The 240,670-nt window shown below is 55.9% G+C and overlaps 17 protein-coding genes across 29 annotated transcripts; 10 read left to right on the top strand and 7 right to left on the bottom strand.

Moving 5' to 3' along the window:
* Positions 1 to 2,345: 2,345 nt before the first annotated feature.
* On the top strand, positions 2,346 to 3,466 carry TM2D2 (TM2 domain containing 2). The gene is made up of 4 exons (XM_080634455.1): positions 2,346 to 2,545; positions 2,635 to 2,722; positions 2,800 to 2,915; positions 3,038 to 3,466. The coding sequence occupies exons 1-4, from the start codon at positions 2,352 to 2,354 to the stop codon at positions 3,249 to 3,251; spliced, it is 612 nt and encodes a 203-aa protein (XP_080490581.1). The 5' UTR covers positions 2,346 to 2,351; the 3' UTR covers positions 3,252 to 3,466.
* Positions 3,467 to 6,956: 3,490 nt separating this feature from the next.
* Positions 6,957 to 14,322, bottom strand: PLEKHA2 (pleckstrin homology domain containing A2; the record flags this gene model as incomplete). The annotated part of the gene is made up of 11 exons (XM_080634425.1): positions 6,957 to 7,482; positions 7,839 to 7,916; positions 8,528 to 8,591; positions 8,804 to 8,874; positions 8,952 to 9,020; positions 9,205 to 9,351; positions 11,038 to 11,184; positions 12,487 to 12,584; positions 13,145 to 13,193; positions 13,811 to 13,867; positions 14,182 to 14,322. The coding sequence occupies 11 exons, from the start codon at positions 14,320 to 14,322 to the stop codon at positions 7,165 to 7,167; spliced, it is 1,239 nt and encodes a 412-aa protein (XP_080490551.1). The 3' UTR covers positions 6,957 to 7,164.
* An 11,238-nt stretch (positions 14,323 to 25,560) lies between these two features.
* Positions 25,561 to 40,909, bottom strand: TACC1 (transforming acidic coiled-coil containing protein 1; the record flags this gene model as incomplete). The annotated part of the gene is made up of 14 exons (XM_080634502.1): positions 25,561 to 25,824; positions 26,279 to 26,399; positions 26,835 to 26,941; positions 27,037 to 27,197; positions 27,287 to 27,330; positions 27,573 to 27,649; positions 27,760 to 27,894; positions 29,563 to 29,609; positions 30,709 to 30,895; positions 31,320 to 31,380; positions 35,213 to 36,116; positions 40,070 to 40,204; positions 40,246 to 40,318; positions 40,589 to 40,909. 14 exons carry the CDS (start codon positions 40,907 to 40,909, stop codon positions 25,756 to 25,758), a joined length of 2,442 nt encoding a protein of 813 aa, XP_080490628.1. The 3' UTR covers positions 25,561 to 25,755.
* Positions 40,910 to 82,687: 41,778 nt separating this feature from the next.
* FGFR1 (fibroblast growth factor receptor 1) lies at positions 82,688 to 99,589 on the top strand (the record flags this gene model as incomplete). Of its 2 annotated transcripts, XM_080634384.1 has the most annotated exons (17): positions 82,688 to 82,778; positions 90,417 to 90,680; positions 91,187 to 91,270; positions 91,614 to 91,789; positions 92,608 to 92,731; positions 93,248 to 93,438; positions 95,102 to 95,246; positions 96,181 to 96,377; positions 97,138 to 97,283; positions 97,376 to 97,497; positions 97,597 to 97,707; positions 97,790 to 97,980; positions 98,071 to 98,193; positions 98,357 to 98,427; positions 98,576 to 98,713; positions 99,215 to 99,320; positions 99,413 to 99,589. In XM_080634384.1, 17 exons carry the CDS (start codon positions 82,688 to 82,690, stop codon positions 99,587 to 99,589), a joined length of 2,457 nt encoding a protein of 818 aa, XP_080490510.1. The 2 variants fall into 2 exon arrangements, with proteins under 2 accessions (XP_080490510.1, XP_080490511.1); XM_080634385.1 differs by lacking the exon at positions 90,417 to 90,680.
* Positions 99,590 to 106,401: 6,812 nt separating this feature from the next.
* LETM2 (leucine zipper and EF-hand containing transmembrane protein 2) lies at positions 106,402 to 112,369 on the bottom strand (the record flags this gene model as incomplete). The annotated part of the gene is made up of 10 exons (XM_080634501.1): positions 106,402 to 106,452; positions 106,989 to 107,063; positions 107,803 to 107,889; positions 108,033 to 108,143; positions 108,705 to 108,824; positions 109,773 to 109,976; positions 110,378 to 110,512; positions 110,831 to 110,974; positions 111,360 to 111,702; positions 112,323 to 112,369. The coding sequence occupies 10 exons, from the start codon at positions 112,367 to 112,369 to the stop codon at positions 106,402 to 106,404; spliced, it is 1,317 nt and encodes a 438-aa protein (XP_080490627.1).
* Positions 112,370 to 113,697: 1,328 nt separating this feature from the next.
* On the top strand, positions 113,698 to 153,660 carry NSD3 (nuclear receptor binding SET domain protein 3). Of its 6 annotated transcripts, none has more exons than XM_080634367.1 (24): positions 113,698 to 114,061; positions 121,086 to 121,822; positions 124,567 to 124,635; positions 125,042 to 125,201; positions 126,098 to 126,252; positions 126,688 to 127,191; positions 127,942 to 128,068; positions 130,531 to 130,631; positions 133,002 to 133,047; positions 133,551 to 133,681; positions 134,196 to 134,324; positions 134,918 to 135,044; positions 135,787 to 135,984; positions 136,512 to 136,682; positions 140,289 to 140,438; positions 142,849 to 143,005; positions 143,514 to 143,716; positions 144,179 to 144,291; positions 145,108 to 145,377; positions 145,877 to 145,993; positions 146,349 to 146,490; positions 146,976 to 147,082; positions 147,574 to 147,778; positions 148,769 to 153,660. In XM_080634367.1, exons 2-24 carry the CDS (start codon positions 121,130 to 121,132, stop codon positions 149,008 to 149,010), a joined length of 4,317 nt encoding a protein of 1,438 aa, XP_080490493.1. In that variant the 5' UTR covers positions 113,698 to 114,061; positions 121,086 to 121,129; the 3' UTR covers positions 149,011 to 153,660. The 6 variants fall into 6 exon arrangements, 4 of the variants coding, with proteins under 4 accessions (XP_080490493.1, XP_080490495.1, XP_080490496.1 ...); XM_080634368.1 differs by lacking the exon at positions 113,698 to 114,061 and adding an exon at positions 114,200 to 114,329; XM_080634369.1 differs by lacking the exon at positions 124,567 to 124,635.
* An 858-nt stretch (positions 153,661 to 154,518) lies between these two features.
* PLPP5 (phospholipid phosphatase 5) lies at positions 154,519 to 157,649 on the top strand (the record flags this gene model as incomplete). Its single annotated transcript, XM_080634424.1, has 7 exons — positions 154,519 to 154,592; positions 154,685 to 154,793; positions 155,285 to 155,375; positions 155,827 to 155,890; positions 156,260 to 156,384; positions 156,670 to 156,840; positions 157,495 to 157,649. The coding sequence occupies 7 exons, from the start codon at positions 154,519 to 154,521 to the stop codon at positions 157,647 to 157,649; spliced, it is 789 nt and encodes a 262-aa protein (XP_080490550.1).
* Positions 157,650 to 158,676: 1,027 nt separating this feature from the next.
* Positions 158,677 to 172,597, bottom strand: DDHD2 (DDHD domain containing 2). 3 transcript variants are annotated; one of them, XM_080634433.1, is made up of 17 exons: positions 172,462 to 172,597; positions 171,991 to 172,289; positions 167,977 to 168,167; positions 166,145 to 166,234; positions 165,717 to 165,837; positions 164,863 to 164,952; positions 163,911 to 164,046; positions 163,106 to 163,314; positions 162,948 to 163,015; positions 162,705 to 162,824; positions 162,458 to 162,553; positions 162,039 to 162,152; positions 161,609 to 161,936; positions 161,366 to 161,530; positions 160,311 to 160,473; positions 159,887 to 160,006; positions 158,677 to 159,756 (listed from the first exon to the last, which is right to left on the bottom strand). In XM_080634433.1, exons 2-16 carry the CDS (start codon positions 172,052 to 172,054, stop codon positions 159,916 to 159,918), a joined length of 2,046 nt encoding a protein of 681 aa, XP_080490559.1. In that variant the 5' UTR covers positions 172,055 to 172,289; positions 172,462 to 172,597; the 3' UTR covers positions 158,677 to 159,756; positions 159,887 to 159,915. The 3 variants fall into 3 exon arrangements, with proteins under 3 accessions (XP_080490559.1, XP_080490560.1, XP_080490558.1); XM_080634434.1 differs by lacking the exon at positions 172,462 to 172,597 and adding an exon at positions 169,233 to 169,308 and having other exon boundaries at positions 167,977 to 168,472; positions 171,991 to 172,023; XM_080634432.1 differs by lacking the exons at positions 171,991 to 172,289; positions 172,462 to 172,597 and adding an exon at positions 169,233 to 169,775.
* BAG4 (BAG cochaperone 4) lies at positions 172,348 to 176,612 on the bottom strand (the record flags this gene model as incomplete). Of its 4 annotated transcripts, XM_080634438.1 has the most annotated exons (5): positions 176,522 to 176,612; positions 174,938 to 175,186; positions 174,434 to 174,667; positions 173,447 to 173,642; positions 172,348 to 172,461 (listed from the first exon to the last, which is right to left on the bottom strand). In XM_080634438.1, the coding sequence occupies exons 1-5, from the start codon at positions 176,597 to 176,599 to the stop codon at positions 172,382 to 172,384; spliced, it is 837 nt and encodes a 278-aa protein (XP_080490564.1). In that variant the 5' UTR covers positions 176,600 to 176,612. The 4 variants fall into 4 exon arrangements, with proteins under 4 accessions (XP_080490564.1, XP_080490562.1, XP_080490563.1 ...); XM_080634436.1 differs by lacking the exon at positions 172,348 to 172,461 and having other exon boundaries at positions 173,166 to 173,642; XM_080634437.1 differs by lacking the exons at positions 172,348 to 172,461; positions 176,522 to 176,612 and adding an exon at positions 176,026 to 176,421 and having other exon boundaries at positions 173,166 to 173,642.
* A 103-nt stretch (positions 176,613 to 176,715) lies between these two features.
* Positions 176,716 to 178,643, top strand: LSM1 (LSM1 homolog, mRNA degradation associated). The gene is made up of 4 exons (XM_080634673.1): positions 176,716 to 176,847; positions 177,108 to 177,176; positions 177,836 to 177,951; positions 178,411 to 178,643. The coding sequence occupies exons 1-4, from the start codon at positions 176,802 to 176,804 to the stop codon at positions 178,579 to 178,581; spliced, it is 402 nt and encodes a 133-aa protein (XP_080490799.1). The 5' UTR covers positions 176,716 to 176,801; the 3' UTR covers positions 178,582 to 178,643.
* A 3,639-nt stretch (positions 178,644 to 182,282) lies between these two features.
* STAR (steroidogenic acute regulatory protein) lies at positions 182,283 to 185,842 on the top strand (the record flags this gene model as incomplete). Its single annotated transcript, XM_080634500.1, has 7 exons — positions 182,283 to 182,346; positions 182,708 to 182,821; positions 184,061 to 184,188; positions 184,270 to 184,428; positions 184,834 to 185,018; positions 185,560 to 185,653; positions 185,735 to 185,842. 7 exons carry the CDS (start codon positions 182,283 to 182,285, stop codon positions 185,840 to 185,842), a joined length of 852 nt encoding a protein of 283 aa, XP_080490626.1.
* Positions 185,843 to 186,449: 607 nt separating this feature from the next.
* On the bottom strand, positions 186,450 to 195,361 carry ASH2L (ASH2 like, histone lysine methyltransferase complex subunit). The gene is made up of 16 exons (XM_080634636.1): positions 195,221 to 195,361; positions 195,051 to 195,120; positions 193,894 to 194,039; positions 193,147 to 193,235; positions 192,892 to 192,986; positions 192,679 to 192,774; positions 192,395 to 192,490; positions 192,121 to 192,196; positions 190,141 to 190,234; positions 189,430 to 189,647; positions 189,078 to 189,245; positions 188,578 to 188,771; positions 188,218 to 188,310; positions 187,779 to 187,877; positions 187,449 to 187,508; positions 186,450 to 187,021 (listed from the first exon to the last, which is right to left on the bottom strand). Exons 1-16 carry the CDS (start codon positions 195,355 to 195,357, stop codon positions 186,914 to 186,916), a joined length of 1,839 nt encoding a protein of 612 aa, XP_080490762.1. The 5' UTR covers positions 195,358 to 195,361; the 3' UTR covers positions 186,450 to 186,913.
* An 809-nt stretch (positions 195,362 to 196,170) lies between these two features.
* On the top strand, positions 196,171 to 197,777 carry NODAL (nodal growth differentiation factor; the record flags this gene model as incomplete). Its single annotated transcript, XM_080634562.1, has 3 exons — positions 196,171 to 196,387; positions 196,774 to 197,531; positions 197,625 to 197,777. The coding sequence occupies 3 exons, from the start codon at positions 196,171 to 196,173 to the stop codon at positions 197,775 to 197,777; spliced, it is 1,128 nt and encodes a 375-aa protein (XP_080490688.1).
* Positions 197,778 to 203,605: 5,828 nt separating this feature from the next.
* EIF4EBP1 (eukaryotic translation initiation factor 4E binding protein 1) lies at positions 203,606 to 208,524 on the bottom strand. 2 transcript variants are annotated; one of them, XM_080634551.1, is made up of 3 exons: positions 208,333 to 208,524; positions 205,037 to 205,207; positions 203,606 to 203,979 (listed from the first exon to the last, which is right to left on the bottom strand). In XM_080634551.1, the coding sequence occupies exons 1-3, from the start codon at positions 208,478 to 208,480 to the stop codon at positions 203,945 to 203,947; spliced, it is 354 nt and encodes a 117-aa protein (XP_080490677.1). In that variant the 5' UTR covers positions 208,481 to 208,524; the 3' UTR covers positions 203,606 to 203,944. The 2 variants fall into 2 exon arrangements, with proteins under 2 accessions (XP_080490677.1, XP_080490678.1); XM_080634552.1 differs by having other exon boundaries at positions 203,606 to 203,976.
* Positions 208,525 to 218,533: 10,009 nt separating this feature from the next.
* ADRB3 (adrenoceptor beta 3) lies at positions 218,534 to 219,745 on the top strand (the record flags this gene model as incomplete). The annotated part of the gene is made up of 1 exon (XM_080634499.1): positions 218,534 to 219,745. The coding sequence occupies one exon, from the start codon at positions 218,534 to 218,536 to the stop codon at positions 219,743 to 219,745; it is 1,212 nt and encodes a 403-aa protein (XP_080490625.1).
* Positions 219,746 to 223,406: 3,661 nt separating this feature from the next.
* Positions 223,407 to 233,427, top strand: RAB11FIP1 (RAB11 family interacting protein 1; the record flags this gene model as incomplete). The annotated part of the gene is made up of 6 exons (XM_080634498.1): positions 223,407 to 223,744; positions 226,868 to 227,310; positions 227,640 to 228,453; positions 229,384 to 231,243; positions 232,001 to 232,106; positions 233,209 to 233,427. 6 exons carry the CDS (start codon positions 223,407 to 223,409, stop codon positions 233,425 to 233,427), a joined length of 3,780 nt encoding a protein of 1,259 aa, XP_080490624.1.
* Positions 233,428 to 236,826: 3,399 nt separating this feature from the next.
* BRF2 (BRF2 general transcription factor IIIB subunit) lies at positions 236,827 to 240,290 on the top strand (the record flags this gene model as incomplete). The annotated part of the gene is made up of 4 exons (XM_080634497.1): positions 236,827 to 236,980; positions 237,872 to 237,931; positions 238,593 to 238,914; positions 239,600 to 240,290. The coding sequence occupies 4 exons, from the start codon at positions 236,827 to 236,829 to the stop codon at positions 240,288 to 240,290; spliced, it is 1,227 nt and encodes a 408-aa protein (XP_080490623.1).
* Between the last annotated feature and the right edge of the window lie 380 nt (positions 240,291 to 240,670).

Genomic DNA, 240,670 nt, shown 5'->3' with positions numbered 1-240,670 from the left:
CTCACTGACACGGACATGGAAGGGTCCAGCTGGCACAGGGAGCACCGCAGCACCTCCAAAGCCTGGCAATGGCACTTCCCCAAACACATTCTTATCAAGTGACGTGCTTGGCTTCCAGCTGAATGCCACGTACCTGCCTCGAACCACGCTTGGCATTTCCAGTGTAGAGATCGCATGGCTCCGAGCGAGAGGGATTAAAGGAGGGAGGAGAAAATGAGGCAGAAGAAGACTGCTGGAAACAGGCAGCAGCTTGTCTGGATGTAGAGGGTCAAGGACAGGATCCCAGTTCTTAGATCCTGTATTGGATGTGGCTCCCAGGATCTACAGCTTGTCTGGATGTAGAGGGTCAAGGACAGGATCCCAGTTCTTAGATCCTGTATTGGATCTGGCTCCCAGGATCTACAGCTTGCCTGGATGTAGAGGGTCAAGGACAGGATCCCAGTTCTTAGATCCTGTATTGGATGTGGCTCCCAGGATCTACAGCTTGTCTGGATGTAGAGGGTCAAGGACAGGATCCCAGTTCTTAGATCCTGTATTGGATCTGGCTCCTAGGATCTACAGCTTGCCTGGATGTAGAGGGTCAAGGACAGGATCCCAGTTCTTAGATCCTGTATTGGATGTGGCTCCCAGGATCTACAGCTTGTCTGGATGTAGAGGGTCAAGGACAGGATCCCAGTTCTTAGATCCTGTATTGGATCTGGCTCCCAGGATCTACAGCTTGTCCGGATGTAGAGGGTCAAGGACAGGATCCCAGTTCTTAGATCCTGTATTGGATCTGGCTCCCAGGATCTACAGCTTGTCTGGATGTAGAGGGTCAAGGACAGGATCCCAGTTCTTAGATCCTGTATTGGATCTGGCTCCTAGGATCTACAGCTTGTCTGGATGTAGAGGGTCAAGGACAGGATCCCAGTTCTTAGATCCTGTATTGGATCTGGCTCCTAGGATCTACAGCTTGCCTGGATGTAGAGGGTCAAGGACAGGATCCCAGTTCTTAGATCCTGTATTGGATCTGGCTCCTAGGATCTACAGCTTGTCTGGATGTAGAGGGTCAAGGACAGGATCCCAGTTCTTAGATCCTGTATTGGATCTGGCTCCTAGGATCTACAGCTTGTCCGGATGTAGAGGGTCAAGGACAGGATCCCAGTTCTTAGATCCTGTATTGGATCTGGCTCCCAGGATCTACAGCTTGTCCGGATGTAGAGGGTCAAGAACAGATCTCAGCCTGCTTTTAAAGAGCAGAGTGTGTCCTTCTCTTCACTCACAGCTCTCCAGGCACAACAAACAGCCAACACAAGGGAGTCTCCCAATGCCAATGGATTTGTACAAGGAGAAAAGCAGCTGGGGTAACACCAAGCTGCTCCCTGACCATCCAAGCTGGTTTAGCTCCCTCTCTGGGCAGGGAAATGGTCTGGACAATCCTGGAAATCATTCCCTGTCTTCCCATCAACAGGAATTTTGCTCAAGGGAGTCCCATTTGTTTTCAAAGGAGCTCATGAGCTGTTTCCCCGCCCCTGGCTCGGATCCTCCTCCAGCCCATGCCCGGCCCCTGCCTTGGCTCGTATTTCGTTACCGCAGCCGTTAACCTCTTCCCAAAGCCTCTCGGACGCGCCTCAACCGCTAACGAAGGCGCTGCCCCGGGCATCAGCGCACAACCGGGCTCCAGCAGCTCCCCCACCCGGCGGCCTCGTTCACCGCAGCGAACGAGCCGAAGCCTCCAGCCCCGGGCACATGGCTGGGGGTGTTTGCATTAACACCGAGAAACAGCTCTCGGTATCCCCGGCGAGCGCTACCCGCTCGGATGAACACTGCCCGTAACAGGCACCACACGGGGAGCGCTGCGACGAGGCCTTCCCCGGTGCAGGAAGCGGCTCTCCCGGGGACGAGGAAGGAGGGCGCACACCGTGCACGCAGAGAACAGCGAGCACCGGCACTGGGCCGCTCCGACCCGCGCCCCGCACGGCTCCCACCGCGCCCCAGCAACTCACACGGAGCGGGACAGCGCGTCCGGAGCCCCGTCTGCGCCGGAGACCGAGGCCGAAGCCGGGACCGGAGCCGGAGCCCACTCCCGCCGCGGCGCGGCAATACAGACCCCGCCAGTCCCGAGGCCACGCCCCCGCCTTTGCTTATAGGCTGTCCGTCCCTCCCAAACAGCCAATCACCTCCCAGCTTAAATCGCACTTCCGCCTTCTCGCGCCGCAGACCCTCTCCAGCAGCTTCTTCCTCCTTCCTGCTGATTGGCTGCGAGCGCCTATTCCCCGCCCACTGTGCGAAACGGCGTGCTCCCATTGGCCATCGCGGCGGCGGCGCGGCGCGGCGCGCCGGGGCAGCGTTTCCTAGCAGCGGGCGCCGCCATGGCGCCGCGGCGCGGTGGGCCCGTGGGGTACGCGCTGCTGTGCGGGCAGGCCCTGCTGCTGCTCGGTAACCTCCTGCTGCTGCACGGCGCGTCCCGCGGGCTCCCGCACAACGGCACCGAGCCCGAGCCGCCCGCACCGCCTGCGTGGGCCTACACCGACCCGCAGGCGCCGCTGGTGCTCTGCACCTACCTGTGAGCACCGGGGTGGGATGGGGGGGGAGCGGCCGCTTCGCCCTTCTCCTCTTCCTCCTCCTCCTCCTCACCGGCCGCCTTCCCCGCAGCCCCGAGGAGTTCGTGGAGTGCGAGGAGCCGGTGGACCACGGCGGGAACGCGACGGCGCAGCAGGAGCTGGGCCACGGCTGCGTGAAGGTGAAGGGCGGCGGGAGGGAGGGAGGGAGGGAAGGAGGGGAGGAAGGCCCCGAGCTGAGCGCTCGTTGCTGCCGCAGTTCGGCGGGCAGGCCTACGGCGAGGTGGACCACACGCAGGTGCACTGCAGGGCGCTGGACGGCATCGAGTGCGCCGAGCCGCGGAGCTTCCTGCGGGGCAGCCGGCCCTGCGTCAAGTAGGATGCGGTCCCCCCCTCCCTCCATCATCTCCGGTTTCCCCTTGTTCCCCCTCCGGCTGCACCGCTCCCGGCCCCCCGCGGGAGGGAGCCCTGCGGTAAGAAACGGGCTCCCGTTGCAGGTACACTGGACACTACTTCATCACCACTCTGCTCTACTCCTTCTTCCTGGGGTGCTTCGGAGTGGATCGGTTCTGCCTCGGCCACACCGGGACCGCCGTGGGGAAGCTGCTGACCCTGGGCGGGCTGGGGATCTGGTGGTTCGTGGATCTGATCCTGCTCATCACCGGCGGGCTGATGCCCAGCGATGGCAGCAACTGGTGCACGGTGTATTGAGAGAGCTGTGCGGATCCCGGCGGCGGCTCTGAGGGGCTGGAGATGGACCCCACTGCATCGGGACAGACGGTGGCCTCGCACCGAAGCTGTAACGTGACGTGCAGAGCAATTACTCCTCTTGATGTACAAACCTTGGACACGGATTTGCTCAGGATCTTATTTTGCTTGTTTGAAGTAATCGGGATCTGAAGGTGGTCAAACAAATCCTTAATAAAACCTGGAAGGAGCGGAGTTCACGTCCCTTCGGTCTTGGCAGAGTCCATCCAGCCACCCAGAGACACAGCCACTGGTGTGTAGGTTTGTGGTACTGGGCTTTGCAAACCCTTCAACTTGAGTAACACGATGTTATAGAGGCTCTGCTGAAGGGATGTGTTCTACATTGTTGGTTTAAAACCATGTTTGCTGGGTTAGATTGAGCAGGAGAATCACTTTCTGCTCTCTTGCAGGCAGGCAAAGCCACGGTGCAGCCATCGCAGTCACTACCCAGGCTTCTCAAGAGCAGCACTTGTGTCTGTTGGTGTAACTCCATGCTCATACTACAGAAACATGAGCCACAGGGCACTGTGACCACTCCAGAGTGGTACAGGCCTTATTTAAATGACCTCCTCCTCCCCTGTCTCGTGTTCTTTAAATCCCATGACCCTGCAGTGGTGACCATTTGTGTTTCACAAACCTGTTAAATCCCAGCTTTGCCTCCTTAGGCAAAGGAGTGAGGGCTCATTTCCACCCAGAGCTGCAGGGAAAGGCTGGAGCTCCCATCCTTGTGCCCGTTCCAGCTCCAGCCCCCTGCACAGGGTGCTGGTACCAAAAGGAGCGGGAGCTTCAATTAGCCAAAAGAGGAAGCCCCACCAGATGCAGGCTGAAAGCTACTGAGCTGACTAAGAACAGGAAGAGGAAGCTGCAGTTAAGTCACAGCCAGAACCACACACAAAACCCGTACGTGCACAGATCCTGTCCCGTTTGATGTAAACCTCGGCAGATGCACACGTGCTGTTCTCTCATGGTTCTGCAAACTGAGCACCCTCCCATTGTCTCATTTCTGCCTCTGTTACTCCTGTTGCTGCCTCCAACGGAGCTGCAGCAGGGCTGGGAACTCTGCCCGTTCCAGTTTGGGTTTGTGCTTTATTGCAACAACGCCTCCTCTTTAGGGAATGGGGATTAGATCCCATTTAGGTCACGAGGAATCAGCATTTGGCAGGTTTCAATAGGTCTCAGGGCAGTGTGGGGTGGGGGGGGGAGGCTCCATTGGGAAGCTTCCACATTCCTCAGGCCACTGGAACAACAGTGCTGAAAAGCCCACGGTGGGGAAAGAATTCTCCAGCGCGCCAGGAAGAGAAATCCCAACAATCCCATGTGCAAAAGCCCATTGTTATGAGCATCCCCCACGTCCTCAGCCCAGCAGCTGCCAGCCACCAGCGGGACATCACGTTCCTCTCGTGCACGAGGCTGCTGTGGACCACACTGGGGAGCAAGGGATGGGATTAGTCTCTGTCCCCTCATTTTCTAGCAGTGAGAAACGAGATCAAAACCTCTTTAACAGCAGCAGCCGCGATGCCCCTTTGCCCTCCACTCGGTGCTTTCCCCACTGAAGCTGGTGCTCAGCCCCTCCTGGCAAACAGCACCCAACAGACACAATGCAAACAGCATGGAAAAGCAACCGGCATTTCCTTCTTTATTCAAAAACACAGGGGAAAAAAGGGGTGTTCCATCTCCTGCAGGAGTTACAGGTGAGGGATGGGAGGTGGGTACCGGCACCATGCAGCATCGCTCATGCGAGGCCCACGGCACTAAGAGCACTTGAATCCACAGCTGAAACCACGCTATGGGAACGCCAGCAAAGAGCAAACCCATCTTCACACCCCTCTTCCCACACCAGACACCTCAAACCTTGCACGCATCCCTAGGAAAGCAGGAAACCCACGGCACACACAGAGATGGGGACAGCAGTTTTGCTTCAGACATCACCACAAAGCTCCATCGAGGTCCGTCTGCACTTGCTTGGTCCCTTGGGATGGGAGAGAAATTCCTCCCTGTAACACCACCCATATTACGATGAGGCTGGAGCCTGGCTCGCCTTTGGACACGTTTGTCTCACATTCAGCCTTCACGTTGTCCTGGGGATGTGGGGAGGGTGGGAATGAGAAACAGGGATGTTGCAACAGCGCTGGAGCCGCTGGTAGTTTCTCCTCCTGGATAATTAACCCTAATTGTGCAACAAGCTCCTGCTTTCCCATCCCAGGCCCCGGGAACCCTTGCAATTATCAAGCAACACCAACGCTTGGTACTGCACGGGTTTGAAGCCTGGCACGAAGTAACCCCCATCCCTCTGCATTTGGTGCATCCAGAAACGGGGCCAGAGCACTAGCACCGAGTGCTGTGCCTGTGACCGGCCCAATCCCTAAACCATTCCTGAAACACCACGTCAGGAGCCAAAGGCAGCCTAAAACTCTCAAACGCTCGTGCAAATAAAGCCAAAAGAAGGAAGAGCATGATCTAGGGTTCTACAATTAAATAACAAACACTCACCCTGTCCCGTTTGCATTGATTCCTGCTTGGTTTCATAGTTTCAGTGTTCTCCAGCATCTCCACGCACCCCCTGAGTGCACCCCTGACCTCAGGGGGGTCCTGTCACTGCCTCCCCCTGGCTGCCTGGCTGGAGCAGCCCCCCTGATGCAGGCAGATGCAGTTTTAACCCTGCTAAGCTCAGTCAGGCGCATCAGAGCTCCATTGCTAAAGCTCTGCCCCATCCCAGGCTGAGCTGGAGCCCTGGGAAGGGCAGGGACACACCGGATCTGCGAGCTGAGAACATGTTGTGACAAGGAGAAAGAAAGGAAAACAAAAGAACAGAGGAAAGCTTTCCCAGCCTTACATGTGCTGCTTTCCACAGCGCAAGGACATGACCAAGATCATCAACCCAGCACTGCCAAGGCCACCACTAACCCATGGCACTGAGGGCCTCAGGTCACACCAACACAACCTGATGCTGACAGCAGGGATGGGGAGCTGCGTCCTCACTGGTACCCAAGGACTGCACACGCATTTCAGGATGAGGATAACAATCTTGCTGCCCAGGGAATACCTGAACCTACACGCTATTTATCACACCTGCTACAGGAGCTGTTTTGGGTATGGACACGACAAGTTCACATTGCCCTAAAGACTTCTCCTCGTTCTCACATCGAGGCAGCAGCAACGAGGCCTCCCGGTGCCATTAAACACTCCAGTTTCATCGCTGTTTGCTCAAAGCACATCACCCCCAGGCAGGGCTTCCCGGTGCCCAGAGCAAAACCAACCCCATCCCTGAGCATCCCCAGAGCCACCGCTGCTCCAGAGGTACCAAGAAGCCTTTTGGAGGAGCTAAGCCAGGGCTGGGGTTTGACAGTGGCCACAGGTATCAAAAGACATCATTAAAAGCCAACAGAGATGTTGATGCACCAGAGCACGCAGAGCTGCTCTCCTAGGGAAGCTGCAGTGTGTCCTTGCACAGGCAGCTCTGCCCAGCTGCCCGGGGAAGGACGAGCAGCACAAAAGGGGAGAAAACCGGGTTTTGTCCCAAACACAAGAAAGGCCACGCTCCCCTTCCCACCTCCGAGACCTCCTGATGCTCCCCTCCAGGCTTGGTTTTGGAGGGAGAATTACGAGGATGCAGAAGATGCCCCCTCTCATCCAGGCCATGCTGGGGACCAGCACGGAGGCAGCTTCTGAAACACGGAGGCACTGGGCGGGGAGCAGGCAGGACCCGGCTCCCCAGGGTGCTGGGATGCGGGTCCAGCCGGATCCTGCATCACAAGTGATGGAGGGACGGGGCCACCTCACCCCGCTGAGAGGATGGGAGTGAGCTCGGTCCTGAGTGCACACATGGAGCATCCTGGGCACGCTGCACACCCCGACCCACCCCAGCAGCCGGGGATGCTCACACGTCGGAGGTCCGGATGCTTTCGTCATCCAGGTCGAAGGCAAAGGGCTTCTCCTTGAGCTGCTGCGGCTCCGACTTGTGCCGCACGCGGGGGCCCGGCGCAGCTCCGGCATCGCGCTCCGTGAGGACCGGTGTGAAGAGCGAGTCCCGGAGCACCTCCGGCTGCTTCCCCGGCACCGGTGTCCAGGGCTGCCAGGAGGAGCTGGCAGGGGCCCGGCACAGCGCCCTCCGCTCCTCCGCCACCGGCCTCTGCTGGGATTGGGATGAGGAGCCCCCGGGTCTCCCCATGGATGTGGATCGCATGAAGGACATCTCCTGCAAGGACAGAGGTGGGTTTGTGCGTGCGGTGCCGGGAGCTGTTTGGGGACCAGCACCAGGCCCTTTACACACTGAAAGGGGATAACAGAGCCCTAAGCAAGCTGGAAGTCTGAATTAAACGGCTCTTTGCCATCAGTCAGGCTCTTGCTCGTGCCTCAGTGCAGAGCAGGGATCGTGCCAGTCCTGTTCAATGGGCGATTTTCACTTTTCCAAGGAAGTGAACACAGAGAGGGCAGGGATCTCCTCCTGGAAGCGGGTACCCGAGCACTAACACCATCCACTGAATAAGTGTCTCTCACATTGGCACAATCCTCATTTGGCACTAAACAGGAAGCAGAAGGGATGTGACCTACCCTGGGGCGGGTTTTCAGGGCCTGGACTGCCCCTGTGATGGCTCGGATCCAGCTGTGCATGTCCTCAGGGCTATCTGCCTGCAAAACACAGCAGCCCCAGTGAGGTTTTGTCTCCCTGCAAGCCCCCAGTGCCACCGGCCCCGATCCCCACCACACGGACCCGTAGATGAGCAGGCTGCACTAGGCTTGGCACTAATATCCCTGCTTAAACATCACTACCCCACCCCATCTTCCCCTGTAGAACACCTCCACATCGCAGCATTTTCACATCAGGAATAGATAAAGCAGTGAAGGGACAAGAATTGGGGTGTTACCAGTTGGGTCTGTGTCTGCCATGAGCACTGTGCACATAGGGACCTGCATCCGCAGCATCGCATATTGGCTGCTCTTTGGGTACCAAGCACGCAGCATCCCCAGCATGCTGCTGCCTCCAGCAGTGGAAGAGAGTGGGCAAAACATCCTCATTGCATCTCCCTGTGCTGGGCTCTGCTTTTCCTGCTCACACAAATCGCTGCTGGTATAAATAAGCCCAAGGGGAGAAGTGAAACCACGCAGCTCAGGGTGAAGATGCCACAGCCTCATCTGGTGTTTGGGGGTAAGAGGCTGCTGGGGAACAGCCCCTCTGCAGCAGCACAGGCTGGGGAGAGCAAAGCTTAATGCCCAGAGACACAACTGGCCCCGGTGCTCACCTGGATGTAGAAGGTCCTGGAGGTTGTGATGATTTCAAAGAGGTTGTCCCGCATCAGGAGGTCGCTAGGAACAGAAAGAGACACTCACTGTCCAGAAACCACTGTGGATGGAAAGTGATTGGGTTTATCCAAGGGGAAACCTTGGATCTCATCGGGGTTTTGAGAAGACTCCAGCTCCCCACAGACCTTCAGCTACACACACACTCCCAACTTCTGCTGTGTGCAGGTAACCCCCCCCTCCACACCCACAGCAGGGCAACACGGACAGAGCATTACCCAGACTTGACCAGGCACTCATGGGTCTTGCAAACATCCTTCAGGAGAATGGAACGCAAGGGCTCCTTGTCCTGCGGAGACAAGAGGAGATGCTGATGGGCTTGGCTGGCCTGGGACGTGCCCCTGGGGAGCATCCCGGGCTGCTCACCTGCTCACACTTGTAGTAACTGATGGAAAACTCATCCAGAACGAAGTAACGGCGCTTCCAGCTCTTCCTCTGGATAAAAGAGGAGGAAACCGCTCAGTGCTGGGCTCCACGCCGCCTGCTCCTGCATCCGGAGCATCCCCGCAGCATCCCCGCAGCATCCCCGCAGCATCCCCGCAGCATCCCCGCAGCATCCCCAGCCTAGAGGGGTGCAGGAAGCCCAGGCCCCCCCCTCGAGCTTCACCCCAGCACTCACCACGTTCCCCTGCTTCACACAGTAGCCACTCTTGAGCGGGGGGGGCCCGGCTGGTGCCTTGGTGGCCGAGGGGGGGACGTAGCTCTGCGAGCGCCGCAGCAGCGGGTGCGCAGCCACATCACCGCCGTCCCCTGCGTCCCCCCCGTTCTGGAACAGAGCACACGGTCAATGGGGACAGCAGGGATGGGGGGGTCCCTGCTAGGATGGAGGGAAGAGCAGCAGCAAGCGCCGAGCCATGGGCTGGGTGCGATGCCTGGGTGATGAGGCAGAGTGCGGAGCTGGTGTCGTCTCGCTGCGTGCAGGCTGCTGCCCGAAAGCTGCTCACCCTTTTGGTGCCCACGTGTTAAAAGCAACGTGAAGAAGTTGGGAAGGTGATAGAGAAGTGATTTGAGGGCTGGAGAAAAACCCTTGCAGCAGTGGGGTTAAAGGATATCTCCTCCCTGCCTGGCTTAGCCCACACTGAGAGGTCAAGCCACTGCAGCACAGACCTTCTGGGGGATCCAAGGCCCAAGGAGCTCCTTCATCCAGCAATGGGAGGCAGAGCAAAGGAAGCTGGAGCTGGGCAAATCCAGGTTAGAAAGCAGGGATGCTTTCCAACCAGCCGAAGGGATGTATCATGGGAATAAACTACTGAGGAATGCCACGAAGTCTCCACAATTCCACAGCCAAATCCTCCCAGAAGAGCCTGGGATGGCTGGAGTTCAGGCAGAAAACCCGACCTTCCTCTACCTGCAAGCTGTCTATGCAGAGGGACACATGGCCATATGCCCAGCGCCCATCCCCGGGCTCACCCCCAGCACATCCCAAGGGCCAGATCCTGCTCTCAGCATCACCCCTGGCTCCTCCATGCTGTCCCTGGTAGCACCCTCCCTTTCCCTTTGGCCGTGCAGAGGATGGTTGAGATGAAGCACGTGTCCAAAAGCAGATCTGGTGCAATAGGGATCGTTACACCCAGGATGGAGGGATGCTGCTGGTGATGACCCCGCTCTAAAACCCCTTGGGAAAGAGAGGAATTGTGTGAGGATGGAGCTGGTGCTGCTTGGGGGGGCAGAGTCAAGGCAGGAGGAAAGAGCAGCTTTAACCCACGGAGACAGAGGAAAAGTGCCAGAGCTGCTGCCAACCGCCTGCAGACAGCAGAAAACCACTGCCACCACCTCCTCCTCTGCTCTGTTTTTAGTGCTGATAAGAGCTGAAGCGAGACCCGGAGCCAGACGGGTGCCCAAAGGTGAGAGGCACCGACAGCCATGAAGGGAAGGGGATGGATCAGCCCCTTTGGCTTTGGGGTCCCTCTGCCCCAGGTGCCTCGCTGGGGGATGTGGATGGGTCAGGATAATTTGTAGCCTCCTCCTCCTCACCTCCTCAGCTTCAGAGCAGGACAAAGGGTGCTAAGTGCAGCTATTTATACAGCCCTGAACAGTGGGGAAGGGCTGGCAGGCACCAAGCTGGTTTCCAGACACGACCGTGCAAACCAAGAGCCCAAACCAGCATCACGGAATGGTTTGGGTTGGAAAGGACCTTGAGATCACCCAGTTCCAACCCCCTGCCATGGGCAGGGACACCTCCAGACCATGTCACCCCATCTGGCCTTGAACACCGTCAGGGATGGAGCATTCGCAGCTTCCCTGGGCACCCTGTGCCAGCGCCTAGAACAGGGAAGAGCTGATATCCTGATCTCCAACCTGAACTCCCCCTGTTTCAGTTCCCTCTCCAGCATCCTTTGATGCTCATTCCCATTCGGAGTGGGGCTTTTAAAGCACGGGGAACAGAGAGACCAAAGCAGGGCGCTGGCATCGCAGGGATTTCAGCCCTGGGATGGGGATCCCGGCTGCTCACCTGGTTGATGGAGATGGGTGTGTGGACCACCACCCCCCCGATGATCTCAGTTTTGTAGGCGACCTGCGGCTTCCTCTCCTGCGCCTGCGGCACCACGGGAAGCTTCGTGATCTCTGTGGCCGGTGGGATGCTACCACCCTTCGGCACCTATTGGAGAAGGCAAAGGGTGAAAGGCTCCGGTGTGACCATCACCTCCATCCTCCCCAGTGAAGCAATGTCCCTGTAAAAGCCACTCAATGAACAAGCCACCCCCATTAGGGCAGGTGTGGTTCGCAGGAGGCAAAGATGGGAGATGAGGTGTGGGAACCATGGAGCATCACCTCACATGAGCCTGCCAGCGCCTCTGCAGCTCAAGCCCTTTGTGGGACACTTGCTCCTTTAATTGCCCTGCTCTAATTACAGCCTGGCTTAATGACGAGCCCCCTGTGGCTGAGCTGCAGCGCCTGCAGGGGGTTCACACGCTGAATCCGGCGTGTCCTGAGCCCATGCACTCAGCTTGGTGCTGAGGTTGTGGCATTTCATGTATTTGTAGACCGAAGCAGCAAAGAGAAGCCACGTCTGCTCTTGCACATTGGTTTCCCCACAGCGACTGCACCGCAGTGATTTTAAGCCAAGAAATAAGTTATTTGATAGGGCCCGATCCTCAAGTGTTTGCCGTGATTTTTCCTTACAGTTTACAAGCCATGCTTCAGTGCATGGTCTCATAAACCCCTGCTAGCGTTAAGCATGGCAATACTGCTAACTGCAGTCACACAGATGCCTGCAGCAACCCCCCCATACCCCAGGTCCTGCTGAGGGGTGTCCCAGTGTCCACAGCCAAGCATTGCACTCGGATGGAGCTGCTCCCGCTGCATGGGAATGGGATCCCCATGGCCAGGAGCAGCGGGTGGCTGAGGAGCGCTGGTACCGGGTCAGTGACCATGAATTCATGGTTCTATGAACACAGTAAATGAGAGGAGATTGAGGACGAGCTCCTCTGGATGCAGGCACCGTGATGCCCGGCAGCGCAGGGCATTGGCTGCAGCTCATCACAAAGCCCCGTGACCCAGAAAGAGTGAAAACGGAGTAAATAAATGAGTGGAGCACAAGGAAGATGCCCTTGGAGTGGGTTACACACAATCCCTCCCCCAGGAGGGAAACGGCCCTGGAGCAGGCGGGATGGGGATGGCTCCAGCAGCACCTTCCCCATGGAACAAGCCACTGTCCCCCCCACCGCAGCAGCTGAGCAGGGAGGCTGAATGCAGGAGCAAGCAGCAGCAAAGTAAACCCCCACCAGGAGGATCCCTAGGGATGGTGGGGGGGAACATCCCACTTGAGAGGGGTCACAAGGAGGATCCCAGCACCTAAACCTGCCCTGTGCAGCTTGAGGCTGTTACCGCAGCAGGCTCTGAGCCAGAGGCCCATCAGGGCAGGAGCCAGCCGTGTCAGAGGGAGCAGAACCCAACGCACCGTGATCTTACTGGCCCTGTTCAGAGCCTCCACCCAGTCCTGCAGGTCCTGCTGGTCACTGGCTTGGAGGAAGTAGCGCTGGGATAAGGCGTTGATAACTACGGAGAGAGGAGCCAGGGAAGCCAGTGCTTTGCATCATTACATACAATGAACAGTGAATCAAAGAGCTCCATTCCCATTTGCAGGTATCGGCCCCAACCTCTCGCGTGGAACTCTTCATCTTGGGCTCTGTCCCTTGTGGGGAAGTGTTGCAAAGGCAACGCCGTTCCCTTGGGACAAGTATGTGCTTGCGCTGTCCTTGCTGGTGCTTTAAACCCAAGTTCACGGCTCATACCCGAAGCAGAGGGTTGGATGGGACACAACACCCCAATCCCATGCACCAACAAGAACAGGAGCTTAGGCAGGCATTAGAAAGGGCAAGAACCCTGGACTGCACATGGGACACATGGAAGGGCTTGGGAAGCACAGCAGAGGCAGGGAACCACAAAGGGGACCCCCAGGGTCCTGCCTCCCCCACTGAACAGGGGGGGTCACAGCAACAGGACCAAACGGGAGCATCCTCCTCCCTTCCTGACCACTGCTGGCAGGTCCCATGGGCATAGGGAGGGCTCTGGGGGGGCACCCATAACACAGCACCCACCGGGGTCCCCTCACTCACCAAAGCAGAACGGGGTTTTGGGCTTCTGTTTCGGGGTGGCGATGCTGACCTGCAGCAGAGCACAGGAAGGAAAACACTAAAGGTGATGGAACGTGACGGGAGAGCCGGATGCTTCCATCCACATCCCTGGGATGGAGGGGAAGCCGCTGCTCCCCGAGCTCCAAGCCAGGCCATGCTTCCCGTTCCCCCAGCAATGAGCAGGGAGCCAGGGGAAGGGCAATGAGGAGCTGGAGCAGCTAAAGCACAACCCAGCCCCGAGTTTGTGCCCAAAACCTTGTCCTGCAGCAACTTCCATTTAGCCCAAAACGCATGGAATTTGTGAGTGAAATGGGGAAGGTTCAGCTCTGGCATTGCTTCATCTGTGCTTAATTTATAAGTCATGATTCAGCAGGAGCAGGGAGATCTGCCTCATGCTCCATCCGGCTCCGGAGGGAGCTGAGCCCGCATCCATGCATCTCAGTCACCAATAGGTTCTCCTTCCCTATTGCACTTTACCCGCCTCCCCGTGGAAGCTGGATAATGCCATTAAGACACTCAAACAGCTTCCAAAAGGACTCATCCTTCAGGGTGCTGCCCTTTAGCACTCAGGCTCCCATCGCAGGAGCAGGACGAGCCACAGCCTCCCCTGGGAAAGCCGCACGGATACAGGGCCAACAGGGACATTACCTTGGAGATGTAGGTGAGCTGCAGGGACCCAACAGCTCCCGCGCCGATGGCCAGGTTCTGCAATGCAACAGGAGTTAAACGACAGGGAGAAGGCACAAGGGTCCGGGCTACCCATCAGCATCCCTGCAGGCATCTCCCCTTCCCTTTAGTGAGGAACCCACTGCGCGATGCTCCAGCAGTGCCCCAGCCCTGGCTCTTTTGAGCTCAGTTGCTGGGCACAACAAGCACTGACTCCATCGCCACCAAGCACCCAGCTCCTGGTCTGATGCCTGCAGCACGACACCGCTTCCAAGGCGACGAGGAAAAGCCCTTCTCTTTCTTGTTACCAGAGCATCCATGGATGCGGAGCTGGGAGCAGCACGGGTGCGTACCTGGGGGTTGTCCATGTACCACAGGAGGCAGTTGGCCTGGGTGTCCAGGATGAAATACCTGCGCAGGAACTTGCCACAGGTCTCATTTTCTTCTATGTCCAGGAAGCCGCAGATACGGTTCTGCCGGTCCAGGTACGGCATTCCGGGCTCCTTCTCACATCACCCTGCGGAGCAGGGACAGGGAGAGGTGGGTGCTCTGCTCCATAGGAAGCCATGCCATTGCATCAGTGCCAGTCAGGATAGAAGTGTGATGGATGCAGCCAAGCTAACAAGAGGCAGAAGGCAGGGATAACCTGCCAAGGGTTATCCTTACTTGCCTGCCCTTGCTAAAAACCAAGGCATCTCCATAACCATCCCTTCCCCATAGGAATGAGCATCAGTCCCCAGCCCCACTGCGACCACACGGTGCGAAAACCCACACGAGGCTCAAAGGAGGAGCTGGGGTTTCCCTCCTCTGCCTCACATCCCATTGCAGGTCCCACTTCCCAGCCTTGCCCAAACCTCCGGCTGCCTCTCCCCATCCGCCTGGATTAACACAGGGGAAGCAAAGCCAAACTGCTTCCGCTGCACGTTGCTCCATGGGGACGCTGCCAAGCACAAGCATCACCCAGTGTGACAAGGAGGGTGCAGCGTTCCAGCCCCAGGGCATGGAGCAGGACCAGAACAGCCCAGCCAGGAGCTCCAGGCCTTGGGAATACCGGGAGGTGCAGACGGACTCAATCACAGCACCACAGCCGCTGTGATGCGCGGGGGCAATGACAAGTTACAGCCCCATCGCAGCAACGTCCGCATCCCACCGAGCTGCCCTCTGATTGCTCAGCAGCGTGGGGCACCCCACAAAGCAGCCACAAAGGGTTTGCTGCGAGACACCAGGTCCCTGGGAACCGTAACGAAGAGGAATCCCAGAGTGGATGCGGTGCCAGAGAGAGCCCAGGAAATGGGGAACAATCTGCAGCTCCAAGCAGAAAATCCATGCAGCCGGGATGCTGAGTCAGCAGGAAAACCATGCCCCATCGCCACGGGGCTGTGCCACCGGCTCTGTGCACTAATGCTGCCCAGAGGTGCGCAGCCATGGGATGGGAGCCCCTGGGTACAGCATCCTGCCATAGGGCTGCCTAGGAACGGGGTCTCCGCACCATCACCATGGTGGGGATGGAGGCAGCGGTGACCAAAAGCAAGCCAACCCCAGTGCGGTGTCTCTGGTAGGACTCGTGCAGGTGCCCGAAGCAGAAGCTGCACAAATAGAAGATGTCATGCAGAAAAAGGAGGAAATAGTGTTTTTGAGCTGCAGTGGAGAGGGGCCCTGAGAGGCAAGCGTTGTGCAAGAGCTGCGGTGCAGCTGTAAGGTAGAGGTGGCAGCAAGCAAGCCAACCTGGTGGCAGGATCAGCGTTTATCACCAGCCTCGCAGAGATGGGTATCAGGGCTTTGCAAAGAGGGAAATGGTGCTGCTGCAGTGGAGGCTGCTCCGAAGCAACCCATTTGTCCCGATGGAAAGGGTTACGGGGGCACTTCCCATTTTACTGCTTTTTGGGGGGTTTATTTGGGGGTGGGAGTTCACAGAAGCAGATTCCCCAACGCCTTCAAGCAAACCTCCTGCTGCTAATAAGAATCCAGGGATTCCTGCTATTGAGAGGGGTAAGGAAGAGCGAGGAGCCCCCAGCCCCTTGGGGCAGCAGTGCTGGACCCATGGGACACCTCCGGAGTGTCCCAACCTTTCCCTCTCCTCTTTACTAACAGGGGTCAGCCCCCGAACCAGCTTCATCCCCTGTGAGACACGATGGACACTGCACCGGCAGCAGTGATTTATGGATGATGCCCATGCCTGATTCCATGGGATCTTCCAGGACTCGGAAGCAACTGACTTCCCAGCTTTATCCCACCAAAAAGGACAACCCTTTTCATGCTCTGTTAATGGAATGACAGGAGAAATAAGGCTACGGAAGGAGGTTTATGGCAGAAATACCCTCTCGCCTGCCTCCCGAGATACAGGGAAGGGCTTCCCAGCCGGCTCAAAGACCTCGTGTGCCACCACAGCCAGACTTTCCAGGAAGCTTCCCCCCACCATCTCGCCTGTTCCCGGCATTCCCAGCACAGCCATGGCAGCATGACCCAGGGACACCCTGCAGCAGCAATGGAACTGGAGACCTGACATTGAGAAGCCAGAGGCATCTCCTCAGCACCTCATCCACAGCACCTGCAAGCATCCTCCTCCTCCTCCTCCTCTCCCAGGCCGGTGCGAGCTGCCCCAGTGCGGGATGATGCCCCCGTTACATGGGGGCTCCCGGCTGCCCCCACACAGCTCCAAGCCCTGTAGGGCGATGCCTGCGAGCCGCAGCGGTTGCACCGCAACTTCCTTTTACCTGGTCTTGCAAAGAGCTCGCCCTGCCGACGTCTATCCGGGGCTGACACAGGCAGACGGTGCAGGCAGAGCCCAGCGACCAACTCCAGCCTCTGCCTTCATTAAGTAATGAACCTGTTGAAGCCAGGCTGCCGGCAGCCAGGCTGCGCTCCTTCCTCCCATCCCAGAGACACAGCCCGCGGAACACGCTCCCAGTACCTGCAGCTCCCGAACCCTCCCTGTGCTTGCTACCGACCCCGCAGACCCAAAGCGGGGATCAGCGGGGGCAGCACCCACAAGGACCCTGCTCCCAAACTCGCCACCTCCCGCTGTTGCCATCCCCAAGCCACCAAAGCGCCTCGGAGGCCAACCCCGACAACCGGGATGCGTCCAGCGCCGGGACGGGAGCTCCGCCCGCATCCCCGCACCCATGGACCAGCCCGGCGCGGGGCCGCATCCCCGCCCGCTCCCGCCGCCGTCGGGCACCGACCCTCCGGGACCCCCTTGTGGTGCGGTTGGGGCCGCACCGGGCCCCCGTCGATGGGGACGGGGGGAGCCCACACTCACCCCGCGGGTCCCTGCGCTGCGCACCCGCGGAGCGGGGCCGGCCGGCGGAGGGTGGCTCCCGGCGCCGCTTCTTTCCGGGTTAATTACGTCTGCCATGAGCAAACCCGGCCCCGGATGTGAGTGCGGGGCGCGGGGCGGCTCCGTGCCCGCGCCCCGTCCGGCCCTCACCGCACCTGCGGAGGCACCGCCTCACTCCGCGCCCCCCGGTACCCGCTGCGGAGCGGGGCTGGGGCCAGCGCGGCCGCGGGTTCGGGTCCGTGCCCCCCCCCCCCCCCCCCCATACAAATCCCCCCTCACCCGACCGAAAACCGTTCCGTAAATCAACGCTCTCCAAACGGCTCCTGCTCCGGACCGGGATGCGCCCGCGGCCGGGCCCTTGAGGGCAGGAGCCAGCCCAGCGAGCAGCACCGAGTGCATTCCCATGCGGGAGCAGCGCTGGGGTCCTGGCTAAGTCAGTCCTTACCGTGACACAGAGCCCCGGGGCTCCCAAAGCCTCTGGGGCACGGTTATGGGTTCGCAAACGCCATTATGTTACGGCACAGGACATCAAACAGCAGCGTGTGGGGTAATAGGGGCAGGGGAGCATGTGCCCAGCTCCTGCCCTGCGCTGGGGTTGATCACCACCAGTTCTCATAGAGTGGTTGGGGGTTGGAAGGGACCTTGAAACGCATCCAGTTCCATCACTGGTGGTCAATCATCTGATTCCATCACCCACACCCCAAAGGTCCCGATGGGGTGATGCAGTCAGAGCATTTGTGATGCCCCTTCAGGTACCAGCTCTGCAGAGTCTCCAGCTAGAGACTGTCACCAGCTTTGCTCCTCTCCATGCAATACGAATGACCCCAGCACCCGGCTCTGTGCCCCTCACTGCTGATACATCAGGGGGGGTCTCTCCTTTCTTCCATTTCCAGACCAGATTCCATGCATTTGAAGGCTGTTTTCTCCCCTGACCATTCAGCACTCACTGCACATCACCTTCTGTCAACGCGTTGCCTCAACCCCCAGCATTTCCTATGGCCTGGGTCATTTTTAGAGCTCCCCATGGCACACGAGATTGCCCAACCGCTGCTGCTGACACCATGGGTGCTCATGTCTGTGTGACTGCTCCTGGCCCGTGGCAATGAAACCACAGCAGAGCGCAGCCTCCTGCCCATCACAGACACGAGGGCTCTGCTGTGAAAGGCTCTCAGTGCGCGCTGCATGGGGATGAGCAGCTCGGTGTGGGGCCCTGCAGGAGCATCGCTTGCTGCTGGAGCTCAGGGGTGGATTTGGGGAGCAGGAACCCCCCCGTTACACTCATGGTAAGGCCCAGCTTTCTCTCTGGAGCATCTGGCCCCAAAGCACTTTCTCCCAGCATGGGTGAAACCAATCATGGTGCTGCAGAGAGCAAGCTGCTCTAGGGGAAGCTGTCCCTGCCCGTGGCAGGGGTTGGAGCAGGATGAGCTTTAAGGTCCCTTCCATTCTGTGGTTCTGATTGTTCACAAGGGGTTATTTTTCCCTAGGAATTCCCGGCGGGATGCTGGCAGAGCTGCATCCCTCCCCCAGCCCAGCCCCACACCCTCAGCCCAAACTGCATCATTTATCAATTACATCAGGAGGAAAACAGCCCTGAGCTCCCTCTGCATCTCCTCCTGCCAGCGCTCCCAAAGAGCCCCAACGGGACCACACATAACCCAAGCCGAGAGACCCGGGGGGGATGCTCCTTTGCTCTGTGTGATGGCAGGATTTGGCCTTGCCACTCGTGTACCTGCTAAGGGAAGGATCACCCCTCAGTGCAGCTGGGCACTGTTCCTTGCGCTCTCCATGCATACCCTAACCCAGCTGCGCACACTGGTGGGGCTGGAGTCTGAAAGCATCAAGAGCTCCTATAGAGCTTTTGAAGGTGCTATAAGGGAAGCAAAACCTGAAGCATGAAGAACCACCCGTCACGGAAGCACAGGCCACAGCACCGGGGTCATACTTAGAGCAGATAACATCATCCACCCCGAACGCATCCTCCTCTTCCCCTTCCCTCTGCTCCCGGCATTCCACACTGGAATGAGCTCCCCAGCCTTGCCCTGTCTCCCCCCTCCTCATCCCTGCCTGCTCTGCAAACACTAAACTGTTCCACAGGGTATTTTTATACCAGGGCATCTCTCGCAGCCCTTGTGACTGGCACCAGGGCTGAAGCAGCCCCGTGTCCTGCGCAGTCACACGGCAGCTAGTCACGCTGCTGCTCCTCCTTCATCCCAGGAGCCTTCCCATTCGCCTCCCACCTTTTCCAATGGGTTTTGCTGCTGTAGCCTGTAGAGGGGTGCAAGAACCCCCTTGAGCTCATGGGAACACCCCATTAGCACACATAGGGGATTCCTCTGCACCACAGCCTTCGGATCCCACCAGCATCCTTCTTGTTCCCAGGGGAAGAAGCAGGCACAGAGCAGCTTTGCCCTCCCCTCTTGTGTTATCCCGCCTGCTTGGGGTTAATAGGGGACCCCATAGCCGTGCTCCCCAGGGCTTCCCACCCCGCAGCACTCACCCAGGGCTCTGTCTCGGCAGCATCCCGCAGCAGGGAGCTCCGTGGCTGGAGCTGAGCGTGCCGGATTCCTGCTCCTCTGTTCAGACTTGCCCCTTCTCGGTTTCAGTACCTGTTCCCTTTTTGCTTGTCTTATGACTAAGGGAAACTCCCACAGGTTGGCTGCGCTTCCAGGCAGCGCTTTGCTGCTTGCAGTCAAATCCCTGCTCTCCTCTCCACGCTCCCAACCATCCTTCTCCTTCATCATCCCCCTTCCTTTCCTCCTTTCACCATTCTCCTTTACTCTCTGTGAGCCTTGGGAGCTTTGTTCTTACCCCAGTGGGCATCATCCTGCATCCTCCCCAGCACTTCATCTCCTCCGTACCCCAACCAGCACTGCTTCTCTGCTCCTTCAACTGCAAAACCTCCCATGCCAGACCCCTTTGCCTGCATTAGATCAGCCCTAGGAGGGCTCTGGGCTGCAGGAGGGCTTCTATATGAGATCACTTTAGGAGGCAGTGACAATGGGCAGCTGCGGAGCACTCCCAGGAGGGGTTTGGAGGCAAAGCCTGATGAAAAGAGAGAATGGGGATCTCCTGGGGGTGTCACTTTGATCCCTTTGTGGCCAGGTTGGATGGGGCTTGGAGCAACCTGGTCTGGTAGAAGGCATGGAACTGGATGAGCTTTAAGGTCCCTTCCAAGCCAACCCATTCCATGATCCCTGTGAAGGAGGAGCAGTGGCTGCAAACACGGTTTTCAACTGCAGCTTTTATTGGTGCAATGGTGGCTCAGCCTCTCCATCCTCCACACGCAGCAAACCCCGACCCGTGGCCCTAGGCTATGGCAACAAGCAGCTACCCCATTGCGGCCACTCAGACCCAGCTCAGCAGCAGCTTCCCAGCCAGCGCAGCCACCAGCAGCCCATGGGGGGGCTTGGGGGGGGTCCCGGCCCCGTTCTTGGAGCCCCGCTGCCCATTGCAGTCATCGGTGAAGCAGCAGCGCAGGGTGGCCCCGCTGGAGCCGCCACCACGAGCCTGGTCACAGAAGGATTTGTAGGAGCACGACTTGATGATGCTGTCTGCAAGGAGAGGAACACGGGACATGGGGTCAGGCACTGCCATGCATCCTCCCTGCTATGTGGTCTTAAGGCCCTTTCCAACCCTAACTGTTGTGCTGGGGCAGGGAAAGGGAGGAAGAGCTGCATCCCAGCACGTTGCGATAGTGATGTGGAATCAAAGCGCCCATAGCACTGCTGGGGGAGCCAAGGAGTGGTCCAGCGGCCAAGGGATGCCCCCGTGGTCACCTTGCTCATCGTCACGCAGCCCTGATGTGAAATAGGGACCTGATGAATGTGGGGATATGAATAGCCCAGGCTGTGGAATGAACCCAAGGAGGGAGGCTGGGTTTGGGAACAGTCCCTGTCTGTTCCTAACTGGAAAACAAACGGAATGCTGTTCTGAATGGGAGCAGCGTGCACAAAGAAGGACTTTCCTCACGCCAGCAAAGGGGCTGTGAGTCCCCTCGGACCAAAAGGATGCTCCTGAGGACTAAAAACTTGGGAAAACCAAATGGTTCATCCCTGCTTCACAGGGACAAGAGGAAACCAGCTCCCTCCTGTCCCCTGCTTCTCTTTGCCTTCTGGTCCTTCCCCAGCACACCCAGTCCCCCCAACCCAGGCACTTACTGGGCGCAGTGATTGTGGAGCAAGCATCAGCGTACTGGGGGCAGCTGTGGGAGCCCTGCTTGTTGCAGTCGTTCTCGTTGGATGCAATGCATCTGTGGCATCTCAGTGCTTGACCTGCGTGAAGATGGGGAGGAGGAAGAGGAGGATGAGGAGCGAGAGCAGCAGCAACATCCTGGAGCCCCATATCCGACCCATCTCCAGATGCTCCTCAAAGGAAGCCCCAGGCGTGTTAGACAATAGCCAGCCCCTGGTCTTGCAGTGCTGTGTGAGCCGGAGCTGATGACAGGGGTGAGAGCTCTTGGATCCTTTAGGAGAGGGAAGCACACAGCAAGAAGAGGTCCCTGCTCAGTTTAGGAACCAGCGGAGCAGACGTGAAAGTGATGGTATCATTTAATGGTATCATTTAATGGTATCATTTAACTCCTTTCAATAGCATAAGCGTTAAATTCCTGCAGGCAAAGCCCCCCCCCCCCCCCCCCCCCCCCCCCCCCAGATCTGAAGATCCTGCTCCTGCCTGAAACGAGGAATTCTTGGTTTTGATGGATATTCCCACTGATACTGGGAGTCAAATGTGGCCGCGCTTTGCTGGCTGAGCAGAGCCCTCTCGTGGCAAGGGGGGCTTGCGGGAGGCCAGAGCTCCCAGCTCCATCCCCTGGGAAAACCGATGGAAAACTGGGATTTCAGATGCCGTTAACCCACGTTAACCCTGGCTTCCCCAGCGGGATTGCTTTCAACCCAAAACACTGTCATGGTTCTTCTTTTCTTGTCCCAACCATCCTGACATTGCTCATGGCACTGCTCAAGCAGCATCACCGCTCTCCTGCCCTTTGAGATGCCTCTTTGTGATTCCACCTTCGAGGAGCCACATTTTGGTCCAGCAACACCAGAAGCTGCTGCTCCTTGGCTCAGGTACCTCCTTGCTCCACCAGAGACGGAGACCAGGAGCCTCCACAGCCCTGGCTGGCAATGTGGAAAGCAGGATGCTCTTTTGGGTACCAGCATCCCCCCGGAATGCCTGTTCCCTGCAAGGATGGGAGCAGCAGGGCAGGGATGGGGGCACCCAGCAAGCAGAAGAGCAGCGTTTCTACAGCGATTCCCCCCCACCCCCAGCACTGCCTTGGGATGCAGGACACTTACTGTATCCAGCCAAGGATGTGACGAGGGCCAGGACCAGGAGGATCTTCAGGGCGGACATCCCGGCTGTGCGCGGCACAGGGTGCACAGCGTCTGTTTTGTCTTAAGGTCTTAGGGCTAATCTGCTTGGGATATCGGATCACCAGGCTGGGGATAACGCACTTACTGCAGCCCCTGCCTAATGCCATCTTAGCTGGGCAGGACGGGACATGGATCCCAAGGGCATGGGCAGAGCATTGGAGGTGGTTGGATCTCCCCGCACTCGCCAGGCTGGGCTCTGCTTTGGGAACCGGCTCCATCCCCAGCACTGGTGCCTTTCATAGATCATGGCCGTTCAGAACAAGCCCTCTCCTGCCATTTGCAGCAGCCGAGCTGGGCACGAACCCTCCAAAGATAACAAAGAGAAGCGTTAGAGAACATCTGGAGATGCTCTGGGCACATCTGGAGAGCCCAGAGGAGCCGTCCCCGCTTCACAAGGCAGTCTCCATCCCAGCAGAGGATTTCGCCATGGCCATGAAGGTTATCAGGGGGAGCATGGGAGTTAAGCAGAGTCCCCCTGCCCAGCGTGTGGAACCCAAACCCAGCTTCTCCATCCTTACACACAGCAGGAGAGGTTTCAAGAGTGATAAACACGGCTTTTATTCAGGCAATGAAACATGGCAACAAAAATATATTAGTAATCGTTAGAATAATCTCGTTTGTGTGAGTAGAACTCTTACAAATATTTACCTGACATAGAAAAGGGAAATCATTGGACATATAAAACTGATGGCGATGGCGGTGGGAAGCGATTGGGGTCAGTGCAGGGAAGCGCCTGCCTTGGGGGAGCCGTCTAAAGTCAGGGCAGTTCCTCATTGGCACTCCGCTGGATACAGGGATTTCACCTCTACTGCAAGCAGATGATGACAAACACCACGATGCTGTGACCCCAAACACGGGTACCCACAGTGTTCCCTTAACCGGGACGTGTCCTGACTGGAATGTAGCATCCAAACGGGATGATAGCTCCAGGGCTAAGCCAGCCCCATCCGCAGCTCCACTGCTGGCTCCTGAGAGCAGCATCCGGGATGCAACCGTCCTGCCCGCTTGCAGCTACAAACACACGCCTCCTATTATATAGAACTATAACCATTATACATATACCTTTTTATATATATATATATGTAACTATAACCATATTATAGTTAATAAATCATTCCTTAGGAATCTTCTTTTGCCCAGACTGGAAGTGCATGCTGACAGGCGCAGGGATGCAGCAGCACTGGGGTGACAGAGGCAGTGCGTGGGACCGGGAGAGGCTGGGAAGCAGATGGGGAGGATGCTGCTGCAAACAGCAAAACCGGGCTCCCTAAGAAATTCCTGGTCTCAAGGGGGTCAATTCACCTGCAAAAAGACCCCCAGGAGGTCCAAAGGGTCACACATCCAGGCGGGAATGCTGTTCTGGAGCGGGACACGCGAGGAGAGCAGTGCTGTAGTCTGCATACCCCTAATGCTGATGGCACGGAGGGAAGGGGAGTGATGCTCCAGTGAGCTGAGGCTGGCACTTTGACTTCCCAAACAGGAATCATCTTTGCCCATCATTTGCCAGAGGCTTTCCTGCCAGCCCATGGATGTGTAGGGAGGACAAAGAGGGGGGAAAAGGGCAGAAAAAGGGGTTTTCCTTGCTGTGCAAAGGGGCAAATATTGAGCACAAAGCCATGGATGGTGTCAGCCATCAGCTTCCCCAGCCCGGTCACTGGGATAACTGGGAGCGCAGGGAGCAGGCCTGGACCCTGCGTGCTAGGGCAGGCTGCTGACATCTTCATCTGCTTAAGTGCGTGATAAACTCTCTTATACATCATATAGCTACTAAAATATAACCAAGTGTATGGCTCTGGGTTAAACACTGCATGCGCACCACGGGGGTTAGAAAATAGAAGGAAAACAGCTCAATTCTCTTACAAAAAGGTAGCAGCAAAAAGGTTTGTGAAAGTCTTCAATAGGCTGGGTAGGAAACAGTCCAAAGAGCAAATACCTCCCTTATGTGATGCTTTACGACTCCCTGCTCAAGAGTCTTCCCTTTACCACTGCAGCTATTGCCTGATCCCATCCATCCGCCTTCTGCAGGGATGCTTCTGCACTGACCCACAGCACCCCATGGAACCCCAGATCTTGAGGAGCCCCCCGCTTCCCAGCACATCCAAAGGCAACCTCAGCGGTTTGTATGTCCAAGGACATGGGCTCCGAGGCGGAGCGGGCACCCTGCCTGCATGGAAAAGCAGATCTTGGGCTGCCTCCATAGATTCCAAAGGGTACTTCCCTGCTGCCCGGATCTGCCTGTGCCTGTCAAGGCTGGCTTTTGTTTGGTTCCCCTCACATTCAGTGCTGCAAGGGCATTTCTGAGAGCAGCAAAGAGCCGGGCAGGGCTGCTCTGTTCTGCACTGATGGGGAAAGAGCCTTAAGCCAGCAGAATCATGAAGCAATTTCCTCCTGCAACACCCATCCTAGCGTGGCTGTGGCAGGGGGAGCCAGGGGCACGGGGCTTGGCTTTAGCACTGTGAAGGGCACTGATTGTGGGGCAGGCAAATGGGCAAGCCCCAGCTCTGCAGAGCCGGCATCTCCCCATATCTCAAGCACCTCCCGGTGCAGGAGCCTCCTGCCCTCCCCTTGGCAGGGCTCTCCTTCGAGAGGACTCAAGTTACTGCAGGTGAAGTGGCCGTATCCCTGCTCCCAAGGGAAGGAGATGTGTGACAGGACCGTGCCTGCCTGGAAGAAGCAAGCAGAGAGCCTCAGTGCTCATAAACGTTAATAAAGTGCACGAATGCGGAGACATTAGGTTCCATCGGCACAGCCAGGGATGAGGATGCTCTGTGCTGCCTGCCACCCATGGACCAGAGCCTGGGACCAGCCCCCTGAACCCCAACACCTCCCCCAAAACCAATCGACCTAATGGGAGGCTGCTTTGGCCAAAGGATCACGCTGGTGGCCACAAACCTAAAGGCTCCCCTTTGCAGCCTCTCCCCAGCCATGCACCCATGTGCACGGTCCCCTCCCTAGCGCCAGGACCAGCGGCTCCAACCTCGGCATCACCCACATCCCATGGCAGGACCTCATGGGGTCAACCTGGAGCAGGAGGGGACAGTAAGTGACAAGAGTGTGTAGGGGCACAACCAGACAAAGGGGGGGGGGGTCCCACCTCTCAGCAGAGAGGTGGAATCGGACGCAGCCTGACTGCAGGGATCCCGGTCCTGGAGCCCTGGGATGCAGGGAGCAGGCAGCAGGATGCTGTGCTCTGTGCCAGGGTCCTGGGGTAAGGCAAAGTGCTGCACGTTAGGAGGAAAGCGGCCAAGTGCAGAGTGCTGGGCGATGGGTGGTGGGACTCAGTCCGTCTTGCCCAGCTTCGCTATCAGCTCGTCGCAGATCTTGGTCAGCTCCTCAATCTCCTGGTTCTGGAAGGAAAACAGATGATGAAGAGCCCCCGCGGTGGCATGGATGGGAGATAACACCCATGTGGGTATAGCTGATGCTCCTGCCCAGCCTCCTCTGTGCAGCATCCAGGGGCTGTGCGGACTCCGAGCTCACCCATCCTCACCCCAAACACATCCCGGTGCTGCCCATGGGTGTGCTGCTGGCTCTAACAGCCAAACGGAAGCCAAACTGCACTGGCAACCCCAGCACTGCCCATAGGCGTGCTTACACCCATGCAGAGCTCAATGCCCTCCATGGCGAGGGTGCCGTTGTACATCTCAACAAGCAAACCCAATCCCAAGGCACGAACCAAGGAAGCCAATGAAGAAACCCCCCCAAAAACCAAACCCACAGAGCACTTTCTAAGCCCCAAACCCAAAGGATGCCTCGAGCACCAAGAGGATGCTCGGGGCAGCAAAGGGAACCCGGTGTTACCTTCTGCTGCAGGGCTCTCTCCAAGGACTCAACCTTCATCTGCTCCTTGCGCAGCCCCGCGTGCAGCGCTGTGCTCTCTGCCTTGGCCTTGGCACGCACTTGGGCGATCTCCTCGTTGGCTCTGTGATGGGTGCAGACACAAGGGGATGATGGTCACTGGGACAAAGTGTCACCGAGCCCGGCTCCTGCGTGCATCAGGGCTGCTTTTCCCATATGGAAAACCCGCATGGAACGGGGTCAATTCTGCTCCTCCAAGCTCCATGGCTTCACTCAGGGCTGCTGCGTGTTGAGCACAACACAGACATGAGCCCTCTTGGAGCACGGGAGCTGGTGAAGTGGCTGTAAAGGGACCATAAACCTCAGCGTCTCCATTAGGAAACCTAAGCAGAGATTGGAGGGATCCACTGAGGGATTCGTGCTGGCTTCACTCACAGCCATTTAAAGCCACTTGAGCCCGAGGTTGCAAAAGGCAGCTTTCCACACCAATAAGCTCCAGCCATGGAGACAGTGCCCTATGGGGTCTCTGAGCACCCATCAATCCCATGCATGCCCTTACTTGTCCAACTTCTCCTCTGCATGGACCTTCAGGGCCTGGTACCGCTGCTCCTCCTGCTTGACCCGGGTTAAATAATCTTGAGCACACTTCTTCAGAGCCTCTTCATTCTGGGAAGGGAAAAGTGCAGGGGACAAAGCAAGGGCAATGCTATGGGACCTCTGCATGCAGGGACCAGGGAGAAAGGGGGAACCGAGGTAAGGACCTTCTTGAAGCCTTCCAGGACGCCCTTCAGGTTCTCGTATCTCCTAAAGAGATCCGATAGGGACCTCTCCACCGAGTTCAGGTCTGCCAGCGCCTGCTCCTTCTCCATGGTGAGCTGCTGCAGGTTCTTCTGGGACGTCATGTTCGTCCTCTGCTCGTCCTCTGGGATGGAGAATAAGGGACACAGGGACTGAGTGGGGATGGCAGCGACCTCATTGCCCCATGCACCCAGCGGGGGGACGGCACCTTACCTATCATCTGGGCAATGGTCTTCTCATACTCAGCCACGATTTTGCTAGGAGGAAGGGAGAAAGAAAACCCAGGTAAGAGGCAGACGCACACCTACAGCCCTGCTGCCCCTTCCCCACACCACAAACACAGCCCAAGCAGGGCTGCAAGGCCCTGGTGATGCCCATGGCAGTGAATGGGATTTTGAGCCTGCGACTAAGAACCCGGCGGCTCAACGCAGCCCGAGCACATCTCCTAACCCATCCCGCCCCGAGGAATCCCATCACCTCCCAGTGGGAAGGGTCCTACCGCATCTCCAGCACTTCCTGGCGGCTCTCTTCATACTTCTTCTTCCACTCGCTTGCCTCGATCTCCTTGGTGATTATCTAGGTTGCGGCAGACACAGGAGCCTTGGGACGGGCTCTGGGTGGTTCCCCTGTGCTGAGATGCTCAAGGGGTGCACCCGGGCAGGATGCGGCCCCAGTCCCCACGTTACCTCCTCTCGGATGAGCGTGAGCACGGCCGTCTTCTCGCATTCACTGAGGCAGATGCTGTCCAAGGGACTCTCGCTCCTGCTCACGCTGGTGATGGCTGGGGGGGACTTGTCCATGGAGCACGGCCCGGGATTGCCCTGCGGGGAGCAGCCATTCGGGATGCTGCAGGGGTTTCACCTCCCATTTGGGATGCTGTCCCCATGCACCAGCCTCTGTGCAGGCACTGAACATCCTGCACACGCCAACAGCTCAGAGCCAGCACCAGGCAGGGCCCGTAGGGGGATTTATTGCACTTTATGCCCAGTCTCCTGCTGGGAGCTGGGGCTGCACCATAGGACACCCAGGGAAGGATCATCCCAAAGGAGAGACCTTGGAAGGGGCCATTTCAGAAGCAGAGCTGTGCTCACGTCTGACATCCCTTCACTTTCCCCACGGTTGGTTTAAATGGGAGCCACACACGAGGGACCAGGGCCCCCTTCTCCATCACCTCCATCAGGCAGAGACGTGGATGCAGCTGAAGCATCCAACTGCACACGGGGGGAACAGGCATCACCTCCCTGCACAGCACAGCTCCAGCTGAGCCAGCCCTTCCCAATGGACAGCCCCGCTCATCCCACCGTGCCCCAGCCCGGGAGATGCTCACACAGGGCTCCATCACCCTCCTGTTTCTGTTATAGGTGCTTTTACAAGCGCTGAGGTGGTTGTACCCCCATTTCTCACTGCTCCCCAAACCGCATCCCAGCTCCTCCGCACCCGAGGACCAAACTAGGGATGAGCTCAGCGCTGCGAGGCTGAATCCCGCCTGGATGCTGCCCCATCCCTTCCCTCGGGGGTGCTGCAGCCTCCAGAAGAGCATTCCTTCCGAGCAAGGGCTGACACCACCGCCTGTTCCTCCTTGTATCCATCTAAATGACAGCCCCGTGCAGGCATCTCCTTGGGAACCGGCTGCCAGGCCATAAATAGAGAAGAGCTTTGGAGGAGGCTCTGTGCCTCGGCTCTGTTTTGGAAACCAGAGCACTAAAGCACTTCCCTCCCTCCCCTCCTCCTTCACTGCAGCTCAGGCTCGAGCACGTTCGGGTCCAGGCAGCCCAGCACTGAGGACGTTCAGCCCTGGGTGGTGTTGGAAGCATCCCCCAAGAGCCCCAACCCATCCCATGGGAGCCCCACACAGCGGCTCTGGGATGCTGGCGGCTCAGAGCCTGCCCAGCCCCGAGCACCCCGTTCCCTTTGTCCTTGTGGGGCTTAACGTGGGTCAATCTGTCTCAGAGGAGCTCGTTTTGCTGATGTCGGTAATCTCATTGTCATCTGCTTGCACCCGAGCAGCTTTGCCCAGGGTTGGGTGAGCTGGCACAGGGTTCCCAGCAGCCGAGGGTCTTGGGGTCACCCAATGGCTCCTTGGGGTGCATTGGGGGTGCCCCTTACGATGCTCATGGACACCTCAAGGTGAGGCATAGGCCATGTCCTGCAGCTCATCCCTTCCCTGGGACCTCCTCTGCCCTCTCCCTGTCCTGCAGCCGCTCCACACACAGTGCTTGCTCTTGCTGAGCATCCATGGTGCAGCCCCGGCTCCTCACCATTCCCAGCAGTGCCCATCCGGAGGGAGCCATCCTATGCCGGGCTGTGGGACATCACCCCTGGCTTTACCAAGCCCCTGCGTGGGCTTTGCATGGGCTTTAGCTCCCAAAGAAACCCAGAACAGAGAGGTTTGGGTGGAGGTGCTGGGATGGGCAGCGACACAATGGGGTCACCCTCCCGCAGCCCCAAGCCTCCCCATAGGGAGCAAGGAGGAAGCAAGAGGCACTCACAGGGAAGATGTCCTTTTCCATCTGCTTGGAGATCTCCTTTTCAAAGCCTAAAGACAAGGAAACACAAGGTTTTAACCCCTTGTGCCCAAGACCCTGGTGCACATACGGATTTGCTGGGATGCAGCGGGGCATCGGCATCCTCCGAGCATCCCTTCCCAAAAGGCTTCTTTGCCCCATGCTCGTGCCCTTGCAGGCTGGATGCATCCCGCACCCCGCCAGCCTCAAACCCTGGAGTGGGAACCAACACTTCCCTCTGGTGGCAGCTCAGCCCTGTGGTGCCCAGAGCAGGATTGGAGCTGCACGGGAACGCTGCGGGATGTGAAGCCCAGCTGCTTAGGCCACTCCGCATAGCACAAGCCTCAGCCCACACCAGCTGGGCCCCAGGGAGCTGCCACATGGCCCCAGCTATTCTTAACAGCATCAGAGAGGAGATAAACCTCTCCTGTCTGCAACCTGCCCTGTGGCATAGCACAGGAGGTGATTTATGGACCTCAGCTGCAGCCAGCCCTGGCCATCCACTGTTAACCAGGCAGAGAGAAGCATGAAGGGAAGGAGGAAACAGTGTGGATTTCCTGCTCTTTCCCCCCATTCGGAGCCAAAGGACTGGTTTCCCCTCCCCAGAGCCTGCACAGCATCCAGGGGCAATGATGAATGGGCACAGGGCAGAGCTGCAGACCCCCCCTGCGGTGATTCCTCCTCTTGCACCTTTAGCTTTGCTATTGATTAAATGTCCTCTTCTAACGCCTGGCGTCTAATCCTGCTGTAATGGCTTGGGCAGCGAGGCTAATTCCATAGGAGACTGACGGCAAAGGACCAGCAGGAGCATCAGCAGAGATCTGCAGTGACACTGAGATCTCCATCAATCACTGCCCTGGTGCTGGAGTACTGAGTGCGGGGAGCTTAGCTTCGAGCAGGGCACCCTGCAACCACCACAGCACCATGGGGATGCTCTGTACTGACAGCATCCAAGTAAACACAGCCCTGTGCCATTGGTTTTCCACGATGGAAATCGTGCCGTAAGCAACGGAGGTTTCATTATAGGGCCTGTAGCCCTGGCAGTGTGAATAGAAGCTGCCTGAACAGCGCTAATTCATGGCCAGAGCTCCATGCACAGCACATCCCAGAGGCTCCAGGGATGCTCCTTACCTGGCTCCGTGCCGTGCTTCCCGGCCGGCACAGGGACATTGGAGCACTCGAAGTACTCCAGGTCATCTTCGGGCTCAGCCTTCTTCTCCAGCCCAGGTTTCTGGGTACAGGCCAGCTTCTCCTCATCAGTGGCTCGTCCATCCCGATTTGCAATGTCTGGGATGTCTGGGATCAGCGCTCCTCCCTCCTGCGGGATCAAGGCACGCGGTTCAGCAGGCCTGAGCTAATCCACGGCGATCAGGCAGCCGGGAAGCGCGGGAAGCTTGGCATCCACCACCAAGCTGCTCCCCAGCAGCTCCTCGGTGGGCTTTGGCAGAAGGAAACGCGTGGGGCTGGGGACAGAAGTGATTAACACACAAACCCCATTAACCCAACCGAGCGCTCCGCCGGGGACAGCGCTGAGACCGCACGCACACGGACCCGAACGAACCACAGAGACCTTTCCTGGCCAGGAAAGCCCCAGGGACAGGGCTGAGCACCAAGCATCGCGCTCCTCCCACCCTGCCCATGGGGAAGATGCTCTCCCCATGGCTGCTCTCAGGGACACCCCATCCTGACCCCCACCTCTCCCCATGCCCCCAGCCCAGCATCCCTGGGGGGATCCCCCCTACCTGAGTACCAGCATCCAGGACCAGGGGCTGTGTCTCGTATGGCTTCACCTTGCAGCCGCTCCTGCAGGGAGAGAAGCAGCAGCTCAGGCACAGGCAGGAGCCGCGAGTGGGAGCCGAGCAGGGGGAAGCAGCCCCAGCAGCAGCGTTTGCACCCAGCAGCACCCCACTCACCAGTGAAACACGGAGGCAGAGCAAGCTCTGGGGCGGACAGAGGAGCAAGTGAACAAAAGACAGGACTACAGAGCAACGGGGTTTGTCTCTGAGGAGTTTATTCCTGCCGAAGGGAAGGAGCGGAGATGCTGACAACGCAAGAGGCCATTGCCACCGAGATTCCCCTCGCTGCACCCTCGTCCGGCGGGATGCATCCCAAAGGGCGCATGGATCTCCTGCGGGATGGAAGCTTCTCCAGGCTGGCTCATGCCCGTTCCCTGGAGGTTTGCCTGGGATATCTCCATGGGCAAGTTAGACCCGCACGGCCGGACTGCTGGTTCGAGCTCTGCTTTGCTTGCAGGGCAACCGCTGCACCTCGGATGCTCCCTCCGTCAGATGCAAAGGGAGAAGAGCCTTGCAGGTAGAAGGTTGAGCTTAGGTTGATCTTGGGTGGCTGGATGCTCTCCAGTGAGGAAGCTCTCCCTGGCTCTTCATCCCATGTTCCTCAAGGCGTGCCATTGCAGGGCCCATCAGTGCAGGAGTGCAGCACAGCCACAACCGGGCATCAGCATCCTGAATCGGCTGGAGGCAGCACAGGGATGGTCCCAGCACGAGCAATCCTGCCTCTCACCGCCCTCTCGCTCCATATCCACCATCTCCCATATGCAACCCCTCCAGAAGCAGGTACCGGCCAAGCTGGATACAGCTCATGTGGCATCCCACTGCGGGTACCTGCGGAGGGATCTCTGCCACAGGGACACGGGCAGAGGCTCGAGCAGGACTGCATTGAGCCATTCCTTGCTATAAAGCATCTCTCCCACCCACTTCACTCCCCATCCCATCACACACGTGCGCCAAATGATCCCCCCCAGCACCAAGGTAACTGGAATTCAAGGGGACGGGGCAATGGGGAGCAGGCAGCTGAGGCTGATGCCCTGCAATGCCTGGGGCACAGGCAGCCCCATCGAGCTGCAGGGCCCGTGGTGACACAGACACCCACTGTTAGCCACTGGAAAGGCAGATTGGGTCTTGGCCAAGACACAGATGCCAGCGCTGGAGCCCGGCTCCAATGCTGGCCGTGCATATGGCAGCAGCACTGAGCACACAAGAAGGGCATTGGGATGATGACAGAAGATGGGAGCTGAGCCCAGCACTCTCCCTTGCACCACAGCAGAGCCCAGGCAGTCCGGGGGGGGGGACTGACAACGCTGAGCATCACCCATGGGGGTGAGGCAGGTCCCTGCTGTGTGCCATCCTATGGGATGGGAGCCGCAAGCCCTGTGGGCACAGCATGGGCACTGGGTATTTCACTGCTGTCCCACTGTGGCTGCCCATGCCAGGGGTACAGCAGAGCCACGCTGCGGCAGCACGGAATGCAGGGCAGTGATTGGAGCTGCTGTGCTCGAGCCGAGCTTTCCAACCCATGCAGGGCCCTGCAGCCCAGCTGCAGCCCAGCTTTGGACACAGCAGGGATGCTCTGAGGGAGAGCCGTGAGCAGATCGGCTCCGGCAGGCACCAAAGAGCTCAAGGGAGCCCTGTTTGGAGCTGGCTGCGAGGGCAAAGCTCCTTTGGGACCATCTCAATGTCCCAGAGCCAGAGGAGACAGGCACTGACTCCATCATCTCCCGCATGATGCTTCCCCTACCCCTCTATAGAGGTGGCTTTGGGAGGGGGTAGGAGATGCCCTCATCTTCTGGACTACCCATCCAGACTGCACAGAGAGCTGCTCCCCTCCGTTAGCCAATGCCCTGGGTTTGAGGGCTTGAACGCTATAAAGGCATTGCGGGCCGCATGCTGCGGGGGCAAGCACAGCACCCTCACCTCACCGGGCTGAGCCACCCCGAGAGCTGCAGGACATGGACCAGAGAGCGCAGAGCGTGAGACAAAGGGCACGAGGAGCCTGCATGCCGTGGAGATGTGTGGGGCCAGCACCCACCCAGAGAAAGAGGACAAAAACCAGGCAAGGAGAAGAGGGAAGCAATAGAGAAGAGAGTACTTACAACAGAAAACAGAGAAATTTCACTTGTTCAGTGGTCCTGATGCACCAAAGCATGGACAGGGAGAGAGACAGACAGATGGAGAGAAGAAGAGCGTGTGAAAAGACCTGGGTATTAACTCTCAGTGGGAGAAGCACAGCGCCTTAGCCCAGCTCTGCCTTTTGGGGAGGAACACACGGATAAAGGATGCTCCGGTTGGGCATCTCCTATTCACGGATGTGGGATTGATGGTGCCATTCTGCCACACATCCCACTGCCGGGGAGGTGAGTGCCTGGAGCAGCCCATGCTGCTCCCAGGAGAGGGATGCTGAGGACTTATAGGATTATGGAATGGTTTGGGTTGGAAAGGACCTGGAGATGAGCCAGTTCCGGCCCGCTGCCATGGACACCTCACACTAGACCATGTCACCCAACCTGGCCTTGAACACTGCCACGGATGGAGCGTTCACCACTGCTCTGGGCACCCAGTGCCAGCGCCTCAGCACCCTCACATAAAGAACTTCCTTATCTCCAACCTGAACTTCCCCTGTTTCAGTGTGAACCCATCACCCCTCGTCCTGTCGCTCCAGCCCCAAGCATCCTTGCAGCCCCCTTCAGACACTGGAAGCCCCGCACAGCTTCACTTCTCCAGGCTGAACAGCCCCAACTCAGTCACACATGGGAATGCCGGCTCCTAAAGAGCCCACGGCCCCTCCCTGCAAGGTGTTTCTAGGAGCAGAACACCCAACACACCCTTGCTTTTGCCTGCTGGGTGTTGTCTGTGCTCTCTGCATCACCCTGCTCCTGTTTTCCCATCAGCAGGGCAATGGCGTGCCTTGGTTTGGCTGCCAACGCCGTGCTCCCAAAATTCCCCCTTTTGAGCCCTTTTGCTTTCAACTGGTTCCAATCCCACAACCCCAAGTTATAGTGGAAGGCCCCAAAATTGCCTGGGCAGGTAGAGCCAAGCCTGGCTCAGCAGCTCCCATCCCCAGCATCAGGCACTGCCCAGACACGGCTTGGAGAACGTTTGTGGTGCCACAGGTGAAACAGCAAGGAAATAGGGAGGTTTGGCCATGAAACCTGCTCCAGAGGAGCATTCCCAGCAGGAACTGCCTGCGTTCCCAGGAGGCACCATGAAATGTCACCGTCTCCATGAGGGTTTTAAATAGCACGGTTCAGGAACTATAAAGGCACTGAAATAGCTCAGCAAGGCACAAGCAGCTCCCTCCTGCCTGTGCAGACGTGACGGAAGCAACAGATCTGCCTCTTCACCACTATCCCCTTCCCCTGCTTGGCAAAGAGCAACCCAGTGGCAGCTCGCACCGGGTCCCAGCAGGATCTGACCCATCAGACAGGCACCCACAAGCTTCAGCAGGCCCCCAAACCCTCGTCTGTGCTTGGCAAAGCCCCTGCTCTGCCCACACCAGCTCCACGAGCTGCAGCCCTGAGGGTTTTCCAAAGGGATGATCCCACAAAGCGGGTCCTCATCCAGCCCTCCCCATTCTGTGTGGGACCCCGGCACCACTCCAGGCCCCCTGTCCCTCTCCTCCCATCCGCTCCTGATGCTCCAGGATGCCAACAGGGATGCAGGAGCTGCCGCTCCGCTGGGACAAGGGGTGGATAAAAGCAGGGCAGCAGAACCCGAGGTGCACATCGGTGTTTCAGGCTCACTGAGAAGGCACGGGGGCATCCTCACCATCACCACCACCACCACTGCTCTGCCCGCAAGGGAGCGGAGGGGCCGCTGCTGCCCGCTCCATCACTCACGTTATCAGGCGGGACTTGGGCTTCTTGGGGGAGCCGCTGCCTCTGCCGGGATCATCCTGCACCTCCAGCGCCTGAGACTCCAGGATCTCATTGAGGCTGTTGTCAGCAGCAGGGCAGGAGTCGGTGGTGGAGCTGCCGAGGGTCTTGGTGGGCTTGAACGGATCCGTTGCCTCGAAGTGATTGGGGTCAAACTGATAGGACCCTTTGGGGAGAGCCGGCAAGTCCTGCAGCGCTGAGCTGCCACCCAAGGGGCCTATCCGAGGTGCAGGACCCAGGCGGGGGGAGCCGGGGGGAGGCAGATCCATGGGGCCCCTCTCTGCATCCTCAATTGGTTTCTTGGGGGGCTCTCGGTGCCTCTTCGGTGTCACTTTGCTGGCCGGGATCCTGCTGCCCCTCCTGGGCGCTGCTCTCCTGGTCTCCGGGCTCTCTCCTCCCTCCATCGAATCAACCTCAGGCTTTGGGAGCTGCTCTTTGTGCTCCGGGTCCCCCCCCTGCTCCCCAGCGCTGTGGCTGGGGTGGGGGGGGCAGTGTGGGGCTGATGCTGCAGCGGGGTTCACACTCCCATCGTACAGCTCCAAGGTCTCCGCTATGGATCCTTCTGTTATCCCTTTCCCATCCTGGACCACAGCATCCCCCTTCGGCTCCACCATCCCCATGCTGGCATCCACCGCATCCTCTCCTGACATGCCCCGTTCCTGGTCGGCCCCACTGCCCGGTGCTCCTTGGGGATGGATGTGAGCCTGCAGCTGCCTCAGGGATGCATCTTTGGGGTCATTTTCCCCTTTCGCATCCAAACTGGCTTTAGGGGCTGCGATCTCCGCTTGAGCCTCATCTTTGGGATGCTTCCCTGGCGAGCTGTCCCCTTGGGCTTCCCCTACCAGCAGGTCGCCATGGCCACTTGGCTCTGCAAAGAGAAAAGGGAGCAGTTAAACCCCTGCCTGCTGCGCACCCCACTTCAGAGGGGTTTTTCTCCCCTCCTTACATGCTCCAGGGTCATAGGTGGGGTGGATTCCTGACCTGTGCAACCCTGGCATCAAGCACTTGCAGTAGGATTAGAAGCCCTGGCGACTGTGGTGCAAACATAGCCTGTAAATGGGGGGGTCCCCTGTAAATGGGGGGGAGCTCAGACGCAGCACCCGCATGCAGTCGATGCTCTCACCCACAGCCTGTTGCTGCAGCGCATCAAGGCGAGGAGCCCGGCTCAGCACGGCTGTCAGAGTTCCTGGATCACAAATCCTGATCCATGACTTAATCACTGCTACTCCAATCCCTGCCCCTAAATCCTTTTACTGTTTAATCTGTCCTTTGCTGTCAAGGGATGGGGAAGCTCCTTATCCACGGAGGCATCCTGAAAGCTACACCCACAAAGCACCTAGAGCCAGGAGCTCAGCACCGCTGTCGCCTCCTCTCCCGCATCTCAACCTGGGATAAAGCAGGACGGGATGCTGGGGTGCTCAGCACCATCACGGACCCACAGCTCTCGCTGGGAACAGCAGCAGGGCTCGTGCTGGGGAAACCTGTCCCATTGCACTGCTGCAGCCCTACCCTGGCACACAGGGACAGCCATGGAGCGTGTCCATTCGCAGGAGGTTTGGATGGGGGATGCTCACAAGCTCCCCCAGCGCATCCCAGTACCTATGGTGGGGCATTCACACCCAGCTCGCGTTCACTGGTGATGGAGGCTGCCAGAAGAAGGAAAAGTGGATCAGGGCTAACCCAGGACACGGAGCCAACAACCCTGACTCAGCTGACGGCTTGCGGCTGGCATAGTTGGTCTGCAGGATGCTAAAAGCCATGCAAATGAATCATGAGGGGCTGTGTGACTGCAGAAAACCCTCCCTCTGCCTGCAAAAAGGCTCCCTCCAAGCAGACATCGCTTTGCTGCCCCAGGAAACGCATCAGTAAACACAACCCAATGGACGTGTACTGGGAGTGCAGCCAGGAGACAGTGCGAGGCAGCGCCTGCCAGGCCTTCCCATCGCTGGGAACCAGGAGAACCTCCTTAAACAGACCCCAACTTGGAGCTGGGATGGTTTGAACCTCGCTGAGGCGACGCTGAGCAGGGAGCAGACTTCAAAGGCAGGGCAAAAGGCACCTTTTAACTGCGTTTTCCATTCCCACCGGAAGGTTCTGCTGCTGCTGTTCTCACAGACGTGAGCCCCATGCCGGTTTCTAACCCGAGCAGTGAGTAATTGCTGCTGGAATAACAAGCAGCCGGCACGCAAACCACCTCTCCTCGCTGGGATGGCTGCAGGGCAGGGAGAGCAGGAGCGCTGCTGCGCTCAGAACCACCATTCCTTCACCAAAATGGGAACCACCACGTTTCCCCGTGGAGCAATCCAAGCATGTTCTGCACCCGGGCTAGCTCAGCTCATCCGCTCCTTCCCACCTGCATCCCAGAGCTGAGGGATGGGGATGTGCTGGGACGCAGAGGGTGTGGGTGAAGGAGAGGAGCATCCTGCTGCAGTAGCAGCGTCCCTCCTGCAAGCTCGGTGGGGTTTTCTCCCCTTTTCAGGAGAGGGCCTGGCCATGAAACCCATTTGAATCCCTTTGTGTGTTCTCTGAGGAGAGCAGGACAAACCCTCCTGTAAAGCAGCCCCAAAGGTGATGGGGCTTCCAGTGTCTGAAGGGGGCTATAGGGATGCTGGAGAGGGACCTTCATCAGGGACTGTAGCGATGGGACAAGGGGTGATGGGTTCAGACTGAAACAGAGGAGGCTCAGGTTGGAGATAAGAAAGATCAGCCCAGCAGCAAGGCTCAGTGCTGCATCCATCCCAAACACAGACCCAATGAAAGGCACCCTGGATCCCTTCAAACAGCACTTGTAGTGGCTGTGCATGGAGTACAAACAGGCTCCTGGTCCAGCCAGGGGATATCACACAGTGAAAACAGGGATTTATCCTCTCCAAGCACAAACGCACACGCAGGACAGGCTGGCACCGCTGTAATAGGCACTTTGGTGCTGTGCATTTTAATCCTTAGGCTCGTCCTCCTTAGGCTGCAATGAAACACAAGCATGGACCAACCCATCAGCTTGCCCTGCATGAATCAGAGCAACTTGGCGGCAGCACTGCCCTTTTCATCCCACATCCAGCACCCAAGCGAAGCAGCACCGCTCCCCGCGCTGCCCTCAATGCCAAAGGCAGCGAGAACAACCCCTCTGCTGTACAGAGCACAGGATATGCGGCCGGTGCTTTCAGCTGGGCTGACGTAGCCAACGGCTCCGTTCCCCTCTTGCCTTTCCGCTTTGTTTCGCGGCCGTTGGTCTATTTTTAAACCTATTCTGTTAGAATTAGCATCCTGGCAGAGCGATGCTGCCGCTAACGCGCCGGAAAGCACGTGCCCTGCGTCAGGGTAACAGCAGGAGCAGCCCATGAGCGCCAATGGTTCCATATTTGCTGCCTCTGCTTGAGTATTCCTTGCTCTGGGAGATGGCTGGAAAGGACCTCAGCAAGGATGGCACAGAATGGCTCCACCAACGGGTTCTGAAGGCGCACGAAGCCCAACCGGGGTGATGGGACAGGCTGTGGTGTTGTCCTTCAGAGCAGGGTTAATGCAGCCCTCAGCTGCGCACAGAGCATCCGTCCGCCGTGTCACAGCTCCTGTCTCACACATTTCCTATCCCTGCCTATCCCCAAGCAAGGCTGAGGCTGCAGCGCCTGCTCCCCAGCCTTGCTGAGCAAGGGGATGCTGCATCCACCCGTGTGCCTGCTGCTCCTCCTGCAGCGCTGGCAGCAGCGATTCCCCATCAGCTGGTGCGTTCCTCACATGCAGCCATTTCATGGGGTCCCCTCCCCATCGCCACCGCTCCTGATCTGCAGCCAGACGAAGGGCACACGCTGCTGCAGAGCAGCACTGCCAAGGTGAGGGCTGAGCCGATGGATTCCCCGCAGCTCAGCACCCCAGGGTGATCCCTTCCCTCCATTTCAGACACTGAGGAGACGCAGGGAAGGGATGGAGCTGGGTGCTGGGGCCCTGCTGTTTCCAACACCCTGCTCTCCATCAGCCACCCCAGATAAACAGCTTGTGTCAGAGATCATCCCTTAACACTGTGACCTTTGTGTGCTGGCTCCCTCGCTCTGTGCCGGGCTGGCATCAGCTCATCCCGGGATACAGGGACACGGCCACACACTGAGCAATGTGCTTCCCTAAGGCAGGAATGATCCTCAGACCTGCCAGGAAAGCCTTTACCTCCCTTCTCCTTCTCCCCAGGCGTTATCCCTCAAAGTAAAAATGCCTCGATCATCCCTTCTTACAAGGATGATTCCAAGAGCTGCGACTATGGGAAGCATGGACCCGGTGCTGCCTCTGCCAAGGAAAACAAACCTGTGTTTTCCACAGGCACTCAGGTCCATCCCAACAGCAGAACAGCACTGCAGGAGATGGCAGCCCACAGCACCCAGTTACTGCCAAGGCCACCCAGCACTTGAGCTCCTGCACGGGGAGGACCCTGGCTCCCATTTGAGCTCGCACAGACCCCGGCCACAATTCCCCCCGGACAGAAGATGTGATGGTGGGAGTGAGCTGCTCCTCAAGAGGCCAAGGATTAACAGGGAGCCGCAATGGTAGAAGACACAGGGACAAACCAGCAACAGCACCAAGGAACCCTGCGCCTCCAGCAGCAAAAATCACAGCTTCTCCACAAACAGGGCTTAGCAGCATCTTTAACAGCAGCAGAGGATGCTAACTGCAGGGGAATGAGAGCATAGCCCTTTGCCGAGTGGCATTTGAACCACGCAGGCCATTAACCACAAACAATGTGGCAGGCATTATTCAGAACAAGCCACTTCTCCTGCGTGCCCCCCCACCCGGCTCTATTCATCCGGAGCCCAAAAGCAGAAGGCGGTGGCTCCTTACCTCGGGTCCCAGCCTCGGGCTCCAGCGGCGGCTCCTTTAGCAGAGAGCTGGTCGGCGTTCCAGCTTCGGGGGTCCCAAAACTATCTTTGGAGTCCGAGCTGCCGAGGAGGGGGGGAAAAGAGGGAGGAATTACCGCTTGCAAGGCTTAGCTCCGCAATCCTCCTCGCTGCCCGCACCGCCGGGCGGGCCAGCTCCCGGCCGGCCGCGGGCATCCTGCGGCAGCCGCTCCGTCCTGTCCAGCGGCACACGCTGGCAAACGGAAAAGGGAGAGCAGGTGAAACGACATCGTGAGTGCCCCCCCCCCCTTCCGTGTCTGCCCCCAACCCTCCTCTCGGCAGAGCATCCACGGGTCCTTCCATCAGGCCTTCCCCTTGGGCATCCACCGCGGGCCACAAGGACACGGCTGCACACTCAGCATCTCCCCCGTGGAGGGGCGAGCCTCGGTGCTCACACCTTGTACCCCCCCCAGCATCAACCCGGGGCGGCAGCGACCGGTTCCGCTCCGGTGGCCCCCCCCACCCCAGTCCTCCCAGGCCCCCCCCAAGCGCGGTGCGGGCCGGACCCCCCCATCGGGCAGCGGAGCTGGTGCCAGGCAGCGAGCGGGCAGCGAGCAGGCAGGGAGCGGGCAGCGGAGGGGGGGAATGGATACGGGCGCGGCCGGACGCGGTCGCAGCCCCAGCACCACGCGTGGACGCGGGTCACTTGCCTGAAGCCGAGGGCCGGGTCCTCCTCCTCCTCCTCCTCTGCCTCCCCGTCGGGGCTGCCCCCGCCCCGCACCGCGGACCAGGTCCAGCGGGCCCACTGCACCGGCGAGAGGATCTGCCAGGCGCTGAACGCCATCGGCCCGCTCCGAGCCCCCGCTCCCAGCCCCGCTCCGCTCCCCGCCGGGCTCGCTGCGGCCGCGCCGCCCCCAGCGCCAAGGGCCTCCCCCGGGCTGCGCGGAGGGAGAAGGAGAGGCCGCCCCCCGGCACCGCCCGGCGGGAGGGACCGGACGGGGAGTCCCCCCCCCTCCACCTCCAGCACAAGCAGCGGCCGGCGCAGGGGATGCGGGGCGGGATGCGGGGGATGATGCGGGCACCCCGAGCCCCCACCCCGCGGGTGGGTGGTGAGGAGCTGCTGCCGCTCCTCCTCCCTTCCCTCCCCACGCAAACGCCCAAATTCACCTATTTCCGCCCCAAAATAAGGGCACTCCCTGCCCATCACAAGCCCCCCATAGCGGTGAAGGAACCCCCCCCACCAAGAGGGCAGGGGGCTGTGAAACCGGATCGGCCCCGATTTATCCCACGTTTATGAGGCTGCACCTGTGCTCTAGCACAGATTCCTTCCATTGGGGATGTGCCAGTGGCCCCCCGAGGGAGCAGAGCCGGGCGCAGCAGATCCTTCCCTAGGATTCAGTCACGGAGGGACAGGGAAACACCTGCCCCTTCCTTCCATTTTCCAAGGAAATGCCGGCCTCGGCAGCCCTGGCTGATGCCACATCCTGGCTGATGCAGGTTTCTTCATGTATTTCACTATTGGTGTTCCCTGCAGGAACAAACACCCCGAGGGCCTCCCACGGGAATCTTCCCCCTAAGGACGGCTCCCACATTCGTTATCTCCCACAGAGCGGAGCAGAACGTTCCCGATGCATCCAAAGGAATGCCCAGCGCTTTGGCAACGCAGCTGCCGCTCCCCGCAGCCCTCCCGCCTCATCCCACTCCCTGGGGCAGGTCCCGGGGGTGCTGTGCTGCCAAACCAGCCCGTCCCGTTGTGAAGAGCCGCTGCTGGCCCTCGGTAACCGCCCCACGTTCTCCCATGGCAGGCTCAGACCACTTCCTGGTGAATCATCCACCAGCTCCCAGCTCAGGAATGCATTCGCATGGGCAGAGAGGCCTGGGGGTCAGACCGGACCCGTCCAGCGGGTCCAGCCACCTCCAGCACCAGCCTCCAGCAGATGCTTCAAAGGGCTCATTCCTCATCTCAAATAACCTCCCTACAGGGAGCCTTTCCTGCGAGCTTCCATCTGTTGGTGTCCTTATTAAACACGTGCGTCATTGCTGCGCGCTCTCACTGCCCTTCTTCTGTCAAAGAAGAGCTCTTGTCCCCTTACACAACACTTGCAAAGGCACCACCACATCCCCAGTCACCCCTCGGCTGCAGCCCAGGAGCGCTGTGGACCTCCCTGCTGAGGATGCTGCACAAGAGGGGACAAAGTGAAGCCCCAGAGGCTGAGGCAAAAGCAGAACCTCCACATCCTGTCGCCTCCATCTGCTGCGAGCAGAAATGAGCAGCGGCTTCCTGCCATCTGCAGAGCTGCTTTCTGCAGATGAATTTTACATAAGGGCAGCTCTGCACACTGCAGCATCCGCTCCCGCTCCCCATTCCCACCAGGAACGGGAGCCCAAATCCCTCCTGACCATGGAAACTGACTGGAGCAACGGCTGATGCCTGCAGGAATAGGATTGAGCGGCGGCAGCAGGAATGGGATCAGCAGGATTGAACCACACAGCGGCAGCAGCAGAGCTCCTGCCCTGCAGGGCGCTGGGGTGGGAAGATACAGGAGGAATGCAAAGGCAGATCCTGCTTCCACTTGATGAGCAATTAAGGAAATGCCTCCAGTGCCATTTTCCAGCTTGGCACCAGCACCGGCTGCACATCTAACATCAGCAGACAACCTCACTGCATGGGTGGCACTGGCTGCCAAGTGCTGCTCAGCACAGTCAGCAGACACGGAGAGGACCCTGAGCTGCTCACAAGGAGACCTGCAGCGGTTCCCATGCGCAGGGTGAGCTGCAGCTTTGTGGTCACCTCCTGCCCCAGCCCGGGACTTCACTGTGCACAACAGTGGTGGCTCAGGGGTAGGCAGTGATGTACAGCCCGAGTTACCAATGTACAGCCTGAATATCAATGTACAGCCCAAGTTACCAGTGTACAGCCTGAGTTACCAATGTACAGCCCAAGTTACCAGTGTACAGCCTGAATTACCGATGTACAGCCTGAGTTACCAATGTACAGCCTGAATATCAATGTACAGCCCAAGTTACCAGTGTACAGCCCGAATTACCAATGTACAGCCTGAATATCAATGTACAGCCTGAGTTACCAGTGTACAGCCTGAATATCAATGTGCAGCCCAAGTTACCAGTGCACAGCCCGAATTACCAATGTACTGCCTAAATATCAATATACAGCCCAAGTTATCAATGTACAGCCTAAATATCAATGTACAGCCCAAGTTACCAATGTACAGGCCGAGTTACCAATGTACAGCCCAAGTTACCAATGTACAGCCTAAATATCAATGTACAGCCTGAATATCAATGTACAGCCCAAGTTACCAGTGTACAGCCTGAGTTACCAGTGTAAAGCCTGAGTTACCACTGTACAGCCCAAGTTACCACTGTACAGCCCGAATTACCACTGTACAGCCTGAATATCAACATACAGCCCAAGTTATCAATGTACAGCCCAAATTACCAATGTACAGCCTAATATCGATGTAAAGTCTAAGGTACCAGTGTACATCCTAAGTTACCAATGTACAGCCTAAATATTGATGTACAGCCCAAGTTACCAAAGTACATCCTAAATATCAATGTACAGCCTAAATATCGATGTACAGCCTAAATATGGATATACAGCCTAAGTATCAATGTACAGCCTCCCACCACCCTGCCCCAGCACCCATTCTCTCCCATTGGGATCCATGCAAAGGCCAATCCATGGATACAGGAGATGCTGCTGTGGCAGCACGGTGGCCCTCAGCCCTAGAAGGCTCTAACCATGGGCAAAGTCTTGCTTAGTCACTATTTGTCCTGGCTTTGGCTCTGTTTAAGCAAATACCATGGGTTACCTAAGTGACATCCTCCATCAGCCCTGCAAGCACAAGGGGAGATGCCCCAAGAAGGGATTGTTGGGGTTCTTGCAGCCCTTTCCCTGTGGATCACCGGCCTGGGTGATGGCCAAGGGCCACCCCATTGCTCTGGGAAGGAGAGCCAGGAGCAGGCAGTGCAGCATTGCTGGATGACAGTTTTCCAAGGAAGGGGAATGCAGCAGCGCTCTGCCTCCAGGCAAGCAAGTGGAGCCCCAAAGGAGCTGGAGCTGGAACAGCTCCTGACATCATGGAGACTGTGAAGGGATGCAGAATCCTCCTCACACTTCTTATGCTGATCCTTGCAGGAAGCCAGCTGCATTCGGGACAGGAGCTCTGCATCCAGGGGTAGCAGTTCTGTATGTGGGGATATCAGCCTTGCATCCAGGGATAATGGTTCTGTATCTAGGGATAGCAACTCTGTATCCAGGGATAATGGTTCGGTATCTAGGGATGATGGCTCTGTATCCAGGGATAGCAGCTCTGCATCCGTGCATCTGGGAGAGCATCCCAAAGCATCTTGTGGGCACGGCAGCATCCTAGAGCATCCCCCAGGGGCAGCAGCATCCCAGAGCATTCCCTGGGAACGCCAGGCCTGGGGCAACTCATTTGGGACTCTGGATTACTCAAGGACAATGGAGTTTAAGCACTGAAAGGAGGCGATTTGGCAGCTACCAGAACCAAAGCCAGACTTGAGCTCTTCTAGGAACGGCCGGATGGTGTCGCTTGTGGATCGTTAATTCCAGACTAAGCGCTATACCCCGGAATGAGGCGGGCGAAGGGAAGGAGGATTCATTGGAATGGCCTCTAGGACGTCGAAAGGCTCCTACGCAGTTACAACACGTTTTAATGCCAGCGCCAGCTTTGGGGCTTGCTAACTTGGATGAGCCTTTTGGACCTTTTGTGCATGAAAGGCAACAGGTTGTTTTAGGAGTTCTGGGATCTTGGAAGAGGCCTGGATCCCGTTAGAAAAGGATGGTCTGCTTGCTGTTCTCCTTATTCAGGGGGCCTGAAGACTGATCTGCGGACAGAAGATGGTAGCAAAGGTACCACACGCAGGACATCGGTGTCCCGCAGCAGGATGACGAAGCACCAAGTGGTGCTGCTAGAACAAGATGCTGTAGAATTAAACCTTACAAACACTTTCAATTCAGCTCATTACAGGGAAAACAGAACCTGAACCTGATCATTTTACAGCCTATTGAACAGGAAGAAGTGATTTGAAAGGGGTATGGGTCAAGAAGTTGTTAGTTGTAGTAGTTATCGTGTTTGTATCTGTGTGATTATTCAATGTTGGAACCGAACCATAGGTTATGAAAAGGTGAGGTTCATTATAATGGGTCTCAAAGGAGGAAATGATGTTGATTTGCAGCAGGAAGCTCAAAACCTAACCCAGAAGAAACGATGCAAATACCTGTCAGGGTTTAGAACCGTCTTGTTTTCAGGGACTGAACCAAGGCCAAAGTGTCCCAGAGGAGGAGGAGGAGGAAGAGAGCATCCTTAGACCAAGGATGTCAAGGGATTGGCAAGATAAAGCAGGACTGTCCTCAATGTCCTCCTCTGTTGGGGTATTCTCCCCCAGACAACCCTCCAAGACCCCGCACATATACACAAGACTTTGCTTGCTCAGCACATCCCGGCGCAGGCGCAGCGAACCTGGCTCCTTCCGCACAATGAATATGCATGAGGGAGGCGGGGTAATTGGATTCGTTAGGTGGAGCTTTGACGCACAAGTATGGGATGAAGGATCCTGGTAGGGGCGCTTGAGCTGTGGCAATGCCCCAGCCGAGCCCTGTGCATGGAATTAACGCCTCCTCCCTAAACAGGCTTGGAGCGTGCTTTGGGAGCTCTCTTTCCAACACAACACCTCCCGCCTGGCGCAGGCAAGCGCTCGCTCAGCATCCCAGCCCTCAGCTCCCTTCCCCTTCCTACCTTTGCCAACGCAGACTTGTCCCGGGCTCCGTCGATCTCCGCTACCTTTCCCGGTAGCTCCTTGGAAAGCCGCTTGCGCAACCGCCTGCAGAAGGAGCAGGGAGGAAGGAAGGGGATGGGCAGCGTGGGGAGGGCCGTGGCGGGTGTCCCGGAGCACGGAGGAGGGTTTGTGGTGTTTGGCAGCACTTCCATGGGCAGAAAGAGGAACCGATGGGGCTGAGGGACCGGGACGAGCATCTGTGTACCCGCGATGCCGGTACCGGAGCCGCAGGGGGGGGAGCGCCTGGATCCCGTCCTGCTGGGGCCCCACTGGTGTCATGCTGGAAAAATGTGCTCTTGGCTGGAATTTGGCAGCCTGGGCTCTGGAGGGGAGGGAAAGGGAAGCTCTGAGCTTACAGAGGGAGTGGGAGCTGCAGGGAGAGGAGATAGGGAGCCGGGAGCAACAGATGTGCCAGTGGGTTGGTGTCCGAGGAGGCTGCTTTCCCCCATGCAAGAAGTGAGGACAGGGATGGACGGAGGCACTGAGCTCCCCAGAGAATCAAAGAATGGTGTGGGTTGGAAAGGACCTTAAGATCATCCAGTTCTGCTCCTGCAGAGGGAGCACAAAGAGCGGGATGGAGCCCTGCGCCGCGGCCATTTCATCCTCGGAAAGCATCAGGCACAAGGGAGTTGCTTCCCAAAGGGAGGAGAAAAGTGCTCAGGCAGGGAACTTCCCCCCCCCCCCAAGTCCTGCTCCCGTAGCCATGGGCTGATCCCTGCCCTGGGACCTGCAGCAGCCGCACAGAGGGAATAAACCCAGCTCCTGCATCCGCACTGCTGCAAAAGCAGGAGGAGGGCAGTGATTGGGAAGGAGAAGGACACACGGGCAGGATGGGGGTGACAACCCGGGAGCCCCATCACTTCTCTGGGGTGCTCTTTGTCCAGGCACCCTTCTCGGTCACCCATCGCCAGGGCAAAGCGGGGATTCCTTGCCCGATGAGCACTGGATGGCCGGAGCATCCCATCGGTGCCGGACCCGCTCTGGGCTCGCTTCGGCAGAGGGCAGCAGCGCTCCCCGCTTGTCCCATCGCTGGCCCCCATCCAGCCCCACGCTCCCATCTCCTCACTTGCTCTTTCTTTGCAGACACTTCCTGTTGTTGCCATTCTGATCCTTCCCCTCGTCAGCAGAAAGCTGGCCCTTGATCTGCCCTGCGAGGTGGCAGCGGAACCGACCCTCGCTGCATCCCCTGCGCGCAGCGCAACCTTGTGCCATCGTCTCCCATCCGCTCCTTGTTTATCTGCCCTTCCCAAGGATGCTGCTTGTGTTCAGCTCCAAGAGGCCTGGAGCAGAACCCGCTGCCATGGGCAAGACTGGTCCGCGGTGCCCAGCACCACGCAGGGCTGCAGAGGACCCTGGGTTCCTGCTGCTCTCCATCCTCAGCTCTTCAGCAGGGTGCTCCAACCCCAGCGCATTTCAATGTCCCACCTTCAATTCCATGTGTTGCAACCCCAGGCATTGAAAACCAGTCAGAAACCTGAGCCCCCCAGTGCAGGCAGGACTTTGCCAGTTGTTTTCCAAGAGCTGGTCCCAAGCATCTGGCCTTGCATGGAGCTGGAAGGGTCATGGAGGTGTCAAAGCTGGAGCAGTGAGGAGTGAGTGGCACGCTGACCAGGGAGCTTATAATAAAACCAGATTTATAGCCATCACCCAAACGTAGCCTCGGCTTGGCTCCAATTCCCTCATTGCATCATTCGGGGCAGGGATTGCTGCACGAGTACCTGGATAATTGGTATTCAGAGCATAATAAAGCTCACAACGCAGGGCTGGGTGATGGCAGATCCCGAGCAGGGCAATCAGATTTTCCAGGAACTCTTGGTTTGGGATATTTGTGGACAGCACCGAAGGGAAGCGGCTGCTCCTTGTTGCTCAGCACCACTGAGAGCAGGAGATGCTGCCACCAAGGCTGTGCCCAGCTGCCGGCCCTGGCATGGAGCCGGGTGAGCACCAGGGGCTGCAGGATCCTCTGGGACATCAGGATCACACCGGTCCCAGGGGATATCCCTGGAGCACAGAGGGATGGGCTTGGATGCAGGTTCCCAGGGCAGGGTCAGAGGCAGCACCTTTAGTGCCGTGCATCCTGGATGCTCCTCCTTACAGGAGGGGTCTCTTCCTATTTAGTCCGTAAGCACTCAATTCACATTGGCCCATGGAGCCCTTCCAGCACTCGGAATACAATGAGTTAGTATCTGCTGCTCTGGAGTTTGTATCCAGGCTGGAAGCCCAGCCAGCTGGGAGCACGCTGGGTCCAGGCTCCAATACAAAGAACAATGGGAAGGCACGGAGAGGGGCGGGCGAGGGGCAGGCTCCTGCCCCTGGAGACAGAGCCGCATCTGGGGCTCCTCAAAGCTCTCTGGTTCTCCACCTAGAGAGGATCACAGCTTCCAGACCTTCCTTTTAACTCAGCGTCTTGCCCCTTTGCTCCCCTCCGGGGGTTCTGCGTGCCAAATGGGATGCTGGAGGAGGCGCTGCCTGGATGGGCTCCAGATGCAATGCAGCTAATCCATTTCTATAGCTGGGAGCAGGTGCCTTGTGCATCACAAGCAGCTCATTCCAAGACCATGCCTTCACAAGCACTGGAGAAGCCCAAAGGCAGAGGATAACCACCAGCTCCAGAAACACCCTTCGGATGCCCCATGGAACCGTGGTCCATGGCTTCATCGCGTGATGCTCACTACTCCAGCAGGAAGAGCTCCGGGTGCAGCCCCAGCATCATCCAGCACCCCCAGCAAGGGACACAGGGCCTGAGCTGTGACCTGCAGCCCTGCAGGGATGTGCAGCTCCCCGTAGGCTTCACATCCTCACCTGCATTGCATAAAATGAAGAATAGAGGCACCGGGCTGTGGAGAAACCCCATTTTTGCCTGTATTTCCCCCAGTTCCTGCTCCCAGGCACAAACAAGGACATGGACAAGCAGAGGGTGCCCACACATCCAGATCACAGCAAGCTGAGGGGAGGAAAAGGGAAACATCCGCTGCTGGAGCCGGGCATAGGAAAGGCCAAAGGGTTTGTTTTCCATCCCCAGAGCACAGCAATGCAGTGAGCAGAACCCGGGCAAGGAATCCCATCCAAACCCACAGCTCCCACCTCAAAAGGCTCCTCTGTCCTTGCCCATCCCATCTCCTGCGCATCCCCATAGAGCCTTGGCGGAGCGATGGGTACCACCGATGGGTACCACCATGTGCCATTGCCAGACCCATGGGTACCACCACTGGTGACAGCCGCATCCTCAAAGCATCCAGGAGCAACAGGCTCTGCAGAGGAGCTGCAGCCACAGTGCCCCATAGGCAGCAGGTCCTGGGGGATCGGGGGGAACCTTCCCCATAGGCAGCTCCCAACACGCTTGGATGCGATGGCCCCGCGGAGACAAAGAGGCATTGCTGGCTTCGGCTGCCCTGGGTGGATTTTTCCCCTCTCTTGGATGAATCACCTGCTAAAAATATTCCAAGTGAAGCCTTGGCCAGACCTTTCCCTGCTCTGGAAGCAAAAATATTTGTTTTACTCCGGCCATGCCTGGGTTTTAGCAGAACTTTATGACCCATTTCTGAGGAATGTGCCATGCTCCGCGTTCAAATTGCAGCTGCCTTTGGCTCCCCGTGTCCGTTTGAAACGGCTTGGTTAAGACGCAGTTGTTGAGCTGCCAGGAAACTGCAGTTTCAGCTGGGGTTTTCCCCCCCAGAGCACTGGTTGTGCCCAGTTGATGGTGGTTGTCACCGCAAATGGGTGCTTGCCCCATGGGTTACCACTTATCTGCAGGCTGGGCTTGCTTGGAATGGGAGCTTTCACATAGAACGGTTTGGGTTGGAAAGGACCTAAAGATCATCCAGTTCCAACCGCTTGCCATGGGTGTCTATGGGAAAAGCATCACTTAAGAGCATGGCCACAAAGGTGATTTATGGGGAGCCCCGGGGGCACCCGGCTTTGGGGACCACTGCTATGCCCATGGCACAGGGCTGTGCTTTTGGTGCATCGTAGACAGTGCAATGAGGTCCCTGAGCTGTCTGTGCAAGCAGGGTGCAATCACAGCAATACCTGGAGCCAAAGGAGCTTCATCCTGGTCCCACCTTCCTCCCAAGGAGCTGTATCAGTGCCAGGGGGCTGGAACCAGGGTGGGTGCCGCATCCCCATCACCAGCTCCTACTCCTGGCTCCGTGCTGGCTGCTTTGCCCTTGCTCCTGTGCCAGGCACACCTTCCCTATAAATCTCAGTCTGAGTTTCGGAAGGAAAGGAGAGGAATTGCTTTCTCTCGCCTCAGGGCAGAGGGGATAATGGGATCTTTATTCCCCGGTAATTACGTTGATTTTTGTGTGGGTTTCAGTTCGGCTCCCTTCCAGCCTTCCCTATGGAGCGACGCCTCTCGCAGGAACGCAGCCTTTGGGTGGGTGTCTGGATCCAAGCATGGACGGGCTTGCAGGGAGGACGCAGGGGCCTGGGCACCGCATGTCCCCCAAGGGCTATAGGAGGGCTCCAGCACACAGATCCCATCCAGCGCTGCAGGCGCACTGCAGCTGGAAGAGCAACGAGCAGGAGCTCACAGGAGCTGAGGCTTCAGCTCGTCCATGCCCAGAGCAGGGCTGGCATCTGCCCGGTGCGGAACGCGCTGCCTGGCCCCGCTCCATCCATCCCGAGCGGCGCCAGGGAGACAAACACGCTGCTGCCGTTGGACACGTTACTGGTGGTTTCTGCGGGGAGGCCAAATATGTCCCTAAAGCCGGTGTTCAGGAAGAGGCAAAGACATGGAGCAGCCGCCGGGCTGCAGCTGCCCGCAGCAGCGCTCCGCAGAGGGCTGGGGATGAAGCTGGGAGGTTGCTTTGGCTCGCAGCTCTCCTCTGCCCCAAGGAAAGGCTGCCAGGCTGCTTGGGAGGGCTCCAAAGAGCGGCCCAGTGAGGAAGGACCCCTGTTTCCCACCCCTTTTCCCTGTTTTCCAGGGCTTTGTCCCAATGACAGAGCCGGGCTTTTGTCTTCCCCATTGCAGCCAAACAGCTGGAGATGCTTCACCGGGGAGTGAACTATGGGGACCATGTGCCAGGGAAGAATTGCTGCCATGCTGGCCAGCAGCTGAGATCCTCTTCATCCCAGTATCCCAATACCACAGATGGGAGCAATCCCAACTGCTGCTCCGGGGTCTGCCAGCCCCCACCAGGCACTTGTCCAGTGCCGCTGCAATCTCAGCCCCGTCACTGAGGATGGGGAAGTGCATCCTGGCTCTTCCCCTGGCAGAAAGGCATTTTGATCCATGTAGACCCCAGCACAGGGAATGGGATTCAGCTCATCCCCTTGGCTGCCATGTGAAGAGCAGGCAGCAGCCCCAGGAATGCGATGGGAGATGAAGGAAAACCCCAGGAAGGGCATCTGGTCTCGTGGTGGTTTTCCCCATGCCGGATGTCACAGAGTGAATGCAGCACGTGTGGGACACACTGCAGCCTACCTGGCATATCCTCAGGGCATCAGCTGGGCTGACCCATCACACTGAAGCTCAAGGCATCGGCTGCTGATGCAGCGTGGCAGCTCCTACCTCCAAAGCGGGAAGAGGACCGGGATACAGGAGCATCCCGCAGCCGCGACACCAGGGCATCCGCGCTGTCTGCCTGCCTGCAAAAGCAAGCAGCACATAGATTTACACACCCACACAGCATTCCCAGCAAGCAGGGAAAGAGGGAAAACCGTGCTTTGGTGAGAGCTTTAACACCACCAATACACGCAGCCAAAAGCTGATGGAGAGGATGGACCTTAACCAGTGCTCCCCATCCCTTCCCTCGCTGCGGGGCAGACAGCAGAGGGAAACAATGCACCCCCAAAGAAGAAACTGCTGTGTTTGCACAGCGCTTGTGGGTCACAGAGGGGAATCCACACCCAAAAACACAGCCCTGTCATCAGGGCTGCAGCACCCCCCGAATGCCCCAATCCACGATGCACAAGTGTTCATCGGATGCGGCACGAAGAGCCCCATCCCTGCCAAACAGGCTCAGGAAGTTTCTGTCCTCGGCTGCAACCCCTTTGGTGTGGGAGAGCCTGGAACTCATTACAAATCGCTTAAGTAACTTTGGCTCGCTTGAGCTAATTAAATTGGTCCTCCCCGGCTCTCCTAGAGCCTTGAAAGCACCACTCGGCTCCCAGGCTCGCTGTGCGAAACTCATTACAGCAAAGGAGCGCTTGGCAAGGGCAGAAACAGAAAGGCTCTGTCGTAAGGAGCAAACCCAGCACGGGGGGTGCTGGCTGGAGCTCGTGTCTGTGGGTGCTCGGAGGCGTTCGGGACACCCTCGCATGGGGATGGGGCTGAGCTCACGCAGGACGCGGGGCTCGGGCTCCAATGCTTTGCCAGCTCTGGGCATAGAAATAAGCTTGGAAGTGCGGTGCAGGAGTCAAGGCTCTGGGTTTCCATAGGAAGCAGAGTTAATGGCTTGGCAGGAGGGGGGTGTTTCCATTCGTACACAAGAATTTCCTCCTCCTCCTCCTCCTCCAGGCTTGTAAGGAGGATAAAGTGGGGCAGTCCTGCAGAACCTGGCAGCAGGGCTTCCCATGAGGAAGAACTTCCCGGTTTCCAACAAAAACCAGTGGACCAGCACACCGTTCCTCGAAAGCGCTGCGGATGCTCGGGGCCTTCCTGCTCCATGGGCACAGCATCCTGGGTACCACCTTCCCCCCGGGACCAGGCTTTGCGGTGTCCCCGCATCCTCACCTTGAACTCGGTGTAAGGGGACAAGAGGGCTCAGCGTGTGCCTTGCATCAAGCTGCAAGGGGATGCCACCATAGGATGGAGGCTGCAATGAGCTTTTCCCCTCCATCCCCAGTGCTACCCGAAAGCAGACCCTTGACTGGCTGCAGTTTACATCCATCTGCAAAAGCACATTAAGGAGGGAGAGAAAGGCTGGCAGCTGACCACAAACCTACTCCCCGGAGAGGTCCTTACCTGACTCCAACCAGATGCTGTTTATCAACTAGAGCACATAGAACATGCCCGATGTGATGGAGACAGAAAAAACACAAGAAATGCTTGTTATGCTCAGGGCTTCGGGGGGGTTTCATCCTCAGGCCGGATATACAAGTTCCAGGAGAGGAATATGCATCCCTGGAGTCCCGGGCTGGATCTGGAATTCATATACTCTGTAAATGCACTCTATTTAATACAGGACTCAAGAAAGGGGTTGGAGTTATTGCACTGGAGAGCTTGATTGCGCAGTTACAGCTTGGAATTAGGGAACCACTGCAGGTCTGTAACACAACACGTCAGGAAAGGGCAGGACGCTGCATTCTGGCTGCAGTTGTGTCTCTGTTCTCCAACTGCTGCCCTAAAGCACGTTGAAGCCCAAGGCAAGGCTCCAGCAGAGCCTGGCCCAGCCCTGCCTGTATCCCAGTGGATCCAGATGCCCTTTTGGATTAAGCCGCTAACACCCCCAGGAAGCTGGAAAACCAGGAGCTGAGTTTGCACCCATCTGAAGATGAAGAAGAAGCTGCGCAGGCAGGGATGCGTTTCCATGTCCCTGGCACTGGGAGCCAGGTCCAAGCACTCCCAAAGCCAGAGGAAGCTGCACCGGAGCCAGGGCTGGGATGGGAGAGGACGTGCTGCTAACATCAGGGCAGGAGCAGTGTGGAACATGGTAGCGATCCAGCCCAAGCAGAGGCAGATGTCTTTGCTGGGAAAGCAATGATAGGGCTCTAACAGAGACACACACAGGCACATCTCTGTTTATAGACAGATACACAAAGGTTCATGTGCCTTTTATGTGTTCCCACTTGGGTTTTAAGGACCTATGCCACAGGCGGGCATCACAGGGCCCTTGGGCACAGCATGGAGCTCTGCTGCAGACAGCTTGGCCGCTTTGGAAAGCATCCCAGTTCCTCTGGCTGGAGATACTGAGGCACTGGAAAAAGTGATGTGCTCTGCACACATACGTGCCCCCAGCAGCATCCATCGCCGTGTCAGGGTGCCAACAGTGACACAGAGCCAAGGGAACACGGTGCTGCAGCGCCTGGATGTGCAGGGGAGCAGCAAACCAGCTCCCAAGGGGTTCCTGCCACCACGTACAGCACAAACGCGTCCAGTTCTGTTCACTGCCTGCTGGGAAACCACCTCAAAGGCTGCCCTTTGCTGGCACAAGGCACAAAGGAAGCCAAAAGCTGCTTCTGCCACCACCTTGGAGGATGCATGAGCCTTATAGAGGTGGTCGCCGCTAACGCAGCCCTTACAGCCATGCTTCAGAGCACCAGCAGCAATCACAGCCCCCCAGTTCCTCCATTCCCGCACAATCACATCCACCCTGCAGGAGATGCAGCTCCTCCTGCTCCCGAGCATCCCACATGAAAGGCTGAGCTGGGAGCAGGCCTTTTCCCCGGCAGCTACCGGAGCCATCACCGATCACTCCCATCCCTATGGCTCCTCCTGGGGCTGCTTCCTCCTAACTCCATGGCTGGGAGCTGGCTCTGCTCTCCAGGAAGCAATATCATGTCCTGCCTGCAGCCAGCATCCCTTAAATACACTATGGCAACATTCCTCCTTGCTACTCACTTGTCTTGTTGCAGCTGGGGCCACATTAAGTCCTTACAATCCCCCTTTGCCTTCCCGTTATCCCAAACAGGGCAAAGAGGAGCAGGAAAACAACCACACAAAACACCATTCCCAGCTGTGTAGAGTCACTGAGGGCTTTTATAGCCTGCAGGTACCTGATTGCCGATTAACTCAGAGCAATTAGCGCCATTGCAGAAGCTAATGTGGTCACTCTTTAAGCATGTGTTCCTACCTATGAGGTTGATTCAGCCCTGTGCTGAGGCCTGGAGGAGGACTGCTGATGCTGGTGCGCTGAGGCTGACACCTGGAGCATCTCTGGAGCATCCCAGCAGCATCCCAGCTCCTCGGCCCCTCTTGCCCTGCAAATCCTGGGTGTTAGACTTCCCTTGGGGAGGCATTGAGGGATGGAGGCACCTCTGCTCCCCGCTCCATCACTTCTCCCTGTACATGTAACACTACCCGTAATGGGTACATCACCTCAGCTTTGGGTCCTGCTGGCAGAAGGTGAAGTGCTCTCCACACTCCAGCCGCCACAAGGGTATTAATCAGGCGGAAAGGATAAAAACAACACCAAAACCACCATCTATGGGGGGCAGAGCATCGGCCGCTGGCGCTGGGAGCTGGGCCAAGTGCTCCTATCCTGACTCTCATAAATACACCAGCAGGAAAACGCATTATCTCTGCGGTGCTTTAGGACCATTCAGATTTCAGAGCACAACGGTCCAAGGCACCTGCTGCATCTTAATGGCTCTTCTGCATCACCTATAGGGAGGCTGAGATTTAAATAGCTGCCCTGCAGCTACCCTGACCTTCCCATCACAGCTCTGCGGACAGGAGGGCTTTTAACTGGGGACCATCATCACTGATGGGTTGTGCCGGGGGTGAAATCCTGCTCCCCAGGACCCTCTGCTCCATCCTGCCTGGAGGAGGCTGCGCATGAGGGCATTCCTTGGATCTGCCATAGAGGACAAGGGAGCAGGGGCTGACCCAGGGTGAACGGATGCTCCTTGGTACAGGTACAAAGACTTAGTCATGCTGGAGCCCGAAGAGCAGGCTTGATGAAGAAAACATGCCCTTTGCATTGCTGTTCGCTCCCCATAAAGCTATAAACTCCTTTCGAATGCTTCACCTCCCTTAACTTTTGGATGTCATTAAACTCTCTATTAATTTACTCCAAATGTCTCTGCTCATATTCCAACACAGCTAACCCCATCAAAAGGAGAAGGGCACAGTGCTTAGACAGCACTTCTTCTCTTCAAAGCCTGTCACTGAGATTAATCGCTTCTCTCAAGTCCTCTGTGAAGGAGGTACATGGGGTAATTGTTATTAGTGCTGGGTGTGAGGTAAGAAACAGGGTCCAAGGTAAAAGCAAGGACCTGGGCTGCTGCAGCACCGGTGGGAAAGGGCTGGATTGTGCAGGATACAGGTGCAGGAGGACAAGGAGGTGCAGGGGCCACGCTGGGCTCCCTCTCCAATGGGTATTCCACAGGGATAGGCAAAGCCTGGTGGGCAGCACAGTGCCCCTGGCATCCCTCACCTCCGAGCATCCTCCCTTGAATGAGCACTGAGCTCGTCCTGGTCTCCCCACTGCTCTTCCCTCATCACTGCTGCCTGCCAAGAGCCTCGTGTGCAGGCAGAGGTCCCTCCTCCTTCCCTATTTATCCCATGATGTCACCAATCCCGGTCCTTCCTGACATCACCCGTGACATCACGACTCCTTCCCTGCGTCCCCATTGGGGCTGGGCAGGGGAGGACACCGTGGGACACTGCTCTATCCCATTGCCCTCCATGGAGTTAAGGGGCGGGTGGCAAACACAGGGCACCAGTCCCCCAGAACCCTCCCAGCGCTCCCGCTGGTGCCCACGGGCTGTAGGATCCCATGGGAAGCACCACGAGCCCGGCTGGGATGCGCTGAGGGAATACCAGCCCTTAGCTGCGGCGGTGCCAAGCGCCTTGGGGCCAGATGTGCGCGCGGCTGAGGCTGACACGGCACATCTGGTGCGGGTTTTGGTTTCCATCGCCGAGCTCACCACATCCCCCCGGCCGGCTGGCGGGAGGAGGAGCACATCTGGAAGCAATCACAGCTGTCACGCTTCAAGGAGATACGGCACCGCCGAGAGGAGAACCCGAAACTCGCCCCGCAGCCTCCCCCAGCCCCAGCACACGGAGCACCAGCATCCCCCTGCCACCAGCTGCATCCGGATGGGTGCGCGGCCCATCCCGGGAAGGGCGTTGTGTGATGCTGGCTCCTCGTTGGGAAAAGGGATGGGGCTGAGCGCAGCGGTGGGGGTTTGGTTCAGCCTCTGACAACCACCAGCTCCACGCTGGGTAACCCCAGAGGGACACATAGAATCATGGAATGGTTTGGGTTGGAAAGGACCTTCAGATCATCCAGTTCCAATCCCATGGGCAGGGATGCCTTCCACTAGAGCAGGGTGCTGCAAGCCCCATGCAGCTTGGTCTTGAACACTGCCAGGGATGTGGCATTCACTTCTATGGGCATCCTGTGCCAGCACCTCAGCACCCTCACAGTAAAGAGCTTCTGCCTTATCTCCAACCTGAACCTACCCTGTTTCAGTTTGAACCCATCACCCCTCATCCTATCGCTCCAGTCCCTGATGAAGAGTCCCTCTGCAGCATCCCTATAGCCCCCTTCAGACACTGGAAGCTGCTCTGAGGTCCCCACACACCTTCTCTTCTCCAGCCCCAATGTTTTCACCCTGTCTCCACACGGGAGCTGTTCCAGCCCCTGAGCATCCTCGTGGGCTCCTCTGGCCTTGCTCCAGCAGCTCCATGTCCTTATGACGTTGAGGACACCGGCACTGCACACAGGGCTGCAAGCGGGGTCTTCTCCAAGACGTCTCCAGGAGCTGAACCCCAGCTGGGTTTTAAACACTCTCCCACCCCAAAGCCCCACAGCCCTCAGCACCTTTCCCACCAGGAATGGGATGCCTTTCCATTTAATTAACCATCCTGTGCTTCCTATAGCTCGCCAGGTCTCCGCGGAGCATTTCTGGCAGGGAAGGAACACTTGTTCCTTTATGCTATTGAATAGTTTCAGCGTTAGTTATTTCTCAATCACTGCTTTACGAGCAACCGGACCATTTGGCAAAGGCAGCAGGCCTGGGGCTCTACCAGGCAATAATAAACCTCGAGAAGAGCTGGAAACCCAGAGCTGGCAGCAGGATGCTGTGGGAAAGGGAGGTTACCAGTGGGCACCTCCATTCCTGCTGCCTCTGGAGCAGCAGAGTTGCATTGGGAAGCATCCCTGCAGAGGGACAAGCATCCCAGCCCAGCATCACCAAGTTCTATATCCTTGTCCCCTATCGCTTCAAAGCATCTCTGGGTACCACTCGAGGTCAGGCAGGGCCTTGCTCCTTACCGTGCAGGGAGATGGGAAGCAGCAGAGAAGGGGAGATAAATGGACACGGAGCCTGGAAATAACAAGTGCTTTGTGTGGAAGCCATGGAGAAATGATGGATTACAATAGAATATCTATTTCTGGAAGGCCTGGCACAGGGTCTGACCCCAAAAGGCACCTGAAAACCCAACCAGCTCTGCTCAGAGACATCCCAGCTCCACTGCAGGCAATGCACTTGGAGGGGCCAGGAATCTGCCCCGGATCCCGAGGGGCTCCCATGGGGAGCAAAGGCAGCTTGGGAAGGCTGGAGGGGTAGGAGGGCTGCAGGAACAGGCACGTTTCTGTTTGCTGGATCCAGTTACAGGCCAGGTCAATAAAAGAACTGATTTTAGACTTTTATGGCTGAAATAATTGCCCCTTGCATGCCAAGGGCTCCTTAGCAGGTGATGCTGGGGCCGGGGCTCCCATCGCTTCCTGCTGCTCCACTCCCGCCTGCATTCCCAGTGCCACGAAGGGAGTCAATGGCACAAGGGTGGGTGACCTGTGCAAGCCATGGCCACCGGTCCATGCGGCAGCCTTCCTCCTGCTTCTCCTCCCTGCTTTGCTCCCGAAATCCCACCTTTTCCATGGAGCTGGAAGGCTGGGGCCACGCGGGTCCCCTTGGCATGGACCCTCAGGGCTGAGCTTGGGTACCAGCGGCTCGGTGTGATGGGGAGCAGCGTGTGTCCTGCTCCTGCACGGCTGCCTGTGCCAGACCCATCAGCGTGAGCCTGTTCAGCCGCTCACATACGGAGCCGGTTATGTTTTTATAATCATCTTTATGCAAGCCTTGCCTTTCTCTCCCTGCTCACTCCCAATATTCCATGTAATTCCTCCCCTCTCCCCCGCAAAGGTCTACGGGAGCCTGAGCAAAACCTCTCCAACGCCATTCTTCCCTATAGGGGAGGCCAGTATCTGGCCCTTGCAAGGTCCCTCCCTTTTGCTGACTGCAGCAAATCGCTTCCACAAGGTCTATTTCCAGCAGGAAAGCAGGAGCCAGGAGCTGGAGCAGAGCCCGGAGCTCCATGGAGCGGGCAGGGCAAAGGCAGAGAGCGTGTTCGCGCTGTATATAAAATGAGCTGATTAATTAAAGTGGGAGTCCGCTGCCAAAAGGAGGAATGGGGCTCAGGTGGCTGATTAAACTGGCTGCAAATCCAGCCAGAGCCATTCTGCCTTATGGCCCTTCACACAGCATCTGCTCCATTAAGATTGCACGAGATAAAGGCAGGGAGAGGTGTAAGAATGTAGGAATTCCAGGAGAGCCCCCGCAGCTGCAGGGACCCATCAGCCAAGGGATGCACAAGGCACAGCTCTGTAGGGCATGGACATCCCTGGATGGGAACACAGTGATGCACCCCCATAACCTCACCCAGGTTAAAGGGGGGCTTTCTTCCCACCTTACATTGAGATCGCATTAAAACAACACCAGTGCTGAGCATCCCTTCCACGGATGCGATGGATAGGGATGGAGCGGCACCAGCAAGGATGCTTCAGGGCTGGATTCCCCCTTCTCCTTCCCAAAACATCTGTGCAGATGTTAACAGGCATGGCAAGGCTCGGCTTTCGACACGAAAGGCAAAGGGTTAGGGTTGAGCTCTTGGGTAAGCGACTCCAACAAAGGCAAAGTTTAATCGGCATTCCTGCCCGGATGAAAGCCCGGAGCTGGTGCAGGCTGAGCGGGGCCATTGGTCACGGGCCATAAAGGCCACGCACGGGAGGCACTGGGGCAGGTCTGGTGGGTGGCTTGGCTGCAGCGCTGCCTCTACGGCACCGGGAGCATCCCTGCATCCCTGCATCCCTGTATCCATCACCCCAGGGCCTTTCTAGTAGGGAAGATTGAGATGAGCTCTTAGGAGGGGGTTGGAGCTGGGTAAACGTTAAGGTCCTTTCCAATGCCCTCACAGACAGATGAGCTCAGGACCTGGCACCACTGCTATAACAGCACCAGCTCCCCAGCACCGAGCAGGAGGGCAGGACAGGGAGCCCACAGTGGGGCAAATCGATGCTGCCTCCATCCCCATCCTTACATCCTCTGTGGGGCTGGGTCCCTTTGCAAACTGAGCAGCCCATGCTGGACACCCTGAAGCCCCTTTCAGGGGCAATCCCAGTTTGCAAAGAGACCAGGGGGTTGAGGCATCACATCCGATACAGCCCTGGGCACCTGCCGTGTTGGATGGAGGAGGTGATGCACGCGAGTTACAATGAGGGGCAGTGGCCAGCCATCCCAAACTGCTTCCAAACAGTTACTACACGAAATGCGAGGCCTGGCAGATGCAAGTCAGCAGCTTCACTTCTGATGTGACTTGTTCACAGCGCCGATGTGGCGGGGAGGGAGCTCGCTTGATGGTTCCCATTAGCACGGGAGCCCCTCTCCTTGCTGTGAGCCTTTCCCACTTTAAACGCTCCATTGGGAGAATGGAGCCACCAGACCCAGCCACGGTCTCCATCCCTTTTAACTCCTGCCTTGTAGGGGAGCTGCAGGCCCCAGGGGAGCTGGTTTGGGCTCCTCAGGGAATTCCAAGCAAACAGAGAAGCATCTTTCCTATTAAATCAATAGAGATGCACGGGGGGAGAACCCAGATCAGATCCAGGGCACATTCCCCTTGCTTATCCCACTGATCCAAGGCTGATGCAGAGGATGGGACTCAAAGCCGAGCCAGGATGGGGCATCACAGGGTACAGGGATCATCCCACACCATTCCCATGGAAGCTCAGCCATCCTGCTGAGAGGCTGCATCAGCACCAGAATGAGGATGGGAACCTCAGTGGCACCCCATAGAACACGGTGATGAACGGGCTGCAAGCTCACCCCAGCTCTCCAGCTACAGGCATCAGCGCAGCTCTGGGTGCTGCTCCAGCCCAAACACCCCATAGCACATGGGCTTGCCAGAGATCCCTAGGGAATCTCAAGGGCTGGAGTCAATTGTGCTCAGATGGATGCTATTATCAGTAGTTTTCATCCTAATTCGGACCGGCTGCAGTGAAACGCAGCTGAGCTTTGCTTGTCCTAGAGCCATAGAATGGGTTGGGTTGGAAAGGACCTTAAGGTCATCCAGTTCCATCCCCCTGCCACAGGCAGGGACACCTCACACTAGAGCAGGTTGCTCCAAACCCCATCCAACCTGGCCTTGAACACTGCAAGGGATGGAGCATCCATCACTGTGCCAGCGCCTGAGCACCCTCACATTAAGAACTTCTTCCCTATCTCCAACCTGAACTTCCCCTGTTTCAGTCTGAAGCCGTCACCCCTTGTCCTATCGCTCCAGTCCCTGATGAGTCCCTCTCCAACATCATCATATCTGCCATAACAATTCACCCTGATCCCCGTTAGCCAGAGGCTGGAGTGCTCCGGGATGCTCCTCACTAATGAGTTTTCCACAGTTCCTTGGGAAGCCCCTTGAGAATCCCACTGGGAAGGGGATGATGGGTGATGGGGACCGGCCCTGCAAGGGGATGCTGTGGTCCCCACCGATGGATGAGTTACACAACATGGGGTTTACCTCTGACAGCAACATGCTGAAAATCAGGAAAACCTCCTATAAACCACAAGCTTTTTGTGCAGATACAGCAGGTACCCTTCTTCTCCCTCTTTCCCTCCTGCTCCATCCCATATATTCCCAAAGGATCACTCAGATCTCCACGGTGGATACAGCTCCATCGCCAGTCCTGCTGGGATGCAGGCCCCTGGCCGTGCTCCCTCTCCCTTCCTTCCCCTCTCCTTCCCTGCCTGGGACCATGGCAACGCCGTGACGTCTCCCACACCTCGACAGTGATTTGATTACGTGGGAGAACATTCCTGATGGAGCAGAAATGGATCTAATTATTGACGCTAATGGTGGCACAGGGTGGTGGTGCATGGGCAGGGCTGTGCTTGGTGATGTCCAACAGCTCTGCTCTGAGCACAAGGGCAAGGACAGAGCTGAGGCTGCTTGGCTTGAGCTCAGGAGAGGACCAGACACCAAATCTCTCCCTTTCCCACTCCCTGATGCTCTCCAGGAGGAGCCAGAGCCTTGTTCCAGTTGAGAAACGGGGATGCTGTGCCCATCCCATTGGGGTGCTGTGCCCATTCTGACAGGGATGCTGTGCCCATCCTGAGAGGGATGCTGTGCCCATCCCATTGGGATGCTGTGCCCATTCTGACAGGGATGCTGTATCTATCCCATTGGGGTGCTGTGCCCATTCTAACAGGGATGCTGTGCCCATCCCATTGGGATGCTGTGCCCATTCTGACAGGGATGCTGTATCTATCCCATTGGGGTGCTGTGCCCATTCTAACAGGGATGCTGTGCCCATCCCATTGGGATGCTGTGCCCATTCTGACAGGGATGCTGTCCCCATCCCATTGGGATGTTGTGCCCATTCTGACAGGGATGCTGTATCTATCCCATTGGGATGTTGTACCCATTCTGACAGGGATGCTGTATCTATCCCATTGGGGTGCTGTGCCCATTCTAACAGGGGTGCTGTGCCCATCCCATTGGGATGCTGTGCCCATTCTGACAGGGAGGCTGTCCCCATCCCATTGGGATGCTGTGCCCATTCTAGCAGGGATACTGTGCCCATCCCATTGGGATGCTGTACCCACACTGAGCACATCACTGCTCCCATTGCTGCAGGCTTGTGTGGGGGCCGGTCCTCTCAATCCGTGGCTCTTTCTTTTCCAGCCCAATATGAGCAATGAGCTCCCCCCCCAAATTTGCCCTGCTAATGGGATTCCAAGCCTGTGGCATGTTACCTGATAGAATTCCTATTAAAACAAGATTTCCTCCAGCTTATAATTGCATTATGCGAGGGATTTGTGTAGAACATCGACCACAGGTAATATATGACTGGGGAGCTAAATCAGGGAGCATGCACATCTTATAATGGAGGCTTGTAAGCAGACATGAAATAATCAAGGCTGGATCCAACCGCCATCATTTACTGGGGCCTGACGTGGTGCAATGCTTCAACGGGGGGTTATTGCCACTTAACACGTTTCACTTCTTCCATCTTCCCTGAATAAAGTGCCCATCCATCCCCTCCGTCTCCAGGCGGGATCTGTCAGCGCCGGGATGCTGATGTGCGCCGCAGTCCCCGTGCCTGCAGGGAGCTTATTTCTCCTGTATTTATCAGCACTCGAGGTGTTCCCTGTAAATCCAAAGGCAGGGTGAGGAGGAAACAGCCTTGTTCATCCCAGACCCTGCATCTCCTTGGGGCTGCGGGTGCCTGGTTGGGGGTAGAGGATGCTCAGCCCAGCGCTGCTATTAGCATTCCCTCCACGTCTGAGGAATAAGCACCCCTTTGTTTTAAGCCCTCTCATTGCACTGGCCAGAAGCACTCAGAGGCTTTCATAAGCTCATCTGCATGATAATGCTGGGGAATTCTTACCTTGAGTGATCAGTGTCAAAACCCACAACCCAGCATTAAATGATGGCGAGGAAGCGGTGCAATGGCGCTGCCGGGGTGAAGGGAGCGGGGCTGAATTGGGAGCTGCCCTCCTGGCACGGGGCTTTAAGTGAGTATCTTCACATTAATGAATGTTCTTTAATATTAACACCATCCGGGGGGAGCAAGGAGGATGCGTGCGGCTGCTGGAGCTGGACCAGGAGCATCATGGATCCCTCATGGGGAGCAGAGCTGGGATGGGGCCACGCTGCTGCCTATGCACCGACACTCACCACGGGACCACCATTGCGTGGCAATCAGGGCCACGAAGCAGATGGGTGATCACCAGGGAGATCCTGATTTATGAGCAGCAAAACCTGGGAATGCCGTCACCTTCCGGTGATGGAGACAAGTTTCCTCGGGCATTCCCTGCAGGAACAGGGGTGCTTTAAGCTGGAAGCCTTCCCGAGCTCCCAACCCGCTGGGTGTGAGAGCAGGGAGGTGATAACTTATGCAAGCACACACCATCCCGCTGCCAGCTGAGTGCAGCATGACCCAAGGCCTCTGGCTTTGCAAGAGAAACAACGGGGGTGAAATGAGGCCGGGCAAATGGAACAAAAGCCCTTTCCTATCTGAGATATTAACACAGACAGGGAGGCAGCAGCGTGACACAGGCACAAACACTGCTGGAGATGGGGCTGGCCACCCCATAGTCCATCCCATAGAGGATGCTCCATGAGCCTGGTGCAGGGGATTGATGCCCAGACACTGTAAGACCCTCTTCAGAGCTCACCCTTCCTGCAGTAACACCAGGGTGCCCTGTACCAAGCTTCTCATCTGGCCACGGATGCAGCCAGCATCAGCGATGCCAATGGTCCAAACCTCCCCCTTGGGGCTGGGATCATGGGAGCTGTGCTGTGTGCGTGGATGGGGCTGTCATGGTGCTGGGGGTGAGCTGGGACACAGCATGGTCTGAGATCACAGGCTGAGGAGCTGGGAGCTGAGCTGGGACATCGCTTATCCTGCAAGCTGTCCCAAAGGTCCTGCTGCAAGGGATGCTCCAGCCGGTACGATGGCACTGGGAAGTGCTTTGCTGCTCAGAGCTCCAAACAAAACCATGTGTATCCCACCCCCAGCTCCTGGAAACTTCCCAATCCTCCCCTAAAGCAAGGAAAACACGGATGGACATGAAAGGAAAAGGGATGCTGACACCAGCAGATCTGGGACTGCCGGCGTGAGCTGAGCAGAGAGGCTCTGGCTGCCCTAAATGGTCCTGTTCCTAGGAAGATGCTTGGTGTATAGCACGATAAAACATGATCCTTTTTCCTGCCAAGTTATGAGGCATTTCCAAGCTGGAAAAAAATAACCAGGAATTATTATGGATGTGCATTAATTTCAGCCCCATGCATGGTTGCTGGGGAGCAGGCTGGGGCCCTGCCTGGCTGTGCCACAGGGCAGGAGGATGCAATTCCTTGCAGGATTCAAGGCCAGGTTGGATGGGGCTTGGAGCAACCTGGTGCAGTGGAAGGTGTCCCTGTCCATGGCAGGGGTTGGAGCTGGATGAGCTTTAAGGTCCTTTCCAAGCCGAACCATTCCATGATTCAATGTGGCACTTGCAGCATCCCAGCAGAGGAACAGGCACCTTTTGTCGCCTTCCCACCCTCCTACATATTTATCAGGCTGATTTGCATGGCCCTTTGCATAAGCCGCTGGCCGGGTGCTGTGAAGTGTCTCTCTTGAAGCCGGTCTGAGGTTTCCATCTCCATCATTTTGGACTTCCCAGGACACCGCCTTTGTTTTATGCTATTGCCAGCGAATTCCTGGTGAGCCAGGCTCAGGTTTCCAGCGCCATCGCCACGCAGCCGTTCCCATTGGGAGCTCCGGAGAATTCCCCCCCCCTTCCCTTCCGACTCCAAACAGCAGCAGCCGGGATTGTGTTGGGAAACCTGCTCCTTATTTAGGTGTCCAAACCGAACTGAGATGAAAAGCTGGTTGGAAAACAAGGTTCCAAAGGCTCCGCAGCAGCATTCCTGCCCGCATTCCTCACCCAGGCAGTTTAACCGGGAAGCTCCTTCCCTGCTTCTTGCAGCTCCACTGAGCGAGAGGAAATGGGGTCGTTCTGCTTTTGATTTCAGACCCTAATTAGGCCTCAGGAAGGGAAATAGTGCTACTGAGGTAATGTGCTCCGCGCTCAGCAAAGGGTCTCAGCACCGCTCCGAGCAGCCCTGCATAGGGAACAGGGATGCAGGAAAGAACCACAGCAACGCAACCCGGGACATGGGTAGAATAGGCACCAGCTATTCTATCTTCTATCTTCTGTATTCTGTATTCTGTATTCTATCTTCTATCTTCTATCTTCTATCTTCTGTATTCTGTGTTCTATATTCTATCTTCTACCTTCTATATTCTATATTCTGTATTCTATCTTCTATGTTCTATCTTCTATATTCTATATTCTATCTTCTATATTCTATCTTCTATGTTCTATCTTCTATGTTCTATCTTCTATGTTCTATGTTCTATCTTCTATATTCTATATTCTGTATTCTATCTTCTATCTTCTATCTTTTTTATTCTGTATTCTATCTTCTATCTTCTATCTTCTGTATTCTGTATTCTCTATTCTCTATTCTATATATTATATACTATATACTATATTCTATATTCTGTCTTCAATCTTCTATATTCTATATTTGGTATTCTATGTTCTATATTCTCTTTTCCTGCAGCTTATTTAACATCCACATGAAGACTTGAGGGGTCAAACAAAAAGCGTGCTCAAAGATGCCCTCATTTAAATGTATATGAGAATGTGCCCATATAAATATGCATGGGGGTGATGGGGAGCATCTCTATGGGGTGATGAGGAGCATCTCTATGGGGGCTCTGGATCATCTCCATGGGGTGCAGCACGCAGCCTGATGAGCCGCAGCATCTCCGGTCCCCACCGACTTGCAGAGAGCAGCTAATCAAAAGGAGATGAAGCCGTGACTTGATTGCAGTGACTAAGTACCTCTGTGGGCAGAAAATGCCAAGTGCTGGAGAGCTCTTCAATCAAAGCAGGCAGGAGATGGCACAGTGAGAGGCAGCAGCAGCAGCCAGGAGCACTCAGGTTTGCCTGGGGACCAATGTGAGAGCGAGGACGATGAGGGGATGATGATGGGAAGCAGTCCCATGTCCATCCCTTGGCGCTGGGGTGCACAGGAGACCCATTAGCCAGGCTCAGGCACACCGAGCTCGTGCCTTCAGATCTGTGAATCCGTGCACTTTAAGTCATTCCAATGAATTTCCTGTATTTAAAGAGAGAGATGCTCTTAAGTGCTTCCCTGGATGAGGGCCAGAGCGCTGAGCGCCTGCAGGATGGGGACTGCACGGCCACACGCCTGCTCCTGGGACGGGAATATGCCCATGGATGCTCCTTTTCCCAAGGCCGAGTCCCCAGCTCCTGCCTGCAAAGCCCTCAGCACCGGTGTGTGTGATTCCTGATGCAGAGGAGAGCTTCCTGCATCTACTGCATCCTCTGGATGGTTTCCCAGAGCAAGGTGGCTCCCATTAGGGTGATGCTGGCTGCTTGGGATCGTTTTCCCACTTCCCTATGCTATTCCCTTTGGGCTCTTCCTGATCCCACAGCCTGAACCCCCCCAACACAGTAATGGGAAGGGAGCAGAGGTGAGAGCAACAGCTTCCCTTGTGTCTTGTAAATAACACATCACTTGGCTCAATGCATCCCATCCTATCGATGCTCCGCAGAGCTGCGGGGTCCCATGGGACTCCCTATGGAATGGGAGCTCTCTCGGATGCCCACAGGAGCAAGGAGCTGTGCAAAGCAAGGGAAATGCAGCATTTGGGTCGTGCTCGGGGAAAACAAGAGCGTTTTCAGCTCTCTGCTGACAAAGAGAGAAAGCAGAGAAGGGAAAACAGGTTCTGCTGCTGCAAACAGCACAGGGATCAGCACAGGGCAGCTCATCAGCACCCGTCTGACAGCCTCTGCCTGTACCGGAGCTGTCAGGGAGCAGAACTGCTTAATAATTCATCAGAAAAGGCCAAAACAAAGTAAAAGCAACCCAACAGAGTCAATGTGCAAAGCCCAGAGAGCCGGGCCTGCAGCAGGGCATCCATTGCTTGGGCAAAAGCTGCTTGGAAACCTCTGGTGGCTTCGCTTCCAGCACCGCGCCTGTTGGTTCCCCCCCCAGCAACTTTTGTGGCATCGTTTTCCCTTTTTATCCCGCTTTCATGGTCCTATTTTGGACCGGGATGAGGAAGGAGAGCAGCAGGACCTCCCCTTGGAGCATCCCAGGAGAGGCTGAGCCAGCCCTGCCTGCAGCCCCGCTGCCATGGGGCTCCTCCAGAGCCAGATGGGTTGTCCTCGGTACCCATTTGGTACCCATTTGGTACCGATTTGGTACCCTGGTACCCCATGCTCCTCTGATGCAGCCAAGTGAAGCCGTGTGCAGACATTGCTGGCAGGTTCCTGGCACCCATCCTGCAGGTTAAATCTGTCCCTAACCACAAATTAGATGTGTGTGAGTTGAGTTCATCTTAAATTACAGTGCAGAGCAGGGCTGGTAATGAGGAGCTTTGCCCTGAAAGCACATCCCTGCAATGGGCATCCTGTGCAGGCTTCATCCTTCAGTGCAAATCAAGGCAGAGGGGCCTCATCCTGGCCATGGAACCACATGGAGGAGGGCATCATCCTTGGGCACCTTGTGCTGGATTCCTGCCCAGTGCAGCCCCATTTCCAGCTCTAAAAGACTGGGACACAAGAGCTGCCAGGCTGGGATTTATATCCCAAGACCCTCAGCTCCTTGCTCCATGGCAGGATTCCCTGGTGGAGCTCTGGCAGGGATGCCCTTGCCATACAGCAAGGATATGGGTGCCAAGGATGGGTTTGCTGCTGGCTTCCCATTCCCAAAGCAGCCGGGATCCGGAGCCAAGCGGCTGCTTCCAGGCTTGTCACAAGCCAGAGGTGAACTTGTGCCATTGTCCCTTTGGGATATTTGTCACCTAAAAATGCCACCCGTGTTTTCCTGCACGCGGGTGTAATTGGTGCCTATAAATGCATATACACACACATCCACGGGAGCAGGGGGCTATTTAAAGCCAAGGGAAGGAGGAGGAGCCGGATTTTAGGAATGGGGCAGAGATGTCAGCTGAGGACATGGACCGGGGGCCAGGGCCCCATTGGCACAACCAGGAGCCTGCATCGGGCTTGGAAGAGCTTTAAACCAACGCTGGAGGTGGGATGAGGACAGAGCTGCCCCGGCTCCATCTCTGCTCCCCGCTGCATCCTTTGGGATGAGCAAACAGCAGCAGCCAAAGCCAAGAGCCCCTGTGGGAAGAGCCCGAGCACAAACCACCTCCTGCCAGCGCGGATGCCGTGGCTTTGGGGTTTCGGCTTCCTCCCATCGCTGCCTGAGTCAGCCCTTCCAGCAAAGCCTCCGCAAGCCACCGCGCTCCCCTTTGGTCCCATCCCAAGTGACCCTTGGCGCTGCTGGGCCTGCCCCAGGCACTCATGGAATCATGGAATCAGGTTGGGAAAGAGCTTTCAGCTCCAATGGCTACCCCAGCACTGCCGAGGCCACCCCTAACCCATGGCACTGAGGGTGTGTGCACCAGTGTGCACCGGTGGCTGCAGCCCTGCCCTGGGCACCCTTTGGGGCAGGAATTGTTCCTCAGCTCCATCTAACCCTGCCCTGGTGCAGCTTTGAGGCCGGTTCCTCTTGTCCCATCCCTTGGTCCTTGGGAGCAGAGCCCAGCCCCATCCTGCCTCCATCCTCCTGTCAGAGAGCGATCAGGTCCCCCCTGAGCCTTCTCTTCTCCAGAATAACCCCTCCATGTCCCTCAACCACCAGCAGGACCCATCCCAAACAGGTCCCCAAGGCAGCAACAGGGGGACAGGAACCCGCATCCCAAAGGAGGAGTGATGCTAACAAGTGCCACAGGCTGGCTCCTGTCTGTTGGGGCTGCAGGATGGGACCAGCGCTGCTTTCTGCCTGCTCTGAGCTTCACCACCTTAGGGAGCAGCCACCCGCATCCTGCAGCCAGGGCATTAAACTCATGGGATGCGGATGCAACAGGACCCCTGTCCCGTCGTGCTCACCGGTGTGGATGTATCTGTATGTATTTATATGCACCAATTCCACACTGCAACGCATAAACCCCAACCCAGTGCTCCCAGTGCCTGTGTGGATGTACCTGCCATGGGCTCAGCCCCTCTCCATCCCATCGGGGCCAGCTGGGAGGTGACGGCGCTGGGGCTTTGTCTCTGCCCTATGATGTTGGCTGTGATTTATAGGTCACTTTACAGCAGCTGTAAAGAGGCTGTAAATTATAGGAGGGGCATAAATTAGCCACGGACCCCTTTACTGGCCATAAAGATCTAAGGCCCACCACAGCTGCCTTCGGCGCTGGCACCCTGGGAGCATTCCCCAGGACACGCAGGGGTGTCTTCAGCCTCACATAAATGGGCCCTTTTATTCCAATGGGGCCAGCGGGTGACAGGTGGGGAGGGGACGGGGGGCTGAGGGCTCCCTGCGAGTCCAGACCCTTCCCTTTGGTGTATTAAGGGGGGACAGGGTGCTTGGTGCCCCCCAAGGCTCCCCCCGGTGCAGCCGCAGGAGGGGTTGGTGGTCCAGCCCAGCAGCATCACAGCATCACAGCCTGGTTTGGCTTGAAGGGAGCTTTAAGCTCACTCAGTCCCAATCTGTGCCAGCGCCTCAGCACCCTCACAGGGAAGAACTTCCTTATCTCCAACCTGAACTGCCCCTGTTTCAGTTTGAACCCATCGCCCCTTGGTCCTATCACACAGAGGGGCTCTATGGGGCAGCCCACATCCTCTCTTACTGTTCACGGGGTCAGCTTCCCATCTAGCTCCTGCTGCCGTGCCCATGTGCCCTCTACATAGAAGCTCCATGGGCACCGAATCCCCCAGATCCCTCTTGTTGGGGCTCCGATGTGACCCTGGAGCAGCTCCTCATGTCCCATTAACTACATTCTGTCTAATGAGAGGGATCAGGCGGAAGGGATTAAAGTTGGAATCCCTTCTGCAGTCCCGGGAGAGAAAAGCAGCTTTACCCGTTCAAACCTGGAGTCGTTTCTCACACCAGCTCCTATCCCAGCACTGCTCTCCTCCGTTTCCCCAGCCCGTCCTTACCCAGCTGTGTAGCTGATGGATGGTGATGGAGGGGATGGAGCTGTGAGGGGCCTTGGACAAGGGATGTAGGGACAATGGGAATGGCTTTAACCTGACAGAAGGGAGATGGAGATGAGCTCTCAGGCAGAAGCTCTTCCCTGTGAGGGTGCTGGGACACTGGGATGGGTTGAACGGAGAAGCTGCGGCTGCCCCATCCCTGGCAGTGTTCAAGGCCGGGTTGGACACAGGGGCTTGGAGCAGCCCTGCCCATGGCAGGGATTGGAACTGGATGAGCTTTAAGGTCCCTTTAATCCAAGCCATTGTGATTCTATGAAAGCTTGGACAGAGAAAGGCCCGGCTCTGTGCTGGGCTCTGCCCGGGGGGGAAGCAGGAGATGCTGCAGCCTCTCAGCATGCAAACACCCTCAGCACAGCAGCCTGAGTGATGTGAGGGGCAGCCCCGCTGCTGACCCGCTGTGGCCTTGTCTCCACAGCTCTGGGGCTCAGCAGAACCAGTGACCCCAGCTCTGTCCTGCTCCGTGACAAAGCAAATCCATGCACATCAGTCACCGGGAGCATGGAAGGATGCTATTCTCTTCTCTCTGGGCAACCTGTGCCGGTGCCAGCCTCACAGGGAAGAACTGGGCAGGTATTTCCCTGCACCACGACTGCTCCATCCTCACAGTGTGCAGGGGAATGAGTGCTTCAGGCTGGACAGAGCTGCAGTGCAGGGAGGGTTTGCTGGGGGGGTAAGGGATGCTCAGAAGCAGCATCTTGCAAATCTCAGTTTCGCTCTCGAGCTGAGCTTTCCCACCATGGAACCCTGCACTAATCCCTTGGTGAAGAAGGGAAAGCACATCCCGAGCTCTCCGTGCTGTTTGTGCTCTATCTGGGAGCAGACAGACACCCCCAGGCAAAGGGCCCCCCTCATCCAACCCCGCCACTGCCTGACCTTGGGGTCTCTAAGGAACAACAGGGAAAAACCTCTGCCCCCGGCACGGGGCTCGGCTCACACAGAGGCATCCTTGTGCTCCATGGACATGCCTGGACCCAGTGGCTGTTGTGGCTGGGAAGGGGACAGCCCTGGGGTCTACGGAGCAGCAGCACCGGGAGCCCTGGGCGCAGCCGCATGCAGCGAGGCAGCAGCAGTAAATCTGTGCTCGTTGCTGCAGCCCCCAAGGAGAGCATCTGCAGCTGGTTTCCAGCGTGAACTCCTGTAAAAAGGGCACCGTGCCTATAAATCCATCACGGGAAAGCTTCCTGGAAACCCGGTTCGGCTTCTGTTCCTCTAATTCCCCATGGACTGAGCCCCGGCCACTGCCAGCACAGAGGCAGAGCAGACCGAAGGGGATTTGCGCACCGCTTGCCTGCATCCCTTCCTCAGAGCTCAGTAGCAGTGATGGGAGCGACCACCCCTTGGGTACCAGCTCCCTGGGATGCAGCCAGGAGCATCGTCAGAGCCAGGCTGTGCTCCATGTCCTTTAGCACCACTTAACACAAGCTTTGAAGCCTTCTTGGAAATCACAGCAAGGTAAATGCTTTAAAGCCGAGTATTGCTGGGTGGCGTGCCAGAGGATGCCTCCTACTCCTGCAGGGTAAGGAAATAATCAATAAGAGTCTAATTTGAGATGCTTTTATCCACCTGTGCAGCTCCTGCTCTCTCTATATATAGCCCTCACCTCCCCCTGACTGTAAGGTGCTGGTTGGGGTGGGAAGAGCTGGTGTTACCTCCCCTCTGTTTGCAGGTACTGTGCTAAGTTGGTCCCTGCCTAAGGTGAGTCCCTTCCCTTGCCCACCCAGGCATGCTGCGGGCAAGGGCAGGGATGCAGGAGCTGTATCGCAGGGATGCAGGATTAGGTAGGGATGCAGGATTAGGTAGGGATGCAGGAGCTGTGTTGCAGGGATGCAGGAGCCAGAGGGTTCACCAACCCTGAGCTCTGAGTTTACATTCCTGCGTGATGGGAAACATGATCCAGCAGCCCTGGCCTTGCTGCTGCCGGCAGGAAACCAGCCAGGACAGGTCATGGATGGAGCAGTGGGGTCCACGGGCAGTCAGGGCTTATCCATCACTGGATAGGGGGTGCCAGGTCCCTGCTGCAGGAGTCTCCTTTTAGGGCTTCCTTCCCCTTGGCTGTGAGCAAGCCTTGGTCCATGGACATGCACTGCAGCTCTGCCCCATGCTCTGGGGCTGGCCAGGTCTCTGAGGACCTGCAGAAGGTGGTGATGAGGATGGAGATGCTCAGGGCAGGGTGAGGAAGGGTGTTGAAGGAAATCAGCTGGGAAAACATCAACATAATCACATGGGGCTTATTCAAGCATAAAGCTCATCCGTGAGCAGCAGCAGGGTGAAGACACCTTTGGGAACACTGGCTCTTCTTTGGGAGCGATGCTTCCCAAAGGGAAGGATGGAGCAACTTGGCTGTTTGCAGGAGCAGGCAAAGGGCAGGAGGAGCCATTTGCAATCTGGAGCGGGTTAAAGAGTTCAGGGTCTGCCTGTGGTTTGCTTTGCCTTCCTCCTCCTCCTGTTTCCAGCCTGTGGGAGGCATCTTCATCCGGCCTCAGCATCGGGCTCATGCGGGTTTGGCAGCGCAGGCGGGCACAGCTCTGCCCTGCTCTATAAATACAGCGGCTTCTCCAGCGCTGTCTAGACAGGAAACAGGCTGTGAACTGGGAGAAAACTCCCTGTTAAAGGGCACCAGCAGCTCTAGGGAGTGGATCCACTGGATCCATCACTCAATCAGACCCAACCGCTCGGGTCCATCCTTCCTCCCAGGCTCTGAACCGGGTAGAGTTGGCTTTGCAGGGGATAAGTCCTCACCTGGGTTGTTTTGTTCTGTGGCTTTTGCTCGCTATAAATACCCAGGTATTGCTTGAAAGAAGAAAACACCTCTAGGTAATGGGGGGGGGGGGGAAATCCTAGCCCGTGGGTAATGACACATAATTACAGCCTTTGTTCTGATGAAAGGAGCTGCCATTGGGCTCCTCTATTAGCAGCTTATCCAAGTGGCAGAACCTTTGCAGCATCAAGAAGCAAGATGCTCTGGGCCCTGGGTAGAGGGGAAGAGCGGCCAGCACCATCCTTGCCCTGGTCCATAGGGAGCTGCCCTGATCCCATCAGCTCCAGGGACCTATCCCTGTGTCCGCAGGTCCCAGCAAGGAGAGGGGCCCATGGGGTGCTGCTGCAGGGGGGTGATGAATGGACGTGTCCTCAAGGGCTGGGAGATGTGCCCAAGTGATCTGAGCTGTGTCACTATCAATGCTGTAAATTACAGGCAGTTGTTATCTGGAGCTTCCTCCTCCTCCTAAGGCAAGATAACAGCCAGAGGAGGATGCTGTTACTGCTCCGATGCCTTCAGCATCCTTATCTGCACGTGGGGATCTTTTTGGCCCTATACAAAGATAGGAGGAGATGTTCTCAGGGTGGAGAACCAACAGTGCCTTGTCCCTGCCCTGTTCTTGAGATAGCAGCAGCCAGCAGAACATCCTGATTACATGTCACCAGCCACGGCCCACTGGAGAGCCTTCTCCCGTCATAGGGAGTGAACGTGGGGATGGGTTCTGCTTCATCCCTGAGTGTGCAGGCATTTCGCTGGAGCTGGAGCAGCTTTGGGATGAGCAGAGCATCAGTGCGGCCCCTTGGGACAGCTTATTAAACATCCCAGCCCTGAGAGCCCCGGGGCAGTGTGACATTCATCCACCAGCTTCAGTGTGAGAGGGGGCAATGTCAAACAAACACCATCAATTTCCCTCTGCAAATCACTCGGGGGCAGAAGCCAGGATACAGGAGATAGACTGCAGTGAATGGTTTTCCCGGAGGATGGGTGATCCTGCTTTCGAGGGCAAATTAGAGAGCATCTCCTTGGGATGAAGGCTGCGGGTCCTCCGCCATGGGTTATATCTGCTGCAGCGAGTGATGGTGGGAACCAAACCCAGCAACAGATTTATCCCATGGATGGGTTGGTTCTGCTCTGGTGCTGGGTTCTCGCTGCCTGAGCTTGCCGGATACAGCTCCCGAATGGGTGCTCTGAGCACTTCCTTGGGGAAGTTGGTGCTTTGGGACCTTGCCCTGGAGATGGGCTCCACGTGGGAGCTGAGGGAGGCAAACAGCATCCATGCATCGCGCTGCTGGCCTTGGGACAGGGACCGAGCCGTGACTCAGATGTTCCAGCTGATGGGAAGCGCTTTGCCAAGGTCGGACAACGCACCTGGAAGTGTCTGCTGAGCGCTGAGCAAACCCAATGGGGAACGGTGCCGCAGGGATGGGCACGGGAACAGCCTCGGGGCTGGCTCCCAATAGGGATGGATGCTCCCATTCACTCGTGCGAGCCCGGTGCCACCGCACGCGTGTGCTCCCGCACGGGCTCCGAGCCGCAATCCCGGCAGCTGCCTGCAAGGAGCCTGCACCCTGATGGGCCCTTTCAGGGAGAGATGGAGCTGACCCAGGCTTTGTCAGTGGGATCTGTCAGGGAAAGCTCTTTGTTCTGCAGCATTTGCTCCTGCCTCCCCCTCTCCAAACCTCAACGCGATGCATCTGCTTTTGTTTTCTAAATGCAGAATTAAGGGGCTGAAAAGAGCCGCTTTGTAGTGGGGAGGAGGGGAGAGCTGCACATCTTGAACCGGGAAGGCAAGGTCAGGGGGGAGCCGCTCTATTGTGCTGGGACCCTCCTCCTCCAGCTCAGCCCTTTCTGTGCCCCCTCTTCACACTCTGGTTCCCACTAGAACCACTCTGGAGATGGGGGGGGGAAACCTGCCTGGCTGGGCTGTGCTGGTGCCGTCAGTGTCACCAACGCTGCTCCCATGCTGGACCATGGGGATGAGGCACATTGGCTCCGTGGTGGGTCTGGCTGGGAGCTGGTGGGCAGCCCAACAGTGCAAGCAAGCTATAGATGTGTGTGATATACATATACGTATATATACAATACATATATATATACATATGTATGTATGAGCCTGTGCATGGCTGCACATGGGATGGTGCATGTCCCTGCAGCATCCCTCCACCCTGCCCCATGCTCGGGACACAGATGGGAGAAGCTGCCCCAACCCTGCTGCCCATAGGGTTTGAGACAGGATTTGCTGCAGTTATCTTCACCCGGTTGTTGATTAACTGCAGTTCAACTGAAATGAGCCCAGGCTGATGTGAAATCAGCATCTCCATTGCCTCAAAACGGCCCAGGGGAAGGGCCGTAGCTGCTGCCTGTACGTCCCCCTCTGCCCATCCCTGCAGGTACAGGCAGGCAGCCCCAGCTCCATCCATGGCCCTGGGCAGTCCCCCAGCTGCTCTGGGGGAGCACTGGGCTCCTGTCCACCCTGGGGGACCTCCTCATGCTTCGCTTATGCCACCAGATGGTGGCAACTTGTGGTCACTCCTGCGCTGAGCCCAGATGCGATGCTGAGGGCAGGGATGCAGCCGAATCCTTGAACATCCCAGGTTGGTTTTCCCCATTTTCAGCCATTTGCTACCACCTTGAAGCCTCAGAACCTGCGTTCTGCTGATGCAGCCAAGCAGAAAGCCATCCCCAAGGAGCAGCAGTGGATCCCCTTCACATCACAAGGGGTTATGGTCAGTTTTGCTGTTATAGAAGCACTTCCATGGCTTGCTGGGAGAGCAGCATCCCAGCAGGTGCGTTACCTTCCCCCCTTCTCCCTATCCACACATCTGTCATCCAGGGGATAAAATGGGTCTTGGCACGGTGAGCTGGACCAGCAAGAGGCCGCTGCTGAAGATGGGTGCCCAGCATTTGGTTCAAATATAGCCCTGGTGATGGACAGGGCTAATTCAAGCTGTCCTCTCCCCTCTTATAACTTAATCACTTGCACATTGCCTCGCGCAGGTCTCTCGCTGCCAGCTGGAGATGTCTTCATCATGGGATGCTCTGACTTGGAGCCTGACTCCCGAGTGCTTGAGCTCCCGGCATGGAGGCTGAACCCCAGAGGTGACCCAGAGCCAGCCTGGCTTTGGGGGAGCTCTTAGGGGAGCGAATGGGCTGGAGCTCTGTGGGGTGGGCTCCTATCTCAGTGGGGCATTATCCCACCTTGCCCTCTGGCCCAGGGACCCAGCGGGGTCCTGGCTGAGCCTGAGGCTCATGTGCGTATAGGGAGCTTTTGGGGTGCTCTGTGTTAAAGCTGCTGTTTTCCTGCTCCAAGCCCCAGTGAATATTGCCTGATGCACACGGCTGGGAAGGGGCTGGTGATTCCCGGGTGGCTCCTGGGAAGGATTTGTCTCTGGCAACCCACAGAAAGTGGGTGCCCTGAGGCCTTGCATTGCAGAAGGGCCAGGCTGGGAGCTCAGGGCTGCTCACAGCTCTGTCCATCCCCGCTGCCCCTGCGCTGGGTACCGCTTGGGGGGCACAGTGAGGTGCAGGCGGTGCCTTCATCCCTGCGCCATCCCGAGACCAACAGGGCGGGAGGATGCAGGCGAGAGCCCGGGGGCTGCTTTCGGGGCCACAACGTCCGAAGGGGACCCCCGGAACCCCGTTACCGGGAGGCTCAGCCCCGAGGCTCGGCGGCGACTACAACCCCCATCAGGCCGCTGAGGAGGAGGAGAAGGAGGAGGAGGAGGAGGGTGCGAGGCAGCAGGGGAGGAGCCGGGGGCAGGCGGCGGGGCGGTGCGGGAGCGGCTCAGTGCGGCTGCGGCGGGCGCTCGGCGGGGACGCGGCGGCGCGGGCAGCGGCAGCGGGGGCTCGTCGGGGCGGCCGCGGCTCCGGGAGCGCCTCCGGCCGCCACCTCGGGGCTCGGCCCCCGTCATGGGGCGGCCGCTGTGAGCGCGGCGGCGGCGGCGGGGCTGAGCCGATCGCCCCGGACGGGGCTCCCCCTCCATTGTTCCCGGGAGCGGCGGGACCGCGCCGCCGCGGGGCTCCGGTGAGTACGGACAGAACGCTTCGGACGGGGCCGCTCGGCAGCGGGACCGGCGCCATAGGGCGGGCGGCGGGGACTGCTCCCGGATCTCCCCCCCTTTTGGCCCCCGGGTGCGCTCCTCGCCCGTGGCGGGGCGGCTCGACGGCGGGCGCGCTCCGAGGGGGTGGGCTCCGGTTCGCGGAGCCGCGGGCGGGCTCAGTGCGTGTGCGGGGCCCCGGTTGCAGCCTCGCCGCGGTCGGAGCCGCTCGGTGAGCGGCCGGTTTGAACGGAGCCGATCCGAGCCCGTCCCTCGTTCGAACCCCCCGAGCCCCGGCCCCCGAGCGGGCAGGGCCCCGAGAGCCCCCCGGGCCGCGGGGGAGCCCGGCCGGAGGCTGGGGTCTGCTCTGCGGTTGCTGCGTGGTCCCTTGTTCCCTAAAAGTTCCTGAGCGGGAAGCTCGCGGCTTCCAGAAAGAGATGGAAAAGGAGCAGGGTTTGGGTTTGCTCCAGATTTCGGATCCTGAGGCGTTCCGGTGGAGGAGCTCGGGATAACGCGGTCCTGGAGTTGGTGTTTCCCTTTGTGTTTGCAGGCTGCCTGCGGGAGGTGGGGGCTGCCAGAGCCGCCCTTATCCCGAATCCCTTCGTTGTTATCCCGACTCCGTGCGGGTCTTCGGGAACGGCTCTGAGTTGTGCCTGTGCAGCCGGGAATGCGTGTGCCATTCCCGGTCGTCGCTGGATCGGGGCGCAGGGCTTGCACCGGGATGGGCTCCGTGGGGTGTTTTGGGTTGCGGTGGGGTTTGGTTTTCCCGTGGGAGCCGTGAGCGTGGGGCGAGGCCGGAGCGGGGCAGTGTTTGGGGATACACCGGCAGCAGTGGGGTCACTGCCCCATGGCTCCGGTGTCACGGGTGGCTGCTGCAGCTTCCTCCCCATCAATGTTTAAACCTTAACGGCCCGTGGTCATAAAGGCGGGCTCGGCGGCTGCGGGGTCCCCGCAGGGCTTAGGGGGGGTCTGCGAGCAGGCAGAGGAGGTGGTGATGGGGTGATGGTGGTGTTGGGATGCTCGGGATGGGGGTCTCGGATACAGGAACCGAGCCGGGGGACGCTGCAGCCCCTGCTCTGGCCAGCAGCCATTTTCCCCACACAGGAGCACTTCCTCCCCTAATCCCGGCGGTGCCTGGCATGCACGGTTGCCTTTGCCTTGTGTTGCTCTGAAGGGATTAGGATAAATAGTCCCAGCCCTGGCGGGGTGACCCATGAGTGCATCCAGCAGCTCCGGGCGCAGGGAGCCGGCTTCATTCCCGCTGGGAAGGAGCTTGGGCTGTTTCGGGTGTGAACTGCAGCTCCCCATGGATTTATCCGCCTACAAACTCAACCAGGAGCTGTGTTGCCCCCAGTCCCAGCTGGTATCTGATGCTCTGGCCCCCAAGCCCTGGCTGCTGGAAGGGGCTGGTTCGCGGATGCTTGTCCCATCCCAGTGATCCAGCTTTGTCCCCTGTTTGGGACCTTCTGCTTGCTGACCCCTTTGGAGATGTGTTTGCTGGTTTGTCCTTCCCTGGAGGAGCTGAATGGGGTGAAACCCCCATCCAGTCCTTCCCAGGCTGGAAAACAGCCTCTGCACCTGTGTCCCAGTGGCTGCATCCCAGTATCCCTGTCCTCAACCAGTCCCTTCCCAGAGCACCACCCCAGTGGAGATGTTTGGGTACCGATGGATGCTCTAAGCCTGAAAACGAAGCCCTTGGGTAGGGATCCCTGAATTTGAGGATGCTTCTGGAAATGACCCGGTTTTCCTGGGATACAGGGAGAGGCTGGACCTTTCCCCATCCTTCCTGCCCTATGTGCCACCTGCCCACTGCAGTGAGCCGGGAAGGGTTAAGGCAGGAGGTATCCTGCACAGTTGGATATTTATTTTTCCAAGCCTGCGTCTGCTTTAAGCATTATGGTTTCTCCCTATAGTTCCATTTGCAGTTGTGTTTGCTTTCGAGTTCAGCAAATACTCGGTTCCTGACCCGAGCCCGTGGCCCGGGAGCAGCTTTTCTCCCTGTCACCGACCAGCTTTGCCTTTGGAATGCCCTCCTTCCCCAAGGAAGGGCGCCTGGAGGCTGCCGGTGTGGAGCCGCAGGGAGAACCTGAGTCTCCTTCTGTACTGGAGGGCATCAGGGCCAGGCAGGGCTGGACCATGGGCTCCTGCAGACCCAGGGCTCTTCTCCCTGTTGGATTTGGCCTTGCCCCGGTGTTTTCCTGCCTCCTGTGTCACTGGGGCCTCTGGGTTGCTAGCCCCATCCTGAGCCTGGGCTCTGATCCTGGGATGCCCCAACCAAGCTCCAGCAGCGGCTCTTGGCCCCGTGGATGCATTCCCAGGGATGAGCCATGCGATGGGAAGGGGCTTCCCCACTACACTCAGCGCAGAAACCTTTGGCACAAGCTGAGTGTGGAAGGTCCCAGAAAGGTCCCGTTTTGGGGCACATCCCTGGGACAGCTCAGCCCCATGACTCACAGCATGGGAGAGACCAAAGCGCAGCCTCGAGGTCCCCAGGGATGCAGGACACAGGCTGCATGGGACTGGTCCTCAACACACAGGAGAGCATCTTCCCCCCACAACCTCAGGGGTGCCCATCACCGCTCCGGAATGGCTCCGTGGGTGTAATTGCTGGCTGGGATGCAGGTCTCCAATGGGCACTTTTAGCTCCTGGCTCCTCTCTTGCTGCTTCCATTTTTAGTTGTTTGAATCCACCCCGGAGCAGTAAATTGCAGTGTGCTGGGGCCATGGGCAGCGGGGATGGAGCTGGAGATCCACCCTGAGCCAGCTGCCATCCATCCTCCCCAGGCCATGGTTTCCTGTTGGGGTCTATATAAAGGCTGTATGAGCCATGCTGTGGTTGGCACAGGTAGGAACGCTCTCTCGCTGCTTGCCATGGGAAAAGATGGCTCCGTTATCCCTCCGGAAAGAGGGAAAGGTCTGTGCTGCCCCTTCCCTCCAGCATCAGGGATATCGCTCTGAACATTGGGATGTCAAGGCCAGGTTGGGTGCCATGGTCTAGTGTGAGGCATCCCTGCCATGGCAGGGGTTGGAACTGGATGAGCTTAAGGTCCTTCCCAACCCAAACCATTCCATGTCCCAGGGTGCTTGGTGTGCAGGCTGCATCCCTGTCCGCCTGCCGGCAAAGCCGTAACCACCTCCTTCTGCCCTGGGAAGCTGAGCATCAGTCAAGCGGTGCCGCTGGGTCTTGGCTCGCATCCTTCCCTCCCTCCCAGTGACTCTCCCAGCCACGGGGCAGCTCCTTGCTGCCAGCGATCCATACGCCATGGAAATATCCTGCTGTCGAGCCCCTGAATCAGCTGGAAGGCGCCCGCTCCGAGGTGGATCTGGAGAAGGGCTTTGCTGTGCGCCGAGCCAGCACTGACTCATTGGTCAGGAACTGCTGCTTCTGGAGGCGCTGGGCTCCTTCCCTCCTTCCATCCCTGCATCCCTCCCCTCGGAGGCCCACGCAGGCGCTCCGCATTAGGGCATGTTCCGGGGGGCATGGGCTGTCGATGAGCGCAACCACGTAGAGACAGAACGTGATTGGCACAAATACCAAAGCTATTTCTTGTTATATCCCCCCCCCTTGAAGAATTCCGCCTCCCCTGATAAACCGGTCCCATCCAGTAACTCCTGGCACTTGGAGATAACGCTGGGGTTTGCTGGGTGCTGCTTTCCCTGTCTCATTGCTTGTGTCACCATGGGGTTTGGGGCAGGGAGGAGGTGGCCAGAGCCCCCAGATGGGTTTCCTGGGAATGAAGAGGATCCCGGGGAGCATCCGATGTTAAATGGGAGCTGCGGCTGCCCCATCGCTGGCAGTGCTCAAGGCCAGGTTGGATGGGGCTTGGAGCACCCTGCTCTTAGTGGAAGGGGTTGGTTGGAACTGGAGGAGCTTTAAGGTCCCTTCCAACCTCCCTGTGATCCATAGGGAAAAGCCGGCTCCGGGCAAGGGGAGCGCAGGGGGAGAGGCGGTGGCCACAGCTCCGTGCGTGGGGAGGATGAGTAGCGGCTCATTACTCACTGCCATTGTTACTCACTGTTGGAACAGCCCCTGCTTTCGACAGCTCCTTCCCGTGGCCGGTTGGGAATGGGAGCATGAAGCGGATGGAACAGGGACTGGGTGAGCTTGGGATGCTCGGATCGGGCTGCAGGAGTCCGGCTGCACCCCAGGGATGTGCACGACCCAGAGAGGGGTTTGGGATGGCATCATCCCATCCACAGCCCTCATGTTGTGTTCTCCCGGAGCATCCGCCACCAGCAGCACCCCGGCCGTGGGTTGTGCAATGAGTTGGGCAGGGATCTCGCCGGCAAAGCCCAGCGGGAGCAGGAATGCCGGGATCTCCATCCCAGGCTCCTGCATCCACAGATGTGTTGGGGGTGGAACACGGCTCCGTGCTGCTGGAAGCAGTTGGCCGGAGCCGGCTGGGCTCCGGCATCGGCTTTGGCTCCCCCTCAGACGTGTTCTGGCAGAGCTCCATGCTCCTGGCGTGGTGGGAAGCGGGGATGAAGGCCATGGAGGGCACATCCCTATAGCCAGGATCGGGCTCCCTGTGCCCGATCCTGGCTCTGATGCCTCCGTGCCCGGAGCAGGGATGGGGACCAAGGGGATGGGTGGGCTGCAGAGCCCAGCGTGAGAGCTGGCAGGGATGGGAGCGAGTTGCTGGCCCTGGAAGCTGGGATTTCTCCCCGAACACTGGGAACGCAGCTGTCGGTGGAAGGAGATCTGCGTGCGGAGGCGAGCGCTGGTAACCCCTTCAGCTCCGGGAAGCGCTTCCATAGGGAATGCCCTAGAGATCCTATGGGGGATGGAGGGCGCTGGGGTTGGCAGCGGGATCTGTGTCCGTCTGTGGCACGGACATGGACAGGTTTTGTGTGGATATGTGGGATTTGCTGCAGTGAAGCCTTGGGTCGGAGCATGATGCTGCTGCTCCTGGGTCGTTTGGGACAGAGGGGCAGAGGCCAGGGGTCTGCTTGTGCAGGGGAGAAGTGGCCATTCCCTATAGGAATGTTTCTCCTATCCAAACCCTGTTGAGATTTGAGGAGCATTTTCCATCTGAGCATGATTAAACGGAGACATTTCTGGAAGCTGGCTTGGGTCAAAGACTTTGCGTCATTTTGATCAATGTGGGAATTCCTCTTCTTGGCACCAACAAGTGCAGGAATTGGGGAGCAGAAACCTCCTTCTCTTCAACTGGAAAATGGCTCCCACTATTCCGGGAAGTTCCCCCACATCCAATTGCGCTTCGCCAGCACCTTTGTTCTCCACACATCACATTCAGGAGGACCTGACCTGGGTCGCTCCAGGCCGCGGATGCTCCATGGGGACATCCCACTGTCCGCGATGGATGCTCCAGGAGCATCACCGGCACTGGGGAGCTGGGGGGTGGGATGCGGGGCTGCCTCTCACCCTGCCCTCACTCTGCTCTCCTCATCCACAGCTCGGAGGGGCTGACCCGGCGGAGACCCCCCCGGGGCCAGCCCGGGGTCCCCATGGAGTGGTTGTTGCGGAGCCCAGTCGCCGAGCAGTAGCCGCAGCAGTGGGATGTTTACCTGGAGGTGCCTCATCCTTTGGGCTGTGCTGGTCACAGCCGCGCTCTCAGCTGCCAGGCCGGCCCCGACCCTGCCCGACCAAGGTAAGATGGGCAAAACAACCCAGCATGGGCATCCAACGCACCGTGGGCATCCAATGCACCATGGGCATCCAACGCACCGTGGGCATCCAACGCACCATGGGCATCCAACGCACCATGGGCATCCAATGCACCATGGGCATCCAACCCACTGTGGGCATGCAATGCACCATGGGCATCCAACCCACCATGGGCATCCAATGCACCATGAGCATCCAACCCACCGTGGGCATCCAATGCACCATGGGCATCCAACCCACTGTGGGCATCCAATGCACCATGGGCAATCCAACCCACCATGGGCGTCCAATGCACCATGGGCATCCAACCCACCGTGGGCGTCCAATGCACCATGGGCATCCAACCCACCATGGGCGTCCAACGCACCATGAGCATCCAACCCACTGTGGGCATCCAATGCACCATGGGCATCCAACCCACCATGGGCACCCAACCCATCGTGTCCAACCAACCCATCGCATCCAACCAACCCACCATGGGCAACCGTGTCCAACCAACCCACCTCATCCATCTAACCCATTGAGTCCAACCAACCCATTGCATCCAACCAACCCACCATGGCCATGCCAGCTGGGAGCATCCGGCTCCCTTAGCCCTTGCATTCCTCCCTTGCAATAAGATAGCCAGTCTCCCATGTGGAAGAGGCTGGTGTGAGATGCCACCACAGGGCACAGCATGGTGCCACATGGCTGCCCAGGAGCTGGCAGTGGGGACGTAGTGCCCGTTATCCTGTTTGGTTGGGCACAGGGAGGCGTCCACAATTCCCTATGGATGTTTTAAACCCGGAGAGAAATAGTGGCAAAACCTGGTGGTGTTGGTTTGGAGAAGGATGTGAAGCCCTGGGGGCTCTGTCACGGCGCTGTGATGTGTGTGAAACCTTGTGCTTGATGATCCTGGTGGGGATGAGGAGTTGGGAGCAGGGTACCAGCACATGGATGAGCGCATCCCGTGGAGACCCTTGGGGTCGCTCCTGGCTGGAGAATGGATTCCCATGGGGCTGGGTTCAAAGCTGGGGCTGATGCAAGTGGTCCCTGCAGCCTCCATGCTGCTGCAAGCATATCCCCAGGCGAGGGCATCCCTCTCATTGAGGGGCTGTGGATGGGCTCTGGGGGTCTCCTGCCCCCCCAAAGCACAGCTCCAGCAGTTAAAAGCCTTTGGTCCTTCCCCTTGGTGAGGCAGAGGAGAAGCAGAGCTCCTGATTCCCTGCCTTTTGGTTTTAATTACCCAGGAATGCCTGGTCTATGGGGACTGTTTTGCTTCCTAAGGCTCGCTCCCTGTTGTTCCCCCCCCAAACCCTGGTTGCTGGAGAGCAGCCCCTTCATGGATCATGGCTTGGGATGGGGCAGGAGCCCCATGGGTGCGCCAGCATCAGCGGCGTGATCCCATCTGGAATGGGGCCACGATGCTGTGGCTGGGTCGGTGGCTCTGGTCTGAGCACAGGTCCCTTGGTCACGGATCCATCCGGAGCCTTGGCAGAGCATCCCTGCTGGCGGGGACCGTCTCCAAGAGTTTTCCATTGGCACGCTCGCTCCCCGCTTGTGTCAACACCGCGGTTGCCGGCGGTAAACATGTTTTCCTCGGGAGATTGCTCTTCCTGGAAGAGGTTTCCTGGTGGGGTTTGTGGTGAAGGCACTGGCAGCATTGACCGTGGCGTTGGCAATGGGGTTTGGGGTGCATCAAGAGCCCTGCAGCCCCCAGAACGCTCGGGAAGCAGCGCGACGAGGTTGGAGAGGAGGGAGCTGGTTCCTGGCCAGCCTCATGCCAGGGCTAACAATAACCTCTGGAAACCATTCCCGACACGGTTCCCAGCAGGGCGGCCCAATTAGTGCCACAGCAGGAGCCCGGCTGGGGCAGAGTCCGGCCCTTGGCTCCGGGGCCGGCTGCTGGGAACACAATGTTCCCAGCAGGACGTGCGGGATGGGAAGAGCCGCTCTGGAGCCAGGATCCACACAGCCAGCGCTGCCGGCACCTTGCAGCTTGCTGCCAGGTCCAGCCCCACAGGAGAGCGGGGTCCCATGGGGGTGTGTGTGGGGCATCGTGTCCATCATCACCGCTCCATGAGCATCCGCGCGCGCCGCGGCTTTGGCCTGGATGTTTATGGGTCCTGAGGCCACCAAACGTCCGTCTCATGGAGCCAGGAATCCCGGCAGGACCCCGGATTCTCCATCCTGCCCCCCCCCCCCCCCCCCCATGGATTTGGGGATCAGTGCAAAACCTCGCAGCAAATCACCCATTCACGGGCGCTCGCTGCGGTTTATGGGCACCTAAATCTGGAGGTGGTAAAAAACCCGGGATCAGGGGAAAAGCCAAGAGATTTCCATGCGCGGCCTCCCGCGCCCTCCTCACAAAGCCCGTCTTTGTCTCCAGGTTAAATAGAAACCTGCACCAAATTGCCGAGGGGATTTTGCTCCTCTCTCCCTGTCTGCTATTGTCCTCCCTGCTGCTGCTGCTGCTCAGGCATTCCCATGCTATGGGGCTGCCCCGTCCCTGCCTGGGGTTGCAAAGCAGGTTTCTATGGGGAGCTGGAGGGGGGGGGGCGCATCGTAACCTGCACCCCAGCCCCAAATTGGTTTGGGGCTCTTTGGTCCTGCTATGGCCTGGGACACGCTGGCAGCAGCCGCAGCATCCCTGGAGGTGGCAAAGCGAGGGGCTCAGCTTGTCCCTAGGTGGGTTTTGCTCCCCTGCTCCCCATTTCCATGCTCTCCATCCCCCTTCTTTTCTCTCTCGGTGTCTCCCAATGGATTCCCAAGGGATCAGGTTTGGAGCCCGTCACACAGCACTGAGATGGCCAAGCCATGAAGCCACTTGATGGCAGCAGCCCGGGGTTGTTACTGGAGCATGGGGGGGCCACCATGCCCAGACCCCAATTGCAGGGGCATCTCCGTGTCCTCTGGGCCATGGCGCTGCTGCCCTTCCCCTCCTAGCCTGTCCAGCGGGCATTGTTCCCACCTCCTGCCTTTCCACTCGGATGCTGCTTCTCCAGCCCTTAATTGAGGAGGAAAAAAGGAAACAGGAGTCTTTGGGATAAGCAGCAGTGCTTTGGAGCTGCCCCATGAGCGGCATCTGTGGGGCTGGGGGCTGCCTGTTGAGCCCCCAATGTGTGGGGCACGGCAGCAAGGCAAAAAGCCATTGGCACGCGTGTGAATGGGGGTGTTCGCTGTGCCCCCCGGGATGGGCAGGATCCGCTTGGGGTATCCCAGGCCTGAGGGGAGCCGATGGGCGAGTGCTTGTGCCCTGTGCTTTGAGTGATGCAGAGCATTGAGTGTGGCTGCCCCGGGGGGGAAAGGGGTGGGTTTATGCTGACAGCTTTGCAAAGGACCAACAGGGCTGTTAATGAAGTGCTGCTGCCGTTGGCACAGGCTGGGAAGAGCGGGATGCATGGAGCAGTGCATCAGTCCCCATCTCCCAGCATCCGGGGACCACAGGGTGGGATAACCTGCCTCGACACCCCAATATAGATTCATTAGGAAGAGCTGGTGGTGCCTTGAGCCCTTTATGGGGCTCTCCCGTCCTATGGAAGGGGAGCCAGGGATGTGCATCACCCTGGGATGCGGGGATGCTGCTGTGGGCTATCCCCCTGATGCTTGCTTCTGCGGCTTTTCCATCGTATGCAAGGGGAATGGGGATGTGCATCACCCCAGGATGCAGGGATGCTGCTGGGGGCATCCCCCCTAATGCTTGCTTCTGCAGCTCCCCCATCCTATGGAAGGGTAATGGGGATGTTCATCACCCCGGGATGCAGGGATGCTGCTGGGGGCATCCCCCCTGATGCTTGCTTCTGCAGCTCCCCCATTGTATGGAAGGGGAATGGGGATGTGCATCACCTCGGGATGCAGGGATGCTGCTGGGGGCATCCCCCCTGATGCTTGCTTCTGCAGCTCCCCCATCCTATGGAAGGGTAATGGGGATGTGCATCACCTCGGGATGCAGGGATGCTGCTGGGGGCATCCCCCCTGATGCTTGCTTCTGCAGCTCCCCCATCGTATGGAAGGGGAATGGGGATGTGCATCACCCCGGGATGCAGGGATGCTGCTGGGGGCATCCCCTTCCACTGCAGCCTGTGCTGGGGTTGAGGGGGAGTGAAGACCATTTTAAATAAGAAAGAAACCAATCCCCACATCCCGGTAAAGCGCTTCCTGTTGGGATTAGCGGGGCTGCCGGGCATGTGTGTGCTTTCTCCTCAGGAAATACCTTTGGAAAGCCCTGCTGGGGTCTCCAGGGCAACCGGCGGCCCCTCGCCCCCCGCCCGCATTGTCCCTGCGCCGCTTTGTTGGCCGCTTTATTGCCATCCCCATCGGCATTGGCATCGCCGGCTGCGGGCTGGGCTGTGTGTGCATGGGGTGGGGGGCACCGGGGATGGGGGGAAGGCGAATCAGTGCCCTCCCTTCCCCAAGGCCGTCCCCATCCCGTTATCCCCGCTGGGTACCAGTCAGTGACAGTTACAGGCGCTCGGTGACACTTCCCATCTGGCCGGTGCTCGCCAGGCTCAGCCCCGCTCTCGGTTCCATTTCAAAGCTGGGATAAGGTCGTAAAACCAGCACGGGCTGCTCTGGATGGTGCTTTTCTGGGCTGTAAACTGCATAGGGATGGGATGGGATCCAGGCCGGGAAGCTGGTGCTGTCCCCATCCCAAAGAGTTTAAGTTAAACCGGGAGCCAACAGCAGATAGCTCAGCTCTAACGTGTGTTTTGCTGCTTCCTTTGGTGCGGGTGTGTTGGTTGCTGTCCTCCCTGTTGCCCTGCTTGCTCTCGGGGGCTGTGGCTGGGCCGTGGTTTGGATTACAAAGGAGCAGAACACAAGGAAGAGTTAATAATGGAATGATTTGGGTTGGAAAGGGCCTTAGGATCATCCAGTTCCATGGGCAGGAACACCTCACGCTGCCACCCAAGGCTCTGCCTAGCCCTGGATGTTTCAGGCTGATGGAGCCCAGCGGTCCAATGGGCTCACCCTAATGAAGGTGCATGGAGCTGGTAACACAGCTGTAAGGGTATCCCGGGGCCGGGATGCTGCGATTCCAATGGGATGCATGCACCAGCGCGGCCATCCCGGTGCCAGGGCCACATCCAAGCCTGTGCTGACCGGGTGAGTTAACCTGGACACGCTCATTAGGCTGTGAATTCCTTTTGGGGCCGTTCCCATCATGCTGTGTTTTTCCGCCTCATCCCGCAGTGCCAGAGATGTGCCCTGGGTGACCAAAGGGCAGGATCCTGCCCTCTGCCTCCCCTCTCCCGTCCATCACAGCCCCGGTCATGCTGTTAATGCAAAACAGGCCCTGATGTGGCTGGGGGAAGGGGCTGCTGCCTTTGAAAGGGGATCTGGCCACACGCCGGCAGGGTTTGGTGGCACTTGCATGGGGTCCTATGGGATGCTGTGCCCATGGGAAGGGACCTGTTTGAGCTATGGCACTGAGCTGGGGTGGGATGAAGTTTTCCCTCCCTTTCTACCTCCCAGCAGTGTTTTGGGATCGAACTGATCCGGCCATGGTGTGAGTTCGGTTGATGCTGGTGGGACCATGCGGGTCCACCACGGTGATGGGATCTGGGCACGGCTCCTCACGTGCTGCTGGCTGGGGGACAAGCAACGGGGGTATCTGTGCTTAGGGATGGCCCTCGGCAGCTCCAGCCGCCTTCTGCAGGTTGTTGTGCTCCATAAGGAATGCGCCGGTGTGTGGGAAGGGCAGAGCCGGGCACAGAGGGAATGGAGGCAGCGCGATAAGGGCAGATAAGGCTGCGGCTGCGGCTCCACGTTTCGTGTTCCTTTGGCTTCTCGTGGCTCTTTTATCGCTCGCTGACCTTGCTCTGCTTGAGAAGGGGATGGGGACGGGCAGGAGGACGCTGAGTACCGGGTCCCGTGGTGCTGGGACCGGCGGCGATGGGGCCTTGTGGGTGCTGGAGGATGCCTATGACTCAGTGAAACACAAACCACAGCCACTGCAAGCACCCGACAACGGGGGCAAACAGCACTGCAAAGGCAGCCCCTTCCCCCTGCACCTAAGGGACTCCCACCAGGCTTCATCTTCCGTGTTGAAACGCTCCGTAACCTCTTCGTGATGGATCCGGAGCCCTGTTTTGGGCCTGTAGCAGCGGAGGGAAGCGAATCCATCCTTGCAGTGCTAAGCAAGAGGAAAAGGAGGAATTCTGGAGCCGCTCGTGGATGCTTTCCCCATGAAGCTGCTCATCAGTGCAAGGAAACAAGAAGAGGCCAGAAAGCGAAGCACAGGTCACGATGGAGAGCTCGGCTTTTGGCTTTGACAGCAGGGAGGAGCAGAGCATTCCCTGCCTGCACTCCCTGCCTGCACCCCCTGCCTGCGCTGCTTCAGCTCCGGGGATGTTTAGTGCAGGCTGCGCTGCCCCGTGGCTGCTCAGGGATGCACCAGGGAGGAGAAGAGGTTGTGCTTGTGTGGCTCAGTGGGCACCAAGGGGTGAGGGGGATGCCGTGGGTTAGTTCCGCACCCGGTGTGCACCGGGATGCTGGTTCCCAAGGGGAAGCTGTGGCTTTGCCCTGTCCCCCATGGATGCAGCGCGGTGCTTGCAGGCTGTGTGCACGCTGAGCACCCTTCGAGCCAGCCATCAGCTGAAGATTGAACCTTTCCAAGGGTTAGCTGGGATTTTCCAGCCTCCGCTCTGGATCCTTGTGGTTCAGAGCAATTGAGCTGTGGAGAGCTTCATCCACGTCCCTGTGTCCCGACGAGCCAGCTATTCCCTGCCACCATCCCAGAGGCGCAGCGCTCAGGACATGGGGCCATGCACATCGTCCCGGGATGATGCTCGCACTGCATCGCATGGAGCCTGTGGAGCTGCAACAGCCCAACCCCTTCCTCTCCCAAGTGGAACTGGAGGAGACGGTTGGAAACCTGGACCAAGGCCGGGATGGGGAGAGCAGCTCAGGCACCACCATGAAGGGTGGAAGGGCAGCGCTTGAGGACAGAGCCAACGTCTGCCCAGGGAGGGTCAGGAGATGAGACGAGGCAGCAGCGGGATGGAGAGAAAGGACCTTTGTGCTGCTCGCACGTGTCACATCGGGAGCAGCTGCGGCATTCCCGGCCCTGGGAACGCCGGGCCCGGCATCTGTTCCCCTGGAGCTCCCTGGGCTGACCCTTCCCATGCCGTTGCTCTCGCTCCCTGCCCGCTGTGCTGCCGCAGCCCCTGCTCTAATAACCACAGCGAGGGTCCCGCTGGTGGCATGGGGAACCCTGGCCCGCTTCGCTGCTGCCCTGCTCATGATGCTCAGGGTCTCGGGGGCTCTGCGCGGTGGCAGAGCCGAGCAGGGATTTGGGATGCTCCCGGGAGAGGCTGGTCCTGCCCGAGCAGCTTGAGGTGTCTTCCGGCTGCCCCCATCTCAGCCACTTGCTGTGACCATGCTTCTGTGCTTATGAGACCCAGGGGTGTGCGGGTGCTTTAGAACCGCTCAGCACCCAAGTGGGTCTTATATGGGGTGAAGCGGCCGCTGCCTCCCATCCGCTCCGCTCTGCGGCCGCTGCCATCGGCTGCCCTGCTCGGGGCAGCACCGGAGCATCCCAGCAGCGCATGTTGCCTCCTTAACAACAGCAGCATGGTTTCCTTTGGTCTCTATCTCCTTTCTCCTTCTCTTTTCTCTCCTTTCTCTCCCCTAACGCCTCCAGCTCTGCCCAAAGCCAAAATCGAAGTGGAATCTTACTCCGCGCATCCCGGCGACCTCCTCCAGCTGCGCTGCCAGCTGAGGGATGACGTCCAGAGCATCAACTGGGTGCGCGACGGCATCCAGCTCAGCGAGAACAACCGGACCCGCATCACCGGGGAGGAGGTAGAGGTCAGGGATGCGGTGCCCGAGGACTCGGGGCTCTATGCCTGCATGACCAACAGCCCCTCGGGAAGCGAGACCACCTTCTTCTCCGTCAACGTCTCAGGTTCGTAGCGGCCCCGGGGGCGCAGGGAAAGGGGCAGCCCCGGGGCCGGGCTGCGGAGCAAGGAGCGGGCTGCATCCGCGCATCTGTTGCATGCACCGGCCAAATGGATCTGCGCGGTGAGTTAGGGCGGATTTGGGGTGCCTGGAAGAGATGCTGGTGACCCCCCCATCTGCTGCGGCGCAGGGAGAAGCACTGGAGGTTGTTGAGTGTAATTCTGCATGGGGCTGAGGTCTGTGTTGGTGTTGATGGAGCAGGAGGTGCGCGCCAAGGCTTGCTCTGTCCCCATGGGGTGGTGGCGTGGGGTGAGGAGCTGTGCTTGGGCACACTGTGGAGCTCTGAATTCACCTCCGGGGCAGATGGGTTGTGGGGCTGTGGGTGCTGGTGACGTGCACAGTGTGATCCCTGCTGAGCCCTGCACCGTCCTGCATCACCACCCCACGATGCTCCGGCCCCGCTCGGGAAGGGTCCATGCACGGGTGCTCCACCGAGCATCTCTTCTCTTGCAGACGCGCTCCCCTCCGCGGAGGATGATGATGATGAAGATGATTCCTCTTCGGAGGAGAAGGAGGCGGATAACACCAAGCCGAACCGTACGTGCGGGATGGGTTTGCCCCTGGAGCTGCATTGGTGGGGAGCAAGGGGAAGCTGGGCAGGCTTGAAAGCATCCCCTAGGGATGAAGGATGCAGCGGGGAGGGCAGCGGCTCCTGCTGCAGCACAGGGCACCCGGTGGTGGGGAAGGCGTGGGGAAAGCAGCCTGGTCGGAGCAAGGGGACGTGCAGGCAGGGCTGTGGCATAACCACTGCTGCAGCCATGCATGCACCTCGCAAAGAGAGGGCCCTGTGACTCCCGGATAGCATTAAACCGTGAGCAGAACCCCAGAGCTCCCTGTGGGTATCAATGGGTGCTGAGCCCCCCCCCACTCTGCTCCCCAGAGGCCATCGCTCCCTATTGGACCTATCCCGAGAAGATGGAGAAGAAGCTCCACGCCGTCCCCGCTGCCAAGACGGTGAAGTTCAAGTGTCCCTCGAGCGGGACCCCCAACCCCACGCTGCGCTGGCTGAAGAACGGCAAAGAGTTCAAACCCGACCACCGCATCGGCGGCTACAAGGTACCAGCGAGGGCAGCATCCCAGGGATGGGGCTTGGAGCATCCCGGTCCAGTGTGAGGTGTCCATGCCCATGCCATCCCCCAGGGCTGCAGCTCCAGCCCAGAGACCCCCCCTGGTGACCCCGCAAGGGAGCACATCCCCTTTCCCCATCCCAGATTCCTGCCCCGGGGCTCCCGTGCCAGGGATACGCAAGCAGGAATGTGGCCACCACGTCACAGCTCCATGCAGCGCATCCCGGGGAGGGCCATGAGCTCACAGCGGGGCTGCTGGCAGCACCACGGCTCCCTGTATGGTGACAGCAGTGCCCTGGATAGCTAATGGGGCTGAAATGTGGAAACCACCGGATTCCAGCTGGGAGCGAAGAATGCAGCCGCAGGGAGCGGGAACACTGCCCCTGTGCCCATAGAGGGACCCAGGGAGCACCCACAGCCGAGCGCTGGGATCCATCCCAAAGGGAATGTGCTTGGTCACAGTGACCATCCCAGGGCTGGCGCTGGGGAGCAGCACGGATCCCAGCTGGGAAGCACAGACCTGCATTGTCTGTTCCCTCCATGCGCTGGGGCGCTCCAAGGGGATGTCCCTGTGCCCATGGCGCTCCGATCCCAACATCTGCTCCCTGTGCAGTTGGCTCCATGGCCAGGCTGTCCCGGGACAGCTGGGAGCGATTACGGTCCCTCTAGGAAAGGGGAAAGGTGACCTCAAAGGGAGATTTATGTCCTGCCTGTGCGGAGGGGCCGAGCCAGCTCCGGCATGGATGGGGATGGGGACTTGTGTGCTGCAGCTTCCGATGTGACCTGTGGCCATCCCTGTATCCCCAGGTCCGCTACGCGACCTGGAGCATCATCATGGACTCGGTGGTGCCGTCCGACAAAGGCAACTACACGTGCATTGTGGAGAACAAATACGGGAGCATCAACCACACGTACCAGCTGGATGTCGTGGGTGAGGAGCACGTGGTCCCCTCTATCCCACCATTCCCAGCGGATGCGGGCGCTGCAGGGATGGGGACGGCGAGGTTCAATCTGGGGGTTTTTTAATTGTGGTGGAAATAATGCCATAGACCAGACAGAAACCTGTCCTAATCGCCTTATTAGCCGTAATTCCCAGCTGGGAAGGCTGCTCTGAGCGGTTCCACATGTGGAGCTCCTCTAAATGCCAGTAAATGAACCATTCAAAATGTGATTTAATTTGATTACACTGAGCAAACTGAAGGGAACAGCCAGCGAGGTGAACAAAGGGGTTTGTTAATGCTGACTCACCACAGTGGCAGCCGCTTTGTTAACAGCCGGGGCCCTCCTTAGGTTTGTTTGACCTCTCACCCCCCCCTAAAATAGGTACAATCCTGTCCCCGCACCGGGATTTCACCTATCCCATAGCTGGGGTTCCTTATAGCACGGTGGGGGTGGCCGAGCATCCCGAGCCCCATCCTGAGGTGCCCCGTGGCCCTGCATCCCGCAGAGCGGTCCCCGCACCGGCCCATCCTGCAGGCAGGGCTGCCTGCCAACAAGACAGTGGCCCTGGGCAGCAACGTGGAGTTTGTCTGCAAGGTCTACAGCGATCCCCAGCCCCACATCCAGTGGCTGAAGCACATCGAGGTCAACGGCAGCAAGATCGGCCCCGACAACCTGCCCTATGTCCAGATCCTGAAGGTAAAGCCGCACGCCGGGATGCTCCATCCTGCATCCCCGCGATGCTCCATCCTGCATCCCCGCGATGCTCCATCCTGCATCCCCGGGATGCTCCATCCTGCATCCCCGCGATGCTCCATCCTGCATCCCCGGGATGCTCCATCCTGCATCCCCGTGATGCTCCATCCTGCATCCCCGCAGGCTCACTGGTCCTGTGGGATGCTTGGGTACCACCGCTGGGCAGCAGGAGCCCCAGCGCCACCACCAGGCTCTGTGCTGAGGTCCCACCATGGGGCTGGGTGGGCGACCCTGGGCAATGCAGGGAGCTGAGCCCCTGCTCCATCCCGATGAGAGCAGCTCCCTCTGCACCGCAGCAGTGCTGCTCGCAGCATCCCCAGATGTGGAGCAGGATGGTCAGGGCCCCACGTCTGCTCCTGCATCCTGTGTTCATCCCCATCCCTTCCCCGCTGCTCGCAGCATCAATGTGATTCCATGTTGTTGGTCTGTTCCAGCACTCGGGGATTAATAGCTCTGATGCGGAGGTGCTGACCCTGTATAATGTGACAGAGGCGGAGAGCGGGGAGTATGTTTGTAAGGTTTCCAATTATATTGGCGAGGCCAACCAGTCTGCGTGGCTCACGGTCACCAGGCCTCGGGCACAAGGTAATGGGGAGAACACCCCTGGGGTGTTTCCTCGGACCATCAGCGGTGGAGAACAGACCTCTGGGCTCTCTTGTTTCTGCTGTTCCTGGTGCCACAGCCATGGAAAAATGCTCAGTGGGGCCGGCTGGGCTTGTGCCCTCTCTGTGTGTCCCCGTGTTCCTCCTGGTTGCTTCCCACCCCGGGTGCCTGGTGGATCTGGCATCACTGAGCACTGGTCCTTGTGGTGCTGATATGGGGCCAGCGCGCACCCAGCCCTGGCACATGTCCTGTACGTGGATGGGAACAACGTGGTGCCGTGTCCCCCATCTGTGCTGCTCTCCTGTGTCCATCCTCATTGTCTCCATCCTCATTGTCTCCATCCTCCTTGTCTCCATCCTCCCATCTCCATCCTCCTGTCTCCATCCTCCTTGTCTGCATCCTGACATCTCCATCCTCATTGTCTCCATCCTCCTTGTCTTCATCCTCCCATCTCCATCCTCCTGTCTCCATCCTCCTTGTCTGCATCCTGACATCTCCATCCTCATTGTCTCCATCCTTGTTGTCTCCATCCTTCTGTCTCCATCCTCATTGTCTCCATCCTCATTGTCTCCATCCTCATTGTCGCTATCCTCCCATCTCCATCCTCCTTGCCTCCATCCTGCCATCTCCATCCTTGTTGTCTCCATCCTTGTTGTCTTCATCTTCCCATCTCCATCCTCCCATCTCCATCCTCGTATCTCCCCATGTCGTCCAAGTCACCCGGCCGGCTCTGCCTGGGGTTCATTTCTCCATGCAGCCCATTGCCAGCATGTTCAGATGGGCAGGACACTCAGTTTGGTGAAGGGTTTTTAACCAGCATCTCCTTAGGTCCGCCTGGATGAGTGGTCATCCCGAGGGTCTCTTTAGCAGGTCTGCAGTTGGTCTCTGTCTGCTCCCCGGGGGTCTGGCAAATGAGACTGGGCTCTCCCTCCTCTCTGGCCTCCTTCCCACAGGATCTCATGGCGTTTGCTTCTCCGTTTTTTGCTTCCATTTTTCCCTCTAGACGGCTGGCGTTAACACGACAGACAAAGAAATGGAAGTCCTTCACTTAAGGAATGTCTCATTTGAGGATGCTGGGGAGTATACATGTTTGGCGGGTAATTCTATTGGGATCTCCCATCACTCTGCATGGTTGACAGTTCTCGAAGGTATATACTCCTCTTCCTCTCCCTTTCCTCCCTCCTTTCCAATGTATGCATCGTGGTCCGGGAGAGAGCACATCCCGGTCCCCCCCATGCACTCAATGCAGGAATGCTCCCTGCAGCCGGAGCGGGATGGGATGCGCATCCCCCCGCTGTGTGCCCCCATTGGGGTCTGCCCCCTGCTCTCTCCCTGGCCCTGTTGATGCATACCCGGGTGCTTAACCAGGGGCTGCTCCATTGGAGCAGGAGGGTCCTGTACCCAGGGCAAGGTTTTGGGGTGCTCCCTGCCTTGCCCTGCAGCACAGGACCCACGCGGGGCTCTGTGTGTGTCGCTTCTGCATCCCCATTGATGCTGCTCCTCAAGCATCAATGCATGGACCAAAGCCTGATAACAGCACCCGGGAAAGCTTTTGGGATGCTGCCTGGTTGGTGCTTCCCAGCCAAAAGCTTTCCCTTTTTATCAGGCGCTGTTTTCCAGCCGGGTGTGCTCAGAGATGGGACCGGAATCTTCACTCCCTCTTACACCTCTCTCTGAGGCTCTGTTCTTGGGGGGGTCAGGTTGGGGGGTGCAGATCCATCACTGTTTGTGGCCGCGCTGGACCGCGCCGTGAGGCTGCAGCCCTTTGGAGCTGTGCATGGCTCTGATGTGTCCCAGCAAAGCGGGGGCTGCCCCATGGATGGGTCCCACTGCAGGTCGCTGCCACTGGAGGTGCTTCTGGCTGCTCTGCCCCGGGTCAGGCCCCATCCCACCATGGCCAGGACTTGAGCTCTGAGTGGATGCAGAGCACTGGGAAAGGGGCCTGTTCCCGGGATGCTGCATTGCTCCATCCCTCCGGGATGGGGGACACCCCCTGGTCCCTGCCACACGCTGCACCGAGGCTCCAGCAATGCAGAACCAGGGGGGCTCATGGATGCTAACGCCCTGTTCACACCGACCCAGCTATTGAAGACACCCCAACCATGATGACGTCCCCCCTGTACCTGGAGATCATCATTTACTGCACCGGGGCCTTCCTCATCTCCTGCATGGTGGTGACCATCATCATCTACAAGATGAAGAGCACCACCAAGAAGACGGACTTCAACAGCCAGCTGGCCGTGCACAAGCTGGCCAAGAGCATCCCCCTGCGCAGACAGGTAACAGAAAGTAGAGAGGGGGTTTGTTTGCACCTATTGCCCCTCCTGGGGACACCCAGCGCTCTGCCACCCTCTCGGCTTGGTGCCCGTCGTGGTGCGGGATAGGGGGGACACCCATGGGTATCCCGCAAGCAGAGGGGATGCACTGTGGCCCCTTGGCATGGCCCAGTGAGGGTGAGGAGAGGAGAAGGATTTACAGCGGCTTAATGCTATAGAATCCCGGCATGGTTTGGGTTGGAAAGGAGCTGAAGATCATCCAGTTCCAACCGCTGCCATGGGCAGGGATGCCTCACACTGGACCGTGTCACTCTGTGCAGCCTGGCCTTGAACACTGCCAGGGATGGGGCATTCACTTCTATGGGCACCCTATGCCAGCGCCTCAGCACCCTCACAGTAAAGAACTTCTTTATCTCCAAGCTGAACCTCCCCTGTTTCAGTCTGAACCCATCACCCCTTGTCCTGTCACTCCAGTCCCTGATGAAGAGCCCCTCTCCAGCATCCTTGTAGCCCCCTTCAGACACTGGAAGCTGCTCTGAGGTCTCCACGCAGCTTCTCTTCTCCAGGCTGAACAGCCCCAATGCTCTCAGCTTGGAAATCAGTAGCTGGGTACGAATTGCACCTTAGCCTGGACCCAGCGTGGCAGCAGCGCCCGCGGGCAGGGGGCTGCAGGCAGGGTTTGGGGTGTGAGGTCCCTGGCTCAGCATCCCTTGGCATGGGGGCAGCGGATGCAGCGTGAAGGTAACCCACGCTCCCACCGCAGGTCTCGGCCGACTCCAGCTCCTCCATGAACTCGGGGGTGATGCTGGTCCGGCCCTCGCGCCTCTCCTCCAGCGGCACCCCCATGCTGGCCGGCGTCTCCGAGTACGAGCTCCCCGAGGACCCGCGCTGGGAGCTGCCGCGGGATAGGTGAGGTCCCATCCGTGCCTTGGGATGCGCTGCCGGAGCAGCCGGGTGCTGCTGGCACCGTGCGCCCACGTTGGAATGTCTCCTCCCGCCAGGCTCATCCTGGGCAAGCCGCTGGGAGAAGGATGCTTCGGGCAGGTTGTGCTGGCAGAAGCCATTGGGCTCGACAAGGACAAACCAAACCGCGTGACCAAGGTGGCCGTGAAGATGCTCAAGTGTAAGTGGTGGTGAGGAAGAGGGGGTCCGGGCACGATGCTGCGATAGGGGGGTACCCACATCCAACCCCCATCGCCGACCTCTGCCTTCTCCGCTTTAGCCGACGCCACAGAGAAGGACCTGTCCGACCTCATCTCCGAGATGGAGATGATGAAGATGATCGGCAAGCACAAGAACATCATCAACCTGCTGGGAGCCTGCACGCAGGACGGTGAGGCTGGGAAAGGGCTCTGGCCTGCATCCATAGGGCCCGGAGCTCCTGCTCCATGATCCAACCTCTCATCCCACCATAGGACCCCTCTATGTGATCGTGGAGTACGCCAGCAAGGGCAACCTGCGGGAGTACCTGCAGGCACGGCGGCCCCCGGGCATGGAATACTGCTATAACCCCACACGTGTCCCTGAGGAGCAGCTCTCCTTCAAGGACCTGGTCTCCTGCGCCTACCAAGTGGCCCGGGGCATGGAGTACCTGGCCTCCAAGAAGGTGAGGAGCATCCCGATGGGATGCAGGGCTCGGGGTGCAAGCCGGGGTTTCATGGTGGGGACCCATCCTGATGTCCCTGTGCTTGGTCAGTGCATCCACAGGGATCTGGCGGCCAGGAACGTCCTGGTGACCGAGGATAACGTGATGAAGATCGCGGACTTCGGCCTGGCCCGTGACATCCACCACATCGATTACTACAAGAAGACCACGAATGTGAGTGTTGAGTGAAGGCTGCGCCAGGGCGGGTGAATCCAGAGGTGCTCCGTGCGCCAGGGATGCTCCATCCCGTGCTGGTGATGCCCTGGGCACGCAGGGCTGCATCCCTGTCCCGATCCCTGTCAGCACAGAGCTGACGTGGAGCTTTCCTGTGCCCCAGGGTCGCCTGCCAGTGAAGTGGATGGCCCCAGAGGCTCTGTTTGACCGAATATACACGCACCAGAGCGATGTGTGAGTAGCAACGCGGGCCATGGGATGGGATAGGGGGACAGGGACCCGAAGCCAATGATGCAGCGGGAAGCCCCCCAAGCAGAGGAACCCAAAGGGGGGATGCTGGCCCTATGGATGCCGCAGCATCTCCTGCGCTTGCCCTCTCTAGGTGGTCCTTCGGTGTGCTGCTGTGGGAGATCTTCACCCTGGGAGGCTCACCCTACCCTGGCGTGCCCGTGGAGGAGCTCTTCAAGCTGCTGAAGGAAGGGCACAGGATGGACAAGCCCAGCAACTGCACCAATGAGCTGTGAGTGCGGAGCGGGGCAGGGAATGGGGCTGCACCGGGGCTCATCCAGCTCCAACCCCTGCCATGGGCACGGACACCTTCCCCTAGAGCAGCGTGCTCCAAGCGCTGTCTCAATCCCAGTCTCCCTTCTATCAGGTTCAAGCCATTCCCCTTGGCCTGTCCCTACAGGCCCTTGTCCCAAGCCCCTCTCCAGGCTTCCTGTAGCCCCTTTAGGCACTGGAGCTGCTCTGAGGTCTCCCCAAAGCCTTTTCTTCAACCAACAGCTCCCCCCATTCCTTCTTGCAGGATAGGATCCCAGGATGACCGCGGAGCAGGGATTAGCCCAGCTCCCCGAGCATCCTTCTCCCAAAGCATCCCTGCAGCCAGGAGGTCCCTTCCCTCCATGCGGGGCATTAGCCCTCTAGCCCTGGGATAACGCCTTTCCTGGCCATGGGCTCCCAGTGCTGCCCCTGTCCCATGGCAGGATCCCTATGCTCATCCCTCGCCTCCCTCTGCCCGCAGGTACATGATGATGCGGGATTGCTGGCACGCCGTCCCATCCCAGAGACCCACCTTCAAGCAGCTGGTGGAGGACCTGGACAGGATCGTGGCCATGACCTCCAACCAGGTAGGAGAAGGCACCGCGGCGCCGGGGCTGGGCGCTCCCCATGGGATGCTCTATCCCATCCGGAGCCCATCCTCGCCGTTCATCCCTCCCAGGAGTACCTGGACCTCTCCATGCCGCTGGATCAGTATTCCCCCGGCTTCCCGGACACCCGCAGCTCCACATGCTCCTCGGGAGAGGACTCGGTGTTCTCCCATGACCCTCTTCCAGACGAGCCGTGCCTTCCCAAGTTCCCACCTCAGCACACCAATGGGGGACTGAAGCGACACTGAGGGGTGCCATCGCCATAGGGACCGCCATGGGCTTGCCCGCTCCTGCTCAGCTGGGGCAGAAGGGGGTCAGAGACACGACCGTAGCATCCCCCATAACCAAATCCATCCACCTCGTGTGCCGGCAGCTCCCTGCAGCCCAAAGGTTTCCTTCTGCTCTTCCTTCTCCCTTGGATATTTCCACTGGGTTAAGCCGGAATCTTCTCCTGTGGGAAGTGAGGAGCCAAGCCCCCATCCCGGGATGGGCTCGGAGAGCCGGGATTAACCATGACTTGGAGCTGAGCATCCTATGGCTGTGCAAGGGGGCCGGTGCAGTGCCAGCGCCGATGGGATTTGCTTTCCAAACCCTTGGCACATCGGGATCAGGAGCTGCAGCGGGTGCCAACTCCCCCCCTTTCCAGTGCTAAAGACAAAACTCCTGTGTACATAACGACAAATATGTATAAATATGAATATATATTTACATGTCTTTTTAAAGGGGTTGTTACCAGAGATGCACCAGGCGGGTAGGAAGGTTCTAGTGGCTGGGAGGGATCAGTTGCTATGAAAAGCCAACGAAAAAATTCCATATATTTTGCTACTTTTTGCTGGTTTTATGTTTTTTTAAGTTATGTTCTAAACCCGGTTCAGTTTAGGTCCCTCGGTATCAATTGCTGCTGCTGCTGCTTCACTTTTCTATGGGGCTCTATTAAACAGTACCAATAACGTCGATGCCTTTTGGGAATACGTTGTTATGATGTGCCTGCCCCTTCCCTGGCCCTCCCTGCACCCCATGGCACCACATTGGTGCATGGGGTGCTTGTGCCAGCAAGGGGTTGGGATGGTACCCGGGGATGGGGCTGCACCCCCTGCCATTGGCTCCCATGGGAAGGAGCAGGGATCATGCCGGACCCCAAGGCATTGGTCCAGCCCCCCCCGGGTGATGCCCACCAGTGCCTTACCGGGAGCATCCGCATCCTGCCCGAGCTCTGCTCCATGGATGGGGTGTTTCCTTGGGCAGGGATGGGGACACGCGTGTCCCTTCCCTCCCTCCCTGTCACTGGCGTTGAGATTCCGGAGCCAGGCCGCTGTTACTTGAAAAGTTTATTTTGCCTTTGTATGGAGAAATCTTATTTGTTGTAAACTCTTCTGTAATGAATCTGGAATTCCTGTAAGTATTAAAGACTTTAACCCAGGCTCCGCTGCCCTGTCCCTGCGTCGAGCTCATCCAAAAGACACAGAGGGAACAGCAGGGAACGGTGCCTTGTCCTGTGGGAGCTGTTTAGCACGGCTCAAACACACCCCCCCTTCATCAGCTACCCCTTTGCTACCGCAGACAAGCGCGTGATGGTGACAGTGGGTCCCTTCCTTAGGGATAACCAAGCACCTCGCACTGAAACGGCTGGGATGAACCAGCTGCAGCATCATCGGCCTCACTGGTCCTCTTAAAAGCATCTGCTTGTTGCTGTTTCCCTGCACAGATTAAATCGATCAGCGGCGTCTGCCCCCCTCCCTTTCCCCTCCTCTTAAATTAAGTAGAGCTTTTAATGAAGTGATTTATGTTGAATTCCCAGCCCGGGATGAAACCAGGCGCAGGGAGCGGGGCTCGGGGTCTCCATCAATCACCGCTCCCCTGGGATACCCTTGGCAGGGCAGGAAGGGATGGAGCTCGTGTTCACAGCACCAGGAACCACTCCAGCCACAAGCTCCTGCTTGTTTCCTGGGGTTACCAGGAGGGCAGTTAAATGGGAGCAGAGCAGAGCAACTGCAGCAATGCTGCTGATGGGGATGGGGCGGGCAGCGGGAGCATCCCTGCATCCCGCATCCCGCAGCGCCCTGGGGATGCCGCGCTGCCTCTCACCCAGGGATGGATGCAGGGAGATGGGGCTCCTCACTGCTCTTCCAGGTACAGCAGCATCACGACGTGGGCAACTCCACAACATGGAGATACCCCAAAGTTGACGTCAGCACTCATCCATGGGGTGGCCCCACATGGAGCTGGACCCTGAGCATCATCCCTGAGGGTGGCAGCAAGCCCAGGACAAGGCTGCAGGACCAAAGCCATCCCCATCTCCCAGCACTGCCCAGGGGCTGCAGTTGAACTTAGGAGGTGAGTGAGATGGGAAATGACCGTGAAACAAGGGGGGATTGGAGCGGGTGCCCGCAGGACACCCCCCCAAGCATTGGCAGGGCATTGGTGCTCAGCCCCCATGGCACGTTTGGCTCTCGCAGCATCCTTTGTCTCTTCCACTCCTCGCCTTCCTCTTTCTCTCCTTTTAAAGCCCTCTGGCTGTGCAGGACCGAGGCAGTCTCTTGGCCACGGCCCAGCCCCTGAGCTGGGCTTTGTCCTGCTGCCAGCCATGGCAGCGTCTCCGCATCTGCACCTTGATGCAGGGTCCCACAGCACAGCGGGTGCATGGGCAGGGACCCCCTTGTCCCGCACATCCCACCCAGCAGTGGGGCTCCAGGGGTCCGGCTCCATCCCCACAGCAGAGCCAGAACCAGATGTGGATCAGACCCAGATGTGGATCAGAACCAGAACCAGATGTGGATCAGAACCAGATCCAGATGTGGATCAGAACCAGATGTGGATCAGAACCAGAAACAGATGTGGATCAGAACCAGATCCAGAGGTGGATCAGATCCAGATGTGGATCAGATCCAGAGGTGGATCAGAACCAGAGGTGGATCAGAACCAGATCCAGATGTGGATCAGATCCAGATGTGGATCAGAACCAGATGTGGATCAGAACCAGGTTGGATCCAAGGAAGCTCTTCCCTGTGAGGGTGCTGAGGCGCTGGCCCAGGGTGCCCAGAGAAGCTGTGGCTGCCCCATCCCTGGCACCGTTCAAGGCCAGGTTGGACACAGGGGCTCGGAGCATCCTGCTCTAGTGGAAGGTGCCCAGCGTTCCCTGTGGGCTCTGTGATGGGACCATCCCTGGATGCTGCTGCCTGCGCCCCACAGCACCCCAAGCAAGGTTTGGGTGCTGAGCCTTTGCTCCCTGTTACTTTAGGCTGGTTTTAGGCTCCGTCTCCTTTGTTCCAGATTTATAGCAGAGACAGCAGGCCTGCTCGGAATGCAGCTCGGATACAGGAGGCTGTAAATCTCAGCCTTTGTTGTGCTTGGGCCTCACTAAATCAGTGCTTTTCCCCCTGAATATTCATCTCCTACAAAGTGCTGAGCCGTGCATCTTTGTGGCGAAGAGGCTGGCGCAAGGAGCGGGGCTGTGCCATAGGAGACGCTTCCAACCGGGATCCAGCCGAAATCCCACCACCTCCAAGGCAGAGGCGCAGCCTCCCCCAGCGGGATGGGTGCCACAAAGCCCGGGAGCCGGGATAACGCCGGGATGCCCCGGGGGAAGGATAAAGCAGCGAGGAGCTGGCGCTGGGATCCAAGGGGGAACTGGAAGATGCTTGGCATCGGCACGGCTGGAAAAGCTCTCCCCATGCCAAAGCACACACGGCCTTGGATCCGTGCAGTGGTTCATGCGCCCGGTGCTGCAGAGCAGCATCCAGCCCCTTATGGGTCCCTTTGCTCCTCTTGCTCCGGGGTCATGCAGCGAAACCCTCCCTTCCATAGGGTTGGGGGTCCCTGGGGGCCGGGGCTCGGGCTACAGCACCCATAGGTGCCTAGTGATGGGCTGGTAGGAGCAGGGCTCCCCTTTGCAGCACAAATCCATGTGGGAAGGATGGGTCTTTCCCAGCCCAGGGCTGGCTGCATGCGGGGGGGGGGGGCAGGTTGAGTCCCATCCCTATGGAAAGCCAACAACCCACAAGGGCTTGCAGGGGCTTGTTTAGGGATGTGGAAGTGGTCCAAGGATGCTGTGGGCTCATCCAGTGCCTGGCTTCCCACTGATGCTCGCGTTCAGGCTCAGCGCTGAAGCTGGCAATGGAGCCATGCGGCGCAGGGCAACCAGGGAACGGCATTCCCTGCCTTCCAGAGCCTTTTAAATGGGAATTACAGGAGGAAAAGAGACACGAAGCGGCTCCTTGCACACACACCAGCATGGATGGGGCTCATAGAGCACCATAGCTCGCCCTGAGCTCACCCCTTCATCCCACCAGCATCCCACTCCTTCCCGGGAGCCTGTCCCAGCTCTTGGAGGGGGCTTTTGGTGCTGGCACAGCTTGTTCTTCCCTGCCTTTGATGAATCCTTACGGATCTAAGCCAGGATCCTGCCTCACGACTCCCACCCATAGGGGACACTCTGAGAAAGGAGCATCCCTGCTCCTCTGCAAGGGGTTTTCTCCTGCAAAGGGAGCCGCTGCTGTTCACCCTGTTCCTGCTCTGGAGGAACAAACAGGCCATTCAAACCCAGCTTTCCCAAGCCTGTCCCTGATTGCTTCCTGATGGAAGCTGACGGCCTGATCCTGCTCAGCTGCTGGTGCTGCTGGCACACCCAGCCTGTAGTATTAAAGCAGAGGATGATGAGCCCATTGCTGCTGTGCAGCAGGTACCCACCAGGCTCTCTCAATGCAGCAGGTAGGCTCACGGTGCCGCAAGCACGGTGGTGATGGGCTTGGTGAGCTGCTGGAGCACAGGAACCGTGTTTGTGTGCTGGTGATGCTTGTGTGGGGCAGGACAAGGCTCTGGTGCATCCCTTGGGCCGGCTGCAGGAGCAGCAACCAGGCAGCGATGGTGCCCATGGATATGTGGGCACCTTGGGGATGTCTGTGCCCCATGGACCACTCATGAGGGGCAGGGGAAGGGGCAGCATCCCCTGCTGCAGAGCTCGGTGGGTTGGTTTGGCCGCTGTCTGCAGCGGGTCTGGATGCAAGGCCAGGGCCTGGGCTTTGAAGCAGGCACGGAGAGAAGCTTTGAAGTGTGGTTGGTGCTGAGAACACTTCATTACCCCGCAGTAATGAACGGCTGATTCCGGGAACTCGGAATTCCTCAGCTGCGATGGGAGCTGGGGGGGGGAGCAGGGATCGCTCCCTCCTGCAGCTCCCAACTGCGCCTGGAAACCCAAACACGCTCTCATCCCAGCTTGAGGCAGATGCTGGGGTGTTGCGTGCGAGGACCAGGCTCTCCATGTGCTGCTCTGCTGTTATGGGGCTGCAGCCAGCTCTAAACGAGGGCTCCCAACAGCCCTCCTCCATGTGGCTTTATGTGTTACTGGAGGGATGCTGTGCATGGGCACCAGGAGCAGTGAGACCTGGGGGCAATCAGGAGCATGACTTGACAGGCTCTGGGGGGGGGGGTTAATGCTGGTCCTTGCGTGTCGCTTGGACCTGGAAGCAGGGGCCTGCCTTAAATCCCAAGGGCTTCATGGACGTGTGGGATGTGGAAGGCTTTGCAGGTATTTAGAGAGGCTTTTGCTGGTGTTTGTTCGGCCTCGGCTGCCCCTTGGTGCGTGGTGGACTCACTCCAACAGCCCGTTTTGGGGCTGGGCGATGCAAGAACGGGGTGATGCTGCGATCTACCGGTGGGAAGCGGCACTGGCGTTCACTGCGGTTACCCTGAGCTTGCTCCCGCTATGGAAAGGACCCGCATCCCTCCCGTCATTGCCACGGGGTCAGCCCCGTTTGTGCTTCACAACAGGCGAACCTTCCCCTGCTATTTAACCTCAGCAGCCCCATCTCCCTCTGCACACGCTTTAGCCACAATGGGGCTGCTGTTCACATCCTTCTGCACACCCATCTCAGTGCCCCAGTGGGAGCTTACTCCGAGCCAGCCACCAGCAACACCTCACCCGCACCGCGCAGAGGAATGGGGTTGTTTCATTGAGGTAACATCAGTTGTTATTTACTAACCCCCAAGGCTCCACGCTGCATCCCTGCGCTGTGCCAAGGCAGGGTGCAGGGATGGAACAGGGAACACGGCACGCCTGCGAGCAGGAACCTGGAGCTGTGTGTTTGAAGCGCTGACAGCAGCCAGGCTTTTGTGGAGTTGGATTGTTCTAAGGGCTGTCCGACCTCTACAAGAGACGTTTCGTTCTACTTAGCACCAAGTCTCGTTTTACATTGACAAGAAGTATAAATACACGTTTCAAACCCGTCATGTGAGTCATTGCTGAAGACATAGGGTAAGTAAAAAACACTTAAATGCTAAAACCAGCTTTTCAGCATCCTCCCATAGAGGCTTCCAGAATCAGTCCGCATCGGAGTGCTCGAAGCATCACTTTGTGTAGCCCAGGGAGCCTGAGCGCACTGATGTGCAGCTCTGAGCCTGGTAAGGTTTAACTGACTTGATGGAGGTTACATCAGACTTGGTCCAGCAGTGAAGCCATCCTTTTCACAGCCCTGCAAGTCCTTAGGTCCTCCTGACCAGTTAAGCTCAGCCACAGCGCTGAAGAGTGTGCTGGCATCCCTCTGCTGCTCCCATTCACCTTGGGACACAGGGGACAGTGAAACACAGCAGCGACGCCGGCCCCTCTGTGCACTGGGTATTGGTTAATCCATGCTAGGATCAAGAGCTTGGAAAGCTGCAGCAGCCGGATGAGCTGCAGGCCCTGGGGATGGGGGTCTCATGCTGTACATACACCAGGCTCTACCGGAGCTCCAGCACGGCTCATTCTGGGCTTTAGTGCAATGAAGAGTTGCCTTTCCTGAGGTTTAAGAGCACAAACACCCCCTTTCAGTACCAGCACTGACAGCGGCATCGCTGTTAACACAACCATACCATAAGTTAAACTGCAGGGGGATCCAGCACAGCAGAGGAGCCGGTGCCATCCAGGTAAGCGCCAGTAAGCTTGGAGCAGACAGAGAGGCCCCCAAGGGCTGCCGCCGCCTCTTTGGGTGATGCATCCTATGGGAAAATCCCTCTTTCCTTCCGAGGAGGGGCAGAGGGGACGGCTCTTCTCTCCCAGTGTCACGGAGGCCTCACTGGCTTCAGGCTATACCCCATTGGCGCCGGCTTTGCTGCTCCGAGATGCTTCCATTTGAGTCTGGGTGCAAGAGAAAGATGCGGGTTTGAGGCAGTATCAGGACAAACGCTTCTTGAAACGCAAGGAATTCTTTGGGAGAAGGTGTTTTCCCTATGGGAAGCAGACTAAGACCAAAGTTACTGGGGAAAGGAGCATTCTCCTGTTGATTAATGCCAGTCTGGGCTAAAAACTTGCCTTCAAGGGGCAGCCTGGATGTCTGCATAAGCAGCTGAGCTGACATCAGGTATCTACAGCAAGAAAACGGGCACAAGTCACTGTAGAAAGGACTTCACAGATACAAAATGCCATGTAACCCTATGGTGGGTTTATCCTTGTGCTCCGCAGAAGGATATTAAGGAAGAACACAAGGAAAGGCACACTGGGAATCCCCCACGGTGCTGGGTTTTGTATTTAGCAGCCCTCAATGCAGTTCTCATCCAGTTTCCCCAGTTGCTCCTCGAGCTCCACATTCACAACACCTTGCAGCATCCACTCCCAGCTTGGGAGCTGTGGAAAGAACCATCTCCTTTGGGAAGTCTGAGGCTGGAAAAGCTTACCTCTCGTGGGGGAGGCGCTGCTGGCACTTCTGAGCCTGGCAATTGCTCTGTTGGCTGGGATACAAACTCTTCATCCTTGAAGGGAAAAGCAGCTTTAAGTCATAGAAGCCTCAGAAAACAAAGCTCTCCCTGCATCCCATCCAGCCCCTTCTCCTTCCCTAGTAAGGCTGCTCCCTGCACTGCACGCCTGTGAGAGCCCTAGGTCAGCATTTCCAACCTAACAGTGCTATTGGGGAGCCCTCCCAGCCGTTGACACCATGTCCTCCTTTAATTCTGTTGCTGCTTCTATCAGCCTGGACTAATCCAAGGAATTCCCTTCAGCCTTATGCTGAGAGCCATCCCCTCTGGCTTTCTTACTCCAGGTGTTTTGTCTCTCCTTGTCCTGGACCACTCCCCAGTTCACTAAGCTGAAAACAAGCCCCAAGTCACCTTTAACTGGCTTCTCTGAGCTAACTGTACCTGGATGGGGGTCTCTGTATGTGAATAAAGCAACTCAGCAGCTTGTGGGGGTCCTCTGCTGGAAGCCAGCACCATGGTACTTGAATAACTTGGGTTGTTAACCCTGATGCTGGTGCTGCTTCCAGCACCAGGACAAGATGTGCCATAGATCTCTGCACCCTTTCACCGTCTCAAGTCGGAGCGTGAGGCTCTGTGGCACAAACACAATGCAAGCACATGCACTGCTTGCGTGCTCTGGACAATGGTGTCAAACAGGGGGTGTTGTCTAGCTCTGGAAAGCTTTGTCCCTGTGCTCTTCCCAAAGGTTACAGCAGGACACCCTCGTTGTCCTGCTTGGAGATTGCTCTTTTCCAACCTTTCCTCCCTGTGCAACAGGGGCAGGATCCATCAGGGTCTCTTGGCCTTTGAGAGTGGATGTCGTGATTGGAGCAGTTTCACCTCTCTGCAGAAGAACATTGAGTTCAGCACGGTTATAACTTCAGCCCACTCGGAGGATCAAAGCACAAGATCCATGTCCCGGGGCTTCGTCTTTATAACGTGTAATGGTTGAACTATTAACCTGAAAGCTCTATTCAAACAACTCACCTGCTTTTGGGGAACTGGAACAGGTTGTGGCTTCGTATCCACCAAGTACAAGGCACGGGAAAGCAGGAGCAGAGAAGGTGGAACGTTCTCTTTCAAGTGCAGATCCAGCCACTGTTAGAGGAAAACAGAAGGAAAAGGTATTTTGTATATGGTTTATGTCAGTACAGATTTACGCAGCATCCTTTGTCCTTAAGGAGCTTAAAGGTACCTGGAGTTTGACTTGCACAGATTTAAGTCGCCACAATGAGAAGGAATAGTTTGGAAGAGTTAAGGATACCAAATGGAATACACGCTAGAGAGGATGCTCCCAGCTGCTCTTAAGGGCAAACATCACTACTGAGAAGCAGCCACCAGCTAAAGCAAAGCACTTTGAGTTACCTACATCTTACACAAACAGCACCTACCGTGCTATCTGTACCCTGTTTCAGCGCTTACAGAACACTGGTGTAGTCCTGGCTACTTTAGAAGCGTAAATCATATTCCACACAGCCTCCCTTCACCTTCCTTCTAGCTGGCCCTGATGCTACTTGGTCTTCTCTTTAGTGCAAGCCATAATCTGGATCCTTCATGCCTTCCATCTGTTTAGTCAGGTGGGGATCCATCTGGAATGGATGAATTCCTGGTGAAGCACTGCTCCTCACTGTGTCTAGAACCACGCTGCAGTGTACTTGCCTGTCTGAGCTGTTCCTTCAGCTGCTCCTCTGAGAGACCCAGTGACCGCATCCCTCTGGCTCTGCATGCGCTCTGCAGCTCGGACACGCTCAGGCCGTTGACTCCTTCCTTGGCAATCAGCTGGAATGAAAAGGGATGTTCCTATCCAGGCACAGAGGAAGCCAAAACCTTGATGGACTTGATGGGCTTGAGCCCAAAGAGAGGTCTGTCTAGGTAAATGGGCATGAAGTCACACCAATACAAAGATGAGACGGAACCTGCGGGCGTTATTCCTTCTGACAGCCTTCAGCTACAGAGGATGGAAAACCTGGATCCTAATTACTTTGGGTTTCCCCCAGGCATCTGTTACATGTGATGCTGCAGGTTCAAAGAGCTCATTCACACATCCAATCGCAGGCTTTAAAGCTGGACCTGGGTTAGTTAGTTAGCTGGTTAGTTAACTAGTTAGTTAGTTAACCTGGTTAGTTGCATGTGCCTGTCAGAACTCCGCACCTCCTACTAGCAGTAAGCTTTCTGCTCTTTTCTTCTGTGTCCTAATAGGATTCTTTACACCATTTCAAACCACAGCTCCTATACAAGCCCAAAACATAGGCTGGGACTTCTGGAGGTCCCCAGTCCAACCTCCTGTTCAATAGAGGGTTAACTTACACGTTTCTTTACATTGCTCAGCCTTTTCCACGTATGCCTTGAGCATCCCTAGGGATGGGGATTCCACAGCCCCTGGAAAACCCGTTCCATTGTTTACCCACTGAGTTTGACTTTGTTTTCTTATCAAGATGGAATTTCCCTTGCTGCAACTTTTGACCTTTACCTGTTCTCCTCTGTGCACCTCTAAGCCTGGTTCCATGTGCTAAACAACCCCATTAGGCACGTTCTCCCTTGGCCTTCTCCAGGCTAAAGGAATGCAGCCACTTTATAAACCAATATAAACTCATCCTGAATTCACTTGGTTCATGGCGTTTCCATTGCGATGTCTATTCCAGAACTGGAAAGCAGCAGTGATTCAGAGGGCAGAGCCTCAGCTTGCGCTCCACCAAAGCAGGGACATCTGAGCTGCTTCAAACTCACCTCATCGTCTGCCTTGATGGTTCTGAGCCGGAGCAGGAGCTGAAAGCGGAGCAGGTTGTTGGTGCCAATGGGCTGCAGCTCAAGCAGCTTGCAAAGAGCCACCAAGTGAGGCCGTTCCAAGTGCTCCAGGGTGAGCTCGTCCTCAAAGAGCTTGGAGAAGCGCACGATGTCCTGGGTGCTGGGCTGGTGGCCGCTGCGACGGATCTGGACAAAGCAAGAGGCATCGTGGCCAAAGAGAACCCCAGCACGTGAAGGATCCCCTTCGCCCTCTCAGGAAGGAGCCCTTCCTGTTCCTCACACTGGGTTTTCAGTCTCTGGATGGAAACCAAACCCTATGGTTAAAAGGCCAAAGGGAAACAGCACTGAGCGGCCACTTGAAGGATGCTCCAGGATGGGAATGCTTGTCCATACGGATAGCTCCGAGTGGTGGGGTCAAGAGCTAGTGGCAGCAGGGCATCAGCAGCAGGAGGGCATGCAGTTCATGGTAACCCCAGACAAACAGCTCTGTGCTGCCCCACAATCTTAGTACAAACCCCTCATTCTCTGCCCAAAACAGCAGCACTAAAGCTGATGCAAGGACTGGTGCTGTCACCCCCCCATTTTACCTGGTGCACGTAAGAGGAGAATTGTTTTGCTTGTGCTGATTCCACTTGGTTCCTTTTGGCCATCTCTGCAATGGTTTCCTGCAGGAACTTGGCTAACTCCAGCTTCGCATTTAACCTCTTCTTCTGCTTCTCTTCCTAGGAAACGAAACAGAAATTGAGAATTCCACTTGAAAATCAGGAGGGGATTGGGGGAAAGAGATGGGATAGGACTTCAGGGCTGAAAGCAAACAGGCTGGGGTTAATGCAGGTAACCGACTTGCTGCATGCTTTCCTGCTGTTCACTGCTTACAGCACAACCACCAGATCCTGGTGCTCTGTATAGGAACAACCTGGGTCCTCGACTTGTGCATGAGGCTGTTCCTCACCCACAGCACCAGGCAGGAAACGAGCTCTTGTGTGCAGCTGTAGAGATGCTCTGTTGAGCTGGAGAACGCCCTCAGCAAGGACACCAACCTTCTTTGACTCCGTCTCAAACGTCGAGGGCAGCATTTCAGGGAAGAGCTTCAGGAACACAGGCAACAGGAACTCCATGAAGGGCACAATGACAAACACCAGGAAGGGAACCAGGCGGAAGAGATCCGCGCAAGTTCTCAGCAGCTGTAGAGAAGACACAGCAGAAATCACGACTCAACCAGACACACAAATGGGTTCCAAAGGAGCTTCTTTCATAGAACCATTGAGTTTGGGTTGGAAAGGACCTGAAGATCACCCAGTTCCAACCCCCTGCCATGGGCAAGGGATGCTTCACACTAGACCATGTCACTCAATGTGGCCTTGAACACTATAAGGGATGGAGCATTCACCACTGTGCCAGCACCTTAGTACCCTCACATAAAGAACTTCTTCCCTATCTCCAACCTGAACCTCCCCTGTTTCAGCCTGAACCCATCACCCCTTGTCCTATCACTATAGCCGCTGATGAAGAGCCCCTCTCCATGACCGTAAGCCTCTTATCGCATCATTTCAGCCAGGTAGCACTTACCCTTCTTCTCTCCCTCCTAGTGAGGACCTGGCCATGTAGCAGCCTCCACACCATCCTGGCAGCCACCTTCGTGTCGATCCATAGCAAGTGGAATCCATTGTAATAATGCTTCAGTTCCTCCACAACTCTTTGGCGTAAAGACCTTGTCCCCTTGGGCCTCTCTGCATCTGGAGCTGTGTCAGGATGAGCCTTATGGGTCACATCACTGCGGGATGCGGGTTCTTCCTGGTGTGAGCGGATGGAGGTGTGCAATGTCCGCAGGGATGCAGCCAGTACACGGGGCAGGATGGTACCCACGGGAGCACGGCACAGATGGTTCTCAGAGTCGCTTACACAGGTCCAGCTTAAACCAGGATCCACTGCTTGGGCAAAAGCAGCTGCTGGGGAGTGCAGAGAACTGGAGTGCGCGAGGAGATGGGAGCCTCTGAAACTGGGATGGTGTTTAAGGAAGTCAGAGCAGCGCGGCCGTGGTACCCAGGGTTTAGACACACATTAACGGCCTTAGTGCCAAATTCATAGCCGCAGACTGCTTTGGGTTGAAGGGATCTGAGAGCCAAGTACTGAGAATCACCTAGTGCTGACAACTCTTCTCTTGGTGGAGAACAACTCAAGACTTCACACTGAAGGAAAGCCCTTCTAGCAACTGCACTGCTCCAAATTTGCCAGTTTTAAACCCAAACCGTGTGTTCAGAACAGAGATCACATCTCCTGCCCCAGCAGCACCACTTGGACAGCATGGGCAAACAGCTCCATCTCCTTTATCAACGGGAGAAGACCTCACCCACCGGAATCCCTGTGTTTTAGGTAAACCAAACGTTGCGTTTCCCACCTTTAGCCCAGGAATCGTTTGCAACGCATCTCTGCAGCGTGTTAACGCGTTGCTGCTACTGCACAGCACCAGTAACCGCACATAAACGGCTAAAGCAAAGCGTTGCGGTGCCCGCAACCCCACCGGCTCCTTACCTGTGCCTGGCGGCGGCACGGACCAGGCTCCATCCACCCGCGGCCATGGCGGACGGGCTGGGGCACCGGAGGCACCTTCATCCCCCGCGGGGCAGCAGCTCGCGGTGCGGGCCCCACCGGCGGCTCCCGCACCGCCCCATGGCGCCCGGCCCGCAGCGCTCCCGCACGGCGAGCGCCGCTCTATGGCTGCATCCCCATCACGCCACGGCCCGCTCTCAGGGAGCCAATCAGAAGGCGGGATTGCGGCCCTGCCGCAGAGGACACCCAATAGGAGAGGGGAGGAGGCGGGGCTTGACCCGAGGTGGCTCTAGAGAGGGTTGGTCCAAGCAGTGCGAGGGATGGGGCAGCCGCAGCTTCCCCGTTCAACCCATCCCAGTGTCCCATCACCCTCACAGGGAAGAGCTTCTGCCTACGAGCTCATCTCAGTCTCCCCTCTGGCAGGTTAAAGCCATTCCTCCTTGTCCCGTCCCTACAGGCCCTTGCCCCAAGCCCCTCTCCAGGTTTCCTGCAGCCCCTTCAGGCACTGGAGCTGCTCTGAGGTCTCCCCTTCAGGAGCCCTCTCTTCTCCAGGCTGACCCAGCCTGGCTCCAGAGCAGAGCTGTTCTCATCACTCTCATGCCCTTCACTGGATGTGCTCCAACAGCTCCACATCCTTATGCTGGGGACACCAGAACCGTATTAACGTTTAATTCCACCCATTTAGAATGCACAGAAGGGAGAGGGAAGGCCTTTCCCAGCCCACCTCTGACTGTGTTCAAAGAGGAGGATTGCTTTTCAATCCACTTTCACACAGCCATTCCCCCCTTCACATCGAGGGCCATGAGATCATCACTCAGCTCATGTCTCAGCTTCCTCTTCCGTGTTAGGTCTCATCGCCTTCTACCTCATCCTTCCTGGTTTATTGTCCACGGGTGTCATCTCCACATCGTGTTTACTTCCCACCCTCTTTGCCTTTCCTTGCTTCCCTTCCCTTGTCTCGCCCTGCGCTGTTTTCGCTGCAGGGCACATTCACTCCGTGCGCTTCGCCTGTGTTTTCTTAACCTAAATAAAGACGGGAGGGCAGTGGAGGAGGGGAATTAACCACGAACATCCCGATGCCTCCTTTGCTACCCAGAAACTACCGCGAGCGATGGCGCTTCCCCTCCCTGCTCCCACCGAGACCTTCCACCCTGCTCTCTCGGCCGGGGTCGGTGCTTCCCAGGCCTCACCGGAGGCTTGAGGGCCGGGAACGCCTCGGGATGCGGGACGCGAACGAGGGGTACCGACGTGACCCGCGGGACTACAACCCCCATAATGCCTTGCGGCTGGCGCCGCCCGGGTACCCAATAGGATGCAAGGGGCGGTGGCGTCGCCTACGTCGTGCGCGACGGCGGCGGCGGGGGGGCGGAGGCGGAGGGCGCGCAAGCGGGGCCGGGACCGGGCCGAGCGCACCGAGCGCCGCCTTCCCCCGCCGCCAGCGGTCGCCCGCGCCCGCCCGCGCCCCGCCGAGCGCCTCCCCTTGGCCGCAGCGGCCGGGAGCGGGCGGTGGGGGGGCGGGCGTCCTCCCGGGGCGGAGCTCGGGCGCCAGCGGCGGGGGCGCGGAAATCGAGGCCGGGGCTCCATCGCGGCCTGCTGCTGCAGCGGGAGGAGGCGGGAGGCCCGCCCGCCCGCCCGCCACCGCCGCAGCCCCCGCCGCCGGCCTTTGTCTCCGCTGGGCTGGGTGGACGCGGCGGGGGCAGTTAGAATGGAACACACTGAAGGTGAGGGGCAGCGGGCGGCGGGGGCGGCGACGGCGCCGGCCCAACCGGGCTTAAAGGGGCCGCGGCCGCCATGTTTGCTGCCGGCGCTGCGGCGGCACCGGCGCGGGCCACACAGGGCGGGCGGTGGGGCGGTGGAATGGGGCTGTCCCGAGCCGACCCCGCGGCAGGGGCCGGGCAGCAGCGGGACGCAGGCTCCGTGGGGCCGGGCTGAGCAGCGGGACCTGCTCCTTCCGGCCGGGGTTGCGCAGGCGGCGGCTCCCCGCGGCAGGTAACCGGGGTCCGGGGGGGGGGAAACGTCGGGCTCGCCGTACCCCTCGGCTCCCCTTCGGTTGTAAGGGTTTCCTCTGTTGTTAGGAATGCGAGAGTGCGCTTGGATGGGTTGGGGTGGGTTTGGTGCTGTTGTTTCGTTGTGCGTCCCGCCCGGCTTGCTTTGGAGGGTCAGTTTTAATGGAGGCTTAAGGTTTTCCATTAGTTGTTAAGAAGAAATCCTAATGCTGATATAGTTTATTATGTACAAACGGACCCAAAGGCCAGCGTAAGGTGATCGGGGCTGAGGAAGAAGTTGCAGCCTGTTGTAGCGGTTGTTGCTGTCTGTGGCTTTAGTGTGGAGATGCACAGAGGAAGTTGTGGCAGATAGAGTTGCAATGGCAATAATGAGCTGCTTGGGAAGGTGTTGCTCCCAAAAGTGAGCATGGGCTTCATGGAGTCACAGAGGAGAGGATGCTGATCGAGGACTGTGTGCTCTGGGTTTGTGCAGCAGTGTTGTGAGGCTTTCAGTGCCTGAGCTTGAAGGGGTTCCTGTGGGATACGTTGCGGGTATTGCACTGGTTTGAGATGGGGAGGCACATCGTGACTCTTACAAGATTTGGTATTGAAGATCTGGTTTTCTGAGACTAAAGCCCCAAAGCGACCCCTTTTCTTTCCCTTTTTAACCCATAGCATTGTCTTTGCTGCTGCCCAAGTTGTTTCGTTCCGCGGGTAACTTCATGCAAGCGCCTTTTTCAAACCCAGGTTTCAGCCTTGACTCTTCCTTCTGGCCTTAAACAAAAGCACAAACCACCCTTAGGAAGGTACCCAGGGAAGCAGACGGCCTCACCACACACCTTCAGGTTTGTCAAGAGGCCTCTGATTCACCCTCAGTGGCTGCCAGGAGAGCCCAGCTGAAGCCAGGAGGGATCCACAGGCTGCACTTCCTCCGCTAACGAAGCTCTGTGCTGTTGCAAACCATCCCAGACCATTCTAGGATTCCATGGAAAACTTGGCGTTGTCTTAACGTGTGTAAGGCAGACTTTCCATGGATGGTTTCCTAAGGCCATCCGGGACAGAGTGGGACAGAGCAGGCTGCAGATCCTGATGGCAGGAATCTGTTATTTCGGCTCCTATAATGTGAGCATCACAGAAGGCTGTTAGGGTTGAGAAAGCGGCTCTGCAGGGGATTCGGGACGTGACCATAGGCAACATGAGGCTGTGCTTAATGGTGCTGAGGAGCCTCAAGTGTTTCACCTGGTTCCAGGCAGGAATGGAAACACAACAGGAGCTGATTGCATCACTTATAAACCTGAGCGAGCCAGCTTTGTTCCAGCCCAGCAGCTGTCCTTGGTGAAACACCTACAGCAGAGCCCTCAGCTCAGCTCTGCACAGGAGCTGCGGGGAGGAGATGCTTGAGGTGCCCACTACCAGCATGGGTGAGACACGGGGGTACATGGAATGAAACAGCGTGGAAAGTGGCACCGAATGCGTGTCTGGTGACTCAGGCAGTGAAGAGCTGGGCTGGTTCAGCTGGAGAAGGCTCCAGGGAGACCTTAGAGCAGCTCCCAGTGCCTAAAGGGGCTACAGGAAAGCTGGAGAAGGGCTTTGGACAAGGGATGTAGGGACAGGCCAAGGGGAATGGCTTGAACCTGATAGAAGGGAGATTGAGATGAGCTCTGAAGTTCTTCACTATGAGGGTGGTGGGACACTGGGATGGGTTGAACGGAGGAGCTGTTGCTGCCCCATCCTTGGCAGTGTTCAAGGCCAGGTTGGATGGGGCTTGGAGCAAGCTGCTCTAGTGGAAGGTGTCCCTGCTTTATGGATGAGCTTTAAGGTCCCTTCCAACCCGAACCAGGCCGGCATTCTATGATGTGAACAGATCCTTGAATCTCTGTGCTTTAGCCCTGCATGGACAGGAGCTGGGTGGTTGTTGTTGTGTAAAGACATCCCTGGAACTCCTGCTTTCAAGCCTGTTGATCGGAAGTGTGGCTGAGGGTGCCGAGGCGGTGACAGCGTTCACTGAGCACAGAAAGCTGACTCAAATGCGTGCTATTTCAGCTCAGTGAGCCAGTAGGACAATTCCTCTTCGCACAGCAGATGCGTTTGCCATCGTCTTGGCTCTCGCAAGGGCTCACCAACTGCTGCAGGCAGGGCTCCCCGTGTGGGGGTGTCACCAGGGAAGGGTGACTTGACTACAGAAAGGCTTTGTGGAAATCCTTGCGTGCCTCCCTTGATGTTGTGTCAGCTCCGGGGATCTTCTCCCCTTGCTTTGAGCTCTTCCTGCCGGAGCAGGAGCACAGTGGATGGATCCATGGGGGTGTGTTTAGCAGCGAAGCCCCCCCGTGTTGCTGTGGGAGCACAAAGCTCCTTTTTTGGGGAGGAAAAGCAGCTTCCATCCGATGGGATCGGCATCGTTCGGGGCTGTTTGATGGTCTGAGGGCTCAGTTGTTATGGAGTGCGCTGCAGCACAGCAGGAATACTGGAGAACTGGAGGGGGGGGGGGGGGTTGTTTGCTGTGAGGGAAGTTGCAAAATGCTCCTGCTAAAAATGGCTTTAGAGAAGTGCAAATGTGAACGCAGAGGGTTCCAAACCTCTTTGAAACCTTCCCATTGTCCTGAGTGGTTTGAGTCACGCTCAAGTGAAGAAGCTGGGATGGGATGGGAAGGGAAGCAAACTTAGTGTGAGTTGAAGAGCTCTACCAGGTTGACCTCCCTTTACCTTGGACTGCTTTTACGGTTTAGTTCATTTGCTTTCCCCTCTGGTACTTGGAATTGTGACTGTCCCATGAATATATTTGCTCAAGCAGTGTCTGTAAACAGGCTCGTTCACTACCCGGGCAGAAGATCCTACAGGGAAAGGGCCATGGGCAGGATGTGTTTCTCTTCCCAGTTTTGGAGAGCAAACTCTTTTCCCTCCAGTTGTGGTTTGGAAGGTATTGATGGTTTCATGGTGTTTCCCAGCTGCTCTGAAGTGTCCGTTTCCTGTAGACCTGAAGTAATAGGTTTCTTTAGCTGTTGGTTGAGTTCCAGTGTTGTATATATTGTGGATCATGTTCGGAACCGAAATCCTACAGCTTGCAGGAGGCTGATACTGTGGTTTAATAGAGTAATGGCTGTTGTAATGGGAAGAACTCACTCTGAACTACTTCCTTGCAGGATCAACATGTGCTGCTGAAAATCACCTTCCGCTGGGGGTTTAGGTGGTGTTCCTTTGCTGAGGAGGGACAGGCCCAATTCTCTTGAGCCTCTTTGATATTCCAACAGCAGTGGGGTATTCTTTGCATGGGAAGGACTTCTACAAAGTGATCCTTGCTGGGGTTTGGCTGTTGAGCTTCCTGTACCCCCCGTGTTGATGGTTCTGTTCCCTTGGTAGCTCCAGGGGCTGTCCTTTCACTGGGCAGCAACTGGGAAGTGACCAAAGCAATGCAGAGCTATGGAGAGGAGGGAGGGTGGGGAGCTCTGGGTGTGAGAGCCATGATGACAGTGGGGAAGGAAGAAGCTGCAGATGATGTAACCTCTGTGGGAGGAGAGCACCACAGCTGAGGTTTAAGACTTGAGAGTAGCAATGAAGCAATAGCCCCTGGTGCTGCAGCCTGGATGGGAAGGTACTGAGGTAGGTGTGAAGCGCAGGCTGTGTTACACAGGTGAGCTCCACGAAGGACTTCAATAATGGAAACTCCTCTTTCTTGTGCTGGGAACTCCTAAATCCAATGGAAAAAGAGAGGTTTGAAGGCCATTAACCCACAGCCTTCACCAGGTAACAAAATGAAGCGTGCTGGCAACACATAGACCTTGCAGAGGCGAGTGTGTTGGCAGCTTTAGGAGCAGCCTTACCTGGGGACTGGCAGCGAGGGCAGACTTTGACCCAAGGACTCTGTGGGCAGGAGATAAGAGCCACCAGGCAGTGGCTTGCAGCTTTTGAGTTCTGTTACTGCCATGCCTGGGTCTCCTTAATTCCATTCTGGGATGGTTGTATTAGCAGAGGACTTCTCAACACCCCCAAAACTGCTGGGTTTGCTGCTGTACCGTATTCCAGCCCTTCCAAGGACAAATAAGCTTCCCTGGCATGAGCATTCCTTGAAGGAACAGGCAAGAACTTCTCTCTGTGTTGCTTTGAGTGCTGCATCTCACTGTAGACCCTTAGAGGTGACCGTGACAAGGAGCCTGGGGTATTGTCACAGCTTGGTGCTCTAGCCTTGTGAAAGGGAGTTCTTCCCATAGGAACACAGCTGAGGCTCAAAACCACTCTATTAAATCACTCGGCAGTCTGGAGATCATCAGCTTCAGAATGATGTTTATAGATGGGATTAGAATGGGGGAAGGCAGATAGCCTAACACAGAACACTGCAATGGGCCTTGGTGTCCCAGTGAAACACAGCACAAAGCGGTTGGGTTCATATCCCCAAGTGTGGAGGCTCTTCTAAGGCAAGCCTGGAAGTTGCCAGTGCGACAGGGAAGGGTCTGCTCTTGCCTCTAAGGAGAGGAATGAGATGTATTCAAGTTCTTTGCCTGCATCAGATGAGCATCCTCTAACAGGACCCAAAGCTCACAGCATTTCCACCCTCAGGAGGACACGAAGCAGCATTATCCAAGCACCGTGTAACATTAGCAGGGTTACTCTTAACTCTCTATAGTTTCCTTATCTTAGAATTTCTCTTTCAAGTTGATTTTTGCTTTTCATATAGTTCTGGTGTGGCCTCGCCAAAGGCTGGGTCCTGGTGTGATGTACTTCGACAGATCCCTTATTGAACATCCTGGTGCTTCATGCTAAGCGAAGGGGATGGTCTTACTTTCATTGTATTTGGGTAAAAGAACGTGATTTACTTCCTATTCAAAGCATTCCAAACCTGCGACATTGAAAGTAATTCTAAGCTCTGTTAAACTCTGCCTGCTTTGGCTCTGGCCGTCAGCAGTGGATGTACCAGCCTGACCAAAGCAGCTTGTCATGATAAAGTTAGGGGGTTTTTAAGTACCCAGAACAAAAAGAAGATTGAACCTGCTTTCAGTGACAATAGAAGCAGCCTCGGGTGCAGTTTGTTGCTAGGGTGAGAAATCTGTTGTTTGCTCTTCAGGCTGACAGACATAAAGCACAAGTAGTTGGTGAGGAGGACAAACAGTGCCGCTTCCTCTTCCTGGAGGTGCTGGGTTTGTGTTTTGGCCTTGGTACAGAGCCCTGCTCCGGATGCTGCTCCTCAGTGCACCCTCCCCTTGCCAGCATCACTTTTGGGGTGGGTTTGTGGTCACTCCACTCAGTGAATTTTGCTGTTGTGCTGTCAAGTTGTTCCCTTGGTCACTTAAGCCCGGCACCAAAGGTGCCTCTGTGATTGTAAAGATGAGCACAAGCATCAGTGTAACCCCCAGTGTGAAGCTCGTACTCATTGCTCTCGGAACTTCAGTTTCCTTTTGCAGCCTCAGAGGAGGGAAATGCTCTCAGTGTTTTGAAAACCATTAGGTAAGGCATTGAGAGGAGGTGAGAATTGAATGTGGGCAGGGTTAGATGGAGCCTCTTATAATGAGAAGTATCTGTGGGATGTGTTAATGTCACTTCAAACCCCGACCAGAAGGGCACAATAACCCTCCTTTGTGCCCACACAAGGACAGGATAAATATCACCAAGCTGTGTTTGCTTTGGAAGGGATAAACTGACCTTGCCTGCAAGCAAACCATTGGTTCTTACCTGAAGTTCAGGTCACTTGTTATTGAACATTGGGATTATTTAGGTGCCTGCAAACGCCTTTGCTGAGCCCGTAATTGGGGTTTGGAAATCTAACTTGGATTTCATCTCATTGTCATGTTTTAATATGCAATGGAAAATGGCAAGTGTGTGTGTGTGTGTGTGTGTGTGTGTGTGACAGCTTTCTGAGCTGTAATCTGCATCAGTGATTCCAGACCTCAGGTTTTGGAGCTGGTTTGATGCTGAGGCTGTTTCCTTCGGATCCACGTAGTGTTTAAGCCCTAAAGGTTTAATGTTTGGGCTCCAGCCGGCCTAAGGGGTGCTCATCCAGTTGTGGCTTTGGCAAGGAGGTGGGGAGGAAGGGAAGAGGTTTCTGTTGTTTGAGTCGTCTTTGGGTGGGTTTTCAGCCTTGTCCAGTTTGCAGTGAGTGTGGTGTCAAGAGAACTTGGTATCTTCTGTGTGCTTGAGGGGCGAAGTGTGCTTTGTGCTTCCCTGCACCAAGCTGGAAGGGCTACAGGGAGCAGCTGGAATTCGAGCCCTGCTGTTGTGGCTTTGTAATACTTGGGCTTGTAGATCTGCAAGCACTTGGAGGTGCTTAGAACATTACTTCAGGTGTCTTGGGAAAGAAGAAAGTGGTCATTAGAAAAGCTGCTTGCAGAGATGTGTGAAAGGGGCTTAGAAGGATGCTGGAGAGGGGCCTTCATCAGGGGCTGTAGGGATAGGACAAAGGGTGATGGGTTCAGACTGAAACCGGGGAAGTTCAGGTTGGAGATAAGGAAGTTCTTCACTGTGAGGATGGTGAGGCGCTGGCACTGGGTGCCCAGGGAAGTGGTGAATGCTCCATCCCTTGTAGCGTTCAAGACCAAGTTGGATGGCATGGTCCTAGTGTGAGGCATCCCTGTCCATGGCAGGGGGGTTGGAAGCGGATAATCCTAAGGTCCTTTCCAACCCAAACCGTTCTATGATTCAGCAGTAGTCTGTAAATCCGTAACAAGGTGCTGCTGAATGAAAGGGTCGGGAACTGGTCTTCAGTGTCAGCAATTTGCTTTATTGTTATCTTGCGATTCACACTGATTTCTCCTTTCCCTTTTCCCGCCTGTAGGCCCTATGAGAAGAAGGGAAAGCTAAGGATGCTGGAGCAGAACAATGGATTTCTCTTTCTCTTTCATGCAAGGGATCATGGGAAACACAATTCAGCAACCACCTCAACTCATTGACTCGGCCAACATCCGCCAAGAGGACGCCTTCGATGGCAGCAGCGACATTGCTGAAGATGGTGGGCAGACGCCCTACGAGGCGGCGCTGCAGCAGGGCTTCCCTTACCCTGCACCCGCAGCAGAGGAGCTCCCCCCCCTTACCAACGGCTACCCCCCGACCATCAACATGTACGAGCCTCAAGCCAAATACCAGACGTACAGCCAGTACCCCAACGGTTCAGCCAACGGGTTTGGTACAGTCAGGAACTTCAGCCCCCCCGAGTATTACCAGCTGGACCACTCGAGCGCACGGCCGCACGATGTCGTGGAGAAACCTTCTCCTCCGCAGCCACCGCCGCCACCACCACCACCACCACCTTCGGTTCCAGCGGCGGTGATTCCAAAGAAGACTGGCTCCCCAGAGATCAAACTAAAAATAACCAAAACTATCCAGAACGGCAGGGAATTGTTTGAGTCCTCTCTCTGTGGGGACCTTTTAAATGAAGTACAAGCGAGTGAGTATGCTAAGGCGAAACATGAAGGGAGGAAAGAGAAAAGGAAAAAGAGTAGCAAGCATGACTCTGCCCGCTCGGAAGAGCGCAAGTCACACAAAATCCCCAAATTAGAACCAGAGGAGCAAAATGTAAGTGGAATAAGAGTTTCAGCCGTCTGTATACCTGGTACTGTTGATGGAGTAATGCGTCTTGGGCACTGTTTCTCCTTACTCTTAGTTGTGTTACCGGTGGAAAGCCATGAGGCTTTATTGTCAGATCCTCAGCTTGCCAGAACCTGTATTTCTAGGACAACTGTTTTGGTTAAAAGGCTGTATATGACATAATCGATGTTAGAAAAGGTTGTATGGTGGGTTTTAAATCCTATTTAGTGTTTTAGCATGTTTGCTGTGCTTTGGGGAGTGGTGAAGATGGAGCTTTGGGCCCAAAGCACGCAGGCTGCTGGGTTACTCGCTGGAAGGAGCATTCGGCATTGCAGCTTTGAATGAGTTTCTGAAAGATACTCTAAAATGCCATGATTATGTATGAAACCCAATGCTATAAAGCATGTGTAGAAAGCAGTATAAACCAATGGGCAAAACAAATACCAGTTGCCTTGGTAAACTCTGGGAGGTTTCACTCTTGATGCTTGTTACTGCAGTGTGGTTGTGCAAGGGGTGTTGTCTGTAGGTGGTGATTTAACTGATTCCAGGAAGCAAAGTCCTGGTGCTCTCGGTTATTCTTTCCCTTTCAGTTTTAGAAGCCACTTCATTACTTCTGCTTCCTTTTCTCTTGCTTATTCCTGCCAATCTGGGATGCTGGACTCTGTATTTCCCAGTGGAGGGGGGTGTCAGGAATGGGGAAGTTCCATATCAAGCCAGGCCAGCTTGCAGAACTTGTATCACCCTCTGATAGCTGCTGCTTCTGGTAGGTGTGGGAGCACATCGTGGCCTATGAGGATCAAGGCTTATATCTGCTTGCAGCAGGGTCATACACTTGACGTGGTGGTGGTGTTTTTAATGGAATGCACTCTGATTTCACACACACCCCATTGTCTGCAGCCTCTTCTCCCAAGTAACAAGGGATGGGACAAGAGGAAACGGCCTCAAGCTGCACCAGAGGAGGTTCAGACTGGATATGGGGAGAAAATTCCTTCACCAAAGGGGTTGTCAAGCAGCAGAACAGGCTGCCCAGGGCAGTGGTGGAGTCACCATCCCTGGAAGGATTCAACACACGTGTAGATGTGGCACTTGGGGACATGGTTTAGAAGTGGGCTTAGCAGTGCTGGGTTAATGGTTGGGCTTGATCTTAAGGGCCTTTTCCAACCTAAATGATTCTGAACTAAACCCTTGTCTCAAATTCCAAGTTCCTACTCGTATGTGCCATCATTCACCAGATAGTCTTGCTTTTGTCCCCCTTGGAGCTTCCATTTCCCTTTCAGAAGGTGGTGTTGCAGTGAGATCTTTGATGTTACTCACCCTTGTTACAGAGAGCAGATCCCTGCCACGAGCAGGAGTTTGTGCTGATGGTTTGCATTGCGAGTTACCCAGCACAGTCTCTGTTGCATCCTCCCACCATTTGGCTTTCCAGTGCACAACTTCACCTTCAGCACACACACTTTTGTCGTATTTAGTATTAATGAGATGAGACCTGTGACTTAGGATCATCTTAATGGGAGCAAACACAGCTTCAGGGACAGCTTTGGTTGTTTTACTCTTCTCTGCTCAGCATGGATGTTTCCAAGTAAGGTTGTCTCCTCCTTCTGCCACTGATCTCGGTGGAAACCCCCTGACTGTGTGAGGATGCTCACACTTGAAAGGCTGATTTGAAACGAAAACGTTATGAAGACATTAATGGACTTTAAGCTCTGAATGCTTGTTTTAAGAGCAAGCTCTCTAATTGTGTTCTGGGAGGAGCTGAAGCTTGCAGCCTGCATGGGTGAAGCTTCCACTAGAGCAAGAAAGGCAGGGGTCATTGCTGTGCTTCCTGCTGGATCAGGAAGGAAGGAATTCTGCTCAGGATACACTCATATGACTGCTTTGAACTGCTCCTTATGTCCAGACAGCTCTGAATGAGGTGCTGACCATCATTGCTCTAGATGATGCTTATGTGCTTAGTTTCTCTGAGCTGAAGCATGCTGCTTTGACTAACCTGGGGGCTCTGTTTCAATGGACTGGTTCTAATTGGGTCTCCCAGTGTAGGTGGTTTCTCACTGCGTGTGTCTGACTCCTCTTTTGGCTGCTCTTTGAGTCCTTTGACTATTGACAAAGTAAAAGCTCCCTGGCGCAGCAGATAGTTCATGTCCCACCTCTTATCTGCTCGGCTGTGGGTCACCACGCTCCCTATCACTGCTGCTGCACCGATGGCGTTGGCTTCTGCTCATGGTGATCCCTCGTTCATCACTGCCTTTTCCTGGTTGTGGGGTTTACGTTGTTGACTTTTGATCCCATGAATGACATTTGTCAGCTCTGTGCAATTCACCGTGGGTTTTACAGGTTTCGTGCTGTGTATTTCCTGTGATTTTTGTACTGTAGCTGTTGCAAAGAGCTCGCAGCCCTGGGGGTATCCTCCATTCGCTCTTCTCTCTTTCTTTGGCTTTGACTATTAATCTAGGTGGGTTTGCTGGCCCTGAGTATGTTCTTCCATCACCTATTACAGGGGTGTGTAGGTGTAATGTGAATAGTGTAGGAAGGAAGGTCCTTTTTGATTGATGCTGCTCTGGTTTGGCTTGGCCGTAAGGAGCCATCACGTTCCTGTTTGCTGGCTTCATGGCTGCCTTTCTCTCGGTGAATTACTGTTTCTGCCTGGTTTCATGATGAGCTTTGTGTGGTTTCCTGGCCCCTTACCTTGTCTGTGTTTGTTTCCCTTTTTCTCTTCATTGTTACCCATTTCCTAGAGACCAAATGAGAGGCTTAGCATGCTGCCAGAAAGACCAAGAGAAGATGCAGTGTTGGAGGAGACCCCGGTTAGTACCTCCCCTCATCACCACTTCATCAACACTTCTCCAACTTCTATTTTGGGACTGATGACAGGCCTTTAATTTGTCAGATAAATCAGTTGCCGTCTCTTTGAACCTCCTGTTAATCATGACCGCATCAAAACATCTCTCATCCTGTGTTTATTGCTTTATTTTATCCCCAAAACAACTTTCTTAATTGACTTAGGAAGCTTTTTTTGGGGTGGTGGCAGGGGGTTGCTGTGGGTGTCTCGGTTTGTCAGTGACTATCTCCTGTCAATCCTGCCTCAAAGGAATGGTTCTCTGCTGTTAGGTTATCAAACCTCAGGAATACCTAAGAGAAGAGTACATGTTCCTATGCTGCTTTGTGCGTTGAGTTGTCTTCTGTGGCTTCAAGCTTGCATTTTCTTTGTAGGTCCAGCAGTTCTTACCTTCTCTTCCAACACAAGGCCCCCATGACATCAAGTTTCAGGTTGGCGATCTGGTTTGGTCCAAGGTGGGAACATACCCGTGGTGGCCTTGCATGGTTTCGTGTGATCCACAGCTTGATGTTCATACCAAAATCAATACAAGAGGTAAGGAAGGAGGATCTTTGGCACAGCATAGCAGGTGTCTGTAGTTGCTTTATTCAAAACACCTTATACTTAAGCTCCTGTGTGGGATGAGTTCTGCTGTGTGCATGCTAAGCTGAATATCCTTGAGATGGCTAAAGCTGGTATCTATTGAATTACCTCTGCAGGTGAGGCTGTGCAAACTAGGCTTGTGAACAGACATTCTCATTTTTCACCGGGCAATGTATTTATGAGGAGACACTGATGAGTGTGAGAGCGTTCAGTGTGGGCAAGATACACTTCACATCTTAAGCTGTTCTACATCTAGGCTTATCTTACCTCTAAACTTCAGCTAGGTGCTTCCACCTGCAGGAATGTGGAGGAGGAAGGCGTAAGAGAGCAGTTCTCACTACAAGAGAGACATTGAGGTGCTTTAGCAGGGCCAGAGAAGGGCACCGGAGCTGGTGCAGGGCCTGGAGCCCAAGTGTGATGGGGAACGGCTGAGGGACCTGGGGGGTTCAGTGTGGAGAAGAGAAGGCTCAGGGGGGACCTCATCGCTCCCTACAAGTGCCTGAGAGGAGGATGGAGCCAGGAGGGGGCTGGGCTCTGCTCCCAAGGAACAAGGGATGGGACGAGAGGAAAAGGCCCCAAGCTGCACCAGGGCAGGTTTAGATGGAGCTGAGGAACAATTCCTGCCCCAAAGGGTGCTCAGGCATTGGAACAGGCTGCCCAGGGCAGGGCTGCAGGCACCGTCCCTGCAAGTGTTCACACCCCGTGGAGACGAGGCCCTCAGTGCCATGGGTCAGTGGTGTCCTTGACAGTGCTGGGAGCAGTTGGACTTGATGAGCCTAAAGCTCTTTTCCAACCTGGTTCATTCTATGCTGGTGCTAAAAGTGCTGACAAGCATTTCTCATTCCCAGGTGCCCGGGAATACCACGTCCAGTTCTTCAGCAACCAGCCGGAGCGGGCATGGGTGCACGAGAAGCGGGTTCGGGAGTACAAAGGCCACAAGCAGTACGAGCAGTTACTGGCTGAGGCTGCTAAACAGGCCAGCAACCACTCCGAGAAACAGAAGGTACGAGGAGCATCCTTTGTGCAGGGGGTTACCTGCAGTGTGTGTTAGTGAAACCCCTGTGGGGCAGTCAACGTATAGGCTAAGCAGAATATTGACGTGGAAGGAAAAGAGTGTTTATAGAGAAATAAGGAGGATTTAAAAAGTAGAGAAATAAGGATTAATTCTGTCTCTCCTAGCAGGCTTGAATACTGCCTGTTCTTGTCTTTAGTGAAGCTGTAACTTGGGGCAAGCACTTTTGTGATGATGATAACAATCCAGCTCGAGTGTCTGCTGGTACTCTGAGCAGGGGATTCGCTGTCTACCTTTATACCCTCTAAATGGAGAGCAAACTTACAGCTGCTGCCTGAGAGGTGTGGAGAACCTCAGGACTGCATTTTAAGTGCTATCTGTGGCCCGGTCTTCAGTGTAATTAGCTGCTTGTCTTTGTTCCTTAAGATTCGCAAACCAAGGCCGCAAAGGGAGCGTGCTCAGTGGGATATTGGTATTGCCCATGCTGAGAAAGCCTTGAAAATGACTCGGGAAGAAAGGATAGAACAATACACCTTCATTTATATAGACAAAGAGCCAGAGGAGGCTTTGTCAAAAGCCAAAAAGACTGCTGCTGCTAAATCAGAGACCAAGAAGAACCGGCGACCCAAGCCAGCGCTGAGCACCCAGCCTGACCACACCACTGGGGCAGCAGCATCGCCTTCGAGCGCTGAGGGGCGGAGGCAAAGCCAGCGGAGGCAGTCGAGTGTGGAGGAAGAGGAGGCTCCTCCGGTGAAAATCGCCTGGAAAACGGCTGCAGCCAGGAAATCCTTACCAGCTTCCATCACCATGCACAACCTGGACCTCCAAAAGTGTAACATGTCTCCAGTTGTTAAAATTGAACAGGTTTTTGCCCTTCAGAATGCTGCTGGGGATGGAAAGCTCATCGATCAGTTTGTTTATTCCACTAAGGTACGTACTTCGGGTAGCAACTCCTCTTCTGTTCGCAAGTGACCCCAAATCTGTCTCATTGGGGAGCTTAAACCTCAAAGCTTTCACTGTACACGTTCCTTGCATTGGAGGGGTTACATCTGGCAACAGATGTGATGACAGCATCTTGTAGTGCATGAACTCTTCATTCCAGTGCATCCAAACGTTGCTGGCAGTAACTCTTCTGGCCGGTGGCAGCTCCCTACAGATGGCCACATCTCTGCTCATAACACATTCAAAAGCTGTGGAATTGCAGTAATTCTCTGTAAACCTTAAACCGGTGGATTTGGGGGAACCAAAGCTGTTCATAATGTACTAAAGAAAGCAATAACTACGTTTTGGATAACTGACTTCTAAATGAGTTCTGCCTCCTGGCTTCCTTCAGGTGCACAGCAGCTTCTCACAGTCAGTGTAAGGAAAAGGTTTAGGACTATTTCTCTGCCTCCTTCTTCTGCCTCTCTCCCTGGAGGGTATTTATTTCATCCTAAGCATTATAGAGAAGGTAATGTTTAGAAAAGTCCTTGGGTTCTTTGTTTTGTTCTCTTGTAGGGAAGGGGAGATTGAGGAATGGAAGCTCTGCAGGGAAGCAGCTCAGTGGTAGACACCATCATGTGCATGGGTCGAATACACCCATACACGTTCTGCGGCTTAGGAGTGGGTCAGTGTGCCTGCGAGCAACAGCAAGTGTAGAAACAGGCTAAGACAACCTCTTCTCTTCTTTCTCTTTTCAAGGGAGTTGGTAGCAAACCTGAAATAAGTGTCAAGGGACAAGAGAAGCTGAATTCTTCATTGAATCAGAGAAACGAGAAAGCAGCGGTGCAGAGCGCGTCCTCTCCTGAAACAACTTCTGGGTCCACAGGTAGGCAGAGCTGCAGCATCCTTGAGCGCTTTATTATGTCGATTCAAACAGCAACCCTGGCATTTCTCAGGAGTTAATAATGCTTATTAACATCTCTCTGTTTAATGGTTGTGACAGGCATGGCTGATGCAGCACACGGGGAGCCCAGGTGATCCCAGAAACACGGGATGCTGCTGGGGTGGGATTCACTGGGATTTGAACTTCTCGTGTCTGCAACTCACAGTCAACTATTTAGGGGGATGGATGCCTTGCGGAGGTGGTTTAGAAGACAATGTAGTGGCTGTGTGTTAACAGGGTGTTGTGATGGCTTTTGGCACCAAATGGGACATACAGCAGCTGGGATCAAAGGAGGAGACTCTGGAAGTGGCGTAGTTGAGTGAGGACGGCTCCGAAGCAGGATGGGGACTTTGCTAGGCTTTGAGTTCCTGCCTCTGTACAGGAGAGTGACTGTTTTAAACTGCTTCAGCTAACTCCATCAGCAGAATGAGATGATCTTTGCCTTCTGAAGGCAGTTAGGGGCCCAGCATAAAGCACCGAGTCATGTCTGAGTGTGAACCACCCCTGAAGCAAATAATGGAGCTTGAGACTGAAAAGGGAACGCCTGAAACAAGCTATTTGAAGTTTAATTTGTAGTACAGTGGTAGAGAAGAAGGAGAAAGATGAATGGGATGAGTGCTTTCTGGGCTTGGAACAGAAAACCAGTGTTTTTAGTGTTTGATCTTGAGCAATAGCTAATGGGAATGCTTCCAAAGGGACTGAGCTTTTCCCTACGAGCAGACATTTGTCTGCAGTGTCCTCTCATCATCCCCAAGAGGAGCCGGATGCCCTTTGGTGAGGGGATGGAAGTTCCTAAAAAGACACTGTTTGGAGTTATCTTAAACCAAGAGCTTTTCAAGTTCCTCCAATCTTTGCAGTGACTTCTGTTTTCCAACCACAGATGTTGGCCAGGCCATATGAAATCCCCATTAACTACTGCACCTTTGTTACCGGGCTTGCAATCCTGTGCTTGCCTCCGACATGCTCAGGTTTACTTTGGGTATGGAAACGTAAAGTTGAGGTTGCAGCAGAACACTGGCGTTTTCTCTCATCTCCCAGGATGTACAAATGCTCATGGGGTGGAAGCAGAAGAAGGTGGAAAACTCCTTACAATGCACAGAAAACCCCACAACCTTTTCCTCTTGGCCTTTGCCAAGTGTCAGCTCTGCTTTATCCATTTGTTTGGTTACTTCTCCCTTCCCAAACAGAACGTAAATGAGATTCCAAGTCAGAAACCTCAGGGATCAACGTATGTGAGATCCCTGTCCACTGCAAACACGCTTCAGTGTCTGTACTTGCGCAGGGTTAGGTAGGCTGGGAAGCTTAGTTACAAAGATGCTCCTGAGGCATAAAAATGCTCATCCCATTGAGCAAGGTGAATTTTCATTGGGGTTTTTCCTTTTGAAAGGCTTCTAGCAGTGTCTGTTTAAAGCCTGTCTCTCTAGATCGTGCATCTCCTAACAAGAAGACACAGCTTTACAACCTCTAACAGGGTATCTGTCAGCACAGGGAGCTAATTCCCAGTCCCAGGAGTTTGCGTTTTTGTTTGGAAGGACACAAAGTATTGTCCATTCCCGTCTTCTTTAGGTGCAGCACCCAAACTGAAAGCCCAGGTCATGCTCCCCAGCAGATCACTGTAGATCTTCAGATCCCAGTTTTGCATCAGTGCAGCTCCGAGCTTGGTTTCAGGAGCTGTGCGTGGTGTCCATGCTGGGTCCGTGTTTCTCTGTACACCCTTTGTGGAGGTCCTGTAGCATAGGAAGGTCTTCTGGTTTCACCAAGCTTAGTAGCTCCTCCTCCATCTCTTGAGCTATCACGTTAATCTGAGTTTGATTCCTGTAGTAGTATCTCCAAAGACTCTGTTTGCACTTTAATGATGGTACCACACCATGATCACTGCTTCTGCTTGTGCTGAGCTTTCCCTCCCCTCGCAGTCTTTAGCAGGTCTCATTGACAGCACATGTTACAGCATCGTTCTTGCTTCATGTTCTTGTGCCAGCCAGTGGAGCAGTTGCACAGAGCTGAAGCTGGGGTTGGCATCTTCACTTGGGAGCTCGGTTCAGCTCAAGAAGTTGGGGGTGATACCTTCCTATCAACACCAAACGTGGACCATTTGGTTACAGATAAGCCAAAGCAAAGACTGTGCTGGAGGTGCTGTTTGCCCCCAGCTGACCCCAGCTTTTTGTTCCGCTCCGTTACTGGTGTCTGTTCTCGGAAGCTCCTCTCCCTGTCTCTGGAATCAGAAGGTGTTGCCTGCAGCCACAGCACCAGCTGGCAAATAGCTTGGAACTGAATGTAAAAATAAAGCATTCAAAAGAGGAACAAGTCTTGGTTTCGTTACTTTCTCGGTTGGGTTGGTGTGCACCAGCTCGCTGTGCCTCGGGAATCCAAGGAATTGTGTAATGGAGACCTTTTTCCTTCTTCAGGTTCTGTAGAAAAGAAGCAACAGAGAAGATCGATTCGAACCCGCTCAGAGTCTGAGAAATCCACTGAAGTTGTGCCAAAGAAGAAGATCAAAAAGGAGCAGGTTGGCTTCCTCCATGTAGAGAGTTAAAATATATTGTATTCATAAATGTTGTGGCTTATATTGGTGCCTTTTCATTTTTCTCCATTTTTCCCCCATCGGGTTTCGTTTTGGACTATCCTTCATGAAATCCCCTTGTCAATACCATTGCTGTGACTCTGCTACTGGCATCTTACAGTATCAGTCAGGCTATGGAAATGGGAACTCACTGATGCAAGACTCCTAAGAACCTGCCATGTTTCCTTTGCGATTCCTGTTCTGAGCAAAAAATGGTTTGGTTTCAGTGATTTCTCTTTGATGGAATTGCCACCAGGTTCCTTCCTTTTGCTCTCCATTCAGCTGCTGGTTTGTATTGAGGTTTTGTTTTTCCAATGAAGTTAGACTGTTTTAATCTGACCGCTTTTGAGAATGGACTTTTAGGAATGATTTCACTTAAAAGATGCATAGTCAGACTTTCACGTTGGCAGACATCAGCAAAACACATCTCCTGGGATATACGTTTCCTTTCCTTAAGTAGATCTCACATGTACAGGGCATTCCTTTAATCCGGATGTCAGACAGACAAATGTTGTTGCTTTCAAACCTATCACACAATTCTGCATGGAATGAGCAGGGAAGTTCAGTGGATGGACGTTGCTCTTAAACCAGAACACACGTTTTAAGCACGTTGCTCAAAGTTGTTGGTTCTTTTCCTTCCGTGGTCGATTCTCCTTCTCCACTTGAAACCTGGGAATTTGGGACCCAACTGTTTGATCGTAGAGCTTTTACCAGTGAGACCTTTAAAAAAGGGACAGTCAGGCTAAAGATTTCTATGGGAAGGGGGAAAATGATCTTTATCTCTTTAATTTATTCTTTGCCCTTTGCGCTTTGTTTTGCACTTCATTCCCTTCCACGACTGAAAGTGGACCCAGTTTTTCCTCTCTTTTTCCATACGTTCTTTGGGTGCCATAGCGTTTCCATCTGTGTTCAGCAGAAGAATGCTCCAGCTCGAGACAGTTTCTAGCTGAAACTTGGAAGCAACTTCACCGTTGGGCATGAGACGCCCAACGTAGCCCCATGAGCCTCATAGAGGGGTGCCTCGGCCTCCCTCCCATCACATGAGTTTTTATGTGCGTAAGCGTTTCTTGAGTGAACAAAGGTAGAAGAACCAACAATATGAACTTCATGGGTCCCAGTTAGCTCGGTGTGCTCCTATTCCCCAGCTAACTACGACTATGACCATTAAAGTGCTTTTCTCAGGAAAAGTATATGGCTAAAAGTTAAACCCAGATGCACTGTAATGCGCATAACCTTGAATGTATTAAGTTATATTAAAGAAAGAGGCAATACCTTACTAACTTCTCACAATTCTGCAACAATATTTGTTACCCAAAGTCAAGTTTCCTTGCAACTGATTCCCAAATTAGTCTGCAACAACTCGGTATAAAATCATAACTGGAACGAGTACAATTAATGGGAAAAACCAAATGTTCATGCTACTGTTACAGTGACCAGTGGAGAAATAAAAGTGATTGTTTAGATTTTCTATTTGTATTACGAAATGTATCCTATACAAATCCTTCTATTGTATGTTTTTACCTTTTATTGTACAACAAAATAAAATATTTTTTAAAAAAAGTAGAGGATAATCCTTAACTATTTCCGAAATGTCTTCCTCCCTGCCGATGTAACCCCATGGTAAAGCCATAACCTCTAATTCTTAACCTTAAAACCAGGCTTTTAGGCTACAGCTTTCTTCTATAGTTACGATGCAGTCGCCAAATTCTCTCCGTGCTCCATGTTCATTGGCAGAACAGTTTGGAAAGGGGCCCTTCTGCTCTAGGCTCAGAGCTCCAAGTGCTTTGTGAGGTTGTAAACTACGGAGCGGATGCTGGCATTGAGCTGTATAGAGCCCTGCACAGTGCCCAGTGCCTTGGCTGGGCCTTGCAGTGCTCTATATGGAGCAGGAGCCTGCTCCGGAGCGTGCAGGCTTGCTGGAAGCACCCCAAGATGATGCATTCAGTGTCTCCCTAACCCAGTGAATGCCCGTTGAGGGGAACTTGTGCTCACACAGGTCTGGGATTCTACAGAGCATCAGGGTTTGCTGCCAACACGAACCCCGTCCCGCCCGTGGACACGGATAAAGCTTTCCTGTCACCTTCATGCCCCAAGGGAGTGATTGGAAAGGACCTTGCTAGTGACCATGTGGCTGCCTTGTCTCCCAGTAGCCAGCTAGGATTAAAGCCAATGGGACAAGAAGGCTCCTGCTGGGAAGGGGATGGCAGCCTGCACCTGAGTTCAGAGATGCTAATCGCTTAAACTGCAATGTTTTCTTTTTAATACTAGGGAGAAAACTTCCTGTGGTTTTAACTCTGGATTTTCCTATTCAAACAGGTTGAAATGGTTCCCCTGACAGCAGTGAAGACAGGATTGCAGAAAGGTGAGTGACAGCCGAAAAGAAACTGTATTTACGCTTCCGGCTCCATCCCACTTGGGCAGTGGGGTTTGCTCTGTGTGAACGGCAGAGGTTGGAATGCTTTGTGGTGATGAGCTGATGGATGCTGAACTTTGTTCTCTTGTGAGGGTTTGCTGGGTTGGTTTTTGTCGGGTGGTGGTAGCTGGAAGGATGGTGTTTGTTAACATGGTGTGAGCGCATAAGTACTCGAGAAGAAGTCGTCTTTGCTTAGCTGCATTTGAAAGCTGAACAATGAAGAGGAAGGGTTTGTCCTCTGTCATAGGCAATGTAGTAGTTGCTCTGCTGAGTCAGCATGTTCAGAAGGTTATCAAGAGGTCTAAGGAGGTTTTCAGTTGTTAGCTCTTCAGGGAGAGCCAAAGTAGTATCACAATTAAGGCTGCAAATACAATCCGATTCCAAGCTTTCCTCTTTTCCTTTATGAAGCTTAAGAGCACAGATTAAAGCTAATCTCAGTGTGTTGTGTTAAGGTGCCAGCGAGATTTCAGATTCTTGCAAGCCTTTGAAGAAGAGGAGTCGAGCCTCAACCGACGTGGAGCTGACCAGCTCTGCTTACAGGGACACGTCTGACTCCGACTCCAGGGGACTCAATGACTTACAGGTAAATGCACATTGTTGCTCACAGGGCTTTGCTCATTTCATCTCTGTAACAGGCGTTTGGGTTGTGTATTCCTGGAGGTGTGAACGCCGTTTTCTACTCATTTCATGTCTCTGATTGACTGAGAAATAAAGCCTGGTCTTTTTCTTTCTAATCCCCTCCATTACGTTGATATAAAGGAAGATAGAATCTATCTTTACAAATGTTCCTGTTTCTTTGACAAAGCACAGGGTTAGATCACTGCTCTGGCTTGCTTTTGGGATTCTTTGGGGATGCTGATGGTCTGTGGCATAAAACTGGGAAAAGTAGGACCCCAATACCTTTATGGTTGGTTGTACAGGTAAAAGCAGCGCTGCTTGGGTCATTCCTATGAAGTTCAGCAGCGTTCAGGGACCTTTTGCATCTCTTGATGTATGGACTGATCTTTTTAATCTGTGGTGACTTAAATGCTCTTTCACGATGGGCTTGTCCTTTGGAAGTGTCTTGTTTGAGTGCCTGGGATGTCTCCTCTCTGTAGGGTAGTTTTGGGAAGCGATCAGACAGCCCCTCGGCCACTGCGGATGCTGATGCCTCTGATGTGCAGTCAGTGGACTCCAGCCTGTCCAGGAGAGGGACTGGGACAAACAAAAAGGACACTGTTTGTCAGGTAAATGATGGGACTGTAAGGAACTGATGTACCAAAGCTCTGTCATCTGTTTCTGTTGGTTTGAGCTCATAAGACTTCAAATTACACCACTTTATTTTAACCATGTCTCATAACTCAGCATCTCAGACAAAACATCAAGGCTTTTAGGAGTTTTCATAAGGCCTCCTGCTTGCTAGAAGCCTCAAAAGCTAGAAAGTGCTCTCCAGCCCATTCATGTAGCAGAAGTAGATGCCATTTTCTGCTCTGTGGTCTTTCAGGCTGGGACAGAGTGAGAATTTTCCAGTATTTTGGGAGAAAATCCTGGACTCTCCTGGCTAGTTTCCTGGTCACTTGTAAGGGAAGAAGCTGCTCTTGCTGCTCCGGGCTCCTGCTCTGTCCCTCCTAGCTCTGCCCATACTCATACTACTACAAGAGCAGGATGCACCAAATACTGGCGTTGCCCTCAACCCAAGCTGGCCAGGTCTGTGTGGGGTGCAGAGCAGTTTGCTCACCTCACTTTAGCTCAGAGGGACTTCAGCCTAGTCTTTGTTAAGCCCTGGTAGCCTTACATGGAACAGTAGGGACCTGCTGAGCTGCTTGTCTGCTTGTTCCAGATCTGTGAGAGCTCCGGCGAGGCTCTGGTGTCCTGCGAGGGCGAGTGTTGCAGCGTCTTCCACATGGAATGTCTTGGCCTGAAGTCGATGCCGGAGGAGAAGTTCATCTGCGCTGAGTGTAAAAACGGTGAGTGTTTTCCCATGTTTGGGAAGTGGGGAGGGAGCTCCCTCTGCTAAGGAGCTGTTCTCAGGTCGGAGATGCCAGAAGTGATGAGTTCCATGGGTTTGGAGGGGGTTTGGTTGAGTTATTCTGTGGAGTTCTTTACTGTGAGGGTGCTGAGGTGCTGGCAGTGGTAAATGCTCCATCCCAGGCAGTGTTCAAGGCCAGGTTGGGTGCCATGGTCTAGTGTGAGGCATCCCTGCCCATGGCAGGGGGTTGGAACTGGATGATCTTAAGGCCCTATCCAACCCAAACCATTCTAGGGTTCTATGATCCTACTTTTTCAACCTCTGAGGCCAGATTCTCCTTTTCCAGCTGGGAAGAAGAAAAGGCAAGTACTACTGGTAAGGAAAGAGAACTGCTTAGAGGTTTATTCAGAATGAGGGACTTTTATGTTAGCAGTTGCCCCTTCAGGTTGGCAGTTGCCCCTTCAGGTTGGCAGTTGCCCCTTCAGGTTGGCAGTTGCCCCTTCAGGTTGGCAGTTGCCCCTTCATGTTGGCAGTTGCCCCTTCAGGTTGGCAGTTGCCCCTTCATGTTGGCAGTTGCCCCTTCAGGTTGGCAGTTGCATCTTCACTGTGTATTAGAGCAACTCCAGCGTTTGAAGGGAAGGAGCCCGTGTTGCTCAAACCCCTGTAACTGTTCACAACGTCCGTATCACAAAGAATCGCCCGTTACAGTTGGGATTGTTCCTTATTCCTTCTCTTCCCAGGAGAACACACGTGCTTTTCCTGCAAGCTCCCTGGCAAGGACGTGAAGCGCTGCTCGGTCAACACGTGTGGCAAGTTCTACCACGAGGCCTGTGTTCGGAAGTTCGCCACGGCTCTCTTTGAGTCCCGGGGCTTCCGCTGCCCGCAGCACTGCTGCACCGCCTGCTCCATGGATAAGGATATTCATAAAGCAAGCAAAGGTGAGAGGAGAAGTGGCTTTGAGCAGCGGGAGGAAGCTCCGACGCGTCGTCGTGAAGATGAACGCGACTTTAGCCTTAGGAATGCAGTTGGAGGAGTGAGGGGTTTCCTTCTTAACTGCAGGCTGTCTGGGTGGGAAATCGGCTCAAGACCTGGATCTGCAACCCAAGTCATCTGCTGTTGCTGGGTTTAATGGAGGTGAAGGATCTGTAGTGCAAGGCCAAGGAATGCTGTTTGTTAGAAGATACTTGGGAGTGGCTTTTAGAACAATTCTTTGCCCAGCGAAAAAGAATCCTTGTAGAAATTAACCCAAAATACTTCCAAACAGGCTCTAGAATGACTAAAACCGTGTGTTTTTTTCTTAACAGAGTCTTAAAGTTGAGTTAACTTTGTGAAGCTTTTAAAGATGTAAATGTTTCCTTTTAATCCAGTCCTTCTGGGTGGAATCAAAGCAGCCTTGCAGCTCTCTGGTGTCTTCTGCCCTAGCCTGACTCCAGGGTGACACGGTGCATTTCTCTATATTGAACAGGTCGCATGGTGAGATGTTTCAGATGTCCCATTGCCTATCACTCAGGAGATGGCTGTATTGCTGCAGGAAGCTTGTTTGTGTCATCCCACATTCTCATCTGTAGTAACCATTCCAAAAGGAATCACTCCTCATCAGCTGTAAATGTAGGCTTTTGTTTCGTTTGTGCAAGAGGTGAGCACACTTGTTTTCTTCCCCCCCCCCCCCCCTTGTTTTATAGTTCTGTGGTCACTTTGGGCAGTTTAGTGATAAAAAGAATGTGTTTCCTAAAGCCCCCTTCCCATAGGATGCTCTGGGGTTCCAATGCTGCCTGGGATTGTCTCTTTGTTGCTCTCGTGAGCCTTCACTTGCTGATATTTGCTGGTCAGAAGCAGTGGGAGCTCCTCAGGAGCCTGCTTGTTTTGCCAGTAGGAAAGAGTGGATGGGAAGCCCCCAGTTCCAGCCGTTGCATGCTGAGGATGGATGCTGTGTGGTTACTCACTGTCTGTTGGGCAAAAGGGGGTCCTTTTACCAATCCCAAACTTAACCCTGTTTAAATTAAGGCTATAAGGTAGGGTTTCCTCATACTAGAACAAAAATCATCTCAGTTTATAACTTACCATCCCATTTGAGCACTCTGAAAGGGGAACATTTGCAGCGCTGCATGGGCAGGTTTCATTGCTAGAGTTTTCCATATGCCAAAATTCTTTTATTTGACTTTTCTTTTCCCTTTTTTCGTCTTTATTTTTGACCCACTTGTTCCTTCCATGGCTCTGAAGTCACCACTCTTCTGCAGGGAGCAGGTTGAGAGGTTTGAATAGCAATGGCTCCTGTACAGTACTGCAGGGGTCTGTTGGCTGCGTTCTTCTCAGCAGCTTTGAAAGTCACTGATAAGGAAGTGAAAAGGAGGTGGATGCTGAAGATCCTGGGTTTCACTTGTGTTCAGTCACTTGGAGGGTTAGGATGGGACAGAGCGCCTTCAGTTTGCAAGAGCAGATAGTAATGAAGATCTTTGGATAGGAAGGAAAAGGTGGTGCCGGAATAATTCCCTTTCTCCCTCTCTCCTTTCTTCCCCTTTCCTCATTTCCAAGTAATTTAGGAGTCATTATTTTAAATGTATCTGTATAATCCAGAAGCTAAGAGAGAAACAGGCAGTTATAGAATGAGGAAAAGCTCCTCTGAATGTATGAAAGGCTGGTGACCACACAGTTCAGTGTTCCTCCTTTTGTGGGCTTATTCAAACATCTGGGGCTCACCCCAAAGCAGGATGGGCAGGAATGGGAATCACCCCAGCACTGCATGAAGGTACACGTGCAGATTTGATGGGGTGTGTGTCTTTATGCCCTTTGGTTTTAGGTTTGAGGTAGCTTTATATCGGGTGTGTGTTTAACTTTGGTTGATGGTATTATTACACCTACAAATGCCCAGGCTGAATCACTGTCTGGAGTCAGTGCGGTATCAGGATCAGAGATAGGTTTATGACAGAAGACTTTCTGTGCCTGGTTTGAATATCAGCTTAGAAATGTCTCTTGGCAAGGTCCAGCATGGCTTTAGTCTGCCCCTGGCAGTATGAGCAGGGGGATGATGTCTTGTCCTGCTGCTCTGCTCCTACACCAGGTAGGTCGTGGGGTCTCGGCTGACGCGGGTGTCACTGGTCTCAGTTATGAAGCTATGTTAGCACCAAGGTGTGAATGCAGAGCAATGGCAGGCTTCTGCCACTGGGCTTAGCATGACTAGTATGTTTTCTACCAATTTCAAAGCACTATGAAGCTGTAGTACCAAAATACATTGCATGATACTAACCAGCTAAACACATCTCTTTGAGGTTGTACTTCATTACACCTGAGGCCAGCTACTAGAGATGCCAGAAGCCAACTTGAGATCCAAACACCAAAGAGGAACCCACTTAGATTATACATCTGCAGTACTTTGTTACAGATACATCTGAAGGGGAACCTTCTGGGGGACTTTTACTCTAAGTTTTGGCTGCTTACTCTGTGACACAAAGGTGTAAAATCAGTGCCTCCTACTTCTCTTTGGTAGAACCTATTGAAAAGCTTTATGCAGTACCTGCTGTTTGGCCACCTTATATATATCTATATATATCTGACTCAGGAATCAGAATGTAAAATTCCAAAGCTCAGGTACAGTAAAGGAGTCTTACACTTGCTGAAGATGCAGACCTGCATTTATTCTAAAGAATAACTCAAGTGCAGAAGAATGCTCATGCTTTCTTCTTTGTTTTCTCTTTCATTTGCCACTGCTTCAGTGATTCTGTTTGTCCCTGAGCCTGCCTTCATCAGAGCTGAAACTACACAAATCTCTTTTCTCCTGGCAATGGAAGTAACCTCTGATCCCCAGCAGGTGGAATTTCCTGCCCTGTGTCTTCACCCAGTCTTAGTTACTAGAGCTTGAAACGTGACAAATCACTGCCACTGACTGAATCCTCTGTATTTTATAGCAACTCCCTACCTGTTTGTCTAGAACATTCTATGAGGTTTGTTACTATTGGGTGTAGCTGGGCTCAGGAGCCGGTGTGCTGTGCCCAAGAATGACTGGGGGAGGTTTACATTTAGCAAACCCCCTTTGTGGGTTGAGTTGGGTCCTGTCTAATCAGATGTGGTCAGCATGAAGGCAGGAGCTCAGAAAGGCATGAGGAATGCAGGGCTTTAGAAGCACTTGGGCATCTCTATGGAAGAATGGTAGTTTAATTAGCTTTACTTGATATCTGAAGGAGATTTAAGCGTTACTGAAGGGAGGGAATCTACACAATACACAAACTTGCTTATCGAGGCGCTTGAAATGTGGTGTATCTTGAGACTGCTTGTTCCCTTCCTTCATTGAGCACATCCTAGTTCACCTGATGGCATGTGTGGGTCAGGCTTGTTTGGGACTCCTCCTATGGACATGTTCCAGGTAGGCTGATGCCATTCTCCCCTCCAGCAATTTTTAGGCACCCCATTCCCAAAGCTTTTCTACATCACCCAGCCCTGGTGCATCCCACAAGAGGAAGAACCAGTGGCTTGGCTCGGTCGCTCGTCTTTCCTGCTTCTTTGGCAATCAGTGCCTCTGCTCTTCCTATGAATTACTGGCCAAGTGCTTCTGGCCTGTAGCTGAGGGCTCTGCAGAGGGATGAGGAGAAGCTGTTCTTGGTGGAGGAAGACAGAGAAATGCAGCACATCATTTGAAACACAGGCACAGAGAAGAGGGCAGGGTCACTTTGAACAGCCGGTGTAGGGCATCCCTTCTTGCCCCTCTGGTGCCTTCCAGAAGCACTGCCTTCCCTTGTCATTTTTCTCCAACGACTATGAAGGCAAAGCACTCTCATAGCTAGTAAGAGGTAGGTTTGTAATAGGTGGGACAGTGAGTTCTTGGCTTCTTGCTTTCCCAGCTTGTAGCCCCAGGTAACAGCCTGACCTTTGGTGCGGTGTCCATCACCCTCAGCTCTCCCACTGAGCTTGCTTTGATCCCTAGGGAGGGAGGGTGGATCCCACACCTTTATAATCAGTGCTTTTCTTGTGCTTGTCTCCGAGTGCACAAGTGAAGGGTTGAAATCCCTCTTAACAGCAGCTTATTCATCCTGAGTTTCCCCAGTTCAGTTGAATTCAGTCTCTGGAACACACAAACCTCTTCCTTAGCGAGGCAGCTTTCTGTCAGCTTTTTCTTTTTCTCCATTTCCTCTTTCGTTCATTCCCCCCATTATATGCATTAGAGGTGTTCATTTGCTTGGTTTTATTTTCTCCTTTATGGAATCATGGGTAGTTTCATTGCAACTCATCTCTTTCTGTTTGTTTCGTATAGGGCTGGTAGTGCAGGATCATTCAGACCCCCTGTTCAGTTCATATGCCTATAAGTCCCACTACCTACTGAATGAGTCAAATCGTGCTGAGTTGATGAAATTACCTATGATTCCTCCTCCTTCGTCAGCTTCCAAAAAGAAATGTGAGAAAGGTAACCAAAATAGTTTCTTTCTCTTTAATTTTCTTTTGCTTTTTCCTATGATTTCTCTCCCAACTCCACCCGAGGAATGTCTGCTTGTCCAGCACCACTTATTGCTTTCCAGTGAACTTCACTCATTGATTATTGTGAGCCTGTGTTCATGTTGTTGGCGATTTTGATTTCGTTTTTGATTCCAAAAGGGCTTAAAATAATTGCTGTCACTAAATTCTCCTTGGAAGAGGGACAATCCCTTTCTGTCTGACCTAGGCTGCTCCAGCTTGCAGGAAGCTATTGACACTGAACGTGAACGGGAGGCAAATAGAGCTTGATGTTGTGGCAGTGCAGTGCTTACCCAGGATGATGTGAAACAGCTTCTTAAATTGGTTTTAGGTATGGAAGAAGAGGGGGGGATGTTCTGCTTCAGACCTTCCAGGTAGCTTGTGCAGAGCCTGAGGGAAGAAAGGGGTTTTCAGGTGGAATGAGGGTGGGAACCGTGGCTGGAGGATGGCCCAAGTTGGAATTAGTGAGGTTTTGCCTGTGCATGTGTCCATTCGCCCCTGGGCTTCCCATCCCACCTCTGCTAGACTGGGACCACCGGTGCTCCTTCCCCTCCGTTGGGATGGGTGCTCGATCCCTGAAGTGAATCATAGAATCGTGGAATGGTTTGGGTTGGGAAGGACCTTGTCCTGTCCCTATATCCCTTGTATCCCAAAGCCCCCCTCTCCAGGTTTCCTGGAGCCCCTTCAGGCACTGGAGCTGCTCTAAGGTCTCCCCTTCAGGAGCCTTCTCTTCTCCAGGCTGCCCCAGCCCAGCTCTCTCAGCCTGGCTCCAGAGCAGAGCTGCTCCAGCCCTCGCAGCATCTCCGTGGCCTCCTCTGGCCTCACTCCAACAGCTCCACGTCCCTCTTGGATACCTCATGGAGATGCTGGGGCAATCCTGGAGCACCTCTGCGGACACAACTCTTGTCTGGATGAAACAGATGGAATGCTTTATTCCCCATAGAAGTTGGGTTCCCTGAGGGTGCCCCATTCCCCGCGCTGCACTTAGGTTATTTGGGACACTGCCGGATCCCTGCCAGTAGTTCCTGGAATTCCTGAAAACACAAATTATTTTGAGCCCTCTGCTTAGCTTGAGCAATATCTCACTAATGCATCCCGAGAGCAACGTGTTGGGGTTTTACTCTTGCTTAGCATTGGAAGTCTTGTGTTTGGTTTTGTTTGGTTTTTGCATCCCTTGGCATTTTCCCATCTCGGATATAACGTTGCAGTGATTTACACCGGGTCTGTATTTCCTCTGAAGCTGCCATTGGCAAAAGACTCTTTTAAACGCGAAAATTCTCTCTGATGGGTTTGGGAAGCTCCGGGAAAATCCCTAGGGTTGGATTTGCTTGTTCTTAGCAGAGGAAATACAGGATTGCTCATGCGAGTGGTTTGTTTAAGGAATGCTTTTTGTGACATGCACCAAGCGATGCGATGATACTGCTGGAAGTCTATAGGTGGCCAAGATTTTCTGGTAAAGGTTTGGAAGCTGCTATTCCCACTCCTTTGGAGCTTGTGATTGAAGATTCCTTGACATACTTGGAAGTCTCTCCCAGGTTTTTCCATCTGGGACGCGAAAACTTGTTATGGAAAATGATATCCCTCTAAAAAGATGTATATTTAATATACTTACGTCTAGAAACTATATGTGGGTCATGCATCATTATTGTATGAGCTGCTCTGTTAGTTTAGGGGTGAGCTGCCCCTCTCCACATTCAATCAAATCCCAATAGAACCCAGCCGAGTCAGTGCAAACCGGAGAAGTGAATGTGAATCCCTGCGCCTTCGGGCACCAGAGGAGCTCTGGGGACAGCTCGTGGGGGTCTCATCCTGTGTTCCGTGCTCTGCTCCTAGTGGCCAACTTCCCTTTTTGGGGGGGAAATTGCCACCCCGGTTCTCTTGGAATGTCCTTGGTACAGAAAAGCATTGCTCAACCTATAGGCTGCGGGGTTTGATGCGCACTAACTGGTGGCTGGGGCTCAGTCCTAACAATGTTGATTGGAAAAGGGTTTCTCTTCACCAATCTGGGGGGGTTCTCGTCGGTTTGGCCATCACCAAAGAAATAAAGCAAAGGTTGGGCCGTCACCAAAGACGTGGAAGCCATCTGCTCTAGGACGCGGTGCTTCCCTTGGGAATGCTGGCTTCCGAAATAGCTGCCTTTTTGGGGTGTCTGTGCTGCAGGTGAGAGCCCCAACTCGCCCATCGGTCACTGCCCAGTCCTTTTGAACCAACATTGTTACTGCGGACTTGATCCCTTTCTCTTGCCATGTTTTCCTGCGGGACAGACGGGAATGTGGAGTGGATGATTCCAAATGAGTGTCGGGGCAGGGGGGGGGGAGCAAATCCTCACTTCTATAAACCAAGCAGGCTTTCTCTGTTTAAAGGTGGAAAGCTGTTGTGCTGTGAGTCCTGCCCAGCTTCCTTTCACCCCGAGTGTCTCAACATAGAAATGCCAGAGGGATGCTGGAATTGCAATGACTGTAAAGCTGGCAAGAAGCTACGGTACAAGCAGATCGTTTGGGTCAAGCTTGGGAATTACAGGCAAGTCATTAATGCTTTGGATGGCTTTAAGGTGCTATAGGACTCCAGGAAGATGACTCACATCGGCTCAGTCCTTGTGAACGACAACTAGAAATAGAGTAATTCATCTGCTTCGTGTTGGATATTGATGTCAGCTTGACATTACATTCTCCCTCTTATTCCAGGCACACTGATGGACACTTGGTTGTGCTTATGTTTGCTCTATAGAGTGTAATAGTGATGTGGAGAACCAGGGCTGTCTTTAGAAGGAGGATGTCGTGGCTTGTGTTGGCTGTTAGTCACCCCCAGGAACACAAGCACTTTATGGGTGATCTTAGAAACCCACCCTGATGCCAGCTTTCCCAAAGTCTGGAGTAAGAACTTGTCTCGTGTTGTGCATGGTGCTCGGAGCCTCGATTGCATGCGGCAGGAATTCCTTCCTTTAGGAATGCTGGCTTTCATTTCTCAGCCCAACCTCTCAGAACCGGCTCAGAGAACTGAGGTGCTTCTTTCTCTTTGTGCTTTGCAGGTGGTGGCCAGCAGAGATCTGCAATCCCAGGTCTGTGCCTCTCAACATACAGGGCCTCAAACATGATATCGGGGACTTCCCAGTATTTTTCTTTGGTTCACATGACTACTATTGGGTACACCAGGGCAGAGTTTTCCCTTATGTTGAAGGAGATAAAAGCTTTGCTGAGGGGCAAACTAGTATTAACAAGACCTTCAAGAAAGGTAAAATCAAACAAAGTTTATAGTGGTTTATGACAAAAAAATTCCACGTGTTTGTGTCTCCATCACCACTTAACCTGCATGGGAATATTCTGTGACTAGTGTTCTGTGTTCACCTACAATGCAAGCCTTCTGTAGCTCCCTTGACTGCAGATGGAACTTGTTTCTTTCAGTGCCTACCCATTGTGTGTCGTTGTGGGCAAGTGCAATTCTTCCCCAGGCTGGGAAATGGGTAGATGGAGCTGGGGCTCTGCTGCATGGGATCATTGTTCGGTACCTGTACTGCAAAGTACCTGATGATAGCTTCATGATGTACTGCAATAACTCATTCTTAGCTTGTTGGGGTTTGTTTATGGAGTTCTGTTCCTAGCTTTTAAGAAGACAAATGAACATACATACATGTGTATTGATGCGGTTAACAGCTGCTGGTGCTAATGGCTTTCTGTTTTGAACTCCCTTGCACAGCACTTGAAGAAGCAGCAAAGCGCTTCCAGGAACTGAAAGCACAAAGAGAAAGCAAAGAGGCATTAGAAATTGAAAGGAATTCAAGGAAACCTCCGCCATATAAACACATTAAAGTGAGTTGGCTTCTTTCTTTTCCTCCTTTCAATGTGTGCTGGGGTAAGCTGGGTATTTAAATCGCTATTTGGAGGTATTCAAAGCATTATGCGCGACAATTCCAGCATAAGGAAAGTCCAAGAAATCATTTTGCTCTTCCTTTCAATAATCTTTTCTTCTGACTTACAATGGCAGAGTGTTTGTGAAAGAGCATTTACAGTTGAAGAACAGTGTCAACCTGAGGTAGAAACCGGCTGGTTGTGAGCTTGGCTTGTGTCTTAGATACCTCCCGGCTACTGACGTGTACTAACCTCTGTTAACACGGCCCTCAGCACTAGCAGGGGTGCCAACTGCTCACCCTGCCCCTTGGCAGCAGCTTTGGACACACAGGGCTTGATGTTGTGCCCTTAATGGTTTTAGTTGGAAGGAATCCCAGCGATGTACTTGGTAAACTTGGCGTGCGCTGATTTCCTCAAGCAGTGATTTCGCTGGGGGAAGACTCAGGCTGTACTGTCTGGAGTCATGAGTTTTGGTGTTCTTCACTTAAATCACTGCTGGCTTCTCTGCACAGTGTGCGTCCCTGGTTAAGTTCATGGTTGAGTGACAGGTAGTGGACAGACAGCCACTGGAATCATCTCCCTAGGGAAGTGGATTCCTCAGCACTGGACACTGTTAAGATTCAGCCGGTCAGGGTCCTGGGACATGTGGTCTAGGTCATGCTTTGCCTAGAAAGGTTGAACCAGATGATCCTTCAGGTCCTTTCCAACGGAGCAGTTACATCCGTGTTCTTTGTGCATTGCCTTCATCATCGATTCCTTTTCCTCTTTGCTCCGCAGTCCAACAAGGTGATAGGGAAGGTTCAGATTCAGGTGGCTGACCTGTCGGAGATCCCTCGCTGTAACTGCAAGCCCTCGGATGAGAACCCCTGTGGCCTGGAATCGGAGTGTTTGAACAGGATGCTGCAGTACGAGTGCCACCCCCAAGTGTGCCCTGCGGGAGAGCGATGCCAGAACCAGTGTTTCACCAAAAGACTCTACCCTGATGCTGAAATCATCAAAACTGATCGACGGGGATGGGGCCTCAGGACAAAAAGGAGCATTAAAAAGGTAGAATTACAAAGGACAAAGTCAACCTTGCCCTGAATTGAAGATAATGAAATCCAAGAGAGCTGGGAAGTGTAGGAGAGGCGAAGAGATCCTGAACTGATTCTTCTCCCATTAGAACCGACGTGGTACTGAGCTGTATGCACAGGCGGCGTGTAGGGTAACCCACAGTGCAATGCCAGGATGAAAGCTTTGTGGGTAGTCATTTAAACTGTCAATGTGCTGCTTTTATCCATTTTTACAGGGATTTATCTCCTTGGCTTTAAAGCGTAGTTTACAGTCTCTAGAAATGTGAGATAGAAGCAGTATTATGCTGCTCTTCTCATTCTGAGCAGGATTATTGCTTAGACTCACCTCTGCCTACGAGAGGGTTAAATTTCGATGCTTCCTGTGATGATTGCAGTATGGTTTTATAGGAAATGCTTTTCATCCTGTGCTGCTCCCCTTTAGGATAGGAAGGAGATGATAAACCCGTGCTTACCTTGTTCTCCTTCCCTTCCAGGGTGAATTTGTGAATGAATACGTTGGTGAGCTGATTGACGAGGAGGAGTGCAGGCTGCGCATCAAGCGCGCGCATGAGAACAGCGTGACCAACTTCTATATGTTAACTGTAACAAAGGTACACGTCACACCTTGTTCCGTACGAGCTGCTGATGGTTGAAACTAGGGGCAGAATGCTGGCAGAAGCATTGTTCCATGTTTGCTGTTACCCTCCTATCCGCACCTCAGTGCTTCCCTTTAAGGCAGTGGGTGAGGAGGTGAAACAGAGAACCTGTACCTCAGGTTGTGCCTATTTCACATTGTAGCATCGATCTTCAGGCTGTCTTTCATTAGCTCTTAAGGGAAAACTTAGCACTTGGAACCAATATATGTAATAAGTGTATTTGTGCTGCCTTGGCCATTAGTAATCAGTTGTTGTTCCACCTTTTTCTTTGTAAGTACTTGACTGTGTCTTTGTCTTTTTTGCTCTGAAGGACCGGATCATAGATGCTGGCCCAAAAGGGAATTACTCTCGGTTTATGAACCATAGTTGTAATCCAAACTGTGAAACACAGAAGTGGACGGTGAACGGGGACATTAGGGTTGGACTGTTTGCTCTTTGTGACATTCCTGCAGGTAAGGAGATGCACTGTTCTGCACCTGTACTTCTGTCTCTATGGCTATAACGGGCTGTGGTGGTTTTCCTCTTAAATTCCATAACACCAGCAACATTTATAGGCACTTTGTCATTCATTGGAGCAGAGACAAGTGAGTTCTAGGGATCTGTAGCTGGAGGTTTTGAAGCTGAAAGCTGCTGTTAGAGCTAACCGTAGGCTTTGCTGCCAAGTACAGTGTTAACTCTGGCCTGTAACTGCTTAGCACAGTACTGGTCTTTCATCAGGATTTGTCTGGGGTGATGTTATCTTTCCAGGCTCAGTGTTTCACCTGATCTCCCGTTGTGCCTGGCTCTGTGTGATAGTGGAGTCGAGGAAATCAATGCATTGTTTCCTTCCAAACATATTGCTGCTGGATCTGCAGGCTAAACCTGATGGACGCCTCCTCCCAAGCCTTGTCTTTCCTCCGTGGCTCTGTGGGTGAATTGTTTTCTCTTTGTGTTTTAGGGATGGAGTTAACCTTTAATTACAACTTGGATTGCCTGGGCAATGGGAGGACCGAGTGTCACTGCGGAGCAGAAAACTGCAGTGGTTTCCTCGGGGTGCGTCCAAAGGTACGTGGATGAACACTGAAGCTTCTCCTCCCAAATGCAGAGATCCAGTGAGAGCAGGGCAGGGAGGCTGTTGTTTGATTTAGCTCTAGTTCAGGTTGGCCAAAGAAGTGGTGAATGCTCCATCCCTGGCAGTGTTCAAGGCCAGCCTGGGTGACACGGTCTCGTGTGAGGCGTCCCTGCCCATGGCAGGGGGTTGGAACTGGATGATCTTAAGGTCCTTTCCAACCCAAACCGTTCTGTGGTTCTATGATTCTAATACTTCCCACCCTTGGCAGTCTCTAAAGGCACAGTAGTGCTGTTGTGGACTTCGTGTACCAAACTGTGTTAATTCAGACACACGCAGATGAGCCTTTCTGGCTTTTGTAGCTTAAACTCCTATTTGGGGTGGATTTAATGTAAGCAGAGTGCACGCAAATAATAACCCCAAGGGATTAATTGTAATGCAAGGGGTTTATAAAGTGACTGTATGCTGTGCTCTTTGTAATTGCCAGACAGCATTTGCAACAGCAAACGAAGAGAAGGTGAAGAATGCAAAGTTAAAGCAGAAGAAGAGGAAAATAAAAACAGAGCAGAAGCAGATGCATGAAGACAACTGCTTCCAGTGCGGCGACGGGGGAGAGCTAGTCATGTGTGACAAAAAGGACTGTCCCAAAGCATACCACCTCCTATGCCTTAACCTGACTCAACCCCCTTTCGGTAAGAGCAGTCCTGTGCTTTCCTGTTCAGCTTTCCTTCCTGCAGTGTTAGAGCTGAAATGCAGCATTCATTTAGGTTAGAAGCAGCCTATTTGCTTTGGCATACATCAGGTGGCAGTGTTCTGACATGATGGGCAGAGAGGTGTTGTAATACTTCATGTTCTCTAATGTGTTTAATTTAGCTACTGCTGAAGGATGGCACGTACCTTCTGTTTGAGTTCTCCATGTTAAGGCAGAGTTCTCTGTAGCCGGGGTTCAGGTTATTCAACAATACAACATCTTAATCCCGTGGCAGGATTTGGGAAAAGCTTTTCTCTCTTTAATCTTCCTGATTCCAAAGACTTTGATGGAAATCATTGGAAGGCCAGATTAGTCTAGGATTAAATTATCCAAGCAGCTGCCGCAAGTGAAGCTGAAGAAGCAGCAAGAAGCTTTTGGTTTCCCTTTCTCCTATGCTCAGTGCACCTCTGCAGTCCCAGAGTTGAGCACATGGTCACAGAAGGACGTGTCTGAATGGTTTGGGGATCTGGGGCTTTTATGCTCCAACGGATTTTTACCCAATTTATTCTTCTTTTAGCCATTTCTCACTTAGTTTCCAAAACTAATGCATTCAGGCTTCCATGAAACGACTTAGTTTGGAGAGACCTATCTGAGCAAGTCCAGGTCAGTAAGAGATGCTCCCAAATCAAACCAGTCTCCTTTTGCAAGGACGTTTGGTGTTTTGATGCCAGAGGAGATTGAGCTCTCTTTGTTTGGGGCTCTGGTTGTGCACATTTTGATGCTTTGAGCCAAGTGAGGCCTAAAAGGTGCACCATGTCTGTTGGACTTGAGAAGCAGAAGTGGCAACTCCAGTGAGAGCTGATTTTCCTGACCTTCCTTTGCATTCATCTGCACAGTTCCAACACGGAGTAAGGGTTAACGGCCGGTGCTGTCTCCTAAACGCACTAATCCCAGCTTCCTGTCTTCTCTTCCCTCCCCTTCCCATCCTCAGGAAAGTGGGAATGTCCGTGGCATCAGTGCGACGTCTGTAGCAACCCTGCCGTTTCCTTCTGCGAGTTCTGCCCTCACTCCTTCTGCAAAGACCACGAGCAGGGAGCGCTGGTGCCGTCGGCGCTGGACGGCCGCCCCTGCTGCTCCGCGCACGACCCCAAGTCTCCTGTGGCACCCGAGTACTGGAGCAAGATCAAGTGCAAATTGGAAGCACAGAACCCCGCTGAAGAAGCCAAGGAGTGAATTGGGTTACAAGGAGCCAAGGGAAGGGGAGAAGAGAGGGGGCAGGCAGGCGATGAACTCAAAGAGACTGCTGGGCACGTTCAGTCTTTGGCATCGTCGCGTGCGCACTGGGATCGGGACCATTTCCTCTGAGCGAGCAGAAGCAGGCGGTGGTGGTTGGGTTGTGTTGTTTGGTCTTTTCTTTTACCCTTGAATGTGCTACAGCAGCTCTTAACTGTGGGCAACCAGAGACGTCTTGGCCTCCAAAGGAGAAACCTGTTGACAGTGCAAAGAATATTCCGTTTCAAACCTGTTCTCTTGAGTGTAGAAAGCAAATCATAGCAGCATATTTATTTATTTAATTTCCAAAGGGTTTTGGAAGATCTGGCTTTGCTCAGGCTTCGTGGCTTTAGAAACAAAGCAGCAAAGCCAAGGTCACCTCTGTGTCTAGTTTACGGCAAGGACAAAGCCTCCCCACTCTGTAATGCTGAGGTGCCACACGGGCAGGTGTGGGGTTCAGAGCAGGTGGCCCTGAAATGCCTCTGTCCCAGTGTTTACTGTTATAAGGCATTTGGAGAAGGTAGGTTATGTTCATGTTAACCTCTGAATGTTGTTGTCAAGCTTTTCCAATGACAAATGGGGTGGGTGACTTCTTGGAAGTTGCTCGTAATGCCGTGATCTGGCACTGGTGGAGGAGGGCAGGAATTGCAGCTCCCTGCTGGAGCTGTAAGTGGGTGTTTGCAGGCAGGTGGAAATGCAGAAAGAGCTTAATGGCACAATGGGCATTCCATTATCCTGCCTAAGGTGGAAAACCTTCCTAGTCAGGAGAGCCTCAGCCTGCAAGCACACTGGGAACTGAAGTCTTAATCCTGCCCATGGGAGCGCTGCCATTGCCTCCTGTTAGAGGGAGGAGGAGAGATCCCTGCTCTGTGCGTAGGTATTTGTCACCTGCCAAGTCTGTGCTTGTTTCCCTGCGGTTGCGTTCGTGTGGGTCCTTCCTGCTGCCTTCCCAGCCTCCCATTAGCTTCAAATCCGAGGAGATTGGAGCACGGAAGGAATCGGACCCATGTGTGTGTTTGCTTTGACTGAATGCTTGGGTATTATTTCTGCTGAGAGAGCTTCTGGCTTTAATCCTTGTTAATGGAGCTAAGGAAAATCTCAGCACTTCAATGAACAGGGTATTTTCCGCCTGGGTCACGGGCTGCGTTCACAGCAACCAACTTGAGCCTCCTGAAACAGTTCTCCCTTGGATTTCCTCTGCTAGAGAGGCTTTCGAAGGGGCTGCTCCAGGAGGAGTAGGGTCCTTTAAGAACCTGTTCCCTTCTCTTTCATGTGCAAGGAGTCTGGAGAACTGCTTTCACCTTTGGTGAACCCTTCACCCAAGCACTGTGTGTCCCCCCTGCCCTGGTGCAGTGAGAGCGCACTTCTGACGTGTGTGCTTGAGAATGAGGTATTGAAGATAAGGAATTCATGCCAAGTGTTGCTGGCATCTGGCTGAATGAAGCCTTTGGGTTAAGAGCTGTGTCTTTAGGAAACCTCCAGAAACGTGGTGACTTCTCAGTTAAGCAAATCAAAGGCTGAAGAAGTACAGGTGAGGTGGTAGAAGGTGTCTTGCCTCTGGCTGGTGGTGTCTTAGCCCTCAGATGAGGGGTTGGAATCTGTTTGCGTGCAATCAGAAATGACAGAATACACTACAGTGCCATTAACTGAGCCAGCAGCTCCTCTCCTGAGCACCCATGGGTGCTTGGGGTGTACCTGGGAGGGGGGCAGTTCTGGTAGAGAGGCTCCTGGGCTCTGCAAAGCACTTCACGTTGCGGTCTGTACTACAGAGAACCTCAGAAACACTAACGTTGCTTGAAAGCAGTGCTCTATTTTGGTACTTTTTACACAACGAAAAGCCCTTTCCAGAAAAGGTTTCTCTTTTTCTTCCCATTTCCGGTGAGAAATGTCTCTTTTTAGGCTCTTACTGGGGGTGTTTGCCCTTTTGAGCAGTGCCAGACGTAGCTCGTGCTGCAGTAAGGCCCGATGTGTTTACTTCAGCTTATTTATTAGGCTTGATCATGTTCCGATGATGTTCTCTTGGGAATACAGAGTGTGGCTGTGGGGTGAGTGCAGTTTTCACTGGGTCAATGGTGTGAGGGCACCAGGACCCCCCTCATGAGCACTGCACATGGTGAGGAGTGGAAGGATGAGAGCCATGGACCATCCTTCACCTCGCAGGCCACACAAAGGGTCACAGAAGGCTTAAAACCATGGCAAATGCTGTGAATTGAGGGCTGCTGCTGCTCCTGTGCCATGCACTCGAGGTCTTGGTTCGTTTTGGGCTCAAACTTCTTACAGGTGCTGCTTTTTTCCGCCAAAAAACCTAAGCTTAAGGATAGCCAAAACCTGGAGCAACAGGAGACTGGGGAGCAAAGAGTCTGAACTGGATTTCATGCTGTTGGAGAGAAGGTGAATCTTTAATGTTCTGAGAGAAGAAAATGCCACACTGAAGCATCTTCTTGACCGGAGGGTTGTTCTATTTGCCAAACACAACGTTCAAACACACCTTTTAACCCCGTCTCAACAGACTGAACAGTGATAACGGCATTCCTTCGTAAGGAAGAGGTTGAATGGATGCTCTAACTGGCATCAAGGGGGAGCTGTATCCTCAACTGGGATAAGTAATATTGGGTGCTAATTTGGCTGTTTCATGCTGATGCCTGCAAGAAATCCACAGGCCTGTTGTGATTTTGGTTGAGAGCTTGAACCTGCTGTTAAAGACCCCTTTATTCCTTCACCGCAATGCGCTGTCATGCTTTTCCCTTGCTTTGTCTCCCATTCCCAAGGGAGCACCACGCTCTGGCTCCCTCTCCATCACCTGCGTGCTCCCCTTTGGCGCCGCCTCAAAGCTGCTGTGTGAAGTGAACAGGATTGTGTTGTTTACTGGGGCTTTTACTCTAGGTTGCACCTTAGCACAGACCATGGCCAAACGCTGGTTGACTCCCTACATCCATGGTGCAAGCATTTAGTTGTAGCTTTCAGGTCATTTATGTAGACTTGTCCTCTCCATAGACTGTCGAAGGCATTTGCAGCTCAGGAAGGATAACACTAAAGGCAATTTGGGGGGCAAATTCCCTTCTCTGGTCTTGGAGATACCTGTTGGAATGGAGTAGTAGGGCCGGAACGTTGGATTTTGGCCTTTCTTCGGGCGAAAACCCTTCTTTGTATCTTTCATTTCAGGATAGAATGGGAAAGACCCAATCCCTAGACGTGCTGAACAGCATCAAATCTGTATATATTGAATCTTGCCAGAACTCTGTGGGTTGGGTGGGGAGGGGGGTGTCCAGCGCTGGTACGAAGTAGTCACTTTAACATTGAAAACCTCTGCCTCATTGAATTCAGGGTTTAATGTACTTGAAGCTCTGCGGTTCCTTCCGCAGCTTTGGTTTGTTTGGTTTATTTATGCATTCTTTATGTATCCTCCATTGAGAACGTCTTTTGCCTTCCCTCAACTCCCTCCCTGCTCCCGCTGGACACTGAATCCGTGGCACATGGAAAGGGGGCCGTTTTCAGGCTCGAGAGGCGGCACCGTGGCGCTGATGCCGTTCAGCTTTCGGGTTCCCTTTGGCTTTCCCCTACCTTTGTGTAGCAAAACCCCATTTGCACTCACAGTACCCTCCTCCGCTTCGGATGGGTTCACAATGGTCCGAGCATAAAGGAAGAGGTAAAAACACCCTCACAAAATAAGGTGTTTCCTGTTATGTTCCATTCCTGAGCATCGAGCTCAGGTTTTATTACCCCGTGCGGGGCTGTGCTGTGGGGAGAGGGATGCGGAGCCTCTGTGCTCTGCACAGCAGACTCCCGTGAACTCCAAAAGGGAAATCATGTTTGACTTTGCCAAAGCCATTCGCTCCTTCACCGCCTCTGCTGTTACCAACAGGCTATAGGGAGCCATTCCCCATCTCGTCTCATTCCCGGTGTCCTTCTCAATCCAAGGGCGCGGGGCTGCCGTTGGGATCCGACCCCGTTTGCACAAGGCAGGTACGTGCAGATCCCGTTTCCATCCCCGTGTGCTCCGAGGATGCCCTTTGTAGAGTCATTATCTCCATAGCCTTTATCTGTACCAAACCTTGTAGGTCCTGTTAAGGCCATCACGCGAGTGAGTCTCTCATAGCAAAAGCATCCATAGTCACTGAAGCCGGTATCCTAAAGAGTCCTTGGGAGTCGCCTAGAAGCTCTGGACACTAAGGGAGTAGTGTTCCCTTTCCCTGGCCATGTTCCATTGGGGCATTAACTGTATTATGACTTGATGTTGCCGCATAGACTTTGAGATAGCCGATATTGGGGGGTTTTGTTGTTCGGCCTATGTCCTGCATAGTGTGAAACCTGTAAAGCTTGGTTAACCCTGTACATAGGTAGCTGACCGTCACCTAGTTATAGCGTACCTAGACTTGCCTGTAATATTCTAGCTTCTTACTTGAATGTGTGTGATGGTAGGAACCATATAATTTTTGTACATTCTATTTCCGGAGATGTTGCCTTTTTTTATTTTACAACTCCTTTGGAATTCGGATGTGGTTTTTTTGCTTCCGTGAGGATTCATTTGGGAAGGTTTTTAAATGACATTCCACTGATCTGAACTTTTGCTTGAGGTTGACTTCAATAAATCGTTCTGAATGTTCCGACGACCAAAAAGGCTTTTCCCTCCTTCTTGTCTTGGGGTGGGCAGGGGGAACGGGGCTTCACCCTGCTCCTGAGGGAGCTCCTGGTGTGGTTCCTATGGGAGCCGGTCCCCCCTGTGGCTCCTTCTTGGTTCCTATGGGAACCGTTCCCCTCAGGGCTCCCTCTTGGTTCTTATGGGATCCACTCCCCTCGAGACCCCTCTTGGTTCCTATGGGATCTGCTCCCCTCGGGGCCCCTCTTGGTTCTTATGGGATCCGCTCCCCTCGAGGCCCCTCTTGGTTCCTATAGGAACCGGTTCCTATGGGATCCACTCCCGTCAGTGCTCCCTGCTTGGTTCCTATGGGATCCGGGCCCCTCGAGGTTCCCTCTTGGTTCCTATGGGATCCGGTCCCCCCGGGGGTTCCCTCTTGGTTCCTATGGGATCCGCTCCCCTCGGTGCTCCCTGCTCGGTTCCTATGGGATCCGGACTCCTCGGGGTTCCCCCTTGGTTCCTATGGGATCCGCTCTCCTCAGGGCTCCCTCTTGGTTCCTATGGGATCCGCTCTCCTCAGGGCTCCCTCTTGGTTCCTATGGGATCCGCTCCCCTCGGTGCTCCCTGCTCGGTTCCTATGGGATCTGGACCCCTCGGGGTTCCCCCTTGGTTCCTATGGGATCCACTCCCGTCGGTGCTCCCTGCTCCGTTCCTATGGGATCCGCTCCCGTCTGGTCCCCCCTCTTGGTTCCTATAGGAACCGATCCCCTCGGTGCTCCCTGCTCCGGGATCCGCTCTCCCCAACGAGCCAAGCGGCCTCCCCGCCCCTGAGCTAGGAAGGGCCGTGCTGGGCTCCGCCCCGGGCAGGGCGGTGCGGGGCGGGCGGTGGGGCCATGCGGCGGGCGGGCTGCGGTGCGGAGCTGGCGGCCGAGGCTGCGGTGCGGGCCCTGCTGCTGGCAGCGTTCGTGTGAGTGAGAGCGGGGCACGGCGCGGGCCCTGCCCCAGCCCCAGCCCCGGCCCCGCCGCCTGAGCCCCTTTCCCGTTCCCTTCCCCGCGCAGCATCACGGAGTTCCTGCCGCCCTTCCAGCGCCTGGTGCAGCCCGAGGAGATGTGGCTCTATCGGAACCCCTACACGGAGGCGGATCGAGTGCCCGCGCTGCCCATGGCTGTGAGTTCCGCCCCTTCCTCCTTTGGGCATCCTCGTAGAGGCACGGCCTGCTCTGGGTTAAAGGGACCTTAAAGCTCATCCAGCTCCAACCCCTGCCATGGGGGCACCAGAGCAGGGTGCTCCAACCCGGCCTTGAGCGCTGCCAGGGATGGGGCAGCCACAGCTCCGTTCAACCCATCCCAGTGTCCCATCACCCTCACGGGGTGCTCTCAGTCTCCCCTCTACCTAAAGACCTCTACTATCAATACCCGTAGTTCTTTCGGGCGCTATGGGTGTCCCGGGGGGGGGATGCTGAGTGATAACCGGGTTTCTCTGCATCAGCATCCCCTGTGTTTCTCGCTGACGAGCAGTGTGGGTGCTGCTGCCGCAGAGCCGGCTTTGTGCTCTGATGGACGTGCAGCGCTGGGAGAGGGCAGGGATGCTTGCCTGGCTGTGCCGCTGTGTTGCGTTCACGGCTCACGCACGCTGACGGCCGCCTCCTCCCGCGGCAGCTCATCGCCTTCCTGTCCCCCTTGCTGCTCATCGGCCTCGCAAGGCTCTTCCTGGGCGCCGACCGGGAGGACACGCGGGAAGCCTGCCTTGGTGAGCTGCTCCTTCCCCTGCCGTGCTGGCGGAGCCAGGGCGCTCGTAGCAGGCTCCTTTGCTCTTGTGGGGCACAAGCGCTGTGCCGGTGCCTCAACGTAGAACCGCAGAATGGGTTGGGTTGGGAAGGGGCTTAAGAGCATCCAGTTCCAGCCCCTGGCCGTGGGCAGGGATGCCTTGCCCTAGACCATGTTGCCCAAGGGTCTGTACTGCCAGGGATGGAGCATTCAGCATCCTCACAGTAAAGAACTTCCTTATCTCCAACCTGAACTGCCCCTGTTTCGGTCTGAACCCATCACCCCTTGTCCTGTCCAGTCCCTGATGAAGAGCCCCGCTCCAGCATCCTCATCCAGCCCCCTTCAGACGCTGGAAGCTGCTCTGAGGTCGGGCCTCAAACAGCCTCGCACTGCGGTGGGGATGGTGCTGATGTGACCTCTCTGCTCTCTCCCAGCTGCCAGCCTTGCTCTAGCCCTGAATGGGGTCCTCACGAATGCCCTGAAGCTCATGGTGGGGAGGTGAGAAGCTGGCTCCTTCCTCATTGCGCCATGCGGGGAGGGGATGCGGGTCTGGGCCATGGCAGAGCTGCAATAGGAGCAGCCAGGGCCAGAAGCTGGAGCTGGACACCTTCAGTGGGGACAGAACGGGTTGTGGCTGGCTGGAAAGGCCATTGAGCATCAGAGCAGGCACTGGTGGGGATCCGGGCATCGCATGGACGGGCTCCGGCACACAGGGAGCGGGTGGGATGGTTTCATCTCCCCACCTTGGTTGCCTGTGCCAAGCCGCAGCCCTGAGCGACTGTGTTCGGATGCGATGCTCATTGAAGGGGCTGGGGGCTCTCCTGAGCACCGTGCACCCATGAGCTGAGCTCTGCTGCTCTGCCCCAGGCCACGGCCGGACTTCTTCTATCGCTGCTTCCCCGATGGACAAGCCAACGTGGAGCTGGTGTGCACGGGAGACTCCAGCACAGTGACCGAGGGGCGCAAGAGCTTCCCCAGCGGACACGCTTCCTGTGAGTATTCCATGGCCATGGGTGAGCCATGGGGAGCCAAACCTGGCTTTGCTTTATGCACCCTGTGGCTTTGGGTACGTTTCGGGGGGGGGGGGGGTGTCTCAGCTTTCCCTCTGCAAAGCAGTGGGGTGAAAACCTTCATGGGAAGCTGCCTGTAACCCCTGGGATGAGGGATGCTCACCAAGGACCGGCTTCTGCATCCCTCACAAGCCAATGCTTCCCATGGGCAGGGCAGCCCCTCCGTGGCAGCAGGGCAGAGGGTGAAGCGACGCGTTTCTCTTCCAGTCGCCTTCGCTGGTCTCGCCTTCTCTGCCTTCTACATCGGGGGGAAGCTGCGCTGCTTCACGCCGGGCCGGGGAGGCAGAGCCCTGCGCCTCTGCGCCTTCCTCCTCCCGCTCTTCCTCGCCACCCTCATTGCCGTGTCCCGCACCTGCGACTACAAACACCACTGGCAAGGTGGGTCTGAGAGCACAGAATGGGTTGGGTTGGAAAGGAGCTTAAAGCTCATCCAGTTCCAACCCCTTGCCATGGGCAGGGACGCCTCACACTAAACCAGGTCAGCCAAGGCTCTGTCCAACCTGGCCTTGAACACTGCCAGGGATGGAGCATCCGCACCTTCCCTGGGCAACCCATTCCAGTGCCTCAGCACCCTCACAGTAAAGAGCTTCTTCCTTATCTCCAACCTGAACCTCCCCTGTTTCAGTCTGAACCCATCACCCCCTGTCCTATCGCTCCAGTCCCTGATGCAGGTCCCTCTCCAGCATCCTTGTAGCCCCCTTCAGACACTGGAAGCTGCTCTGGGGTCCCCACGCAGCTTCTCTTCTCCAGCCCCGATGTTCTCAGCCTGGCTCCATGCAGGAGCTGCTCCAGCCCCTGAGCATCCTCGTATGTTGAGGACACCAGCACTGCACGCAGCGTGGGTCTCACGACGTGTCAGTGTCTACCCAGGGGCACAACTGGGGACCTTCAGTGCAAGGGGAGCCCGTGGTGGGCTCTGAACCTGAGGAGTGATCAAAACCCCTCGGGTTTGGAGGTTTTCCTGTTGGAGAGCTCAGTCATGAAGCTTGTGAGGGCCAAGGGGACTTAACTCTCCTCTGCTCTTGCCCACAGACGTGTTGGTTGGCTCAGCCATTGGCTTCGTGCTTGCCTACCTCTGCTACAGGCAGTATTACCCTCCCCTGACGGACTCCATGTGCCACAAACCCACGCAGCTGCCGGCCCACCAAGAGAAGCCTCCAGCTTCCAGCTTCCACCTGGATATATAGGGATGGGCTCTGTCCTGCTGGTCCATCAGTGCCAGGGCAGCGGAAGGCTTTGGGGAGGTTGACGGTGAGAAGTGGCTCCATCGGATGAGGATGAACCTGATGCTGGTGCTGATGCATTCAAGCCACATCTCATAGGCAGCCTCCTCTTCAGGAGGCCCTCAGGGAGCAAGCCTGCAGCCGCAAGCGGTCCTCAAGCAAGCAGCAGGATGGGACAAGCTGGTGTGCCCCGTTCCATCCATGGGTGTTCTTGTCACCATCAGGCACCTCCCTTCAGCCCCATCCCTCCCCATGGGAAGAGCAGCCCGAAAGGGCAGTGCAGGACCTGCTCCTGGGGTCTTTCCATCCCCTAGCAGGGATGAGCTCGAGGTTGCAGCCTCTCTACCCATGGGTTGAATAGGGGCGAGGGAAGATGGATCTAGCGCGTGTTCTGTGCGTTATTGTGCTGGCCCTGACCTTTCCCAGTGTGCCCGACAAAGGAGTTCAGGTTTTCACATGAGCTGCGGTACCCAAAGCGTTCTTCCAACGACTGGGTTCATTGCTGGGTCCTCGGTGCTGATTTTCTACCTCTTCCCTTGCAGCTTTGCTATGGGTGTAAAGAGAGGAGAGGATGCAGAGGTGTCTGAAAGCAGCCCCTGCGCCAGGGGTTCTCTGCTCAGGCAGTGCAAGGGGTAAGGGTGCTGCTGTAAGTAGTGACCTGGCCTTGGGTCTCCATGGACCCCTGCGGCATTGACCAAAAGCACAGGGGCACGCGAGGCTCAGGATGGGAGTGATGGAAATGCCACCCCTTTAGCAGCAGAGCCCAGAGGAACAGCTTGCCTTCCCCCTGTGATTGGGCCCATAGGGATTCCCCAGCCCCTTCCTTCTGCCCCCAGCCGCGCACACGCCACAGCCAGCTCCTGGTTTAGTTTGGCTTTTACTGGAAAAGACATTAAATAACAGTTAAAACGTATTCCACTGTCCTGTTAACAAAGTGCATCGCTTAAGAAGCTGCTCCTCAGCATCCCCTGGGAGACTCTTCCTGCCCCTCCTCTCATCAGGCACCCGGCTGAGCTTGTCTGCCCTCAGGTAAAGAGCAGCCCCTTGCTCCTTTGGGAGGGCAGAAGGCTGCAAACAAACCCTTTCCAATAGTGCAAATCTCGGGGTTCGGGGCGGGGATGAACAACAAACAGGCGGCGGGTGAAGGCTCCGGACCCCATGCAGGGCAAGCATCAGCGGGAGGGGAAGTGGTTTGGTTCTTCCCAAGGCCCTGGCACATCAGTGCAGCGGCTGCAGGCTCGGCCCAGGGGTGCTGCGGTCATAGGGAGGGCTCCCCAGAGGCTCCTGGTCGCCCTTAGAGCAGAGCCAGCACATCCCAGCCCGCACCGGTGCCATTGGGACCATGCAGTTCAAGGGGATGCCAAGGGCTGGTGGCCACGTTCCCGCTGGCTCTTATGGCAGCTCCTAAACCTGGGCTTACACGTCCCAAAGCCCACGGTGCTCAGGCCTGGTGCTGTTGTGGCCAAGGCTGCTGCAGTGCTCCCCACGCTGCGCAGTGTTAAGGCTTTGATTCCTCGAGGTCACGGGCTACGAGGTTCCTCCCTCAGCCCGAGCAGTGCTGGCTCCTAGCCCTGAGCCCTGCTCTGCTTTGGTGCTGAGTTAATGGGGTAACGCAGGAGGAGCGGGGGTAAAGTCACAGTTCAGGTGCTGGGGGAGAGCAGAAGGGGTTCCCTTGGATGTTTTTATCCCTCTGCCCTTACCCTACATGGAGGAAACCCCATCCTTATCTGCAGGGAGCAGCATGCGGGGGACAGCAGCGGAGGAGAGAGGAGAAACGTGGGCTTCCCTGGTGAGTGAATTGGATCTAAGGCGGCAAAAGGAGAACATAGGAATGGCTGCACCGGGGGCAGGCCAATGCACCCAGCACCTACCAGCAAGAGGACATGGGAGGTGTGGAGCACAGGCCACGTGTGTTCAACCCACAGGTCGCTTCCTCATGGATTGAACCCATGGGAATGCAGCTGCTGCTGCCCTTATCTTCCGCAGCAGTGATTTATTGGGGCTGCTCCTGCCTGATGGTGCTTATGTGCTGGGTAAGAGGAGCCAAAGGTGCTGACACCCAGCCTCCTGCCTGTAAAGAAGGAACAGCATTCCCTCAGCCAGCAATGTGCTCCGAGGTGCCCTAGGAAATCCCTAGTGCAGGGATTATATATATAGATTATATATATATATATATAATATATATATATTTATTGACTTACATCAAGTGGCCACAACCAGCACAGGGCGGTCACTGGCTCCCTGGCAAAGGCTGATCCAATGTAATGCCTTGGGTCTGGTAGATCTCCTTCAGGACCAGCAGGACGGTGTCCTCCGACTCCCTGGAGGAGGAAGAGGAGATGGGGATTAGAAGGGGCATGGATGTGCGCTGGGAATTGCCCTCTGATACTGGACATCCTCTGCTGTCAGGATGGCTGGGCTGGTTATGGGGTCGGTGCGGCGCTCAGCACATGCAAGGAATGGGCAAGGAGAATTGGTCCTCCCCTACCCCTACCCCCTCTCTCCATCTGCATTACAGGCAGGAGTGCATCTTGATGACTCAGCTAAGGCTCTCCTTACAACGTTGGCTTTAAAAGGGAGGGCACTCTGCTTCCATCAGCCGGGGCTCTGAACCTTGAGCCTTACCAATAGCAGAGGTGCCCTTGCAGTGCAAACAGGTACTCATTGAAGCTCTCTATTGGCTTCTCCTGCAGCACGTAGTCGATGCGGTTCCCTCCGTTCAGCCTCCCCACGTTAATGGGGGAGGCCTCTTCCTTCACTGCTGGGGGGGGCTCCTCTGCCTTTGTGTCTGAAGGAAACAACGAGCAACGTGGTTCAACCAGAGCGCCCCAGCACCTGCTCCATGGGCATCTGCAGCCCTGCATCCCTCCATGGGTACCTGCAGCCCTGCATCCCTCCATGGGCATCTGCAGCCCTGCATCCCTCCATGGGCATCTGCAGCCCTGCATCCCTCCATGGGCAGGTCCCAGCCCTGCATCCATCCATGGGAAGGTGCCAGCCCTGCATCCCTCCATGGGCAGGTCCCAGCCCTGCATCCCTCCATGGGTATCTGCAGCCCTGCATCCCTCCATGGGCAGGTCCCAGCCCTGCATCCCTCCATGGGCATCTGCAGCCCTGCATCCCTCCACGGGCAGGTCCCAGCCCTGCATCCCTCCATGGGCATCTGCAGCCCTGCATCCCTCCATGGGTACCTGCAGCCCTGCATCCCTCCATGGGTACCTGCAGCCCTGCATCCCTCCATGGGCATCTGCAGCCCTGCATCCCTCCATGGGTATCTGCAGCCCTGCATCCCTCCATGGGCAGGTCCCAGCCCTGCATCCCTCCATGGGTATCTGCAGCCCTGCATCCCTCCATGGGTATCTGCAGCCCTGCATCCCTCCATGGGCAGGTCCCAGCCCTGCATCCCTCCATGGGCATCTGCAGCCCTGCATCCCTCCATGGGCAGGTCCCAGCCCTGCATCCCTCCATGGGTATCTGCAGCCCTGCATCCCTCCATGGGTATCTGCAGCCCTGCATCCCTCCATGGGCAGGTCCCAGCCCTGCATCCCTCCATGGGTATCTGCAGCCCTGCATCCCTCCATGGGCATCTGCAGCCCTGCATCCCTCCACGGGCAGGTCCCAGCCCTGCATCCCTCCATCGGTGGGTCACATCACTGCATTCCCAGCACCCCAATACCCACCTGGCTGCTTCTCCGTGCTGGCCTCTGCCTCTGCTTCCCCTTCAGTACTCGCTGCCTCCAATGCCGGCAGCGGGGTGCGGGTGAAGGACTGCCAGGCCACCCGCAGGGACCCCAGGAGGTTGTTCTTCAGGTCCACGCTCATGCGGGTCAGCCCTTCCTTCAGCTCTGGAAGGCAGGAGGGGATTGGGGTCAGGCTGGGGCTGTTACCAGCGGAGGGGAGGAAGGGATTCTCCTTCACCCTACCTAAGTGCATCCTCTTCCTGCCCTTATGGTGGGGCAGCAGCATGGGCTCAAACTCCACGTCCGGGACGATCATGGGCTCTATCCTGTATGCCACTGGGTCAAACTGCACGAGGAGGACAGTGAGTCGTGCTGCACGTGCCTGCCACTGGCGAGCTCTGGTTCTTATACCTACGGGGTGGAAGATGTTGAAGAAGCCTTTGCAGGTGGGCAGGCTGTAGTTGGGGTTGATGCGCTTCACTCCTCGCACCGTGAGGAACATCCCGATGGGGGACCCGAAAGCAAAGAAGATGGTGGGTTTGTAGTTCAGCTGAGGGTAGTTTGCTGACACCTAAGGAGGAGAGATGGGGATCCAGGGCTGTTTCATGAGAGAAGCCCCACGCTGGTGTCACCAGCACCTCGTTGTCGCGGTTAGAGCGCGGTGCTGAGGTACCTGGCCTAAGCCGATGTCGCGGTATTGGCAGTTCCTGCCTTCATCTGTGTGGGCTGGGCTGGGCTGGGCTGGGGACCTGCACTCCTTGTGCTGGGGAGCTGCTGAGCTCCGGTTCTGCAGCAACACAAATGAGAAACCCACAAGAGCAGCTCCTGCAGTGAGCCCGTGGGCAGGAGCACGAGGCAGCATCCCAGGGCAGCGTCCTGCTCCGGCTCCATCCCCTACCACCCGTACCAAGTCCTCCTGCTCTGTTATCACCCTTACAGGCCACAGGATAAAGTGATCCTGCAGCAGTGACACCAGTGTAACACACAGGAGCAGCAACCTCACCAGAGCCACCAGGAGAGCAAGGGTGGCCAGGGATGGGGGAAGCTGGGATGCTCGGACCCGGATGAACACAAGCCATGCAGAACACAAACCTGCGTCTCCCTCTTGGAGCTGATGTAATGAAGTATCTTCATTCTTGGTCCTAAGGGAATTCCCATTTCTTTCAGGTTTGCCTCTGTGCACAAGAACTGGAACACAAGGAACCCGGGTATGAGTACAGGAGCGGGGTGGTTCGTGCTGCTCCATGTGTACTTGGTACCAGGAAGATGTGCAACGGGTGAGAGCGGGAAGAAAAGCAAAGAGGAAACCCAAGAGGCATCAAAGGGGATTGCTCCTTACCAGTGCTTGCCCGTCCATCCTCTCCTTCTCAAAAACCTCACAGTATTCCCACAGCTCCAGCTCCTTCAGGATCTCTTTCACATCCTCCGCACCCCCGCTGCTCGCTGCCGTCCTGACCCCCTGTGAACAGAGCCATCAGCGAGCGTGCTTGTTGCTCCCTCTGCCTTCCGGATTGTCCCCCCTTCCCAAGCAGCAGCAGCAGCAGGAGCTTGCTCGGGTGATGCTGCACGGGGGCCCTCGTACCTCTTGGTGCTCCTCCTCCTCAGGAGCAGCCTTCTGGTTCGTCAGGAGATCAAACAGAATGAGGGACCCTGGGAACCGGGCGCGGGCAGAGCATCAGCATCAGGGCAGGGAAAAGCCCCCATCTACATCCTCGGGTGTTCCCAGGGGAGCCCCCTTACCCAAGCTGTGCCCCGCAATGGAGACCCCTCCTTTGAAGAGCGGGTTCCTCTGCAGGAAGAGCTGGTAGAGGCGGTTCATTTCGGATGCCACCGTGTCCACGATGGTCTGGCAATAGGTGGAGCTGTTGTAGAAGAAAACGTCCAGGATGGTGTCGTTGATGAAGTGACGCAGGCGATTGATGCTGGGCAGCGTGATTCGCTCCAGGTCCCTGCGGGGAGGAAGAGGGAGGCGCGCTCAGAGGTGCCAATGAGGCCACCGCGGTCCTGAAGCAAAGTGTAAGCTCACAAAGGGATTGTCACCACCCCAAAGGGCAGCGCCTGGAGCACAGGGGTGATGGGGAACGGCTGAGGGACCGGGGGGGGGGGGGGCTCGGTCTGGAGAAGAGAAGGCTCAGGGGGGGGACCTGATCGCTCCCTGACAGGAGGATGGAGGCAGGATGGGGCTGGGCTCTGCTCCCAAGAGGAACCGGCCTCAAGCTGCACCAGGGCAGGTTTAGATGGAGCTGAGCATCAATTCCTTGCCCAAAGGGTGCCCAGGGCAGGGCTGCAGCCACCGTCCCTGCACGCGTTCACACCCCCTCAGTGCCACGGGTTAGGGGTGGCCTTGGCAGTGCCGGGGTAACAACGGGACTCAATGAGCTCTTTCCCCAGCCGGTTCATTCCATGACTCTACCGAGCATCCTGCTGCGCGCAGCCCTGCACTCGCAGCTTCCCCTTCCAGCGGCCAGCGGAACAAGCCAAGGAGGAGGCTGTGTGCGGGCTCCGGCATCCCCCGGCACGGAGGAGGCGATGCTGGGACACTCACACGTCCACCCCGGTGGAGTGCAGGGAGCTGTGCCAGTTGACGGGCAGGAACTCCACGCGCCCGATGTGCTGCTGCTCCTGGGCTCTCTTGAAGTGCGCCTGCAGCATGCTCAGGGAAACGCTCCTGAAGTCATTCACTGCGAAAGAGCAGCGTAACCCTCACCCAGGGAGGCTCCGGGACGAGCCGCGTCCACAGGGCTTAATGCAACAGGAGGAAAGATCATGACCAAGGGAAATGCCCCCAGGGTCTTTAATCTGCTGCCCTAAGACCTTCCGCCTTTAACGGAGGGAAGGCCCCATGTCCTTCCGTGTGTGGTTACCGGATTTCGCTGCCCCATCTGGAACAAGGCTCCCTTCCACGTGGGCAAGGCAGGGTAAGGAAGGTACTTGAAAGAGTTTAAACCCAATGAAGCTGTTGTGAGGATGTGTGTGTTAGAAAGGGAATCCTAAGCGGGGGGGAATGAACTGGGAATGACTCGGTTCTGAGAGAGAAAAGCACTGATTTCCTTCCTTTCACGTGGTCTTGAAAATGGGCTCACGGATGAGCACACAGAATAGATGGTGTTAGAGCAGAGGCGTGTTTTAGAGGAACCAGAGACTGAACATCCCAGCTCCTTTGATCCTTACAAGTTAAACCACGCCAGGCTTCCCCTCCTGCAGGACCGAAGCTCTCTAACACTGAACAGGCCAGACCAGAGTTCCTTGGTTTAGCACCCAGCTCCAGTACTGAGCAGCAGAGGATGCCCGGAGCCAGACGCGAGCCCAGGGGCCCTTCCTGGTGCTCCCCACTGCAGCCAGCACCCTCAGCTGAGCACCAGGGCGCTGTGAATGCACCCTGAGAGCGTTCTGCGGTGTCCACACCAACGAGGGCTCAGTGGGACACGCACCCATCGGGGTCTGCACATACCAACGAGGGCTCAGTGGGACATGCACCCATCGGGGTCTGCACCTACCGCACTGGACGATGCTCCTGAAGCGGATGTCGCAGGCTGGCCCGATCCCGTGCACCACGAACACCAAGTGATCGATCTGCAGCGGCTCCCCTGCGGAGAGAGGAGCCATTCCCCTTGGCCTGCCCCTCCACCCCTCATCCAAAGCCCCTCTCCAGGTTTCCTGTGGCCCCTTTAGGCACTGGAGCTGCTCCAAGGGCTCCCTGGAGCACGTTTGCTCCCATTCCTGAGCTGTTTGTCCTGCTCCGTCCACCTTGGGACAGGAGCAGAGCAGAGGAAGGCGAGGCGGCTCATCCCTTCTGTCACCATCCTCCCAGCTCATTCCCACCCAGTGCAAGGAGAGGGCTGGGACCATCCGCTCTGTGCCACCCAACCCGGCTCAGGTGGAGTTCTGTCTGGTTCTCTATCTCCCACACGCTTTAGGTTGCAAACCTGCTTCCCCGATGGCATGCGCGCATGGAAATGAAGGGGTTAGACTGGAATAACTGCTTGTCCTCCCCTTGGGAACACATCCTGGTGCCTCAGTGGGAGCTTAGCGGTAGCTGGGATGGGGCAGAGCTGCCACAGCTCCACAAGCCCCAGAAAGCAGGGGATAACCCCAGTGTCCCTGCATGGAAAGAACCTCCCCTCCTTTACAAACACACTCCAAGGCCTCAGGCAATTCCAGGCACTGCTCTGCTTCCCAGAGCCCGTGCTCTGTGCCAGAGCTGGAATCACAACCCCTTCTCCCTGTGTGCCTGCCGCCCTCTGCCCATCACTTACACTGCAGGAAGGCTCCTGAAAACCATCCTGGATCACGGGAGCTTGTGCCGGGTTGGGAAAGGCTTTGGATGGGAGGGAGGGAGGAGCGAGCTCACCATTGGGGATCTCAGCAGCGATGTTTTCCACTCCTCTCTTCACAGTCCGAGGTCGACCTTGCTCTGTAGGAGTCGAGCCCCAGTCGTCGGAGGTGGCAGCGGGGTGGTAGTGCACCATCAGCTTGGAAGCAAGAGCCTGTCATTGAGCTGCCCATGGCCGAGCAGAGGGGATGCTCTGGTAGGGGACACGGGGGGAAGCAGGCTCTCTGCTGGCCCTGACCCGGGCAGGGGAAGGGAACGATGGGGCAGAACTGGCTGCTCAGCAGCTTCAAGCCACAGCAAAAAGCCAGCATGGGACAACAACAGGGATGAGTCAAGGCCAACCCGGAGCAACCTGGTCCAGAGCAAGGTTTGGAACTGGAGGAGCTTTAAGGTCCCTTCCAACCCAAACCATGCAGTGATTCTATGACCACCAAGCACCTCCTCACCTTTGGGTTGTGCAGGATAATGATTTCCCTGCTGGGGGACTCCAGTTTCTTCTTCCACTCATCCTGGGTCACGGCAGTCATGTAAGCTTCCTATGGAAAAGAGCAGCTGTGAGTCAGCTGAAAGCATTCCCATGAATATTCCAGCACTCGGGATACTCCCCACCCATTTTATGGTATTTCTTATCAACGCACATTGCGAAAGAGGCAGAGAAATCAGCAACAGGGTCATTGGCAAACCCCCTGCTAGGCAGCTTCCAAGAAGCCAATGGCAGCAGCAGACTTCCAGATCCATTCAGATTTGCATTGTTTGGTCCATCAGAACAGACATTATTGCAAAGATGCGTATTTTTATACCTGTACATATGTAGAGATGTCTGTATATAGATGAGATGTGTATCTATATATGAGATGTGTATCTACATATGTGTATATATAGATGAGATGTGTGTATATATAGATGACATGTGTGTATATATATGAGATGTGTGTATATATAGATGACATGTGTGTATATATATGAGATGTATATACATATGATGTGTGTATATATATGAGATGTACATACATCATATATATCCGACTTCCAGATCCATTCAGATTTGCATTGTTTGGTCCATCAGAACAGACATTATTGCAAAGATGTATATTTTTATACCTATACATATGTAGAAATGTATATATATATGATGTGTATATATATATGATGTGTGTATATATATGTGTATATATGTGAGATGTGTGTATATATGAGATGTATATACATATGTGTGTGTATATATATGAGATATGTATATATATCTGAGATGTATATATATATGATGTGTATATATATGAGATGTATATACATATGTGGGTATATATATGAGATGTATATATATGAGATGTGTATATATATGAGATGTGTGTATATATCTGAGATGTATATACATATGATGTGTGTATATATATGAGATGTGTATATCTATCTGAGATGTATATACATATGATGTGTGTGTATATGAGATATGTATATATATCTGAGATGTATATACATATGATGTGTATATATATGAGATGTGTGTTTATATCTGAGATGTATATACCTATGTAGCTATATCTTTCCAAAGTCTCCAGAACCACACCGTGCTCAGTGGGTTTCTCTTTCCCACATCCCCAACTCCTTTGGCTTGGCTGTGATTGCGGCGAGCATCATTCTCCCCATGAGGGTCAATGTGGAGCCGGGGCAGGCAGGGGCAAGACAACCCGGAGCAAAGCTGCAAGCTTGGAATGTGTAGCAGGAGGATGTGTCCTGGCTGGGGAGGGCAGCGGAAGGGGAGCAGCAGCCTGGGAGGGAGCTGGTGGCAGCGCTCAGGGTTGCAGTAATCGGCTGCGGAAAGGCCGTGCCAAAGCCTCTTTCAAGTTCATGTCCTCAGGCGTGACTGTGGTGCCAGTCACCCCGTGGGGAGTTTGGGACAGCAGGGCCAGCTTCCAGTGTCTGAAGGGGGCTATAAGGATGCTGGAGAGGGAATCTTCATCAGGGACTGGATAGGAAAAGGGGTGATGGGATCAGACTGAAACAGGGGGAGTTCAGGTTGGAGATAAAGAAGCTCTTTATGTGAGGGTGCTGAGGCGCTGGCGCAGGGTGCCCAGAGAAGGGGTGAATGCCCCATCCCTGCAGTACAGAGCCTTGGGCACCCTGCTCTAGTGGAAGGTGTCCCTTCCCTTTTCCCATTCAGGGGGTAGGAACTGGATGATCTTAAGCCCCTTTCCAACCCAAACCATTCTGACCCGATGACAGCAAGGAGCCAAGATGCTTCTCAGCAAGACAATGCCATGAGGAGAGGCTTTGTTACCTCTAATTCTTCGCTGAAGGTCTCCGAGTAGGGAATATACTTGTTGTCCTTGTCTCCCTTGTAAAACCACGTGCAGCGCCGCACCTCGGCCACCTCCTCCTCCCAGTACACCGCGACGCGCTGCCGCTGCTTGAGGTGCACATCGTACCTCCCGCCCGACGTCGGGACAACCACGTCTTCCTTGTCTTTCCCTGCAGGAACCAAGGCCTGACGTTACGCACAGGAGGACCAGAAAGGCAGCTATCGGCCTGTGTGTCATATATATACCTATATACAGATATACCTATGTGTGCCATAGCGCAGCACAGGGATGAAACTGGGACATCTGGGGGCAGCACACGCGAGCATGCATGAGCAAGGGCTGTAGACACTAAGGTTCTCCGTACCCAAGCACAGGGAACAGCATCAGTGGCAGACTTCTCCCCCAGAGGCAGAAGGCAAGAAGAAGGCATTAAGCTGCAACTGTCTTCCTATGGGAAACCATGGAACGGTGGCCCTGGGAAGGGTGATGCTTCACGGTGGAGGTGCAGGGCTCCAGCCTCAAGCCATTCCCCTCTCAAACTCCACACAGATCCCAGCACAGACCCCCAGTTCCATGGGCTCTGCTGCCTGTGAGCCGGTGCCAGGCTGTGCCCGGCTCAGCCTCTAATCCGGAGCATCCCCAGGCAGGGAGGACGGAAGCAGTGGATGCAGCGACGCTTTGAGGTGGGTGATGCTTGCTGGCACAAAAGGCCTCATGGCCAGCGATACTGCTTAGAGCAGACCCCGGTGCCAGGGCAGACCCATCCAGGAGCAGGCAGAGCACCCATCACACGAGGAAAATCCCCACTGGACCCAACCCCAGTGCTCTCCCATCACAGCCTTGCAGCGAGATGATGCATAATTTAGAGCATCTCTCGCATGAATGAGGTCAGACCATTCACTGCGGCCACAGCGTTGTTATTCACATGTTTTCAGCAACAGCAGCAGGCACATCGCCAGAAAACAAGTCCCAGTGTAAAATTCCCTAAGGAAACAACGCTGCATCCCCGTTGGACGGCACGGAAAATTGCTGGGAATTTCTGGACACCGCGGACCCCCCCCCCATCACCACCGACCAGGCCGGGTCCATGCGATGGTTTTTAAGCGCAAGCACTGGGGCTGCAGACCCAAAGGGCAGCACAAAACCAGCAGCGATGGGAGCTGGACGGGAGCCCCCGGCCGCGGATGGAGCCGTGCCCGCGGTGTCCCCCCCGTCGGGGCTGTCACCCCCGTACCTGCTCCGTGCGCCTCCTCCAGGCGCGCCGAGTCCTGGGCGCTGAACGGGCTCCAGCGCTCCCGCCCGTCCGTGACCTTGCAATAGAACCAGTGCGGAGCCACCGCCTCGTACCCGCCCGCGGCGTCCGGCTCCGCGCTGCCCGACGGGGGCTGCGCCTGTTGCGGCTCCCGGGCGGCCATGGCGCGGGGATGGGCACCGGGCTCCGCTCGCAGCCCGCCCCCGGCACCGCGGCCCGGCCGCTGCTCGCCCCCCCCCACCCCGCTGCCCCTGCGCACACGCGGGTCCGGGCGGCGCTGCCCGCACCGCGGCTGCCGGTACCGAAGAGGCGGCTCCGGCGGCGCGGCCCGGCCCCGGCGCCAGCGCAGGCCCCGCTGCGGGCACGGAGACCGCCCAGGCCGGGGCGGTGCTCCCGGGGCGGCCCGCCCCGCACGGCGCCGTCATGAGTGGGGCGGGCGGGGCAAGCGGAGGGACCCTGCCTGCAACCCTGCCCGCAGCCCCTGCCCATAACCCTGCCTTCAACCTTGCCTGCAGCCCTGCCTGCTGCCTGCAGCCCCTGCCCGTAACCCTGCATGCAATTCCCACCCAGAACCCCTGCCTGCTCCCTGCAGCCCCTGCCAGCAACCCCTGCCTGCTCCCTGCCTTCAATCCTGCCCACAACCCCTGCCTGCAGTTCTCACCCCCAACCCTGCCTGCAACCCTGCCCACAGCCCCTGGCTGCAGACTCTGCCTTCAACCCTGCCTGCAGACTGCCTGCAAGTCTCACCCCCAACCCTGCCTGCAACCCTGCCCGCAATTCCCACCCAGAACCTTTGCCTGCTGCCCGCAACCCCTGCCTGCTGCCTGCAGACCCTGCCTGCAATTCCCACCCATGACCCTGCCCGCAGCCCCTGCCCAGTGCCCACAACTCCTCCCCACAACCCTGCCCGCAGCCCCTGCCTGCAGTCCTTTTCACACCCCTACCCCTGCCTGCGCCCCTGCCCACAGCCGCAGCTCTGGCAGCAGCTCGAGTAGGCCCATGCCCAAACGCGGTCCCAGGCAGGCGATGCTGGCGCTAACTGGGACTCCCTGGCCCGAGCCTTGACTTGGTGCTGATGGTTCCACCCCTGAGCCATTGCCTCCTGTGCATGGTGCAGGCAAACACTGGGGCTCGGGGTGCCCTGTGGCCGCAACCATGAGACTCTGAGTTCATGTTTGCTTCCCGATCCTTCCGTGCCCCTCTGGCCTTCGTGGGGATTGAGAAACCCTCTCCGGTGACGTGCGCTGCTCATAGGAGCAACAGGCGGAAGAGCTTGGTGCCTGCGGAGAGGAGCTGGTGATGGGGGGGATGCTGTAAGGTACACCAGGAATTGCCATCCCAGCCATCACTGCAGTGCCCAAGCCCTCAGTTCTGCAGCTGATCCCTGCTCTTTGGCTCAGCTCTACCTGCCCAAGGACCAGACACAGCCCTGTCTCCTTACAGAGCAATGTTGGTTGTAGGGATGGTAACAGCTATTTCAGGCTATTGGTAACAGCTATTTCATGTTCTAGCGATGGAAACTGCTATTTCAGGTTATTGGTAACTGCTATTTCATGTTCTAGAGATGCTAACTGCCATTTCAGATTCTAGAGATTGTAATTGCCATATCAGGTTACTGGTAACAGCAATTTCAGGTTATAGGGATGGAAACCGCTATTTCAGGTTCTAGAGATGCTAACTGCCATTTCAGGTTATTGGTAACTGCTATTTCAGGTTCTAGAGATGGTAATCTCCATTTCAGCCCACTCTTCAGCGTGCTTTTAACTCGAGGTTTACATAACCCTCTGCCAAATCCTTCCCACACGCAGGAACTTCAGCTCCGGAAGAGGAAAACTCTAAAGGAATCTGTTACCTCCATAGGTTCAGCACTAGAAGAGCAGGGAAGAAACCCTCCTCCTGCCGGGTTCTGCCTTGCTGGAATGCCATGCACGCACTTCCAGCTCTCCTTGTGATAAAGGCATCGCTCTTACCACGTCCCTGCAGCAGGAAACCTTTGTCCCCGTCCACAGAGCCCTGGCGATGCAGCAGCTGAGCACGGGGTTTGGAACCTCTCCTAACTGACTGCATTGCAGGGACCACACTCCTTATGCAGCTGAACCTACCTACTCCTTTCCCTGGCAGCTGATAGGGGAGGGAAACGAGTACTGGAGCAAAGAGGATGCAATAAGCAATGCAGGTTTGCTCCCGATGGGATTCTTGCTCCTGAAACACACACAGAAAGGGAAGGTGCAGCCAGCTCCTTGGACTCCAGGCTGCCCGAAGCTGGCTGCAGGCAGTGATTTGCTGCTAATGCCACATCCTCTAGGAAGCTGCAGGATTGTCCTGGAGAAGTCACTCTGCACGGATTGATTTTGCTTTCCCTGTTGAAACAGGACTTGCACCACCTCTTGCGACAACACATTCCAGGCTTTTTGGCTGATCCTGCCCCAAGGGAACCCAAACCCTTGATTTCAACAGCTATGCCAACGAAATATAACACCACATGTGGTAACAGGAGGGGAAAGAGCTCCCCAGAGCACAGATGCTCCATCGCTACCACACAAAACAAACCCAAAGCACAAATTCATTCCTGGCTGCTGCCTTTATGGGAGAAAGAGCAGTGGCATCCCCTGGGGCTGGACCACTGCCTTGCATGTGCTCTGCTAACCAGGGCAGTGATTTGCATCTCCATTATAGCCACTCCGAGCTCCTCTTCGCAGCCTGACAAGAGGATGGAATCAAATCACATCCGAGCACTTACACATCCCAGGACACTCCTTGGCTCCTCCTTGGCTCACCTCATCCCTGCAGGCTGACAGCCACATGTGCTCCCAAGCCACATCCAAAGGTCAGTCCCGCGCACGCAGCCCCGTCTGGGAATGACGTGGGATCTACCAGGGTGCCTTGAGGACACGGGCTGCCCGTCCAGGGCCAAAGGGTGATGGCTCCGGGGGCATCTGTGGTGCTGGGGAGGCGGTGGGGACCCCAAAGCAGGCAACGTGGCCGCAGAGACAGCCTGGCTGGTGCTTGGTCTGCGTTACACAACCTCCCCACGGGGTCCTATTAAAGAGAAGAGACCTTGAGACATCCTAATTACAAAACAACATTCAAAAGGTGTCAGGGTTTATTATCTCGTCACACAGAGCAATGATTCACTTCACGTGTGCTGTAACCAGGAGGTTAACAGGAGGATGGGCTGTTCCCTTCCCCGATGGCCTCTGCAATGGGATACCTGCAGGAGGTGGGAGGATGTTACCATGAAAAAGCGGCTTTTCACCCAAGCAACCTGGAAAACACTTCCCAGCATCCCATCGTTTCAGGATGCCCTTCTCCAACACCATTCTTCCGCTCACACCTCTCCTTTCCAATGGCACAACAACACGGGGCACCATGCACTGGCTCATCAGGGCAGAGGAGCCACAGCACGACACGACCCCAGCCTGCAGCCAAGAGCCGCCAACCTGGTCCCTTCCTGCAGCGCTTCAGTGCCAAAGGATACCCCACAACGACACGGAAGGCGAGGAAGCTGAAGATGCACGCAGTGAGGGATGGGCCTCGGGTCACGGCTGCACGTTGCAGTGTGGTTGGTACCACATCTCGCAAGCGTTTTGGCTCTCTGAGGAAGGGCTGTGGCTACATTGGGAACCTCTGTACAGGGATGGAGATGGAGAGGATGCAGAGCCCTCTGGGTCTCCCCACGGAGACCTCTCCATCATAGGTACCTCGACGGTTCGACAATTCCATCTATGGCTTCAAACCTCTTTTAGTTCATCTATTGCCAAGTTATCAGCTGGGGCTGAGCTCCTGGGGTTGGGTTTCGGTGGCTTTGTGAGGGTTTATTGCTATTCCATTGTCAACAGTGCATAGCAGAGATTTATCGGAGCTAGGACTCTTTGGAGCCCCCGCACCAGGCCGCGTGCTGTGGCTGATGTGCTTTCACAAGCCCTTTCTTTCCAGTTTTTCCAGTATGGCCTGGATTCTGTGGACGGATTCCTTCCTGGCCTGCCGAACACTGTCCTGGCCCCCCGTCTCCACCGAATCCAGCTCCAGCAGCAGCTTGGTCAGCATCTCCTCCAGCAGCCGGTAGGATTTATCCGTCTTTTTCCCTACAAACTCATCCACCTCCTCCTCCAGCTGCTCAGCCTCCCCCATAACATGGAGGATCCTTTGAATTCCCGGCTGGATGCCTGCGGAATGCGCTGCGGGGTGGTGCTCACCGGGTGGAAGCTCCCTGCTCCCAGCCCAAGGCCTCCGAGGCGCGCTGTCATAGAGCTGGGGCTGGGCGCTGTACTGCACCTTGGGGTGCGGGGGGGCCGCTGTGTGGTCATTCACTGTCCCATAGTGCTGGTGATTGCCATCGGGGTAGTAGCTGTGATGGTTTGCACCGTGCTCGGGTTTATCGTAAGCAACGTCCTAAGGCAGGAGGAGAAAAAGCCTTTTAAGTGCATTTGCCTAAAAGCCAAGGGATTCTCTCCTATCTGACACTTGCTTCGAGCTGTGCTCACGGGGGACAGGGCACGGGCAGCATCTTCTACACTGTCACACGCCGTGATGCTGTCACATAGCGGGACTCAAGTCCTGCCAAGAGGTCCCAAAGAGATACAGGACCCACACCCCAGTCCTGGACCACTAAAGAGAGATGTTAAAGAGAGGTGCCAATGAGGGTCCTGTTTGGGTATCCCAAAGACACTTCCCTGCAGGCGGCTGTTCCCAAGGGATGGCAGCGCCCATCCCTAAATCCCTGCTGCAGAGGCATTGATCTCCTGATCAAACATGAACAGACCACACCAAACGCATCATTTCCTTCTGGTTTTGGCTTAAAACATTCCTCAGTAAGGGATGGCTGTGCCCAAAACAAGCACTTGAAGAGGAATTCCAAAGGTTGCAGAAAGGCCCTTGGGGAGTCCCATGCTCTTCACTGCTTGAGAGAGGTGTGAGACAAGGTCTGACCCATTTCCCTGCCCTGGGATGCCCCATATCTCCAGTGCCTTTCTACAGCTCCAGCCCTGGCTTTTGATCTTGTCTATGCAAAGAGGTGGCTTTGCTGCGGTACTCGGATCCCTGCTGCTTTGTTTCTACCCAAGCTAAGTGTGCTCAGGGAAAGGGCCATTCCCAGGAGACAGAGGCAGGGTCTGGGGAGGTCTGCCCACAACCAGGACCCAGCATCACCTCGCACTGCATCACTGCATCAGCACCAACGCTACCTTTGTGTCCCATGCAGTGGGGTGGGAAGTTGCTCCGCTGCTGGGCCAGGATGGGTGCGAATCGGCCACGAAGGGGTTCCCATGCACTGAAGCGGAGGCCCACGGGTACCGTGGCTGCACCCCATAGACAGGGTGAGGAGCCCAAGCGTCCTCCGGGGCTCTGGGCTGCGGTGGGGGGGTGACCCCTGGGCTGCTGTCCCCATAGGGATACTGCGGGATGGGCATTCCCGGTGTCTGCAAGAGGAAGGGAGGAACAGGAGTTACCCCTGGAGCCACTGCTCCCTCTGGGCAGCCCCACCAACAGCCTTGCTGCTGGTTCCTGCTTTCCTTGCCCTCAACCTTGGAGTCTCTGGAGAGATATCGGAAGTTTCCTTATCTCCAACCTGAACTCCCCCTGTTTCAGTCCGAACCCATCACCCCTTGTCCCATCACTCCAGCCCCTGATGAAGAGCCCGTCCCCAGCATCCTTGTAGCCCCCTTCAGACACTGGAATTGGGCTCTTACCTGCGGTGGGGAGTAGCTGGGACCCTGCTGCTGCCTCCGGAGCGAGGAGCCCTCGTTGGGACCATCCGGTGCCGCGTAGCTCCAGGGGGGAGCCGGTGATGGGCACCGGTACCTGCCGGAGGGCTCGGAGGGGTAGGGGGGCCCGGAGCAGTGGTACCCCCGTGTCTGCGGCAGCCCCGTGTAGTGCGGGGCAGCAGCAGGAGGGTAGGGGGGGCTGTAGGCTCCGTTGGCATAGGGAGAATCCATCACCTGGGAAGGAGGGAAGAGCAGAGCTGTGGATATGAGGCAAAGGGACCCCTCCTGCAGCCTTTATATCGTCCCCAAGCTGGGTTTCATGCTCTGACGTTGGCCACCGTCAATGGCCGCGTTTGAGTCATGCTTTGGTCACAGCGCAGGGGACGTTGCAGCAGGTTCCTGTGGCCGCAGGGCTCAATGGCTCAGCCATACCCCTCCATTGCCCCCCCCAGCAAACAGCTCCGAGGAGCTCCAACCACGTCACTGGTGGATGAAAACCGCTCCAGGAACGTTCGGTTCCCCTTTCAGGCTGCAAAGGGAAATGAGGCAAGAGGACGAGATCCACCAGTTCTGGGGCCTGAGGGCGTTCAGAACCTCCGAGCTGCGGGAGCACGAGAACACGGGATCACGGAATGGTTGGGGTTGGAAGGGACCTTAAAGCTCATCCATAAAGCAGGGACCCCTTCCACTAGAGCAGCTTGCTCCAAGCCCCTGTGTCCAACCTGGCCTTGAGCACCGCCAGGGATGGGGCAGCCACAGCTTCTCCGTTCAACCCATCCCAGCATCCCATCACCCTCATAGTGAGGAACTTAAGAGCTCATCTCCATCTCCCCTCTGGCAGGTTAAAGCCATTCCCCTTGTCCTGTCCCTACAGGCCCTTGTCAACGGGTGGAGCTCACGGTGCCTCCCCGTAGCTTCGGGCACAGCGGTTTTTCCCCATGAGCTGTTTGATGGAGGAGAGATCGCATCATCCCCGTGTGGGACCAAACCTGCGCATCCCATGGGATTAGGACAAACCCCGGCTGTGTCTGCGCAGCAGGAGCAGGACGAGCAAAGCCTTTCCCTTCACGCACCGTTTGTGCAACAGCCGCTAAAAACCGCTATTGCTGCAATAAACCCAAACGGGCCCCAAAGAGCGAGCGGCAGGAGCGGAAAACAACGGGAACGGGGATGCTTTTTCCCCGCGGGAAGCGCGGGGCCGGTTGGATGCGCGGCTCTCACCGCTCACCCCGGCTCCAACCACCCGGGGCCGGCAGCATCTCCCCGGTGATCCCTGCGTTGGAACACGGGTCCCAGAGATGTCACCTTGGACGGCACCGGGGACAAAGCTCCTCCGCGCCCGTTTAAACGCGTTTGTACCCGCTTCAGCACCTGCCCGAGGTTCCCACCTCGGGGATGCTCTTAACGCAAACGGATCCGTTTGGAAACCAGCGGACGCGCGGCGGCCCCGCGGGACGCCCCCCGGCCAAGGCCCCGCGGCTGCCCCGGGGCACGGAGACCGCGGGTGCCCCGCCGGGAGGGGCGGGATCGCGGCCGCCGCTTCCCCCCCGCCGGCCCGGTCCCCGTTACCTGCGCCGCTGCCGGCAGGCGGCAGGACCCGGGGGGCCACGGCGGGCCCGGCTCGGCCGCGCGATCGCAGCGCTCCATGGCCGCCGCGCCACCGCCCCGCCTCACCGCCAATCAGCGGCCCGGCCCCTACCGCGGCTGACCAATCAGCGGCCGCCCTGCGCGCACGGCTGGCGCGCCTTAAAGGGGCCGCGCCACACCGGGCTCCTCCCGGTTACGAGGCGGTTCCGGGGCGGCAGCGGCGGCACCGGCGCATGGCGGCGCTTCCGCCGGAGGAAGCACCATGAACTACATGCCCGGCACGGCCAGCCTCATCCAGGACATCGACAGTGAGTGCGCCGGCCGGGCTCCCTCCATCCAGCGGGTCCCCATCGATGCTGCGCCTCGGACCCCCGTTCCCTATGGATGCCGCATCCCATGGGGACGCCCGGGATGAGGGCCCCGTGGGCAGCGCTCCGGTGCGGGGCTCCTCGCTGCTACCGCGCTGATGGCGCATCATTGGGCCCCCCGCGCTGTGGGTTGGGGTCCGGGGTGTTCATCCCCACGCGTGGTCCCGTCTGACCCCCGCTTTTCTCCTCCTATCGCGCAGAGAAGCACCTGGTCCTGCTGCGGGACGGGCGGACGCTCATCGGGTACCTGCGCAGCATCGACCAGTTCGGTACGGGCGCACCTGGGAGTGGGGGGGGTTTGGATGTGCTGGGACGGGCAGCGAGGAGGAGGATGAGGAGGAAGAGGAGAGCCCCGTAGGTACCCGTTTGTATGCGCTGGGCGATGCTCCTCTGGTCACTGGAGCAGCTCCCTTCCCAAACAATAAAGAGGGAGCTTGGATTTAATGGGAGCTCCCCATTTTGGGGTCCTTGCTTAATGCAGTGGCTGCATTGACCCCACCGTGTGCTGGTCCTGAGCAGGAATATGCATTTCTTCGGTTAAAAACATGAGTTTTCAAAGAAATCAATTTAGTGGTGAGTGGAGTGATGTGATTGCAGGGTTAGAGTGTGTTTGTGCTGTGCATTAAACACCCACCTGTGTTTAAACCCCTCCTTCCCAATTGCATCCAGCACTGATGCTCCTGCATCCCTTTTTGGGCACAAATGGATGGAGTCACCCATGGGCTTGGAACCTCATGGGGCTGCCATGGGCGCATGATGCTGTGGCCTGTCCTGTCTGCCCAGGCTGTGGGTGCTGCATCCATCCATGGGAGATGGTTGGTGCCATCAGTGATAGGACTCAGGGGACCTTCCACCGCTGCTGCCGGGGGGGGAGATGCTCTTTATAGCTACAAAACACAGCACAATCTGGGTTCTTCTCTCTCTGCAGCAAACCTGGTGCTGCACCAGACTGTGGAGCGCATCCACGTGGGCAAGAAGTATGGGGACATCCCTCGAGGCATCTTCGTTGTGAGAGGAGAGAACGTTGTTCTGCTGGGGGAAATAGTAAGTGAGGGGCTCTGCTCCCAGCAGCAGCCCGGGGGTGTTTGTGGTGACACGAGTGTGGTGTCCATCAGTTAAAGGTGGTCCCATCCTGGGGCTGGTTCAGGCTGAGCCCCCGTGAATTTGCTGCTGTTTGCTCCCCAAGAGCCCTCTCCCATGGCCACTGTGCCTGGTTGTGTCCCCCCACATTGCTTTCACCTTTAGGTGGGCACAGGCTTCACCGTGTGCCTTGCCCATGCAAACCTATGGCCAGGGTGGACCCAAGCGCTTGCTGCCTTTGAGGCAGCTCCTGCTCCCCCTCAGCATCCATCCTACCCCATTAACATTGGGAAGAGCAACGGAATGTGCTGCCCGTGGCACCGCTCTCCCCAGGATGCCCTCGACGCCGGCAGCAGCATCCCGGCTCCGAGAGCCTGGAGCATCCCATGGGCATTGCCGCTGAACGGGCTGTTTCCGTGGCAGGACCTGGAGAAGGAGAGCGATACCCCCCTGCAGCAGGTCTCCATCGAGGAGATCCTGGAGGAGCAGCGCGTGGAGCAGCAGGCAAAGCAGGAGTCGGAGAAGCTGAAGGTGCAGGCGCTGAAGGAGCGGGGGCTCTGCGTCCCGCGGGCAGACACCTTGGATGAGTACTGACCCCTCACGGCGAGGGCATCCCTATGAGCCGCAGCGCTGCCTGTGTCTCCACGTTGGGTTTTCCATGGCACAGAGGAGGAAATGATGCCTTTGGCTCCTCTCCTTGCATGGAAGGAGGAGGAGGAGGAGGAAGGGAGGCAGGCGCCTGCCCCGTGCGCTGGGGAGCACAAGGGAGCGTGTTCGGGAGGAAGCCCCCTTGGTCCTTTTGGGTTGGTTTTGCTTTCGTTCCTCTTCACGTGACTCTGGGGGACTTTTCCCTTGGCCTGTAAATAAATCCTCAATCTCCACAGCAACGGCTCTGCCTCTGGTCCCCTCCATCCGCATCCCAGGGCAGGACCCTCTGGAACAGGGAGCGGGAGCCGGGGAACCCCCAGGTCAGCCGAGCGCACTGATTGCCTAATGGGTGCTAATGAAGAGCGGCTGCAGCATCTCCTGCCCTCAGTGCAGCAGGCAGGGGGGGCCTTTGTGTTGTGCTTGTCCTCATCCCGTTCGGAGCCAGCTGGGATGGGACTGGATTTGGGCAGCAAGGAGCAAACCTGGGTGCTGAGTGGAGGCTTCTCCCTATGCAGCCTCTGTCTGCTCATTCCCTGTGCGGCAGGGTCCCCATCAGGGGGTTTTCCTCTTCCCAAGCACCTCGGTTTAGGCAGGATGAGCCCAGCTCACACTGAGTGCACACGGGTGAACCACAGGGTTGGGGTCCCCTCTGCCCCACAGCTCCCTCGTGGTGGTGGTGGTGGGGAAGCAGCCTCCCCATGGGCTTTGTGCGGGTGGGATACGGGGACTTTGGTGGGAGAACAGGAAAACCAAGGGAATTCCCTTTGCGCTTTAACAGCAATGGAATAAAAGGGGGGTTGGAGCTGGTGGGGAACCCAAATCCCCTGGGAGGATGCTGATGATGATGGTCCTGTACCTGGGATGAGGGTGGGATGGGGCTTCCATCCATTGGGGCTGCGGGAGGAGGATGAGGATGATGGGGATGAAGGCTGCAGCGCTGCCCCTTACATTGACCTGTGATGTGGTCCCGCTCCCATCCTGATCCATACCAATCCCATTCCCTCCCCATAGGCATCGTGGTGGTGCCGATGCCCTCTCCGGGAGGGAAAAGTTTGTCATTGGCACCGATGCTCCCATCTCATGGGATGCACAACCCATGTGAGCTGGAGCCTTGTGCAAGCTGGAGCTGGATAAAAGGGTTTTGGCCTTGGGTTGAGGTTGATGCCAGTGGGTGATGCTGCACAAGGTGCTGGGATCTGGGAAGCAGAGCAGGATGAGGGCTGGATTGGAGCCACCTGCCCTAAGGGCTGTCCTGGGACACACAAGGATCACGTATGTCCCTTTATCCCCCTTCCCTTTGCGGTCCCCATCGCAGGGCTCAGCCGGGGAGATGCGTTGGGATGCAGGAGACGAGCATCATTGGTATCATTGCAACAAACAGGTTAAAATCCAAGAGGATCATTGGGTGCTGGTGCCTACAGAGTCCATTGGAGAGGCAGGGAGGGAATTGTGCAGGGAATGTGCCCCTGAGCCTGCCCTCTGTGAGGTCAAGGATGCCCATGGATGATGGATGCAGGGTTCCTGCCTTCATACTTGGTATTGCAGCGGCGGGTGGTGGTACCCAGCTGAGGATGCTGTTAACTGGGGCAGATGGGATGGGAAAGGTGTTTGGTTCCTTATCCTTGTCCCTAAACACAATGAGAACATTCACAGACCTCCGTGTAGGGAACTACGAGGCTTGTCCATCAGTTAAGGGACATTTCCGACACTTCCAAACCAACCTGGAAGTGCTGGAATTGCTCTTTCCTCTGAGGAACCCAGTGCAGAGCCTGTTGGAGGCTGCAGGGACCTGGTTGAGCTGCGTCTCTGCTCCCAGCACCTTTGGTTCCCATTCAGCCCCATTCTGTGCCTGCGTGAGCATCGTCACTGGTGGGATATGGGGGGTCCGATGGGGTTTTGAGGCTGAAAGCTGCAGATGGAGCCGTGTGGTGGCTTTGGGGGGGGACATGGGGGGTGTTTTGTGGGGCTCTTTTGCCTCCCCCTGTGTTTTCTGCCCCACAGATGTGGTTGGAGGGCTCTGCACCCATCCCGCAGTGGGGCTGTGCTGTATCCCCTTGCTGGTACACAGGATGCGGCTCCCCTTGTCACTAGCGGTGGGTCTGGGCAGGTCACTGGGGCCTCATCCTGCCCGATGCAGGGGGGTGATGCTGGATGCACGGTGGGCTCCATTGACCAGAGCATCCTGGACAGGCGCCTTCCCAGAGCCTGAGGTAGGTGCTGGGACCCGAATCCCATCCCTGATGCCTGTGGTACCCTGGATGCTGCTGCTCCCTGGCACCCCAATGGGTGCTGAGCTGTTGTCCCTTCCCTTGCAGGCCCATTGCATGCACCCCTGAGGGGTGTCCGAGGAGCTGGTGAGGGTCCTGGGGGGTCCCAGTTAAACCAGTCCCTGCTATGGGGGTTCTGGGTGGCTTTGGGCACAGCCTGCTCCAGGCAGGGCTGGGGGCCATGGACCATGTTGGGGGTTCCCCCCTGCTCTCCATAGACCCATTGGGGACCCTGGAATCACCCCGGTGTGGGGCTGCAGCACTGGGATTATAGGGGTTTATAGGGGATGTCCCTATAAACACTGGGGATGGGGATGGTGCAGCTCAGGTGGCTTCCACTCGATGCCACCAGCACCTCCATCGATGGGAGCACAAGGTCCTGATGGAGAGCAGCATCCGCAATGCAAAGGAGTCGTCCATGGGAGCAATGGGACCGTTCCCACGTGGCAGGTGGGACCCAAACCATTCCTTATGGGAGCAGAGGGAGGCGATGGGGCTGCGTTGCTGCTGGTGACCTCCCCGTTGTGCAAGAGCAGAAGGAAGGTCAGATCCCGCAGGAGGGAGCCAGGGTTGACGTCAAGGGAAGCAGCTGGTGATGGGAGCGGGGCCATAACTCATCCCGGGAATGGCGTTTCCATCCTTGACTCTTATCACTGCTCTGCATTGCCCACTGCTCCCAGCCCCGGGGCAGATAAACCGGCCTCGGGGGGATGTTCAGGGCTGCTCCCAGCCCCATAGCGTGCCCCGTGTTCAGCTGTATAGGGCTGACAGAGGGGCTGCGTTGGCATGGGGATGCGTGGGGTCCTCCAGCACACTCGTGTCTATGCGATGTGCATGAAGCATCCCGGTGTTCCTGCATCCCGGGTACCACCATCCCAGCGGTGCTGGATGTCCTGTTCCGCTGCGTTTGGACCTATGGGTTGGGGTCTAATGTGATGCTACAGGAGCGGGGTCTGGTCCCCATGGAGCGAGTCCTGGTGTGCTGGGAGCTGAGCCTGGCCGTGGTTGTTGCAGCCTGGTGAGATGGTGCTATCCATCGTTATCCATTACCTTATTATCCATTGTGATCTGTTCTTATCCCTTGTTCGGATCATTATCCATTGTTATCCATGGCTGATCCATTCACGAGCACGCATCCAGCCCTGTGCAGAGAGGCAGCTGCGCAAGGAGCCGGCCCCGACCTTGGCCCCGTGGGTCCTGCCGTAAGCGATGGCTCTTATCTCCCTGCTGTAAGCGATGGCTCTTATCTCCCTGCTGACGAGCCAGCATCCTTCAGCCGCCGTACTTAAGGCCGAGCACCCGCGGGGCTGGAGCAGAGCAGCTCCCATCGCCGAGAGAGGCAGGAACCGGGATACCCAAGGGCTGCATCCGCACGGGAAGATGCTGCCGGCGACGTTCAAGCTCTGCGCTGCCATCTCCTACCAGCACCTGCGCAACATGAGGGGTGAGGGTGCGAGCAGCCCCGCTGCAGGGCTGGATGGAGGCCACGGGGATGGTCTCCCCATCCCATATTGGGGTTGGGCTGTGTCTCCACCGCCTCTTTTTGCTCTGATGGGGGCCGAGGGGGATGCTGGTGCTGATGTGGAGGGTGGCGATGGGCTGCAAGGGTTTAGTGTTCTGTTAATCCACTTCTATCCTGTCCCTCGCTGTTTCCATGCTGGAATCTGCTCCCCACGGAGCAGAGCCTGGGTTTGCTCCTGTGCCTATAGGGACAAGGCAGAAGCAGAGGCTTGGTCAAGGTGTTTGAATTGCGGGTTAAAGCCCCCCCCCCCCCGGTGCTGGGGCTGACGCTGCTCTGCCCCCAGGGCTCAGAAGACAAGCGGCCCTCACCATCGGCCAGGAGCTGGGCAAGCTCGTGTGCCGCAGCCCCGGCCCCGGGCCCTGGATCAGCCACGTGCGCAGGAGGAGCTCCCTGCTCAGTGAGTGACCTGCAGCAGGGTCTGACCCTGTCCGTCCCCTCTTCCTGTCCCCCCTTTCCTCTCCCCTTTCCTCCCCCTTTCCTCCCCCCTTTCCTCCCCCCTTTCCTCCCCCCTTTCCTCCCTCTTTCCTCCCCCCTTTCCTCCCCCCTTTCCTCCCCCCTTTCCTCCCCCCTTTCCTCCCCCTTTCCTCCCCCCTTTCCTCCCCCCTTTCCGCCCCCCTTTCCACCCCCCCTTTCCGTCCCCCCTTTCCTCCCCCTTTCCTCCCCCCTTTCCTGCCCCTTTCCTCCCCCTTTCCGCCCCCCTTTCCGCCCCCCTTTCCTCCCCCCCTTTCCGCCCCCCTTTCCGTCCCCCCTTTCCATCCCCCTTTCCGCCCCCCTTTCCTGCCCCTTTCCTCCCCCTTTCCTCCCCCTTTCCTCCCCCCTTTCCTCCCCCTTTCCTCCCCCCTTTCCTCCCCCCTTTCATCCCCCCTTTCCTCCCCCCTTTCCTCCCCCCTTTCCTCCCCCTTTCCTCCCCCCTTTCCTCCCCCCTTTCCTCCCCCCTTTCCTCCCCCCTTTCCTCCCCCCTTTCCTCCCCCCTTTCCTCCCCCCTTCCTCCCCCCTTTCCGCCCCCCTTTCCGTCCCCCCTTTCTGTCCCCCCTTTCCGTCCCCCCTTTCCTGCCCCTTTCCTCCCCCCTTTCCTGCCCCTTTCCTCCCCCTTTCCGCCCCCCTTTCCTGCCCCTTTCCTCCCCCCCTTTCCGTCCCCCCTTTCCATCCCCCTTTCCTCCCCCTTTCCTGCCCCTTTCCTCCCCCCTTTCCTGCCCCTTTCCTGCACCTTTCCTCCCCCCTTTCCTCCCCCCTTTCCTCCCCCCTTTCCTCCCCCCTTTCCTGCCCCTTTCCTCCCCCTTTCCGCCCCCCTTTCCGTCCCCCCTTTCCGTCCCCCCTTTCCTCCCCCTTTCCTCCCCCCTTTCCTCCCCCCTTTCCTGCCCCTTTCCTGCCCCTTTCCGCCCCCCTTTCCTGCCCCTTTCCACCCCCCTTTCCAGCCCCTTTCCAGCCGGGTGCTGCCTGTCCCCATCAGGGCTCTATGGAGTGGTTGGGGATAACCTGCTCATGGGCAGCCCATGCCTGTGAAGCGCAGGCAAAGCCGGGGCTGAGTTTGCCTTCCCCATGTCTGGAGCAGTGGATCTGACGCAGATGAGGCTCATCCACTGGTGTACGTTGGTGTGTGAGTGTCCTTACACTGCTGGTGTCTGACCTGGTGCAGGCTCAAGGCTGGAGGAGAAGCCCTTCAGCGAGGTGGAAATGTCTTACATCAAACAAGGGGAAGAAGCGCTCCAGAAATCCCTGAGCATCCTCGGGAACCAGGACGGCTGGAAGATGGAGACGGAGGTGGTCGGTACCGTGCCCCGCTGCAGGCTGAGCCGGTCCCCCCTGTCCATGTGTGTGATGGCAATCCCGCCTTCCCTTCTCCAGGGGAACGGGGACAAAGTGCTGAGCAAGGTGCTCCCGGACGTGGGGAAGGTTTTCCGGCTGGAGGTGGTGGTGGATCAGCCCCTGGATGCGGTGTACAGCGAGCTGGTGGACAACATGGAGCAGATGGGAGACTGGAACCCCAACGTCAAGGAGGTCAAGGTGGGAATGGCCCCCTGCCAACAATGGGCTGCTCTCAGTGGTGTCCCTTTGCCCATTGCAAAGGATTTCTCCAGCCTTTCTTTGGGAATGGGGAGGGCAGAATTCATCCTACTGCAGGCACGGGGCTTGTCCCGCTGTAATCACAGCACTGCAGCAGAAGTGAGCCTGTATCAGCTTGAGGGCTACTTACTGTGCATGAAATGCACTTGGACTTCACTGCAGGGTAGCGAAGGGTGTTAGGTTAGAGGAGAAACAGCAGCACTGAGCCGCAGGGTGCAGAGAGCATCACTTTGCTGCTCCAAACAGCTCTTTCCTATTGGAACAAGGGAAGCATTAAGGGAAACCCCTTCCCTTTGCAGTGCTTTGAACGCTGCGGGGTTAACTCTTGACTCCTGGACTTCCCAGATCCTGCAGAGGATTGGCAAGGACACGGTCATCACCCATGAGAAGGCGGCTGCTCCCCCCGGGAACATCGTTGGACCAAGGGACTTTGTGAGCGTCCGGTGCTCCAAGAGACGCGGCTCCACTTGTGTCCTGGCTGGAATGGCCACGCAGTACGGAGCCGTGCCGGAGCAGGAGGGCTTTGTCAGGTAACTGCAGTTTATGGTCACTTACGTGGAATGGCAGTGCCACGCACGAGCTTGGAGCAATGGGGTTTGTCTTAGGTGGGAGCTGCTGAGGAAATCCCAATTCACGGCATGATTTGGGTTTCAAGGGACCTCAGGAGATGATGCAGTCCAACCTAGAGCAGGCTCCACAGGGAGCAGGCAGGGTTGGAACGTCTCTCTAGAGACAAAAACCACGCTGAGGTTTAGTTTACGGCCATTGCTCCCCCTCCTCTTGCTGAGACCACTGGAAAGAGCCTGGCACCATCCTGGCACCCACATCTCCCCAGGGATGCTTTCAGCCACTGCAAGGACACCAGGGGGGACACCAGTAGTGGGTGCAGCAGCGAGGCTGAGAGTGGTCCCCAAGGGCAGACCTCGGGGGGGGGGGGACAGAAGCCCAGCAGCTCTTTGGGCTACACCTCCCCTCTACCCTGCACCCAGCCCTATCCACACAGTGGTTTGGCACTGCTGTGATCTTTGAGGCCGAAAGCTGGTCCCTAACGTGCACCCCGGCCCCTTGCAGAGCAGAGAACGGCCCCACATGCATGCTGCTGCGCCCGCTGCCCGGCCGGCCCTCGCAGACCAAGCTCACGTGGCTGCTCAGCATCGACCTCAAGGTGAGTTCTGCTTCGAAGGCCAAGCAAGGGGCTGGGGTTTGGGGCAGGTTCCACTCACGGGCTCTGTCTGCTCCTCTCCAGGGTTGGCTGCCCAAGAGCATCATCAACCAGGTCCTGGCCCAGACCCAGCTGGACTTTGCCAACCACCTCCGGCAGCGCCTGGCGTGGACGGCGGCCCCGCAGTGCTGACCATGCTTCGGCCAGGGGGGGGAAGGAGGGGAGACTGTAGTGGGCAGATAACGTAATCAGAGCCTGTGCTCATTAACCGAGGCCTTTAATAGTGGACACTGCTAATTAACACCTGAGTAACACTGTTGTTATTGAACTGATGAGTTAGTAGGGGCCTGAGCATAAACTTCTGCTAAGTCAAGCTCCACTGGCCCCTGCAACCTCCCTAATGAATGGCTATTAATAAATAAAGCTCCAATGATGGGTATTTACTATTAAAGGCCTTGGCGACTTAGTTGTTAGGGAGGTCCCAGGCACCTGAGTGGGAAGGTAGAAGGATGAGCACAAGGACTTGCTTTAAACCCTCACCTTTTCCTCTCCTCCTTCCTCCCAAAACCCAGCACTAAGAGCTCTGGTCCCTCCTCCCCGCGTGAAGCAGCTCTAATTTATTGTTCCTGTACAGACACACACCAAGCGTCCAGTTATTTATTCAGTTAAAGCTCTGTAATGATGATCACTGGCACGAGGCCTTGGGATTTGGCAATGCAGTGAGGAGGTGGAGATCTTCACATTGAGAGATCTCCAGAGCGTGGCTGCTTTGAGTGGAAATCTCATTTTTAACAAGAAAGAAGAACAAAAAAACCTTTATTTTTAAACTGGTTTCCAGTTTGTGGGGGGGGGGAAAAAACATGTACTTTGAGCAGAAGCCCAGATTTCAGCCCTGCGTGCAGGGGCCTCGTCCCAACACAGTCCTTGTGGCTGGGAGCTGGTGTTCACCGCACAAAGGACTGCTCCAACCTGGGCCCAGCACAGGAGACGTTACCTCGCTGTGATGCTTGCTTCTTTAGCTACACTGTGAAGTCACTGAAGCCTCCAAGAGATGCCCACAAACAGCACGCTACCTCCTAGAACTGCACTCACTGAGCCTCCAGCCCAGGGGCAGAGCAGGAATCCCTTGCAGGTACCAAATATATACAACGCCTGCCCCCCCTCTCCCAGAGCTGTGTTGGCTTCAGCTCGTTTGCTCTGAGTGATGCATGAATAAAAGCCACTTGCTGGAGCCCCATGGTGTGGTTGGTGTTAGCACTTGGGTTATGGCTCCCAGGGAGGGCTCCGTCTCCCATCCACTTCTGTCTCTACGTGGTAGAGCACATCGGCCAGTGTGTGCTCCACAACGGCACCCCAGCCCATGTCACTCATCTGCAAAGGGAAGGGAAGACAGGCTCAGGATAAGGAGGGGCTTATCCTGTCGTAGAGCAGCATTCCAGGGCTGTTTCCCTCCTAAAACACTAGTGGTGGTGGGGGGGAAATGTTCAAGTGTTTCCTCAAGCAAGAATCCTCTTACTGATAGAAGCAGCTAACACAGGGGCTTTATGACCTGTTGAGAGGAACAAAGCTAAACCTTAACTAAACAGCCTAACAAATAACTCAGCATCTCCTATGTGGCCTTACCCGTTTATAAATACAATCCTTTGGGCTCTCCTAGCTAAGGCCAAAGACTGAAGAGGACAGATACAGGCTTGGTATAAATCACCTCCCACCACCACAACGCTCGCACCCACCTTGTGTTGAAAGAGGGTGAGGTGGTGACAAAGTGTGAGGGTATAAAGCTTCACTTCGTACTTACTGGCCTGTAAGTGATGTCTCGGGGTGGATACTTGAAATATGGCCCGAAGTTTATAGAAACCTGAGGAAGACACATTTGGCATTAGATCAACAGGCAAAATGCTTCAGTCTCCATCCCCTCCTACTCCTTGCAAGACCATGGAACAAGCAGCCCTGGCATGGAAACTCAGCACTTGGATAAAGTCCCATCAGCAAGGTTATCGCAGAGCTGCCTCACTAAACTAAGTCCCAGATTTCCTCTTTATTGTGCTTGCCCTGCTCCCTGAGTGCCCACGCTCAGTGCATTACTGAAACCAGGCTGGGAATCACCTTGCAATGATCTGCTACTTACTGTGCAGCCTTTGTACAAAGAAATAGCAGGAAAATAAACTCCTTCAAAGATGTCTTTAAAGGCAATGCCTTGGCTGACACCGTTCTTGAAGAAGATGATCTGAAAAGAAACAGTAAGAGGGTGATTTTGGCATCCATGCCAACTTCAGGAGCTACAAAGCAAGCCTCAAGAGGCAGCTTCACCTACACCCTCCCCTTTACCTGAAGCCAATCGCTTCAGCGCCAGCAGCAGCATCACAAGCAAAGGGTGCAGTTGATTTGTTAAATTCCCCTTTACTGTTGCTTTAATAAAAGCATTCTTGGTTCTGATGAAGACCCAATGCTCAGCCTCCCTTTGCGCTCACTAAATGCAAGCAATTAATACACACACTAAGTCCCTCTTAGCAAGTTCTCTGCTCTTCCTGAAGCTCTGCATCCTCCCCTACCAGCATGTAACTGACCTGGCTTCCAGGTGCTTGCTTCAGGCTCTTCTCTGCTTTGTCCACAAAGTCCTTCTCTTCGAAGTACAAGTAGCTTTTGAACTTGATCAGGGCCTGAAAGAGCAGAAAACCACCACTTCAGAAGGGAACCAGAACAACTGCTACCTTTAGTGACACATTAAAGACCTACAGGAGCCCTGCGCTGGGCCAGGCGTGCCTGTGAGGTCACAGGAGAGCGATTCACACATCCCAGGTATCAGAGAGCCGGGAGGGCAAGAGAAGATCAAACAAGAGGTGGGCAGCGCACATAAAGTCCCCCTTGACTCCTCTGCCACGAACCATGGGCTAACATTTAATCTCATTGTGAATTCCACCCCTCACCTTGTCTTTGTAAGTGTCAGGCAGGGATTTGGCAGTCTCGGTATCTTCTGGAAGACTGATGTAAAATCCCAGTATATCCCCCTGTCCGTAGCCGGATGAATAGTGTTTCCCTATGGACTGGTGAAACTTTGTTCCCTTTTTGCTGCGCCAGGAGTAACTGAACTTGTCATATCCCAGAGGTGCCTGGAGGTTCCCTGTGGAAGCCAACAGGAACATCACACCCTGTAGCAGGAGCGCCTCTGTGGATCCCAATTCAAGTTTTGGGGGCAGGAATTACATCCAGTTAACAAATACAGCTCCCATTAGCACAAACACATTGATTACAGCATGCAAAGTGTAAAGGATCCACCTGTACTGCAGCTTTGTACTGTTTAGATCACCCAGAAAGAGTTTCCCCTTAAGAAAAGCAGTGAATAAGCAGCCAAGCTGATGCCTTACCCTCCCTTAGGTCTAAGTTACTGGGGAAAGATATATAGGAACCAGCTGGTAAAACTCTTTACCTAATGGCTGTGACCAACCCAATCGGGCAGCAGTGTCCGGAGGCATCTCATCCATGGATATTTCAAAGTACCAGGCTCCTTTCCTCACTCCATGTGAGGCTCGTACCATGGAATAGCCCTTCTCCCCGATAACAGTCAGTCTGTCATCCGAGATCTTTAGCTGAGGAGCTGTGGGAGAGAAGAGCTGATCTGTGAGCTCTGATGTGCAGATGAAGGCAAACGAAGAGCACAAGTGGATTGAAGGTGTGCACCTCAAAGCAATGATGTCTCAAGCATCAATAAGCACTCAAGTGAGGTTATAGAAGATGCCCCCCACGACAAGGACCACTTATACAACCTACAAGCCTTGTACCTCGGTCGTGCAGTGCTAAGAGCACCCGTTCATAGAGGCAGGCTCTGTAGAGGTCCCCAGGAATTGGCTTCCCTGCCCAACAGTCCAGCTCCAGCTTTTCCGGGTCAGGAGCATGGGGGTCAGGCTCCGCCAGGATGTATCGATACCCATCCTTATTGAAGGGGTGTTCCAAGGGGTAACCGTGGGGTGGCAAGCGCTGGGCGGAAAACAGCGGATCACTGCGGAACACAAAGGCTCAGGTTGGCATCTCACGGTGGCTCCAGTTCAGTCCCAGGACAAATCCCACCATTCCCCCAGCACTGCCAAGGCCACCACTAACCCATGGCACTGAGGGCCTGTTCCAGTGCCTGAGCATCCTCTCAGGGAATAAACTTCTCCTCATCTCCATCTAAACCTTCCCTGGGGCAGCTTGAGGCCGTTTCCTCTTGTCCTATCACTTGTTCCTTGGGAGAAGAGACCGACCCCACCTCGCTACATCCTCCTGCCAGGCACTTGTAGAGAGCAATAAGGTCCCCCCTGAGCCTTCTCTTCTCCAGACTGAACCCCCCTAGTTCCCTCAGCCATTCCTCATAGGGCTTATTCTCCATCATCAGCTTTGTTGCCTTTCTCTGGACCCAAAGCAGCATCTTAAGGCATCAAAAGGCAAGCTGTGCCTCTGACCAGCACTGAGGGGACGCCAGTGTTGTGCCCCAGCATTATCTTCCCTCTTACCTCCTGGTTTTCTTGGCCGTTCCCGTGGTCCCTCCATCCTGCTGCTTGCGCTTCGCTCCCCGGCCCTTCCCGCTGCCTCCCGCGGCGATTCCCCCTTGGCACAACCAAGCACAGCAGAGTCAAGGGAGATGTGATGGGGCAGAGCCCGTGAGCACGGAATCTCCACTAACACAAAGGGGCAGAAGCAGCCCAATTACAAGCAGCTCATGAGCTCAAGAGCCTTCTCCCACAGTGAGCCAAATCCAGCACTTCCATGGAGCTTCCAGTCAGCTCCTGAAATGGCCCAATGGAGAGTGGAAGCTGAGATTTACCAAGAGCTCAAGCTTTTAAGGAGAGAACTAAGAATCTTTTCTGTCTGGGATCCACTTCCCAAGCGTTATTATTTGCTTTCATGGAGATTCCAGGCCCAGTTCACATTCACTGCTGTGACAGCAGCAGAAACCCAACCTACAGCACACACTGTCTGACTGGAAACAAAGTCATCATCCCCCTGACACACTGTGCTGCAGAAACACTCTGACACCAATAAGCAATAAGCATTTAACATCAAAATTCCCATCTATAAAACAGAAGACACTTAAGTTGAGGGACAATGAAAAGCAGGAGGTGTTTCTCTTCAGTATGACTCAAGTCAGGGCTGTGATTGATGTGGCTTCCCTTCTCCTCCACTTGTATTTATGAGTAACGATTGACTGCTGTAATTCACACTGATACATGCTCACACTTCATCAAACCAGTGTCAGTTTAATGTCCTAATAGGTTATACTGTAAGTGCATTTTATCACCACGCTACAAAAGAGATCGCTACTGATTCACACCGTACTGTAGAAAAACACCTTTACAAACCACACACTGTGCTGGAGCTAAAAATACAGTCAGCTCTGAGCTTATCAGCATTCCCCTTGTGCTGGCAGGGATTCAACTCATTGAGGGAATACCATATTCTGCACGACCGTGACGTGATCTCAGCTGCACTGGCTGGTTTGACTGCAGATATTGAGGCTCTGCAGTCCTCTGCCTGTCACGGTATCATCCCAGCTCCTGGATGCACATCACTTGCTGTGGCATTAGGGTTTAAAACTACAGTATCAGGTCAAATCATGCAAAGGGAAAACAGAGAGGTGAAACTAAAGCTTTCAACCAGTCAAGTGGGGCAGAATATGAGCATTCAAAGCTTCTAACAGCTAAAAGACTACCAGGGGAAACTGTTGGGTTGGACTACAGGATTACTGCAATCACATCAGGGCACGCTTGGGGTTTATGATTGACTTTAGCTTCTAAAAGAAAGGAGCAAAAAAAGCTTTGCAAACAATAATACTTAAGGTTTAGAAGCTGAAAGGTAAAATATTCACCTCCCAAAGGGGCTCCACCTGCAAGAACAGAAGTGGCACCACACGTTTGTCAAGCTTCCACGTATTAGACCAAAACCAACCCGAGACAAGGCAGCCTTGGATATCTAGAACCCTGTTTTAAAAAGCCCAGAATACCTCCTGTGAGGCAACAAATGAATATAGATGAATGTAGGTTGAATAGAGAACACTGTAGCCTTGTGCACAAGGAAATCTCAGCAGCAGTTAACATCACTGCAGTAGGATGACCCCAAGTAAGATGCAAGCAGTGCTTAGAAGGAATAACACGTACCTTCCCCAACTACTTTCAAATCTCAGAGTGAGGGAACCTGAATAACACAAGTAGGTAAATTAATATCCTTATGGAATAAAACTGACAGGCTTGGATTTCTCCAAGCCTCCTGATTTAGCTGGCCACCAGGAAGGAAGAAGTTGAGCCTTCACAAGGAGGTAACATTAACCTATCTCTGTGGAAAGACACAGTGAGACTGGCTGAATGCTTTGACTGCAATAAGCATAACCTCAGTTCACAGCACAGGTTTAACTGCAGCGTCTCGAGTGATACCCAGCTACAGGACTGGGCAAACACAGCTTGGGCCCAGAGATTCAAAAGCCTGACTAAAGAACTTGCCATTTAAGCTTCCGCTTGTGGATACAGCGTTGTTCTGTTTCTGGTTATCATATGCAGGACCAATATTGGCAAGATCCTGAAAGAGAGAGAAGAAACCCAATGCGTGCACTCAATCTTACCACTCAAAACCCACTTGCAGGTGCTGGGGTACCCCAATACAGGCTCACAGTGTGACTTGGGTAGGTTTTACTCATCAGATGGCCAGCAAAAAGAGCCCCCACACCTTCCTCCCACCTCCCCACTGCACACTTTCCTTCCATCACCAACCACATACTTGGTCTAGAAGGCCAAACTTGGGGTAATCTTCTTCTGGGTCTTTACTCCCTGGGTCTGGATGCTCCTTCACCAAGAATACATCTCTCTCTTTACACTATAAAAGAGGAGCAGTTTAAGTTACACAGAGAAGGATCACACCAAGTTCATGAACGGCTGTTTAACTCGCAGTATTTATTAGTATGTGTGTTAATTATTGATGAAGCATTAGAATCTTCACCCTTTAGCTTCGGTGTCAGCAAACACAGGCACCAGCCACACAAAACCCTGCACAGATTTACTTACCATGGTTTTGACAATATTATTAGGCCAAGTCATTTTCCCAGGTCTCTGGCGTGTTGTCATGCACTCCCAATATTTATCAATAAATGGGATAATATCCTGGAAAACAGCCAACCAAACGGACTCTTAACAGTGGCTGCGAAAGCCTCCCAGTGTCTGAACATCACTGAAATCACAGCTCAGGTCAATCGGGGCTGCTTTGCGGAACAGCCTCACCTTATCTTTGGAGAACATGGTTTTTGGGTGCTCATCCTGGGTCCTTGACTGCCACGTCAAGTTGGCCAGAGCACTAAGGCACATTTCCTTGAGATCTAAACCAAAAGCACATCAGAGCTAGAATCGGGTTGGGAAAAGCAAACACCCACACCATCGACCATGTGTTTCTGGTCATTTTTGGATGGCTTCAGCAGAGCCCTCCCCTGAGTTCAGCTCAAAGCCTCCAGGTTTATCTTGCACTGAATGCACACTTACTTGCTTGTTTTCTTAAGAAATAGGTGTTCCCACTGTGATGGCAAACGTTACAATGGAAGCTGTAGTTGGTCATGAAAGGCAAGCAGGAGCTGGAAAAGAGCAGGCTATTGGTAAGCGAGAAGATATTGGTAAGATATCCCTTATTCTTTACTATAGAGGGTTACAAACCCAATTATCCCAGGTTAACAAATGAATTCTTCTCTCACAGGTTTAAGGATGTTTTCATCGATCGAGGCTGCCCATCAGCATCAAGAAAAGCCACAAAGCTCTGGAGGGCCACTCAAGCTCAGGGTCTTGCTTTAGAGAAGCCCTGACATTCAGCCAGCAAAACAAGAGGCAACAAAGGCAGCTCTGCACAAGGGGCATCATCTGAGCCCCTAAAACTGCAGCTGGAAGCCCAGTTTTAGGGGCAAAATACGCTCCAAAAAGTGATGTTTTTATTAAGTCTCCTACGGGTTAATGAAAGAAAACTGAATTTACTGCTCATTTATAGGGAAATTTGGGGGGGGTTTCTGTCCACACCAATTGAGAATGGCTGTGAAAGCCCCCCTTGACTTTAGAACATCATTCACAGACCCCCACAGCCCTGAGCTCCACAGGGGTTTCTAAAGCTCAACTGCACAACCACTGCCTGCAGCGCTGTTGGGAAGCTGCTATTTACAATCCACAGCCACTTCCCTGTGTCCTTGGAGCAGGGTCCTTGGGCACCGAGAGCCCAAGCACCGGAGCCAAGGCGAGCTTACGCACGTGGTGTCAATGCCAAACGTGTCCGCCGTGAACCACTTGGTGCAGATCCCGCACTGCAGCTCGATCTCCCCCAGCTGCCGCCCGTTCTCTTCATCCACGGAGCCTGCTTGAGCATCCAGGACTTCCGAGCTGTCCCCTGCAGCCTCCTGCAAGCAAAGAGCAGCAAAGGGAGCCCGGCTTCAAGCCTGGATCAGCCTTTTGGGGGCAGGGAGCTGTCAGGACAGGACTGAGAGAGGATAACCTGGTTTCCCTATCCTTTGTATTGGTTTGGAGGTTCAATTAGAGGCAGTCGGATGGGTGAGGGTTTCATTTCCAGCAGAAAACTGGAAGCGGGGCCATCAGGATGGAAAAGCCCTTTGGAATATGTTTGGATTTTGGTTTTCAGGAACTTCCTACATCTTATTCCTGACTCAGTGATGATGGAAAACTGATGCTGACGAGGCCCAATAGGATCCCAATGAGGATGCCGATAAGACCCAACAGAATCCCAATAAGGACGCTGATGAGTTCCAACAGGATCCCAATCAGGATGCTCATGAGACCCAACAGCATCCCAATCAGGATGCTCATGAGACCCAACAGGATCCCAATCAGGATGCTCATGAGACCCAACAGGATCCCAATCAGGATGCTCATGAGACCCAACAGGATCCCAATCAGGATGCTCATGAGACCCAATAGCATCCTAATCAGGATGCTGGTGAGTTCCAATAGGATCCCAGTCAGGATGCCAATGAGGCCCAATAGCATCCCAATCAGGATGCTGGTGAGACCCAATAGGATCCCAATTAGGATGCTGATGAGTTCCAACAGGATCTCAATCAGGATGCTGATGAACCCCAACCCATCAGACACTGACATAGAAACGTTTTCTCTCCTGATACCTTCTTGCCCTCTTTACACACTTGATGACTTTACTCCTTCCCCATGATCCCTGCAGGCACCAGATCGCTCCCAAACAATATCCTTTGGGATAACGCGCTGGTGCTAAGGAGGAAACAAAACCCGGAGCGGAAGAAGAGCCGGATCCCCCCTACCCTGCAATGAGCCGCAAGAGGCAAGCGCTGTTCCCAAGCCCTGCATCCACACGGGCTCCATAGGATGCAGGGACACGCACCCAGCATCACCCTCACCCTGGACCCCGGGCCCGGACCTACCAGCGGGTCCTTCCCGTTGGCGGACTCGGTCTCCAGCGCCGCGCTCGCATCGACCAGGGCGGCTTCCCCGCTGCAGGGGCACAAAGCGGAGTTAGGCGGGGACACAACGGGAGCACCGGAGCCTCCAACGCGCCCCCCAGGCCGCTCACGGAGGGGGGGGGGACACGCACCCGCTGTCGGGGCCGGCGCTGCCCGGCTCCGGCGGGGCCGGGGGCTCCGTGGAAGGAGGCGCCGGCTCCGGGCCCGGCTCCGCACCCTCGGCCGCGACAACCGCGGGCACCGCGGTACCCGCCGGCGCTGCCGCCATCTTGGCCCGCCGCAACAACTCTCGCGAGAGGGCGGCGTTCTCGCGAGAGCCGACGCTTCAAAGGGCAACGCTACGGTGGGGCCCACAGCAGGCGGAGGAGGAGCAGCGCCACCTGCCGGGAAGGAGGCGGCGGAGGCGGCGGAGGCGTGACGTCACGCGGCCTGGGTGTGACGTCATCAAGGCACGGGAGGGGGCTTGGTTTGGAGGGGGATCAGCCCCGGGTCAGCACAGGGTTCCCCCCCTCACGGGTCCCGGTACCCAAATGAGATCGGGGGTCCCAATGGGATGGGATGGGCAATGGGGGCCCTGGACCCTGTTCTTACCCCCCAGGTCCTGCCCTGGACGGCGCTGGGAAAACGGGAGAGCAAGAGCGGGGCAGAGCCCCTGCATGGACCTGGCTGGGGCAGAGCCTCCTGGGATGATGCCCACGGGTCCCCGCGGAGCAACGGAGGGGGCGCATCCCCCGGCAGGACAGGGCTGGGAATGCTGAGCTGGTGATGGGGGACCAAGGCGGGATGGATGGATGGATGGATGGATGGATGGATGGATGGATGGAGAGAGGGACGGGGAGAATAAGTGATGGGGATATGGAGGGATGGGGCTGGAGGCAGGGAGAGAAGGATGGAGAGAAAGAAGAAGGGAGAAAAGGAGGAACAGGGGAGATGGAAATGGGGAGGGACAGCTTGGGGGGGGGTGGAGGGGAGGGGGGATGGAGATAGGGACAGAGGGACGGGGAGGGGGCTGCCGGGGCCGCCCGGGGCGGCGCTCGGGGCCGCGGTACAAATAGAGCGGCTGCGGGTGGCCCCTGCAGCCATGCGGGTCCCGCTGCGCTCCGCACCCGCGCTGGTGCTCTGCGCCCTCGCCCTGCTCCTCCTGGGCTGCGCGCAAACCCGCGCAGCGCCCGGGGCACCCTCCCGGGCACCCGCCCGCGCCCCGCCGCGCTGCCCCCCGCTGATGCTGCAGCTCCTCCGCGCACCTCCCGCTCCGCTCCGCGCCGCCGCCGCCGCTGCCCTCAGCCTCTCCCCGCACGGTGAGTGGGGCCGCGGCCCCGGACGTCCCTATCCCGGCAACAGCTCCATCCCCGAGCATCCCCATCCCGGGACCGGCACCGTCCCCATCCCCAGCATTCCTGTCTTGGGACCGGTACTGTTCCTGGGCATCCCTATTCCGGGACCGGCACCATCCCCGGGATCCTCACCTTCCCTGAGCATCCCTGCTCCCAATACCAGCCCCGTCCCAAGCATCCCTATTCCGGGACCGTGACCGTCCCCAGGACCGGCACTGTCTCCGAGCATCCCTGTTCCGTGTATCGCGGTCCATGCCCTCACACAGTGCCGGGGCATCCCTGCCTCTCCCCGGCCCCGGTGCTCTCGGAGTGGATCCCGGGGTCCCCTCACCGTGCCTCTTGGCTTGCAGGCTCGGTGCAGAGCGGCTCCCGCTGGGCTCTCTCCTTCGACATGTCCTCGCTGTCCAGCAGCCAGGAGGTGAATCTGGCCGAGCTCCGCATCCTCCTGCCCCGGCTCTCCCCGGCCCACAACGTGTCCCTGGACATCTACCACAGCCGGCGGTGCCGGGGTGCCGGGTCCTGCCCGCACCAGCTCCTCCTGGGCTCCGTGTCTGGCAGCCCCTCTTCCATCCAGGCCCCTTGGAAAGTGTTTGAGGTCACCACGCTGCTCCGCTCCTGGCTGCACCAAGGCACAGCCCCTGGGTACCACATGGGAACGGAGCAGTGGGATGCGGGTGGTCCGGACACCGCCGCGATGCACTTGCCCGCCTTGAGCGATGCCGGGCCCGGGGATGCGATGGACAGAGTCCTGCTGCTCGTGTTCTCCAAGGATAAATCACCGGGAGACCACAGCCTCATCAGGACAGCGGAGACCTCCAAGCACGTCATGCGTGAGAGCAGCAACCAGGGCAGCATCCCAGGGATGCGCCGGCATCGCCGCACCAAGAAGGAGAAGCAAAGGATCAAAGGGAGCGATGCTGGCGCTGCAGTCGTGGCCGAGGAGGGCAGGTCCCTGTGCAGGAGGGTGGATATGATGGTGGACTTCGAGCAGACCGGCTGGGGCAGCTGGATCGTCTACCCCAAGAAGTACAACGCGTACCGGTGCGAAGGGCAGTGCCCATCGCCCGTGGATGAGACCTTCAAGCCCACCAACCACGCGTACATACAGGTAAGAGGGGTTGTATCCTGTTCCCCCCCTGTACCTCAGCCCCATTGCCCGGGGCAGGGGGTGATGCTTTGCCTTTGCTGTGTCTCCCCATAGAGTTTGCTGCAGCTCTACAAGCCCAACCATGTGCCCTGCCCCGTGTGCTCCCCGGTCAGGATGAGTCCCCTCTCCATGCTCTACTATGAGAAGGGGGAAATCGTCGTCCGCCACCACGAGGACATGATCATCGAGGAGTGTGGCTGCAACTGAGGCTCATCCCCTCTGCAAGGGGCATGGCTCTGCCCTGGAAGCATCCCCAAGGACCAACACATGGACCAGGGTGCCTATGGAGCGGGTTGGGGAAGCTCTGGCTGTGCCAGAGGAGGAGCGGGATGTGCGGATGGCCACGCGCATGGATGGACCGAGGCTCTGCATGGGAAGGGCCATCAGACACCTCCCTGCAGCACCAGGGTGCTGGGTGCCCGATGCTGCGTTATCCATGTGCCGGGGCTGGTGCTGCTCCGCAGGCACAGGATGGACCCGTGGAGCATTGCTCCTTCTGACACAACAGGAATCACAGTGGTGGGACACTGCATACATCATCATACACCCATCATACACCAACATACACCAACATACGCTGACATACACCCATCGTACACCATCACACACCATCATGCACCATCATACACCAACACACACTAACATACACCATCACACACCATCACACACCATCATACACCAACACACACTAACATACACCATCACACACCATCATACACCAACACACACTAACATACACCATCACACACCATCACACACCATCATACACCATCACACACCATCATACACCATCACACACCAACATACACCATCACACACCAACATACACCATCATACACCAACATACACCATCATATACCATCATACACCCATCATACACCATCATACACCATCATACACCATCATATACCATCACACACCATCACACACCAACATACACTGACATACACCAACATACACCATCATATACCATCATACACCATCATACACACATCATACACCATCATATACCATAACACACCATCATACACCATCATATACCATCACACACCATCATACACCCATAATTCACTCCCCTGGACCATGCAGGGAGTGACGCTAAAGACGGACCCGGGGCTCCTGCATCCCTCTCCAAAGCATCATCCATTCACTGGGAGCCAGAGAGGGATTTGCACAGGCAATGAGGGGGGTCTGAGCCCCCCCAGCACCCCGGCTCACACAACTGCTTTCCCCTCTCAATGTGTGCTCAGCCCTGACCCAGCACTCGCTGGAAGGGGCAGTACTGCAAGGGTTGGCTGATTCATCAATAAATTATATCCATTGAAAGCACCAGGTGGTAAATGATGTAAAGGGTGTGAAAGGTGCTCAACAGGAAGGCTGAGCATCTCATAACATGAGATAACACAGATGCTCTCATGCTGATGGAAAGAGCAAGCAGAGAAGCACCTGCAGGTGCTGAAGAGGGGGGGATAAAGGGGTTTTCCACCTTTGTTTATCCCTTGGGGATAAGGGGAAAGGGAATGTTCTCTAACAGCCATGCAGGCAGCTCTCCTTCGGGTGATGGGGCCGGGAGCTGGACCAGGAGAGCTCCAGCCCCACAGGATGCTCATTGCCCCCTGTATGCCAGCCCTGGGGGGCAGCGAGGGTCGGGCCCCCAAGCTCACCCCATTGCAGCCCTGGCCGTGAGTCTGGGCTCCCCCAGGCTCCCCCAGCCATAGATGGGGACATGGCACATGCATGGGGACCCAGTGCCAAGGGGACCCTGTGACATAGGGACACAGTGCCATGGGGTCCCAATGCCATAGGGACACAGTGCCATGGGGACACAGTGCCATGGGGTCCCAATGCCATAGGGACACGGTGCCATAGGGACACAGTGCCATGGGGTCCCAATGCCATAGGGACACAGTGCCATGGGGTCCCAATGCCATAGGGACACAGTGCCATAGGGACACGGTGCCATAGGGACACAGTGCCATGGGGTCCCAATGCCATAGGGACACAGTGACATAGGAACACACTGCTATAAGGACACTCTGCCAGGGGGACCCAGTGCCATAGGGACACAGTGCCATGGGGATACAGTGCCATAGGGACACAGTGCCATGGGGTGCCAGTGCCATAGGGACACGGTGCCATAGGGACACGGTGCCATAGGGACACAGTGCCATGGGGTCCCAGTGCCATAGGGACACACTGCCATGGGGTCCCAGTGCCATAGCAACACAGTGCCATGGGGTCCCAGTGCCATAGGGACACGGTGCCATGGGGTGCCAGTGCCATAGGGACCCAGTGCCATGGGGTGCCAGTGCCATAGGACACAGTGCCATGGGGTGCCAGTGCCATAGGGACACGGTGCCATAGGGACACAGCGCCGTGGGGACACAGTGCCATGGGGTCTCAGTGCCATAGGGATACAGTGCCACAGGGACACTGCCATGGGGACCCAGTGCCATAGGGATACAGTGCCATGGGGTCCCAGTGCCATAGGGACACTGTGCCATAGGGACACTGCCATGCGGACCCAGTGCCCTGCCTGCAGCCAGCACAGCGGAGAGCACAGTGGGAGCACAAGGGCTGGGGCCGGACGGGGCCATCCTCATCCCTCCCCTCCCTGCCCCAGCAGCTCCACTCCACATCCCAAGCCCAGCCTGATTATCCCGAATCCACATCCCCGCCGGCGGGTAAACAAAGCGTGTCTGGTCCCTGCAGCCCAGGCAGCCCCTCCCCTGGGTCCTTACATATTCCGACAGCGCTTCACACTGGGACCATCCCGTCATTAGAGGGTCATTTGCAGGGGCTGTCAAGCGATGTGTGGGGCTAACCCTTGGCAGGAGGCAGCTGCACCCAGAAACGTGGCAACCTGGGCTCCGGAGGGAGTAAATCCAAGTGATTTTGCCTTTTCCTCTACGGATTTGCTGCTTCCCCTGGAAAACCGGAGGTTTCGCCCGCAGCCCTTTGCCCTCCTCCAGCTCTATCTTTGCAATCTCTGCCCCTCCATCAAGCCTGTTGGAAACCCAGCAGCGGGTTCAGAGGTTGTTGTAGGGCAGGGAGAGGCCGTTCCCAGTGGAAAAATAAAGGCTGAGATTCCAGGGCTGTAAGGAAAACATCAAAGCGTGGATGCTGGTGATGATAAAGCTGTGCTCACCCAAGCAGGGTGAGCCCGGCTTGGTCTGGGAGCATGGATCTAATCTCGGAGCAGAGCGATGCTGCCCAGCACTGCTCCTGCCCCAATACACAAACAGGGGCATGGAGCTGGCTCCCAGTGCCTAAAGGGGCTACGGGAAACCTGGAGATGGGCTTTGGATGAGGGATGCAGGGACAGGACAAGGGGAATGGCTTGAACCTATAGAGGGGAGACTGAGATTTAGATGGGGCTTGAAGCAAGCTGCTCTGGCGGAAGGTGTCCTCAGGGCATGGGTTGGAGCTGGATGAGCTTTAAGGTCCCTTCCAACCCATTCCATTCCATGGCTGTTTCTGGCATTCCAAGCCTGGTTAAACCACACCACTCGCACTAAGAGGCTGAGGAGCTGCCTTTGCCATGGGCTGAGCATGGGGATTGCCATGAGGAGGGGATGCAGGCGTGTGTGTGTGTGGCTGCTGTGCACAGCTGGGATGCTCCGGGGAGGTCCGAGGGGACAAGTGTTGGCTTTATCCTTCCATTTCCCACCCCTGCCCCTTTTTTGTCTCGTGTAGGGTGCCCGCATCCCGCTCCGCATCCCGGGATGAACAATACCTGACCCTGCACACCATCTGTACACGTCACCACGGCCCTTTGATAAGCCCTTGGGTCTGTTTGTTCATGCTCATTCCTTGTGTGTCCAGAGCAAACTGTGCCTATGCTCCACCCTGATTGCGTGCTGCTGCTCCTCCAAGGTACAGGGCACAGGCAAGGCTCCATCCTTCCCACGCCAGCACATAGGGATGCTGAAGCCAAGCCACCTCCGGGGGGGGGGGGTCGCAATGAGATGCTCCCCTACTCAAGGGCTTTCAGCAGCAAAACCCCATTGAGAAACCGGTCCAAAACCTAGGAACAGAACCCATCATAGACTGATTTGGGTCCAAATGGGACGAAGGACCCGGGATGAAGGACCCGGAATGAAGGATAACGAACGGGAGCAGGGGATGCTGAGACCCCACACCACGAAAACTTCAAGGCACCGGCTTGGGGACAAATTGCACCCAGGTTCACACGTTCACAGCTTCCCTTTGCCCCCAGCACCGCAGCCCCAGGGCCCTGCTGGGACCCCCCCCCCGGTGCTTCTCAGGGTGCTCATCCTCCTTTGGAATTATCAGCTCTGAATTGCTGCAGGAGGCACCTGGTGCTTTGATGCTGCCCCAGATCTACATAAGCCGCAGATACCGATGCAAAGGCACGGGTAAAAGACTTCACACTTCCAGCACTTGTTATCCCGAGCGCTGAGTGCGAGGGAATGGGATTTGAAAGCATTACTGGCAATAGCTGACAAGCCAAACAAGCCAAGCAGATGCTCTGGTACCTGATACAAGGCTCCCGATCATGCCCTGGCCATTGCTGGTCAGAAACTCACAGCAAGGCTGAAACCAGCTTGTTTCACCCCAGGATGGGCAGCCCAGTGGGTACCAGCATCGTGGCCCCATCCCAGCTTCAGCGCTGGGTACCACAGCAGGACCTTGCCCAGTGGGTACCAAACCTCAGACCATCCTGTCATAAGGACAAACAGCAAACTGCACCTTAACCCTTTTCAGTGCTCTAGAAGTGGATAAAGTGGGTGTCACAGTTGTGGAAGGGTATTTCAGGAGAGTAAGAAGGGTAAAAACGCATCCTTTCCCAATGAAACTCATTCACTATGGATAACATCAGGACAACTCTTCCATGCCCAAGCAACCATCACGTTTTGGTTAGAATAGAGCACGAAAACAAGCCGCAGCCCTGAAAACAGACTCAAATCACTGCAAACATTAAGCCTGTTATATTTGCCTTCCCAAATCTGACTGGCTTTGGATGAATTCCTATTCATGCAGTTTAAACCCAAATCTGCTGCTTCCCAAGGAATGGGAGCTGGAGGTCACTGCGATGGGCAGGACACATCAGCCCCACAGCAATCTCTAGCACCATTTCCATCCCCAACCACGAATGCAGCAGGGAGGAGCAGCCGCAGCAGTGATCACAGCTCCTCTCTGCTCATACCAAACCCCAGCTGCTGGGCTGGAGTTGCAAGACTGATAACGCAGCACCCGAGGGCAACAGATCCCAATGGGTTCCCATTAAGGTTTCAGAGAAAGGGCTTCATCTTATCTGCAAGAAAGGCAAGTTTATCTGCAGCAATTGCTTTGTCTCGGCTTCTTCTGTTACTCATTAGTAAAGCCTTGTGTGTCATAATGCCACAATTGAGCTTAATTAGCAGGTATTTAAATGCTATCTACACAGACACTCGTTGCCCTTTAGGAAGTCTGAAGTTCAAGCCCTGGCTTAATCTGCAGTTCCCCTCTTGGGATGCCTCCATCACCAGCAGATACCAGCACTGTCACACAGCCATGTGGCACTATTAGAGACTGCTCCACACGCAGTTATTAAACCACACGGAGACCAAACGTACTTGCTTGGGATGCCCAAACTGAACACTCCTACAGTAAAATCACTGTCCTGGATGGGAATTCCCCTCTCCAAACCAAGCAGGTTTATTCCCAGCTTCCCACTTGGAAGCAGAAACCCTCCCTGCAGTGCTCAGCTCCAACTAAACTGATTTCAAGCACTTCCACCTGCACCCTGAGCCCCGGAGGGTGAGAACAGAACCATTCGGATGCGCTTTGTTGAGTGCAGCAGCAGGCTCAGTGCACACAAACCCCCTGCACTGATTACATAGGGGACACACAGAGCTGCTTTACCGAGAGACCTTGAGGCATCTCAGCCTCTGCCTTGCAGGGGAAAGCAGCAGCACAGTGCTCAGCTGAGGCTGTACTGATGGCTCTTCCCCCAACAGGGTGGCAATTCCTTGCTGGAAGGGATAAAGGACAAGGAAATGGGGTTTATTGCGTTCACCTCCGTAGCAGGAGACTCCAAGTGAGGTTTATTTCTCCCTTGGATTGCATTTCCGCATCTTTTACAGTATTAAAATGATTAACAAAAGCATGAAACTGGAAACAAAATCATGGAGAGCGTCTCCTCTGGCGCTCTAAGGCCCATCATCAGCGGGGGCTGCGCTTGTGTATTCGCACCCATAGGGAGGCTGAGGCTCCATCCTTGTGACACACATTCCAAAGGGAATAAACTGCCTTTCCCGGGAAGCAGGAAGGCAACTCAAGGCATGGGCTACTGTTAAGCCTGGCTGGTGGCAATCCTCAAGACAAGGTCCTGGTGCTTCACTGGATAAAGCACTCTCAGGCCACGTGCTTTAGATATCCATGTCGAACTGCTCTTCCTCACCTGCTGAGAGGAAGAAAAACCACCAATGAGTGCTCAAAGCTTCACATTAGATACCAAAACCATGACTGAATACAAGAACTATGACTGAAGGAACAGCTCTGCTTCAGGAATGGGGCAGTTTGGACCCAAAAATCACCATTCAGCCATCAAGTTTGATGTGAAAACCATCGTGTACAAGCAAAATGGAAGCTCTGTCTGTAGAGGGGATCTTACACACAGAAGTAGCAAAGATGCCCCTAAAATAGTTCATTTCTACCCTGGATATCCTTGTGAAAAGGACTGGAAAGGATGACAATCCCTGGTACAAGCATCTGTGACCAAGACACAAAAGCACATTTCACACTTGCTGTGTATCCAGGCAGCTGGACAGGATGCCAGCATGAGCAGCAATGATGCTCCATGGCAGCGGGCTGGAACTGGATGAGCTTAAGGTCCTTTCCCATTCTATGACTGCTCAAGAGCAACACTCATTGGTGTTGCTACTACAGAGCCTTCATTTAAGTGCTGATGGGCACAAAGCAGCTGACAAACTCTGTTCTCCTGCAGACTAACCTCCACCTTGCTCTCATGCACCCCTGCGAGCTTCTGCTGAAGCCACAGTGATGGGTACATGGAACAAAGAGCGACAAAGCAGGTATTGGAGCCTGGCTACATAAATGGAGCTCTCTCATACAGCTTGGTGTCAAAACCAGGCAGAAGCGATTTCCAGCTCAGGCTGATCCTACAAGCCCTGAGCAAATCCTACTGGGAATTGGAATCTAACCTTAAAACTGCAAAGGAGCTGCAAACCACTCCTGGATAGAGAGAGGCAGCAGCACCCGCACCCATTGTCCCACCACTGATCCAGCAGCATCATTAAGTGATTAGAACAAATACCATCTGAGAAGTCACAACCCTGGGACCACAGCAGAACCTAATCCATGAGAACCTCATCATCGGGAGCACATGGATTTGCCCAGAGGTTCTTAGGGACCGCTCTCATAGGGATTCCTGGCTCCATGCCCTGTGTGAGCTCTGGAGCCAGCACTGCGCCTCCCTGGTTGGTTGTGCACACACTGACCTGCGCTCGCTTTCTCATCACAGGTTTGGACATGGTTGCTCTCAATCTTCAACTCCTCCACGTTCGGGCTTGTAACGCCTGGAATGTCGGGAAGGTCGGAGGGAGGCGTTTTGGCAACGGGGGAATTGCGGCATTCCATCAGGAACTTACGGTCGTAAATCATCCTGGTACCTGGCGGGAGACAAGAACACTGTTGGCTGCTGGTGCTCTGCACAGAGTACAGCTGGGGGGGGGTAAAGCAACAGCAGGAGCCACATTTAGAGTTATTTAGCACTTACTCTGTTCATTTTATGCTACCTTAGAGCAAGCCACGTGCCGTTAACACTGTGGTTGCCGTGAAAAGGTGTGAATCAGGCACCTGAGCTAATGCTGCTGGGAGAACACCACTCCAAACCCCACACTGCACGCAAGAGATCCATCCCCTTCCATCTCAACGTCACAGCAGCCCCCAAAGGAAACGGGAATAAACTGGATTTAGCTTCTGCTCAGCAACATCACAGGTGAGTTGTCAAAGGCTGGCAATTGCAGACGCAAGCACACATAAGGCAGGATGCAGCCGTGCCTCCCCATCACTGCCCAGGGGTCTGGTTTCGGGTACCAGGCATTCAAGGCTTCAACACAGGCAGTGGTTAGTGTCTGTTTTCCTGGCTCTCCCTGCCCTGTGTAGAACAAGCCAGCTCCAGTGCATTACTCTGAGGCTCCACATGGATTTCTAGGAACACCGCTGGACTGAACAGCCTGTTCCCTATAAAGGAATTGCATTGGAAGCCGCTCAGAGGCCACACACAGAGAAGGGAGCCCTCCAAACCAACCTCAGCCTTAACCCATGAAGCCCTGGAAAGCGATTTCTTCTTCACCAGGAAGAAGCCTGCGAATTCCCTGGATCAAGGCCAGGCTGCTCTGCTCCTGTTCCAGCCAGAGGGAAAAGCAGCTTCTCCTTGGGCACTCCCTAAGAAGCATTAACTAAAAGTACACAAGCACAGGCAAACAACCTCCTTTAACATCCATCCCGGAACATTAAACTCACTGGGTTTTGAGGCATGGCTATAAAGGGATGTAAGTGGGCATCAGGAATGAGATCCCAAAGCGCTGAAACCCTTTTCACTCCATGACTTTTGAGCTGCTTCCTTAGATCCAAAGGCAGGGCTGACCCAGCATGGACCCGAGCTGCAGCAGTGAGCGGCACTGGAGAAGGCAGGCAGCCAGGCTGTGAGCTGTGGAAGAGAACAGGGCTCCCCAGAACTGCAGCTCATGGACAGAGAGGATCAGGAACACAGCTCAAGAGCTTCCACACCTTTTCAATAGCCTCCAGTCAGCCAGCACTGGCCCCAAGCCCTTTTTCCATCACTCACATCCCCAGTGCTGCCTGCAGCCAAAGGGGTGACTGCAGGCATCACAATCCTCAGTGCCCCTCTGAAATCAGGCACAACAAACTCAGGCTGCTTCTTTCTTCTGATTCTTCAGGTTTAAGCTCCTGCGCTGCAGGAAGTTAAGGCTTTGAATGGGCTGCATACACAGAACGTGTGGAAGAGGACCTAAACCGACTGCTTCTGAAGCAGGAGATGCTTCCTACATCAGGCTTATACGCAAAGGAGCAATGCAAAGCATTCAGTGAGCAGAAAACAGATGAAGAGAGGAAGCGAGAGGCTCACATTGGCTCCAGCACGCTTGCAAGTGGCACTTTGGAGCCTGACCGTGGGGCGCTTGGTGTGAAATGCATTGATAAGGTTTCCATGAGGGCCCCTCCAGACTACACAAGATAAGGAGGTTTGAACCATCCCTCCCCTTGGCACCCAAGCAGGCACCTGCAGGCAAACAGGCAGCAGCACACTCTGTCCCCAAACAGCACCACAGTCACGGGAGTGCTGGGGATGTGCCAGCAACACACACCCCAGGCCAGCAAACAGGGCTTGTGCTTCTCCTCCTGCTTTGGGCATTCATTAACTCCCCAGAGACAGAGCGATGAGAACGCTGGGGCTCGTTATGCCGCACGCTGTTAATTGCTCATTCCTGCTCTGTTAATGAATAGAGCCGAGGAAGTCGCTCTCCATCTTCCACTGTAATTACTGCAAGTGCTATTGAAGTGCTCCAGCCGCTTGCTGCTTTCAAAGAGAGAATACATGGCAAAAGCAACACAAGAACTTCAGTTGCTTCTCTCTGCAAACCCCAAGTGAGTCAGAAGCATCACTTCCCCCTTCCCTCTGCGTGTTAACCCCTGGAACCTTGCTTCTTGGGCACCACAAGGCGACGAAAACATCCTCCATCACCTCCCATCCAGTCTGCTCGTTTGGCTGGGGTTCAGGCACATCATTCCCTGCTGCTCGCATTGAAGGGGGAATTCTTAAAGGTATGGAAAGGATCAGCTCAAAGCAGCGATCAATGGGAGCATGGGCAGCTGGAAACACACACAACTGACCCAGAGCCATCAGCTGGATATGGCCTGGAAGCCAAATCCTTAAACACAAAAGCTTTTAGATGGAGGAGCCCTTTAGGGAGCTTTATGTTATATCCCTGCTGCAGCAGCACATGGAGACACACGAGGCGCAGCGAGATCAATGGGGACCATACACGCTGCAGCCCTCCTTTGCTGCCTCCATCCCAAAGGGGTTTGTTCTGCTGGGTTGAAGATGAAATCCATACAGGATCCCACTGCTGGCAGCGACACAGGCAGCTGCCGGGGCTGCACAGCACTGGTACCAAGGATAGAGGGAAGGGACGCCATGTATTCCTGCGGCAGTGCACTTCCAGGAGGGAGATAAAGGAATAAAGCAAGGAATAAAAAGGTTTGCTTATGCCAGGGGAAACAGCAAATGCTAGGGATTAGAATGAACCCGGAGGGGAGCACGGGCTTGCTCTCAGGAGCAGCACCCATAGCCTCATATCTCAGCACAGGCACTCAGGGGATGCTCCCTCACCACAACAGAAGGTGGGACCCCCCCCCGGCCCCCTCGTTCCTATTCACAGCCCACACCAAGCACCCAGGGACCAGCAAGATGGGAGCCCCCAGCCCCAAACGAGCCCCGCAGGGACAGCACCCACAGTGCTGCTGCCTGGGTGCCCCCATAGAGCCCCAATCCCCATGCACCCCCCGGTCAAGCAGGACCCCCCCAAAGGGCAAACCGCAGTCAAAGGGGGACCCAACCCCATACCTTGAGGAAGAGCCCCACAAACCCCAAAGCAAGGGGCACCCCCCCCATGCAGGTCACTGTGAGACCCCCTCAAACACACCAGGGCCTCCCCATCCCCATCCCGAACAAGGACCCGTCCGGTTCCTTCTGCCCCGTCCCGCCGCTCACCGCCCGGCGTGGTCCCGAACACGGTGCCCCCCGGCGTGGTGCTGTAGTCGCCGGGCGGCAGCGGGGCGCCGTCGGACAGGGCCAGGCACTTGCCGGGGGCCGGGATATCGCGACTCGGAGTCTGGCCCTGGCAGCAGCGGCCCGACATGACGTCAGCACCGGGACCGGGACACGCCGCAGCCACCTGGCCCGCCCCGCCGCCACTTCCGGCCCACGACACGGCCCTTCCGCGATACGGGCGGGGCCCGTTTGGGGGCGTGACTTATGCTAATAAGGGGCGTGGCCTATTCTGGAGGCTCACGCCGGGTCCTAGTGCCCCCCCCCCCCCCCGTTCGCCGCTCGGTTCCCCCAGCGCCTGCGCCCCCCGCCCCATATGGTGCACCCAGCGCCCCACGGCGATGCTGATAGAGCTGCCCCGGTCACTGTTTCCCCCTTAGGGACCCCCCCCCCCCCCCGCTTGCCCCATGCAGCTCGGGTGGCCGCTGCGGTGGGTCCCGGTGGTCCCCGTGTGAATCCTGCGGGACAGATGTCAGCCCGCCCGCCCGCCCGCCCGTCCCAAATGGCTCTGCCACCTCCGGGGAGCCGGCAGCAAACGGGGATGGGGGGCACACACACGGAGCCTGCACATGTCCCGCACCCCCCACGTGGCCCCCCGATGGGGCAGAGAGAAATGATGGTGTTTTCCCTAAAATCGTATTAAATAAAGCATTTAAAGAGGCAGGGGGAGAGCGGCTTGGGGGGGGGGTGGGGGGTGTCCCCAGGCTGGGCAGGGGGAGAACTGGGGTGCACAGGAGTGATGAGCCCCGGCACAAAGCCTCTGTGAGCATCCTTGGGCAGCGCTGAGCCCCCCCAGCATCACAGCGCTGCTCACAAGTGTGATGAGTGCCGGCAGCTCAGCCCTGCCTGCGGATGGAGGCAGAGGGGGTCACTATGGGATGGAAGGGAAGCAGGGACCCAGCAGTGTTTCGGACCTGTGCTGGTGAATCCACTGTAAAAGGGGTTTGGAGCTGCCAGGAGGCAGTGGGATGCACGGTCCTGCACAATCCCCACCACCATCCCGGCTCCAACAGATGGAGCTCGGCCGCCGCACGATGGATCGGAGATGGACACGGTGCTCTCCATCCTTTCCTCCCTGCTTCGACTGCCCCATCACCAGGGATGCAACCTCATCCCTTTGGAGCCTGGGATGCTGGGGTGGATCTAAACCCGTTCTCCAGGACCGCATCTGTATGGAGAGAGACACTTGGAGGGCTCCGCTTCCCAAAGCCCCCATGGATCACGAGCAGGCTGCGGTGCCCACAGCATCCTCAGGGGCCCTGCGGTGCCAGGGGGGCAGCGCTCGCCCTGTGCCGGCTGCTGAATCGATCACCGGGAGCTGAGGCAGGAAAAGGACGCTTCCTGCCCTGTGGAACGACATCAGCCGTGACCCCCAACCCAGCGAGGCGGCCGCGGCCGCTTCCTCCTCCTCCTCCTCCCAGAGAATGGACCATTACGGGGTCAAGGAGCCTTGGGGAGGTCAGGGATGAAGGGCACATCCTGGCTTCAGCACGGAATCTGCCCTCGGTGCCTTGAGTACCCCATGGTGGAGGCAAGGATTGGCTGCAATAAAGGGGGGAAACCCTCCAGGGTGTTCAAAATGCCCCAAAATGCCCTTTCTGGAGGTACCACTCCAGGGGACCTGATCCTTTCTGTCCCGCAGGGATGCTTCTCCATGCCGTGACCTGCAGGCACTTCCCCGTTGGTGTAAGGGGGTCCCACACTGCACTTGGGGTGCCCAGGAGACCCGACAAGGCTGCAGCAGAGCCGGGCAGTGTGAGATGGGCAGTCCTGATCCTGGACCAGGGATACGGATGCTCAGTTCTCACTGCCTTTGTTAAGCTCAGTGGTGTCCAAGGGGGGCAGGACCCCTGTGCCTCTTTTTCCTGGGCAGGAAAGCCCTTCATCATTATCATGGAATACAAGGTTATCACCTTATTGCCTTCTGAAAGGGGAGCTTCTTGGAGGTATCCATCTCTTCACCCGCTCACCATCAATTGCAGCATCTTTGTTTAAATCCCAGTTTAAATCCTGGTTTAGATCCCAAGGAGGGGAATCTGTTTTATCGGTCATGAAACACCTATTGCATTGGGCTATTGCAGTTACTGATTGCAAAGGGGTTTGCTGCAGGCAGGAAGAAACTAAACCAAAGGGAAGATAAAGCTTAGCATGATGGGCAGCAGAGATGGGTGCTTCCATCTCCCCCATCCATCATCCCCCTGTCCACATGGGAAAGCTCCATCTCCAGCCCAACCCCATCTCTCCCATGGCTGAGAACCCCATTCCAGCCCCACAGAGGACGGTGTGATGATGGGTCCCCGGGTGCTGCTGCTGCTGCTGCCCATCGCATTGAGGATGTCCTTGTGCTGTGGCATTTCCAGCCCATCCGTGTTTACATTCCCCTCGGATTGCCTGCCGAGATAAGGACAATCCCACATCCACTCTGCCCGCCCGAGGGCTGTTTGTGCAGATAAAAGTTGCCCCATAAACAAGCCCATCCTGCCTGTGGGAAGTGCTCCTCCGCCCTGCCCTCACAGGAAAACCCACACCAGGCCTTAGAGTGTTCCCAATGTCCCATCCCCTGGGATCGGGGGGACAGAAACAGAGTCAATGGCACCGAGTCAGACCCCCAGGAGCTGGGATGTGTCTCTGGATCAGGAGGGAAGCCTTTGCTCATCAGCCACATGGCACCCTGCATCCCTCTGCCGCATGGCATCCGGCTCCAGCCTGCTCCATAGATGGGGCTGGAAGCTGCCTTGGAGATGGGAAGTATTCCTGAGCAATCCGCCTGCTCTTCCATATGGATCCCAGGCTCTTCCCTAGGTTCCCTGCTGCCTTTCCTCCGTGCTGCAGGAATATGGGCCCAAGGAGAGGTTTCCATCCTCTTGCCTGCACTGAGAGCATCCTGCCCTCAGCATCCTGCCCTCAGCATCCTGCTGTGCTGGGTCCCTCTGAACAGGGATGCTCATGGGCTGAGGCTGAGCTGCTGGTTTGGAAACAGGCCTTGAGGCTTCTGCTTCCTCCTCCTCCTCCTCCTGGCTCCATCACATCCCCATTGCATCCCTCTTCATCCATGCTCTGGTCTCTCCCCAGCTAAAGCAGTTGGGAATCGCCCAACAGCAAGCTCCTGGTGGGATGTGAACTGTGTGCCCATGGAAACACCCACCTTGTGCTCGATGCCAGGAGAAACGGATGGGCTGGAGGCACTGGAGGTTACCTGGAGCTATGGAATCCTGCTCAGCTCCCATTCCAAGGGACCTGGAGCCATTCTTATTCCCGGCACCCACTTCTCCCATGAGCTCCGGGATGCAGGCAGTGGGGAGGAAGCTTTTCCCCATTTGCTTCCCTCAAATAGGAGGTGGGAATCAGGAGGAATACATGGGTTAAAAACAGCCACCATGGCATGGGAACCATCCCGGCACCTGGATGCTGGGAAGCAGAGATGCTGCTAGGGATAACTGGGAGCTTGAGTGGATGGTGCTGGGACAGAGGGGCTGGGGATGCTCCGTAAAGGCAGCACCGAGGTGGCTCCATGGAGCCATGGGTCCGCTTGGGATGCTGCCACTGGCAGCCACATCCCCGGCTTCACCCAAAAGAGCCCTTTTCACCCCTAATTGAGGCCAGACCCTGACCCTCCTGCATCCAGGAGGAAACCCCCCCTGGGGATGCTCCTTGGGAAGCTCTGCCCCTCCGAGCTCTCCTCTCCCACGTTATTTCTGCTGCTGACGTGGTTTTCGGGGCAGTTTCCACACTCTTTGTGCAATCCCTGCTGATGTTATTGCGAACCTCTCCCTCCTTCCCCCCCAACCCCGTTCCACTTTAGCAATAACTGCGGCACAAACAGAAACCATGGAGAAGGTTGTGGAAACGTCTCAAAGCTCCTCGCATCCCAGCACAAGGACCCTGCGGCTGGAGGGAGGTGGGAAAGGTTGGAAACAAACCCTTGCGTTCAAGATGCCAGCAAGCGGGAATAACCCCCCCACTGTTGCCCCTGGCTTTCCCCACAGCATCAAAACCCGGCTTTGTTATGGGGTTTACTGCTTTCTAATCTGAAACCAGAGCTGCGCAGGGATCTGGGGGGCAGGAGAAGGACCTGAGGTTGCCTTTGACCCTGGCTGCGTTTCAGCATCTCCGTGCCCCTTTCCCTAATTCTCACAATGCCTCGGGAAGAGCTGAAGCTCCGGGATTGCCGGGGCTGCTTTGGGAAGCACGGAGGGAAGCTGCTTTGATCAGCGCCAGAGCCCCAATGCTTCCACCTCCAATCCGGTGGGAAGCGATGCTCCCCACCACCACCGGGGGACCAAACTGCATCCGCTGCTTCCCACCCCTCCGTCCCGCCTCCTAAATCACTGTGGGCTGCTCCAGGACAGCGGATCCCGCCACCCCTGCCCATTCCCATCCTTAGCACCCCAAAGCCGTGTGTCCATAGGGTGAAAGTGTGGGAACGGGCTAATAAGCAAGGAATGGCGTGACCTCAGCCCTGCCTGCGCAGGCAGCCAGAGCGGGCTCTGACCTTCTCGGTACCCAGGGTACACGCTGCCTCTTTCATCATTATCCATGCATTTGCTCCCAGGAGCTTCGCTTGGAAAACAGGATGTGAGTGTGTGAGATGGCCACTTGCCCTCCCAAGGAGCTTGGAGCCTGCCGGGATGCTCCCTTTGCCCTGAACTGGGATGGACACTGGGATCACCCCTATGCATGCCTATGGGGCAGAGGAGCTGCTGGTGTGCGATGGGTTAGGAGCTGCCTCAGATGCAAAGCACAACCCCAGCCTAAGCAACCCCTTGGAAAAGCAGGATGAATGCCGTCGGAATGCATTGCTGGGATGCATGGAACAGGTTTCCCTTTGCAGAGCAGTGAGATTTGGAGCATGCTTTGACTAAAACACAGCCTAAACCCAGCCCAACAGCCCAGTTTTGATGTGTTTTATTGTCCTGGCACAGGATTCTTCCCTTCCTGCTGTTGTCCTGAGCCCCCGGCTGATGCTCCCAAGAGCTTTCCTTGCATTTACCAAGGAAAGAGCTTCTATGGAGCTGAGAGTTTATGGACAGCTTCCTCCAGCCTTCCCGGGACAGGGTTAAAGCTTCATCGCAGCGTGTTTATGTGCTGACAAGGAAACGTGGTGACAGATGATCCCAAACAACTTCAAAGCGAGATCTGTGGACCCGATATGGAAACTATTCCTAAAGTCTCAGTGCTGAGAGCATTAAAGGCGGCCTCAAGCCCAGCCTGGCCCCAGGAACATCGAGCTCTCTCTAAGGTGGATGTGGGGCTAAATGATACTCCTTGAGCATCTCTTGCTTAGGCAGAGGGTAGAGCATCACCTCACCCACCTCCTGCACTGTCCCCATGGCTCCGGGTGGGTTCCCCACACCCAGGGCATCCCCATCTCACCATTGGGCTATTCCAGCCCCAATGGCAAGAGGGGCTGGGATGCGGCTCCATCCACCTGAGAGGCATTTAGGGATCAGGGAGGGATGGGGAGGTGCTGGGACCTTGTTCTGGCTCAGGTAGTGGTGTGCTCAGGGCTCTGAGCCCATTGTGTGTTTGCTGCAGAGGGGGTGTCCCATCAGCCCTATGTAGCCCTTTAGGGTGATGTTGGTCCATGGGGTCTCTGCGCGGCGCTGGACCCCTTTGTGCTGATGGGGCTGTTGGGGTGCTGGTGCTCGCTGTGCTGGTGAGCCTCCTCTGCTGCCCTTTGCTCTGGGCTGGGACTTGCTCCAGCGCCGCTTTGGCTCTGGATTCCATGGATGGGCAGCTCTTTGCGACACAGCTCTGGCACCGAATGTTACTGGTGCAAAGTAACTGCATCTCCCAGTGCAGCAGAGCCTGGGCCCTGCTCTGCTCCCTGCACTCTCCAATGCTCCTTTGGCAGGTTCAATGCAATCACTTGTGCTGCATTTGCTTCTTGACCCTTCCCTGCCATGGGGAAGCTGAGAAGGGCTGCCCCAAAGGGGAAAAAGGAGATCCCACGTCCCTGCCATTGGTATGATTCCTGCTGTGTGTTATCACTTGGTCTTTAACGTTGGCTCTGCAGTCAGGGCACAGAGCAAGATTCCCAGCTATAAAAAGCTTTCCTTTAATCCTAGTGCGGCATCAGCCTTGGCAGGAGCTGAATGTGCTGCGTTCAGGGATGCGGGGAGGCAAAGCTGGTGCCTGCCTGCCCTCCAGCCAGCTTTGGTGAGCTCACAGGGGTGATTCTGCATTGAACATGAGGGATGGAGGATTAAACTGTGCTTAATACCTGAGGTGGAAGGGCAAGGGAGCAGCAAAGCCCCTTGCCCAGGCTCACCTCTATCTGCTGAGTGCCGAGCAGTGATTTATCTATCTGCTGAGTGCTGAGCAGTGATTTATCTATCTGCTGAGTGCCGGGCACTGATTTATCTGCTTTACATGTCTGGGATCAACCCTTGGTGTGGGGGATTAGAATCTGTGTGTGAACCTGCACCACTCCATGAGTGTGGCTGGGTGCTGGCTGTGGATAAGGCTGTGGGATAGGGATTAAACAGTGCAGGGACTTTGCATCCACTTAGGCAGGAGCAGCAGCGTGTGAAAGCTCTGTGTGGGATCAAGAGGGTGATTTACACCTCACCCAGGCTCAGCCCTTAGCTGCTATTCGAAGCCAGGTTGGATGGGGCTTGGAGCTACCTGGTCTAATGGAGAGTCCTTGCCCGTGGCTTTAAGGATGAGCTTTAAGGAGCCTTCCAACACAAACCAGGCTGGGATCCTGTGATGCTTGAGCTGTCTCACCCCTCTACCATGTCCAGGCAGACCCTGTGCCCCCCCGATGTGTCTGGGACCACCTCAGGCACCCGTTCCCTCTCTGCAAACACATCCATGGGCACCAGGATCTCCATCTGCTTCCCTGCAGCTCGTGTTCCCTGCATCCCATCTCTCCCCAAGCAGGGATCTTCCCTAATCCATCCTGGCTCTACATATGAAGAAGTATTTTTAAATACCCATTGTTTATCCTGCAGCAACAGCCAAAGGAGCTGCTCTGATCCGGGATATAAGCATCGTTTCCCAGAGACTTCTAAAGAGCCACCTGAGCTGTTGATCTGGAGGCAGATCCAGATCTCCAGCCCGGATCCGCCTCCCCATCCCATGGCAGGTAGAGGGAACCAGCGGTTCTGGCCCATGGAAGGGATGGGCAAAGGATGAGGAGGAAAAGTCTCATGTAAGTGCCAGGGGAAGGCAGCAGAAGTGATGTTTGGATGCCTGCATCTGCTGTGTCTGTTCCTCACTGTGGCTGCAGTGGGATGTCCCTTCCCTCCGGGGCATGGAGGGGTGGGAATAGGCTGAAAGCACCATGGATACACTGCAGGAGAAGACACTGAGTCCTGCAGCTCCATTGGCACTGGGGAAGTGGAGATGAGGAGGGGGAGAGGAGGTGAGGATGGGAAGCAGAGGCGAGGGTGGGAAGTGGAGATGAGGATGGGAAGCAGAGGCGAGGATGGGAAGCAGAGGTGAGGATGGGAAGAAGAGGTGAGGATGGGAAGAAGAAGTGAGGATGGGAAGCAGAGGTGAGGATGGGAAGCAGAGGTGAGGATGGGAAGAAGAGGTGAGGATGGGAAGCAGAGGTGAGGGTGGGAAGCAGAGGTGAGGATGGGAAGCAGAGGTGAGGATGGGAAGCAGAGGCGAGGGTGGGAAGCAGAGGTGAGGATGGGAAGCAGAGGTGAGGATGGGAAGCAGAGGTGAGGATGGGAAGCAGAGGCGAGGGTGGGAAGCAGAGGTGAGGATGGGAAGCAGAGGCGAGGGTGGGAAGCAGAGGCGAGGGTGGGAAGCAGAGGTGAGGATGGGAAGAGGAGATGAGGATGGGAAGCCACCAGCAGGGTGATGGCAGAGCCGGGCATCCTGCCCTGGTGCCCGCTCCACAGATCCCAGCCCAGCTCCCTCATTATCCATGGACATTCCCAGCGATGCTCTTGACACAGAACCCAGCTGTGCCTCCGTGTGCTGCTGCTGCTGCGGTTACGAGTGCGGCCACCCCGAAACGACGCCGCCTTTCCTGCTCACATCTTGTTTGTGCTGCTCCAGAGGAGGGCCAAATGGCCCTTAAATAGCAAGGCCAGGGCTTGGCCCATGCCAGCAGCCGATGCCAGGCCTGGGAGCTAAAGGAGGTTGCATCAAGCCCTTGTCTGAGTGCTTTGATAAATCAAAACACACTTGTGAAGCTCCAGCTCGTAAAGCCAGGGCCCCGTTCCGCTCGCTCATGAATGGGATGAAATGCCAAGAGGGTAATTCTTTACACATCCTTATTTTCCCTCTCTTTGCCAACATTCCCCCATTTGGCTGAAGCTTCAAACTCCCATATTTGGAGAGCGCCTGCCTTAGAACTCCCAGGATTTGTATAAATAGCTGATAGGGAAAATATGACCCCAGGGGCCTGCAGGAGGAGGGCACCGCAAGAGGGATGGAGCGGCCCAGTGCTTCCCAGGCTCCCCAATGGGAGAGAGAAGGAAGTGAGGGGGTCCCCACGACACCAGCACCCACCCAAAGGTTCCCCTCCATCAGCCGGGAGGAGGTTTGGGCAGTGTGGAAGTGGAAGAGTGACTGGGATGTGCTGGATGGTGTGTGTTGGAATAGGGCTGGCATCTCACGAGCCCTTTGTTGATGGCTGGGGGACCAGGGTGTCATTGTCCCCTCCAGTGCCAGCCTGTTCTGCCCAAGGAGAGCCTGAGCATGGCAAGGAGTGCATGGGTTTGATCCAGTAAAGTCCTGGGCACAGTGAGGGGATGGAGCTCATGGAGAGGGGATGGAGCTCATGGTGAGGGGATGGAGCTCATGGAGAGGGGATGGAGCTCATGGAGAGGGGATGGAGCTCACAGTGAGGGGATGGAGCTCACAGTGAGGGGATGGAGCTCATGGAGAGGAGATGGAGCTCACGGTGAGGGGATGGAGCTCATGGTGAGGGGTTTGAGGTCATGGTGAGGGGATGGAGCTCACGGTGAGGGGATGGAGCTCATGGAGAGGGGATGGAGCTCATGGTGAGGGGATGGAGCTCATGGAGAGGGGATGGAGCTCATGGAGAGGGGATGGAGCTCATGGTGAGGGGATGGAGCTCATGGAGAGGGGATGGAGCTCACAGTGAGGGGATGGAGCTCACAGTGAGGGGATGGAGCTCATGGGGAGGAGATGGAGCTCACGGTGAGGGGATGGAGCTCACGGTGAGGGGATGGAGCTCATGGTGAGGGGTTTGAGGTCATGGTGAGGGGATGGAGCTCATGGTGAGGGGATGGAGCTCATGGTGAGGGGATGGAGCTCATGGTGACGGATTGGAGCTCATGGTGAGGGGATGGAGCTCACGGTGAGGGGATGGAGCTCACGGTGAGGGGTTGGAGCTCACGGTGAGGGGTTGGAGCTCACGGTGAGGGGTTGGAGCTCATGGTGAGGGGATGGAGCTCATGGTGAGGGGTTGGAGCTCATGGTGAGGGGTTGGAGCTCACGGTGAGGGGTTGGAGCTCACGGTGAGGGGTTGGAGCTCATGGTGAGGGGATGGAGCTCATGGTGAGGGGATGGAGCTCATGGTGAGGGGTTGGAGCTCACGGTGAGGGGATGGAGCTCACGGTGAGGGGTTGGAGCTCATGGTGAGGGGTTGGAGCTCACGGTGAGGGGATGGAGCTCACGGTGAGGGGTTGGAGCTCACGGTGAGGGGTTGGAGCTCATGGTGAGGGGATGGAGCTCATGGTGACGGATTGGAGCTCATGGTGAGGGGATGGAGCTCATGGTGAGGGGATGGAGCTCATGGTGAGGGGTTGGAGCTCATGGTGAGGGGATGGAGCTCACAATGAAGGGATGGAGCTCACAATGAGGGGATGGAGCTCATGGTGAGGGGATGGAGCTCATGGTGAGGGGATGGAGCTCACGGTGAGGGGTTGGAGCTCACGGTGAGGGACTGGAGCACATGAAGGAGAGCGGGGCGGGCCGGGGGGTGCCCTTGTCGAGGAGAGGCGGTGCCGCAGCCCGCTCCTCTTCCATTGACCTCCGGAGCGGGGCCGCCCTGAGCCTTTAAAGGCTCCTCCTCCAGCAGCGCCCCGGGGAGCGGCGCCGAGGGGAGCCCGGCCCCGCCGGTCCGCCCCGAGGGCTGCTCCGGGCTGCGGCGGCCGCGGGGTGCGCACATCGGGGCACAGCGGCCGAGCCCCCCCCCAGCCGCGGTCCGGCGGAGATGAGCCCCGTGCCCGCGGGCAACGGCAGCGCCTGGGGGGCAGGGGCGGCGCTGGGCAGCGGCGGTAACTGCAGCGGGGCCGCCAGCCTGAGCCGGCAGTGGGTGCTGGGGGCTGCCCTGAGCATCACCGTGCTCGTCACCGTGGCCGGTAACTTGCTGGTGATCGTGGCCATCGCCAAGACGCCGCGGCTGCAGACCATGACCAACGTGTTCGTCACCTCGCTGGCTTGCGCCGACCTCATCATGGGCTTGCTGGTGGTGCCGCCGGGGGCCACCATCCTGCTGAGCGGGCACTGGCCCTACGGCACGGTGGTGTGCGAGCTGTGGACCTCGCTGGACGTGCTGTGCGTCACGGCCAGCATCGAGACGCTGTGCGCCATCGCCGTGGATCGCTACCTCGCCATCATGGCACCGCTGCAGTACGAGGCGCTGGTGACCAAGGGCAGGGCACGGGCTGTGGTGTGCCTGGTGTGGGGCATCTCTGCCTTCATCTCCTTCCTGCCCATCATGAACCACTGGTGGCGGGACGGGGCGGACGAGCAGGCGGTGCGATGCTACAACGACCCGCGCTGCTGTGACTTCGTCACCAACATGACCTACGCCATCATCTCCTCCACCATCTCCTTCTATGTGCCCCTGCTCGTCATGATCTTTGTCTATGTCCGTGTCTTCGCCGTGGCTACGCGCCACATCCAGCTCATCGGCAAGGACAAGGTGAGGTTCCTGCAGGGCCCCCCCAGCCCTGGCTCTAGGAGAAGCCGGCGCAGGCGTCCCTCCCGTCTGCTGGCCATCAAGGAGCACAAGGCTCTCAAGACCCTGGGCATCATCATGGGCACCTTCACGCTGTGCTGGCTGCCCTTCTTCGTGGCCAACATCATCAAGGTCTTCTGCCGGGGGCTGGTGCCGGATCAGCTCTTCCTCTTCCTCAACTGGCTGGGCTACATCAACTCAGCCTTCAACCCCATCATCTACTGCCGCAGCCCCGACTTCAGGAGCGCCTTCCGCAAGCTGCTGTGCTGCCCGCGCCGCGCCGACCGCCGGCTCCACGCCGTGTCCCAGGACCTGCAGCGCTGCCCCTGTGCCTTCAGCCCCCCGGGGGTTCCTTTGGGGGACAGCAAAGTGGGGGCCCCCGGGGAGGATGGGAGCCGGATGGAGGAGACCAGCCTGTCCCAGGGCACCCAGACCACGCTGTGCGCACGGCTTGATGAGTAGGTACCTGCGGGCACTTGGGCTTATGGGGAGCAGCCTTTTGGGGTGCAATGAAGGGGGTGTTGATGGCAGGGATGTGGTCTGATGGGGCAGTGAGGAGATGGAGGGCGGGCAGACCAAGGGGTGCACAGGAATCGTTGCCTTAAAGCCCCAGCCTTTCCACTGGGTTGCAAAACTGGGGTCCTGCTCCTGCCTTGTCCTCTCCCAAGGCTGCCAGGATGGGGTCTGCTGATCCTGGGTAGAGAAAACCCTGGTGGTGAATAGGGAAGCAAACGAGCTGAATGAGTCCCAAAGCCTGACTTTTCTCCCCTCCTTTCTCCCACTTTTTGCCCTTAAAGAAGGAAAACATGGGGAACCCTTTTGCAACGAGGCCACCGGGGCTGTCGTGGGTTGCTTTGCCCTCTGACAGAGTGAAAATCTGGGAAGGGAACCTATTTCATCACCCTCCGTCAGCCCTGCAGATGGGAGATGGGCTTCCCATGGCCGCAGCCAGGGCAGAGGGCTGGCAGGGATGTGCCCGTGCATCCTCCCATGGATTTACACCGTCTGTGAATTACAGGGAGGGTTCCCCCCTCTGGGGTTGGAATTGTTCTGGTTCCTGTGGGTTTTAAGCAGCTTTCTCTGGTCTAAAGCCCATCGGGATGCCCGAGGGCAGGAGGGGGTCCTGCCAGCGCACACAGGCAGAGCTGCTGCTGGCAGAGAGGTTCCGAGGAGGGATTCACCCCCGCTGGGAACAGGGGATGCTCAATAATGGGAAAGGTCCAGGCTCCTCACACACTGTGCTCTCCTGTTCAAGGTTTGCCGGCAGAGAGACATCAGCAGGTCCCTCCATCTGATCGGGAGCAGCCGAGAGCCAGGAGCAGCGTGAATGCAGTGAGTGCATCCAGTGCAGTGCTTCCAGTGCAGTGAGTGTATCCAGTGCAGTGCTTGTAGTGCAGTGAGTGCATCCAGTGCCGTGAGTGCATCCAGAGCAGTGCATCCAGTACAGTGAGTGCACCCAGTACAGTGAGTGCATCCAGAGCAGTGAGTGCATCCAGAGCAGTGCTACCAGTAAAGTGAGTTCATCCAGTGCAGTGCTTCCAGTGCAGTGTGTGCATCCAGTGCAGTGCTTCCAGTGCAGTGTGTGCATCCAGTGCAGTGCTTCCAGTGCAGTGTGTGCATCTAGTGCAGTGCTTCCAGTGCAGTGTGTGCATCTAGTGCAGTGCTTCCAGTGCAGTGTGTGCATCCAGTGCAGTGAGTGCTCCCAGTGATGCAGTGAGTGCTTCCAGTGATGCTGTGAGTGTTTCCAGTGGTGCAGTGAGTGCTGTGCCCTGTGAGTGATGCTCCATCACTTCCCACCCTCTTCCTGCAGGGCCGGGTGCTGCAGAGGGACTAGAGGAGCAGCCCTGGGGATGATGGCGATGGAAAGACCCTCCGGTGCGCTCGCGGTCACAGCAGGGACCAGGGAGCCGGCTCCTCTGTGCTGTTGGTGCTGGAGAACTGGAGCCGGTTGGGAAAAGGGAAAAGGCTCCTGAGCTGCTCTCCAAGAGGCAGTGCAGCCTTGAGGACGTGCCTGTGCTCGCTGTGTGGATGGGGACCAGCTCCCATCCGGGGTGTTTCCTGGCTGGAAGCAGGACGTGGTGGATCTGCTCTCTGAAAGGACGAAGAATTCCCATGGTCCCGGGCTCAGGAAGCCCATCAGGAAGGGGAGAAGAGCCTCCTGCAGGAGAGCAAGGGGAGCTCCGAGCAAGGGGAACTGGGCAAAACCTGTGGATTATGCTCCTATCACATCGCCTCCTGTTTCCGCCTTTCCATCGGGGACAGATATCCACGTTTCAGTGCTGCTCAGGGATGGGTGGATGAAGCGGAGGAGCCGCATCGGGCTCAGGCAGCATTGGAGGAGGGCGTTTTCCATCCCAAAGCCTGGATCTGGGTACAAGGAGCAGCAGGACAAGGGCTCTTACAGGGAGGTTGAGGGGGGTTTCATTGGAGCTGCCCCGTTGCTGACCTGGATCCCAGTTCCCATTAAATCAATGTCAGGGTTTGGGAAATGGCATTTTTCCTTGGAGATTGCTGCTGGAGAAGCCTCGGAGCATCCGGATGCACTGCCCCGTGAGGACACAAAGCCACACACAGCCCTGTGTGCACACATACCCATTCCCACACCTCTGTACACACACAGACACCCTATACACACACCTGTACCTGTACCTGTACATACATCTACACACACCTGTACACGCACACCCCTCTGCATACTCCTATGTGTACACCTTTGCACACCTGTACATGCCACATGTGTGCATTCAAACACCTGTACATGTACATACCCGTGCATACATCTGTATAGCACATACCTGTACATACACCTATATATGTGCCTATACAGCACACACCTGTACTGTACATATACTTGTACACACCTGGGCACACACCTATAAAGCACACATGTTTACATCTGTACACACAACTATACTTGCACCAATACAGTACGTACTTACCATACACCTGTACATACACCTGTACCTGCACATACCTGTACACACATCTGGATATACATAGACCTGCATACATACATGTGTTCATCCACCTGTACATGCACATACCTGTACACATACCTGTACATACCCCTGTACATACACTTGTACATGCACTTACCTGTACATACATCTGGACATACATAGACCTGTATACTTACCTGTACATACACCTGTACACACCTGCACATAAACATACCTGTACATACATCTGTACACACATAGACCTGTATATGTACCTGTACAAATACCTGTACATACACCCGTACACACCTGTACATACGCATACCTGTACATACACCTGTACATACACCTATACATACACCTGTGCACACCTATACATACACCTGTACACACCTGTACATACACCTACACATACACCTGTACACACCTATACATACACCTACACATACACCTGTGCACACCTATACATACACCTGTACATGCACCTGTACACACCTGTACATACACCTACACATGCACCTGTACATGCACCTGTACACACCCGTACATGCACCTGTACACACCTGTACATGCACCTGTACACACCTGTACATACACCTACACATACACCTGTACACACCTGTACATACACCTGTACATACACCTATACATGCACCTGTACATGCACCTGTACACACCTATACATACACCTGTACATACACCTATTCATACACCTGTACATGCACCTGTACACACCTGTACATACACCTGTACATACACCTACACATACACCTGTACACACCTGTACATAGACCTACACATACACCTATACATGCACCTGTACATGCACCTGTACACACCTATACATACACCTGTACATACACCTATTCATACACCTGTACACACCTGTACATACACCTGTACATACACCTGTACATACACCTACACATACACCTGTACACACCTGTACATACACCTACACATGCACCTGTACACGCACCTGTACATGCACCTGTACACACCGGTACCACCCACTCCCAGGCCCCGCCCCTTCCCCTCAAGCCCCGCCCACCCCTCCCAGGCCCCGCCCCTTGCTCTCGCGAGAGGGGCGGTGCGACCGAGCTGTGCGGGGCCGCGCCATCCGCGCTCCCACTCCCATCCCCATTCCCATCCCCATTCCCATCCCCATTCCCGCTCCCGCCGCCATGTCCGGCTCGGGCCTGGCTGCGGGCTGGGTGCCCACCCATGTGCAGGTGACGGTGCTGCGAGCGCGGGGGCTGCGGCCCAAGGCGGCGGCGGTGGGGGGCAGCGACGCGTACACGGTGATGGCGCTGGGCCGGGACAAGTTCTCCACGTCGGTAGCGGAGCGGTGCCAGGGGCAGCCGCTGTGGCGGGAGGAGGCCACGTTCGAGCTGCCCCCGCGGGCCGCCGCGCTGCGCCTCACCGTGCTGCACCGCGCCCTCGTCGGCATCGACAAGTTCCTGGGGCGCGCCGAGGTTGACCTGGCGGCGCTGAGGAGCGAAGGCGGCCGCCGGCACACACGGTGCGAGCGGGGGATGCGAGGGGGGAAAGGGATGGGGGGGGGCTCCGAGTGCTGGGGGGAATTAGGGATGGGGAGGATTCTGAGCCGCACAGAGGCGATGGAGAGGGACCGGGGGCACTGGGATAGGGATGGGGGGGGGATTCTGAGCCGCACAGAGGCGATGGAGAGGGACCGGGGGCACTGGGATAGGGATGGGGGGGGGATTCTGAGCCGCACAGAGGCGATGGAGAGGGACTGGGGGCACTGGGATAGGGATGGAGGGGGGATTCTGAGCCGCACAGAGGCGATGGAGAGGGACTGGGGGCACTGGGATAGGGATGGGGGGTGGATTCAGAGCCGCACAGAGGCGATGGAGAGGGACCAGAGGCCCTGGGATAGAGATGGGGGGGGGATTCTGAGCCGCACAGAGGCGATGGAGAGGGACCGGGGCCACTGGGATAGGGATGGGGGGGATTCTGAGCCGCACAGAGGCGATGGAGAGGGACCGGGGGCACTGGGATAGGGATGGGGGGGGGATTCTGAGCCGCACAGAGGCGATGGAGAGGGACTGGGGGCACTGGGATAGGGATGGGGGGGGGATTCTGAGCCGCACAGAGACGATGGAGAGGGACTGGGGGCACTGGGATAGGGATGGGGGGTGGATTCTGAGCCGCACAGAGGCGATGGAGAGGGACCGGGGGGCTTCTGGCTCCCGTTGGGCACTGGGATAAGGATGGGAGGGCCTCCGAGCCCCATAGGAGTCAGAGAGAAGGACGGAGGGGGGGTCTCCGGGCAGCACGGGGATTGGGGGCAGAGATGTGAGGCCTCTGGCTCTGCTGGGGGACTCCAGTTCGCCATGGAATGTCCCTGTGCCCCATAGGGATGTGGGGCTCTGGTGGAGGACCCCCGTGCCCCACAGGGGTGAAGGACCCCCATAGGTCCGGGGTGGCAGCCCCATGTCCAAGGCACATGCACTTGAGGCTGTTTCAGCCCATCCTGCCTCCTGTTTGGTTTGGGTTTGAAGCATCTACGTGTGAGTGCTGGGAGAGAACGCTGGGAACAGCCGGAGTGACCCGGGACACCGGGAATGAGCACAGGCTAGAGCCATGTGTGTCCCATAATAAACACTTAGCAGAGCCTACGTGCGTGTGGGAGCAGCCAGTCCAGCGTTCTAGGGGCTGCCTTCACTGGTGTCAGCAGGACACTGGAGCGGGGAGACTTTTCCTTCACCAGCTCTGTGTCATACTTGTCCCTTTGAACATGAAAACACTGCCCTGGAATGCAAGGGGTGGTTCCAGGGAGGGTTTAACCGGGAGTCAGCAGCCTTGTAATGTGGCTTGAAGTGGCCCCTGAGTCACCTTCCTCTTCTCACTCACCTGAGAGCAGAGCCAGGTATCGGGACGGGTGTCCCTGACGAAGCCATCGGTGCTGGTGAAGCCTTCATTAGGACGTGGCTGTCATTAGGGTTGTAGCCAGCACTAATGTGTTTACACTGCGGAGCTCAGGGACGCGTTTCCTTGTGTCTGAGCCGGAGGAAAACGGAGGGGAAGAAAGGAAAACAGAGCTTTGAGGCTCCTGATGTTTCCAGGTGTTCGTGTTCTGTTTGAAGCCTGCTTCTGTTGCCGTTGCTTGGCTGCTGGGGCGATGTAAAGCCAGAAAGGGCTGGGGTTTAGTTCACACTCACCCAATAAACGATGAAGAATTCATATTTGGTGGTTTCGAGGGGGAGATTTGTCCCTGTATAATCCCTTTGAGCCCCTCCAATGGAGCAGATGTAGCAGCGGCCGTGTTCTGCTCAGTGCTAACTAAGCTGTTGTTCACATAGTTTGTTCGGGATGTGTTTGGAACAGGACCTGCTCTTCCCCCCCCCCCCCCAGGGCACAGAGCCTGCAGCATGGATTGTGGCACTGACACCAGCAGGATGCTCCTAGAAACCACGGGGTTGAGAACAAAAGTGCCCAGTGCTGGCTTGTGTTAAAGGCAACGCTTGCGCTGCCCTCGCTGCGGCGTTAGGGACCTGGCAAAGGCCAATATCTCCTTGTAAAGTCCTTTCCCTGGTGCGGGTGTCTTGTAACTTCAGGCGTGGGCATGGAGGTAACTGTAGTGTGGTGCTTGAGCGTTCGTTTCCCTCCGGTGTTCCTCTGGAGCACGTTTCTGCATTCACCTGCACTTACCGCTCATTAGGCTTGAATGTTCGCTCAAGCAAATTGCCCTTTCCTCTTCTCCTTCCCTGCTCCCCGTGCACCTCCAAAGGGCTGCAGTGCAAATGTAAAGCCCTGTTTGCTTCCTTTACTTGCCCTGTACCAGCTGGGGAGGAGTTTTCCCTATCGGATCTGCGGAATCAGGAACACTGCGGCTCCGTCCATAGGCAAGAATTGATGCGAGGTGCTGATAACTTTCTTTGCCAGCCCTAATGTGGTTGGAAAGGCTTTGAGTGGTAACGGAGGACGTGTAATAGCAGCATGCAAATGGTGGTTCTGCAGCTGAGGATGCCCTGAGTGCTTAAGATGCAGGGCTCCATGTACCCGGAGTTGTGTTGCACAAAGGGATAAGGTCCTGTCTGTAAGGAATGTCCTTCCTGGTGCGCTCCAGTCATGAGCAGGAGGTGAGTGGAAGTCTCCAGACAGTCTGCAAGGCTTGGCTTGGCTCTGCTCTGTGTTGATTAGGGGTTTCGGAGCTTGAAGGGCATTAAGATAGCAACTGGAAAGGAGCTGGAATGAAAGGTATGAGGGCGTGGGGAGCTCTCTGGTACCAGTGTCAGGCTCTCGGAGGCTGCTTCTTCCCGCACCCACTTCAAAGGACATTTGGGGAAGTCAGATGAAAGGAAGGGCAGAAGAGAGCGGCTGAGCTGAAATACAGGAATTCCATGTTGTCTGCCTCTTGAACCCTTCTTTTTAACCCTTTTGACCCCTCTTTTTAACCCTGATCTGGGTTTTAAAGCAGTTTTTACTGATAACTTCATGCCAAGGCATGTTTTCCTTAGTCACCGCGTGACTGTGACGTTGTTGGAGGATTAAAGGCTTTTCTCCTCTTGCCCTGACACTGTAGGCTCACTTGATTTTTAAGCCACAGGCACCCTCTGTTGTTGCGAATGAGCCGTGCCTCCAGACCTGGGTTGTAAAGGGAATCTCCTTGTCGCTGCAGGTGGTACAAGCTTCGCTCCAAGCCAGGGAAGAAGGAGAAGGAGAGAGGGGAGATCGAAGTGGATATCCAGTTCATGAGGAGCAACATGACAGCCAGCATGTTTGATCTGTCCATGAAGGACAAGCCTCGCTCTCCCTTTGGCAAGCTCAAAGACAAGCTCAAGGGGAAGAAGAGCAGTGGCCTCTCCGACACGGCTTCATCCATCGTTCCCAACACATCTCACTCCCCTGCGGACAGCGAGGACGAGGCAGTTGAGAAGGAAAAGAAGAAATCCAAGTTCAAAGCGCTCTTTTCCAAGCCTGGCCTGCAGAAGACCTCCCTTTCCCAGTCCATGTCAGTGCTACCAACACAGCAGCCCGTCACCCAGAGGGTGCTGCTTCGACCCGGTGACTTCCAGTCGCAATGGGATGATGAGGAGTCCGAGACCTCTCCAACCTCAGAAAGTGAGTACCGGCCCTTGCGGCACTGATGGAGCACAAAGCCCTTCCCCAAGGTTTTATTGCCCTTTCCACACTGGTTAGGGTACGAAAAAGTACCCTAAAAAGTACCAAAAAGTTAATCCATACGGATTTACTCTAAAGTAAATCCATAGAGCATCACTTCTGGCCATGGTGGCAGGTTTGGATGCACATAGGATGTTGACGCTCACAGCTAAGCTTGCCTTGGGCTAGCATAGAAACCGGGGGGCTGCACAAGCGATACCTGCACGAATGTCAGAGCAAGGGGGGTTCTTGCATCTTGAATTTCTCCCTGTTCCTGCTTTTTTCCCCAGAGTCCTTTGGAAATGCCCTGGAAGAGAAGTCCTCTCCTTCTCCTGTATTTAAGTCTCGTAAAGCAGCGACTCTGGACAGCAGGCAAGTAGCCCAAGGAACCACGACCCACCCCAGGAAAGAAGGGCTCTCTTTATTCAGTGGCCTTAAATCCAAGAGCGATCCCGTGTCCAAGTCCAGTCTGTGCATCAATGGCAGTCACGTTTATATGGAAGAGAGCAGCATGAAGGACAACACTCCAGCCTCTTCCCCTTCTCCTCGCAACTTCCGGAGGAAGCAGCTCTTTGCTTCAGAAGAGAACCTGTCTTCCAGACCTGCTAAAGGAGCTGAAGAGATGGGAAGAACATCTCCGATGGGAAGAACATCTCCCAGTCATGCTTTCTCCGGGTCGACGTCCTTGGAGACCTTTAAGTCGATGACTTTGCCATCGTACAAGCTGCTGAGCGGTGAAGAATACCTGGAAACCGATGTTCCGCCGAGCGCTGAGGTTGTGAAGGAGACCAGAAAACCAGAGCACAAGAAGTCTGCCTTGCTCTCCCTCGTCACTGGGAAGAAGGAAGCGGGGAAGGGTGGGGATGCTGAGAGTATTCCTGACAGGACCCTGCAGGATGAGGAAAACAGCATTCCAGAAGAGGAGGGTGAACAAGAGGCCAGATGCGTTGAGCCTCCAGCAGATTCAGGCAGAGGGCATCCTGCAGGAGCCAGTCACCATGCAGAAGACATCCCTGCAAGCAAGCAGCCTCTCAACCCTTTCGAGGAAGAACGGGGACCTGAGAAAGCTGCTGCCCCATCCAAGACCAAAGCTGTGAAGCCCAGGTCAGTCCTTTCTGCTTCAGAGACCACAGGCACGGGTCGTGGCGGGCAGCAGCCTTTAGTTGGGCTGCTTCCTGCCCCAGCGCAGTGCCTCTTGGCCTGGCATCCTGCAGGCAGCAGAAGCGTGTTGCTCTGCAGGGTCCCTGCTGGTTTGAAGGTGGCTTTGATAGCAAATAGTAACCCTGGAGTTCTTCCTTGGTAAGCAAAAGAGATGGATGCAGGGATGTTACTCATCAGTGATGCTGAAATAGCGGTGCTCTGAGCGCAGGCATCTTTGCAGGTACTGTAGGGCTGATTTTTCTTGCTGGATCTCTTGCCAAACCTAACTTCTGCCTGAGCTGTGCCACTTGGAACGTACCCAGGGTGTGAAACACCAGTTCTAACATCCCTGCTTTCCTGGTTTTGGCTGTGGTCTTCCAGAGTGTTAACCTTGGAGCCCTGCTGCTTCTGGCATCGCTGACAGCAACGTGAAGGGCGGTTGTGTGGAGTGGGACACAAGGCTTCTTCGGAAATTCTGCTCCTTTATCCTTCATATATATATATAAATGGTGTGTGTTGGTGTTTATATATATATATATATAGGTGTCCCCTACTAATAGGGCTGTGGTTTGTGCCTGTCTCTCCTTCTCTTCAGTGCTTCTCCTGTTTCAACACCTCGCATACAAAGTGCCTTACTAATAAGACAGCTTGGGGTGCAATAAGTGGTGCTTCAAACCCATGCGAGCTCCACAGCAGAAGTGCTCTGCCATAAGCTGAGGGCTCTGTAAAGGCATATTTAAGGATGTGAAGCCCATCAGCTTGGCTCTGAGGTCTCTTGCAAGTGTAATTCATCTGCAGGGTCAGGAGTTGATGGAGCCTGGTGCTAAAGCTTGTCTGTTCCAGCCTCGTGTTGCATCCGCAAGTGACGTGCGAGTGTTTTGTCCCTTTTTGCAGGGTGCCTTCAGAGGAGGAAACCAAAGCCACGCTTCCTACTCTTGCACCTCCTTCCCTCCCTGCTTTCCTCTCTTTACACCCTATCAGGAGTGCCAATAACCCTTTTGTTTCCAAAAGGGGACAGAAAGGCCAAGTGCCAGACTCTGAGGGCATCGCTGGTTCTCCTGCATCTTTTACTGCTCCTCCTTCTGCTGCAGAGCTTTTGAATGGCAAGAACCCCTTTACTCCCGAGTGGGGCAGAGCACCCCCAGCCCTGGATCCTGAAGGCATCCGTTTCCCTTCATCCCATCATCTTCCAACCTCTGTTCCCAAAGCACCTCCTCCTGGGCAGGTCTCTGGTAGTGGTAATAATCCTTTTGCTTCTGACTGGGCGCAGAGCTCTCGGGGTCAGGGTGCTGAGGGCTCTGATGTGTGGCCTTCCCAGGGTATCTCTCACCCACCTGCATCTTCTCACCCCTCTGCTTGCCATTTCAATGGCAATAATCCCTTTGTGTCCCAGCTTGGGTGGGAAGCAGATGCACCAAGGTCGGAAGCTGTTGCTTGTTCTTCGCCTCTCTGCCTTCCTTGCGATGAAGGCTGCTCCTCAGCACAGCGCCCTGCTGAGCTGAAGCCCTCTGCTCTCAGTGCTTCAGGGAGCTCTTCAGCTGAGGCTTTACCTGGTACTGTCAAAGCTGGGTCAAACCCTCTCAGCACCGTTTGTGACAAGCCTGCTCTGGCTCAGGAGGAGCAGTGCAGTCCTCCCCAGCTTCAGGCTCCCATCCCGAACAGGGAGACCGCAGGGATTGGTGCTGAGCAGCCGCCTTCCCCCATGAGTGAGCTGAAGGAGAAGCAGGAGACCTTGGGTGAGAAGAGATGGGAAGAGCCCCAAATGGCTCCACTTGATAAAACTGGCTCATTTTGTCCAGCAGGACCAGCCAAACCATCCTCAGGAGCTTGCCCCTTGTCCCCTCAGGTCGGGAGGGCTGGCAGCGAGGTGCTGGTCACACCACGGCTGTCTTTAGGGCTGAAGAAGCCCCCCTTGGTTTCTCATGGTGAGCTCGGTGAGGACGTGCCCCCTTTGGGTGATGGTGCCAAATCTGTGCTGGGGCTCCCACTCCTGAATGATGAAGCCTCAGATGCTCGTGGGTGCCTCCTCCGAAGTGGTTCATTAGAGCCTGTCACTCCCCCAGGGGCACACAGAGCTGAGAGCAGTAACAGGCATTTAAATAACGAAGCTGGCCGTGATTTATTGGACTCTCTTGCTAATCTCAGGGCTGTCATTCCAGTTCCTGGGGACCGTGGCTTGAAAGTGGCCAGTCTCCCGGTTATCCCGGAGGGAGGCTCCGATGATGAGCTGCTGGGTGACTCTCAGGAGGACCTGAGTCTTGCTGCAGGGGCTAAAAACGTTTCAGAGAGAGGAAAGCACTGCCTGGATTTAATGGAGGAATGGAAAGAGCGCTCTGACAGCTCTGCTGGTGCTTGTGAGCTGAGCAACGCAGCCGTGCTGCCTGCGCGAGTGGATGGGCACGGTGCAGCTGCTTCAGGCTTAGGGGGGACATCTCATTCCAGGGAGGATAACGCTCCTTTTGGGAGACGAGAGCTGAAAATCAGTGCGGGTGCTGCGGAGGGGGACTTCTCTGAGCCTTCTCTTTCCTCTTCCTCCCTGGCCGGTGCTTCGCAGCCTTCCTCTTCCTCTCGTTCCCGTCTCTCTGACACCCCAAATCGTAGAGCAGAGTCTCCGAAAAAGCCAGCAGCCGAGGGCTCCGCAGCTAAAGCAGGAAACTGTGGCAAGAAGAAGCTTCTTCAGGCCTGGGTTTCCCCCTCTGAGCCATCCCCTAACCAAACCCAGCAGGGTGGTGAAACCGGGTCTCCTAAGCACAGGTGAGAGAACGTGGGGAGTACCCCAAAGGTGCTGATCTGAGCCTTGCTTTTCCTTCCTGTGAGCACAGCTCAGCAGGCATTGGCTGCTCTTCGCAGTGATGTGGCATTAACTTCCTCCAGCCCATGGATTTGGGTCCTGTGTAGCATCATTTCTGGCACCACATGAATCCGTATGGCTACTGAGGACGCGCAGAGCACTCGAGGGGATCTGTCGTTCATCACAGTGCCATCTCGTAGGAAAACCATTAGGGCAACTTGGTGGCAGCTTTGTAGGGTCATGTCGTCCAACTGGAATAGAGTGGAATGGATCCGTTTTTCGGGAATGGAAGCCTGATAAGCTGGGATGCTTTGTTACCTGGCCAAACTGGGCTCCTGATCCTCGAATCACAGCAAGTGATGCATTGCTTCCCATTAGGGAAGCTGGGCTCAAATGCTAGTGCCTGGCAGCTCAGGGTAACTGCCACTGTGTAGACCAGCCTGGCTTTGCTTTTGTGGCTTACCACTCAGGTGTATTTCCTGGGTACTGCTTCTCTGCCTCCAATGCATCAAGTCAATAACAATAGCAAAGAACGGAGGATGCTTACACAAAGCCGACAGCTTGGACACAAGTGCCTTGTCTTCCCAAAGCTGAATCTCTTATCCCTTTGGACATAGAGAAAGGGGTGGAATTTCTTCCCAATTTCTCGCTGTGTTTTTAGTCTGAAGATGTGTGTCCAGTTTGCTGCCTCCCTAACAGAAACCTTTCTTGCCATTGCAGGCTCCATCCTGTGAAGCCAATGAATGCCACAGCAAACAAGTCCCAGAGTAAAGCCCTGAATGTCATCAGCAGTATGAATGAGAAGCTGCTCGAGAGCAACGTGAAGGTAATGAGGGGAAAGGGGAGCTTTAACTCAAAGCTTAAGCCCTATATTGAACAGGGTTTGTGTATCTGAGAGAGTTTGCTTAGGTTCTTATATCCTGAGCAGAGCAAGAATAGTGGTTATTAGACTGGGGGGGGGGGCATGAATTCAGATCTAAAGGAGCTTTTGGCTTCATCTTGGCCTCAAAAGAGGCCTCCAGGCTTGAAGCACGTGGATGAGGATGGCTGGAAGCAGGGAAAACCCCTTGGGGACGGTTATTGTCTCTTAAGGGATTTTAGGGAGGGGAAATGAGAAGTTAGCACCCAAATCCCTGCAGTGCCTCCTGGTGTGAGTGGGAAAGGAGCAAATACTGGTTCTATGATTCCAGCTGACACGGTGCTATGGTCAGTGAGTGGAAAACCTGTCGTTAGGATGGCAGGGTGAGAAGCAGAAGGGTTAAAGGAGAAGCTGTGTTGTGTTTTCCCAGTGGTGACTGCAATAGGAGGGAATTGCCATAGGCCTCAGTGGGTTTTTCGTGCTGTTTAATCCCAGTTTGGCTTTCGTGGTCTTTGGCACCAGGTCTGTGAACAGTGGCATTTGATGGTGCGTGGCTGCGGCTTCCCTGCATCTCACTGAGCTGGCTGGACCCAGCATGACATTATTGCAGTGTAAACTGCACCAGAGCTGAGTTACAGACCTGGAACTGCAAAGGTTTGATGCTGAAACCAATGGCCTGGTTGCTGTCTGTAACAGCTCGCTCTGAGCCTGCCTTCTGCTCTGCAGAAGGCTGCTTAAGCTCCATAAACCATGTCCCTGTGCTGCGAGCAGCACCCACTGAGGCAGTTGCTCCTTTTCCCTCCATATCCTTCCAAAGAGCTGTTCTAGAGGCAGTGTTCCATACGGGATTTCCTAGGGCTAAGCTTGCTAACAACCCGAAAGGTGCCTTGTAGCAGGAAGCTGGCCTGGCATTGTCAATGCCTTGGCACAGCGTGCCTCTGAGCATCGTGTTCTTGCTCCTACGGTGCTCATGCTCCAAAGCGTCATTTGGATGGAGCTTTGAGCTCCGTGCTGCTGTTTTGCACTGCCCGTATGCCTGCCCTAACCCTGCCTTTCTCTTCTCTCTCAGAAATACCACCCTTCAGATCCTGCCTATGCTTATGCCCAGCTAACGCACGATGAGCTGATCCAGCTCGTCCTGAAACAGAAGGATGCGATCACCAAGAAGGATCTCCAGGTGCGTGAGCTCGAAGACTACATCGACAACTTGCTTGTCAGGGTCATGGAAGAAACCCCCAACATCCTTCGTGTTGCAGCATCTGGAACCAAAAAGGCTGGAAAGATGTAAAAGCTCCTGGGATGCTGGATTCCCACCAATGGAGTTGGATGAATAAGGAGCTGATGTGGAGCAAGCGGTGCTGGTTGTGCTGCTACAGAAAACGACCTCTTTCCTGTTTCTGCCTTAAGCAACCCTCGGTTTGATTTGTAGTTCCATCAGGTATCCGCAGCCCAGGAGTGGAGTCACTTTTTCCTATTTATTATTCGCTTTCTTTCCATTATTTGGGAAGATTTGTTCCGGCATCTCATCCAAAGTGAAGGAGTTGGAGGGGCTTTGCTGGCCAGCAAGGCACTGATGATCTTTTATGAAGGTCTGGATTATAATGGTTTCATTTTGTAGCAGCTCTCATAGATGAATTCCTCTTCTTTCTACATCTTGTAGTGCAATCTAAAACCTGATAGAGCTTAAAGGATTTGATTGATTTAAGCCAAAATATCACTACACTGACCAAGTCCAAAGATGTGTGCTTCAGGCTGTGTTGTAAAAGTGAGCAATGCAAGTTGAAGCTTAGATTGGAAAGGAAGAAGCATCTCATTGAGTACACGTTGCTTCAAAGCAGCTCTGCAAGGGGAAGACTTGCAGCTCTTGTGGTCCAGGAAGCACTGGGATATGGTACATCTGTGTACCATAGGAATGGTAGGAATGAACTTGGGCCAGAGGTGGGTTTTCAATCAGAAACTTCTCTGATAGCCTTCAAATTCAGTTCCTTCAAGTGAGGGAGGCAGATGGGTGATGTGCTTTAGTCTTGAGTAGGTGTGGATCTCCTGGCACACCTGCATGGCCCTGGACTGATGCTGCTGGGGAGGTCTGTGATGATTCCTTTCTGCCATTGCAGTTCATTTAAACACCTTGGATGCTGAAGCTGGGGCTTGGAGCAACCTTCAAAGGTGATCAGGCTTCTTAGGGGTGTTCTTGTAGAGCCAAGAGAGGAACCACATCACCCTCCCCTGGAATGGGAGCAGTCGCAGTGCCAGTGTTTGGCCTGATTGATTTTCTTTGCTGCTCAGAATGGAATGGATCTTAGGTAGCTGAGAGAGTGCTTTGTGAGGCAATTGATGCCCTTCAGTCCGCTTCCTTAATGGGTGGCTGGATAGACACAGGTATGCTCTCCTCCCCATCTCACCACCAGCAATACAGCAAACCTAAATGTAGCCTCTTGTTTTGGTGAGCCTTTAACAATCAGATGCCTTTTGCACCTCTGGGGTTTCTCAGGGTGGTGAGAGTCCAGCAAAGGCTTAGAGGCTGGAATACCCAAAGGGAGGGGTAGCAGAGGACCAAAGCAAGACTCCTGCCTTCGGGAGCTGGAAAGGGTCTGTTGGGTTATTCCTGGCTTGGAAGGGGCAAGCTTCTAACTCAGTTTTTCCACAGCAAAGCACTTTATTGGGGCCTGGACCAGCTGGATCAACCATCAACCTGTTAGCTATTGTCTTAAACTACTGGCGACTCCTCGAATACTGTATTTTTGTAGTGAAAATAGTTAATATATTTTGCCTCGAGGTGTGCCCATTCACTGGGAACATCCAAACCTGCTGTTCATCCCCTTTTTATTCCTATCAACTCCAGCCAAAGTCTGGAGCTTTTCCTCATGGGATGCTGGAGTTGAACCAAGCCTTTAAGCGTTAAGAGCCTTCTGAAGACTCTGAGGTCCTTGTTTCTGGTTGAGCAGATGTCTTCAGCCATGGGTTCTTTGTGCTCTACGTTCTGTGGATGAAGGGGGTGAAACACTGAAGGGTTTGCCCCCTTCAGCTCTTGGTGCTGGGTTTAGTTTGGAGTGGGACTGGATGCCTTACTTATTGCTGCTGCTGCTTCTCGTGCCTTGAAGTAGTGAGGAAGATGAAGGATTGGTGCATCCCTGGAAAGCACCAGTTGCCTGGACCTCTAGGACTTGTCTTTTAGACTGTATTCCATGGCTTTCTGATGGTGTAGGTCGGAGAGCCAGGAAAACCAATTGTGCCTTTACACAGCGACTGACTGCTTCAGGAACCCAGGGTGGCCTTATCCATGGTCCTAACTGGACACTGGGAAGCAGGGCTGGCCTCTTGCTTTTTCCTGCCCTTGTGGATGGGTCCTGCTGCCAGCACCGTGGGGTTTGTGCGATGCTTTTGGAGCGTGGCTTATGTGAAGCTTGGATCACTGGGGTGCAAACGCGCATCTTGGAGTGAGAGGCACAGAAACAACGTGGTAAAACCCACTCTTAGCAGGCTCCTTGGAGGCTGAAGCCTTAAAACCTTTCTCATCCTCTCCTGGCAGCCTTTTGTGCTGCTCATAGCCCGGATTGTTCTCTCTGGTCCTTTGCCTTCCGCAACCACAAAAGCATCGCACAAACCTCATCCCTCAGTCTTGTCCTGGCAATACCAGTCAAAGCCTTGCTTTGGCAGCAGGGGACTGGTGTTTTGTATCCAGCAAGGTGCTTCACCTTGACTTTAAAGGCCTTAAGAATCAAATGCATTGTTTTATGATTGAAGGATCTGAATGTGGGGTTTTTTCCCTGTTTATACTGTCTGCTTTTAGCTTGGGAACCTGTTTGGTTTGAAATGCCTTTTGGTTTCATGGAACACCAAAATAAAAGTACCTTAAATCCCGTGGGTGTTGTTTGTATCTGAAAGGGCAGCTTCTAAAGGACCTCGTCCTCTCCTTGTGACCGGCTCTGCCGCCTCAAACTCCTCATCCTCAAGGTATTTTTGGGCTAGTTCCATCCCTGCAAGGTAAACACCTCACAGGGTGGGGAAACCTGATGGACGAGCTCCTCCGCATCACCAGAACAGAGAGTGTCGGTAAAGCAGGAAGAGTAAAACCCATGTGAAAGGTTCGTGGCCACTTCAGTCACCCCAGTCCCAGCGCTGAGCCCCTGGTGCCCTAATTGTAATGACCCTCAATTGGAGCAGCAGAGGACGAAGAGAGGCAATCAGCTTCCCGCTGGCTTGGAGCTATTTAGCGCCAAACCCCACATTGGGAGCCTGTGCTATTATTATAATATTGGATATATTAATAATAGTAAATACATTAAATATTAATAATTTAAATAATTTAAATAATAATTTAAAAAATACTATTATTAAATAAATATTCAAAATATTATAATAGCACAAGCGATTATAATGGAATTATTATGATGGAAGGTGGTTGGGGGGGCACCAAACCCCCTCCTGCACACTGGGATGCTGCAGGATAGACTTGGCCCTCAAGGCAGCAGGGATGATGCTCTGCGGCTGATGATGCTCCGAGAGCCCCCCGCTCTACCCGGCCGCAGTGGGACCACCGCGGCGGAACTCTTGTCACCCGGAACGCATGGTTCGGGTGGCGGTGTGTGCGGGGGGGGGGGCGGTGTAGTGGTCGGACCGCTATCGGCGCCGCTATTGGCTGGCGGCGGTGCAGCGGCGGCGCGGTCCGGTGGGGATGGCGGCGGGGATGGCGGCGCAGGGCCGGTGCCCCGAGTGCGGGTCGGGGCCGCTGGTGCAGGACGCGCACTACGCGCAGCAGCAGCTCGTGTGCGCCGCCTGCGGCTGCGTCCTGGCCGAGGGGCTCCTCACCAGCACCTACAGCGAGGAGCAGCACCAGCGGGGTGCGGGCCGGGCCGCCGTGGGGCCGCGCACAGAGCGGCGGGGCCGTGGGGTCGGGGAGCGCGGGGCGGCGGTGGCGGGGGTGCCCCGGCCGCTCTCTCCTCCCTTCCCTTCTCTTCCCTTCTCTTCTTTCCTTTCCCTTCTTCCCCTTCCCTTCCCTTCACTTTCTTCCCTTCTTTCCCTTCTTTCCCTCCTTTTCCTTCTATCCATTCCTTTCCCTTCCTTCCTTCCTTCCTTCCTTTCCCTTCTTTCACTTCCTTTCCCTTCCTTCTCTTCTTTCCCTCCTTTTTCTTCTATCCATTCCTTTCTCTTCCTTCCTTCCTTTCCCTTCTTTCACTTCCTTTCCCTTCCTTCTCTTCTTTCCCTCCTTTTTCTTCTATCCATTCCTTTCTCTTCCTTCCTTCCTTTCCCTTCTTTCACTTCCTTTCCCTTCCTTCTCTTCTTTCCCTTCTTTCCTTCCTTTCCCTTCCTTTCCCTTTTTTCCCTTCCTTCTTTCCCTTCCTTCTCTTCTTTCCCTTTCCCTTCTTTGCCTTCTTTGCCTTCCCTTCTTGCCCTTCCCTCCCTCCCTTCCTTTTCTTCCCTTCTTTCTCCTCCCTTCCCCTTCCTCCCTCCCTAAGCACCGAACCAGCATGGTTTCCGTTATAAGGCAAACCAACAGCACCTCCCTGCCAGGTTCTATCCAGTGCAGCGGAGAAGCCTCGAGTCCATTCACTGGTTCCGTATGGATAGAAGCAATGGCTCAAAGGGGATCCTGCCCCTCTCCCTTACCCACCCTGTGCTGCCAGTGCTGCTTCAGCGGCCTCCATTCTGATCACTGAGACCCAGCACCATGCTCCGGATGATGCTGACATTGTCCCAAGGTCCCTGTTTTCCTAACCCTGCCTGTTTTCCAGAGGTGGCGTATTCCCAGAGCACTGGCCAGAAGGAGCAGCTGAGCCGCTGCCTGCAGCGAGGTAAGAGCAGCTCCTTCAGTTACCTTCTCACACCACATCTGCTCTGGTTTAATGCGTTCCCATTGCTGCTGCTCTGGTTTAATGCGTTCCCATTGCTGCTGCTCTGGTTTAATGCGTTCCCATTGCTGCTGCTCTGGTTTAATGCATTCCCATTGCTGCTGCTCTGGTTTAATGCGTTCCTATTGCTGCTGCTCTGGTTTAATGCGTTCCTATTGCTGCTGCTCTGGTTTAATGCGTTCCTATTGCTGCTGCTCTGGTTTAATGCATTCCCATTGCTGCTGCTCTGGTTTAATGCGTTCCTAGTGCTGCTGCTCTAGTTTAATGCGTTCCTAGTGCTGCTGCTCTGGTTTAATGTGTTCCCATTGCTGCTGCTCTGGCTTAATGCGTTCCCATTGCTGCTGCTCTGGTTTAATGCGTTCCTATTGCTGCTGCTCCAGTTTAACATGGTCCTAATGCTCTCTAAGTGGTAAAAGCCGTCAGAGCTGGCAGTGAAGCACGCAGGAGGCAGTTCAGCATCCTTCACCTGCACTAAGGGGGATGCTCCACACTGGCTGCAGGAGTTGTGCTGCTTGTGCCTTCTCCTGGGGCTGGGTGAATGCTATTGATAAGGGGTGTATCCCAAGCTGTTTGAGCTGACGTTTATGGGCTGTGTCCTTCCCAGGCATCAGGCGGGTGCAGGATCTCTGTAAAGTCCTGCAGCTCCCGGCGCTGTTTGAGGAGACAGCAGTATCCTACGTGCAGAGAGCTCTGCAGCATCCCTCCTTCCATCTGCTTAGCCTGGAGAAGAAGGAGCTCCTGGGGGGCTGCTGCGTCTTCGTGACCTGCCGCCAGCACAACTGGCCCCTGACCATGGGCACCATCTGCTCGCTGCTCTACGCGAAGCAGGAGCTCTTTGCCAGCATCTTCCTGAGCCTGCAGAAGGAGCTGGAGCTCTCTGTGCCCGCCCTGAGCCTGGCAGATCTGGTGAAGAGCCACCTGAACAGGTAACGGGGCCTCTTTCAGCCACTCCGGGGTCCTGCGTGTGATGCTGGGGGGTGGAAAAGCTTCTGCCCAGGGCAGAGTCCACAAGCAGAGGGAGACCTGCGCTGTTACACAGGTATGTCAGAGTGTCATAGAGTCATGGGGTGGTTTGGGTTGGAAGGGACCTTAAAGTTCATCCATGAAGCCACGGGCAGGGACACCTTCCACTGGAGCAGGATGCTCCAAGCCCTGTGTCCAGCCTGGCCTTGAACACTGCCAGGGATGGGGCAGCCACAGCTTCTCTGGGCACCCTGTGCCAGCACCTCAGCACCCTCACAGGGAAGAGCTTCTGCCTAAGAGCTCCTCTCCTTTCCAACCCAAACCATTCTATCTGTGAATTTGTCAGGATCAAGCCCATTTTGCCAGCACTGAGCCCAGCCTGCTCTGTCTGACTTGGGTCCTGAGGCACAACAACTACTTCAATGCAGAGCTAAACCCCAGCTCTGATGACAGCCACAGCATTGACTCTCTTTAACAGGTTATGAGTGATGTTCTGGTACGAAGTTACTGCTGTGTTGTTGTCTTCCTGCCCCTTTTTCCCCACTTTGGAGAGGGCAGTGCAGCTCTTGGCTAGGTGACACAAGCAGAAACAAGCTGGTGCAGCTCCCCCATGTACTGATGCTAACCATAAGCTCTTTGCTCTTTCAGCTTTCAGCTCTTCCAGCCCACAGCCAACATCCCTGCCCAGTTTGTGGAGGACAAGGAGAAGGTGGTGGCCAGAACACTGCAGATTGTGGAGCTGGCCAGTGAGACGTGGCTGGTGACGGGCCGGCACCCTGTGCCCATCATCACAGCCGCTGCATTCCTGGCGTGGCAATCACTGCATCCCCCTGCCCGCCTCTCCTGCACCCTCGCCCGCTTCTGCAGGCTGGCAGGGGTTGGTCTGCCACCGCCAGCACACCTGAGGCTGAAGGAGCTGCTTGAGATCCTCCTCAGAATGGCCTCGCAGCTCGTTTGGCTGAGGATGTTTAAGCTGGACAAGAAAACCGTGGTCAAGCACATCGGGGACCTGCTGCAGCACCGGCTGGTCCTGCTCAAGAAAGCCTTCTGCCTGCACGACGGGGAGGAGGAGCAGCCCATGGCCACAGGTGAGGGCTGTCCTCCAGCAGCACAGGATGGGGACTGTCCCTTGGAAGGGCAGCAGCAGCGTCAGGACAGCCCAAGGCCCTTGCTGCCTCCCTGCCTCCTCAATCCAAGGAAGAGGCTGCGGACGGCAGCCCCGAGCGCTTCCGACTCTGCCATCACCGGTGATGAGCCCATCTCCGACAGCGAGATTGAGCAGTACCTGCGGGGCCCAGAGGAGGTCCAGGCCTTCAGGAAGGCCAAGCTTTGGATGTGAAGGTGGTTGTCTCCAGCAGGATGGTGCTGCTGGAGGCGCAGGGACTGGGGGACCAACCCACCGGAGAGTGGGTGCTGCAGGGACAGTCACCCAAGGGAGCAGGTTGGGATGGGGTGGGTGATGTTCTACTCCATGTTCTGGACCAAAATGGGTTTTTTTATGGCGTGTCTGCTTTGGGTTGTCATATTTCTGTTAGAAATCAGTAAAAAGCAGGTGCTTGGACTGGTTTCTGGATTCCTTCTCACTGGTACAAGGTGTTTTGGCTCATCCCAGTCCTGTGCGGCAGCAGAATGTGGTGAGCCCATGGACTTGGAGCTGGATGATGCCCAGGGAAAGGTCTCAACTTCACACTGCCCCTGGTTTTCCATAGCTCTCCTCCA

Source organism: Psittacula echo (assembly GCF_963264785.1).
Source record: "Psittacula echo genome assembly, chromosome: 25".
Taxonomy (NCBI): domain Eukaryota; kingdom Metazoa; phylum Chordata; class Aves; order Psittaciformes; family Psittacidae; genus Psittacula; species Psittacula echo.
This window is presented reverse-complemented; position numbering and strand designations above follow the sequence as displayed.

Coding starts and splice junctions, on each gene's coding strand:
- TM2D2 (XM_080634455.1), top strand. CDS start 2,352: ATGGCGCCGCGGCGCGGTGGGCCCGTGGGGTACGCGCTGCTGTGCGGG. Junction 2,546..2,634: donor CTGGTGCTCTGCACCTACCT/GTGAGCACCGGG, acceptor CCTTCCCCGCAG/CCCCGAGGAGTTCGTGGAGT. Junction 2,723..2,799: donor TGGGCCACGGCTGCGTGAAG/GTGAAGGGCGGC, acceptor TTGCTGCCGCAG/TTCGGCGGGCAGGCCTACGG.
- NSD3 (XM_080634367.1), top strand. CDS start 121,130: ATGGATTTCTCTTTCTCTTTCATGCAAGGGATCATGGGAAACACAATT. Junction 126,253..126,687: donor ACCACTCCGAGAAACAGAAG/GTACGAGGAGCA, acceptor TTGTTCCTTAAG/ATTCGCAAACCAAGGCCGCA. Junction 135,985..136,511: donor TATTCATAAAGCAAGCAAAG/GTGAGAGGAGAA, acceptor TATATTGAACAG/GTCGCATGGTGAGATGTTTC.
- DDHD2 (XM_080634432.1), bottom strand. CDS start 169,413: ATGGCCGCCCGGGAGCCGCAACAGGCGCAGCCCCCGTCGGGCAGCGCG. Junction 162,153..162,457: donor GCTCCAAGAGGGAGACGCAG/GTTTGTGTTCTG, acceptor GTGTTGCTGCAG/AACCGGAGCTCAGCAGCTCC. Junction 161,531..161,608: donor CAGGAAGAGGATGCACTTAG/GTAGGGTGAAGG, acceptor CCTGCCTTCCAG/AGCTGAAGGAAGGGCTGACC.
- LSM1 (XM_080634673.1), top strand. CDS start 176,802: ATGAACTACATGCCCGGCACGGCCAGCCTCATCCAGGACATCGACA. Junction 177,177..177,835: donor GCGCAGCATCGACCAGTTCG/GTACGGGCGCAC, acceptor CTCTCTCTGCAG/CAAACCTGGTGCTGCACCAG. Junction 177,952..178,410: donor TTGTTCTGCTGGGGGAAATA/GTAAGTGAGGGG, acceptor TTTCCGTGGCAG/GACCTGGAGAAGGAGAGCGA.
- ASH2L (XM_080634636.1), bottom strand. CDS start 195,357: ATGGCGGCAGCGCCGGCGGGTACCGCGGTGCCCGCGGTTGTCGCGGCC. Junction 195,121..195,220: donor AGCGCCGGCCCCGACAGCGG/GTGCGTGTCCCC, acceptor GTGCCCCTGCAG/CGGGGAAGCCGCCCTGGTCG. Junction 192,491..192,678: donor ATAATATTGTCAAAACCATG/GTAAGTAAATCT, acceptor CCTCTTTTATAG/TGTAAAGAGAGAGATGTATT.
- EIF4EBP1 (XM_080634551.1), bottom strand. CDS start 208,480: ATGTCGGGCCGCTGCTGCCAGGGCCAGACTCCGAGTCGCGATATCCCG. Junction 205,208..208,332: donor GTTCGGGACCACGCCGGGCG/GTGAGCGGCGGG, acceptor GTCTCCCGCCAG/GTACCAGGATGATTTACGAC. Junction 203,980..205,036: donor TGATGAGAAAGCGAGCGCAG/GTCAGTGTGTGC, acceptor TCTTCCTCTCAG/CAGGTGAGGAAGAGCAGTTC.